We start from the raw sequence: 243,793 nt of genomic DNA, 5'->3' as shown, positions 1-243,793 counted from the left end.
TTTGCTGGGATTCGGCTGTTGGAAACAGAATGTGGGCCGAAATCACTTAATGCCTGGACAGTATAGCAACCCATGTTGGAAGTGTAGATTGTGGTGAATTTCCTTAAAAAGTAGCTCAAAAACTTCTTCCTCTGTTTTTGAGATTTTGCAAACAAACAAAAAACAACAACTTTGGGTGAGCAAAACTGAACAACTTTTGTGTGTCTGGATTTCCACTTCTTTTTATTTTTTGGCTAAGGGGGTTGGACAATGTCAAAAGTCTTTAAAGGTTCCTGCACAATTTTGTTCAAGGTCTCTCCCTCCTTGGAAGGAGGGCAGGGAACTCTGTTGCAACAGAAAAATAAATATCTGCCTTGTTTCCACTGGATTTCCACTTTTTGAAATATGGCAACTCTTCCTCCTGAACGCCCATCCTGGGTTTGACGGCGACTTCTCAAGAAACGATTGAACCAGTGCCAAAAAAGAGTCACGCCAGGTGATGTTTTGGTTCGCCTGCCTTATTCCAAAATGGCAGCTATTGTTCGCAATTGCCCTATCTTGGGGCAACCCCCCTTGCCAAGTTTTGTGACAACATCCTGAGAGATGTCAGAAAACCCAAAGAGAACAGGCCTATGGACAAACAAATAAATGCATCGTCGATGGGTCTGCTTTCGGCGGATGCCTCTGTGGAAACAACCCATAGGGTGAGGGTTTATGGCATCGCCCCACTAAAAGAATACAACCACAACCCATTGCAGTTTGGGGGTGCAGGCCGAGAGAAACTAGGGGGTTCCTCTCGGAGGCCTTTCTCTCTCTTTCTCTGCCATTGTCATCCCCCAGACACCCCTCCCTCCTCTTTCCCTCTCACCTCTGCCATAAAAAGGGGCCTGTGGCTCAGTGCCCCATTGTGAGGGGATAATAGGGCCAGCAGCTTGTGAAAGTGATACCATGAATGGGGCTGGGAGGGCGGGCAGAGAAGGGGGTAGGCCCCGTAGCCCCGGTAACCACAGGAGCTCTAAGTGCGGCTAATAGGATAAGAGGGGTTGGGAGTGAAAGAGGAAAGGGGGGGTGAGATGGAAAGGGGGAGCAGTTGGGCACAGAGAGGAACCACTTCCAATGGTTGTTGCCAGAACCCCCTCCTCCCCAAAGATTGGGGGATGTGGGGGTGCTTTAGGCCTCAGAAACACCCCTCCCCATTGACTCTGTCTCACATCCCTTATCGTACTGGAGATATGCATGAAATGTGTGCTCAGGCATGCATATGGAACATACTAGAAAATTCAGTGGAGGGGGTTTTTTTGGAGGGGGTGCCTGCTGGATGTTTGGGGTCTCCCTCTCAGGTCCCGTGATGGGAAGGATATATTCTATAATCTGAGAAAGTCGAGCTTCTGCCCACAGCTCTGTGGGATGGGATGGGAAAGGAAGGACCCGAATGCCTGGGTTCCATGCGGTGAAATGGCTTGGGGCAGTCTGTGGGGTGATGCAAGAGTGACTGGAGTGGGCGGGTGGGTGGGCAGCAAAGGAGAATCCCACCCCCTCCATCAGCCCCAGATATTGGGCCTTCAGTACCTGGGACAGCACCCAGGAGTTACGCAGATTTTAGGCATGCATTTTTGTCACTTGGTGACTCCAGCCATCAAGGGATGAGTTGCTTGTGTAAATAGGCCATTGCAGATATCACACGGTGTCAATAAACACCCACCTCCCTTCCCATCCGCTCAAGATCTTTCAGGCCCATCTGAGTGCAGAGAAAGCGATGGTTCTCTGAATGTCGCTCGTTTTTCTTTTTTTAAAGCAGGGGTGCTAGTCCTCATGGAAATGGTGGGAAAATGCAGGTGAGTGTTCCATGTTGTTTTTACAAAGGCTGAGTGGAAGAAAGATTAGATTTGGCCCACAGGCTGCTGATAACGCACCCCTGAGTCTATGCGAAAATCTGTCTAATGCTGTTTTGTTCTATTTTCACTTTCGTTACAACAACAATAATACAGGGGCAAGCGGCCAAATAAGATAAAATTACAAATTCTCCCAAACAACTTCTAGGTTCTTCTACAGTCAAGATCATCTCCTTTACAAATTACACATTTTGACCATTTCCGTTGTCAACATAGGTCTGACGTCTGTTGAGTGTGGTTCAGCGTCACTCAAAAGGTACTTTAAAAAACACACAAAACCAAACGTATATCCCACAGAACATGATCTGATTAAATGCTATGCTTTTTGGGGCAGAACTTTGTCTTAATTGCCCAAGATTCTAGTCCCCATGGAATCTGGCAGAGAACAACTTGGAAACGGGCCCAGCATTTGTGGGGTGAGGACTGGTGATAAACATATACAAAAGAGAGGCTCTTGTGGTCTTCCCATGAAGAGGGGAGCTCATCTGTTTTGGTCACTTCTGATGTCCTTATTTTGCACCCTTAAAATTTAAAGGAGTGGGGACCTTTGCTCATGAAATCCTAGCCACGAACAGGATTTACCATTCTCAGCAGCTTGCAAATCAAGCACAGTTCCCCCCTGCCCAATATTATGACCCAGCAAAAGGGCTATAGAACGAGGCATTGGACACACATCAATGTTTCCCAAGAGGGATGAGGTGTTGGGGGGGGGTGGGAGGAGAGGGGGGTGGGGAGCGAGCAGCCCCTGCCTCTCATCTTTATGCTGAGCTGTAATTGGGCAGGGCTGCCTCCAGCTGCCTTTCACACCCAAGCCTGCAAGCACACCCCCCCTTGCACCCCAGTCCAATTGTATCAGTGTCTGTGGCCGTCAGAGAGGCCAAACAATGGGAAGAATAATAAGGCAGCTCGCCCCCTGTCCGGCAGAAGCACTGAGAGAGGCCACGGGCCAGCAAAGTTAGAAGCCAGCGGAATTGAGGGGTCAGGAAAATTGGGGTGGGTGGGTGGGAGGGTGGAACTAGAAAGCGGGCCATGATCACAGACTAGTGCAAAACATACAGATATATATACAAGTTTAGGCCAAAGACTAATAATTTTTGTGGTTTTTTTTTTTTGGGGGGGGTGCTTTGCTGAATTGGAAGAGATCGCCCAAAACTCATACATGGAATTACCTTCTGACCATCCTTTTTCTTAAAAAGTTCCTGCAGAAACTTTCCCCCTTTTTTTGGCGTATTTTGTTCAGAAATACAAGTGGATTTTCCCCTATTTTCATGGTTTTACCCACCGGCGTGCTAAATTTTGGGGGATGTCACCGTGGAGCGGTTGGTTGGTCTTGGGGCTGTTTCTGCAAGATTGGGGTAAGTGGGTTTTCAGACATATATATATATCTTCCTTAATTCACTTTGAATCCACCTTACTAGGTAGCTCTGTAAATGTATGGATAACAATATCTTAGTTGGACTTCTGTTGTTTCTGCTCCGTGGTGTGAAATCGAACCATTTTGGGGCGGGTGCAGCGATTCTGGATTTGGGAGAAATTAGTGAGAATGGAGATGGGGTATGTGTTAGAGATTCTGTTGTGTCCCCCCCCCTCCAGCATTCATTGCAAAAACTTCAGCAAATTATTGCCCTGCCTACCCAAATAGCAGTGAAATCTCAAGTCGCTTTGGGTCTAAATTTAATTTGCGTTTGTCATATTGTCAAATCTTGGATACTTAGGTCTGGGTGAATTCTCAAAGTCCATAGGTTTCCCCCTGGTTATAATACCACTCTAGTGAGTTGGAAGTGCTCTATTCATTTGCAAACTGGGGAGCGGGAGACTGGGAGATTGTGGAAACTGAGTCTACTATAGCTGAGTTCACAGATTGGCTTGCCAAACCAAGAGTTGATGGTCTGACAGTTGTGTGCATGGAGGGATGAGAGGAGAATAGATGATTTTGTGTTTTTCTGTTTTGATATTTCTTCTCTGACAGGACAACTTTCTCAGATTCTGAAGGTTCAAATGGAGTGGGGGGAAACCAAGGTTTATAAGCATCAATAGAGTGGCAACCCCAGTACAGGAAACAGTTCATTTATCCCCTGCTATGTAAATCAAGCTATGGATGGACCAGAAATTTGGAAGGAGGGTCTATGGTTGGGACGGAGTTATGCCAGTTGCAAGAGTTTCTTTCTTTTCAAGTCCTAGACAGGGTTGTTTCGCTGTCTCCCAGATGTCTGCTCAAGACAGGACAATTGAAGCTTGAAGCTGTTGGGTTTTTGAAGGTGGCAATAAAGCCGATTGGATTGTTTGGGGGTTGAACAAGGATTCTCTCCCAAAAGCTAGGTCTCGGGGTTTTATTTTCTGGTTGTGTAGCCCATTCACAAATTTGTTTCAGTGCTTTGGAAACTGGGATAGGGTTGATCTGAACGTTTTCATCTTGCTTTCGTGGTTTAAAGTCTGGTCGTGTCTCAACTCAATCCCGGGCACACAGGAACCTCACCACTGTATGAAATTTGTGACCCTACAGTGGATCGTCTCTGGGTACTGGAAGAAGGGTGCTTAACGCAGGTTAATAGAGCTGGCTAGGGAAACAGAGGTCTTCTAGGTTTATTTCTCTGCCTGAGCAGGACTTGGGAGCTCCTACACAGAGATGTTTGTTGGCGGCACATTTTATAGGGCTATCGGTGCAGGCTGTAACTCACGAGAGTTAATGGATCCTAACTCTCTAGTGTGTTTTATTGGGGCATGCTATGGTGCTATTGTGTTTTTCTTCTTCTTCACAGAAACACTGGAGAAAACGGAAACATCCCTTCATATTTTGACCCCCTGTTTCACCCTAAACACACATTTGCTTGTTTGTTTAACCACCACCGCTCTTTTTTAAAAAAAGTTGAAGCAGATTTCAAGAGGCAAGGGGAAATTTGCCACAGCTATGGCTGAAATCTCATGTGCACTTTCTTAAGATCAAGCCCTGCAGAGCACAGTGGGATATATCTGAGCAAGAACCCATATCATTGCACTATACAGCTACCTTCCTGAAAACCGTTATCATTTGCCCTCCCACCAATTTGGAAAAATGCTCTGTGTCTAGAAAAGGAGTTTCCAGACTGAGGTCTGTAGACCATCAGCAGTCCACAAATTCCATTTGAATGGTCCATGGTGTGTCTGTAAAAAAATACAATTCAAAATCATCCAGCACCACGTTGCAATTGCTGCAACAATCGTTAAGTTTATCTGCCAGGACACTCAACCAATTTTAAGTGGTCTGTGGAGCGGGCGAAAGTTTGGGAACTGTTAGTCTAGGACATGAAGAAGAAAATTATATTTCTGGTCAGAAGTGGGTGTAGTTTTGTTTTGTTTTTAAGTACTTTCAAAGGCCTTAAAAATAGATGTCAGTTTTGGGATTTTGAAATGCAAATAAGTTAATTGCAAATTCAAATGTATCCCTATCGTGTTTTATGACTTCCTTGATATTGTATGTGGGCTGGAACTGGTCTGTCACAAATAATAAAATTCGTAAGTTAATGCAGTTTGTTACTGGTCCTTAAAAAGATATTAATGAAGATTTGTTACCAACCCATCTTGTCTCATGTATATATGTGCCAAAACCTGCTCCCTTTTTTCTTCTTTTATCCAAAGTTCCTTAGTGCCCATCAAACCCCCGAAACTGAGCTTTATTTGCAGCTGAAATAATAAGGCACTTATCTGAAATGCTGCACTGCTAAACTTTTAATTTGACACATATTTGGAGTCAGCTACTTCCACCACCCACCTAACTCTTAAAACTAACCCACTTTAAGCAAGTGATCTGTTTGGCTGGGCAGCATGGTGCTTGAAAGAGGCCATCGTGGAAGTTTGCAAATTCCAAAAGGGTTGCCCCTCACGGGCCCAACAGGGGGAAAACAAACAGGCAAAACAGCCTTGCAGAATCTACAAAACAGATTTCTCCCGTTAGAAGTTTCTGCACACCGTTTGGGAAGGTTGTAGCCTTGTGAGAGAGCATCTGCGTTGCATGCAGAAGGTCTCAATTTCAATCAGTGAGCATCTCCTGGTAGCTTCGGGAGAGAGCTGCTGCTAAGCTACTGAACTAGATGGACCAGCGATGTAACTCAGTATATAAGCCATTCGCTCTTAGAGCAAAGTTTTTCCAAAGTCATTGTAGTTTGGATATGATCTCAATAAAACTAGAGTTCAGTGATCTTACACATGATGTGTTTTATTAGCTGGTAATAATAATAATAATAATAATAATAATCTGCAATGGTTTATAGCTAAGACAGATGGTGGAAGAGGCAACATTTGGGACTGGTGCATTTTCATGGCATCAGTTGTGGTGAAAGGGGGGAAATGCCCTATCACTAAATCAGTGATGTGGGTACCGGGTTGATTTCGGGACCCTGAGATGCTCCATCAGAGACAACCAAACTCAAATGGGAGCAGGGAGCGGGGAGCAAATTCCTACTCCCCCAGGGGTGTTGCCCAATATATATTTATTACTGTTAATGTTGATTGCACCAGAATTAGACACACACAAAAACATTGCTTCCACTTCAGTTTGCACCCTTAAAAAAGCCACAGCACAAAAACAGGGATGGGTTGGCCTTTGAAACAGCTGCCTGTATTTTGGCAGATGAAGTTAAAGCATGATTTAGAATGAAGGTGATAGTGGAGAGATAATCATGTATAGCACAGTAGTATAGTGGTGATGAGAAATTCAGCTCCGGTTCAAGCCATATTTTCCAACCCCTGTTTGTTGTGGGATGTGTGGGGCCCTCACAGGATACATAGGGGCCCCTAAGAGACATGGCAAATTGCTCCCCACCAGCCCATCCCACAATTGCCAATATCTTATGGCAGAAGCCTCTGGGAGAGAGAGAGAGAGAGAGGGGGGGGGGGAGAGAACAAGGCAAACTCGTATTTAAGTTGCCAAACTTCCCTGGAAAGAGAGAGACAGAGAGAGAGAAAAGTACTTAATTCGTTCCGGAGGTCCGTTCTTAACCTGAAACTGTTCTTAACCTGAAGCACCACTTTAGCTAATGGGGCCTCCTGCTGCTGCCGTGCCGCCGGAGCACGATTTCTGTTCTCATCCTGAAGCAAAGTTCTTAACCTGAAGCACTATTTCTGGGTTAGCGGAGTCTGTAACCTGAAGCGTATGTAACCCGAGATATTATGGGGAATTAGAAGCAGGGGCAGAACATTGACTCCTGGACTCTTCTTTCATGAGATCCTTGTACAAAACTGTGTTTCCCAGCCCGACCCTTATTCTAAGGGAACCCCCTTTCTTCCAAGCAGAACTGGGGAATCCTGAAAACTCTAGTTTGCTGAGGGTGCTGGGAACTGTAGCTCTTTGAGGGGCAAGCTACAGTTCCCAGCATTCACTGGGGGAAGTCTTGTGCTTGAAATAAACAGTGTGTAGGCTCCCCAAGGAGACCTTAGGCTTTCCAGGGAACTAGTGGGATGTGCAGAATTGAGTGCAACGGCCTACCATATTTAGTTGGGTCATGGCGCTGTGAACTGGGCACGCTACAGTTCCCAGGATCCTTAGGGCGTCTGCCTGCGCTTCAAATGTGCTTTGAACGCGGGGTGTGTACGCAGCCCCCCAACTCTGGCCAGCTCACGCCAAGCCTCGCACCCTCTCCTCGTCACAGGCCCGTCGACTCCATTTCACGAACGGTTGCGCCCCGACGTCAAGTCCAAAGGCAATTTGCCTGAGGGGACTTAGAAAGGAGGCGAAACCTGGGGGTCGTAACCCCCTTCTTTGGCCCAGCCTGACGGACAGTGGGTGTGTGACCGGGTGGGGGGCGGCCAGCCCTAGGCCCGTGACCGATGGCGGGGGCGAGGGTCCGACATGGAGACCCACGTCCATGAGTGATGGGGCAAGTCATGGGAACCTCACCCCGAGCCCGTCACGTGGGCCGGCAGATGGGGCGCAAGGAAGGCGGGGGGCTGCCGAGCAGGGGACGGGACAATAGGGCCTGCCTCGGCCCCTTCTGACCCAGCCCATTGTCCGCCATGCTGGGCCCCCCGCAAAGCCTCTCTCAACAGCCGGGCTATGGGGCCTCCCCGGCCAGCCGTGCAGTTGCTAAGGCGGCCTTCAATGGTGGCATCCATCAAGATGTCAAGGGGGGGGGGACACACAATCCCGTCTCCCCACCTCCCTCGCCCCCCTTTTCTCCACAGAGCCCATTGTCTTCGCCCGGAGTTTAACTTTGTGCCGGCCGGCCGGCTGAGCAAGCGGCCCTCTCTCTGAGGGGATTAAAGTCTCTTTATTTATTTCCCCCCACTTCGCACAGCAGTTTCCATCTGTTTGGTTTGGGAGCTTATGGGGTTGGGGGGAAAAGAGAGGGAGGTTGTCTGGGGCAGCCACGTGGGCAGCACCCGTGTGTGGACACCCCAGGGATCCTGCGGAGAAGAAGGCCCTCTCCCCTGGGCTGAGCCTGAGGAGGGAACCTGAGGAGAAAGTTCGGCGACTTGACTTTGGCTTTTCAGGAATTTTAGGCACCGCTGCTGAGCTCAGGCCTCAGAAGTGAAGTGAGATGCTGTGAGTCACCCTGAGACATTATGATGAGGAAGGGTGGCACTGAAATTCAATAAAATAAAATGAAATTCTGGTCCTCATGGCGCTGGCTTAAATTGGAAGCTGCCTTATTCTGAGTCAGAGCTTTAGCCCATCTCGCTCAACATTGTCTACACTGTCAGTTTACAGTCTACAGTCAGTCTACACTGACTGGCAGCAGCTGTCCTGGGTTTCAGGCAGGGGAAACTTCCAGCCTTAACAGGAGAGGCCAAGGAGTAAACCAGGGACTCGTCTCAGAAGTAGAAGCTGACTTTATTTATTTTGTCGCGGGTAGGCTGTAGTTCAATGGCAGAGCACGCAGAAGGTCCCGGGTTCAAATCCTGGCATCTCCAGGTAGCAACCCTGCTTGAAGACATGGAGAGCAGCTGCCAGTCAGTGCACTGAGATAGCTGGGCCAATGGGCTAAATTTGTGATGAAGTAGCTTCCTTTTGTTCCTGTTAAACCATCCCTTTCTAACAAACGTGAGGGCCGTGATCTGAATGTATTATATAGAATCACGGAATCGTAGAATTGGAAGGGACCATCGCGATCATCTAGTCCAACCCACAGCAATACAGGAACCCCTTGCCCAACATGGGGCTCAAACCCACAACCATGTGATTAAGAGTCTCACGCTCTACCTACTGAGGGACAGGATCATAGCTCAGGGCTAACCCACATGCTTTCCATGTAGAAAATCCCAGGCATCTCCAGCTAGAAAGACTGGAAAGCCTCTGCCAGTCCGTGTAGGCAACACTGGGCTCAATAGGCTGATGGTCGAAAACCAATACCAGTGTTCCTTAGTGGTAGAGCACAAGATTTGAAGCTCCTGGGTTCGATCCTGGACCTCTCTAGTTAGAAAAGGATTTTGAGCTGGGGATCTTGGAACGATCTTTCCGTGCCTGGGACCCTGGGAGAGTCATGGCTAGGCAGACCTGGAGTGAGTGTGACACCTACAAGTCAGCTTTGTTATGCTCCAGGTATGATGGCGCCCCCATCGCCGACTCACACATATATAGAGGGCACAACGCCTGCTGCCAACCCGTCCCACTGTGTCTGAGGACCCTCCTGCTCATTCCACTGAGTGGCGCCCCCAAAACTCTGCCCTAAAACCCATTGCGTCTCCACCTCCATCGTTCTGCCCGGACACTGAGGTCCAGCGCTGAGGGCCTTATGGCGGTTCCCTCATTGCGAGAAGTGAGGTTACAGGGAGCCAGGCAGAGGGCCTTCTCGGTGGTGGCCCTCCCTTCAGATGTGGAGGAAATAAGCAGCTACCCTCTCTTTAAAAGACATCTGAAGGCAGGCCTGTTTAGGGACGTTTTTAATATTTAATGCTGTAGAGTTTTTAACACTTGATTGGAAGCTGCCCAGAGTGGCTGGGGAAGCTCAGCCAGATGGGTGGGGTATAAAGAATATATTATTATTATTATTATTATTATTATTATTATTATTATTGCCTTACAAGCACCACACCGGCCCCAGCTGTGCATGACTTGGAGCCCTTGCCCACACGCCCTCAACCCCTCCAAGTCCCGGACGCAAGCTGACGTGTGGCAGAGTGTGCTGGGAGCGCATCATTTCGGCGTGGTGCCAATTCCCCCTCACCCCAAATCCAACTTCCTTCCTCCTTTTTTGTCCCTTTTTTTGGCAGACACCCCGACTGTCGGAGGGTGTGGCCAGAGACAGAGCTGGCCCTCTTTGGTCTGCGGCCAAAAAACACGGCTTGTGAATGAAATTCCTCTTGGATGTGTTGGGCGGGTGGGCGGGGGGGGGGGGGAGAGAGAAGAGGGGGCGACGACCCCCAATGGGGTGTGGTATGGGCCAGGAAGTGAGGGTGAAAGGAAGCGAGATTAGCCCCTTTGAAGCTATAGAAATCGCCCCACTCGGAAGCCAAGAGGCTCTTAATTGCCCTTGTTCTTCCCCAAGTCCCCAGAGCTAATTTTAGACTCCCGTTCAAGGCTCTTTGGCAGTCAGAGGCAATTTGGGGACATAAGGGGAGGGGGATGAGGGGGTTTTTTGTGGGGGGAGGGAGAGCAGTGAAGCCGGGGTCTTGGCACGAGAATTGCGGGATGAAGAGGAGCAATGTCACCTCTTTGCTTGTTGCTGTTGCATCCTTGCAAAGACTCTGGATTATTATTATTATTTAATAATAATCATTGTTGGTTATTAATAAACATTTTTGCTATTTATTTTACTGCGTTTATATCTCACTTTTTCCTCCCTCCAGCTTCCTTTGCTCTTTTTAAAAATCATCTCTTAGTTCAGAACAATGAGGACTGGAATCTTACTATTGTATTTAAGGGAAGAGGTAGATCATCTGCTTTGTGTGCAAAAGGTCCCAGGTTCTGTCCCTGCCATCTCTAAGTAGAGCTGGGAATTTCCCCCTCTCCTGAAAACCTGGAGAGCTTCTGTCAGTCAGTGTAGACAATATTGAGCTAGATAGACCCAAGAGTCTGAAAGTAAGAGGTGTTTTTGTTCTTGTTTAGTACAGAGAAGTTCTGTTTTTCTCTCAAGGGCACTGTAACTCAGTGGCAGAGTGCCTTTTAAAAAAAAAAACAACAAAAGCTTATCATTGATTTTAATTATTTTTCAAAATGTTTCAAATAGCTGTTTTTACTGATAATTTTAGTCTTCATTTTGCAAAGCACTTTGAGGTTTCTTTGGGTTGTTGTTTTTATACAATCAAGTACTGTAGTATATAAATTTTGTGGAGACGACCAGTTAAATTCTTCTGGGGAGAAAACTATTTTCTGACAGAATGCCTGGTTTAAACAATTGTCTTATCCGTGCAGTGTATTTTGTTTTCGGTAATGGCTTTGGCGAATGAATAAATAATACTTGTATTCGTTTTCTTCTCTTTTTTTTTTTTGTAAATTTCTTTCAGGTTTTGCTTAGGGTTTTCTGTTTCTCGATCAAGCGGTATGCAAGTTTTATTTATTTCGTAAAACGTGTAGGCCGCTTGGTTGTAAACGAAGCAAAACGAAACCCAACAACCCTCAAAGCAAATTTTATGAAATAAATAAATACATATCCTGTGGCTTTTAAAACAAACAAACAAACAACCACCATGGATGGTGGAGGCTGGCTTCCTAGACCTGTAAATCTCATTCTTTCTCTCAGGCCTGGCCTACCCTTCAGAGCTGGCGTTTCTCTTGGAGCCCAGCGACGTGATCGCCATCCGAGATCGCCCGCTCCTCTTGCACTGCCAAGTGGAAGGTGAGGCGCCCATCGCCATCACCTGGTACCGGAACGGGGCGGCCCTCTCCAACGACAGCAATGCCGCCATCTTGTCCAATGGCTCCCTGCGGCTGGAAAGCGTGCACCGGCGGCCCCGGGGAGGCGGAGCAGTGGACGCCAATGCCACAAGTGACTCCAGCGCCGGAGAGTACAGCTGCACTGCCCAGAACCGCTACGGCTTGCTGGTCAGCCGCAAGGCCCGAGTGCAAATTGCGAGTGAGTTTGGGCTGGCCAAGATGGCCGCCGTTTGGCGCTATCTTCTGTGGGTTCAAAAAGGGTGCAGTGGGTGGGCTGGGAGCAGCGCTGGATTTAGGGTGGTGCAGGAAGTTATCCCACAATGGGTGAGGAAGTCAAGGGGGCTCCAAACCGAGAAGATCCACCATGGAGAAGATCCATTTGGGGGTTCAAAATTGTGCCAAGCCGAGATGGTCCAAAATGGAGAAGTTCCATAATTGGGAAGATCCGTTTTGGGACGGTGCCAAATTTTGGCCTTGCGCAGGGTGCCTTATTGCAAACAACAACAACAACAACCCCAAGTCGGCTCTTCAGACCTTTCTGTCTGGCCGTCAGAAATCTCAGACAGAAGGACCTGGGTTCAATCTTCAGCATCTCCAGGTAACAGTTACAGATAGGTAGCCGTGTTGGTCTGCCATAGTCAAAACAAAAAAATTTCCTTCCAGTAGCACCTTAAAGACCAACTAAGTTAGTTCTTGGTATGAGCTTTTGTGTGCATGCACACTTCTTCAGATACACAGAAGTGTATCTGAAGAAGTGTGCATGCACACAAAAGCTCATACCAAGAACTAACTTAGTTGGTCTTTAAGGTGCTACTGGAAGGAAATTTTTTTGTTTTGATCTCCAGGTAAGTCTGGGAGAGGCCTCCTGGAGAGTCACTGCCACTCAGTGTAGGCCAGGCTTCCTCAACCTCGTCCCTCCAGATGTTTTGAGACTACAATTCCCATCATCCCTGACCACTGGTCCTGCTAGCTAGGGATCATGGGAGTTGTAGGCCAAAAACATCTGGAGGGCCGAGGCTGAGGAAGCCTGGTGTAGGTAATACTGAACTAGATGGACCAATGGCCTGACTCCATATGAGGCAGCTCCCTCTGTTCCAACTGTCTTGCTGACCATTATTACTCTTCTCCCACCAATCCAAGTTTGGATTGTAACGTCCTTGGGTCTCGGATCTCTTCCTCCGTCTCTTATACCACACGGACTGTAATGTCCTTGGGGCAGGGGCTTCCGCTCCCAAAAGTGCCATGCATGCTGACGGTTCTACGTACAGCTGTACCTTGGTTCTCGAACATAATCCGTTCCGGAAGTCCGTTCTGTGGGATGTAAAACTTATAGCAGTCAAGTACAACATTCCTACAGTGGACATGTTAGGAGATGTTTTGTACCACTCAGGAGAAGACTTCCTGTTTCCTCCTGAATTGGGACAGAGTTCCACTGCATGTGACTTGAAGAGGGTATGCTGTGTTGTACTAGCATGGAGGAGCACATGGCCTCCATGTTCTGATCAGTGTGTGCTCTCCATTTTGTATGTCGCTGTGTGTTTGCAGAAGTGACTGCTTAGTCGCAGTCATTTGCTGGGACTAAATTCTTTATAGAATAGTTCTAGTGTAACCTAAGCCTGCCTTCAGGGATATGCCTATGAACCTGAATGAATCTGTGACTAAACTACTTTTATATTAACGTTAATCAGATTCTTGTGTTTATTCTTTTTAAGAGGGATTAGAAGGGATTTTACCAGGAAGGGATCGTTAATAGTAAAACACAGATGAGACAGGAACAAGCTGATCGCTGCGTAATTTAAAAAGGGGGATGTTTGGAACTCTGCTGGAATATGGAACTTGCTAGTGCAAGTTAGGAGGGATATCATTCAATAATATATCCTCTCCTGCCTCCCTAATCATCCCCACACATTCGACTTCCAAAACGTTCAATAGCCAAGGCCCGGCTTCCGATTGGTTGTGGGAGCTTCCTGCGCTCAGTCGGAAGCCGTGGGAAGCCGTGTAGGAAGTTTGGCTTCCGAAAAACGTTCGCAGACCAGAACACTCACGTCCGGGTTTGCCGCGTTCGGGAGCCAAAACGTACGAGTACCAAGGATTCGACTGTAGATGATGCCGGCAACATTGCTGAGGCGAGCTCCGCATGCGTCTTGGGGGTGGCCGTGGTGAGTGCGCCCTGTTTCTCCCCGCAGCTCTGTCCAAATTCCACATGCACCCGGAATCCATGGCTGTAGAAGAGGGCGGCGTCGCCCGGTTCCAGTGCTTCATCCAGGGCGTCCCTGAAGCCACGATAACCTGGGAGCGCAACCGCACAGCCCTGCTGACGGATGACTACCGGTGAGCTCTTGAAAGGGCCTGGGGTGCTGGTGGTACAGTTGGAGGGGACTGGTGTGCTTGTGTGTTACAGATTTGGTTTGTGGTGGGTGAGTGTAAGGTGAGGGAAGGAAGCGTCCCAGGAATCAGCAATAACCAACAAGGCAAGACTTTGGAAGGGAGCGACGTCCCAGCTAAAGAGGACTGGCAACTCAAGTTGATAGAATATGCACGACTTGCAGGTTTAACCTACAGCATAAGAGAGCAAGAAGAACATACCGTATTTTTCTGTGTATAAGACTAGGTTTTCCCCCTTAAAAATAATGTCGAAAATTAGGGGGCATCTTATACATCTCCCCTCATTTTATTAAATCTGAGCCCCAAAATAAGGGGCATCTTATACATAGGGATATCTTATAGACGGAAAAATACAGTACATTTAAAGCAGCTTGGAAAACGTTTATTGAGTACATGGGAAATGGCGGCGTACAGCTGAAAACGCCGGCAGCCAGTGTGGTGTAGTGTTTAAGAGTGGTAGACTCGTAATCTGGTGAACCGGGTTCGCTTCCCCGCTTCTCCACATGCAGCTGCTGGGTGACCTTGGGCCAGTCACACTTCTCTGAAGTCTCTCAGCCCCACTCACCTCACAGAGTGTTTGTTGTGGGGGAGGAAGGGAAAGGAGAATGTTAGCCGCTTGGAGACTCCTTAGGTTGGTGATAAAGCGGGATATCAAATCCAAACTCTTCTTCTCTTAAGATAAATTCAACAGAGTAAATAATTCTTGATGGGTATAAGGGTGGAAAATTGATTTGAATGGTTATAACAAAATATGCAGATGGATGTAAGATGTGTAAAATGGAAAGAGAAGAAGGGAAGTCATTGGATACTTTAAAGTTTGTAAAATGTTGGTTTGAAATTGTGAAACAGAAAATGTAATGAATATATATATATATACCAAGGCAGGACTTTGAGGCAAAGTCCTGGGCCTCACTCAGCTGCCGGTCACTTAGCAGAGCTGATGGATTTGTCCTGCTTCCCTTCTCCCTTCCATTTTCCCCTATCCATGTTATCCATTTCACTGGACATCAGAAGCCATCTCCAAGTCCCAAAGGCTGCAGCCTTCCTTCAAAGGGGATCCACTCCCCCCGCTGGCCCAGGGGAGGCGGGAGACCCACCTCCAACCTCTTCTCTCTTTCATTCTCTCTCTTCCTGATTCCGCCAGGTACACGCTGCTCCCCACCGGGATCCTTCAGATCACAGGCGTGCGGCGTTCCGACGTGGGCACCTACCGCTGTGTGGCCAGCAACACCGCCAACACCCGTTACAGCCAGGAAGCCATGCTGAGCCTTAGCGGTGAGAATCAGCCGAGGGCCACCCAGCCCTCTGCAATGCAGGACCCACAGCTGAATCACATCTGGGATGAGGCAGGGAAGCCAGCTGGTTTTTCCTTGGGGGGTATTTGGAAAATTGGCCGCTGGTCTAGTGAGCTAGAGAGGGAGGGCGTGGAGTTGGCAAGGTGGGGCAGGGGTTTCTCTGAGGTGCTTTCGAAACCAAAGGTTGTATCTGACGAAGTTGAGATTCCGATAGCTGAGATTCCTTTGCATTGCAGTGGGGTGGACTAGATGACCACAGGGGTCCCTTTGAACTCTAAAATGATATGATTCTATGAAGTTCTACATAGAACTGCTATGTAGAACCCTATATCGGGCATGTGTGTTAACTTGGGTGGGCCTACTCTGAGCAGGGCTAAGAAGGGGTATAAATAACACAGAAAATGCCTTGCATTAGGAAAAATGGCAAAGAAAAAAAATATATGTGTCCATCAGGAGAAATGCATGCTAAAAACTGAGAATATTTTTTTTTTTGTGAGGGCTTAGAAAAGAAGTTTGCAAGCTGATGTGGAAATGTGGAGAACTGGACTGAACTCTGGGGAAACCAGAATCCAAAATGGACAGACAGCATTAATTAAAGAAAGGTCCAAGTTGTCAGTCCCTATGGCTGAATCAAGGAAAAACGAGGAACCGAGGGAAACCGTAACTGGCAGATTAGTAAGAGCTGCCTCTTTCGGATGCTAAGCTCGGATTGCTTTCTGTGCCTCTGGAAATGATGGACTCAGAAGTTAAGGGGGACGAGGCACCCACCTCATTTTCCCTCCATTCTCTCTCACCAGTCTCAGTGGCCAAGCTCTACAAGGAGCCGGTCATCCTCTCCGGTCCGCAGAACCTGACCATCACGGTGCACCAGACGGCCATCTTGGAATGCATCGCTACTGGCAACCCTCGGCCGATTGTGTCTTGGAGTCGCTTGGGTGAGTGGGGAAATTGAGAGAGAGTAATCATATTTGTGTAACCAGACCTCATGCCATTATGGAGGGAGAGAGAAGCTTTTCTGTGGAGGTCCGTGTTTGCGTGACACTGGCACACTCGCCGTCCCTACAAATCTTAATGTCTCGCCTTCTCTCTCTCTCCTCACAGACGGACGTTCCATCGGCGTCGAAGGGATCCAGGTCCTGGGAACTGGGAACCTCATGATCTCAGACGTGTCCGTGAAGCACGCCGGAGTTTATGTCTGCGCTGCCAACCGGCCTGGCACCAGGGTTCGCCGTACGGCACAGGGCATCCTCATGGTTCAAGGTGAGTGTGGGCCTCAGCGGACCAGGGTGGCGGTGTCTGGCTAGAGTTCTTGACCTGCGTTGCATTCCTTGTCCTTTCTGCCATCGGTGGGGAGAGTGTCGGGCGGTGTGCGGCGTTCTGCATGGAGCAGAAATTAAAGGGAAGCGTGCGATTCTGAGCATGTGCAAAGCGTATGCTCTTTTCTCAACAGTCTGTCCAGAACCAGTGCAGTGTACTGATTAAAGTGCCAGACTAGCACCTAGGTTAAAATCCCCATTGAGGATTATAGTGGTACCTCAGGTTAAGAACTTAATTCGTTCTGGAGGTCTATTGTTAACCTGAAACTGTTCTTAACCTGAGGTACCACTTTAGCTAATGAGGCCTCCCGCTGCCGCCGCACGATTTCTGTTCTCATCCTGAAGCAAAGTTCTGAACCCGAGGTACTATTTCTGGGTTAGCAGAGTCTGTAACCTGAAGCGTCTGTAACCTGGAGCATATGTAACCCAAGGTACCACTGTATTATTATCATTATTATTATTTTTAAAAAACCAGTGACACGCCCACCTCAAAGTGATGTGGAGATATGGAGATGTTGCAACTGTTTGGGAAAAAATGATAAAATGAGAGAAAGTGAAATTGGCAGCTTTCATATATATATATATATATATATATATATATATATATATATATATATATAAATTCCCAAGTTTCTAGTCCCTGTTGTAGAATTGAAAGCATGTGGGTTATGCCTGGAATCCAGAAAGCCAGCAGACATCCAATTAGACACTAAGTGGACTAGAATGGATATGCAGGATCCAACCTTCCTTGTCATGCTTATTTTAATAGCCCAGGTAGGTGGGAAACAGAACTTCCATGTTCAGGTATAGCCTGCCTCTGAACGCCAGATCCCAGGGAGAGCTGTTGCCATTGTGCTTGTGGACTATCGGGCTGGACGCTGACGGAATCAGGATACTGGGGATAGCGGGATTGTTTCGGTTTAACCCCTCAAGGCTCTTCGCCTATGTGAACGTCGGGGGCAAGAGGTTTCCCCCTCCCCTTGGCGTTTTGCAACAGACAAGCCTTCACCCCCCCACCCTAACACTGATTAATCTCCCCCCCCCCCAGTAATCACCACCATCAATGTCAACACATGCCATCAAGAGGGGTGAAGCGGTTTCATTGGAGCCTCATAAATGTTTTACTGGGGTTCTGAATCTGTCGGCCGGTGACCTGACCCGCCACCATTTTTTTTGCCTATGAAAAACCCCTGATTACGCTGGTAAAACATCTCTGAGTCCGTAAGGCCTCCTTAGTCCGGCTACAAACCCCTGTGACCTTTGCCTCCCGGACACAAAGTCCTGGACGCCTCACCATGAACAGCTCTCCTCAATTTTCTGCTCGACAGAAATTGCCCCTTGTCTTGGGTCTCTCTCTCTCTCTTCAAGGTGTTTTGTCCCCGATATCAGTTTCATTTCAGAACATCTCGCTGCCCCCTCTCCTTGCCTCTCTCCCCCCCCCCCGCCGCTTTCTCATCTCAAGGGTTGATGAGAGGCAGGATCGAACCTGTCCCCAGAGCGGCCATCGATTCTGGGCCGTGGCTCAGATAAAGAGATGTGGGGTCGATTCCATGACCCATGCGCTGAGGACAAAAGGGCCTGGGGGTGATTGATGGGAGCAAAAAAAAACCCAACCAAAACAGCCACCCCACAACCCTGTCAGGAGAACGGCGTCGGCCAAATGGACCCTTGCGGTGGCGGTGAATTCGGAATTGCCAGGGCTCTGTTTTCATACAAAGGTGTGTGTGTGTGTGAAGAAAGCAGCGGTCTGTGTTGGGGAGTCAAGGGATACAGGAACGCCCCTTAAGCCTTCCTCTACCCCCTCCAGCACGTGAGCTGTGGCTGTTCGAGGGTCCGCAGGAGAGGTCAAGGGTGCAATGAGAAGGTGGGTGAAGATGGAGTCTCCGAGGTTTGGCTGGCATGTCTCAGCTGCGAATGGCACACTTGACTTTGCGGGGTGAAAGGGCAGAGGTCCTGACCTCCTCGTACACACACACACACACACACACACACACACACACACACTGCTGCCAGATCCCCTTCGATTTCTTCTCTCTGGGATGACACATGAATATGGACTTGGAGGCGAAAATGGAAAAATAGGAGGATCAGTCCATTGTTAAGAGGCAAAGAGGTGTTTAGCGTGGGCGTCAGCCCCCTAAGCTATCAGAAGTGTTCAGGTGCAGAATGGGCTGGCTTAGAGGTCCGCTGCTTAGATTAAAAAGGGGGTGGAGAGAGTAAGGCTGTTGGGACAGTGGGTCCCTCTCCCAGTGTGGCGCAGTGGTTAGAGCGTCGGATTAGGACCTGGGCAAGATCAGGGTTCGAATCCCCCCTATGCTATGCAGCTGCCCTTGAGCTTCTGGAGGAAAAGGTAGCATTAAAACCGATATACTGCGGAGATGAAAGGAACATTAGGAAGGTGACTTCGAGTATGTCAGGCTATTTCTTCACCTCCAGAATACCACAACACATAGTCATTGCTGTTTCCACTTTTTATATTGTACTAATCAAACTATTAATATGTAACATCATTAATTACCTAAATTATAGCAATAGAAACAGCCATGGCAAATGGCTAGGTCAACGCACACCACAATCGCCTCATTACGTAAATCATGTTCAGAATACCACAACACACACAAAACATACTAATAGTAATATGATATGTTATGGCCACCAGGAACTGTGCTTTGCAATTTTTTGATATGACAATTACAGTTTTATTATATATGATGTTATGTTACTTTACAGCCAGTTACGTGTGTGTTGTAGTATTCTGAACATGATTTATGTAATGAGGCAATTGTGGGGTTGACCTATTTATTCACCTAGGCAAGTATAGCTTACTCTGGCTGTCAGCATCCATCTAGGCGCTCAGGTTATAAAGATTCTTCCCCATTGCCTGCCTGCTTCTAACCACGGGTGCCAGAGATCGAATCTTCTGCATGCATAGCAGGTGTTCTGTGGCATTCGGAGCAGAGGAAACCACTTTGGCCTGAGTCAAGCTCTTGACCCAGCTAGCTCACTGTTGTCCTCACTGACCAGCAGCCGCTGCCCAAGGTTTCAGGGAAGGGACGACTCTCAGGCCTTCCTGGAGAAGCTGGGGACTGACCCTTCTGCAGGCAAGGCAGATTCAATCCCACCCAGCTGCAACCCTTCCCTTAAAAAGAATGCAAGGTTCTAGTCCTCAAACTTTTGAACAAAGGCCAGTGGCTCTCCAGGTTTTCAGGTGTGGGACAACTCCTAGCCTTACTTGGAGAACCTGGGACCTTCTGTCTGCAAGGCAGGTGCTGTATTCCTGAGCGATGGCCAGGGGGCTATCCAGAAGGCCGGGGGGGTATCTCTATGTCCCTTCAGATTCTTTTAAACTCCCTGCTTCCTGACCTCCTGTTATCTCCCAGCTCCGCCAAGAGCAAGGGTCCGAGCGAGCATATGTTTCAGGGTGGTTGCTGGGCGTGTGAGAGGGTGCGCAGATTCCTCTGGCGCATTCTATGGGGCACAGGGAAAGGGCAGAGTTCGCTCTCTCGCCCCCCTCCATTGCCATGCCGGTCCCGTCTGGACGACAAAGCCATTTTCAAGTGAGGGGCCGTCTCTCCTCTCCTTTGTTTGGGGGGCGAGGCAGGGAGGGGGCCGCTGTGCATTTCCCAGCCCTTTGGCGAGCTAATGAGATGCGGCCCGTCTCGCAAGCTTAAAGCTTCTTTTCTGGAGGGTGTCAGGCCTTTCAATGTGACATCTGCCTCCGAGGCCGCTCCCACGCTGCGGCCAGGGGTGGGGGGAGCAGGGGTGTTGAGAGGGGCTCCTCTCGGCTGTGGCGCAGCTGGGGGACCAGGACCGATCCATGGGGCTGTGGCGCCCGAGCCCGATTCCTTCCGCAGCCGGCCTGCCCCGAAAAGAGGGATTTAGATGTCTTTCGAAAATGGCTCCCAAAAGTCCAGTTCAAAACTTAAAGGAGGCCACATGCCTTTGAGCCGTATCATATTGCCTTTAAATTTGTGGCTTTCCCTCTGAGAATATTGGGAACTGGAGTTTTCTACCGAGCTACAATTCCCAGTGTGGTTTAGCATCACAGGGAACTCTGGGTATTGGAGGGGAAGAGGGGGTCTCTTAACAACTCTCTTCACCCTTAGCAAACTTCACTTAAAGCATCATCACACACGGAGCCTATTTTCCAGGGACATCCCTGATTTAGAGAAGCCATCCCGGTTTCTGATTTGATCCTGGAATGTCCTAAATTGATGGAGGGTATGGAGCTATCTGACCCCCCCGAACCGTCTGAAGACAATCCTGTATACAGTGGTACTTCGGGTTAAGAACTTAATTCGTTCTGGAGGTCTGTTCTTAACCTGAAACTGTTCTTAACCTGAAGCACCACTTTAGCTAATGGGGCGTTCCGCTGCCGCCGCGCGATTTCTGTTCTCACCCTGAAGCAAAGTTCTTCGCCAGAGGTACTCTTTCTGGGTTAGTGGAGTCTGTAACCTGAAGCGTCTGTAACCTGAAGCACACCAAAAAAAAGAAGAAGATGATTTAGGACAAGATGCATTCGCTTAACACAATGATTTCTTTTTGTTTCTTAGCAAAGGCGAACCAGGAAAGCATTTTGGTGAATCCAGGGAAAGGGGGGAGGAGGGTCAGAAACCGAGAACGATGTGGGAAATCTAATAAGTGAGGGTTTTTTAAAAAATCAAATAAAATTCTGCCCATTGCAGAGAGCTGTTTTGCTTCAGTGTGTGTGTGTGTGTGTGTGTGTGTGTTTGACTCCCTCTTCTTTGAAAACTTTTTTTTTTAAAAAAAGTGAACCGTACGAAATTTCCAGGGCTTCGTCTCTGTGCAATTTGTGTGCATGCTGCATAATGCAGGATTTGGAGAGAGAGAGAGAGAGAGAGAGAGAGAGGGAGAGAGAGAGAGAGAGAGAGAGAGAGAGAGAGAGAGAGAGAGAGAGAGAGAGAGTTCGTGCGTCTGGCAGGGTTGAGTGGATTTGTAATTGTGTCTAGCGGGAACTCTGCCCCACCCCCCCACCCCCTGGGGGGGGGAGGAGGGAGGTGACCCCGGCAACCAGATCCTGAGGGAGAGAGAGGCTGTGAAATGGGCATTGGACATTATTTTTGGCACATCTGAGTCCTCGGAGCTGGAAAAGAAGGGAGCAGGGCAAAGGCAGATTCGGAAAGGGTCACGAGAAACTGTGGCGTTGGTCCACAGAGCACCATGCAGGTGTGGATGCGCCGAGAGGAGAGACACGGGGTGCGCACATGCAATTCCATGCGTATTTATGCATGCACATGACTCCAACCCTCCCCTCTATTTATTTATTTTTTGCATTTATATCCCACACATTTTTCTCCAAGGAGCTCTTGCAAGGCAGATGTTTGGCTGCTGGGCTATAGCCCTTCCAAAGTAGGAGCTTATACCAAGTCACAACTAGCTCAGTGGTGACTGGTTTCGGGCAGAGGGTCCTTCGAATGAGTCCTACCCAAATTGACCCCAGGGACCAGTGCCAGATTTACGTATAAGCTACACAAGCTATAGCTTAGGGCCCCACTCTCTTGAGAGCACCCCCAAAAAAATTTAAAGGAAAAAAAACACCTGGATGTACATTTCCAAAATATAAGATAAAAAACAAATAAAATAAAACCTACATACAGCAGCAGTGTTTTGTGTTGTGTAGCTCCCATGATGTGAGTCATGGGTAGGCAAACTAAGGCCCGGGGGCAGGATCCGGCCCAATCGCCTTCTAAATCCGGCCCGCAGACGGTCCGGGAATCACCGTGTTTTTACATGAGTAGAATGTGTCCTTTTATTTAAAACGCATCTCTGGGTTATTTGTGGGGCATAGGAATTCGTTCATTCCCCCCCAATATAGTCCAGCCCCCCACAAGCACTGAGGGACAGTGGACAGGCCCCCTGCTGAAAAAGTTTGCTGACCCCTGATGTAAGTCATGGGCCCCGCCAGCTAGCCTGCTCCCTAAAATATCACTGGTTTGCTCCTTTCTAGATATAGGGTGGCTACATTCTGCATGGACTGGTTGCATGGCAACATGCTCAAATGGCTTTAGATACCTATTAGGTCCATACATTACTATGTAGCATATATTCAGCACAAAAAACAGCGACAATTTGTTGTTGACAAAGGACAGCTGGACATATAAAGGGCCCCATTACCTTCAGTAGCCAAGGGCCTCATCAAACCTAAATCTGGCCCTGCAGAGGATCTTTCTGCATACAAAACAAAATCTCTGAGCTTGGGTGCTTCGACCCTGGCCACCTTCCTCTGAACATTTATGGGTGGATAGACAGATACAGTAAGTTAGATAAGGCAGATGAAGCAGGCCAGAGAGGTCTTGCTGAAGTGTTCATTTAGTTTAGAGAAGGATGATATTCTTCTCATGTTCTTATGCCCGTAGGGTTGCTTTTTTCAAACCAGCCATTGCCGGTAATGTTCATGACCCTAAGATGTTGGCTTGGTACCATGACTAAACTTCCCTTCCTGCTCTCCTCTCCACCTCAGCCCCGCCGGAGTTTGTGCAATGGCCCCAATCCGTCTCCAAGCCCCCCGGCAGCAGCGCCATTTTTACCTGCGTGGCCCAAGGTGTGCCGGAACCCCACCTGATCTGGCTGAAGAACGGCAAGGTCCTGGCGCCCGGCGAGAACATCAAGCTGACGCACAACAACAGGTGAGACCGGGAACGTCCTCAGGGAACACACTTAGAAAGGATTAAGCCAGGGCTGGGCAGTGGTGGCAGCTGGTGCCCTTTGGGGTCTGGTGGGATGGAAGGCAGGGAGCCCAGCCGTAGGGGGCGCCAGAGCCAACCAGAGGAGAGTCAACTAATTCTGGTTTTGTCCCCATCCTCCTTCCTGCTGAAGGAGCCCGATGTAGAGGGATGGGGAATGTGTGTGTGTGTATTCAGGAAACACAGGATGAGTGTAACTTTCCAAAAGCTGGAGGGAGAGAGAGAGAGACACACACAGAGACAGACAGAGAACATTTCTCAGCCATTAAGAACTCTTTATCTCCCTTTTCTCCATCAGTTTGTTAAACAACGCAGATGGCAAATTCCATCCAAATATGATTTCATCTGCTGCTGTTTTTGATTATATGAGTTTCTGATCCACTCCGTGCGTCTTATCTTGGAATACTGCCATGTTGCCTCTGTTCTACGGGCTTCTTTTAATATTTTTTCTTTCTTTCTTTCATCTTCTTACCTTATACCTGACCATGCTCTACTTTCCTCCCTGTTGAATTGTTGGAATACTTTGTTAGTCTTGTTGTATACTTAGTAAAATAATAAAACTTTTTTTAAAAAATCCTGGAAGCATAGGACAGTCGCAGCATTCCATTATTATTATTATTATTATTATTATTATTATTATTATTATTATCCATTTCAATAATTTTACAATCATTTTAACATTTCGAAACCTGACTTCCTTCCCCCCCTCTTTCTGCGGTTCCTTAAATTATTTTTTTTATATTTTCCGCATATTCCAAATTACTCATTTATTCATTTGGGGACATTTACCTCCCTTTTCTCTGTCACTGACTGTCAGGCTACAAAAAATAATAATTCAAAATTCTGTGCCATGTACACAACAGTCAAGGCAGACGAGTTCCTTAGCAGTGGTTAAAGCCGGCACCTGCCGAACCAGGTGTTTTCAAAATGAAAATCAGCAGAGCTGTGCCCTTTTCTAAACAAAAGAGAAGACTTTCCACCTCTTCTGCCACAACACTGTCTGTCTTTGTCTTGCTAATGCCTCTTTCCCCTCAAAAAAACACCTTTCCATAGCACCTTGATGATCCAGCGGATTACCTCGGCAGACGAAGCCATCTACCAGTGCATTGCGGAAAACAGCGCAGGGACCAACCAGGCCAGCGCCCGGCTAGCTGTGGCCCTGTCCAAGGAGCTGCCCAGCTCCCCAGAAGGGGTCCAGGCCACTGCCCTCTCCACCACCTCCATCCAGGTGACTTGGCTAGAGCCCCCCATGGAAGTGACAGAGGCCATAATCGGTTACGTCCTGCACATCCGCAAGGCGGGAGGTGAGTGGCGAGCCTCACCCCAAATTCCCACCCAAGGTTCACTTTCCAGGCGCAGGTTTGGTGGACTTCGTACGCCAGGGATGGTGCCGCAGCAAAAGATTTCGTTTTCTTACAAATATTGTAACGGTACCAGACCAGAGCGGCTGGTTGGGTAGTTATGGTGCCAGGCGATCCCACAAGTAAGTTTTGTGAGGGGGGTCTTTGCAGGAGTAGCACCAATGGTTAAGAACGGAACCTCCGTTGTTGGGGACAAACTCTCAGGGAAGGTTGTTGACGTTGCGCCCTTCCTGTGGGCTTCGTGAAGGCACCTGATTGGACGCTTTGGGAGAACAGGATGCTGGACGAGGTGGGCCTTTGGTCCGAGCCGGGAGGTCCCATCCTGATCCCATCCGAAAAATTCACCTCTCTTCCTCTTTGCACCTCCTGCAGAGTCCGATAGCCGGGAGCTCCAGGAGGCCGTCAGCAAGACCACCTTCCAGCACGTCTTCACCAACCTGGAGCCCTCGACAACGTACTCTATCTACCTGAAGGCTTACTCACCCCTGGGCGCCAGCCAGGATTCCCAGCCCATCCTGGCCACCACTCTGGGCAGCAGTGAGTAGATCCATTGGAGCAGTCGTCCTCCTCCTCCATCTCAGTGCCACTCCTTGTAGATGAGGAAGACGGGGGCGAGACCAGCATTTGTTGGCCGTGCCTGTCGTTGGCTCTGGCTGTACCTGCCCTTGGTACCTCCACTTCCTGCCCCATCCTTTAAAGCCCTATATGGCCTAGGACCCTCGTACCTATGGGACCGCCTCTCCTGGTATGTCCCACGGAGGACCTTACGGTCTTCAAACAAAAACATCTTGGAGGTCCTGGGAGGTTAGGCTGGCCTCAACCAGAGCCAGGGCTTTTTCGGCTGTGGCCCCGATCTGGTGGAATGCTCTGTCACAAGAGACTAGGGTCCTGCGGGACTTGACATCTTTCTGCAGGGCCTGCAAGACAGAGCTGTTCCACCAGGCCTTTGGCCAGGGCACAGCCTGACCCCCTCCTCCTGTCATCCTCACAGAACTCTAGCCCAATGGTTGCCATTCATCTGATTTGAACTGATTTTATAATGAAATGATTTTAGACCGTTGTATCATTTTACTGTTGTTAGCCGCTCTGAGCCCGGTTTCAGCTGGGGAGGGCGGGATATAAATAAATTTATTATTATTATTATTATTATTATTATTATTATTATTATTATTATTATACATTCTTGGTTTGGCAAATTCAGAAGTGCAATCACCTTATAGCTACACAGAGGTCACGATTCGGGATGCATTGCAATGGTCGTTGCAAATCTCTGTGTGTGGCCTTTCAGCTAGATGCGCTCTTCTCTATGCAAACAACATGGTGTGCTCCAGTATCTTTTTTTTTTTTTTTAGTATGGATGATCATTGAATAGTAGAGTTGGAAGGGACCCCGAGAATCATCTAGTCCAACCCCCTGCAATGCAGGAATATGCGGCTGTCCCATAAGGCGATCGAACCTGCAGCCTTGGCATTATCAGCACTATGTTCTAACCCAGGGGTAGTCAACCTTTTTACACCTACCGCCCACTAATGCATCTTTCTTGATGGTAAAATTTCCTTACCGCCCACCAGTGCTCGGTGGAAGGAGGATTCAGCTTGTGCCGTTGAACCCCCTACTGCCCACCTAGAGTCCTGAAATGCCCACTAGTGAGAGGTAGGGACCAGGTTGACAAACCCTGTTGTAACCACCTGAGCTATCTGGAACGACTCAATTGGTGTTTCCTTTGACGTTCCATTGTACGTAACTGAAATGCACACCGTTCTCTTGGAACCAAAGCACTTTGTGTCTTTAATGCTCCTAAACGCTTAGCTTGGGAGCATACGGGACAGCAACTCCTCGCTGTTTTACTTTCTCCAGAGTGTCCCTCAGTGGCCAACTCACCTTCCTTCTCTGATTGACTCCAGTTGGCACAAAGGGTCAGGACATCTTCTCAGTGGCTAAAATGCTCCCTTTTCATGCTGATTGGGCAGGTATAGGACACTGTAGACAGGGGCAATGCTGCAGAAATAGTAACAGGTCTTACACACACACACATTGCAACCCTGGATCCCTATTGCACTGGGCACCAGCCACAAATGGTAATAGCTTTCAGGGACTGGGCGGAGGAGGAATGGCAGACCATTCCAGGGAAGAGGAAAGACAGTACAGATTTACAACAGGGGTTTGAGGGAGGTTGCAGCTCAGAGGCAGATGAGGGGGAAAGCTGGGAAATCACGAGAGAGCCAGAACAACACATTGTCATGAGAAAGCACCCCAGACCTTCCATCTCCCAGAACCTGGCGATCCTTAAAGGTAGCAGAGCATACGAATCAATCTGGCTAACCTGATTCAAAAACGCCCACTCACACATGAAAACAAAGTTCACCACAACCAGTCACAAACAAGCAGCCACACCCTAGGCCCGCGGTTCTCAACCTGTGGGTCCCCAGATGTTGCTGGACTACAACTCCCATCATCCCTGACCACTGGTCGTGCTGGCTAGGAATGATGGGAGTTGTAGTCCAACAACATCTGGGGACCCACAGGTTGAGAAACACTGCCCTGGGCCAACCCCAACCTCTCTCACCACCAAAGGAACGCAAGTGAATAGCAAACAGAACCTGCACAAGCTACGCTGACGCAAAACCCTACACGTACACTAAGTAAAATAGAAACATCGCCACCCGACCCCGCTGACTCACTATGACCCCCTCCACCTTTTCCTCCCTTTTTCTTCCTAATGTAACCCTAATGCCTCAACAAATGAAACTGACCTATAGAAAATGTAACCTGAAAAAAGAGACATTGCACATACTTTTGTAAACCAATAATAATAATAATAATAATAATAATAATAATAATAATAATAAGTAGGAGAGCAAAGAGCTCAAAGATAGAGGGCATGTAGCAGCACCCGTAGAGGTGGTTATGATGATGACGAATGAGGAAGTGGAACATACAGGGGTAGAGATTCACTCGGGACAACGCCATTATCCAAGAGGCTGGGTTCCAAAGCCTCTCTCTGTAAAGATTGAAATAAAAAAGGACTGTAAGAAATTTTCCCTTGTCTTTATAATTCCCGGGCAACCAGCCGGGAGCCGCTGACAGCTTCCTGACAATAGCATGGGACTGAGAGAGACCCCAGGTACGGGAGATGCTGGGTCCCTGCTTCTCTCCATCTGGGTGGGAAGGACAGTCACTCACCTTTCTCCCCCCCCCCCGTCTACTCAGTCCCTGCAGCACTGGGCTTTTTCACCAAGATTCTCAACAACAGTGCCGTCTACGTCTTTTGGGAGCTGCCTGCCAAGCCGGGCCGAATCGAAGGCTTCAAGCTCTACCTCCGAAAGCTGCCCAGCGCCCACTATGAGGGCCCAGAGCTCTTATCCGGCATGGCCAACTCTTTCACGTTCAGCAACTTGGGTGAGTCTCCTCCTGGGCCTCCTGCAAGGGGGGGGGGGCGTAGCTTCAGCTCTCTGGTGTCTCCAGGATCCAGTGGTTGTGGGAAGACGCCCTGCAGAGCTGCTGCTGGTCAGAGTAGACAACGCAGAACTACTGTATTTTTCGCTCTATAAGGCGCACTTTTTCCCCTCCAAAAATTAAGGGGAAATGTGTGTGCGTCCTATGGAGCGAATGCAGGCTCCTTGGCTTCAGCAACAGCAACATGAAACCTCCAAAGCGCAGAGGGAGAGCTCCCCCCGCGCTCTGGAGGCTTCGTGTTGCTTTTGCTGAAGCCGCCTGAAGCCCCTGGAGCATAGTGGGAAATCCCGCTGCGCTCCAGGGGCTTCAGGCACCTATCCGCAAGCCTTCAGAGCGCAGCAGGAGTTCTCGCTGCGCTCCGAAGGCTTGCAGATAGCCGTCTGAAGCCTGGAGAGCGAGAGGGGTCGGTGCACACCAATCCCTCTTGCTCTCCAGGCTTCGCTTCACTGGAGAGGCGCTGCACAGTTTTCCCTCTCTGCGCAGCGCCCCTTCAGCGAAGCGGAAGGAGAAATGGAAGGGGCTCTGTTTCTCCTACTGCTTCGCTGAAGGGGTGCTGCACAGAGAGGGGGAGAATTTTTTTCCCTGTTCTTCCCCTCCTATGGTCCAGTGCGTCCTATAGAGCGAAAAATACGGTATGTGGACTAATAGTCTGTTCCGGTCTGAGGCAGATTCCTTGCCACATGATGGAGAAATTGCCCCCTCAGCTTCCCCCGCTAGCTAGCCCTCAGATTCTCCATCAATGCTGCCCCCTAGTGTCGGCTTCCATAAACCTGACCTCCACTCCACTCGCCTTTCCAAACTCTCTCCCACAGAACCATCTGCCATGTACGAGATCAAACTCCAGGCCTTCAACGGGAATGGCGATGGGAACAGCAGTGTGCGGTTTGTCTCCCTCAAGGAGAACTCTGAGAGGCTGGGTAAGGACCAGAAACACACACACACACACACTTCTGGTGATGGGGGATAAATTCAATTCTGTTCGCATTTAAAGGGGAATGTACCTGATTTACATTTACTGAAACAATTCACAAACTGGAATGGGGCCATCCTTCAAAATTCATACTTCTCTACAAAAATGCATATACTAGTGAAAATAACAGATAAGTCCATAAGGAAAAACTGCTTTGTGAAAATGTCTATAAAGGCGAAATTACAAAGGTGTGTCTATTGGAAGAAATTCACACTAAAATGAATTTACATTAGTGAATTTTCATGAGGATCTTCTAAACCCACACTTATACACACTAGAGTGGCCAAAATTGTGGAAACCTTTTGGGATTTCCTAGGTCTGATGTCTCATAACATCAGTCTTTTGTCAGTTTTAAGCAAATCCGCCTTTTCTGGTTATTTAGCTGTAACGTTAGGTAGGACAATTCAATCCAGTTTATTGTGTTTGATCTTCTGCATTACATTATCTTTCTATTGATACATGGTAGTTATTGTACTGTTTTATGGTGTCATTCTAAAAAAGACTGGTGTTCTGAACCACCAAAACTTATAATTGCAACATTTCCTAAAGGTTTCCACAATTTTGGCCTCTAGTGTATCTACATAAACATACGGATGTGATAAATTCACGTGAACAGAACTGAATCTTTGGAAAAACAAGAAATGAAGAGAAACAGAAACCCTCTCGCCTCTCCATCTCTGTGACCTCCGTCCCCTAACGACTGTGCTTTGTCCCACAGATGCCAACTCAGTGTGCCAGTGTGGGCAGGATGGGGAGAGCTCCCTCGCTGGCATCGTGGTTGGCGTCCACATTGGCATGGCGTGCATTATATTCTGTGTCCTTTTCCTTATGTTCGGCTACCGCAAGAGGTGAGGATGTGGAGGCTGCTCTGTACGAATCACTTGGATCTCCCAGCATTCCCTAATTCCCCTAGACACCCAAATATAGCAGAGGGGTTTTTTTTTGGAGGGAGTGAGGACATTATTCACCCAAAGGGCCCCATTCCCACATGCACAATCTTCCGAGGGGTACGCCACAGGAAAAATTCTCTGTGGTGCCATGTAACCTGCTGAGCTTTCGACCCTAACCCACAGTTGCCCATATTCTTTCACCCAGGACCCTCTGCAAAACTCACAGTACAGTCGTACCTTGGAAGTCAGACAGAATCCGTTCCGGAAGTCCGTTCAACTTCCAAAACATTCGGAAACCAAAGTGTGGCTTCTGATTGGCTGCAGGAAGGCCCTGCAGCCAATCGGAAGCCTCATCGGGTGTTTGGGTTCCAAAATTAGTTCTCAAAACAGAACAGTCACTTCTGGGTTTGCGGCGTTTGAGAGCCAAAACGTTCGAGAACTAAACTCGATGACCGCAGTTCCTTCCTGTATGACCGCAGTTCCTTCCTAGAGGTACATCGTATGCCCTAACACTTCTCTTTTTATGTCCCAGTGGACCTTCCCTAAATTCCTGCCACCATCTCCCTCTAGGCCCTATGTACATAAATAGAATGCAGCCATGATGGGTAGAGTCAGTGTGGTATCATGCTTCGGGTGTTGGGATAGGACCTGAGAGACCACGGTGCATAAATCAGCCATGAAGCTTGCTAGATGAGCTTAGGCTGGTCCCTGCCTCTCCTCCTAACCAACTTCAACAAGGTTGTTGTAAGGATAATATGGAGAGGGGGGAGAGAACCACGTCCTTGGAGGAAAGACAGGATATAAACACAAAAGTAATAGTTTCCTGAAATGTTTATTCCAAGTGTCCCCTCCCAGTCTCCTTAACTATAACTACCATGTATATGTGACTCATATGATTGCTTCTAACTTTTGTGACCCTGATGTTACATATGTTTCTTGTAATATTTTTTTTTAACTTTAAGAGATGATGTTATGCTATTATACCATAATATCCTAGTTTAAAATGTATTACAGTCAAACCTCAGTTCCTGAACAGCTCCGTTATGGAATGTTTCGGCTCCCGAACGACGAAAACCCGGAAGTAAATGATCCGGTTTTGAAACGTTTTTTGGAAGCTGAATGTCTGACACAGCTTTTGCTGAGTGCAGGAAGCTCTTGCAACCAATCGAAAGCTGTGCCTCAGTTGTCAAACATTTCGGAAGCTGAACAGGCTTCTGGAACGGATTCTTTTTGATAGTCAAGGTTTGACTGTACAGTGGTACCTCTGGTTGAGAACGGGATTCGTTCCAGAGGCCCGTTCGCAACGTGAAAAGCCTGCAACCTGAAGCGCCGTATCTGTGCAGGTGCGCGGCGCGATTTGGTGCTTGTACGCATGCATGAAGCACGATTTAGCACTACTGTGCATACACGAGCGGCGAAACCTGGAAGTAACCCTTTCTGGTACTTCTGGGTCGCAACCTGAAAAAACGTAACATCAAGCAAACGTAACATGAGGTATGATAGTACTAGGGGCTGTTGCCCCCTGCTCACTGATCCTGCAAAATGCAGTGTGATGCTTGCAATAATATTATATAGAAAGATAAAATATATAGGCTTAATTTTAAAATAAACTAAAAACAAAATATCATCATCAACATAATCCTGGGCAGATTTCCTATGTACCATTTAAGAAATGTTTCAGGAAAGAACCATTCTCTCTACGTCTTCCCTCTACAGTCTGTTCTGTAAGAAAGGGACCCAAGAAAGCTGGACCATCCCACAGGGAACAGAACCGGTGCAGACCACCACGCGGGAGCCTCCCCGGAACCAGCGGAAGCTGGAGGGTGGGGCAAAACCCTCAGAGATGGTGGAACTGGTTACCCAGGTGAGGATGTGTGTGTGTGTATATGCCTGCTTTTAGCTCAGCAGCTGTCCCAGGCAGAACCAAGGTGTCCCAGGGGGAAGGGCCACGGCAGCAGCCCTGCTGATCACATGGGTGAAGATGTAAATCACTGTCATATCGCTTCAGACAGTCAAGGTCTCCTCCAGTGAAACCCGGGAGCTGTTAATGGTGCTAAGAGTTGCTATTCCCCTCCTGGAACCACAATTCCCAGAGTGTTTTAGCAATCAATCCCTCTTCCCGGGAAACTCTGGGAGCTGAAGGCAGAGGGCCTTCTCGGTAGTGGCGCCCGCCCTGCGGAACGCCCTCCCATCAGATGTCAAGGAAATAAACAACTATCTGACTTTTAGAAGACATCTGGAGGCAACCCTGTTTAGGGAAGTTTTTAATTTTTTTTAACTTTAAGAGATGATGTTATGCTATTATACCATAATGGGTAAAGTGACCCCTGACCATTAGGTACAGTCACAGACGACTCTGGGCTTGCAGTGCTCACCTCGCTTTATTGGCCGAGGGAGCCGCTGTACAGCTTCCGGGTCATGTGACCAGCATGACTAAGCCGCTTCTGGCAAACCAGAGCAGCGCACGGAAACACCGTTTACCTTCCCACCAGAGCGGTACCTATTTATCTACTTGCACTTTGTCGTGCTTTTGAACTGTTAGGTTCGCAGTACAGGGACCGAGCAACGGGAGCTCACCCCGTCGCGGGGATTCAAACCGCCAACCTTCTGATCGGCAAGTCCTAGGCTCTGTGGTTTAACCCACAGTGCCACCCACGTCCCTTATTATACCATAATATCCTAGTTTAAAATGTATTACAATCAAACCTCAGTTCCTGAACAGCTCCGTTATGGAATGTTTCGGCTCCCGAACAAGGAAAACCCGGAAGTGAATGCCACCCAGAGTGGCTGCGGAAACCCATCCAGATGGGCGGGGTATTATTATTATTATATTATAATAATAATAATAATATAATTGCTCTGGGAGGGGAATAGCACCTGTCAGCACCATGAACTAACTACAGCTCCCAGGATTCTTCAGAATTTCCCCGATAGTGTTATCATAGTTTTTTTAAATGCATAGTGTGAATAAGGCCTCAGTTCCATCATATTTTCTCTCCGGAGCTTATACTCGGAGGGTCAAACGGGGGCCGGGGAGATGGCCAGCAGGGTCTGATATATCTGCAGGGCACCCTGGGAGTGAGGAACAAAGCTTGCGGGCCAAAAGGTGGCGTCCAAAAGGGCAATGCGGTTAACCTGCCTTCCTTTCTCCTCACAGAACCCCCCATCCTCCGATGGACTCACCGCCCATGACATTCCCCACTTTGAAGTGACCGTCGAGCGCTGCCCTCCTTCACAGCCCAGTGGTTAAGCCAATGCCCGGTGGGAACGGAGTAGGGAGAGGCCCCTCGACCGAGCCCGGTGGCAGCTCTGTTGAGGCAGGGCCTTCCCCTGCCCCCAATTTCCCACCACCCATCCAGAATCCCAACCGCAAACCTCCAAAGAATCTACCTCACCTCCGCTGGACGGCCAGCCCCATAGCGTCCGGTCCAGCCGCCACCTGAGCCCTACTCCCACCCCAGTTCTCCCGAATGATCTATTTTTGATACAAATACCAAAACTACCTCAACCTGCCAGCCACGCTCTGGCTTCTTAATTCACCCCTCTTGCCAAAAGGGAGAAGGGGTAGTGGCAGAGAGGTGGGGCAACAGGGAGCAGCTTTCCACGGCAACCGGAAGGTTCCGGAACTTGAGGCAGCCATCTTGAGGGAAAGCCAGAAAGCGGTGGGGAAAGAGACAACTTCTCTCCGCTCTCATTCTCGGCTGCCTCAAGAATGGATGTGAAAGCTGATCTCCCCCTGCCCAAATTGTGCCGAAGCCAAACCCCCTACGAGTTACCGGGGCTTGGGGAAGGTTGAGGCTCCAAAATTACTCCCTAATGAGTCATGTGGTCCATTCGGGGTGGGATGAGGACCATCCCTTTCTGACACCTCCCACCCACGGTGCCTGGGCGCTCGGCACCAGCATACCAAATATCGCCAAACCAAAAGTGGGAGCAGCAGAAGCGGACCCCCCTCTCCCAAATACCCACCTCCATCCTCTGTCATGAGGGGGGCAATGGGGTGGGCAGGGGGGGGGACGCTTCACCCAAAGCCTCACATTCCTTTCCCCCTTTTCCATAGCTCCTCTTGCTGCTTCCTACAGAGTGTCTTTTTTTTGATATATATATTATATATATGACGTCTCTATCCAAATATTTTTTAAGATGATACACAAAAGTTTGCTGAACTGCTTTCCAAAGATGTAGAGCTTTAACCGTGTGTGAGGACAGAGCCTTAGCATTTGACGTTTCTCAGAAGTGGGAGGACGGCGGCCTACGAGGCGTAGGGGGCCGCTGTTAGCCCTCTGGAAACAGCCGCGGCAGCTGGGACCTCCGGCCCGACTACCGTGGGGCTCTTCAGTTGTAAGGGGGAACGTATTTATTGACAGAACCAAAATGTCCCACCCAGATTCTGGTTGTGGGCGGACTCCCTCAGTCCCCTGAGGGAGGCCATCCAAGATTTGGTTGGAGGCTCAGTGACTTAGCTCTCCAAATTACTCCCAAACCAGAATTACCTCCAGAACCTCCCTTAGAGCTAAAGAGCCTCGACCGTGAGGCCCACATAGTGTGTCCATCTCAGAGGACCAGACACTATGGTTACACCAGAGCCTTCCTCCTTTTCTTCTTTTCCTTCCTTTCCTGGCCTCTTTCTCTTTTCTCGGACACCAAAGCCGGCATATCAAGATGCGGTGGAAGCTTAGCTCCATCCTTTTTTTAAAAAAACGGACGGGGTTTTAACTCGAACCGGACGCTCAGCCATGAAGTTCACAGCCACAAAAGTCCAGCACATCTCCCCTCTTCTCCTTTTTATTGTTTGGAGTGGACTAAGTTCAGCATTCCTCTATCTGCCAAAGAGAAAAGAATCGCTACTCTGAATAAGTACACAAATGCTACTCCTGTTCAGAGCATACCGGTTGAAGTTAATGGGCATAACCGGTTCAGAGCCATTAATTGTAATGGGTTTACGCTGAGGAGGGCAGTCTCCGCCTAAACGTTAAACATTTAGGGGCAGAAACCTGGAATCTGCATGTACAGAACTTATGTACAGAACGAGTTGGTGGCTTGATTGATAACACTGAACTATCGACTGATTGGTATCAGGGTCTCTGAAAGCCAGCACACTTGACATTGTGTCTCAGACCTTGGTGGCTTCCACTCGTAAACCACTGAAGCTTTCATCTTGCCTTAAAGGTAAAGGGACCCCTGACCATTAGGTCCAGTTGTGGCCGACTCTGGGGTTGCAGCGCTCATCTCGCTTTATTGGCCGAGGGAGCTGGTGTACAGCTTCCGGGTCATGTGGCCAGCATGACTAAGCCGCTTCTGGCGAACCAGAGCAGCGCACGGAAACGCTGTTTTCCTTCCCACCGGAACGGTACCTATTTATCTACTTGCACTTTGACGTGCTTTCGAACTGCTAGGTTGGCAGGAGCAGGGACCGAGCAACGGGAGCTCACCCTGTCGCAGAGATTCGAACCGCCGACCTTCTGATCGGCAAGTCCTAGGCTCTGTGGTTTAACCCACAGCGCCACCTGGGGCCACCCCAAAGCACTCTCCGGTTCCAACTTTAGCCTTGGCTTCAACTGCTGTCCTTGCTCCAGCAGGGTGATATTCTTGATGCCCAAAGAGGACAACCACCCCACCTCTTCTCCAAGAAGCTCAAGGTGGCAAACATGGTTCTCCTCCCCTACCCATTTTATCCTCACAACAAGCCTGTGAGGTAGGTTAGGCTGAGAGAGATTGGCTGGCCCAACGTCGCACCCACTGAAGATTCATGGCTGAGCAGGAATCCTGGTTTCGTGGGTCCTAGACCAAACACCTCAGCCACTCGGACTGTAGAGGTTGATGTACGTGGTCTAGATGATCCCAGCAAAAGCCCCCTAAGCTTTGTCCGTGTGAACATGGCCTTGCAGTGCCCAGGCTGGTGTCCTTTCCATCTGTCCTTTCCTTCTCTTCCTGATTTTGATTGTCAGCTCTTTCAAAACAAAGAAAACCACAGTCGGCCAGCGTTAGACTGTATGTGAGAGAGAGCGCATGTCCGAGTGACCTCAAAATTTGCCTCGCGCAGGTGTGATTCCCTCTGTGCGCTTGCGGAAAAACGAAACCCTGTCGACCCAAAGTTTTGTGTATGAGAGGAAAAGAAAAAAAGTACTGTTAGGTAGACGTTTCCTAAAGCCTTGCTGACCCCCTCTTCCCCATTTTTCACCCTAGTTCCTTCTCTAGGAATCATAACCAAAATATCCCCCTTACTTTTCCCTCTTCCCTTTTCCCCTACCAAAAAAAAAATATGAAAAAAAATTAATAATACTCAACCTTTTTCTTTCGGATTATTTTTAGTGCTTTAGGCAAAAATGATCTCTTTTCCTAGTTGATGAGAGTTGAGATTTCCCCACCTCCCTTTGATAGGCGAGTGTCTCCCAGATAGCGGAGACACACACAGTGGTTCTATGGAATTGCCAGAGGCCGACAGGAAACGGGGAGCTTTCCAGCGGCACCCCACTTCCTGTCAAAATTAACTGCCCATTCAAAACGGGCCCAACCCAGAGTCTGTTGTTCCTCCTTTATTTCTTTTGGTTTTTACATACCCACCGTTACCCACCTTGATTCAAGCATAACCAAAGGTGCTTTTCAAAACCGTTGCAGCTGATCTTCAAAGATGCCCATGGGTGGCCTAATTTCTGGTCACATGGGTACACGTTTACTATATAGCTTTAAGAAACCACTTGAGCGACTCCACTCGTGTCTCTGTGGCTGGCCGGGGGGGGGGCTGAATCTGCCCCCTTTTGTTTTCTCTTCATTTCACATTATCCCAACCTTAAGCTCACTTTTGTGTCGGTTTGTGCAATTCTTTTTTAAAAAAAGAAGCCTGCATCAAGATCCGTAGATATTCTACCAGCAGGCAAAAACCGTGTAGAAGAAAATGCAGCTAATAGGCTCCTTATTTTGGAAGCGACTTTCCCAAATATAACGATGAACTCTGGGATTTTGCTTTCGCAAACACACACATCCTTGTGTGCAGAATTTGGAAGGCGAGTTGCATTTCAGTTTGTGTTCTGGTTCGTGAATCGTGAATCGCGAATCGGGTCGGTCCGTGTTAAAATGCCAACTGAACTCATTTCTCTGAACCCGTTTCCTCACATGCAGCACATCTTAATGGCCACCGGCCTGCTCTTGAGATCTATTAATGTCAGCTGAGGTCTGGTAAGAAGCTACAAGGCCACCCGAGTGGCGGCCAATCCCACTTCTAAGAAATCTCCATCTGTCCCAGAAGCCACGCCCCCTTTCAGGGTTGGCGCCTGCCACCCTCGTTTGCAGGAAGCCACATTCATTAAAGTATCTTCTTACAAGGACTGAGTCATCCTCACCAAAGATGCCCACTTTTTAATTGAGATGTCAAAAGTAGCTGCCCAACCCAAGTGTTTGCTCGTTTCAGGAAACATTGAACAGAAGTCTTCTTCCACCACCTGCCTGACGTCCCAAGGTAGAATATTCGGTCCCTAAGCTTTGCATACCACTGGCTCCTCTACAATCTTTCCACTGCTATCCTTGACAGTTCCTTCATCTGCGGATCCACTCTTACAACAGTCTTACAACTTCTTATCCATTCATTGCCAGTAGTGGCACTGAATGACAGATCTCAGTCCTATTTCGACTTATCTCCTTAAGAACCTTTTCGGAAAATATTTAACTTCCCCTGGGTGGGGAATCTGCATCCCTCTGGACATTGCTGGACTACAACTCCCATCAGTCCTAGGGCTAGGGCTGATGGGAGTTGGGAGTCCAATGACATATGGAGGATCCCCTCTCGCCCACTCAAGTTTCCCCAGGCTTAAGCATGCAGAAATGTTCCTTAGTGGATCTTCTGTTTGCAGCCTGATCCTGCAGATGTTTTCACTCTCGGATGCAAGTCCCACATTTCAATGCAATTCTCAAATACATGTGCAGAGCAAGGTTTCCTAAACTTGGGTCTCCAGCTGCTTTTTAGACTACAACTCCCATCATCCCTGACCACTGGTCCTGCTAGTTAGGGGTGATGGGAGTTGAAGTCTAAGAACAGCTGGGGACCAAAGTTTGGGAAACCCTGGTGTAGAGGATGAAAATCACAGCATTCCCCTTTGCCATCATCTTCCTTTTCCCCCATTGCCCAGTTACTGCTTGGTTTCTGAGTTTCTCAGTGTATTCATATATATGATTCAGTAATCATAAACCTAGTGGCGGTTTTCCCCTTCAAAATTTGCTTTAATTAAGAGCTGTGAAGCTGTGATGAATTCATCACTACTATGGCATATTTGTTCATACATGAGGCTCCTCCTACCACAAAGACCACAATGTTTCCCATGATTGTAAAGTTAACACACCAAACTACTGCTTCTTACAGGAGATAACACAAGAAACACTTTAGTTAAGCACAAAGCATGTCCCATATTGAGAAACCCACATATCCAGCCCCACCCAATCCCTGCTCACTTTACACTACGGACAAGCCACTTTTCAAACTGTTTTAACTTTCAAAACAAGCCATCTCTTGTAGAATTGTTCAAGCATCACCTTTTTGCACCTGTTAAAATATGGAAATGTTTGCTCCATTGGCTCACCACACATTTTTAAAACTACACCTTCCCCGCCCCCAACTTGCAGCATAATTGAGACCAAACATAAATGTGAAAAGATAACTTAAGCTTTCACACAACAGGTCGATCGCGATCTACTGGTAGATCGTGGGCTGTCCTTGGTTGATCCTGGTCGACCTCGTGATCTCCAGCGATCACCCCCCAAAATGCTCAACAACTCTGGTCAATCCAATGGGTAGATCACTGCCAGTTTATTTATAGTGGGAGTAGATCGCAGTCTCTTGGAAGTTGGACACCCCTGTTACAGACCACAAAATCCATGATGCTGGGTTCGACGCAGCTTTAAAGACTACAAAACCCATGGCACAGCTCTGATGCAGGAACATAGAAAACTGCCTTATACCAAGTCACACCAGTGATCCATCTAGCTCACCATGATCTATTGTTGGCTGGCAGCAGCCCTCCAGCATTTCAAAGCGAGTCTTTCACAGTCCTACCTGGAGAAGTTGGGGATTGAATTTGGAACCTCCTTTATGCCAAGCAGATACTCTATCACTGAGCTGTGCCCCCAAATCAATCAATCAATCAATCAATCAATAAACAAACAAACAAACCTGCAACACCCAAAACTACCGCTGAAGTGAGAACCACCATAGACTTAAATAACTGGGAAAGCAGTGGAGAATGTAGGCAAGTAAGGTTAGCAGACGTCTCCGTTTTCCGGGGACAGTCCCCGGATTTGCAAATCAGTCTCCTATCATGTCCACTATCATTCCGACTGAAGTTAAAAAGTGTCCCTGGATTCACTGAAAAAAGTCTGGTAACCTTAGAGGCAAGGCCACATAGGGAACCAAGGAAATCCCATTTCTGGCAACAGATTTGCCAGGGAAATCTTGAACTTTGGCAGAGCTCAACCAAGAGAATTAGTAGGAATATTTCTCCAGCGGCTTTTGCACATTTGGCATAGATGCACAATGGAGGAGACTGAGGTTAGTCAAGGGTAATCTAAGCAGCACAAACCGAAACACAGGAGAAAAGAAATATTTAACTTCATGCATGACAGACTGCTACTGCTATTTCCAATATACAGTGAAATATTCACTGAAGTAAGTTTGAGAAGACAACAACAACTTCTCCTGTTGCTTTAAGCCAGGTTTCCACAACCTGACACTCTCTGGGTGTTGTTGGACTCAAACTCCCATCACCTGCAGCCATTATGGGATGATGGGTTTTGTAGTCCAGGAACATCTGGAAGGTATGAGGTTGGGAAAGACCATTTTAAATGTTTCCAGGTGTGAGGTCAACTACCTCTGAATGTGAACCAACAGGCCAATGTGCCAGAGCTTCATCATGCGCAAATGTACAGGAAGCTTAACTCTGAGAATGCACATTATGAAATCCACACATGTTACGAACAAGGCCAACTGCGGGACTCTTTAAAAAAACAAAACAAAAACTGATCAGCAGAACTTATTTCCGAGCAAGCTATCAGCTAATCTGGATTTGCTGATAACCTTGAGGACTAGTGAGCTGTCTGCCAACAAATCTGTTCAGTTATGCCAGTAAATGCACAATGCCAGGCTCAAACAGCATAAGCAAATACCTGAAATAAGTCTTTTATCTTTTTGAAAAACATCCTTCAAATTACCCACAACACAGATGTGCACATATCTGTTTTGCAGGAATTACACAGCCAATGAAATTTATATTCCGAATCAAAGAGGTTTAAAGTATCTCCATGTGACATAATGTCACTAGGTATGCTGAGTTCCGAGTGTATTTTCACAAAATACTGTACATATTTTTCCATATGGACACATACATAGAAAAACTTCTTCAGGAATGGATCTTGCCTGATCTTCTCCCCATTTTATGATGGGAAATCTTGCACCCCAAAGGTCTTGCAGCAAGAAATACACAATACTTGCTTGCAACTAAACGAGCTTTTCAAGAAGCACTGCCTCATCCTCAGCTCCTTTAGCTTCTAAAAAATAACTTGTTCACATCGAAAGTTTCTTTACAAAAACCCTTCTTTCTTTTATCCAGTGCCACTTCTAAAAGTGCTCCCCTAACAAATGTGCAGTGGTGGCAAAATCAGATACAAGGAACCCACAGAGCTTCATGCAAACAAATTAGACCCAGATCTGGGACATGTTGGGCTCTGTGGAACTGACAAATGCCTGATGTCAGAGGACAAAACACCCTTTTTCAAAACCTGTTTGTCATAAGCCAAGTCAAAAGTCTCCTTTGGCTTGTTTCAGAATTCTGTGGATACCGGCCGTAAACCGTTATCAGGGGTATCACGTGATTAAAGACCATGAACACATGAATCGGCCAATTAAATCTAACCCTAACGCCCTCCCCAAACCTGTTTTGTTTTTCCAAGGTGATACATGCATCACAACAGCATGCACTGTCCAGTAGGAGGCACCTGCCCATAATCTTCCCCACGCAGGAAGGGATCCCTCTTCTCGTATCTTCTTGGAAGAAGCATCCGTCCTTCTTGCTCACGCAGGAAGGAATTGGCTTTTCAATGTCATCTCGGAAGAGGTATTCCAAGCTTTCAGTTCACAGATGAAAGTATCCCACTCCTGGCATGGTTTCAGATGAGGCATCCTTTCTTGGTCCTCTTCCCACACCATCTCAGAAGAGGCATCCCTCCTCCTCTTTCTCAAGCTGGATTAACCGATTAACCAGCTAAAACATGGCAGCCCTAATATATGTCTGAACATCTACTAAAAATAGGTCCTTTCTCTTATGAAAATCTGGAGGGCTGGAGCAAAGGTCCTCTTGAAAGGACAACCCATTTCTAGAGCCCCCCTCCAGATAGAACATTATTTCTCCAACAATTAAACCATCCCACCTTCCCCCCACTCTGTTCTACTTCAGGCTGGCAAATAAACGTTGCCAACTTACAAAAAAAAAAAGTCATTTGCGGGGAAAAAAGTGGAAGCCACTTTGGATTGCAAAGTCTTACCTGTTTACATATAAAAGGTTACCCATTCATCGCTTTTTTAAAAAAAGAGACAGGTTCTGTCTTGTTTTAAAGGTTCCACGCCTGGCTGAGATTCTTGCTCACCATAGGTGACTAATTGACCAGCTAATTGAGAGCCAGTGTGGTGTAGTGGTTAAGAGTGGTGGACTCGTAATCTGGGGAACCGGGTTCACTTCCCCGCTCCTCCACATGCAGCTGCTGGGTGACCTTGTGCTAGTCACACTTCTTTGAAGTCTCTCAGCCCCACTCACCTCACAGAGTGCTTGTTGTGGGGGAGGAAGGGAAAGGAGAATGCTAGCCGCTTGGAGACTCCTTCGGGTAGTGACAAAGCGGGATATCAAATCCAAACTCTTCTGCTCTTCTTCTTCTTCTTCCTTGCTTAACTTACGGTAAACCAAATTCCCAATGCTACGACATATTAAAAATTAACATTCTTGTCAACTAATTGCCCGGTTACGCTCCTCTTCTGCCTTGTTGGGTAACTCCAAGTCCCACCAACTTTGATGACAGACTGTGCTTGGCTGTGGCCCAAAAAATATGGAGGGCACCAGGTTGGGGAAGTGTAGTCTACGATGTTAGGTCACTGTCCATCCAGCACAGACACTTTGGACCGAAAATTCAACAGCTCCCAGAACACGAACCCACTTTAAAAGCAACCCAAACGCGTTCATCACGGTGGATATTCTGAGCTGAAGGAGCACACCCAGCCAGGAGCTTTTCACAGCCTAAAAAACACCCCTTGTCTTGAAAAGTTTAACACACTCCAAAGACATATTTGTGAGATTTGTTGGGTTGGCAACAGCACTCTCTAGTTTTGAAGCCTGGCCTCCGCTTCCGACGAACCACTGTGACTACGCCCATCTTTGTAAAGGGGGGAAGGAAATGGCCAGTTACCAATGAGACAAGAAAATGCTTTTGAACCTAAAATTTGTTACGAGAAAAACTTGTGTTTTGTGAAACGAAGTAAACAAGCTTTAAGAAGCCACGGCCCGGGGTCCTCCTGGAAGATTAATTATTGGAGAAGGGAGACCCCCTGGCTGCGGAAAAGCTAACGTCCTATGCGAGAGAGAGAGTACGGCCCAAAGGTGATGGAGAGGACCAGAGAAGTGGGACCATCATAAATGTTTGTTTGGGGGGGGGGGTGGAGAGATGCAGGAGGGATTCCCCAAATCTTCTCCATCACTGTTCAGTGCTTGGTGGTTACAAACGGAAAGGCAACTTGTGGTTTTGAAATTCCAAGGGGCTCCTCAGCCGATTCAAAGAATTAACTAGGTGTCAACAAGATTGGGGTTTCAAAGGCGAGAGGCTGCGGAGACAGCTTTAACTGGCATCGCAAGGCATCCAAAGCAACTGGGAGGATGATACCAAAGTTGAATTCCCTCCTATCACCACGGGGGAATTTAATGTGTAAATGGAAGGGAAAAGTTGGAATTGGCAGAACATTCTCCTCACTTTAAAATGGCCTACAAAATTTCACTTAATTCTAAATTTCCCCCTTTTTTATGCTGCTGAATTTTTTTTAAGGAGGAAAAAACGAAAATACCGTATGTTGTACCGTACAGCATCATTTAAAAACTCACCTTATTGAAGGTTTTTTAAAAATTAAAAAAAACTCCATTCTGAATTTGAAAATGATTTTTCCCCATGATTTTTTAAATTTCAAGTTACACCATCATGTGAACTTGTCCCCTTGGTTTTGTGATTTAAAACAAACAAGACCAATGAATTGCCAGGAGAGATTTCTCCCATTCCTACCCAAGAGTAACTCGTTTGTATCGCACCTTCTGCACCACTGGCCCCAATTTTACAGCTTGGTTCAAAGAGAGGTAGCCACCAAAGGTTTCAAAACCTCAAGGATGCAGGGTTGATGTCTGGAAATCTTTCTTGTCTTGTGTTGAAAATTAAAAAAAAAAAAACAATGTGCAAAACAACCCTTGGTTCTACTGTTTTGTTTTTGTGGGAGGGGGCAGGAGGAATGGAAGTTTTCACCCATTAGCAGAGATTGACATTGGGCAATGAATTTGAAACACACAGAATGAAATTTAAAAAGTATGAGTTTGGCTTTTTCTTAGTATTGTTTTTTGATGGGACACGCAATGGATATTCTGAGTAGATTCCATCTGCACTATACATTTAAAGCACCAACAGCACTATAAACAGTCATGGCTTCCCCCAAAGAAATCCTGGGAACTGTAGTTTGTTAGGGTGCTAAGAGTTGTTACAGGAGACACCCTATTTTCCTAGCACAGCTACAATTCCCAATGTTCCCTTGGATGGATTGTTAAACCACTCTGGGAATTGTGGCTCTGTAAGATAAAGACAGGGACGTGGGTGGTGCTGTGGGTTAAACCACAGAGCCTAGAACTTGCCGATCAGGTCAGCAGTTCAAATCCCCGCGACGGAGTGAGCTCCTGTTGCTCGGTCCCAGCTCCTGCCAACCTAGCAGTTCGAAAGCACGTCAAAGTGCAAGTAGATAAATAGGTACCGCTCCGGCGGGAAGGTAAACAGTGTTTCAGTGCGCTGCTTTGGTTCGCCAGAAGTGGCTTAGTCATGCTGGCCACATGACCTGGAAGCTGTACGCCGGCTCCCTCGGCCAGTAAAGCGAGATGAGCGCTGCAACCCCAGAGTCGGTCACGACTGGACCTAATGGTCAGGGATCCTTTACCTTTAAGATGCAGGGTGTCCTCCTAACACCTTTCAGAGCCACTAGCAAACTACAGTTCCCAGGATTCTTTTGGGGAAAGCTGTGGCTGTTTCAAGTGGTATGATACTGCTTTAAATATATAAAACACATAGCACAGGACTGCAGCCTGATTTTAATCATCTATTTCCTGCCATTCCCCCTAAGGTCCCTGGGCAGGTTACAGCCCTAAAACACGGTATTAAAACCACTTACAACTGTAAGTTGGGGCCTAAAAAACATACACCTCAAGTGTCAAAAACATCCCTGTGGTTTGCTCCCAGATAAAAGTTTTGACAGCGTTTAAACATTTCATTTTTAACCCTTATGCACTGTATGTTTGCCAGCCTGGGCTCCATTGGGAGGAAGGGCGAGATAGGAACTATTATTTTTTTTATTATTATTATTATTATTATTATTATTATTATTATTATTATTATTATTATTATCCTAATCACCCATCAGTTACCTTCGTAACTGAATCAGCCCAAATTTTGGAGGGTTTCCTGAAAAAGCTGGCATTCACTGCTCACTCACCTAGTTTGGAATGCAACTTCCAGAGACTAAAAAATGCCTTGAGATGAGAAAATCTTATTAAAAATAGTATTTGAAGGGTGTTATTATTATTTTTTACACAATTCCTAAGTTATGGAGAAGAGGCATAAGTTTAGTGGCTCCTCAACACCTCTTTTGAAGTTCCCCATTTCCCCCGTCCGGTTAAGAAGTTCTCCAGCTGCAAGGCTGGGAAGGGACTTTGGTTCCATGACCTTGGGGGAGAATACGGATTAAGTCAGGGGGAGCCTTTTCAGCCACAAGATGGGTGGGGCTTGAGCCAGTGGTGGGTGGGGCCAAAGCTAACCATGGGCGGAGTCAAAGCTGGGCGCACACCGAATTTGCATGCACACACCCTATGCTCACAAATCCATCCACAAACAACTGGTGGAGGTGAGTTTGTAAGAGAGGTCCTGCAGGCCGGAGATTCTTAACTCACATTTTCTCTAAACCAGAAAGTCCCAAATGCTAGAAGGGCAGAGATAGCTGTTCCTCACCACTAGGGGAGTAGCCCAAGGAGTTGGGCGAGTGGCCGAGTCATCCCTGAAGATTTCGCCCCCTGGCCCAAGGATGCTGATCGGTGACCCATATGCAAACACAAGTGTTATTTAAAAAATTCTATGGTGCTGCCTCCAAAGACCTCTCCCCGGATCTCCCCTCCGACAGCAAATCCAAAATGCGCCAGTCACATCAAAATGTATAAACCATTCCTTTCTTTATTAAACATAGCTTGCAAGTGATAAATATTACAAAGTTTTTTTTTTAATCCTTTCTCCAAAAATTAGCTTATTATTATTATTTTTAATCAGGTCACTGCATAATCAATTGGCAATATTTAAACAGCTTTTTTTTTTCTTCCTTCCTTCCTTCTCCTTTTAAACCGGATTTTCAAAAACACAATGCGGAAAATTAAAATTAAAAGCCCTCTTAAAATTGTGCAAAAGGCCCGATTTCCACCAAGGTTCCCCCCCCTTCACCCCGATAATTTGCAGCTGCAATTCTCTCTGATCCCTCCTGAGCTCAGCTATCTCTCGCTGCCCCGGGTTTCAAATTGGTATGTGCGTGTGTGCTAAGCCGCATGAATTTTTTTGTCTTTTTAACACATGCACACCCTGCTCCTGCAACGGAACGACTCGTGGTGCCATGAGCCCCCCGTGCTGTGGGGTGAAGAAATCTGTGGCCCTCTGGCTGTTGCCGGACTTCCAGCTCCCATCAGCTTCAGCCCGTGCGCCAAACGGCCAGGGATGGTGGGAGCTGCATTGCAGCAACATCTGGAAGGCCACAGGTTCCCAACATCTGGAGGGCTGCAGCTTCCCACCTGAGCTAGAGGAATTGAAGGCTGAAGAGGGAGAGTGGAAAAATGGGATGTTTTGGGGTGTGGGGAGGAGAGGAAGGGCCTCTCTGGCAAGTTAGGCCCTTGATCTGATAGCCAGCAGCCCCAGCAAGGGGACTACCATTGCTCTTGACCCGAAGAGATAGGGGGTGAAGCTGAACCCTGCCTCTGTAACATATGGCTGTAGGACGGTTGCAACTGACCTCCCCGGATTTGCTGTGATCCTTGCAAGAGATATCATGTTGGGCTGGGGGGGGGACACCTACGAGATACAGGATCCACAATGGGAGTGTGGGGGGGGGGGAAAGGTGAAGGTTGAGTAGGGTGGAAATTATGACCGTATTAAGAGGTGGTGGCTAGTTCCCAAGAACTAGAGTAAGGTTGACTCATGGTCAACAGCCTGGTGCGAGGAATGGTGAGCATGGCTGCAGGTCAAGAGGCTACAGAAAAAGAGATGGCCAAGGAAGAAGTGCTCAGGTGTGGGAGGGCACCAGGAGTCCACACCCCATAAGTGGGAAGCCCGATGTTGCTGAACTACAACTCCCATCGGCCCCAGCAAGCACGATCAATGGCTAGGGGTGGGAGCCGTCGCTTAGCAATATCAGAGGGACAGAGGATTCCCACACGTTCCTTCCCCACGCAGCCAACCACCCCTATGGCATCAAAGGGACAATCTGATGTTCATCTGGTTGACTCTCCCACCCTCTTCGCGGGAGAAGCCTCTGCACTTTGCTCAACTGGGGGTGCGGGTTCCTGAATTCAGGCCAGGAGACAGAAGAGGGGGGAATTGGGACCACGCCATCAGCTAAATGGTGGAGGGAGAGAGGTCTGGGACCAGAGATGTAAAGATGCAGGGTTGTGTGCACCTAAGGTATACTCAAGAGCAGGCCCGCAGAAATGAAAAGTGGCCTAAGTTGGTCACGTCCATTGCTTTCAATGGGTCTACTCCGAGTAGGAACAGCACTGCATGCAACCTGCACACCAGGAGGGCTACATTCCGGGAAGTATGGGAAGGTGAGAAAGTGCTTTTCGGCCACCATTAAGTCCAGTCAATGTTATCCAGCATGCTGCAGATCAAATGTGGGATGGATCATTGAATCAGGTCTGGTCATGTGACACCAAAATTTAAAAACGTGATTCTGTCCCTCAGGACACACACACACACACACACACACACACGATCCTTCAAATCAATGGTGAACACATTCTGGTTTCACAACAGCTTTGCTCAGATTTTCCTCGAAGCCTCCGCACCTGGGGGTTTGAATATAGATTTCCAAGAGAGGTGATATTGGGGTGCATAACAGAAGGTCACAAAGAATGCACCCGTAATGGCAGGCTGCAAAAATCACAGCCCTTAAATGCTGGAGTCCTCTTGAGTTTAGTAATGTCATAAAGACTAGAAGCTTGGCTTTATAAAAAGAACCAAGAAGTGAGCACACCGACCAAGAAGTCAGAAAGCTACTCCCAAACGCCCGACTTGGTCCAAAGGGAAATGAAATAGCATTGGGAAAAGGAGCCAAACTTTCCCTGGAGTGTTAGGAATCAGACGCCCTGGAATCTTAAGGGCAAATAAACAAAAGGCATCAGGAAGGGCTGCACAAGATGCGAAAGAAGCACACTTTGGTCCATTTCTGGAACTGTCGTTCTCCAAAGTAGATAAGAGGCAAGGCCCATTTCTTGAAGAGCCCTCCATAAGAGGGTCTGACAGCTCATAAGGATGGCTCTCAATTAAACTGGTGGGGTTGAGAGTTAAGGAGAGACTCTACTCAGAACGTACTGGCATGCAAAGACTTCAGGCTCCCAATTAAGATGGGACAAGACCTTCAAGCGGCTCTCTTCACACTCAACGGATCTCAAAGGTACTGGAGTGCTTGCCTTTCGTAGAGAATCTATTACACCTTTCCATCCCCACGTTAAGAACCTCAGGAAGCTGAAGCTGACGGAAGAGGCTTTCTACGAGAGACATTAAGCCTGATATTCCCCACTGTGCTGATGGGCTTCGAACTTGTTTGGCAACGGCCGGTTGACGTGGAATGAGTCACATTCTCCCTTCCTGTGTGTACATGCATGCACACTCACATGTATGGATGAACAGCTTAGCTAAGCAGAGCACAATCTCTGCCCACCTGGGCAGTGGAAACCTTCGCTGGTGGGCTGGAACCATGAGTGATAGATGCATGGTCCACATAATTAAAAAAAACAACCCAAGATTTTCAGGAACTCAAATCCTGGATGCACTTTCTTGGGGCGCAGGGGAAAGAATATCAAACAGCCTCTAGAATGTCACTGATATTTAAGAGTGGGTTTTTTGGGGGGGGCGGGGATGATAGAAAGCGGATCACTGAGAGGCGGAAAGAATGAAAGGCGATGAAGCTGAGAGGGATCAGCAAATGGTTGAAAGGGGAGATGCAGGGAGAAGTACTGTCTCCCCCTGGAAATTGGGGTTGGTGGGAGCTGAGTGTCTGGACGCCGGATGAGGAACAGTCGAGAGAAGTGTATGCTGTCTCAAGCCTAAAGCATTCGTTACAAACAGTGCAAATACATTGATAGTTTAATACTAGTATTTGATTCCCCCGTTTGTGAAAACTTGGGGTTTGGGGAGGGGGGTTTAGAGGGATGGGGAGGGAGCCCCTGGGCCTGTGGCCTCTACCAAGGCTCAAAGTCCGTGTGCATGCTGGTAGTTTGTGGGACTCCTTGCTTCTGACACAAGGGAAAGAAAAGGCACCTTTTGGGGGAAATGATGGCTACCACCAAGTCTGTTTCAGCTTTTTTTTGGGGGGTGCGGATGGGTAAAGTGTGGGGCGGGTGACATGAGCTGCATAGCGCCCCGCCCCAGCCTCCTCCCTCCCCCCCCCCGATCTCCAGGAAATTGCCTTTTGCACATTTTAAACGCCGTACACAAAGAAGGTCACACTACAAAAAGGACGTTAAACAACTTTCACAATATTCATGGCTAAGCTGTCTTCTCTTTTTGTCGTTTTTGTTTTCTCTACACAAATGTACAATTTACCCCCCCCCGGTTTGTTTGTTTTTTTGTTGTCGGCTTTTCCGTACCCCCGCCCCCAAACTTTTTTTTTCAGTTTTCATTTTTTTTTATTTTTAAATGTGTCAAGAAATAGCTTATATACAACGAAGAAAAGTCTTTAGTTATAACGTTTCGGCAGCAAGTATTGTTAAGCTAAGAAGAGCTTGTTGGGGGTGGGGGTGGGGGAGGAGAAAGGGAGCGAAAAAAATGGGGGGAAGGAGAGGAAACCGAGGTTGTGGGGCGGGGGGAGTGAAACAGAGGCCCAGGGAGGCGAGTTACGCTTCTCCTCCCAACCCCAACCCCCCATGGAAGAAACGCGGGAGAAAAATAAAAACAGCATCAACCGCAAAGCACATATGACTAATCTGGAAAAGAGAGAAAAAACCCATAAGATGGAAAAGGAAACCCTTAATTCTGTACCATGAAAAAGGATGGTTTTCTACATTACACCCCCCGCCCCCTCAGAAAAACAAAGAGAGAAATTGGGTTTGTGTGTGTATATGTGAGAGAAAGACATTTGTTGGCTTTAGGAAAGCAGAAAGATGGGAATCAATTTTAATGTAAGGGATTTATGGGGTGGGTGGAAAGGGATTTATGGAGCTGTGTGTCCACCACAGGCAAATATTGCATCCTGGGAAGGGACGTTGTTGTAAAGAGGGGGATTGAGGGGGTGGGGAGCCAAGCCCCCCCCCCAACCTGCTCCAAACTGGTTGAGTAGGTCCAGCCACCGTGCAGAAGTGCCAAAGGGCCACGATCCTGCTCTATGCTAAAGAGGCGAGCTCCCAGGGGAAGCGAAAGTGGAGTTACCTGCCTGAGTGCGCAAGGAAGGGCAGTCTCCCCGCTCTCCCCTATAGAGATGCCTCCCCTCCATTCTTCCTCTCTCTATGCTAAAGAGAGGGAGAGAAAAAGAGAAGAGGTGAAGAAGAAATCCTTTTTAGATCAGTGCCTTTCCCTCATCCCAAAACACCTGCTTCCAAAAAAAAAAAAAAAGAGAAATCTTTGCTAACTTGGAAAGTTTGAGCCAGGAGCGAATTTATTCTGCAAGGAGGCTGGCTGCTAACCCCACTGGGAAGACCCTCTTCTGGGAGAAGATGAGAAAACACCAATTGTGGTCCTTGGGCTGGTCTGCTGAGCAGACTTCCGGGCTCCTTTAGGAGAGGGACATTTTGCAGGCAGGGGAAAAGGTGGTCCCAACAGAAACAGGGTGGAAGAGAACAAGTTCTGGCTGGCTGATCTAGAACGGCAAACTTTGGGTCGTTACTAGTTTTTAGAACAGCCCAGGTGGGTGGGAGATGACTGGCTTAGGTCCATTCATTTCAAGGCGCCTCATCGGAGCAGAACTTCGTTGGAGGTCACCCTTTGGGGTAGGAAAAGACTGGCAGGAGCCAGAGAATGAGAGAAGCACTGATTCAATAGGCAGGATTCTTCCGGGGTGGGGGTGGGGGGAGTCCTCTGCCCTACTGCCAAAGCCATATATGCCACCCCAGTGTGGTGATGGCGGTGGGGAGAGTGGCTAATCCTTGCCCTCCCACCCCCAAAACTCCAAAGTAGTGGCTGGTTTGCTACCATTCAATGCTTGCCACCAAAGCCTCTGCCTGGGCCCTGAAAGGCAGAGGCAATAATTATTGCACATTTCTTACATCACCGTATTATTATTTTTTAATAGAAAAACAACAACACAAGACCAAAAACATACCCGCCCCCTCCCCAATAACACTAGGTGGCTGGAACTGGTTCACACCTGGCAACGCCCAATTCTAAAAGGGGGAAGGGGTGCGGGGAGGGCAATGGCACTTGTTTTGGGGTGAGGGAAGATCGTAGATCGAATTTAAGCAAATTGGGGAGGGTGGGCAAGGGTTCGGGGTCCTCAAGGAGGCAAGGAAGGGTGTAAGCACATGGAGGCGATATCTTTAGACGCAGCCAAACTTTGTTTTTGTTTTCAAAGGAAACCTTCCCGCCGGCATCTCGACTGTCGGAGGGATCCTGGAGCGAAAAGAAAAAGCTTTCCAGGGAAACGGAAACTATTGGTTTGCGTGTCTCGCGTGTGTGTACATATGCATGTATATATTGATAGTTAACCTTGTGGCCCTCAAAGATGCGGCCAGACACCATCTCCCACCAGCCCCAAGGAAGGAGCTTGGACGATAACCCAGGGATGATGGGAGAATTGGCCTGGCAACTTCAGAGCGGGGGAACCCCAGAGTTAGCTATCCCGATCTACACACACCTGCAATGCTAAGCTGCTGCTAGCTTCTGAAAAGTATCTTGCGGCCCCTCCCAACGCATGGGCGGTTCCTCCCACCTCTGTTTCTTTGTTAAGTGCTCAGTGATTGGGGGGGGGGAGAGGAAGCGCAGGCGTGGGGAGGGGATACCGCAGACCTGGTGGGGAGTGCCGGCTGGGATGCCTGTGTGCGCGAGTTCAGGGGGCTTTGGGGTCCTTGATTCAGTGTTTCCGAAAGGGGGACGCGAGTGAAAAAAGACCGGCGGGGAAGGTGAACCCCGAGAGGGAGAGAGGGACGCTCCCTTTCCCTCCCCATTGCTTCAGACTGGAGACACGACTGGAGGAGCAGAGAAGAAAAAGCAGAAAATTTAAACAAAGCAGAGCAGGGTGGAGTACAGCTCAAAGAGCTCCTGCAGCGGCCTGGGGTGTGAGTGAGCAATTCGCTCTCCGCTCGCGAGGGTCCGATGTCAGGGAAACACCTCCGGGGCTGATCTCGAGGGCTCTGGTGGCAGTGGCGGACCTTGAAACATTTGGCGCTCTCACTCTCTCGCTGAAGCTCCCCCGGCAACTGAAGGGTGGGCAGAGAAGGCCGGTTACACGTCCTGGTATCCTCCGCCGACGCAACGCTGCAAGATGTTCCTGGCCCGTCAACGGCGGCCTCCGCAGTACGAACGGCGCAGGAGAGACGAGCGAAGAGATGGCTCCGCGGAGAAACATTTGGGGGAACCAACGTGATGCCTGGAGCTCCTTTGGTCTGGGAAAGGGGCGGTGTAACGGAGACCGGAGAGGGTGGCAGGCTTGGGGGAAACCGACAGCTCAGAGGGGTGAAGAGAGCCAAAGAGCGTTTGAAAGCACCCAGCACAGTTTGTCTTCGAAGGCCCGTCTCCAAGGGCGCAGGCGGCATAGTTCCCCGGCATGGACGTGCCCTGCTCTGCTAACGGCTAGCTCATGCCCCTCTAGCCCACTCCTTTGGAAACAAAGAAACCCACCCAAATCAGGGATGACTCTCTGAGACGCCCTTGGCATCCAGGGCTGTGGCTTCTAGATGGTCGGCCACACCCATGGGGGTGGCCTACACCTCCCCACCTTGGGGTGCCTCTGTAACAACCCTGCCGAAAGCCCTGAGTCAGCCCCGATCAGCTTTCGGGAGGAGGAGCCTTTCAAAGTCTCTAAGAAAGATTTCCTTTTTTTAAAAAAAGAAACAAAAAAGAAAAGGTGCGCTCTCTCTCTTTCAGCCGTCCGTTTTAAGCCAAAGGGAAATAAAAATAAGAACACAACAAGTTTAAAAATTCTACGCGTTATCATTACAAATTTAAAAATAAAATAAAAGGGAGCGTAAAACAAAGCATTAACATAGTGTATAGTGCAGGATCCAAGCAGACGCGTTCTGACCTCGAGAACGGAGCGAAGGAGGGAGGGACGGGGGCGCCTGGCCTCTCCCCGCAAACAAAATCCGGAGATGAGAAGAGAAGCGGGAGGGAGAGTTGGTTCCGGAAGAGGGCAGGTCACTGAAGTGTTTTTTTTTAAATGTTCTTGTCTTTTTTCTCATTTTTTGTGTTTTTTTTGTCGTCATCTTTTTTGTCTTTTTTCGTTTTTTGTCTTTTCCTCCACATATGGTAGGCACCAGTACAGGCACTGCATGCGACGGGTGGGGGGGGCAGGTGAGTGGGAAAAGGGTGGGGAGGGGGGCGCAGCTGGCGTTATTTCTGCCCGCTGATGGACTGCGATATAGAGCGTGGCGGGATCATATCTAAAAGGTACTCCCGCTGCCGGTCCGCCAGGCTCGACGCTTTGTGGCCCCCGATCCCGGCGTTCAGGTAGGCGATGTTGACACCTGGGAAGAGGAAAAGGTAGGAACGTTTCTGCTATGAGGCACAGGCAGCCGATTCCTCTCCTGGGAATGTGTCTCATGCGTGGGTGGGGAACCTCAGGGCCAGGGGCCAAACGCGGCCCCTCCCAATCTCATCGCCAGCCCCAAGTTCCACCCTTCTTTTGCCTGGCTGAAACGTGCCCCCTTTGCATTTCCTGTCTTTTTAATAAAAGAATAATTTTTTAAAAATTTCCGATATATAACAATTATAGAAAAGAGCAAAAAGATACAAGAACAGAACCCCAACTCGACTCCCACTCCAGGATAGATCCATCTAGTTAAGTTTGCTAAAGTCCAATCTGTGATTGCAGTAGCTGCCATTCTTCAGGGGTATTGGCAAAGTGTTCTATAAAAGGATGCGATATTTCAACAAAATCGCCCACGTCATTTGCGTTATTCACTGCGTGTAAGAGAGAGAGACTGATTCCCCACTTGCCCCGAGGCGCAGGGATTTATGTCTCTGTGTGTCTTGCAATACACTGGTTTTCCCTTCTGGCCCTCACTGTGATGGATGCCCCCTGGCCCATCGCAAAGGTTCAGCCATGTGGTCTGAATGTGTACCAGCCACCCGAAAACTCCCCCCCCCAAATCTGGGCAACTCTCTTCCAGGGGCTGAATGATCCCTTCCTGTGGTACCTCTCCTGGGATCGGCTGGCAGAGGGCAGGATATATATTGAGGCAGGATCCTCTGCGCATCTCTGCCCCCACCCCCCAAATTCTGGAAGACTCTACCTGGCATGCCAAGAAGGCCTCCCGCCACAGAAAGCTGCGGGGCCTGCGCAAAGTTGGACAGCATGGAGCGGGCCGAGGTGGGGATCCCACGCTGCAGGGTGCTCTGGGGTTGCGGTGCCTGGAGAGAGAAGGGGGGGACGGGACACAGAGGAAACAGAACATCAGGAAAATGAGTGGGGCACAAACAAATAAAAGTATCGGGTCCAAACTCCACTCAGTGTTTAGCGCTTCACAGTGCTGATTTGGAGATTCATTTTCTGCCGACAAGAATTACTCCGCACGCAACCAGACGTGTTTTGAGTGGACAGGAATAAGACGACTGTGTAGTAATTTTGTGTGGAGGGTTAAGATAAGTGTTTGCATAAGACACACAGGGTTTTCAAAGCTCTGCTGCATTTGGTTTTTCAATAATACTATTGCTACTCAATTTAGCAAATACGTCCAATAAAGGAGGCGTGATTGCTGGAACTGGTGGGGAAGAAGGAGGGAGACCAAAAGTAAGTGGAGCCAATGGCAGGCAGAGCCAAACCACCCCTGGACTGGTTGTGAAGGCAGGCAGGTGGGGGCTGGCTGAAGCTGGTGGGACAGCACCTCATTCACTTTAATGGACCACCCTCCAGTGTTCTCGTTCTCTCTCTCTCTCTCTCTCTCTCTCTCTCTCTCTCTCTCTCACACACACACACACACACACACAATGCATTATCAATTACCTGCCCTTCGCCCTACCTAAGGCCACAGGGTGGGTTAACAACAATTAAAGATTTAAACAAGTTCCAAACAACTGACAATCACAAAAATATGGTAGGAATAATGATGATTATATCATCATTATAAAAACAAACATACACTGAATTCGAAATAGTAATAACAAAATTGTCCAGTAGCACTTTAGTATTTTTTAATTTGACTGCATCAGACCAACACAGCTACCAATCTGAATCAAGATACATTGAATTGTATTACTAGGCGGTGCATTATTAAACTTAATCTATTTTTGGATAGGTTTTTCCAATATTCCAAAACATGGAACTCTCGCAGCAGAGAGAGGTGGTATTAAAAAAACTCTGCTGCTTCATACATATCATAAATCACGTATCTCATGATCTCTCAAAGCTTCCTTCGCTTCATTTTACCTAGTCCTGTCCGTTTAACTATCATTACAGCAGGACCAGCCTGCCGTCCTCCGTTCCTTCGCTGAAGGTTGTTTTGAGGGAGTCTGCCAGTGAGCGGCTAGCTAAGTTTCAGAAGCACGCCACAAAACTTCTGAGGCTGCTGAATGTTCGGATTGAATGTTCTTCCCCCCACAACACACGAGAACAGCCTTTTGCTTTCGGAGGGGAGGGGAATGGGCTGCCCGGGAGACAAGATCAGAAGGCTGTTTTGAGGGGAGGGGGTAGCCGAACAGCTGGTGGCTGTGGGATGCGAAAGGGGCCACTTTGCCAGAAGGGGCTGGGCGAGGAAGGTCTTCTCACCTGGCGGAGTGTGTGATGTCGCATGATGCTTTCCTGTTTGCTAACGCTGGACACGCTGGCGGGAGTGGCGGTGGGGGACAACGCTGCCTGCTGCTGCAACCGCTGCTCTATCTCCTGCCGGAGGGAAAAAAGAAGAGGCTGGTCATGAGTTGGGCCGTGTGGCTGTCATCAAACAACCTGCATTCGGATGACCCTGCCTGCAGTCCAATACCCACGGCCCGGTTTGTGCGCCAGCCACTGAAACTGGCTAGTTTGGTGAGCGCATGAGACGGGGCCTTCCTGCTGGTGGGGCTCTCTTCCAGCTAACACTCGCTCAGTTCCGACATTCGAGAAGGCCTGAAAAACGTAGCTTTCCACTGCTGGTTTTCCTTGGGAGTGAATCTTGCCGATCTAATCCCGTGCATTCATTTCAGGGGACTGCTGCCTCCCCAAACTACAATTCCCAGAGACCCAAGGGGTCAGGGTCGAGAATAGGAAGGGGAAGCTACGATGACTGTTTCAAAGTTGGTTTCCAAAACACTTTATTCGTGCTGAATAAACATGCACGGAAAAAACACCGGCGAAGAATTCAACAGGGACCTTGTAAAGTTGCCTTATAAAGAGTCAACGGACGATTGGGTCCACCTAGCACAGTGCTGCCGACACTGACTAGCTCTCCATGGTTTCAGACAAAGATCTTTGCTCAGCCCTACCCGGGGATGTTGAGGATTGAACCCAGATCTTTCCACGTGCAAAGCAGACTCTCTACCACTGAGCTACAGCCCTTCAAAATGTACGTTGAGCAATGAGGAACATGGGAAGCTGCCTAATACTGAGTTTGCTGAGCTCAGTGTCGCCCGAACTGAGGGAAAGCAACTTGCCAGGGTTTCGTTCAGGAAACCTCCTCTCAGCCCATCGTGGTGGTGCCATTGAGGAATGATCCTGGCACCGTCTAGTTGCAGAGCTCTGACACTGAGCTATGTCTCTTCTTCAGAGGGACAGGAAGCACGCACCTCTTCTAGTTCACCTGGATTGACCGGGCTTCCCTCCCTCCCTCCCTCCCTCCCTCCCTCCCTCCCTCCCTCCCTCCCTCCCTCCCATTGACAGGGCAACAGGGACCCACCTGCTCTTGCTGCAGAGCTTTGACAAAGGCGTTCTTCAGCCGGTTGGTGTGCTCAGCCTTAAGCGCCTTCTTCTGGTTGGAGGTCATGCACTGCTCACACAGGATCTTGCCGTTCTTCTCCTGCTTCCAGTGTGGGGTGAAGTCTGTGCGGCACTGGGCGCAAACAAAGGGCTCCACTCGCAAGAGGGAAGCGCAACCTTTGCCTGGGAAAGGGGGGTAGAAGAAGATGCATCACACAAAGGAAGGGGGACCTTTCTCTCGGGAACCGTTCCAGGCCAAGGGGGTGCGGAGAAGACCCCCAGGGTTCAGAATTTCAATGACTTTCAGCACAAGCTAAACATTCATTTATAATAATAATAAATAATCAATTTTATTTATACCCCGCCCTCCCCAGCCAAGGCTGGGCTCAGGGTGGCTAACAAATAATAATAAAAACAAGCTGAATGAATACAACTTAAAAACAAGATTAAAATACAACATCAAAACATTAAAATGCAGCCTCATTTATGCAAAGAAAAAGGGGAGAGGGGGACAAACGCGAGTGAGTGTGGCTCAGTTTGCCTCTATTGTCAGGCTACCCTGGAGCAGAATAATAATGTTTTTGGATTTAAAAAATCTTAAAAGCGTACCAATAACTAAAACAGTTTTATCTGTGACAGGACGGCTCCATCAGGCGGACAGCAATAGGCTAGTTCCCCATGTCCCCTGAATCAGGAGGCATGGGAAATGGGATTTCCAGCTCATTTCCCTCTGACACTCTCTTTCAACCCAGTTGCACCCCCGACACTGGCCTTTACCTTGGCTGTCAATGACGCTCTGCACCACCTCCTCCAGCCCCACCATGTAGATGAACTCGCTGTTGGCTGCGCTGGGCAGGAAGTGGAGCAACGGGGCGGGCGGTTTGGGGGGCGGGATCTCCAGGAGGGTCTTTTCCAGTTGCTTGCGCAAGGCGAGCTTGGCGGCCGCTTGGGAGTTGGCGGCGTCGTTGAGCGCGCTGGGGCTGGGCAGGGGCGACGACACCCGGTTCACCGTGCCCGGCTGGATGTGGGAGGCAAGGTTCATGTAGATGGCGGACGACGTGGTGCGCTGGCAGGGGACGGCCGAGCTGGACTGCTGCGGAGGAAAGGTGCAGGAGAGTAGAGGAGACAAGAAAGGAAATGTTAAAGGTGTGTGGCTTTCCAAGGCTTTTCTCTCTGACCTTTGGGACTCTCTCCAGGCCACACCCCTTCACTACAGGCCACGCCCCCTCACCAGCAGCCCTGCTTCACACCCTCCTTGATGCTTTTGCCTGTCTGGAATGTGGCCTTCAATGGATCACACAAACTTAATAAATAAATAGCTAAAATAAAAATAAATAAATAAATAGGTAAACGACCCCTGGACGGTTAAGTCCAGTCAATGGAGACTATGGGGCTGTGGCACTCATCTCGCTTTCAGGCCAAGGGAGCCAGCGTTTGTCCACAGACAGCTTTCTGGGTCATGTGGCTAGCATGACTACATCGCTTCTGGCGAAACGGGACACCAAGACGGAAAATAGAGAGCATGGAAACACAGTTTACCCTCCCGCCACAGAGGTACCTATTTATCTACTTGCACTGGTGTGCTTTCGAACTGTTAGGTTGGCAGGAGCTGGGACAGAGCAATGGGAGCTCACTGTCGTGGGGATTTGAACCACCGATCTTCTGACTGGCAAGCCCAAGAGGCTCAGTGGTTTAAATAAAACCTAACTTGCTGTACAAAGGTGATCTACGCACCCATTGCTCGGCCCACTTTTGTCTCTAGCCCTTCCAGCCGCTGAGGTTACCCATGTGGAAATGCTGTTCTCGGGCTCCACAAAGCCCCACCCCCAAATTTGTCACCACAAAAACAAAAGTTTAAAACTGCCACGTGGGCAAGGTGGCCCTGCAAGAAGATCAGGCCCACTGGCCCTCCCACCCTTTCCGGGCTGCTTTACTCACTGGCTGGTAGCTGATGGCGGGGCTCATGCTCGGAGTGGTGGTGCGGATGAGGCCCGGTTTCGGAGGGACACGTTGCCCTTGGAGCTGGGCGGGGTTTGGTGCGATGACGCGCTGCGACATAAGCATGTGGGGGAGGGTCGTGTTGGTGGCGGACCGGATGACGCTGTGACCCTGCTCCAAAAAGGAGAAAAGCGTGTGTTTTAGAGAGATGGAGAGCATGGAACCAAGGCGAGGTTTGCAACTTCTTCTGCGGTGCTGCATCTACAAAGCACATCCCCATGTCATTCCCAGTAGGGCGTAGCTGGGACCTGGGGCTCAAAGCAGGCAGAGGGCACTAGGTTAGGCAGTGGCGTAGCGTGCGTTGTCAGCACCCGGGGCAAGGCAAGTAATTTGCGCCCCCTAACCCGTGGATTTGCGCCCCCTAATCCATGGATTTGCGCTCCCTAACCCTAACCCCCAGATGTTGTGCCCGGTGCGGCTGGCCCCCCCTGCACCCCCCACGCTACGCCACTGAGGTTAGGGAAGGCTGATCTATACCCCACTGGTAGAGGCTCTCCAGGGTTTCAAGATGGGGTCCCTCCCAGCTTGAACTTGGGACCTGTCTGCAAAGCATGTGCATCTATCCAAACTACAGCTACTATTCTAGCCCTCATTGGAAAACTGGCTGATTTAAATCGGAATCTGCCTTATCCTGAGTCCATGCAGCTCAGTGTTGTTGACGCTGACGGACAGTAGCTCTTTCCCAGCTTTACTTGGGAGATTCAGGTATACAGCAGCTCCCCCTTTCCTCACAGGATAGGTCCCTAACCCCCTAACCCCATGCCAGGCCAGGGCCGTGAGCCAAAACTCCATTAAAAACCTTTCCCGAAAATGAAAACTGCGCTACTGATTTGAACTGTGGCATTTTCTACAGGGACAGCCAGAGGCGCAGGTAGGTCTTCATAAACTGACTTTTGAAGAAAAATAACTTCCCAGGAAAGCTGCCCCTGTGCTGCTCCTGAGCGACTTGGCACGGTTTCCATTCCAGTAAAAAGGGTCATGGCCTTTCTTCCAACTTGGTGGAGTTTGCACAGAAAAATAAAGGTCAGCACAGCTCTGATGGACTTCTGGGAACTGCGACAATGATGCCGGAGGGAGGGGGGGATTTCTTGGAAGCAGCTGGACAGACCTATGAAGTAGGGGTGGGCACTTGGATCTGGCTGGCAGGACAGATCCTTTATATCCCCCCACGCCCCAGTTCATCAAGTTTGACAGGTGGGCGGAGCCAACCATCTGTCAATCAATGGACTCCGCCAGCACAGTTAGAAATCAAATTGCTCGGATTCAAAGTTCTCGCAAGATGACACTTTGATTTTAATTCCAATTTGCATCTTACGTTTTTCATCATTTGCAGCCTATATAGTATTTTAAATGTATGTATGCTTTTACCCCTTGCATTATATTGTCTTTTAAGCAAGCACAAGTTCCCCTGCTCATGCTTTTATCTCCGGCATGCTCTTAGTGGGTCTGCGAATTCCTGGGAACTGCTTTACGAGGGGAGCCGTCAATCCGGAAAAGCTCTGCCTTTATCTCCCTTATACCAGATGCTCTAGGGCAGGTGGGCATGTTGAGGCCCAATCAGACTCATGGGATGGAGGTTTGTTGCCCCTGTGCTAAACGGAAAAATCCACTTTGCTGCTCTACGGCATGGTAGATGAGAGAAGAGGCAGGAACAAATGAGGTACCGCCTCCATTTATATCCAGGTCCACATTTACAGCCAGGTAAGAGGTGTTCAAGAGATGGGACACAGAAAGGGACACGCTGCCATGTTGCAGGCCTCTTACCTGTAATGTTCGGAGGTTTTGGGGCTCAACCCCTTGAGCTCCAGGCCGGGAGGGAAGTTTGGACAGAGCCTGCTGTCCGACATGGGCAGGAGATGGCTGGACAATAGATGCTGCGTTTTGGACAACTGGAGTCTAGAGGAGAGAAAGAAAATAGGGAGACTAGAGTGATTGGGATGCTCTAAAGCTCTCCATCGCTGGAGCAGAGTTTTGTTGGCTCAAAACTGGAAGCAACGTTCACTTTACGCAAAGATAAAACTTACACTTCTGGAGTAATGGGGAGGTGCACCCACTTTGCAATGGTGGGGGGCAGCCCAGTTAATAGGCCCCTGGAATGCCCTGTAAGTCAGGTCTGAGAGACTGTGGGAGAGCATGCATTGCAGGGACTGGCGATGCCAGTGGAGACAAGTCCGCTTGGGCAAATGGGGCACTGCCCCCCCCCAATCTCAGCCTCACAACAAGCTCAGGGGGTATTCTTGGTTGTTTCCTCCTCCCCAGTCTCCATTCTACCTTCTACAAACTCAGCAGGGAGGAGAGGAAGATGGGGAACAAAATTACAATTTGATGGCTCTGTTTACAACCGGCTCTCTGGTGCCACCTGCTGTTGGGCTCCCTGCCTTCTGCCCTACCAGTTCCCAATGGTCCCTGGCCACTTCTGAGAATCTCCATATACAGAGAGGGAAATCGGCGTCACACACCCACGGTCTCCTTGCTCCAATGAGCAAAGGGTGACGGACGGATCCAATGCGGCAGCTGACATTTCCAAGGCGCGGTGTTGTGCCCTGGTGGGAAGCCTGGGTGCCCTCCTGCGTTTCGCCAGAATGGCCCCACCCAAGCCTTACCTTTTGCACCACGTTCTCCTTCTGCAGCTGGCTCTGCCGTAGCTTCTTCAGCAGCACCAGCCGGGCCTCCTCCAGCCGCAGCTCGTCCCGCAGCTGCTTGATGAGCTGCTGCCTCTCCTCAATGCCTTTGCCCTGTGGTGGAGGAGAGGGAGAAAGGAGGGTTAAGAGACACTTGCAGTTCGGCTGCCAGCCCACACCCATCAAACAGGACTGCTTGGTTTGGAAGCACCACCCTTCAGCCTTGGCCACCACGATCAACGGCCAGGGACGATGGGAGTTGTAGTTCAGCAGCGTTCTTGGACTCCAGCTCCCATCAGCCCCGGGCAGCATGGCCAATGGTCAGGGATGATGGGATTTGCAGTCCATTTGGAGAATGGACACATCCCCTGTTCTGCCAGGAATCACGCAGCTACAATTCTCAGAGGGGTTTAACAATTAATCCCTCTTCTCAGGAAACTGGGAATTGTAGCTCTTGTTAAGGCCTGCTAATGACTCTCAGCACCCTCAACAAACTACAGCTCCCAGACTTCTTGGGCCGGGGGAGCCATTTCAAAGTAGTGTCACTGCACTTTAAATCTGTTGCATGAATGTGGCCTGCAAAGACACTTTGCTGTGGTAGCTTCAAAATGAGAAACAAACAGCCACCTGAAGAAGCGATCTGTGTGGCCCGAGAGCTTGCACACACTCTTTTGCAACTTAAGGATGTGCTCAGTCCCTTGGGCTGAGGGGCCACTTACCTTGAACATTTCCAGATTGGCAGCCTTGAGCCTCTCTTCCATGCGGGAACTGGAACGGGGACTGGAGGCCTCATTATCAGAAAGGACAATGATGTCTGGCGAGGGGGTGAGCCGTCCCCTGTCCTGGTCACTGCTGAATTTAAAAAGAAAAGGATGGGGAATTATGAGAAAGATGCTGAGTTGCACATCTCTCTCTCTCTCTCTCTCTCTCTCTCTCTCTCTCTCTCTCTCTCTCTCTCTCTCTCTGCGACCCACAGTATGTAACACAGGGAAGGGACCCTTTGGCCCTTCAGATGTTATTAACGCCGAACATCAGCTGGGAGTTGGGAGTCTGACAATGCCTGGAAGGGCTCACAAGTTCTCCATCCCTGTTTTAATTTTTCAGAGTTCAAAGAGATATTCCAGCTGGGCAAAAACATTCAAAGAGAATGAAGCAAGGCCCAGGGCAATGCACAGGGAGAGGTGTGTGGCTGCGGAAGAGTCCTGGGGACCACCTTTTCTTCCCCTCTCCAGGCCCGAGGCTGCCCAACCCTGATGCAGAAAGCCAAGGAGACAGCAAACACTGGGGCTCATCTCTACCCAGGACAGATCATTGGCTCTATAGCCTTCTCTTCTGTGTCTATTTCCTTACACTTCTCTGCTGCAATACTGACTGGGATACTGAATTGCATTGGTGGGTGGAATGAAGGTCTGATTAAGAAGGCTGAATTTGTAAACATCTGACAGCGAGAAAGCAACATGGGTATGCTGGCTGTGTGTGCAGTGAATGTGGCCCCGTGATGGGGATCCTTCCTAGCCTTGAGATGCTCTCAGTGGATACATCAGAGGCGCCACACACTCTCTGACGCCAAGAGCTTTCATGCGCACATTGTGCAGAATCACAACAGGTTCTAAGAATGTTAAGAAGACCCCTGCTGCTGGGATCAGGCCAAAGGGGCCCATCTCGGCCAGTGTCCCACTCTCATAGTGTCCAAACAGATGCCATGGTGGGAAGTTTGCAGTAAGGACCAAAGTTCAACGGCCACCTTCCCCACCTGTGATTCAGAGGCATATTGGGCTGGTACAGTTCCAGACTGCAGGCCCCATGTGAGCTCCACTGTGTTTTATCCTTCCCCATAAGAAAACACAGAAGCCTGTGTTGCATGTAGAAAGCTAGCAAATCAGGGGGAAAGGCTGAAATCCATTCCTTAGCCATGAATAACATGAGAAGAACCCTAAGGCTGGATCAGGCAGCCAAACTATTGCCAGCTGAGCCCCATTGATTTTTGGCTGCCCATGATTTCATTGCACTGAAAGAAAACCAGCCTTGCAAACTGTCATTTAAGCTAGTCACCTGTGGCGAGTCGGTGTTGCCTTCAGGCAATCAGAGCTGTGTGTGCGTCTGTGTGACCAAAAATGGCTCCTTTCTGTCACTCCACATATTGCTAGCCTAGCTGAGTAGGAGAGTGACGCTTGTGGATTTGTTTGAAAGCCAGGCTCTTTCCAGAGGGAAAATTAGCTGCTACTCTTATTCAAACAGGAATAAAAAGTCACATTTTCAAGATCCTGTTTTATATTAAAACTTGGTGCAAGAGGGAGACAAGCCAGTGTGTCCTGAATTCAGGGGTGTTTGCTTGTTAACCCCACCAATTAACTGACAGGAGGTCAACTTCTAATCCTCAATTAACATGTAGTTGGCCAATTAATTTGGTTCAAGCAGGGAATTAGATTTTCTAGGAGATGAGCAAGCCAGGCACCACGAATATTTCTGGTCCCTGCAAAGGAGCTGCACAACAAAAACGGGGGCAGGGAGCAATGAGGAAGACTGATTCTAAGGGGAATGCTCCATGAAAAGCCAGAAAGGGCGTGTGGCAAGAAATTTTAAACTACAGAGACTGCAAAGTAAAGAAAATGGGAGATATGAGAGAAGCCCCAGAGTTTTCACAAGGAAAGAGGATATACCTGAACTCCATACTCATCGCAATCTTGGAAAGATTCTCCCTTTCAGGAAGGGATTTGTAAGCAGGGTCTGGGTCAAACAGTGACCTGGAAGTGGAATCGCTGGGCAACCAGCAGCGGCCGCCACTTCCTGTCACTCGGAGACGGGGCGATGTCATCCAGCAGTAACCAAGCGCTGCTGCCATGCTTTATGACATCACATAGGGCTTTTTTTTTGTTGGCAACTAACCCCCCTCCCAAAATCAGCGTTGTAACAGGAAAATTGTCTCTGCCCTTGACTTTGGCTGACCAATGGGCATTGTGTGTAAATTTATGCTATTGGCACAGTTTATTTTGTGCACACGACTAGGGCTTTTGTAAAATTAAGGCTGGGAGGGTGTGTGTGCCTCAAATACTAGAGAGGAACAGTTGAAAGGGAGGAGCAGAACAACTAGGAATGGGGCTAAAGGAGAGACGGAGGGCTGGGCACAGAGCGTGCTCGCGAACATGCATATCCCCCCATGCACTAAGCATCAGACACACAGGCGATGTACACATTAGAATACCGAAACACAGGGAGATCATTCTCTCCCTGCCCCCCCCCCACATTTCAAGTCACATTTTAACACTGTCATACACAGCTGGCTGCCGACAGAGGTGCCTTCACCTGACGTGCATTCCCTGATTTGTTTCCCTAGGCCTGCAACTCCTCCCAAAACTCCTATTAAGTGAAGCTGTCATCTGAGCATGCTCAATGGCTGTCTCAAATGGACACACGAGCTTAACGGTGAGTTACTTTTTCAAATCGGATGGAAGCAGGTTTGAGGGAAAGCAGACCGAACAACAGGACTTCTCAAGAGAGTACAGGATACATACGGCATTTGGCTCGTGTCATGTGTGCTCAGCTTCAGAAACCAGCAGTGGGAGAGCAGTGGACGAGGAGTAAAGGGTAATGTGCACACGGCCACATATTCCCTTTGTACTAAGCCTCGAAAGCCACAACTTTTCTGTTTTTACACATTTGCAGCACTCCCAAGAGGACTAGATGCATGCTCCCACTAAAGAGGGAATTCTGTGGGAGCATGCATCTAGTCCTCTTGGGAATGCTGCAAATGTGTAAAAACAGAAAAGTTGTGGCTTTCGAGGCTTAGTACAAAGGGAATGTTATAAGGAACCCCGTGCAATATTCTACCAACTGATACAGAGGCCATACATTTTCAAAACCTCTGCCACCATGAGGCCCAAATGATGCCCTCCATGCTTTTCAAACTTTTCTCTGACACAATGAGGGATGGAAGCCTGAGGGGCTCTTGTAAGCCTCTAGATGAGAGCTGCACTTCTTAGGATCCTGACAAGAGCAACAGGCCTCGGCTTCAAGACATTAGCATGCACTGTGCCTTAGGTATGAAACTGCAAGAGGACACCAGTGCACACACAGAGCTCTGTACAGTCAGAAGACGGACACATTAACTTCAAGCACACTGAAGCTCCACGAGCAATGAGGCGGATTACGTTTCGGTATAACGGATTGCATCCCACTAAATCCTACTCTAGACTAGACCCATCAAAATCACGGCCATGATGAACTAGAATCCATCAACGGTCTTACTCTGAGTAGGATTTGGCCTGCTTCAATCCCAATCTGTGTTATAAGCTTTGCCTACTCACTTCATGCCATGAAATCACTTCGTGGTTTATGAAAACTGTAATCAGGTCCTTAGCCTTTCAGTCATCATTTTTTTGTTGAAGCTTTTTTTGGGCGGCGGGGGGGGGGGAGGGAACCAACTCCTTGCATTTATTTCTTCCTTTGACAGGGATCTTAGATTTCCCCCTCCCTCTCTCTATAGGAAAGTGGGATTGGTGTGGCCAACGTTGCACAGCTCTCCCCCAGCACAGATGGCTTTATGTCACACTTCAGGAGGGGGGCGGGTGGAACAAAGCGTCAAGCACGCTAAACTTTAATCAATCTCAAGCGAGGGAAAATGCCACTCTGAAAGGAGACTGAGTGCCTGAAAAGGCTATTTTCAGAACCCATAGGTTCACACAGATCCCAACCTGCTCTGTAACCCTCGGCCTTTCACAGAAAGCAACGGATTTGCAAGGGAGGTGGGAGAACTGTGGCTCTCTGGAGCACGCTGGACTCCCTGATCCCATCAGCCCCAGCAGTCAGCATGAGCCAAGGGGTCATCGTGGATGATGGGACTCCAGGCAGACCTGGAGGGCACCATATTGTTGAGTTCAGAAAGCAACCTTCCACTACGACTTCTTCACATGGTGCCTAGCTGAGCCATGAACTTGCCCTCACAGAAGACAGTGGTGGCCGCCAACCAGGACGGCTTTAAAAGAGGACTGGACAAATTCACGAAAGAGAAAGCTATCAATGGCTACTACCCACAATGGCTGTGCTCTGTCTCCATGGCCAGAGGCCGCAGTGCTCCTGAATCCCAGTTCCTGGAAAATGCAGGAGGGCTGAGTGCTCTCGTGCTCGGGGTCCTGCCTGGGGGTTTCCCACAGGGATCTGGCTGGCCACTGCAAGAACAGGGCGCTGGACTAGATGGGCCACTGGCCTGATCCTGCAGGGCTCTTCTTATGTTCTTTATCAATGCAACGCCTGCCCTCCTGCTTCTTAACTTCCATCCGCCCTAACCACTGCCCATGCTAGCTGCTGTCAGCCAGAATCTAACAACCTCTGGAAGTGCACAGATTTCCACACCCCTAGTGTAAAGAGACTGCAGAACTTCTCTCCCCACTTCTGTGGGGGCTTGGGGAAAGGTTGCGTATGCAGAAGTGTTGCTACAGGCATTATTTTACCTAGGGTGGAAAATAAAGACTACCCCACTAATCCCCGATTAACACAGAGACACAACTGAGCAAGATCCTCTGCGGTGGATCAGTCCCCCTGGGTCTGATCTGTCCAGCTCTTCCAATTCTGCCTGCCTCCTCCTCTTGCCTGATGAGAGGGGTTACGGGTGGATGCCTTTAAAAGAGGACTCGGTAAATTCAAGGAGGAAAGAGGCTACCATCCACAATGGCTATGCTTTGCCTCCTCTAAGCTGCAGGGCTATTCTGGTGTTCTTAGGGGGTCTTCTCTGAGCAGTCGGTAACAGCCTTCTGCTAACGAAGCCCCGCACCCCGAGCTCCCCGGAAGATCCTTCTGTTCGAGTGTAAAGGGAACAAGAGGATGGTGATGACCGGCGAGCAGGGGCGGAAGAGCAGATGGCAGGCAGGCAGCCTGGGCTGCCGCCATCAGCATTGCCACCCGCCAAACAGAGTGGCACCCGTGGCGCTTCCTGCCTTAGAGACGCTTTGCTCCCTCCCACGGCTGGCACTGCGCCTCTGAGCTGCGCGAGTGAGTCAGGATTTCACATCTTGAGATGGAGCCCATGTCAGTCAAACCTTGGGGCTGGTTGACACCTGTTCCCTCCCCCTGGACCAGTGATGAAGGCAGGGGTGGGCGGGCAAATTGAAGGATGTAGTGAGGTCCCCATGCACTGGGGGCAAAGAGACTACGGGTGCGGCCTGCTGGGAAAACAACAGTTCGCAATTGGGTTGGCCAGTGTGAGAACAGGATGCTGGACTAGAGGGGTGATTGGCCTGATCCAGCAGGCAAGGCTCATGCTTTTGTGCAATGCCCACTGAGCACAGCATTCAAAACAAAGCAATCAACTTGAGCAAACACTTCCAGCAAAATACCAGAGCAGCTGAGATTTCGCTAAAGAAGAACTGGCATAGGGATGCTGATGCCAGACCAGTCCAGGGCCTTTTGCCGCCTGAGGCAATGGACAAGGTGACAATGCCCCCCTTTCGCACGGAGAAACCGTCTGGAATGCCTCTTCCTCTGTTACCGGCAGCATGACTGAACTAAGCCAGGGTATGGTTGGGAGGTGAAGGGAAGAGCTGTAGCTCAGTGACGGAGCACCAGCTTTTTGTGCAGAAGGTCGTGCGTTCAATTCCCAGCATCTCCAGGTAGGGCCGGGAATGCCCCCTGCTTGAAACCCCGGAGAGCCACTGCCAGTCAGTGGAGACAATATTGTGCTAGATGGACCAAGGGCCTGACTCGGTATGAGGCAGCTTCCTATGTCAGCTTCCATCTGAGGGCACAGCGTCAGCTCAGGGGTGAAGTGTGTGGCCCACACAGGAGGCATGACTCTGTCGCCTCCCAGGACCTCACTGCTATTGCCCAGCCTGAGACAGCCTGTTCTATGTCCTTTTTAACTGTTTTCGTTTGTTATTATGCTGTGAATTTTTGTGTTTTTATATTGCAAACTGCCCTGTCATCTTCAGACGAAGGGCGACATAGACATTTACTCAATAAAATAAAAATAAATAAAAAATAAATAAATAAATAAATAAATAAGTAATTAACGGTAGGGCTGGAGATATGTGTGCGCGCACACACGCACACACGTCTGTGTAAGAGAACACCACGTGAAATGAATTATATAAAAACCACAACTTGAGAGACATTTCATAGCATATTGGAATCAGGTGAAATTGACAAAGGATGGGTGTCAAAATACTGTCTCTGGAGGAAGCCCCTTGGGTCTTATACAAATAAGTTCTACTCAGAGTAGTCCCACTGAAATTAATAAGCCTGACCCAGATCCATTAACACATCTGCTTTGTCAATTACTGTGTTCCTCTGAAGAAGAAAAAAACTGAACAGGATGTGATTGGCAACAACTCCCCTCGTTGCCTTTGGGAAAAGGAAAGGCCTAGGAAGGGGCACGCAAAGCAAATATATTAAATAAGCAGACCGTGATTATTGTAAGCATGGCTATTCTAAAGTGATGAGTTCTATTTGCATCATTAAAAAATCTCATCTAGTTAGGAACATGGGAATCTGCCACATTCGTCCATCGAGCTCAGTGCTGTTTACACAGGCTGGCAGTGGCTTGCCAAAGTTTCAGACATGTAACGTTCACAGTCTCAAGACATTCCACACGGTTGCACGGTATTGACAAGAACAAAAAGGGGAGATAAATAGATCCTTGAGCCAAGGGTGCTCCTATCCTTCTTAATGACAAATATGAAACTCCCTCCATACCGGGTTATGTCTTGCTGCTTTGTTCTTTTTAGATGACATGTTAACACATACCTCTTTTGCCAAACATTTGGAGGGAGAGGGTAGTATGGTTTGGATGGATTTGATGAATTTCTTCCCCAACTGTACTGTCATTTTATGGTGCTGCTTTTTTAAAAACGTTGCTGTCATTTCCATTATTTGCTCATTATTACATTAGTATCACTCTCTCCCCTCCACAAGGAGGTCAACATGGCATATGTGGGTTTCTCCCTCCTCGTTTTGTCCTCACAAGAACCCTGAAAAGTAGGCTCGGCTAAGAGATATCAATTGGCCCAATGTCACCCCAGTGTGCTTCATGGCTGAGTGGAGGGTTTGAACCCTGGTCTCTCCCAGGTCCTAGTCCAACACTGTCTGACCGCTACACCCCACTCAGTGTACTGAAGTTTTTATTTTATCTTCAGTACAGAGCCCTATGACTGTAGAATGAAAGGTAGAATAGATATTCATTCATTCATTCATTCATTCATTCATTCATTCACTGGCTTGCTCCACTCACCAACCAAGACCCCCTGCCATTCCCCCCACATTAACTCCCTAGTGCTTCCTTTCCTACCCCATGCAACCACTAAACTCAATTTTCTTGGTCTCTTTGGTTTTTCTTCATGGAAACCCAGGATAAGGCACTACAAATCCTCCAACGGGGCTGCATGATGACAGCCTTACCTATTTATGTATATAGGAAGAGATACATGCAAACACAAAAGGGCTCCCTACCTTCTCTTTGCGCTCATGTCCACTGGCTCCTCATTGATGTTTTCCTTCCCCGGCCTCCCCGAAGACCGGCTGTCCGTGTGGGGCCTCATGTTCCCATTCAGCTTCTCCTCATAGACCTTCAGGCCGTCCTGCTTGACGGGCAGCTCATGGGGCACCTCGATGCCTGCCAGGTCCTTCCTCTTGAGCAGCGCCAGCATCTTGAGGCGCTCCATGGCCTCATGCCCTTCCATCTTCAGCCTCTTGGCCAGGACGTCATCCCGCTCGTCGGCTTGGTCCAGGCTCCGCTTCAAGAGATTCAGGCGCAAGGCGTCCTCTGTCATACGGTCCATCCTGCCATGGTAAGGGAGAGCAGAGGATACGGTCAGGGGGGAAACAAGGATGGCAAGGATGTGACACTCAGTATCACACCTCCAAAGCCAGGAATGGGGAACCTGTGGCCCTCCAGATGTTGTTGGACTACGGCTCCCTTCACTCCTGACCATCGGCCATGCTATTTGGGGATGAGTAAGAGTTGGAGCCCAAGAATAACTAGAGGGCAACGCCCTGTCCTAGGAAAAATTACAGAAAAGGAAAGTCCAATCAGTAGCTATTGGCCACAATGGCTAAAAACACTGCCCCCCAAAGTGCAAAATAAGTCAACCTCTCAATACGCATTGCTGGGAACAATACCAAACCAAACCCTAGAGGGCTGCTGCCTCCACACCCTGCTTGCGGGCTTTCCAGAGGCATCTGTTGGGCCACCGTGCAAAATGCCATTTGCATGGGTATGGTTTGAAGGCACATGGTTTCCGCTTTGCAGAAGCAAATCAGGCCTGGGTCTGGTCTGTGCCTGGATGGGATACCTCCTGAGAACCACATGCAAGCTGCCTTGGGTTCTAGGACTGGAAGAAAGGGAGGATATAAAGGTAGGCAAATGAATGAATAAAGAGAGAGGAGTTTTCAAGGAAACTAGCAGTTTTCAAGTTTCTTTCATTTCTAATCCTTAGATCAGTTATTTTCACATTGCTTTGTGATTTGCCTTCACGAAAACAGATCAGAATTCTAGCGTGCGCCGCTCCCGGTATACACAGTTTTGGATGCAACTTTGCCTAATACACACGTTTGCAAAGCAACTTCCCCTAATATGCATGCCTGTATATTATTTTCACTGATAGGTGTATTTTTATGCACACGTGACCCCACTTGCCCAGAGAACTGTGTTGCAAAATTCAGTGAGGTGTGAATTTTGCAAGATGGCTGTTTTGATTCACGTATTGTTTCAGAAAGTGCAATTTAGGTACTTTCACCTTTAAATGCAAACCAAACAGAATTTGTCCCTCATCCCTAATGGCCTCTCCCCCCTCCCCTCAGAAAAAGTAAAATACAGTTCTTCGGACATGTGCTGACATTTGACAGCCTTGCTTGCAAGTCCTTAGAAGACACTAATCCACAAAAATCTCTCACTATATCACTTGCCCACATATTTTTTAGGCACTCAGCAGTCTAAATGAGTGAAGCTTCTGCTGGAAGCAACCTCTTGTTTGCCATAGACGAGCCAAGGTGCTACATATGCCTGGGAAGCTATTGAGAAGAACGCTAGTCCTGATACACTATCTGTTTTCCTTTATAGAGAATTGTTGGGTTCCTCTTGGGCTGGAATGGGAGTTCGGACATTTATTGCTTTGTGAGTGGCTGTATATGATGTGGATAAACGAGTAGCTTTAAAAAGCAGCTTGCTTTGACAGTGACATTTGAGACAGGATTTCGAGGACAGGAGTGTAGCAGACTCATAATGAGTGTATCAGAACTAGAGATGTCAGAAAAGTCCATCGAAAATGGAAACAGAAATTGCTGGTGCCTGCTTATTCATCCCATGCCCATAATAGAAATTAAATCCATCAAACAGCAACATGTATTCGCCATTTTCAGCCCATAAAGTATATATAAATGAGCAGTTCCTCATCATTCATACTGTGTTTCCCTAGCATTTATAAGAAAGATGTGGAAACAAGTCCTTAACGACATTAAATCCATAAATTACTTAAATAAGTATGTTAAACAGTGCACAGCAAGGCAAGTAACATAATATTCAGCAGAAACTGAACTGCAGTGGAATGGAAACAATGCTGAATGTGACAAAGGCAGGTGGAAACAGAAATCACCCTCGTTCTTACATCCCTAATCAGAACACATGAAGATGCTTGGGAATCAGACCGTCTCCTCTGATTGGTGGGAGCTGCCAGCAGTCTCGGGTTTGGAGGTCTTTCCCAGAAATGTCTGTTTCAATGGAGATGCCAGAGGATGAATTTGGCTTCCTCCACACAAATCCTGTGCTCCAGAACTGAGCAGTGTGCCTGTCCCTCCATTTTTCTATCTCATCTCCCTTCCCCGTTTTTGCTCCCAATGTTGATGGGATTCAGTGTATACTTTTCACACGTCTTTGTGTTCTATAGTGAAGGTTTCTCACTTGACAATCATTTACAAGTGCATTACATAACATGCAATCAAAAAATAGATTCCTAATGATTTGATGTTGCTGAATAGGCTCAGAAAACTCTATGCGGTCTTCTGCTGAAGCTCAGGACATCCTCATTCTTGATCCGAGTCTTGCTTAACATGGTACCCTCTGGATGCTGCTGAACTCACAACTCCTGTTAGTCCCAGCAACAGTCAGCATGGCCAGAGGTCAGGGCTGATGATGGGAGCTGGGAGCCTAGCAAGATCCAGAGGGGCTGGGGAAGGCTGGGAGAAATAAAAACAATACACTGAGCCTCGGCAGAGAATAGAAGGATTTCCCACATTGTGGCTGCCATCCTTTGATCTTGGGGGCTCCATGGATGACTCAGTGCAACCAGACCAAAGAGACACAGCTCTGCTGCAGTAAGAGATTAATAAGAACCCAAGTCTTAGAGTCCTGCTGAACCAGGCCAGTGCCCCATACAGTCCAACATTCTGTTTTCACAGTGGCCGACCAGATGCCTGTGCGAAACCATAAAGCAGGACAACTCTCCCCTTTTGTGGCTTCCAGCAACTGGTATTCAGAGGCCTACTGCCTCTGACGATGGAGGGAGAACATCGCCGTCATGGCTAGTAGCTGCTGAAAGCCTTCTCCTCCATTAATTTGTCCAATTCTCTTTTAAAGCCAAAGTTGGTGGCCATTACTGCTTCCCGTGATGCGTTGTGTGAAGAAGGTATTTTATCTGCCCCGAATCGTGCATCATTCAGGATGTGCCATCCACTCTAGTGTTATGAGAGATGGACGCTAAAAGCTATGACACTAAAGGCTCAGCCCCTGGTATAGACCAGAGAACCTTAGGGTAACGGAGGACCACCATAAGTGACTTATCAGAAGCAGGTTGTCCTTAAGGCACTCAGTGCCCAAGTTGTTTAGGGCTCTGAGAATTAACGGAAGAACTTTGTTCCTGGTCCAGTAAGCAGACTGGTAGCGCCAGGACACATCAAAAGCTGCCGCCGAGCCTCTGTGAGAAAAGTGGGGTATAAATCTTCACGAGCAGCAAAACCGGCTCAATAAACAATATGTTGGCATGCTTTCATCTGTCCTCAGACAACTTTTTATCACAGCCCTGAAGGCAAACCTCCCCCACCTCCGGAGCAGGTTTGGCTGGGAACGCATTTTGGAGGACAAGCCCGGAGCCAGAAGACAGTCAGGCATGCAGGGACATGTTTAGAGGGAAGATGTGCATTGCAGACTCTGTGTGTGTGCGCGCACACTTAAGTGTATGTCTCAGAAACCAGTCCTTGTCAGGTGATTAAATCATTCCACTGCTGATTAATCACCTCCTTGTCTAACCAATTCATTGATTCCATTTTGATAAGGTTGCCTTTTTGACAAAAAAATTCCAACACAGAAGCCTTCTTTAAAAAAGAAAAAGCTTAACAAAAAAGGAGTTGTTTTTTTTAAAAAACCCACCACTCTGAGTTAGAATGAAACAATACCTTTAACAAAAATAGCCTCACAAAACTGGCATGTGGGTACTTAACACCAGCCCCACAAGCTAAAATTCAGCATCACAGAGTAGAATTGTACCTCAGCTACTGTATTACACATTTCAAAGCTTGCAAATGTGCTGCTGGATCAATCCTAAATTTGCTCAGAAGCAATTCTCACTGAGTCCAAGGGGGCTCTCGCTCAATTTAAATGACAAATTAAGTCTGTAGTCTTAGGAACATAAGAGGAGCCTGGCTGCTGGATCAGGCCAATGGCCCAACTAGTCCAATGCACTGTTTTTGCAGAGTCCAACCAGATACAAGCAGGACCTGGGCACAAGAACCCTCTTCTTTCCTGTGGTTTCCAGCAAGTTTAACCAGCCTTTTACAGTGGAAGCCGAGCACAGCAACTGTGGCCATTAACCACTGAAAGCCTATTCTCCACTAATTTCTCCAATCCTCTTTTAAAATCATCCAAGTTGGTGGCCATCACTTTCTCCTGCGGGCGTAGTTTAACTATGCGTTGTATGAGGAAGGACTTTCTTCTATCTGTCCTGAATCTTCCAACATTCAGCTTTATTGGACACCCACGTGTTTCTTAGGATTACGAAAGAGGGAGGAAAACTTTGCTCTACCCACGCTCTCCAGGCCATGCATAATTTTACGAACTTCTATCATGTCATCTCTTACTCGCCTATTCTCTAAGCTAGCATGTCCCAAATGCTTCAACCTTTTCATGTAGGGGAGTTCTTTATCTCAGTTGTTGCAAACATGGGGTTGCTCCCGGGTAAATGTCTGGGGAAGGGCCGAAGACCATCTGCTCTGTGTGCGGAAGGTCCCAGGTTTAAAACCATCCATTTCTTCACAACCGTGAGGAGTGAAATCTTACTACTGTACTTCAGAGACCCACAACAGCTCACTGGAGAGAGCATCTGCTCTGCATGCAGAAGGACCCAGGTTCAATCTCCTGGCAGGGCTGGGAATATCCTACCTGAAACCCAGAAGAGTCACTGCCAATCGATATAGACAATAACAAGCTAGATGGACCAACAGTTGCTCAGTATAAAGCAGCTTCCTATGTTCCTAAGTGACCTTCATTTCTGTTTATCAAAGATGCCTGCAGCCAAATAATTTGGCAGGTTGGTAAATATCCCCCCCAGTAAGTTTCTATACCTGTGAAAAAGACCCTTCCTAGACTCCAGAGGAGATGGTTATGCAAACAGTTCCCAACAGAAAACCCTTGCTTTAATGGGGACTACGGAAACCTCAGTACAAACACCCCGCTGCTGTGCAAAGTTATTTTAATTGCAACCAAAGTTTGTTCTGACTGCATCATCTGGGGTTAGGGAGCATGCGGCGAGGGGCACACCTATGTTCTCCTTTAATCCCAATGTGACCAAGATCTCCAGGGACAAAATTCTGGCAGGGACTGGGAGTGATACAAATAGGGTTTTTCTCTCTCCCTCCCTCCCACCAAAAAACCCAGAACTTGGCAAGTGACTGTTTGCTTTGTCTGACCTTGGGATGCCAAGGAAGGTGTCCAAAAACCCACAGATGCACTTTCTTGAAACATGTGTTTGATCCCTGGTAAGGTCAGCACTCAGGTCTTCAATGCCTACAGGAGAGCCTAGTGATTAAAGAAAGCCACAGGGGCTTCCTGCCATTCAAGGCTCATGCCCCTATTGGTTTTTATCCTGGCCGCCTGATTGGCCGAGCTTGCACCTAACACTAAACCATGGGCAAGAAGTTTTGTGCATCAGCTTCAGAGCTTGAGAACTTCCCTTCCACTCCTCAGGCAAGGCTGTGAGGAAACAGGAATTATTTGCTTTGGTTTTCAAATAACCATAGTTATTCACTATGCCCAAACCAGCATAAACTGTGGTTAGTCTTAACTATGGTTTAGAGCACTTTCCCCCAATTTCACTCCCAACTCCCACCATCCCTGACCACTGGCAATGCTGGCTGAGGTTGATGGGAGTCCAACAACGTCACAAGGACATAAGAAGAGCCAATGGCCCATATAGTCCTGTTCTTATAACCGGATGCTGTGGGAAACCCTAGAGGGTATGATGTTGGGGAAGGCTGGCTTAGTGAAAGAAGCCAGCTTCAACCTGTGGTTCACAGTCCTGGTTTGTTTGCCACTCTGTTTGGATTACCAAAGTGACTCAGCTTGGGTGGAATGAGTAACTGTGGTTAAGCGAGAGCTTCTGATCTGGTCCCTGGGGCTGCACCAGAAGCAAAGAGAGAGGGTGCTTGCCAAGGCCCATTCCCATGGCGCTGATCTGCGGTTGAGCATTACGTCCAAACACAAGCCATTGTTTGGAAGGCTCTGCATCAAACGTTGTGGCCTCAGGGCTGACCTGGCTGTCCTTGGCACAAGCGTCCCTTTGTCCCAGTCCCCACTTGGCACGACCCCACTTAACCTGCCCTCTGGCTCCTGCCCAACCTCCCCTCTTCCTCTTGCAAGCACGGCAGACGCCTCCTCTCAATTAAGACCTCAGCTCAGTTCACCCAGCCACAATCATTATGTCTTATACCGGCTGGTAAGTTGTTGTTGTTTTAAATATGCTTTCCTCAACCTAGTACTCTCCAGATGTTTTGGACTATAACTCCGATCAGCCCCAGGCAGCATGGCCCAATGGTTGGGGATGGTGGGAATTTGGAAACACCTGGAGGGCCACATTCTTCACATCTCTGACATAACAAGTTAAACCATTGGTCCATCCAGATAAGGATCATCTATACACTGACTAGCAGTGGCTCTCTGAGGTTTCAGACAGGAGTCTGTGGTTTGCCAGGTAAAGGTCCCAGGTCCTATACCTGCCACGTAGGAACACAGGAAGCTGTGTTCTACTGACTAAGAACACTGATCCATCTAGTACAGCATTGTCCACACGGACTGGCAGATGTTCCCCAGGCTGTCAGGCACAGAGTCTCTCCTGGTCCCTTCTGGAAATGCCAGGGATTGAGCTTGGGACCTGCATGCAGGGAGGGTTGGGAAGCCAGCATAGACATAATTGAGCTAAGGTTTCTCTGCACATAAGCAAGTTCCCCATGTTCTCATGGTGAGATTTAGGAAAAACAACAGAATAACAAAGGTTGGGGGAGTTTGATAACAAAAGATAAACTGAGTCAAATGAAAACCACCCTGGTGTTTTTTACCCAAACTCAAGGCCCATCTAAACAAGGTGGTCTGCACAAGCCTACAAAAGGTTGAGAGGCGAGAGGTTCAACAGCAGTGTTAGAAACTCAGATATATAAGCTAAGCACCAAACGCCTCCTTAAACCAGGGTTAAAAAGATACAGGGACCCCTGACCGTTAGGTCCAGTCGTGGACGACTCTGGGGTTGCGGCGCTCATCTCATTTTACTGGCCGAGGGAGCCGGCGTACAGCTTCTGGGTCATGTGGCCAGCATGACTAAGCCTCTTCTGGTGAACCAGAGCAGCGCACAGAAATGCTGTTTACTTTCCCGCCGGAGCGGTACCTATTTATCTACTTGCACTTTGATGTGCTTTCGAACTGCTAGGTTGGCAGGAGCTGGGACTGAGCAATGGGAGCTCACCCCGTCGTGGGGATTCGAACCACCAACCACAGAACTCTGGCTCTGTGGTTTAACCCACAGCACCACCACCTAAACCAGGGTTACTGTCACCAAAATGAAATGCCTAGTTGCCAATTTTGGGTCAGATGGCTCAAGTGTTGTATTTTTCGATACACCTTTTTGTTTCCTGAAAGTCATTCTGATTGTGCAGATAAAATATAATGGATAGAATTTTACAGGATGTGTTGCTAGTGTGTGAAAACAGTCAAGATCCAAGGATCCCCAGGCATGTACCTCCAGAGATGTCAGGCGCCATCCCGGCACCTGGGCATCTTCACTTGGTCGCATGTGGCCGATAGTCAGCTGCAAAATGTGCCTGGTGAATTCCAAACACTGTTCAACAGGCCTCCTGAGTGCGGCTATACTGAAGTCTGGGAGCCGCAACTGAGAAGGCCCTGCCTCACATGCTCAGCGACCCTGCTTTGGACAGTGTTGGAATGTGCAGCACAGACTCCCTGGCATATCTCAAGAGAGAAAGATATTCTCTAAGCCAGGGCTGGGCGACCTTCTTCAATGAGGGCCACAATCCTGCCTGGGCAACCTTCCAGGGGCCAAGTGCCATTGGTGGTCGTGTCCAGAGGACAAAATCGGTGGAGCAATGAATGAACATTTTAACTTTGTACCGTAGGCTAATTTCTACACCCCTCTTTATCTTCCATCAAGGAAAGCAAGAGGAATAATCAGAATCCAAGGAGTCACCCCAGATAGGGAAAAACATTTAAGGGGGGGCACGACGCAGGGGCTGGGGAAAGCTCTGAGAGATGTCAGAGGAGCACAACCGGACCCCAGGCCTGCATCCCCCACAGGTCTGGGTTACCCCATTCTTGCCTTAAGCATTATATATCTCTGCACAGTGAAACCCTGAAAAGATTCCAAGGAAAGCCATGGTTTCCAGGTGTGAAACACCACCACCACAAACTTGCACTAATTTTCATGCTTTGGGACAACATGAAGACTAGAAAACTATTGCAAACATGGTTAGGGAAAAATGAATAGGTAAACCACCACTTATTAGATAGGATTGATATGAATTTATAAAACTATGCACAGAATGGAGAAAACAGACAGGAGAAAGCTTTTCTCCTCCCTCTCTCACCACACTAGAACTCATGGATATTCAATTAAGCTGAACGCTGGAAGATTCAGGACAGGAAAAAGTGTTTCTTCGTGGAGTGCAGAGTTTATCTATGAATTCGGTCCCACAGGAGGCAGTGATGACCATCAACGTGGATGGGTTTAAAAGAAAAACTGACACAGTCACAGAGGAGAAGGCTATTAATGGCTACTAGTGATGATGGCCATGCTATGCCTCCATGGTAGGAGGCAGTACTGCTGTTCGATACCAGTTGCTGGAAGCCGCAAGAGGAGAGAGTGCTCTTGCGCTCCAAGTCCTACTTTCACGCTTCCCATTAGGGATGCTGGTTGGCCACTGTGAGAACAGGATGCTGGACTAAGATGGGCTGATGGCCTGATCCAGCAGGTCCTTCATCTGCAGGAGGTGCTGGTTTTAAAATCCCACAGAGGCAGAATCTGTGCCCTCCCCTTCCCCAAATCAGTTCCCCAGGAAGCTCCATGGGGGCTTGTAAAACCCTTGGGGAGCGCCAGCAGGCAAACAGGAGCGGTGAAGGTACCAAGAAAGCAATGGAGATGCAGAGCGAGGGGGAAGGAGGAGGGAGAGGCGAAAAAGTAGAATGTTGGAACAAAACCCAAGGGAGAGCCAGCTGATCCGACGCAGGCCTGGAGTCACAGCAATCTGAGAGAAATCAAGTAAGTCAGATTTATCCGTACAGATAGATTTGTGGCCTGCAAAGCTTCTGGGAATGAGGAGAGGCCACGTGGCTGACATGTAGGAGGCTGGACAGCATCTCACCCAAAGGGCTTTGGCATGCCGTTTATCTGGTTCTGTTTCAAGCTACACACACACACACACACACACACACACACACTCAGACTGTGCTCTGAGCGACCCATTGATTGCAAGAGGATGGGAGCTGCCTTATAGGTCAGACCGGAGTGGAGAATTTTGTTCAGCTTGAGGTCCACATTCACTCATGACCCATCTGCTGGGGGCCGCATGCCAGGGGCAGGGACAGCCAGAGGTAAAAATGGGTGGAGCAATGGTTGTATAGATTAGGCCAGTGTTTTCAAACCCTGGCTTCCCCGATACTGTTGGACTACAACTTCCATCACCCCTGACCATTGCCTAAGCTGGTGGTGGATTGTGGGTGTTGAAGCCTAACAGCATCCGAGGACTCGAGGTTGAAGAGTTCCATAGTGGGCAATGTTCCAGCCATGCAAAGGACAGGGGCTTCCACACACAAGCCTCTCTGTCCTCAATGCAGGCAAGGCACGAGACATGATCACAAGCTAAGGGTATATTCCAGCCAGGAAAAAGAAAAAGTTATGGCATGGGGAGGGGGGTGGTCTAGGGAGAGCCCCAAGGGCCAGAGAGAGAGGTGTGAAGGGCCATATTTGGCCTGAAGTTCCCCACCCTTGGCTCAGACTGAAAGGTCTACCTAGTCCTTTATCTAGTACTGAGCTACTAGTACTGGGCTTCTGACCAGAGAGGCCAGCTGGAAACCCACAACCACAACATGAAGGTAGTGGCCTTCTCTCTTTCTCGCTCTCTCTTTTGTTCACCTCCATCAAGTATCCGATGCATATACTGTGATACCTCGGGTTACATACGCTTCAGGTTACATACGCTTCAGGTTACAGACTCCGCTAACCCAGAAAGAGAGCTTCAGGTTAAGAACTTTGCTTCAAGATGAGAACAGAAATCGTGCTCTGGCGACATGGCAGCAGCAGGAGGCCCCATTAGCTAAAGTGGTGCTTCAGGTTAAGAACAGTTTCAGGTTAAGAACGGACCTCCGGAACGAATTAAGTACCGTATTTTTTGCTCTATAAGACTCACTTTTTCCCTCCTAAAAAGTAAGGGGAAATGTGTGTGCGTCTTATGGAGCGAATGCAGGCTGCGCAGCTATCCCAGAAGCCAGAACAGCAAGAGGGATCGCTGCTTTCATTGTGCAGCGATCCCTCTTGCTGTTCTGGCTTCTGAGATTCAGAATTTTTTTTCTTGTTTTCCTCCTCCAAAAACTAGGTGCGTCTTGTGGTCTGGTGCGTCTTATAGAGCGAAAAATACGGTACTTAACCCAAGGTACCACTGTAGAGAGGCAGACTGACTCTGTGCATGGATTTAAACTTATGGAACTCACTCCCACAAGGGGTAGTGATGGCCCTTGGGTGGCTTTAAAAGATTAGGCAAATTTGTGGAGAAGGCTAGCAGTGCCTACTAGCTATGACAGCTATGCTGTGCCTTCACAGCTGGAGCCGGAAATGCCAGTTCCTGGAAATTACAGGAGGGGAGAGTTGCTGCTGCACTCAGCCCTTACTTATGGGCCTCCCACTGAGCATCTGGATGGCGACTGTGAGAACAGGATGCTGGACCCGCCTGATCCAGCTACTCTCACGTTCTTATGATTTTCTCTAACTGCTGCCATTTCTGCGCTCCTTTAAGAAATCCAATTCTTCGATAAAGTCATCCAAGGGCAGTTGGTTACACACCACATTTCTGCATGGTGCACAAGCAACGGAGAGGGGGTAAAAGGTTCCCTTCAGTAGAATGGAGTCTTGAGCTGCCTTAACCCGTGTTGCGAGAAGCGTTCTAGCATGGGTGGGCTCTACGATTGGGTAATCAATGCGCATGCTGCCTTGGACCATTGCCAGCCAGCACAGCCAACAGTCGGGGATGATGGGAGTTGGAGAGCAGTACAGTGGTACCTCGGGTTAAGAACTTAATTAGTTCTGGAGGTCTGTTCTTAACCTGAAACTGTTCTTAACTTGAAGCACCACTTTAGCTTATGGGGCCTCCCGCCGCCGCCGGAGCACGGTTTAGGTTCTCATCCTGAAGCAAAGTTCTTAACCCGAGGTAATATTTCTGGGTTAGCGGAGTCTGTAACCTGAAGCTTATGTAACCTGAAGCGTATGTAACCTGAGGTACCACTGTAGTAGTTGGAGGGCCTGATCTCCCATCGCTGCTGCATATGATAGGGAAGTAGAGACAACCTCAGTTCAGATGCCTGTCTTGATACCAGTGCCCTGTCTGCCTAGCCCCCAAAGCCTAAGGATCCCCCCATTATTCATTGTGGCTTCTTTCTCCAGCCAATCAAACCCCTGCAGACAAAAGATCTTAATAAGTTCTTGAATGGAAAAAACGAAGGCTTTAGCAGACGCTCTTCTTTGGGTGATCAGGACCCTCTTAATTGCCTCTGTCCTGGGTTGCCACCACCACCACCACCAGACGTTCTCAAGATTTCTTCTCCTACATGACTCAAAGCTCCTCAAATCCTGAGTCTCAGCCTACAGATAAAGCCAGCAGCCAAGGTGCATGAAGATGAGGCTCTGTTACAGCCAACAGCAGGAGGGAGGGTCTTTGCGGAGCCCATTGCCTGTGCCCGTGGCAAAGTTTGTGTGGGAGACAGTGGGTGCAGTCGACATTCCTGGCTGCTGTTCCAATTTTGTTTTTCATTTTAATTAGCTGCTAAAGAAGAACTGCAGGCATTTAGGCCTTCTCCAGCAAGAGTCGTCAGCAACAAAAGATCCACAAAGATGCCGTTCTGCCCTGTTCCTACCCTTGCTGTGGTTGGCGATGGACTACAAGAGCAAATTTTACCTGCTCTGTCTGCTCCTCTGGGGGCCTACTGGGTTTCAATTAAGGGGCGGCAAAAAAAGGAGTGTTTCCCCACTGCAGTTTGCACTGGAAAGATGAAGAGATGTTTTCGAGTCCTTAAAATAATGTTACACACTCTTCCCCTTGGGGGTTTCATATGCCGTGCCCAGAAGGCTGCTGTCAGTGCCCCATTATTGTGCCATTCTGGGTGGTGGTAAATTTCTCTGCTTTCTTTTAAACACATTTACACCCTGCCTTTCCTTATTTAAAAACCCAATGAGGCTAATAAGATCAAAGCACAATTTGAAATATCCATTACAGAGACATTAAGACACTAAATACTGAACAACTCCACTCCCAATACCACCAGAGTAGCAGATCAAACCCTGAATAAAAAAATAAAATAAAGACAAAACAGCCATCTATGAGTCAAATGCCGTCTTTAAAAAAAGGAAGGTTTTGACTATGTTTTGGGTGAAACATGATTCCCTTGGGAGAAAGTTCCAGAGCCAAGGCACGGCCATGGAAAACACCCTCTTCCTGCTCCCAAGCCAGTGTATTCCAAGAAGTTGCCTCTTTCCCCATCTAGTTCCATATTGCCTACACTGATGGGCAGAGGCTCCCCAGGATTTGAGACCAGAGTCTTTTCCCAGCCCTACCTAGAGACTGAGTCTGCCTGGGACTATCCCTGTGAGTTATAGTCCTTTACCCAATAATAAACCAAGATTCCAGTCCTCATGTTTCTGAATAACAGGATGATTTAAGAAGCTGCCCTATAACAAATCAGTCAATTGGTCCATCTAGTTTGGTACTGTCTACACTGACTGGCAGCAGCTCTCTTAGGTTTTCCGAGAGGGTTCTCTACCAGGAGATGCCAGGGATTGAACCTGGGACCTTCGGCATGCCAAGCAGATGCTCTACCACTGAGCTGCAGCACTTTCAAGGATGTTGGGATCCACAGGAGGATCTGAACATTTGGTCCCAGAGCCTGACCGCTCCAGAGGCAGAAACATACTCTTTCAGCTACCACTTCCTCAAGAGAAGACCGTGCACTACTCCACTGCAAGCTTACAGCATGGTCATCTGCCATGTCTGTCCATCTATGAATTCTATTCTCGCTTGCTATTCATTCTCCGGAAGACAGCAAGTATATTATTTTCACCCCAGCAGCCAATCAGCTGCCCATGGGAATCCCACTTGCAGGGCACCTCCTGTCTGTCCCCAAAATTTGGCATTCTGGGGCTCACTGCCCCTGTTACGTGGAAAGCACCATCTACGTAGCATGCTGGCTAACAAGCTGTTGAAATACTTCTCTGCTCAGGACAGTTTCCATCCTGCTTTATCTTCAGCCTACAACAGACTGTACTGTACAAGATCATCGAGATTCCAAATTTCACAATCTTAAGAATCACACGGGTGCACGTGGTCCCTGCCTTTGGCACAGTTTCTTCTGCCTTGCTCTGAGCCCACCCTGCAGAGGTTATTGCCCCCACTGCACCCTCTGGGTCTGGGAAAGGGCTGCCGGTGCTGGCTCAATACTGTCAGCTCTCCCCCCCACCCACCACCACCATCAAAAGCTGCTCCGCCTCAGCTTCTCCGAGAGCGAAGCGGATGTCACTGCTGTTAAAAAAAAAATGAAATGAAAGAGAGATGCGTTTCGAGACAGGACATGCACAAAATGGCTGTCTCCCAAGACGAAACGTTTCCATACAATGCTATAAAAAGGACAATCGCCAAAAAAGGAAACCGGGACTTGACAGCCAGGCGGTCCGAGGAGCAGGACGGGGAGGAGAGATACGAGAAGATCAAGCTATCCCCAGCCACCCTTCTCAGACTGGCTCAGACCCTGCCTCTTCCTTCCAGTGCTTAGCCTGGCACAACACTCTCCCCCCCCTTCTCTTTCCGCACCCAACTTGGCAAAAAGAGATACTCTCCGCAGCAATTGTGCCTTGTGAGGAGAAGGAAAAGAAACTCGGCTTACAAACAAACCACAGCTTTCTTCCAAGGAGCCCGCGATCCAAATTCCACCGCGATCCATTGCAGTTGTTGGAGGGGGGGGGGAGGATTACAAATCACGTTCCCCAACGACAGCAAGACAACGGTTCTCAGAAAGTGCGTACGGAGAAGTGGCGATGAGAGAGACCTAGATGTCCCCAGACAAACCGGACTCTTGTTTTCGAAGGAAGCAGAGAGAACAGCTGCCGGCGCAGTTATCCGTAGGAGCCATTTCGGCGCAAGCTCATTGGAATGGCTCTCCCACCCCCACCCTGCATCTTCCTTACAGCTCATCGGAAGCAAATTATCCAAAGATGCTGGAAAGCTCCCCTTGTAATAAAGCAGCTCAGCCCGCAAGACACGGCAACAGCTCTCGGCATTAAAGTGGGCTTGTTGGATGCAGGAAACGACCTTATACCGACTACTTAGTTCAGTATTGTCAACACAGACCTGCAGCCGCTCTCTGAGATTTCAGAATGGAACATTCTCAGCCCTACTCGTGGGGTGCCAGGAACTGAATCTGGGACCTTCTGCATACAGAGAAGATGCTTGAACTACAGTCCTTCCCCATAACATAGGAACGTAAGATGCAGCCTTATACCAAGTAAGACCAGCCGGGCTCATCTAGCTCAGTACTGCTGACACTGACTGGCAGCGGCCGTCTGGGGTTTTAGACTGGGGACATTCCCACCCCTGCATGGTTTCTCCCAGAGGAACATCTGAGGTAGGGCAGGGAGGATCAAGCAAGCAAAATGAACAGAGGACGGATGGGTTAAATTTTGGCTACCTGGGATTTGAAGGAAGTGAAATCATTTGAAAGGAACAGTACATGAAATTTGACTACCTAGCTGCATACAGAGGGCAGTTTATCCTGCTTCAAAAGGTATACACAGTATACACTTCACATCCATGAAAGAACTTGGGGGAGTCTCCACAGCATTTTCCTATGTATGGCCACATTAATCCTTACGCCAGCCCTTTAAGGCAGTCCAACACACAATGGAAAACATCTCAACCCAGTGTGCAGGGTGAAGCTGGCAAATTCCACACTGGGGAAAAGGGACGAAAAGACAATGACGAAGAACACAATGCCATCTCTCTCTCTCTCTCTCTCTCTCTCTCTCTCTCTCTCTCTCTCTCTCTCTCTCTCACACACACACACACACACACACACACACACACACACCAAGTTTATAAAACTATGGATGGAGAAATTTTGGGGTTTGGGAGTCACCCCACAAAACTGACTAGCAGCAGATTCCAAGCACCCAAAGGAAGTACTTGTTGCATGCGGCACCGAATTAATCTACGGAACTCACTGTCACATGACAAAGAGAGTGTGCTTACACAGAAGGTGCCAGGATTAGTATCAGGCATCACCAGCTAAAGAGGATCAGGTAACAGAGGGAAGACCTTTCTCTGCCCAACACCCTGGAGAGTCGTTGTTACTCAGAGTAGCCACTATTGGGCTAGAGGACAGCTTCCTTGGGCTCTGTTTGTGGCGATGGATATTAGCCAAAGGAACTGCGGGAGTAGAGCAGCCTATCAATACCTACTGGCCTTGACGGCTGTAAGCAACACCTGCATTGTTCAGAGGCTGCCTAATACTGAATACTAGTTGCTGGGAGGGGATCCATTGGCAAGGGGGGGTTGTTGGGCCTTTAGGGGAACAGCAGGCACTGGATGAAGTGAACTAGCAGGGCTTCCCTTGCATTATTATCCCCTGTGGGGTGGGGAAACATAATAATAATAATAATAATAATAATAATAATAATAATAATAATAATAATAATTTATTATTTATACCCCGCCCATCTGGCTGGGCCTTCCCAGCCACTCTGGGCGGCTTCCATAGAAACCAAAAATACAGTAAAATATCACACGTTAAAAACTTCCCTGAACAGGGCTAACTTAAGATGTCTTCTGAATGTCAGGTAGTTGTTTATCGCTTTGACATCTGCTGTATATATAATAAGCTATATACAATTATGCATGGTGTAGAGAAAGTGAAATACTTCTTTCTATCCACTTTCTCTACACCATGAATTATTGCATATATTTATTTATCATTGTATACACCTCTTACTCCTAATACTAGAACTCGGGGACAGCCAATGAAGCTGTTGGAAGATTTGGGATGAAATGAACTACTTTTTCCATGCAAAGCACAGTTGAACTATGGAATTCACTCCTGCAAGAGGTACTGCTGGGCGCCAACTTGGATGGCTTTAAAAGAGATTTAGACAAATCCACAGAGGATGCGGCTATCAGTGGCTGCCAGCCGTGATGGCTATGTTCTCACTCCACCGTGGGAAGGAAGGAGGCCTCTGGTTATCAGCAGCTAGGAACCGCAAGCGGGGGAGAGCTGCTATTGCTCAGCTCCTGCCTGAGGATTTCCCACAGGCTCTTGTTATGTTTCTATTGCAGGTGAGGGGAAAGCAGTTTGCTAAACAAAAGCCAGCTTTGCCCACAGGCCAGTCAAAGGGCTTCCTAGCAGAGGGTAAACATTTTTATCGGGGACCTCCCAGACTCACGGCTCACCTAACTCTACTTGGGTTCTCACATCAGTTCTTGCAGTTCTCTTGTCCGGAGACGGCAAGAGTCAGAATGGAGTGTTCAGGAGGGGGTTTCTTAATGACCACCCCTTAGACCCTGCGCCATTTCAGGCTGCAAGCGAGGGACAAATGCCCACGCCCCAAACATCAACCCAAGCCCCAAACAAACACCTATACTTCCCCAAAGTATAAATCTAGAACAGCAAGGAGCCTGGCCTCCTTCCTTCCCAGGAAGGAAGCTCCTTGCTGCGTTTTTTTTCTACTTGCAAGGAATATCTTTTTGTGCTTTAAATGCAGGGGAGGGGATCTATGCTTTCCCAGACTTGTAGTCTAAAAAACGTTACAGTCTGTTCTACCAGCTTAGGGTTCTTAACCACATTACTCTACAGAACAGGCCTGGTTTATAAGGTGGTGGCTAAAAAAAAAAAAAACCTGGACTGTGCCAAGTCAGATTGAAGGGAGTGGATTACATCTTGGAAAGCTTTTTACATGGCAGGGGGAATAAGCACAGCCAGGGAAGGCTGGGCTGGAACTTTTCCTCTGATACAGTCATTTCTGATGCTAGGTGCCTTTCATTTTTAATAAATGAATGGGGAATGCTTGAAAGCAGTAGCCCCTGCTTGCAATCCAGAGTGGTACAGTCTATTCTACCGGCTCAGGATTCGACCACCTAACTCTGCTCCATCAGTAGGCCAGGGAGCACAGGCCAGTCCTCTAACTCCCACTGGTGGAGAGCGGAGAGGAGGGAGAGCGAAAGGAAAGGCAGGAGAGCAACTGCAGACAACATTCAGAGAAGTCCTTTCACTCCCACTGAAACAAGGAGTCTCAAGTGGATAGAGTTGTCCCTTGGGGGCACACAAAGTTCTGTCGGGGGCTGCCTTATACCAAGCCAAACCATTGCCTGCCCGGCTTAGTACTGTTTAACCTTATTCTCCAGATTTCAGAATAGAGTCTTTGCAATTCGTAAGTGGAGATACTGGAGGTCTGAAAATGGGATCTTTCTTACGGAAAGCACATGCATTTTAGGTCTGACTTCATTTAAATTTCAGCGCCTCAAACAAACGACGCTGCCTTTTACAGAGTCAGATCGTTGGTCCATCTAGCTCAGTACTGTTTACATGCCTGGCAGTGACTCTTCAGGGGTTCAAGAGGGGTGCCTTTCCCAGCCCCTAACTGGAGATGTTGGAGATGGAACCCGAGACCCTTTGCATGCGAGGTGCCTGCTCTGCCACTGAGCTACAACTCCTTCCGGCAGTCACCTAGGGGCTTTAACTTGGTACTTTACCAGCACCAACCATCTCCATGCACCATAGAGGGTTAAAGCTCATCATCAATTGGTGCTCGCCATGATAACTCAGCAGAACCACCAGGTTTAGCAGCGATATTCCTTCAAATGCTTGGCAACGACCACAGTCAAACAGAAGGTGCTGCCTTCATGTGCGGATGTGGTCTTCCCAGAAGGGCCTGGCAGGCCGCTGTGAGGAAAAAGGGATGCTGGGCAAGAAGATCCACTAGGGCTACTCCTCCATTGCTGACCATGTCTAGCTGGGGCCGATGGAAGTCCTTTGGATGGGAGTCCTTTGGAGATTCCACATCCTTTTGAGAAAGGGTGAGATATATTCAGAGCGGGTAAGCTGATCAGATGTGATTTTTCACAATAGCTATATGGAACCTTTAGGTTCAGAGGCAGTTTACCTCCAGTACCAGTTCCAGGCTTGTATTTGTGTCTGTCACAGGTACAGGAATGGGCTATGGCCTTCATGGGGCCTTCCCAGAGGCCACTGCTCAGCCCCTGTGGGAAACAGAATGCCCAAAGGGACAGATCCAGGGGTCTTCTTATGCAGTGGAGGGTGGTCAACTTGGGCAAACCTTGCACAGCCCCACCAACCTCTATCTGCCCTCAGCCAGCCCTCACCTACCTGCTTACAACAACCAGTCCAGGCGGTAGCCCTGCCTGCCAGCTTCTTGGTCTCAGTGTTGACCCTGGGCTCCTGGTTTTCCACCCCATCAGTCCCAATGAGCACCAGCCACCACTGAGCAGTCTGCCAGCAAAGGAAGCCCCACTGTGTTCACTGTAGGATTACAGCCTGCCCTTGGCTTTGCCTCTGGTTGGTTCTGGCTCCAGGTACGGTTGGCCTCTCTGCCTTCTGCCCTGCCAGTCCCAACAGGCATTAGCCGCTCCTGATCTTAGGGGCTCGGGTTTCATTTCAGCCATGGACAGAGAGGAAGGCTTTGAGCAAGAGCAAGCTCACAACTCTTCGTTCCCATTGAATTCGGTCCCCCTGGGCGTGAATTTTCACCTAGCGCTTAGCTACTGAAACCTCGCAGCGCGTAAAGACATACACTGAGCAGGTACAGAGTGCTGCCTTTCTCCCTGCCAACAGAGAAACCCCTGCTGGCCAACACACCTTTGCGGCTTCTCAAAGCGGAGGCTGCAAAAAACCAAAATAAAACAAAAAAACCCCACACCAGTAAAACAAAACATAAACATGGGATACCTTCATGCCGGAGCTGACCCACCACAGTGGCACATCCCTTTCGATGCCACAAACAAACCGAAGCAGACAACATTATTAAGAAGCAGGTGATGAAAGCCGCTCCGCGATAGCAACCGAAAGCAACATCACCAAACGAAATCTTTGACTCAGAGGGATGTGGAGGAATCCAGGAACCTTTCATGCCTCATTTGTCGAATTTAGTGGATCAGTTCGTAGAGAGATGAAAGAGAGGGCAATATTTTTTTTTAGGGGGTGGGGAGTGCATTTGTAAGTTCCTCTCCCCCTCCCTTCTGCAAGGAAAGGTGGCAAAGAAATCCTCCAGGAACACTGGCTTGCTTAGAAGCTGTGAGGTTTTTTCGCTCTTTCTTTCAGCGAGAGGGTAGAGGAAGTTTTTAATTTTTTTACGGGGGGGGGGGGTAATATAAGCCATCAGCATTAACTCGGTGATCACTGTAAACAGAATGAAAAAAGAGGGGTGGGGGGGATAAAAGGAGGTTTAAGAGACCAGCCTCTCTCTCTCTCCTCTCCCCCGACTCTCCTCCCGTCAGCCTGAGTGACGCAGACTCCCTTATATAATAGGCTGCGATTTCCTAGACCGCAAGGAAGGCCTCTCTCTCTCTTCTCTCCCCCCCCCCCACATGCCGCTTCCACCTCCCTGCCACTGCTTTGTGCTCGTCGTATAAGCTCCACACACGCGCAAACGCGTCTCCCAGCCCTTGGCACCGTGCCAGCGCGCTCCCTCGTCAGCTGGCTGCCTCCATTCACAGAGTGGGGTTGTAGCTGACATGAAAAGGAAGGGGGTGGAGATGGAAAGGGGGGGAGAGAGAGACGGGGGAGAGAGAGAAGGTTCGGGTATTCGATCAAACTATCAGCATGCCAGAGAGACAATAGAATGCCTTTGCCACATTCTCCGAAATAAGCCACCTTCCTGCCGCCTCCTCCACTGCCGCCCGTGCCACCCCCAGCACAAAATATATTCTTCCTCTGTGGCTCCAGACCGGTAGCCATGTGAAAAAAAGGGGGGGCAGGGAGGGCGAAAGGCAAAAATCAATGAATTAATCCATGATCGCATTTAGACAAGACAGTAAGGGTGTTTTTAAAAATAAATAAATAAAATAATAAATAAAAATACAAAACCCGACGTTTTCGAGAGCGATGAAATTTTTTTTTGGGGGGGGAGAAAAGGACTTAGCTAATCCCTAAAGAACCTTTTGTTTGAATAATAATTTTAAAAAGAGATTTTTTTTTTTTAAGGCAGTTTTAAAAAAAGGGAAAAAAGGGAGGAATATACTTACAGGTAGCGTGTTCCCACTCCCTCCCCGACTTGTCAAGAGGAGGGGAGAGACAGACAGATGGAGGGGGAGTCGGTTCGCCAGCCCGCGAGGAGGGTAGGGGGGAAAGCCAGGGTGCTTTTTCACCAGAAGCCCCCTCGGTGGAACATGGACGGCCGCGGCGTGCCATCCCCCTCCAGGGACCTGCCGGAGCCCAGTCGTGGAACGGGCACGTCCCTGCCAATCATCTGTGGTGCCGTTATATTAAACAAAAGAAAAGGGGGGGATGCTTACTTTTACCCATGATGCTTAGCGGGGGCAGGGGAAGGGAAGGGGAGAGAAGAAGAAAAAAAAAATAAAACCAGTTGCAGCCGGTTTGTAACCTCAGGACATGGAATTATCGCTTAAGAAAAAAATAAATAAATATAAAAATTAAGTTGGTCGTGGCATCGGAGGCAGTCAGCTGCGTGGCTTGTGCGGGCGCCCCCTCTTCCCCTCCCTGCCTCCCCCCCTCGCAAGGATCCCATCATCAGGTCTCTCTCACGCTCTCGCTGGGTTGCCCCCACTCCTTAAAGCGTATCCTGGCACCTAGCCAAACTTTGCCTCTCCCATTCATAAGCATTGGCTTCCAAGGGTCTTTTAACCATTTAGCTGCTGAGAATAAGTTCCCTGGGTGGGTGTGGGTTGGCTGGCTGTTTTTTTTTTAAAAAAAGATGTCCCGTCAGGAGGCACCTTTGACCTGAAGCACCCAAGGTAGAACATCTCGTGAAGAGGGGAATCAAGCAAAAATAGGAAGGTCTAACCAATGCACAGCTTATTATTGTAAAAAAAGAAAAGAAAAAGAAAAAGGTGCGCAATATTGTGAGAGGGTGAAAGAGAACTCAAGTAAGGGAGAAGCCTTGGCACACTCACCCACCCCTCACAGCTGTATACTGGTCACAAGATGTGTCACGGGTGCTCAGTTGAGTATGATGGGTCAAAAACCTGCCTCCGAAATCTGCTGTTGCAAAACGCCTTGTCAGCTGGGAGCTGCAGATGCCATCTTCCAACCCAAGGCCAACTATGACGACCTAAGTGCTAAAAGTGTCAAGGCCAGCGCACTCTTGGTTCTTGCTACAAGGCCACGCGAGGTAGGCCGGAAAGCCATGTAGACATGCTAACCAAGATAACCTCCTCAGCTCAAATTTTCCCGGGCCGCCTCCAAGACTGGTTTCGGCCATTGGGCAAACCGCTCTGTCTGACGGTCTCTGAACCAATTTTTGCTGCTAGGCTCCAATGCTCCGAGGCGGCCTGCCCTCAGCAGGTGCTATTGGAGGAATGATTGCAGTGATGAGTGCTCCGACAGACACATCTCTTTCCCCAAGGCTTCCACATGCCCAAATGCAAACAGAGCAAACAAACCAGGAAATCTGATCAACATGCCCTGTCTGGCCAGACTCTTTGCCAACCTACCATTGACTGGGTCTATCTGGGCCATTGGTCAGGGTGGAAGGTCAGGGGCGTAGTCCCAGTCCAGTCCTTAGGAGCACTTTGGGTATTAAATGGAAGTGGCTGGCACTCTAATAGCATTATGCCAGGAATATCAGCCTTTCACCATAGAGTTGTAAAGACAGAGCAACATGCTTACCATACCATCTTGAGATTCATGGCGGCTTTCAATTTAGTACCCAAAGTTCAGCCTACACATTGCTCAGGTCTTTTTTCCTTGTTTCTCCGTCAACTGTGGGGGAACTTTAGGTTTTCAGGACATTGCTGAACTATAACTCCCACCAGCCCCTACACCCATGGGCAACGGTGAGGGATGATGGAAGTCATAGTTCAGCAAATTCTGGAAGGTGAAAGGTTCCCCACATCCGTTCTATGTTGAAGAGAATTTATCCATGGTAGATAAGCCACCAGCCTCCCACCCTCACAAGGTTCAATCACAAATATGTCCAGACTAATCCAAACTCAGAGGCTGTGCATTCAAAGCGCCCAGTGGATCACCCCAAAGTAAATGTTTCCAAGCGAGCAAATGCACAAATGTGTGTGTGTAAGTGGGCAGGAGCTTTCTACTGCAGCAGGCAGCAATGCAACACATGTACTACCATGGCTGACTCCCAACAGCTGAGTCCCCTTCCCATCAGCATGATCCCCAATGCAAGCTGCCCTCAACATGGGAGTAGGGATGGGCAAAGTTGTCCCATTTCATTTCTCATTTCTCGAATTCAGTTCAGTTTGTGAGCCGCCCCATCAGTTTGTGATTTTTCAAAGAAAATGGTCCTCCTGAAAATTCATCAGTAACTGAGTGCGAATTTCTCCTAATAGACATGCCTACTATATGCTGATTTTGCCTAACGACCCCGTCCCCCCACCAGCAAATAATTTCCTTTAATATAATGCATTATGAAATGGCGTTTTCAATGATATATGAATTTTCATTCGTGCCTTAACCCCAGGGCCTGCATTTCTGGGCTGCTAGGCTGGAGAAGTGCACTGCAAAATTCGTCAAAGTGTGGATTTCAGAGGACGGCTGTGTCCTTTGGTTCTCATGTTGTTTCGGACAGTGCAAATTACGCAAGCTCGCCTCAAAACCCAACCTGGATTGAATTTCTTGCGCATCCCCAGCTGGGAATGCATGACTGATTATTGGAGCAGCTTGCCTTCTGTCCACCCCAGGGATGCCTGCTGCTAAAGGCTGATCCAAGACAAGGGATGGTTGGCCAAGATGCCACCATGTACCAAAACTGCCCCCCCCCCACGGTTCTCTTTCCTCTGTAGAGGAATATGGCAGCCATCAACATACATGATAGCAAAATTGTCAGTTTTGGGACACTGTTGGGAAGGTTGCTAACAGCACCCTAGATGACCCCAGTTTGCAGGAACATCTGTGCCAAAAATGGTATCTTGCTTGATGAGTCCCACAGAATCCAGCACTTTCATCATGCTGGGTCCTGTTTACTGGTCAAGACAGAGCAACTGTCGCCCTCCAGATGCCAACAGTGGGAAGCCCTCTAGCACAGCAAAGAGCGGCTCTGTTTGTTCCCCAATCAATGGTACTCGGAGGGAGACTGCCTTTGAGCCTGTGGGGCAGTGGTTTCACCCTGCTTGCTTATTAACCGGAAGAGCTTTTTGGTTGATCAAAAGATGTTTTCAAATGATTAGTCTTAACTAACTAAAACGATGTGGCCCTAATTCAAACTGATAATTACTGTAGAATTTCTAGCCTGGCGCCAACCAAGCTGAGCTTATTAGGAAAAGTGGCCCAATCTGGCCCACAACAGAAACAAGGAAGGTAATTAATGGGTAATTATGCAGAGGGCAGGGTGTATTCCCCTCTAGGGATGGATGGATCAGTCTCTTTGCAGTCCTGGCCTACCGGACACGGGCTTCTTTTTTTAAGCCCAGTTCAGACTTCACGTTAATCGGTAAATTTTATTTGTAGAAAACTCTAATAAAATTCATGTTTAGAGTACAAGTTCAAACATAAATTTAAATAACATTTTTGCCACTAAATTTTGCATTGTTCATCTCAATGGGCACATTTCTAAATGGGTTTTATCTCAATATACGCATTTTGAAAGCATTCCTGGCAGTTTTGTTTTTTAAGCCGAGAATTGCATCACAAAATTCGGGCAAGGGCAAAGTTATGTTCCAATCCACACTTTAGTCTTGGGGGTGCCAATCAGGTCCGTTTCACACTGGAATTCTCAGAAATCCTAACTCTCCCACTCCACACACTCCGAATTTTCTACTTAGAACTATGCAAATTAAGTCAATTACATTTAATTTGTATAATTCACTCTGTTTCTAAGGTGTTAAGGTTTATGAAGGAATGTGGTGTGGCTGGCGGGGAGAAGCTCTGGTGAGGAAAAAGGGGGAGGGCAAGCAAAGGGAAAAACCAGGGAAGGAAAAAAGCAGGCTCCATTCCCATTCTTTTAAAGCAGGGGTGGCCAAGTCCCAAGAGACTGCGATCTACTCACACAGTTAAAAACTGGGAGCGATCTACCCCCCCTTTGGGGGGGTTCAGGTCAAAGTTGCTGAGCTTCTTTTGGGAAGGAAAAGGACAAAGGCCCATTTTTTAGGGGTGCAGGGCACAAAATTTGAGATTTTTTAGGGGAGCCAAAGTTGTTGAGGTTCTTTGGGGGGAGCAGTGATGTACCAGTGATCTACTTCAGACGTTCAGTGATCTATCGGTAGATCACGATCTACCTGTTGGACATGCCTGTTTTAAAGGTACATGGATTTATGGATGCTGTAGTTTCATAGCAAACATGCAGCTTGAGGTTGTTGTTGTTTTTAAAAAAAGGGAAATTAAGGTCTCTTTAGAAAGATTTCTTCAAGAATATCCCAGTCAACCAATGCAAAGTTTGCAAGTAGCTCACTCGCCTATGGTGAGTCAGACTTGCCTCCGGGCAACAGGTAGGGAGACCTCATTAAAACCTTGGATCTTCCCCCCCCCTTCCTTTAATAACACAATGCAGGGCAGCTATTAAAACAAACACAACAACCATTGTGAGCATCAAGACTTTCTTATTTGTAAGGCTGGTTTAAATATTCCAGACGGGGCTCAAGAAAAGCTTGTATAACGCTCAGAGTGGCTCACTGAAATCCATCAGTTAGCAGCTTCAGGACAGACAAAAGAAAGCACTTCTTCTAACAGTATGGAATTAACTGATGGAACTCCCTGGCAAAAGATGTGGTGATAGCCTCTGATTTTAAACAGGGATAGGACAAATGAATGGAGAACTCTGCCAATGGCTAGTCTCAATGATAGGTTGGAGCTGCAACAAAATGTTGCAGTATGGAGTGCTCCTGTTCAGGTGCCCACCATGATGTCTTCCAGGACACTCTAATTCCAATGCTCTACCCTCTTGGTTTCCATTTCCCAACCCCTGCCAGGAGATACCATTCTGTGGTCCTCCCCTAAGCATATTAATACCTCCCCTCTAGTTACTCAGTCACTTCATATTGACCACAAAGCCATCAACACTCAGCATCCCAAGTTTGCTATTAGAGGGAGTGATAGTTAAATGGAACCTCTGGGATCAGAAGCACTCTCTCTCCAAATACCAGAGGCTAGGAGGAAATGGGGGCCAGCTATCATCTTGACTGCTCTGCTTTCAGCAGCATCTGGCTGCCCACTATGGGAGGCCAGATCCTGGGTTAGAAGGGCTACTGGTTCTGATCCAGCAGGGCTCTTGTGTTCTTAATGGGCACCTTCCCGTTGCAGCGCACTTTACATAATTACATTCCCTGAAAGAGTCTCTCTGCACTAAGAACAGGTTGCAAGTACTGTACTTTGTACTGAAGTTACGCATGCCTGTATGCATAAGCACAAACTAAAATCCTTACCCAAGGCAATCCAAATTCTGTGCTCAGGAAGCCTTAATTCTGCAACCTGCATAAAATGATGTCTGTTTCCATGCTTACTTGCATATAATTAGCACTGCTACTATTAGATATTGAGGGAGGGGAGTTATTAAAACATTCATATGAGGTACTCTGCAGACAAACGCCAGCTCCCTCGGCCTGTAAAGCGAGATGAGCGCCGCAACCCCAGAGTCGTCTGTGACTGGACTTAACTGTCAGGGGTCCTTTACCTTTACCTTTTTTTAAAACTCTGCCAATAGCTGGAAAATCTTATGTGGCCACCCTTTGGGGAAGTTTGAGGTTTAGGCAGGCATTTCACACACACGTCCAAGCCTGTATTTGGAGGCCTGAGGGTTAGAAACTTTTAAAAATGAAATTAAAATATGATATTCTGTGACTTTCCTGCACTCTGGTAGAACTGAGCAAAAAATCCTCAGGTTGTCTCCAACTACATCTTATTCAGAGTAGAATCATTGGTATCAATGGACTTGACAAAGGCCATATACACATCCTGTATATGTCAAGATCCATGTATATGGTGTACTTTTTCTGTGCCAATACAGTGGAGCCTCAGGTTACATTGCCTCCAGCTTATGTCACCCTCGACTTGAGACCGGCGTAAACCCGGAAGTACCGGAACGGGCTACTTCCAGGTTCGCACTGTTTGTGCATGTGCAGAAGCGCTAAATTGCGCACACACATGCACAGACTCACTGCTTTCGGTTGCGTTGTGGCCTCCTGAACGGATCCCCACCGTAACCCACTGTAAAGGAGATTGATTGATATATACGTCAAGACCCATGATGTCTTTTTAAACAGTCATGACTTACCCCAAAGAATCTTGGAAGCTATAGTTTGTTACGGGTGACAAGAGTTGTTTGGAGACCCTTATTGCCCTCCCAGAGCTACAATTCCCAGAGTGGTTTAACAATCAATCACTCTTCACAGTGCATTCTTGGAATTGTATCTCTATGAGGGAAATGGGTGTCTCCTAAGAACTCTCAGCACCCTTAACAAACTACAGTTCCCAGGATTCTTCAGGGACTGTTTAAAGTGCTGTTACAGCCGTGTGAATGTGCCCCGTTTAAGTCAATTGATATTGATGGGTCTGAGTAAGACTTAGTTGGATACAACCTTTATTCAGGCACCTTTGGAACAGGGGGGGCCTGAGGCTTCTGCTGGTGTTGCTCACACACAATCAAGTCTACCTCTGCAGCCATAAGGCCTAGAAACCCTTTTAAAAAATCAAAATAAAACTGCAGAACTGGCATTCTGTGACTTTTCTGTGCACTGGTGGAGCTCTGTCACCCAACCATACTGCCAAACTGGTAAGTATACCAGACACCTGGGCTGAAAGAAATAAAGGGAGGGGGGAGGGAAAGAGCCCCAAACCCAGGTGCCTTGAGAATTTGATTCTGAAGCACAGGAATGTGAGGTATTCTCTCCCACCTCTCTTGGGTAGCACCCATTTGAATGCCCAGATTCCCGCCCCCCTTGTGGCTGTTTGTTTCCCCATAATGGTCGAGAAAACCTGAACAATAAGCTATTGAAAAAAGAAGGCCCTCAAGTATTTTACCGCTGTGAAGTCTGCTCCCCCCCACACACACTCCGCCCCTGATTGAATTAGGATGGGAGACTTGCCTGAGTTAGAGAATGACTCAGGGAGAGAGGTGAAAAGGGGTGTATGTGTGTGTGTGGCGGAAGAGAGATACGTAATCGATTCGGTCTTGTTCAGTGAGGGGGGGGGGAGGAGGGGAGCCCATTTCCAGGCAACCATTTTGAGTGCCAGCATCCGGAACAGATGGATTTTCTTCTTCCAAAAAGGAGGAAAAATTGGGAAGCGCGCTACAGCCGCCCTCATTCCGAATGCAGGCGAAGAGTTTGCTTGTGGCAAAAAAGACGGCAGAAGCTTCCCAATTATCTTTTTTATAAAAAAAACAAAGCAAACAGATGTAGTAGCCATCTTTACCTGCACCGCTTCCCGAGACAATTTAAGATGGTCTGAAGAATGTAACTGAACAGTGTCTCCATACAGGCGGCCTCCAGATTTGCCAAAATCAAAGCACTGCAACTCTGTGTACAACTTCAAGAAGAGAAGCCAAGTTTTGAGGGATGAAAACAGGAAACTTTTAAAGAGGGCTTTTGGAACCGCCAAGGCCGAGCGTAGACGACACAGTCTGGTCCCCTAACCCAGCCTTGTAAATAAGCCCACAAGAGCTATAAAAAATTGAAATTAAAAGCTGATATTCTGTGCCTTTCCTGCACTCTAGTGGAACCGAGCTGAAAATTCTTGGGTTGTCTCCAACTAAGTCATGCACAGAGTATATCCATTGACACCAATGGACGTGACTTAAGGCCACATCTGTGCCATACATTTGAAGTAGTATGATACCACTTTAAACAGTCACGGCTTCCCCCCAAAGGATTCTGGGAGCTGCTGTTTGTTACGTGTTCTGAGAGTTGTTAGGAGTCACCTTCCCAGAGCTACATTTCCCTCTTTTCCACAGGGAACTCTGGGAATTGTAACTCTACAAGAGAAATAGAGGTTTCCTAACAACTCTTGGCACCCTTAATAAACTACAGCTCCCAGGATTCTTTGGGGGAAGCCATGAATGTTTAAAGTGGTATCACAGCGCTTTAACTGTTTGGCGCGGATGTGGCCTTGGTTTCTATGCTAGGCACAGAGGAGGGGCAGAGCACCAGAGTCATCTTCCACCAGCTGACTCGCTCGCCTGCATACAATCCTTTGGTGCCCCTGGCTAACAGGTATGTGCTTAATGCAAGGCTGACCCAACTGTACTTAGGGAATATAAGCAGCATCCCTTGGGCTCACACTCTCTTTTTAAAGCCCTTTCTTCTCTCATGTGTAAAACAACTACCCTTTTCAGAGCTAGACATGGTTGGCATTCCATGGGCACAATTTGTCTTAGCTGTGGTTAAGTTCAAACCTGGTTCCATCTTTAAATTTGCAACTGACCATGGTTGGTGTTGAGATTGGTGCACATGTTAATGCTAACCACAGTTAGCTCTTAAAAATGCAAGGGGGGAGGGATTTTATGTCCGAGAAGGGAAGTTGCTCACAAAGCCTTTGGGTTAGGAGGCTGGGCAATCTTATGGCTGCCCAGTCCCAGAGTGGAATGGCATTTTACCAATCCCGCCCCTGCAAAAAAAATGGGCTGCTCGAATATTATCAAATATTCAAGTAATATCCAACAGCAACTAAGACCTAGGGAAAGGACATGCGTCATCGTTCTCAGGCTGTCCCAGTGCCGATACGATATATCCCAGTAAGATCTGGGATTACCTGGCTTTGGGTTGCTAGGCAGCAAATGGGGTGGCAGCTAGTTTCACTATGTAACCTTGGAAGGACATCTGCTGAAACAGCCACAACAGCTTTAGTGACATCTAAGGTGGGGAACCTGAGGCCCAGGGGCCAAACACGACCCTCCAAGCCTCTCTGTGTGGGCTCTTGGGACTCTGCTAGGTTCTACCCTCTGTCCTTGAATTCTGATAACAGTACAGTGGTACCTTGGATTACATATGCTTCAGGTTACATACGCTTCAGGTTACAGACTCCGCTAACCCAGAAATAGAACCTCAGGTTAAGAACTTTGCTTCAGGATGAGAACAGAAATTGTGCTCCGGCGGTGCGGTGGCAGCAGGAGGCCCCATTAGCTAAAGTGGTGCTTCAGGTTAAGAACGGACCTCCGGAATGAATTAAATACTTAACCCAAAGTACCACTGTAGTTGTATGAATGAAGTGTGTGTGTAGTAGTCTACTACAGAAAAGGAAAATTTTCATTCCCTGTTTTGCCCACGTTTGCCTCTGGTCCTGCCCACCACTAGAAAGTGGCCCTCAATATCTTGCCAAGAAGGGAATGCGGCCCCCGAGCTGGAAAAGGTTCCCCATCCCTTCTCTAGCGCTTGAGACCTGCCTGGATGAGGACCATGTACCTCCTTCTGCTCCCCCCCCCCGCCAACCCTCCAGGTTCTGGTGGCCCGAGCCCCAATCCTTGCTAAGGGCCGACAAACTCTCTTTCACACCCCAACCTTCTCCCCTAGCAAGCACCCCTTCATCCAAGTGAAATATCTCACAGGAGCTCCCACTGCACATACCAGCCAGGGAATTGTGGCCTTTAGAAACAAGTGGAATGAGATCTGACTTAATACTGTTCCACTCCCAAACAGTAAATCTGTGGCAGCGAGAAGAGGGTGGGTGGGGAAAAACGAAGACCCACTGCAGTGAAACAAGTTTTATAATTCATTAAAGTGAATTATCTTGTTCCTCATACAAACAAGACTGAGGCTGTAAGGGGTGGGGGAGAGAAGAGAGGATGGAAACCCCAACAAGCAAACCATTCAAAGCGAGAGAGAGGGAGAGGGAGAGAGAGCTAGTCAGCAGTAAAAATCTTGTCTCCCGAACAGTTCCCAGTTATCCATCTCACTTAATGTCGTCCGCGCTCCTCTTGGAAGCAGGATTCAATACCGCCAACTGAGACTCTGTAGGCTGAGCCGCCCTGAGTGGCTGGTTGATGGGTGCCACCGAGTGACATAAATGAGCCTAACAAAGGAGCAGGAAAGGAAGCAAGTGGAGAAACAGCTGGGGGGGTTCCTCTTTTTTTGGGGGGGGCAGGAGTTGCCATGTGAACTTGCTCTGCTGTAGTAAATTTCAAAAGTGTGCAGTGGGATCAATGACCAATCAAGAGAAATAAGTCAAATTACGGTGCGGGGAGAGAGAGAAAAACTCAAGGAACCTCACCCACAGAGGAGGTTTTCCCATCACTGCTCTGCTTGAGTTGCTGCCCTGGGTTCGGGGGCTACTAGTATTACTATTTATCAGATTTCTTCACTGCCCTTCACCATAATGTCCCAGGATGGGTTGTAACTTTGTGAAAAATAAAAGCATGCCAGAAGACTAGAAGGAGTCTAAGAGCTCATCTGGTCTGACTCCCTGCTCAAAACAGGATCCTCGTAGGTTGCAATGGCAACTCTCCTGACAATCTTTGTAGTCTGAGTGCCTACCACCTTCTGAAGCAGCACAATATTCTATTGGCTACAACAGACTGCTTCTTTCAAATCATTTTTTGGGGGGAGGTGGTAGCAGAGATTACCCTGTGGCCGCCTTTGGTCTAATTAGCTGTTAACCAAAGGTAGCTCTACCTTGTTCCACTTAGGATCTTAGTTCTCAGTGGGGTGATAAATACCTGTGTTTTGACTATGCCACTTCAGAACTGGAACAGTGGGGAATGTCTGCATGGCTAAATGTACATCAAAGCCCTGCTCCCCAACATTCTGCACATAAAATTGGTAGTTTAGTAAGAATGAAGTTAAGAACATAACAGTAAGAAGAGCCCTGTTCCCACAATGGCCAACAAAATGCCCCGATGGGAAGCTTGCATGCAGGACCCGAGTGCAACAGCAACTCTCCCCACTTGCGATTCCCAGGACCTGGCATTCAGAGGCACGTAATGACTCTGACAGAGGAGGTTGAACATGCTTCAATTCTTCTTTCTAACACGCATTTTTTGGTGTGGTGGGGAACTGGTTTAGTTTTGTCAAGTCATCAACAGTCCAGACTCATAGATATATGTATTCTATGCAGCCTCACTGCCACTGGCGCTAGTCCTGCCCTCTGGAGAAACAGTGAACAAACATACACCATTTTTGACGCAACAGAACTTAAAAGTGTGGTGAAACTTTGGCCCTCTGGATGCTGGAGAACTACAACTCCCACCACCCCATGCCATTGCTGGGTCTGATGGGAGCTGTAGTTCAGCAACATCTGGAGGGCCAAAGGTTCCCTACACCCATGTTAATGGAAGGCTACTGTTTGACAACTATTTCTTTAAAAAATTAGGCTGGTTAAGACATTTGGGAAACACTGGCCTAAAGCTTTAACTCCAACGGGACAGTATCCCGGCCTAAAACAAACAGACGCGCACCACCCAGTTCCACACTCTGAATGCTTTCCAAATCTGGCAAATGTCTACCAACTTCACAGAATGTGCCTTGTTACCAAAAGAGCAAAGTTAGTATTTTATTGGCAAGGACAAAGAGCAAGGGCCGGGAAACAACTTCAAATTTTTAAAGCCGTCAGTAGGAAATTTTTAGAAGCTGGCTCCAAATGAAGCTAGGAGAAAAATAACCCCAAGTTTGCTAGAAAGGCAGGATTGGGGGGGGACCCTAGTTAACTGGGTACCTGAGATTTCCCAAAACTTAACCCAGGGGTGGGGGAACCCTTTTCAGGCTGAATTCCAGTGGAGGGCAGCGCCAGAGGCAAAAGTGGGAGGAGCAATAAATTTAATTTTTACCTTCTTACAGTTGGCTTGTTTCTATACACATACCCCTCTCTAATCCTCTATGCAGGCAAGCAAGAAGCATTATCAGAGTTCAAGGGCACATTCCAGTGAGACAAAAACACTCGGGGGGGGGGCAGGAGGGGAGGAGTCGGGAGTGTGCAACCTGAGGAGAGTCCCAAGGTCCAGGCAGTGAAGTTGGGCTGGGCTGCAATTGGCTCCAGGGCCTGAATTCCCCCACTTGACTAAAAGAAGGAGAAATGGACAGGGGACCTTGAGAAGAAGTGTGATTTAAAGGTGGGGGCCCATCTCCTAAGTCAAAAGCCCAACACTGTTTCTCAAACTACTGATAGTTAACTGGAGGCACATTTCTGTCTTAATATCCTAAAAAATATCTAGCATTTTAAAGGGGTGCCCATACTTTTTAAATAAGGTGTACATGTTGTGGTATTCTCACATGGAGGCACAGCTGCCATCGCTATGAGACCCCTCCTCAGTAAAATGAGGGATGGTGCAGTTAAAAGGGTCATTCTGCACTTTCCCTCCCCTTTGCTCTCTCCAGACACCTTCACTGGAGCTCCCTTTTTCTGCCCAGGCACAGCCCATCATCCTCAGCTCAAAAGAGAGAGAAGTATCCGCCTTCCATTCGCTTCGACAAGATCAACATGTTCCTCTTCCCCTTTGACCCCACCCTTGGAGGGTGCAAAGGGGCTGGGGGCAGGGGCGAGACCCCCAAATTCCTGAGTGGTTAGAGTGTCAGACTAGGCAGACCAGGGTTCAAATCCATATTCAGCCACGAGGTCCTCAGTGGGCACGCCCTTTGGCCAGTCACCGCCTCTCAGCCTAAGCAACCTCACAGGGTTGTGGAGGATGAAACGGAAGGACAATGCATGCCACCTTGACCTCCTTGGAGGAAAGACGGGATATAAATAATAATGCACCTGCCCCTTGATCAATTCCCCGCACTACAGGCTACCTGCAGGTGGGTGGTGGTAATATGAGCCATCAATGCTGGCCACAATGGGCTGAAGCAGAGGACCCCCATGTCTTTGATGGCCATCAAAAAGCTTTGGGAAGCCCCACTAGTCTAAACAGGCATTTTCATGCAGGAGGTCCTCTCCACCCCATCAGGAACAGCAGGCAATTCAATTTCCCACCCACCTTTTTGGACATGGAAAGAGGGTCACACAACAGCTTCCATGTTTTTTAAGACTTGATAGCTAGAAGCTTTTCCCGAGCCTTTGGTATAACTCTTGCCTGTGTCCCTACATTTGGAATAAAGCCTGAAATAGTTTCATTATTATAGCTTTGTGGTCCACAGTGTCTTAGGGGGTTGTCAGCGTGGTGCCCATGGGTGCAATGGTGGCCTTGAGGCCCTCCCATTGTGCTGGCAAACCCTCTGAGCCTCCCCCCACTAATCACTGCCCCCTAGGTCATCAGGTAGTGTGGGTGGTTCCCATCATCTCCCTTAAAAAGTACACAGCTGAAAGAGGAAGCTGGATGAGTGACGTCCTTCCCCACTTCCTCTTTCAGCCCTGCGTGCTTTTCAAGGCTTGGGCTAATTCTATCGGATCTGACTTTTACTCAGATCTCTTGGGGAAGTGAAGGGAGGGTATGTGCATTTTCTATCTCTTGGAAGTGGGGGGCACTATCCTTGGGAAGCGGGAGAGAAGGGAACAGGTTTTTTTGGCACTCACTTAAAACATCCAAGACATACCCATGGGCTTAAGAAGGCTGAAGACCCCAGTGAAAGTGCTGTGACACTCTCTGCTGTTAGAACCAGGGTGCCTATGTTATGAGCAAGGAGGTTAAGAACAACCCCCACCTAGGGGAGAAAGAAAGGGAATAGAACAACAGATGGTGGAAAAAGCAAATTTAAGAGAGTCCTTTTATAGGGAACAAATTGATGGGGTGCTCTTAATGGACTGTGCTCACCACAAGGACTTTCTGCATATCTACTGATCAGATGTCTACTTTGCTAGCAGTTAGCCATCTGGACAAAGCTGTTCTTTTTGTCCGGGTATTTAATGGCCTCTGAAATGAATGGAATTTAAATGGAGTTTAAAAATGAAACAAAAAAATTATGCACTTCCTCCAACGGAATTCGAGGGGTAGGACATGATTCTCCCCGTCCATTTGATTGTCACCATGCCCACGTGGTAGGTTTGACTTTGATCACCCTCTGCTGATGCTCTGGCACCTGCAGGCTAAATATGGGTGCCCCCACCCCATTGAAAACCAGTCAGGAGGGGAAGAGAGGTTACATGGGTAACCCCCCCCCTTTCCTACTGCCTAGCAAGCTGAGCTCTACAAATGTTTTGAGGAGTTTGGAATTGCATCATATTCTATGGAAACAGGAAAGGCAGCTTGTGGGAACATTTAAGTATCTTACTGCATCTCCACACTGCAGAATGGGAAGAAGGGGCATTCAGGCATTCAGAGGAAAAGCCATTCATAGCCTTGTCAAAAACTTTTCTCAAAAGTTCGCCCACCCAACAATTTCTGGGGGCAAAAGAGACCCACTTTCAGAAATTTCTATTGCTTTCTGGGCCTTCCCAATCCACCAGCAAAGCACTTCTCTGTGGTTAATCCTGGGGTTGCTGCCAGTCAGTGCAGGCAATGCTAAGCTAGATGGACCAATGGCCTGACTTCTTATGTTGTGCTTCCCTTGGAACTCTACAACCCCTGACCATTGGCCAGGCCAGGGTTTCTCAAAGAGGTCAATACTGACCCCCTGGGGTTGATGGGATTGTGAGGTGGGGGAATAAAAAAACTTAAGAGCCTGAAAACAGTTTAGGAGTGGGAAAGAAGTTAATGGTATATTGCGCAAAAATAGCCTCAGAACAAAGGTCATGAGCATGCACAGAGCGCACTTCCCTTGCCAACAAGGAAGCTTTGAATTTAATAAGACATTTATTAATGTGTTATGATTCCCAGTAATGGTGACCAACGATTAATAAATGTTAATTGTATATTGTAATTTCTTGGCTTTATTTCATGCACATCCCTAAAAATTTGGGTTTGGGCTCAATGATGACTCATTGAAGGGGTTCAATGAACTCAGAAGTTTGGGAAACCATGGTTGAGGCAATGTGCTGGCTGGGACTCAAGGGAGTTGGTAGTCTAGCAGCAAATGGGGGGTGGGAAGCACAGGTTCCCCACCCTTGGAGTAGAAAACACTGATGGGTTTGACTTTGTATTAAGACAGGGCTCCTCCTCTCAAATCATTCTGGGATGATGAACAGTGAGGATCAGGGCCAGAAACCCTGACAGCATCTTGAAAGGAGAATCAAAGCATGGCAGGGCTTAAAGGAGAAGGCTTAAATGCTCCCCAGCACCACTGGTCTAATCAGGTTGGAGCCCACCCACCTACCCCCTCCAACTGCTTTAACAGCAAAAGTAAAATCAACATGGGGTCCAATCACAGATTGCTGAGCTGAACCAGGGGTCAGCAACCTTTTTCAGCCGTGGGCCGGTCCACCGTCCCTCAGAGTATGTGGTGGGCTGGGTTATATTTTTTTGGGTGTGTGTGAATGAATTCCTATGCCCCATAAATAACCCAAAGGTGCATTTTAAATAAAAGGACACATTCTACTCATGTAAAAACACGCTGATTCCTGGACCGTCTGCATTCTGGATTTAGAAGGCGATTGGGCCACATCCGGCCCGCAGGCCTTAGGTTGCCTACCCCTGAGCTGGACCCAGCCAACTGTGTGCAAGAAATCACCAACAAAGATCAGCAAGGGCCCAGCCCACTGGCATCGGACCAATCCCAGTCGTGACTGGTTGGCGGGAAGTGGCGGATGTGAGAGAGAAGTAGTTTTAAAATCTAGGTTTTCACCTAAATTAGGAACACAGGAAGTTGCCTCACAGGGAATCGGTCCATCTAGCACAGTATCAAAAACCTAAGAAGAGACCTATTGGATCAGGCCCATCTAGTCTAGCATCCTGTTCCCACAGTGGCCAAATAGATCCAGATGTCCTAAGGAGAAGCCTGAAAAAGCAGGAACTAAGTGCAATAGCACCCTTCCCTCCTATGTCTTCTAGCAAGTGGTGTTCAAAAGTATACTGGTCAAAGAGGGGAGGTGGGACATAGCCATTGTGGATGGTAGCCATTGAAAGGCTCATCCTCTGTGAATGTGTCTAATCCTCTTTTAAACTCAATTTCTACACCAGGGGGAACCAACATGATGCCTTATAGTTACTGGACTGCAGCTCTCAGCAGCCTGAGTACTGGCCATCCCAGCCAAGGCTGCTGGGACCAGGGAGTCCAACAACTTCTGAATAACACTACTATGTTAGCTACACATCAGGGCCTTAGACACAGATCTTTCACAGCCCTATTCAGAGACGTAACCTGGGACCTTCTGCATGCAAAACAGGTACCCTGTATCACACTGGGCTACATCCTGTTCTCTTCATGGCCGTAGCCCTACAAATCAGGTGTTCCAAAGCCCAGTCCTAAGCAACCCACATGGGGTGGGGAAAGGAATTCTCAACTTGCGGGCGCAAATCCGACAAAAGCGAAGAACTAGCTATAAGATTTCTACCGCATCAAGGCATGACAATGAGGGCTCAGCAGCCATGCCCAGAGATCTTCCAAAACCAGGTTGTTGCCGCAGCAAACTAAAGAGCTTTGCACAATGGCCCAGACTGTGTATGCATTTGTTTTTTAATATAGAACTTTTTTATTGGTTTTTCCAGTTTATACAGACAACGTTCAACTTCCCTTCCTCCCATCGGCTCCATCAGGAGGCGTCCCGCAAGGGCTCCGGGCCAGGGAGCGCCAAACCAAAAAACCTCCCAGCTCAAGAACCTACCTATGTGCCCAACACAGTAATTTGGTGTACACACACACACCTCACTGTGGCCCTGGGCTAGGGTGGTGCTCTGGCATTCCAGTAAAAAAGGCGCCAATATCCAGCAAAGCGGCTTCTTCCTCAGGCAGTTTGAAACCCATCTGCCTTGAGGATCGAAGCTAGGAGGGTTTTATTTCCAAATTTCCAAAGGAGGGGAGTCCTCCGCACCCACCACTTGGCACACCGAGAAAGTCGGAGCTGCAAGCAGTGCCCCCACCCCACCCCAAAACGCACAAAAAATTAGACTCGGTTTCCTCCAATCAGCTGCGCATGATGCTTAATAACCATTGTCCTCGCTAAGTGATTGCTTGTTACGACCATGCGTCCTCCCCCCCCCCTCCTGCAATCCCAGATGAGGGGCTGGACCCCTTCCCCACCCACTTTCTGTGCTGACAAAACCTTCCCCTTAGCCCAGCTGGGCGGGATGGGGGAGAAAGTGGAATTGTGTCCCCCCCCCCCAAAAAAACTGGTGATGACCGTCAGGTGGAGGCGATCAATAAGGCAGCATCTCCGTCCAGACGCCGCCTCCTCCACCCCGCCCCCACAGTCGATTCCACCATCTCCGGTCAAAGCTTCCGAAGCATTAACCCTCCACTCTGGCAGAAGAACAAGAAAGCAGCACACTCCCAAATAAAATGTCCTCTCCGAGGAGAAAGGGGGGGAGGGAGAAGGAGTCCTACGCATCACCCTCTGTCCCCACAGGGCTCTTCAGACAGTGCCGGCATGTGCCTCTCCAGTTAGGAAACATCCTTAGGGCATACCTCTGCCCCACTGGCTAGGAAGGATGCGTCCAGGGTGAGAGAGAGAGAGACAGAGTGAAGTCGACCCCCTCCCCATCATCGTTATTACTATTTTAATGTGAAGGATGCAAGTAGCCTGCTCTTACCACCCACAGGGGAGGCAGTGGCGGCACCAGCATCGGCTAAGTGGGTGGAGAAAGCAGATTCACTCTAGGCTCTGTGAAGAAAAGGCATAAGGGGGTGCCCATGCTCCCCCCTTCCCAATTCTTAAATCTATGAGAAACCGGTGGTGGGGTAGGGAGGGGGGGGCTAAGATACTCACGCAGTCCAGATTTGGGAGGGAAGACAACCCTAGGTGGTTGTTGTTGTTGGGTTTTGTTTTTTTAAAAAATGATCCTGCCCCGGCCCCACTTCAAACCCTTCGCCAGGATTATGTGATGACTAGACAGACGACAAACTCCCCACCACCACACACCCCAAGCTCTTGGGGAGAGGCTTGTCTTTCTCCACGTGCCCCTGCTTGCCTGGAGGTGAAAAAGGAGTGAAGGGGGGGCACGAGAGTGGATTTGCTTTCTCTGGCTCGCCCCCCCCCGGCAGCAAATCCAAAGCAGGGTTCAGGGTTTCAAGCATCCAAAGATGGAAAGGAGCAACAGACAAGCCCCACATCTTCTCCTGAGAGGATGGCTGCAATTTATAAAGTAGGTACCCCAACTCCACACACAGACAACTGCCACCCTCTTGACTCGGTGCCACGTTTAATTCATCATTAAAACAAGCAATCCTTGCATTGTCTACCGATCCGAGACATGCCAATTTAATACTTAGCCAGCGACACCCGAAAACCTCAATCCACTCCCATCAGGAAAACTAGCAGTTAAGGCCTGGTGTACAGCCCCATTTTATCTTCTGTCCCTGCCAGTGCTGTCACCCCTTAGCAGGAGATACCCTTCAGGGCCTTACTGCTAGGCTACGCTTATCATTTTCTCTCCCCCATCCTTAAGTAACACCACAGAAAAACTCCCTAAGAGAAACTCCTTTACAGCTTTTTCTCCCCATCAGTATTTAATCTCTGCCATTTCTTCCATTCAGTCCAAAAAAGATCTTCCAAAGATTCTCCATTACCGCCCCCCAGTTTCTGCTGTACCACCCCCATAATACCCCCCCACTTCAGGCTTCCTTCGTTAAGGTTGTCCCCTGTACCTTTATTGTTGAAAACTTACTCCCATCCCAAAAAAAAGAGCAGCACTCTCAACCAAATGCCCCCATCTCCCAAGCACCCCCGCAAAAATAAAAGGGACAGCTTCACTGCACATTTGACTCGCACAGCAGCCCCCCTCACAGCAGCACCCCCACATTTCAGAATAGATAAATCTCCACAGGCATCTCCTTCTGTATCAATGACTGAGGATGACAGGCTTTTGTGAAATGAGATCCTAACCCTCCATCTAACCCACATAAAACCCCAGATGGATATCCACTAGAATGGCATAACCCACTACTGAACCCCAATATTCAAGACAGAACACCTCACAAAAGAGCCCTCAACTGGATCCACAGCATCATATTCACCCCACACCAGACGAGCCTTCATAATCCACCCCACCTTTCTTTCGCTTTGGAACTCCCAATATTCAGGATGGCAGGGGAAGGATACTCACCCCCTTCCTGTGACCCATACGTACCCCCCCCGTCACTAGAAAGGTACAGTACCTCCATGGCTTGCATGAGCTGTGCCCCACAGACACATTCCTCCCACTTTCCAGACTTCAATATTCAGGGCAGCTCCTAACAACTGCCCCCAAAAGGAGTACCTCCCCAAATCTTTTAGGACCTATTGACTACCTAGCTTAACATTCGCAAGATATTAGCGTAATGTAAATGCCTTACAAGAAATGAGCGTCTGTAAATCTCTTCCTGAACCCCGATATGAAGAACGGCACTCCCTAAAAAAAAAGAAAAAGGCTTCACTCCCGCCCACCACAACCCTGAGGGTGTTAGGATGGCACCTTGCCCTCCCTGTTGCAGTAGGAGAGCCCCAGACACTCCCCTCTTCTGAACCCCAAAAGCCAGGACACATGACAGCAGACACATCAAAGGAAGGCCACCTCTGCACCCATCCTCCAGCTTCGTAAGTCACGTGGATGGCACCCCCATATACCTTGCCAGACAGATCCCCAATTTCCATGATAGCACCAGCTTAAAAAAAACACCTCATTGGGCTCACACACCTCCTGGCCCAAAAGCCACAGTGACGGCATCTCACCTCACTGCAACAGGAAAGCTCCACAGACACCCCTTCTTCCGAACCCCAATATCCAGGGTGGCTCCTCCAAACACCCGCCACCACACAATTCATATTTCAGCAGAGAGACCGTTTGAAAGGCATCCCCCAAACCACACGGACGACCCCAGACTGAACCCCAATATTTAAAATGACATCCCCTCCCCAACACAAATAAAGTGACCCAAGCCCCCAGAGGGATGGTGCAGCAGCTCCTGTTTGGCAATAGGCGACACACACACACACACTCGCGCCCAGAAAACCCAGACTGCTTTCTTCTGAACCCTAAAATCCCAGGAAGGCCCTAGAGGCACCCCTTGAAAAGGGCAGCCTCCCCACCAGTCACGTGGGTGGCGCCCCCAATGTCACGCCACGCAGACACCCACCCTTAAGCTGCAAAATTCAAGATGGCACCCCTCCCCTCCCCCCCTCCAAAAGTGAAGCTCTTTCTCATTGCACCCCCACATTCCCCCCCCCACAAGCCCAAAGGCCACGGGGGTGGCCACTCACAACCCAGGGCGGCAGACAAAACCCCTCAACCCTAATATCCGAATTGACCCCCCCCATTGGTCCACAACCCCCCCTCATTTGAAGCCCCCCCCCGCTGGGGACCCCCATAGGGCACTGCCCCTGTCAGTCACCGCCTCAGCCCCGCCCCCTCCATTCTCCCCCCTCACCTGACGGGATGTTCGCGTGTGGAGTTCGAGGCCCCTCAGGCCGAGCGGAGGGCGGCGCGGGGAGCCGGGAGGGGAAGGGGTGGGCTGGCGGCGGACAGCAGACGCGGCGCCACCGACACCACCACCAGCAGCCGCCGCCGGAGCCGGCACCCACCACAAACAATGCTCCTGATTGGGCAGCGGGCCCCGCCGGGCACGGCCCGCCTCCCAACGGCCAGCTACGACGCCCATTGGGCGGCGCGGTTTGAGCGACGAGCGCGCGGACCAATGGTCCGGCGAGGCGGGTGCGGGGTTTCCCGCCCGGCGGCGCCCATTGGCTCCGCCGGACGGGTGAGTGGCGTCGCGTGAGGCCAACGAGCGGCGGCGGAGTTCCCCGCGGGGCGCCTTTTTAATGGGTCCCCTTTTTAGCCGCCACATCCGGGTAACCGGCCGCCTCATGGATGGATGTGTCGGCGGGCAAAAAAAATAAAGGTGCGGGGGCGGGGGAGGAGGAAGGAGGCCTGATTGGCCTCCGTCCTCTTCCCTCAGGGCATTTTGGCCCCTATTGGCCACCCTCGCCTTTGTTGCCCTCCTCAAATTTGGCATTGAAAATGAATTAAAATATAATAATAAGTCAAAAAAAGGAGAGAGAAGTACAGTAGTCTTTGGGCTTCTGGCCTGCGCTAGGCCTCAAGCCACGCTGGAATGAGTCAGGTTGGCAGGAGTGGCTCTTTCCAAAATTGCCAAACAGTCACATTATAATGAATAAAGGTGTTTATATTGCTAGTCTTGTGTATGGAATGGCCCCAAAAACAGAGTTTAAAAAGCTTTCAGTTGGCAGTTTGAAGGCAGATACTTGATGGACTACAACTCCCATCACCCCTGACCACTGAACATGCTGTTTGAGGGCTGATGGGAATTGGAGTCCAGCAACAACCAGAGGGCCACAGGTTTCCCTCTCGGTTGTGTTTGTCCCTTCGTTCATTGTCACATTTATATCCCGCTTTTCCTTTAAAGATCTCAAGGCGGCTCAATGAGGCCGTTTCCCTGTTATCTTCACAAGGACCCTGTGAGGTAGGCTAGGCTGGAAGAAACAGCAGGGACTTCCCCAAGGTCACCCAATTCACAGCATGCATTTAAATCACTCTATTAAAAAAAAACTAAGATCATGGCCACTGGGCCCATCACCTCCTGGCAAATAGAAGAAATGGAGGCAGTGTGAGATTTTACTTTCTTGGGCTCCATGATCACTGCAGATGGTGACAGCAGCCACAAAATTAAAAGACGCCTGCTTCTTGGGAGAAGGGCAATGACAAACCTAGACAGCATCTTAAAAAACAGAGACATCACTTTGCCAACAAAGGTCCATATAGTTAAAGCTATGGTTTTCCCAGTAGCGATGTATGGAAGTGAAAGCTGGACCATAAAGAAGGCTGATCGCCGAAGAATTGATGCTTTTGAATTCTGGTACTGGAGGAGACTCTGGAGAGTCCCATGGACTGCAAGAAGATCAAACCTCTCCATTCTTAAGGAAATCAGCCCTGAGTGCTCACTGGAAGGACAGATCCTGAAGCTAAGGCTCCAATACTTTGGCCACCTCATGAGAAGAGAAGACTCCCTGGAAAAGACCCTGATGTTGGGAAAGATTGAGGGCACAAGGGGAAGGGGAAGACAGAGGACGAGATGGTTGGACAGTGTTCTCGAAGCTACCAGCATGAGTTTGACCAAACTGTGGGAGGCAGTGCCTGGTGTGCTCTGGTCTATGGGGTCTGGAGTGCCTGGTGTGCTCTGGTCTATGGGGTCACGAAGAGTCGGACATGACTAAACGACTAAACAACAACTAAACAACAACAACAAATGAGAAGCGATCAAGTCCCGTCCGGAAATCTAATTCCCCACCGTGGAAGGATGTGTGGATCCAGAATTGGCCTCTGTTGTCATTTACAGACACACCGTTAAGACCATGGCCATTGAAGACAATCATACTTGGCTATGAGTGATCGCCAAAGAAATAAGAGACCACTATGAACAGTCCTGGCTTCCCCCAAGGAATTCTAGGAAGTGTAGTTTGTTAAGAGTGCTAAGGATACATAGGAGACCCCCTGCCCCCCTCCCAGAGCGGCAATTCCCAGAATGCCCTGGGAAGAGCGATTGAAACCACTTTGCGAATTTCTGATCCTCCTCGCAGCTCCCATCGTTCCTTGAGGGAAGCATCCTCTCTTGACTAAATTGTAACAAATATATTATTGAGGAAGGCAGAAAACATTTTAAGTAAACAGGTTCAGGTAGATTTCATCCTGCACTTAAGTTTCAAGCAGATAACGTGTTACACGCACATGTTCCAATTTTGCTCGCACACACAAATGCATATGCAAAAATATTTTATTGTGTATTGGTCAATCTTCAAACAGCCCTGGAAACGCATAGGCTCTGGCTCCTGAAAGAATCCACTCCGCATCTGACAAAACATGGTTCCAAAAACAACACTTGGTTGTGCTTACACTAACTTCACAGACATAAGGGAATTTTTATATTGAATAATGGAACACAGATTACCTAATGTAAAAGAAATATAGAAATCGCAAAGAGATAAGAGGGAAATCAACCAACATATACGGGACTCAAACCAGCTTAGTGGAACAGAAAGAGTATAATGGTAAAGGAAAATAGAAAATATGGAATATGAGGGTAATGTCTTTTAGGATTTTTGTGCATAGAATATCCAAATTATGGTTTGTGCTCCTGAAATAATTTTGTGTATTCGATAAATATCTTTTTCTTTTCTTGTTGATTTGTTTATTTTCATACTTTCTTTTAGGTATCATTCTCTTTTTTTGTACAAGTGGGTGTATGGATTAATTTATTTTCATCTTGTAAATTTTAAAAAAATGCAATAAAGATTATTCAAAATAAACAAATAAATCCACCCACCCGCCACCTAACCAACTGCCACAGCCACCTTGCGACTTGTGTTTATGATAGTCTTAACTGAGGCACATTGTTTCAGTTTATGGCTCCCACTGCATTTCCAAGCACAATTCAGAGTGTTCGTGCTGACCTTTAACGTTCTCAACGGCCCTGTACACCTGAAGGAACGTCTCCACCCTTATCATTCAGCCCGGACACTGAGGTCCAGCTCCGAGGGTCTTCTGGCAGTTCCCTCACTGCCAGAAGTGAACTTACAGGGAACCAGGCAGAGGGCCTTCTCGGTAGTGGCACCCGCTCATCAGATGTCAAGGAAAGAAACAACTATCTGACTTTTAGAAGACATCTGAAGACAGCCCTGTTTTAATGTCTGGTGTTTTATTGTATTTTTACTATTTTGTTGGAAGTTGCCCAGAGTGGCTAGGGAAACCCAGCCAGATGGGCCGAGGTATAAATAATGAATTATTATAAGATTATTATGGGAAGCCTACAAGCAGGACCTGAGTGTAAGAGCACTCTCCTCACTTGTGACTCCCAGCAAGTGGTATTCAGAAGCATTGATGCCTCTGACGGTGGAGACAGAACAAAGCCATCATGGCTAGTTGTCATTCATAGCCTTGTCCTTTGTGGTTTTGTCTAGGCCTAAAGGACCCCTGACCATTAGGTCCAGTCATGGCCGACTCTGTTGTTGTGGTGCTCATCTCGCTTTATTGGCCGCAACCCCAGAGTCAGCCACGACTGGACCTAATGGTCAGGGGTCCCTTTACCCTTACCTAAGGAAAAGCCGGACATTCTGGGATCAAATCAGAAACCAGGACGGCTTCTGTAAATCTGGGACTGCCCTTGGAAAATAGGAACACTTGGAGGATCTGGTTTGGTTCAACTATCTGAATATTGTCTAGACTCCAGGAGTTCAGTGTCCAAGGGTTGTGTGCAAGTCTTGCTGCTGATCGAACCCGAGTCCTTCTACGTGAAAAGCATGCGTTTTAGAAGACACCTTTTATCATATGTGGTGGAATTGTAAGGTAGTAAAAGGATTTTGGGAAATGATATAGAATGAGTTGAAAAAAATGTTTAAAACAACCTTCCTGAAGACTTCAAGAATTCTAGGTGCTGAAATCCCAAAGGAGCAGAAACGACTATTTATGTATTCGACCACAGCTGCACGGATGTTACTGGCCTAGAGATGGAAAGAAGATAAAGTCCCAACTAGAGAAGAATGGAATTAATGGACTATGCTGAAATGGCTAAAACGACAGGAAGAGTCAGAAATCAGGAAGACCAAAATTTTAATAAGGAATGGGGGGAATTTATGACTTATCTTAAAGACCATTGTAAACAGTTAAAATCGTTAGGAGGATTGGAGTAACACTTGTAGTTTAAGGTTGAATTCTGGACATAACGGAAGAGGTAAAGGATTTGGAGTAGCATAAAAGATCTGGGAGGAAATGATTAATAGTAAGTATTATGATTTATGTTTGATATAAATCATGTTTATTATGATTTATGTTTGATATATCTCTGTAATTTGAAAACCAAATAAATAAATTTGAGGAGAAAAAGCATGCCCAGAGTTGTGGCTCTTCATCAAAGAGAATGCAAGAAAGGAGAAAAGAACAGGTAGCGGTAGCTGCAAGCCTAAAATAAAATTAAAAAAAACCCTGTACAGCAGTCCCCGAAGCCCAGATATCGCCAGGACTCAACATGGCTGCCAGTTTACAAAAGGAAAGATGGCAGGGCGCCAGTTGGGACTCCGGCCTGGATCTATGGCTTCCTTCTGCTTCTCTGCCCCGCATTGGCTGGCGGCGCATGACTGACAGGCTCTGGGCCCTCCCCACAAGTACAGATGACGGTGAAGCGGTGGGGGCCAATAAGCTTCTGCCACCCAAAACAGAAAGTGAGGGAAGTATTGATTTCCTAAACAGGCTATTTCTGGCAAGCCCCAGCGCCAAAAGTCTGGCAAGGTCATCCCAGGGGAGGCTGGCGATTCAGTTCCTGGCCGTTTCCCTCCGTCCCCGTTAAAGAACAAAACAACACGATTGAGGTTCGTTTTCCTGGTGTGACGTCCTCCGCCCTATAAGAAAATGGAGTGTCTGGTCTCAGGCGGCAGTCCTCCACGCATGTGGGGAAAGGAAGCCCCATTAAACACAGCAGGGGCGACTTCTGAGCAAACTTGCACAGGATTGTGCTGGTAGACAGGTCTGGAGCCTCAGCAGCCCAGGAGACTCCACCAGAACTTGCCCTGGGTCTGTGAGCCAGGATTTCACGTTTCCCATAATGCTCTTGGGGGCGCCATTTTGAATCCCCCACTGCTGACACCAGATAGTGGAGGCCGGTCCATTGGGGCCGCTCCACCTGCCCACCTCCTTAATGAAGTCACATTCAGAGCTGCAACTCTGGGAGATGAACAGAAGGGTCTCCTAGCAAATTCCCAGAACCCTTCATAATTCTGCGAAGGGAGCCATGACTGGCTAAAAGTGCTTTAAATGGATGGTGTGCTTGTAGCCTTGCAAGCGTTCTGGTGGGCGACCCTGGCACCCTGCAACCTCCTTAGTCTCCACGTGGCCTTTGTGGAGGGCGAAGACAAAACCAGAATTAGTTGGCTCTTATCAACCAATTCCTCTTGTCAAGGAATTGTAACTCTCAACCCTCAACCAACTACACTTCCCAGAATTCTTTGGGGGTGCAGCTGGGGGAGTCAAGGCTCTTAAAATGGCTTTAAATGTATGGCACAGATGTGCCCTTGGAAACATTAAAAAAACTGCCATTTCTCGAGTTAGACCTGCCAGGACATCTAGTTTAGGACTGTCTATACCAGGGAGGGCGAACCTTTGTCTCCCCCTAGACCAGCCTTTCTCAACCTGCGGATCCCCCGATGCTGTTGGACTACAACTCCCATCATCCCTGAGCTCTGGCCTTGCTAGCTACGGGTGATAGGAGTTGTAGTTCAACAACATCTGGGGACCCACAGGCTGAGACAGGCTGCCCTAGGCACCCCTTGAATACAACTCCTGACCACTGGCCATGCTGAGTGAGGTGGTGAATTTCAGGAATATCCGGAGGGCCAGTGTTTCCCCATTGCTGCTCTGCACGGACTGGCCAGTAGCTCTCTGGGATTTGGACACATCCCATCTTGAAAAGCTGGAGATGGGATTTGGGCTCTGTTGCACTTACAGCAGGTGCTGCAATACAGAGTGGTGGTCTTTCCCCTAAAACGAATGTTAAGATTCCAGTCCTCATGGCTCCGAACGATCTGAAGAACGTAGGAAGTGGCTTTATACCTCCAGTTTGGATCACTGGGTCCATGTAGTTTACTACTGTCTGCCCTGACTCTGCGGGGTTTGAGACAGAATGGTTTAGCCATCCATCTCTCTTCCCAAAGAACTCTGGGAACTGTAGTTCTATGAGTGGAGCTGGGGTCTCCTAACAACTCTCCGCTCCCTTAAGAAACGACAGGTCCCAGAATCTTTTAGGGGAAGCCGTGACTGTTTAAAGTGGTGTCGCAGTATGTATGGAGAGCCCACAAACACACATCCCAACCCATCAGGGATCACACATTAAAGCAGATCTTCGCGTTCCGTCGTCGCATTTACGGACTTGGGTTTCTGAGGCGAACCTGAGCGCGGCCTCCTCTTGTGCCCCAATCGAAGACGCGTGTGCAGTACCCCGGAAGGAAAATACAGAAGCCTCTTTATTTACAGAACCGGAAACATCGAAACGGACAAACCAACAAAATGAAGAATACAACAAATAGGGTCTTGATGGAGAACAGCCTCCATATTGCACAATCCGAGCCCTGAGGAGAAAGTGGGGTGGCGGGACGACACGCCGGGTTGCACCGAACGTTTGTTCTGCTCAAACTCGCTGAAATTCACGGGCCTAAGCTAGGCTGCACCCGCAACATACATTTAAAGCCCTACGATACCACTTTAAACAGCCACGGCTCCCCGCACCAAAGCATTCTGGGAGCTGTGGTTTGTTAAGGGTGCAGAGAGTTGCATGGAGACCCGTGTTCCCCTCCCAGAGCTACAAATCCCAGAGTGGTTTAACCACCAACCATTCTCCTTAAGGGAACTCTGGGAATTATAGTTCTGTGAGGCGGAAGAGAGGTCTCCAAACAACTCTGAGAACCCTTAATGAACTACATCTGCCAGGATTCTTTGGGGGGGGAGCAATGACTGTTTAAAGCGGTACAATACCACTTTAAATGTGTAGTGTGGATGGGGCCCAACTTCATTAATTTCAACAAGCCTGAGCAGAACTTAGCTGGAAACAACCCTTCCCTTGGGGAAGGGGCTGGCAAAGCAGAGAAAGAGGGATGTGGACCACCCCATCACCTGCTAGCGGGCTCCTCTTTTCGGCAGTTAAAGCAGAAGCGACGACAACAACAACGAAAAAGGTCTCAACAATAAATAAATTATAAAATAGCTCTCTTTCTCCCTCCCCCCCTTTCCCACCCCCACCCAGCCCCGGAAAAAAAACACTGACGGTAAAAACAAAAAACAAAAACACAACTTGGCTTTGAGATGGGTTGCCCTCTTCCTGAATTGAACCCTGATGTGTCGCGGGAAGAAACGGGCAGACTTGCCTTCCAGAAAATAACACAGTGCACAAAAATATAGAGGAGCTCTGGGAGGGGTCGACCCGGGTGGGGAGGAAGGGGGGAGACGGGAGAGGGAGGGGACGGCGTCCGGGTGTTCTCATGCACGTGCAGAGTGCAGTGCTGGGACGGGAGGGATGGGGAGAGGCGCTCCCGAAACCTCTATATGCACGTGGTCCCTGAGTCCCGCCGTCTCTCCACGGCCGGCTGGCGTTGGGACACCCCGTCCCAGCTCCGGGGGGTGGGGGACACAGGGACCAGAGGGGTCTCTGAGGAGAGGACGGTGACAGGCCTCTCATTCCGGGGTCCCCTAGTCTGCCCCAGAGGAGGTCCTGCGCTGGCAGCAACCGGCTCCCGCCGCGATTTGGTTATCAGCTCCCATTGTGTCCTTGGCGATTCCTATGTTGCAGGAATTGGAGGGTGGGGGTGCTGGAGGTGAAATGGCGGGGGGGGGAGGTTGGTGGCGGCGGCACGGTGACCCCCGCTAGCATTCCAGGTTGGCCCCAAAGCTTTTCCGGCAGTCGATGGCCTTGGAGGTGAGCGGCTGGGCTCTCCATTGCTTCAGAGTCTCCTTCCCTATGCTGCTGGCCAGCTTAGAATAGGCAGATTTATATTTCTTGTCGAAGTCGGCTGCAGAGAGGGGAAGAGGCAGAAAGTGAGGGGTGTGAGGGGGCTCCCTCTTCTCCAGGTTTCTTCTTACAGCGGTTCTCAACCTGTGGGTCCCCAGATGTTGTTGGACTACAACTCCCATCATCCCTGAGCTCTGGCCTTGCTAGCTAGGGGTGATGGGAGTTGTAGTCCAACAACATCTGGGGACCCACAGGTTGAGAACTGCTCAGCTGGATCTCAGCATCCTGAGAATTTCAGCTTTTTTCATCCTTTTATTTTTAAACGAACACAGGCAGGTTTCTAGTATTCATGGAACGCAGCATCCTGAGAATTTCAGCTTTTTTCATTCTTTCATTTTTAAATAAACACAGGCAGGTTTCTCGAATTTGCACTTCAGCATCGTGAAGATTTAGGAAGTAAAAGTCGACAAAGAATTTTTTTAATCCTATTGTAAGAAGCCGTCTATATGGAGTGTGGACCGGGCACAAAAACTTACTGGAAAGAAAAACGCCCCTGTGGCTATTTCCCACAAAATAAAATAAATATGGGGGCATAATGGGCTACATTAAATTTTTCTGAAGGTGGTTGTAAACCTTAAAAAAACAAAAAGAGATTTGAGAATGGATATCCGATTGGTTTCAGTATTGTCAAGTAAATGAAATATTTTTTTAAAATAGATATGCAGAACAAAGAGAAGACTTTGAAATCAAACTGTTAATAGGGTAAGGAAAAACAGATCTCAAAAATGTACAACGCAAGCACATTTTCAAACTTCACGGATGCAAAGAAAGTGCCAAAAAGATTCTTGAGGAAGTTAGCCTTTTTCCTTTGGGGGGAAGAAATACTGCAAGTTCCTAGACCTCATGGATGAAACCTGTGTGACTTGTGAAATTGCTGGGTGCTGAAATAAGAATAATAATAATAATAATAATAATAATAATAATAATAAATTTATACCCCGCCCATCTGGCTGGGTTTCCCCAGCCACTCTGGGCGGCTTCCACAGAGATCAAAAATACACTAAAATGTTACACATTAAAAACTTCCCTGAACAGGGCTGCCTTAAGATGTCTTCTGAATGTCAGGTAGTTGTTTATCGCTTTGACATCTGGTGGGAGGGTGTTCCACAGGGCGGGGGCCACTACTGAGAAGGCCCTCTGCCTGGTTCCCTGTAACTTGGTTTCTCGCAGCGAGGGAGCCACCAGAAGGCCCTTGGAGCTAAACCTCAGTGTCTGAGCAGAACGATGGGGGTGGAGACGCTCCTTCAGGTATACAGGACCGAGGCCGTTTAGGGCTTTAAAGGTCAGCACCAACACTTTGAATTGTGCTCGGAAACATACTGGGAGCCAATGTAGGTCTTTCAAGACCGGTGTTATATGGTCTTGGCGGCCACCCCCAGTCACCAATCTAGCTGCCGCATTCTGTATTAGTTGTAGTTTCCGGGTCACCTTCAAAGGTAGCCCCACGTAGAGAGCATGTGGGAGGTAACCAGAGCATGCACCACTCCAAGTGGGAGATAATCAGAGCATGCACCACTCTGGCGAAACAGTCCGCGGGCAGGAAGGGTCTCAGCTAGATGGAGCTGGTAGACAGTTGCCCTGGACACAGAGTTGACCTGCGCCTCCATGGACAGCTGTGAGTCCAAAATGACTCCCAGGCTGTGCACATGGTCCTTCAGAGGCACAGTTACCCCATTCAGGACCAGGGAGTCCTCCACACCCGCCCTCCCCCTGTCCCCCCAAAACAGTACTTCTGTCTTGTCAGGATTCAACCTCAATCCAGATCTCTTTCTCACTTCCCCTTCCTGCTTAGGAACTTAAGAGGCTGCCTTATGCAGACCACAGGCCCATCCAACTCAGCAGTGCCTACACTGGGCGGCAGCAGCTCTCCAGACATCCTCTCTCTCCAAGTAGTTTGTGCCGCTCAAACCCCTTCAGGATACAGGGGCCTTGCACTTACCAATGTCCACGTGGTCCCTGCCCAGGGCTGCCAGCTTCAGGAAGAGGATCTCGTGGTAAACACTCCTAAGGAGAAGAAGAGGAGAGGGAGTCAGAGAAGCGCAGAAGTCCCTGTGAAGGCGCCCATGGGACCACGGGGAATTTTGTGGCTTGGCAACAGAGCACCTGCTTTGCATGTATAAGGCCGTCACTTTAAACCCCAGCATCTCCAGGTATGGCTGCCTGAAACTGTGGCGAGCTGCTGCCAGCACTGAGCTGGATGGTCCAACAGACTGAGAGGTAGCTCCCTATGTTCCTATTAAACCACCCCTTTCTTCATGAGGACTGGAATCTTGGCTTGCCTTTAGGGAAAGGATCAAGGCAAAGCAACAGGGCACTTGGACGAGGAAGGCCTCTGGTTCCGCCATCGCCAGGTATGTCTGCCCCAAATCCCAACAGTCTGACTTAATATAAGGCGCCTTCCTCTGTGACTATTTAAATATACTGTATTTTCCGCGCTATAAGATGCACCAGACCACAAGACGCACCTAGTTTTTGGAGGAGGAAAACAAGAAAAAAAATATTCTGAATCTCAGAAGCCAGAACAGCAAGAGGGATCGCTACGCAGTGAAAGCAGCAGTCCCTCTTGCTGTTCTGGCTTCTGGGATAGCTGCGCAGCCTGCATTCACTCCATAAGATGTGCACACATTTCCCCTTACTTTTTAGGAGGGAAAAAGTGAGTCTTATAGAGCAGAAAATACGGTAACCTTCATCCAGAAGCATGGGAACTAGAATCCTACTTTTATCTTTAGAGGAGAGGGCCGTGGCTGAGTAGCAGGACACCTGCCTAGCATGCAGAACGCCCAGGCTTCAATCCCCGACATGCCCAGGCAGGGGAGGGGAAAGACTCTTGCCTGAAACCCCGGACGGCCTCTGCCAGCCAGTGTAGGCAACACTGAGCCAGGTGGGCCCAAGCTTGCCGCAGGGACATGCAGGAGTGGGTGGGCAGAGGGGCAGGAGAGGAGAAATCGTACCTGGGCATGTGTGCCGTGCCGGACTGCTCCTTCACTGTGTCCAGGAACAGAGAGATGGCCTTGTGCATCTCGCCCATCCCGACCGAGCTCAGCACCGCCTCCAGGAACGAGAGCGAGAAGGGGTGGTTGTGTCGGCGCCAAGACTGGAGGCGGGTGGGGATGTTACCTGGGTGGGGTGCGAAGAAAGGCGGTTACGTGTCTGCAAGCGGACTTAAGCATATTGCTTTGAGGTACTTGCTGCTGCTTAACTGTGTTGCACAAAATGTTGATTTTCTGCTGTTATTGTTAGTTGTAACCGTATTTGGTACTCTGTGAATTTTGCACTATATGGGGTGTGAGAGACAGAGAGTGTGTGCCTAAATATGTACTGTGTTTATGCACATCCAATTGCCGTGTGACCGTGCTAGGGATGGGCAATATTTATTTTATTGGTTGAATTTATATACCGCCCTATACCCGGAGGCCTCAATATATATCAATATATTGTCCAAAACTGGTCTGAAGTCCATATTGTGATATTGCTTTCATAACTGTTGACCTGGCAATACAGTGGTACCTTGGTTCTCGAACTTAATCTGTTCCGGGAGTCCGTTTGACTCCCGAAACTGTTCGAAAACCAAGGCACAAGTTCCGATTGGCTGCAGGAGCTTCCTGCAGGTTTGTGGCGTTCGTAAATCGATCTGTTCGGCAACTAAGCCATTCGGGAACCAAGGTTTGACTGTATATCACAAATCATGATTCATGTCAGGGCCGGGCAATATATCGTCCAAAATTGGTCTGAAGTCCATATCACCATATTGGTTTCACAATTTTTGACCTGGCAATATATCACGAATCATGGGTGGGTAGGTGTGTGTGTGTGTGTGTGATGCAAAAATCACAGTGTGGGAAAAACCATGAAGCCAGCCGATGCCTCTACATAGCTCCATCCTTATTGCTGACATTGCAATATATAAATATGTGTGTTCAAGGCATGCGCGAGCACGCATTGCCCCAAGCCCAGAAGTGGCAAAAAAAGGACCCTAAAAAAGAGCGTAGAAAGGGCAGAAAAGGTGCAGAAACAGAGCCTAACAACCAACAAGCCTTTGCAAGTTCCTCCCAGGAGCCCTTGTTGGATAGGTAAAAGTCTTGGGACATTTCTGCTGAAATATGAAGTAGTTATAAAAGTTGAATGAATGGATGGATGGATGGACTAGCCCTCCCCTGCTGTTTGTCCCCAGGACAGAGTGCTCTTGAACATGGAAGCTCCATTCCTCACGAACACGGCTAGTGAAAGGCTAAGTGGGATCAAGCTTATCTAGCTCAGCGGGGTTTTCCTGCATAGCGAACAAACAAGACACACTGGGGGAAGCCTCACAGGACATGGCGGGGGCTGGCCATCTCCTGGTATGGTCCCTCCCCCCTTCCCCGTAGCAACCCCACGGAAAGGTAACCCCTGGTCTTGCTATTCCCAGAATCCGCCGTTCTTACCGTGGAACCTCCAGAGGACGTAAAGTGGGGGGTAGCTGTCGGGGTCTGGCGTCAACACATCCCAGACCAAACGTACGTTCACAAGAAGCCCCTCCTGAGGCAAGCCCTGTGGAGAGGGAGGGCGGTCATTGGGGAAGGTCAGAGAGCGCAAAACAAATACAGTGGTACCTCGGGTTAAGAACTTAATTCGTTCCGGAGGTCCGTCCTTAACCTGAAATTGTTCTTGACCTGAAGCACCACTTTAGCTAATGGGGCCTCCTGCTGCTGCCGTACCGCCAGAGCATGATTTCTGCTCTCATCCTGAAGCAAAGTTCTTAAGCCGAGGTACTATTTCTGGGTTAGCGGAGTCTGTAACCTGAAGCATATGTAACCTGAAGCGTATGTAACCCGAGGTACCACTGTACTCTGTCTTTCTATGTTGCTGTCCACTCATACCGATCCCAAAGCAGCTTGCCGACAATGAATAACAATGGCGTAATGAAACACCACAGGTACAACTTAAGTCACGTTGCATAATTAGCCAATCGGTCAGTAAAATAACTGCGATGTTATTAACGGGCCAGCAGCTGAAATATAAGCCAAGTATCACAGCTGCAGTGCAAGCTGTCTTGAGTTGCCAATGGTCAGGGATGAGGGGAGTTGGAGTCTAGCAGCACTTGGAGGGCCAAACCTTGGCTCCCCCCCAACCCTGGTAACAGAATCATGGAATTATAGAGTTGGAAGGGACCCCGAGGGTCATCTAGTCCAACCCCCCCTTAAATGCAGGAATCTCAGGTAAAGCATCTGGGACAGAGGACCATCCAATCTCTCCACAATGGTTTCCCCTGGTTCCACTACTGAGCAGCTCTTACTGTCAGATCTCTTACGGTAGGAAAGTCACAGGACAATTTCTAGACAACTTGCTTTAGGGCAGTGGGGAGGAACCAGAAGTTGCTAGACTACAACTCCCATCACCAGGGATGGCCAGGGCAGTCCAGCTACACCTGGAGGACCATAGGCTCACTGTGTGAAACATGTCCCAGCCAATCAGAGATCAAATAATAATAATAATAATAATAATAATAATAATAATAATAATAATAATAATAAATTTTATTTATACCCCTCTCTCCCTGGCCAGAGCCAGGCTCAGGGCGGCTAACACCAATAAAATCACAGTAAAAACGTAATAGGGGAAAAAGAGAGGGGGGAGGAGGAAAAAACACCAAACCGATTTAAAATACAGGTTAAAATGCAATTTAAAATGCAGCCTCATTTTAAAATAGCTGATAAATCAAGACTGTAAGGGGAGGGAAACATAAGGGTCACACCAGGCTAGGTGGAACAGTTCTGTCTTGCAGGCCCTGCGGAAAGATGTCAAGTCCCGCAGCGCCCTAGTCTCTTGTGACAAAGCGTACCACCACATCGGGGCCAGTGCTGAAAAGGCCCTGGCCCTAGTTGAGACCAATCTAACCACCTTGTGACTTGGGTCCTCCGCAGGGCATACCAGGAGAGGTGGTCTCGTAGGTACGTGGATCCTAGGCCGTATAGGGCTTTAATGCACTTTCAGAGGTGTAAACTCCCATCACCCCTGACTGCTGGGAGTCCAGCAATTTCTGGAGGGCAACAGGCTCTGTGCCCCTGCTTTACACCTCTGCAATTGTATTTCATATATGATCCCTGATTGGTTGGGATGTGTGTCCAGGACAGAGAACCTCTGATCCTTTAGATGTTGCTGGCCTCCCACCACCCTTGACCATTGGCCAGGCTGCCTGGGGGGTTGATGGGGGTCCAACAATGTGTTGATGGGCCATAGAAGGTTCCCACCTCTCTTGGTCTAACCTACCGTATTTTTCGCCCTATAGGACGCACTTTTCCCCCTCCAAAAATGAAGGGGAAATGTGTGTGCGTCCTATGGGGCGAATGCAGGCTTCGCAGACCTCTCCGCAAGCAGCGGGAGCGCTCCCGCTGCTTGCGGAGAGTTGCCTGCATGCCGAAGCCTGCGCGCGCTGAGCTCAGCACGTCCAGGCTTCGCGGACCTCTCCGCAAGCAGCGCTGGGCTCCCACGGCTTGCAGAGAGCTGCTGTTTGGGGGCTGGGGTCGGGGGAAGCTCGGGCCTCCCCCGCCCCAGCCCCGCACCTGGAGAAAAAATATTTCCCCCCCAAAAAAACTAGGTGCGCCTTATGGGGCGGTGCGTCCTATAGGGCAAAAAATACGGTACTTCACAGGGTTGTTCCAGTGAGGATAAAGAGGGAAGGGGAGATGCGTCACCTGCGGCGCAGACTGGAAGTGCTTGCTGGCCAGGAGCAGCTGGGGGAGGCTGCTGGGCAGACCCAGACGCTGGAAGTACCACACCAGGTTCCAGTAGATGATTGGGTGGTTGTCCACCAGCTCCGGCTGAGACAGGAAGTCCCCTCCCTCGTTCTCCAGGAGGGTCTCCAGCTCCTTCCGCAGGACTAAGGGGCTCAAGTATGCAAAGGCCAGGTGCTCCACTTCGGGGGCCGGACCCTGAGGAACCTGGAAGCGGGGGGAACGAAGCACAGGTAAGAACAAGGAAGGCGTCACGACAGACGTCAACCCTTGTGTTGCTCTGGCCCATTTTCAACTTTACCGCCGGACCCCACAATATAAAAAAGGGGCCAGGATTAAAAAATTGGATAGGTAGGAAAACAGGAAGCTGACTTATACAGAGGGGGAATGCTCTGGACGGAGAACTGCCTTCCACTTGCCCTCCTGGCAAGCTTCTGGGGGCCGCATTGCAACAGTGGGAAGGGCCAGAGGCAACAGGAGGACAAGAGATTAATCTGAATTTCACCTCTGTAACAGTATGTTTCTGGCAGTTCTTATTCTTAACTGTAAGCAGGCTTAAGCCCCGTCAGATAAAAAGGTGGGGTATGAATAAATTTCTACATGCACACTCATATACATAGCAGGCAGGCAAGAGGCAGTATCGGATTTTGGTGAGGACTAGAAAGCAGATTTTTGAATTTAAAGAAGCTAAATTGCAGGCCCAGAACGTGCCTGGTAGGGATCGAACGTGGCCATACGGCATCGAGCCAACTTCAAATGTTCCAGAAGCGCTTCACGAATTTGCGTGTCATTTGGCTTTGTAATTTGGAATTTATGCGATGTGATTTAATTTGATGTGATTGGCCAGTTAATAAAAATTAAATTTTTTTTTTAAAAAAGAAATGTTCCAGAAGCGAGTCCGCAGCATTTAATGCCAAGGGGGTAAGCCTGGGTTCAAAATAGGCCTGTCTAGCTAGAATGGGGGGAGGGGGGGACCACAGGCTCAGGGGCCAGATGCGGCCCTCCATATACACCCTTTGCCAGGCCTGCTTTGTACCCTAAGTGTTTTTTCCCTGTGATTGTAGCCACGGGTTCGAGTCCTACCCTCCCTTGAACCCTGATTATGCCCTCTGGCTTCCCTGGATGAGTCTATTGCCTGTAGCAGAAACTAGCCCCATCGCGCAAAGGTGCCATTTACATGTGCTGCCCCGCCCACTTTTGCCTCTGGCTCCGCCCACCACTGGCATCACGCGGCCCTCGAGAGCTTGCCCAAACGGGAATAAGGCCCTTGGGCTCTGCGTGTTGCTCCTCCTCTCATCGCAACTCCCCCGTTTTCTAGCTGCAAGACTCAGAAGGTTCTCCCCCAAGCCTATACGCACCGGAGACTCGGTGAAACCGTTGCAAAGAGACCCAGCCCTGGACTCCCTTCCGGGTTCCGGTTCAGCTTCATCCAGAGACAGGCAGTGGGAGCGGTCGCTGAGGACGGGGCCCTGGCTCCCTGGGGCGGGGGCTTCGCTGTCCCGCGGCCAATCGGAGGAGATAGAGCTGGTGTCCGAGGTGTCGGCGATGCTGGGGAGGCGGAAATGATGGAAAGAAAAACACCTACTCAATATATATGTCAACGTATTCTAGTCCTCCCATTTTTTATTGCAAACATAAGGACTAGTGCCTTGCTTAAAACAAGCAAGCACCAAGCGTCTTTCTTCACCCCCGCACTCAAAACAAGCCATAGATGAGACAGCTAACCTGTTTCTTGGTCTGCGTTACAAGAAGGGAAAATCACATGTCCATATGTGTAATAAATAAACCCCTGCACCTAGAAAACTAGAATGCTGGAGAAGATTTCTAAGTGCATGGAATATTTGGAAGGTTTTTTTTCCCTTTTTTAAAAAAAGAGAGTAATTGAACTCTCCTCTGAAAGTCAAAATGGCACAACCTAGACATAGAGGACTGTATCCAACTGAGTTCTACTCAAGAGTAGATTATTGAAAATGGACCTAAATTAGTCATGTCCATTCGTTTCAATGGTTCTCCTTTGAAAAAAGGCCCAGCATTGCATACAGTTCCAGGCTGTATTATTTGCAAAGGGCTAAGCCTCTTGTCTCTAGAATCCTAAGAACAGTCTCTGTTCTCCAATTCTCTGCCAGCCATCTGCTCTGGCGCCACCTACTGGTAGCTCCCTGACTTCTGCCCCACGAGTCTTAGGAGCCTTTCATTGGTTGTAAGCACTGCTTGTCATTGCCTCTGGTGCCACCAAGTGGTGGGCCCCCTAAGTTCCGCCCCACCAGTCCCAATGGAAAGCAGCCAGTGCTGCTGAGCAGGCCACCCCTATAATGAAAGGGGAGTGGAACCGCCTGGGGTTCTGACCTGGGGGCCGCCTGGAAGTCCTGGATCTCAATGCTGAGGAAGGGCACGAAGGGGCGGGCGCAGAAGGAGCAGGTGGTGTTCAGGTTGGAATCGTCTGAACTCCAGCCGGCCATCACCTCTTCGTCGTACACCAGCGAGCTGCAGGCCTGGCACCGGGAGCAGCTGGAGAGCAAGACCTGAGGAAGATCAGGAAAGAAAGTTGCTTGGCAAAGGCCCATAGAATCACAGAGGGCAAAGAGTCGCTTGCAGACTGTCCATTGAAACAAGACAGTTCCCGGCCTGCAATCTTGAAGTCACGGCACACAAGGGCAAAGGATCAGGGAGGGAAGAGGAAAAAAGCAAGCTCTTGCACTGGCTCTTGAAGAACCAGTTCTTATTTGTGGCACAGGAACAACTCAGGAGTGGGAGGCACCTAATGGAGCTCGTATTTCAGAAGAAGGTGGAGTACAGCGTTGTGTAGGGGTTACAGTGACAGTCTTGGACCTGCAAGACCTGAGTTCTAGTCTCTCTGCTCACCGGCTAACCTTGGACCATTCACAGGCCCTCAGACTAACCCACCTCCTGGGGCTGTTGCAAGGATGAATTGGAGTTGGGGCAAGGGGGAACCATGTACCTTGATCTCCTAGGGAGAAAAGGCACAGTAGAAATGTAATACTAAATTAAATGAAATTAAACAGTCGAGCTGCAGTGTTTTGAACCAGCTGGAGTCTCCAGATCAAGCCCCCGAAAGCAGCCCCACATTAAAGGTAAAGGGACCCCTGACCATTAGGCCCAGTCGTGACCGACTCTGGGGTTGCGGCGCTCATCTCGCTTTATTGGCCGAGGGAGCCAGCGTACAGCTTCCGGGTCATGTGGCCGGCATGACTAAGCCGCTTCTGGCGAACCAGAGCAGTGCATGGAAATGCTGTTTACCTTCCCGCTGGAGCGGTACCTATTTATCTACTTGCACTTTGATGTGCTTTCAAACTGCTAGGTTGGCAGGAGCAGGGACCGAGCAACGGGAGCTCACCCCGTCGCAGGGATTTGAACCGCCGACCTTCTGATCGGCAAGTCCTAGGCTCTGTGGTTTAACCCACAGCACCACCCGCGTCCCAGCCCCACATTGAGTGCATTGCAAATAACTGAGGCTTAATTATAATGCTTGGAGGGTACACCTACGGTACGTTAAAGTACGGATGGTGGAGAGAGGAGCTTTTGAGGGATGCAGGCAGAACGAGTCAGGGACGGCAAGCTGGAATATACCTCAACCGCCGGAGACTCTGTCAGCAGATCGGTGGATTTCCGGAGGTTGAAACTGCACAAGGAGCTGTTCGAATAATCGTACTCGCTGCCCAGGGACACGGAACTCTGTTGCAAAGAAAAGTGGGGTGGGGAATATTTGTTGGAATTTTGTAGCATAAACCGTAACAAGAAATAACGCACATCTCAAACGGAGACAGTGAATCAAGTAACCAAGCAAGGGGAAAGGGCGATAATAGGAACCCGGGTAGAGGCAACTCCCCATTTACACGGGGGTTAAGTCCTGAGGCAGCGCACATGTAAGCAAAATTGTGTTTATTGGGAACATAATGAAAGAGACCTGCAAACACCACAATCGCTCCTTCCAAACCTCCTTGCTCAAATTCCGACCCTCCACAGGCCTCAAAGACCGGTGCAAGGGCTCATGGAATTGCACTTGCAACGGCTTATGGGATTGCTAAGCATAGTTTTTTGCGCTCTTTCAGGGCCATTTTCGCCCCTTTTCATGCCACTTCCAGGTTTGTTTTTCATCTCCACCACGCTAAGCAGTTGGCTCCTTGCCTCTCTCGCCCTGACCTAGCCACTGTGATCCACGTGATGGTCACCTCCAGACTGGATTACTGTAACTTGCTCTACGTGGGGCTGCCCTTGAGACTGACCCAGAAACTCCAGCAGGTGCAGAATGCCGCGGCGAGACTCCTCGCTGCGAGATCACATTCACCCAGTGCTATACCAGCTACACTGGCTTCCGGTGGAGTACAGGATCAGGTTTAAGGTGCTGGTTTTAACCTTTAAAGCTCTATACAGCCTAGGACCCTCGTACCTACGGGACAGTCTCTCATACTGCTTCTCCTGGTATGTCCCACGGAGGAACTTACGGTCTTCAAACAAAAACATCTTGGAGGCCCCGGGCCACAGAGAGGTTAGGCTGGCCTCGACCAGAGCCAGGGCTTTTTCGGCTGTGGCCCCGATCTGGTGGAACGCTCTGTCACAAGAGACTAGGGTCCTGCGGGACATGACATCTTTCCGCAGGGGCCTGCAAGACAGAGCTGTTCCACCAGGCCTTTGGCCAGGGCACAGTCTGAGCCCCTCCCCCTCCTTTGGAATTCCTCACAGAACTCTAGCCCAATGGTTGCCACTAATCTGATTTGAACTGATTTTAGAATGAAATGAAATGATTTTAGAATGTTGTATCATTTTACTGCTGTTAGCCGCTCTGAGCCCGGCTTCGGCCGGGGAGGGCGAGATATAAATAAAATATTATTATTATTATTATTATTATTATTATTATTATTATTATTATTATTACTTTGGTGAGACGCAGCCCTTGAACACACATAAATGAGGAGTTGCCTAAACAGGCCAGAAGCCTTTATTCCCAAACCTGCTTTGTTCCAGAACCACCTCAGGCACGATTACCGCGCAGCCTGCTGCTCAGGCCTCCCTACCTCGGAGGCAGTGGAGCCCGGGCGCTCGCGAGGAAGGAACAAGCGGCTTTCCAGCGGGCTGCGGCGAGGTGGGAGGTCCCGCTGCTCGGACCCGTGGCGTGCGTGCGAATGCTCCGCGGTCGTGCCGTGTCTCAGCGATGGCCGCTTGATGGGCGAAAGCAGCTGCTGGAGTTTGGCGGCCAGGCTTCTGCGCGGTGTGCCACTCCCTATGCCGCGGTTTTCCGTGGCAGAGCCTTCCAACCGCCCCGGGCCCGGCTGAGTGTCCACGCTGCTCAGGGTCAACCTGTCGCTCTCGTCCGTCAAGAAGCTGCTGACGTCCGACAGACTCCCGTCCTCGGAGCTCCCGGCCCGGCCTTGCAGCCAGTGGGGCAGGGCGGGGAGCGTGCTGCTGCTGGCGTGGTCTGTGGCGCCCAGGCCCTTGGTCGCTGCAAAGCAGGAGAGGACAGGAAAGGACTGATATGGGTTACAGCAGTACGTTTCCGAGCACAATTCAAAGTGTTGGTGCTGACCTTTAAAGCCCTAAATTGCCTCAGTCCAGAATACCTGAAGGAGCGTCTCCACCCCCATCGTTCTGCCCGGACACTGAGCTCCAGTGCTGAGGGCCTTCTGGCGGTTCCCTCCCTGCGAGAAGTGAAGTTACAGGGAACCAGGCAGAGGGCCTTCTCGGTAGTGGCACCTGCCCTGTGGAACGCCCTTCCATCAGATGTCAAAGAGATAAACAACTATCTGACTTTTAGAAGACATCTAAAGGCAGACCTGTTCAGGGAAGTTTTTAATGTGTGATATTTTAATGCATTTTTATTCTTTGTTGGGAGCCACCCAGAGTGGCTGGAGAAACCCAGCCAGATGGGTGGGGTATAAATAATAAATTATTATTATTATTATTAGGCCAGGGCGTGGGGTCAAATGCGGCCCTCCAAGCCATGCTATCCAGCCCTCAGGGCACATCAAGCACTGTCCCTGCTTTGCACCCTCCTTGATGGTTTTTGCCTAGCTGGAACCTGTCCGTGGACTCTGCTTGTGCTTCTTGGCCTGCCTTAAGGCCGGGTAAAGCAGGTGGGGTGTGCAAATGTGTGTAAGGAAGTGTCCTACTGTAAGAAATAAAATTCATGCTCCTTGCCCCTCCCACTTTGGGCTCTGGTGCCGCCCACCACGGGCACAAGGCCCTTGGAATGTTCATTGCCCCTCCCACTTTGAGCTCTGGCCCCGCCCACCACTGGCACATGGCCACCGGAAACCTGTGAGGGAATGTGGCAGATACAGCGGGGCAGAAAGGTATTGCTGAAGTGTTGGCCTAGTTTAGAGAAAAAGCAAGCAAGAGGAACTTGGGGACATCCAGCATTAAACTGTGGAACTCCCTGCCACAGGAGGCAGCAACGGCCACCAAGGGGCGGATGGCTTTAAAAGGGGACTGGGCAAATTCACGGAGGGGAAGGCTATCAAGGCCAATAGCCACAACGGCTGTCTTCTGACTCGACAGTTGGAGGCAGTGATGCTTTTGAATCCCAGCTGCAGGAAGCCACAAGAGAGAATGATGCTCTTGTGCTCAGGTCTGACTGATCCAAGGGCTCTTATTAGGCTCTCCCCCCCCCCCCCCGTTGGATATATTGATCCTGTTGCAACTATTTTCGAGATCCTTCATGCATTTCGCCCATCTCCCATTTTAAAAAGGAAAGGAAGGAAGAAAAGAAATAGGAGATGTTGCCCCTCTCCAAGGAGCCCTCCGCCCGCCTCCAAAACTCACCACGAGCCACTCCAGCTTCAGGCTCCTGCTGAGGGAAACTGAGGCTGCCGCTCTTCACCAGCGACGTGGACGGAAGGCTCTCGGTCACGTTGCCCCCAGACCAAGTCGTCTGCCGCTGAAGATTGGACCGGGACCGGGACCGGGAGCCTGGCATCTTGATGGCTCTGCCTTCTGCCAACGGAAGCAGGGAGAAAAATGCCGTCTCCAGCAGCCAGCTCGGACCAAACCTTTTAAGTCCTTTGCATTATGATTAACCTGCTAGCGTATCCATCCCAATGAGCTCTAGATGACACTTTTCTGAACCTGCTTACGTCCCCCCAGCCAGACCCCACCTCAAAGCAGTTTGCAGAAAGCAAATCACACTTTCAAAAGCAACTTTCAACCATCAACACTATCCCTCCTCAATGTTTTTCTCTCTCCCTGAACTGTCTCCGCCAGGGGCCGTTCTCCCAGGCAACACCTGAGGTAGCAAGGCCCCTTCCATTGGCTTGCCAAGCTTGCCCCATCTTCCATGTGAAAGCCCTTTAGCTATACAAAGATGGCTATCATGTGTGATGGCCTGGGAATCGGATTCAGTGGCTGAACCTGAGGAATCCCAGCCTGCACAGGAGTCCCCGCCTCCAGGACCGGCTGAGCCGGGGCTGGGGCTTGAACCTGAAGGGCCCTCACCTGTGCCGGATCCTCAGGAGCAGACACCAGCTGAATCTGCTCTGGCTCCTGAGGTGATGGAGGACCCATTGCCTGCAGGTACTCCTCTCGCAGCCCCGTCAGGGGAATGTGAGGTTGCCTCTGGGTCCAGTGACCCTCCAGCCTCTCCTGAGCTGCAGAGGCTCAGGGCAGAGAGGCGGAGGGAACTAAGTTCCCGCAGGAGGAGTGCTCACCTCCAGGCCAGGAGAGGCGAGTCACCTGAGGATCGGGGCTGCCTTATGCCTCAGAAGAGATAAAAGCCAGCAAGCCCAGTCCCAGGTTGTGGGAGCAACATTGTTGGTAACCTGTTGCTGCCGGCACCCTGTCCTGCGCTTCTGCCAAAGTTCCTGACCTCACCTGACTCCTTGCCTTGGACGGACAGCCCCCATACCACAACCTCGACCTCGGACTGGACTCGGACCACGCCGCACGGTAACCCCCCAGGACCAGAACATCATGTCTCCTCTCAACTCTTCCCCAGGCTAAACATACCCAGCTCCTTCAACCATTCCTCATGAGGCAAGGTTTCCATACCTGACTGGCCGCTGACGCTCTGCGATTCTGCCTCGCGCTGCCGCTGCCGCAGGGGCTGGCGGAACTGGGCGGCCCCCAGGACGACGTTGCGCAGCTTGGCCCAGCGGAGGCGGCCTCCCTGGGTACCAGACGGCCATTTGCATTCCAAAATGGCCTATGGAGGAGGTGAGAGGGTAACAAAGCAAGTGGCGGGCGGAAGGGAGCTCTCGGGATCTCAAGACCACATAACACCGGTCTTGAAAGACCTACATTGGCTCCCAGTCCGTTTCCGAGCACAATTCAAAGTGTTGGTGTTGACCTATAAAGCCCTAAACGGCCTTGGCCCAGTATACCTGAAGGAGCGTCTCCATCCCCATCGTTCTGCCCGGACACTGAGGTCCAGCGCCGAGGGTCTTCTGGCGGTTCCCTCACTGCGAGAAGCTAAGCTACAGGGAACCAGGCAGAGAGCCTTCTCGGTAGTGGCGCCCGCCCTGTGGAACGCCCTCCCATCAGATGTCAAAGAGAGAAAGAACTACCTGACATTTAGAAGACATCTGAAGGCAGCCCTGTTCAGGGAAGTTTTTAATGTGTGACATTTTAATGTATTTTTAATCTTTGCTGGAAGCCGGCCAGAGTGGCTGGAGAAACCCAGCCAGATGGGCGGGGTACAAATAATAAATTACTATTACTATTACTACTGGTAGATCTCAGGGCAATTTGCCAAAGATCAGCAAGGGATTCTGATCCACAGTTGTAAAGCTTTTGTCTCCTCCCTAAATTGGGTGAGAAATAATGCTTAGGGGCCAAACTAGGCATGAGCATCCTTCTGCAGTTCCCTGGCCTGAATATGTGGCTCTTTCTAGCTTCCTGAGAGTCCCCTGGGCAAGTTCCCTACAGCATCTTCCATTCCAGAACCACACAGGAGCACAGGTATCAGTTCCAAGCCCTCTCAGCCTTGCGCTGAGACAACATCTCCCATAACTCAGCCAGCTGGGCTTGCTAGGAGCTCTCCAGGGTCCTGATCTGTCTTTTCAACTCCTCAGACCAGACTCTGGGCCAGAAAGCTTCTCATAATCACCACGACTTCTCTCTGCAGGTCCCCCGAGCCCCATGGGGAACAGCAGACGCCGGACACACATCCTTATATCCTGTGCCCTGTTGAAGCAGAATGCCCTCTGGCAGAGCCGAGGGAAAGTGGAGAGGTCTGCAAGAGAGGTACCTTGTTGTAGTAGCCATAGGTGATGGTGTTGGGCACAATGCCAGCCCGCTTCATCTCCAGCAGCACTCGGACGGAGAGGACAGGCTCGCCGTATTGACCACACAGCTGCATCAGGATTCGGTAGCAAACCTGAGAAGCGGGAGAGCAAAGAGAGGGCATGAACAGTTGTGGGTTGCTTATCCCCTTCCCTGCCTTACCCCTTGCCAAGGGAGAATCCCACATGACAGACCTACAATTCAGTATATCTGAAGGAGCGTCTCCACCCCCATCATTCTGCCCGGACACTGAGGTCCAGCGCCGAGGGCCTTCTGGTGGTTCCCTCACTGTGAGAAGCCAAGTTACAGGGAACCAGGTGGAGGGCCTTCTTGGTAGTGGCACCTGTGGAACACCCTCCCACCAGATGTCAAAGAGAACAACAACTACCAGACTTTTAGAAGACATCTGAAGGCAGCCCTGTATTTACAGGATCGCCTCTCCTGGTCTGCCCGCAGAGGACCTTAAGGTCCATGAATAATCATAGTTTAGGGGTCTGAGGCCCCCTGGAGATTATCCTCCACCAGGGCCAGTGATCACTTCTCAGTGATGGCTCCAACCTGGTGGAATGCTCTGTCCCATGAGACCAGGGCCCTTCAGGATTTAACTTCCTTCCGCAGGCCCTGTAAGACAGAGCTATTCCGCCTGGCTTTCAGCTTGAACTTAGCCTGATCTTTTATTACCCGCTCTGGGATCCCACAGCTAATTCTCCCCTGGTCTCCATGCTGGCCCAAATAGGACTAATTTAGCCAGCAAGCCCTGGCAATCATCTAATGTTTATTGGATGGATTTCCCCCCTATATTCTGAATTTATTGTTATTCACGTTTTATACTGTATTTTATGCTGTTTTATGTTGTCGCCTCAATTAGGTATTTTAAATCTGTTGTTAGCCGCCCTGAGCCCGGTTTTCTGAACCGGGAAGGGCGGGGGTATAAATAAAATATTATTATTATTTATTATAAGAATTATTATTTATTATAAAAAATTTATTATTATTATTATTTATTATTCAGATGAACTCAAAGGACCGAACCAATTCTGCACACTAAACATCAGGGAGACGGCATCAGGCTCCAGCAACTACCTCATCGGGAAGCACCACCTTCTTGGTCTCCATCTGCTTGAGCACCTCATAGGCTGTCTGCAGGGCCCGCACCTTGGAGCTTGCAGCCCGCACGTAGGTGGGCAGCGTGATGAACCACAAGCCGTAGCAGTGCCCAAGCAGGCACTTAGCCCACATATCGGGCATCGCAGAGTACTTCTGAGCCACCCGCTGGGCTACCTTCATTTCCTATAAGGGATGGGGAATGAAGGAATGAATCTTCATTTGCGTCAGCCATCGGCCGTAGCAATAAAACAACAATACGATATACAAAGAATAGAAATAAAAAGTCAATTATATAAAATACATTTTTAGGGTTTTGAATCAATAGTCAGATAGTGGATCTTATTCTCATTGCCTCAGCTAAAAAAACCTCTGCAACCTTTGCTGTCACCTTCTCATCTTGATGATCTGCCAAGAGAAAGGGCACTGTGGCAGTGGGTGGCCGACCCGGAATGGACATTAAAAGAGGGGTGATAATCTCATTCCTCAAGTCTTTATAAAGCGTGCAAGCCAGGAGGGCATGCGCCACCGATTCAGTACTGCCATCTCCACAGGGACATAAGCGTTTTTTGTGTGTGGAATCTGTTGGAATCGTCCCTCAAGTGGGGAAGATTTGTGGGGTTTGGGGAAGAAGAGAGGGAGAAGGTCACAACTGAACTCAAACAATTTATTTCTCAACTGCACTGTAGCTCAAGGTCAACAGGGATTAAGGTAAAGGTAAAGGGACCCCTGACTATTAGGTCCGGTCATGGCCGACTCTGGGGTTGCGGCGCTCATCCCGCTTTATTGGCCGAGGGAACCGGCGTACAGCTTCTGGGTCATGTGGCCAGCATGACTAAGCCGCTTCTGGCGAACCAGAGCAGCGCACAGAAATGCCGTTTACCTTCCCAGCAGAGGGGTATCTATTTATCTACTTGCACTTTGACATGCTTTCGAACTGCTAGGTTGGCGGGAGCAGGGACTGAGCAATGGGAGCTCACTCTGTTGCAGGGATTCAAACTGCCGACCTTCTGATCGGCAAGCCCTACGCTCTGTGGTTTAACCCACAGCGCCACCCGCGTCCCCAACAGGGATTCGCCAGGGTTATTTCTACCCAGAGCAGACCTGCTAAAGTTAAGCAACCAGGGTTAGGCCACATCTGAACCCTACTACTAAAGCCCTGTGGTATCTTTTCAAAACGTCATGGCTTCCTCCGCAGGACTCTTGGGAACTGTGATCAGTTAAGGGTGCTGCGAGTTAGGAGACCACTATTCCCTTTACAGGGCTACAACTCCCAGAGTTCCCTGGGAAGAGGGATTGAATGACAAAACAGCTGTGGGAATGAGGTCTCCTAACAGCTCTCAGCACCCTCAACAAATGACAGCTCCCAGAATCCTTTGTGGGGAAAGCCGTGTCTATTTAAAATGATATTTCACACACAGGGCTTTAAATGTGCAATGTGAAAGTGCCCTTAAAGGACTCCACCCCTATCGTTTAGCCAAGGCACTGAGGTCCAGCACTGAGGGCCTTCTGGCAGTTTCCTCCCTGCGAGAAGTGAGGTTACAGGGAACCAGGCAGAGGGCCTTCTCGGTGGTGGCACCCGCCTTGGGGAACGCCCTCCCATCAGATGTCCAGGAAATAAACAACTATCTGACTTTTAGAAGACATCTGAAGGCAGCTCTATATTGGGAAATTTTTTATGTCTCATGTTTTACAATTTTTTATGTGCTATAAGGCACAGAGTGGTGGGACACCTGTAGCCACTGCTGCAAGCCCAGGCGCAAACCCTACCTGTTTGGTCCTGCGTGGAGCTGGGCTGCTGGGAGCGCTGGTCCGGGCTTGGCAGAGTGAGGGCATGAGCTGGTCCTGGGGCCGCTCAAAGAGCTTGGCCTGCAGCCTGGGGAAGCCGTCGTACCTGGAGTGAAGAGAGAGAAGGAGGCGGTCGGCTGAGTTGTGGCCTTCCCCCTTGAAATAATGCTTCTAGACCTCCTGCTTCTGAATATTTCTAAACAGGCACATAGGAACGGCCATATACAGAGTCAGACCGCTGTCCCCCTAGCTCAGCACAGATCACACTGACGTTCAGTAGCTCTCCGGGGTTTCATGCAAATTTGCAAAGCAGATGCTCTAGAACTGAGTGGCAGCCCCTTCCTGCAAAAGGAAAGTAAGATTCTAGTCCTCACTGTTCTGAATAAATAAGAAAATGAGTCACTTGAGTTGGACGGTTAGTGCATCTAGCTCAATATTGCTGACACGGACTGGCAGTAGCACTCTCCAGGATTTCAGACAGGAAACTTTTCTGGACATTTTGGGATGGAATTCTTCTTGCAAGGCAGGGGCTGTTCTGCTGGTGAGTTATAACCCTTCCCCAAAGAGGCTCTCATCTCCATGTCAAGAGTTGATGTACCAACATGCTTACTTGTACAGCCCCATCCTGGTTTCCGCTGGTCACCTCAAGGTGTGACCGGGATGATTGCAGGCCCACTAATTAATTTCAAAGGGTCTTATCTGAGTAGGGTCAACATTCTGATGCAACCCCAAAAACAAACCCAAAAATGAAATCTCAAGCTATGCTCTCTCTCAACATTTGAACAAAATTATCTAAACCCTTTACGTTTCTCCCACACCCCAATTTATACACACAAAATCCATGTGTGTTATGGTAAGTGACACAGAAGTCTTCTTCAAACATTTGTCACGTCAAAGGTGGAGCAAGCTAGATTTCCACTGCTCCAGAAGTCAGGACCTGAACCAAGGTGTTCAAGAAAAGAAATTTCGACTAAACGTTAGGAGGAACGCCCTGATAGTACGAGCTGTTCGGCCGGGGACTCTTTAGCTGTGATTTCTGCATCCCAGAGGGCTGGGCTGCATGACTCCTGAGGGGCCCCTTCCCAACTCTGCCATGCTGTGATTCCAGCAGAACTCACTGGTAGCGCGGTGGCAGCTCGGCGCCATTGGGTCCGGTGGGCTCCTCCGGGGGCATGATGAAGACGGTGTGTTCGCTGCCGTGAGTGTCGTCTAGTTCAATCAGGGGAGATTCCTCCATCTTCTCCAGGTCCACCTGCACCTGAGCAGGAACAGCGATGGCAGGAGAGAGAGAGAGGTCTTGTGATGTGCATTAACGTGGCATCATGGCCTCACATCAGGGGATCTAAAAAAGTCCCTTTTTCAATTTAATGACCATTTGAAGGAGCGTTTGTAGACTGCAAAAGCCTTACAGTGGTACCTTGGTTCTCAAACTTAATCCGTTCCAGAAGTCTGTTCCAAAAACAAAGCGTTCCAAAACCAAGGCGGGCTTTCCCAAAGAAAGTATAGTGGTACCTCTGGTTATGTACTTAATTCGTTCTGGAGGTCTGTTCTTAACCTGAAACTGTTCTTAACCTGAAGTACCACTTTAGCTAATGGGGCCTCCCGCTGCCGCCATGCAGCAGTAGCACGATTTCTGTTCTCATCCTGAAGCAAAGTTCTTAACCCGAGTTACTATTTCTGGGTTAGCGGAGTCTTAACCTGAAGCAACTGTAACCTGAAGCGTATGTAACCCGAGGTACCATTGTAAAGCAAAATGGATTAATTCATTCCAGACTTTTAAAAACAGCAATTTAACATGAATTTTACTACCTAACGAGACCAATGATCCATAAAATAAAAGCAATAAACAATGTTCTGCAGTCACACAATCAATAGCTGAACTGGGGTCGACACAGTCACAAAAACAAAACAAAAAGATCTGCAAAAACAAAAACGCAAAATAAATAGCAAAAACAGACAGACCTCAGTGTAACACTCAGAATAGAAGCATGACACTCAAATCGGAGTGTCAAAAACAGAGTACATTCAGCAAATCGAATGTGCTCAAAACAGAGCACATTCAGCTTCTCAAAAAAGTTCGCAAACTGGAACAATTCTGGGTTTGCGGTGTTTGGGTTCCAAGTTGTTTGAGTACCAATGTGTTTGAGAACCAAGGTACCACTGTACTGGGACTGGATTAAGGTCTGCGGGGGCAGCCACCCACCCTTGACTGAAGTATCCCCCCACTGCTTTAAGTAGCACACTCGACAGATGAAATTCACCAAATCTCATTTTGAGTGTTCAACAGCCTGATCTGTACAGCACCCATTTCCTGGGCCCCAGCTGAACCCACATTTAGCTCCCTCCCTGTCACCTTCTCTACGCAGGAGTCGAAGAACTCTAGGGACGTGTGGCGGTCGTTGACGAAGGAGCACTCCTCAATGAACTGCGTGAAGAGTTGGGTACGGAGGAGCTGCCCGTAAAACTTGTGATACGCCCGGTCACGTGACTTCAGGAAGCCTGGATTGGGGAGGGGGGAGAATGGGAGGCAGTGGTGGTGTAGTGGTTAGAGCACTGGACCAGGTAGACTCAGGTTCAAATCTGCACTCAAGATATTGTTGTTGTTGTTGCTGTTGTTATCTACTTATCTCATGAAATTTATGTACTATATGATTGCAGAAAACAAGCAAAAAACCTCAAAGAGGTTTTACAAAAAAATAAAGCGACGAAACAGCTATTTTAAACATCGGAAAAAAATAATTCAGATCAATTCAATGCCAAAGTTAAAAACCAGGCTAAAACACGCATTATAAAACATATTTCATAAAGTTTGTATAAAAAGGTAAAGGGACCCCTGACCATTAGGTCCAGTTGTGACCGACTCTGGGGTTGCCGTTCTCATCTCGCTTTACTGGCCAAGGGAGCCGGCGTATAGCTTCCGGGTCATGTGGCCAGCATGACTAAGCCGCTTCTGGCGAACCAGAGCAGCGCACGGAAACGCCGTTTACCTTCCTGCCAGAGCGGTACCTATTTATCTACTTGCACTTTTTGGTGCGCTTTCGAACTGCTAGGTTGGCAGGAGCAGGGACTGAGCAACGGGAGCTCACCCCGACATGGGGATTCGAACCGCCGACCTTCTGATCAGCAAGTCCTAGGCTCTGTGGTTTAACCCACAGCTCCACCCGCTGTGTATACCGCTTTGTATACTGCTTATAAAAAAAGCAAAAAGCCTCAAACATTTGGTTGTTGTTACGTACGCATCTCGTAAAATTTATCTACCGTATGATTGCAGAAAACAAGCAGAAAACCTCAAAGAGGTTTTGCAAAAATAAAGTGATGAAATTATCAGAAAAACAACTGTTTGAAGATTTCAAAAGAAAGGATCAATGACAAAGCTGAAAATAAAACTAAAACACATGTCTACTTTTTATACGTCTCGATGGTCTCTATGTCATCTTGGGAGGCAGAATAGAGTCCCTGCGACCAGAAGCTGCTGATATCCTCCATGAATATGCCCTCCCTCACTGGAACATAAGAAGATAGCTCAGTCGGAAGTGAGGAGATTTCACCCCTCCCATACCCAAGAATCTCCTGATGATCTCCTGATGGTCTCTGCTGACTCTCCAGAGAGGAGGAGGCGTGTTCTGCTATCTACTTATTCTGCCCCAGCACTAAATCAAAATGTGTGTGAGAGAGTCAGTCAGTCAGTGTATCGGGGAGAGAGAGAGAGAGTGTTAGAGATCGTGTCTAGAGATAAGGTTGCTGCTAAGAGCAGCTGCAGACTCTCAGTGTAGCATTGATTTATGCTTAGAATATTCAGCTCTGTATATAGTTTTGTATCATAGTTGTAGTTACGGAATAAAAGGAAGATATTCTACAGAGCTGCTCTCCGAGTGGTTTATACTCTGCAAGACTCTGCAAAACTCTGCTGCGCAACGACTGCATTATTGAGACAGTGAATCCGGTGCTCTCAGCTCTAAGCTGTGAGTCCACAGCACTGTGACCTGTTCCTGTGAGAAAGGAGGTCTCTGGCAGTGCTACCCAGCTCGACTAGCCCAGTCGGGGTTGAGGTGCATGAGTCCAGTTGGTGCACTGGCTCAAGGGCGATGCTGACAGGAAGAGCATGAGAATCTTAATCTCAGGGTTGTGGGTTTCGGCCAGACAATTCTGTGGCTCTAAGAGCCTGGCTGGTGGATCAGGCCCGTGGCCCCTCTAGCCGAGCATCCTGTCCTCCAGGGGAAGCCCCCACGCAGGACCCGGGCGCCGCGACAGCTCCCTCCCCTTTCTTGCCGTACCCTGGAGGTTGAAGAGGCTACTAGAGTCACGGGTCTTTTCAGAGGGCGCCTGCGTGATGGGCAGGAGGTAGCAGCGATAGCCCTTCAGGAGGCAGGCCATGAAGCGCAGGAAAGCCCCCTGGATGTCCAGTTCCAGCTGTTTCCGCCGGCCGTAGATGAGGTCGTAGTCAGTCAGCAGGAATTCCAGGGTCGCTTCTTCGACGGGCCGGTTGTACACTGCGGAGGAGAGGCCGACAAGGGCGTTCAGGAGAGGTATTCAAGCTCTCTGACCCTAGTGCAGCGGTTCCCAACCTGTGGGTCCCCAGATGTGGTTGGACTACAACTCCCATCATCCCTGAGCTCTGGCCTTGCTAGTTGGGATGATGGGAGTTGTAGTCCAGCAACATCTGGGGACCCACAGGTTGAGAAAGGCTGCCCTCGTGGTTTCTTTTTTTATATATATAAATAATTTTTATTATTTTCCAACACAAATATACAATTCTGTCAGGTTTTCACAAATTTGGTTCTTTTGGGACTTCCTTCGGATTCTCTGACAATCATCCATTTTTACTTCTCAATTTACGCATTCCTCTGTTTATATTGCCATTAAACTTCCCTCCCACTCCTATTTCTTTTTAACAATATATCTCGACTTTCACAGTGCTTCTTGAAATCCCACCAGTGTTGTTTGCACATCACATATTCTTTTCAGATACTCAACAAATTTCCCCGCCCTCGTGGTTTCTAAGCAGAGGGTGGGTGGCCAACCTATCAGGGATCCTGTCAGCAGGATTACCTCACACAATCATAGAATTGTAGAGCTGGAAGTAGAACCACAAGGCTCATCTAGTCCAATATGGGAAGTTTTTTTTTTGCCCAACGTGGGGCTCGGACCCATCTTCGTATGGGTATCACTCCCAAATTTTATGATTCTGAAAAGGTTGCAATGAAATTTGTTTGTAAGCCAGGCATGTTCAAAGTCCGGCCCGAGGGCCTAATCCTGCCCGCCTGCTGATTGAATCCAGCCCCTGTGGCAGTTTATTTCCTGTTGTAAAATCCCCCAAAATGCTGGGAAAAAAGCTCAACAGCTTTGGTTGGCCCTCGTGCATGTTCAGTTCATCAAATCTGGCCCTGTTTGAAAAAAGTTTGGACACCCTGTTCTAAGCATTTCTAAGTCTCTTAATATTAAGGGTAAAGGGAGCCCTGACCATTAGGTCCAGTCGTGACCGACTCTGGGGTTGCGGCGCTCATCTCGCTTTATTGGCCGAGGGAGCCGGAGTACAGCTTCCGGGTCATGTGGCCAGCATGACTAAGCTGCTTCTGGCGAACCAGAGCAGCGCACGGAAACACCGTTTACCTTCCCGTCAGAGTGGTACCTATTTATCTACTTGCACTTTGAGGTGCTTTCGAACTGCTAGGTTGGCAGGAGCAGGGACCAAGCAACGGGAGCTCACCCCGTTGCGGGGATTTGAACCACCGACCTTCTGATTGACAAGTCCTAGGCTCTGTGGTTTAACCCATAGTGCCACCTGTGTCTCTTAATAATAATAATAATAATAATAATTTATTATTTATACCCCGCCCATGTGGCTGAGTTTCCCCAGCCACTCTGGGCGGCTCCCAATCAGTGTTAAAAACAGTACAGCATTACATATTAAAAACTTCCCTGAACAGGGGAACCACCCCCAAAAAAAGAATACCTAAAGAGTATGCAGAAATAAAACATAGAAACCACATTACAAAAACAGGTAGTTTGGTACTAGCGGGGCCCAGTCTTCTGGGACAGGAAGCACACAAGCATTTGAACATCAGAAGAGTCTGGCTGTCTCAGTCCAATATCCTGTTCTCATTGTGCTCAACCAGATTCCCCAATGCGCAGCCCCAAAGCAGCCCCTGAGTGAAACAACACTCTCCACAGATATGATTCCTGGGAACTGGTACTGTATTGGAAGCTTCTTCTGCTAGTGAGAAAGAGGAGCCAAGGAACCTGACTTCTACAAGGCCAGATCCAGCCCAGGAGGGCTGGGGAACGCTCTCCGTCCCTGGGCCGCATTCTGTTATGGGGCAAAAGTGCCTTCTGAGGGCAAAAGTGGTTGGATAATCAAAATGAAAAGTTGTACGGCATTGTACAGTAGGCTACACAGACTCGTTTTTCTATCATCCACCCAGGCACCCGGGTTGGTGATGAGGGGGTGTGGCCTGGGAATAGCGGTGTGGCTGAGGAGAGTTATAAGGGGTGTGGCCTGGGGAGAGGGGCATGGCAGAGGAGAGTCCTGAGGGGTGTGGCCTGGAGGGGTGTGGCTGAGGAGAGTTCTGAGGGGTGTGGCCTGGAGGGGTGTGGCAGAGGAGAGTCCTGAGGGGTGTGGCCTGGAGAGAGGGGCGTGGCAGAGGAGAGTCCTGAGGGGTATGGCCTGGAGGGGTGTGGCTGAGGAGAGTTCTGATGGGTGTGGCCTGGGGAGAGGGGCGTGGCAGAGGAGAGTTCTGAGGGGTGTGGCCTGGGGAAAGTACCAAGGGCCAGACAGAGAGGCCTAAACCACGGTTTGTTGGTTTATAAACCTTGGCTCGCATTAACAACAGGGAACCGCAGACCTAGGGGAGGGCCTTCCAGGCCTCTCTATTTTTCTCTTGGGACTTCCCCTGGCCAGATTCACACACAGACCCTGTCGCACCCCTTCCCTGAGTGCGTCTACCGGGGTGGAATATGTCCATGAACCACGGTTATGCCTCTTGCTTGTTTGGATGGAGGAAAGAGAGGAGCGTTAGCCATGGTTTCGTGTCACATCATTTGCATCCCCTCTCATCCTAATTCCCTCCAACTCTCTCCTGCGTGCACTGACTACTCACTTTCATCCAGCTGATGGTACAGGGAGTTCAAGCAAGCCAAGAGCACCTTGCAAGGTTTCCGAGGCAGTGACCGTGTTGACAGCAGCTTCCTTTCCTCGCACCTGCGCATGGAGCAAAGCTGCCTTTACGGTTAGTGCCTCCTGCTGGCCCGCCCTGCAGCCATGGCGTCCCCCCCCCCGGATTCGAATCCCCTGAGCCACGAACCTTGCTGGGCGTGACCTCTGGCCAGCCGCTCACTCTCGGCCTACCCTACATCACGGGGGGGGGGGGATAAGGGGGGAAACTGTATTCTCTACCTTGAGCTCCCTGAAGGAACAGTGGGATACTAAGGGAGAGACCCACAGATTTTTCTATAGAGGGATGGCCGCTGAAGAACCTTGCATTAACAAAAAACAACTGTTTTAACCCATAATTTATTATTTATACCCCAGCCAGGTGGCGGGGTATAAATAATAAATTGTTGTTGTTTAGTCGTTTAGTCGTGTCCGACTCTTCGTGACCCCATGGACCAGAGCACGCCAGGCATTCCTGTCTTCCATTGCCTCCCGCAGTTTGGTCAAACTCATGCTGGTAGCTTCGAGAACAGTCCTCTGTCGTCCCCTTCTCCTTGTGCCCTCCATCTTTCCCAGCATCAGGGTCTTTTCCAGGGAGTCTTCTCTTCTCATGAGGTGGCCAAAGTATTGGAGCCTCAGCTTCAGGATCTGTCCTTCCAGTGAGCACTCAGGGCTGATTTCCTTAAGGATGGAGAGGTTTGATCTTCTTGCAGTCCATGGGACTCTCAAGAGTCTCCTCCAACACCAGAATTCAAAAGCATCAATTCTTTGGCAATCAGCCTTCTTTATGGTCCAGCTCTCACTTCCATACATCACTGCTGGGAAAACCATAGCTTTGACTATACAGACCTTTGTTGGCAAGGTGATGTCTCTGCTTTTTAAGATGCTGTCTAGGTTTGCCATCGCCTTTCTCCCAAGGAGCAGGCGTCTTTTAATTATTATTATAATTATGATTTTTACTTATTTGTAGCATTTATATCCCACCTCCTTTTCTTCTCCACAGAGCTCAAGATGGCCTCACGGTTCTCCTCGTTTATTCCCCCAAACAACCTTGTGAGGTAGCTTAGACTGAGAGGCAGGGACTTGTCCCAGGGAATGAGCCTCGTGACCAAGTGGGATTCGAACCCTGATCTCCTAGCACCTGGCCCGACACTCTAACCACTGCTCCACGCGAAGTGGGGGGGGGCCCACCCTTTGCTAATTACTGTAATACGAATGAGGTGAATCTTAAGCCCCGAAAGTCATTTATATTGATGCAGGGACAATTTGTGCCGATCTCTTAAAATTTAATAAAACAAACAGGTTTAAAAAGAGAGAGAAGGGGCGGCGGGGAGTTCTTGCAAGGGGGGTGGGGAGCAGGTTGCGCCCCCCCCATCCGCTTGCGGCACTCACTGGAAGATGGTGTTGGTGTCCAGATCGACGCAGATGACGTCGTGCGGCGGGTCGTAGAGGTCGAAGTAGCTGGAGTGGACCCCGACGATGAAGGGCACCGGGGCGCACAGCACGTCGGCCAGGGTGAGCGGGCAGAGGGGGATGTAAGGGCACTGCCAGTGCAGCGGGAATATCATCTGGGGGGGCAAACACAGAGGTGAGAGCTGGAGGCCTTGGAAGGATCTGGCAGGGGAATAAAAATACGTTGCAAGGCCTAGATGGAGGAGACCGGGGGCCCATATGTATTGCACAATTAAAGCAGTGCTATCCCACTTCAAACTTCTCTCCCTCCCCCCCAATTCCCCCCCTCCCGGAACTGTATTTTTTTACGGGTGATGAGAATTCCCACTCACAGAGCTACAACTCCCAGAGTTTCCTGGGAAGAACGGTTGTTAAACCCAGGCACAGGCAAACTCGGCCCTTCAGATGTTTTGGGACTACAACTCCCATCTTCCCTAGCTAACAGGACCAGTGGTCAGGGATGATGGGAGATGTAGTCCCAAAACATCTGGAGGGCCGAATTTGCCTATGTCTGGTTAAACCACTCTGGGTATTGATTTTTTTTTTTTATGTGCTGTAAGCCACCCTTCACCTTTTAACATTTTTTAACGTTCTAAATAAATATCATTCCAGAAGGCTTTGATCTTTTTACACATCCGCCACATATGATACATGGTACCGCCTGTTTCTCCACATCACCAGCAGGTATTGGGGACGCTTCTATACATTTTTGATAGTTTCCAGGAGTCAAATACCAACAATATAACATTTTTTAAAGGTTCTCCCTTAGAGTATAAAAAAGGTAAAGGACCCCCGACAGTTAAGTCCAGTCGCGAACGACTCTGGGGTTGCGGCGCTCATCTCGATTTACTGACTGAGGGAGCCGGCGTTTGTTCGCAGACAGTTTTTCTGGGTCATGTGGCCAGCATGACTAAGCCACTCTTGTTGAACCAGAGCAGCGCATGGAAACGACGTTTACCTTCCCGCTGGAGCGGTACCTATTTACCTACTTGCACTTTGACGTGCTTTCGAACTGCTAGGTTGGCAGGAGCAGGGACCGAGCAACGGGAGCTCACCCTGTCACGGGGATTCGAACTGCCGACCTTCTGATCGGCAAGCCCAAGAGGCTCGCTGGTTTAGCACACCGTAAATTTCCAGTTTACTTTCCCTAAGTTTCCCCACCCACCCCTCCCACCAGATGTCAAAGAGAAGAACAACAACCAGACTTTTAGAAGACATCTGAAGGCAGCCCTGTTTAGGGAAGCTTCTAATGTTTAACAGACCAGTGTATTTTAATACTTTGTTGGAAGCTACCCAGAGTGGCTGGAGAAACCCAGTCAGATGGGTGGGGTAAAAATAATAAATAATAAATCCTATTCTATTCTATTCTATTCTATTCTATTCTATTCTATTCTATTCTATTCCCATTGGCTCATATCTATTTTATGGCCGAAGTCTTGGGCCCATTTAATCATGAATTCTTGAGGGGTAGCCACAGTGGTTGAAACCAGCATCATAGAGCTTTAAAGGTATGGGGTGAATGTGGGTTTAGCTGGCTCTGCTTACTGCTGTCCCCCCCATCTTCCGCCCCACCTGAACCCCAAAAGGCCACCAAGGGGCCCTGACTCACAGAGACCAAGGCTTCGCCCACGCTGGTCAAAACGTCCGGCTGCAGGGAGTGGATGAGCAGCTTCTGCTCCGTGAGAACCGCCACAAGGAGGGCCACGGCATTTTCGGGACCCAGCGTTTGCAGCAGGGTGAGGAAGCTGGCGCCACTGTAAGGAGAGAAGGTCGTGGTTGGTGAAAAGGCAACCGACTCACTAAGCCCATTAAGAACCCAACGCGCTCAGTTCCAACATCCCAGGAAAGCTAGCCTGGTTACATTCTCCCACATTATATACAAATAACAGGGCCAGCCCAAGGCATTTTGACACCTGAGGCAAAGACCAAGGCAGCTTCTCCACCAGTAATTCCATATTAAAAAATTACTACTGAATTTAATTTAAATCTTTTTGGCACCTGCAAAATAGCATTTTCGTTTAGGGAAGCCTATTCAGACATGTGGAGGCTGACATGTTTTCATCTTGCTTACTGTTAATTTTTCCTTTAAATGTACACAGTTAAAAGCAGTTACAGTGGTGCCCCGCAAGACGAATGCCTCGCAAGACGAAAGACCCGGAAGACAAAAGGGTTTTTCGGTTTTTGCGTCGCTTCGCTAGACGATTTTCCCTATGGGCTTGCTTCGCAAGACGAAAGCCCGTAGGGAAATCTCCGGGGACCTCTTTTAAATGCTGGCGGCGGGGAGCAAAGCCTTTCCCCCCCCTCCAGACTTCAGAAGAGGTCCAGGAAGGCCGGCGGGGGCGAAAGGTTTTGCTCCCCACCGCCAGCATTTTAAAAGCGGTCCAGGATAGCAGGGAAGCGCTTCCCGCTATCCCGGACGGCTTTTGAAGGCAGGCGGGGGGAGCCAAGACTTTTGCCCCCCGCCAGCCTTCAGAAGAGGTCCAGGACCTCTTCCGAAGGCGGGCAGGGGGCAAAAGTCTTTGTCCCCCCTGCCTGCCTTCCCGGGGGCTTTTAAATCGCCCCGGGACTGTCCCGGGGCAATTTAAAAGCCCCCGACGGCTTTTGAAGGCAGGCGGGGGGAGCCAAGACTTTTGCCTCCCGCCAGCCTTCAGAAGAGGTCCTGGACCTCTTCCGAAGGCGGGCGGGGGGCAAAAGTCTTTGCTCCCCCCCGCCTGCCTTCCCGGGAGAGCGGGAAGGCAGCGTTGCGTTTTCTGCTCTCCCGGGAAGGCAGGCAGGGGGGGAGCAAAGACTTTCGCCCTCTGCCGGCCTTCAGAAGAGGTCGGGGGACAGACTGTCCCCGGACCTGGTCTGAAGGCGGTTTCCATAGGAACGCATTAATTGATTTTTAATGCATTCCTATGGGAAACCGTGCTTCACAAGACGAAAAACTCCCAAGACGAAAAGACTTGCGGAACGAATTAATTTCGTCTTGCGAGGCACCACTGTATTTGAAACCTTTTAATAGTTAGAACAGTTTTTAAAAACCCAGATTAAAACCCATGTCAGGATACAACATGCATAGGATAGTAAAGGTAAAGGGACCCCTGACCATTAGGTCCAGTCGTGTCCGACTCTGGGGTTGCGGCGCTCATCTCGCTTTATTGGCCGAGGGAGCCAGCGTACAGCTTCCGGGTCATGTGGCCAGCAGGACTAAGCGCTTCTGGCGAACCAGAGCAGCACACGGAAACGCCGTTCACCTCCCCACCGGAGTGGTACCTATTTATCTACTTGCAGTTTGTGCTTTTGAACTGCTAGGTGGGCAGGAGCTGGGACCGAGCAACAGGAGCTCACCCCGTCATGGGGATTCGACCGCCAACCTTCTGATTGGCAAACCTTGGCTCTGTGGTTTAACCCACATCGCTGCCCGCGTCCTACATGTCTAGGATAGGCTTGACTTAAAACGTTTCTAAGCAGGCACTGAAAGGAATCTAGCGAAGGTGCTTGTCAATAGGCAGGGAGTTCCAAGGTTTGTGTGCTGCCACGATGAGATATCAATTTATTATAAACACATAGTGGTATTATGCGGCACCTGCAACAGTCCCAGTTCTTCAGATTGCAGTGGTCAAGTAGGCATGCATGGGATAAATCAATCTCACAGGCAAACTCATCCCAAGCTGTTTATAACCAGACAGAGGGCCTTCTCGGTAGTGGCGCCCGCCCTGTGGCACACCTTTCCTTCAGATGTGAAGGAAATAAGTAGCTATCTTCTTTTTAAAAGACATCTGAAGGCAGCCCTGTTTAGGGAAGTTTTTAGTATTTATTGCTGTATTGTTTTCAACACTTGATTGGAAGCCACTTGAGTGGCTGGGGAAACTCAGCCAGATGGGCGGGGTATAAATAGTAAATTATTATTATTATTATTATTATTATTATTATTATTAGTACTAACTAAGAGTTACACTTTGAACATGGTCCCGCATGAGCCAGACTGTAGTTTCACGCGACACACTGGTCCAGGCAGAAGCTCCCTTGGGTGAAACTGGAGTTAAGCTAGCAGCAGATCTAATTCCGTCAGAAGAGCATACCTGAGTGGCAGAGGAGATGAAACAGGCTGGCACAGGAGCATGTTATCATAGGAAGACATCTGGACAGGCAAAAAGAAGGGAGGGGGGAGAGACAGAGAAGAACCGACTCCTGAGTGATTCCTTACAGAGAAAACACAGCTTGAGATACAGCCCAAACAATCAGCAGTGCAGACTAAAAGTTGTCCTTTATTAGCGCGACACTTAGATTACATTGGTACCTCTGGTTACGAACTTAATTCGTTCCGGAGGTCCGTTCTTAACCTGAGGTACCACTTTAGCTAATGGGGCCTCCTGCTGCTGCTGCACGATTTCTGTTCTCATCCTGAAGCAAAGTTCTCAACCCGAGGTAATATTTCTGGGTTAGCGGAGTCTGTAACCCGAAGTGTTTGTAACTCGAGGTACCACTGTACTGCAAAATATGGATGTCCATCAGAGGTCAGAGGTCACTTCTCAATCCTCCGCCCCTTCAGATTCCCAGTTTTATACTTTCTCCCCCCCAATAATTTTTATTATTTTTTTCCAAATGTCTTAAACACAATACAGCTTAACAATATTATTCTCCTTTCAATCTATATCTTATCCGAATTAACTTCCCTCCACTCCTCTTCTGGCTTCTCTGCACTGCTCTTACTTAAGCGTGATTACTATATATACATTCTATAAATGTCTATAATTCCTTAATAAATTTTTGTATTATACTTTAGACATACATTACATCTTGTGGCCTTACCAAATGTTTACAGTAAACGTTATGAGTTTTATTTCAGTCCTGTGAGTGTCTTTATTTATGTACAGTTTTCTCTAAGTGTGGACCTTTCTTTTTGGAATTTCTCATCGCCCTGCTGTCGGATTCTTCCAGTTAGCCTTGTTTTATACTTTCAATATCTATCCAGCTCAGAATTTCCTATACAGACTGGCAGCACAGCTATCCAGGGTTTCAGACAGGGGGACAATTCCTGGTCTGACCTGGAGATGCCTGGGACCTCCTTAATGCAAGGTAGCCTGACTGACCAGCTAAGAACTAAGGGCCGCTCTCCAAGCATCACTCAGGGGTTGAGCAAATGGTTATTACGTAGACGGTCCTTCTTGACTAATGGCTCGTTCTTCAGCTGCCTGACAGACAGAGGTGTAGCGGTCTAGGGTTGCGGGGGTGTGTCAAAGACCCATTACTGTTTTAGCAGCAGGATCTGTCAATTCACAACATCCTAGAGGCAGCCAACCAGCATGAAAAGCGGAGCTTTTAAGGCTCCAAGCATGGCCAAACTTGGCCCTCATGCTGTTTTGGGACTACAATTCCCATCATCCCTGACCACTGGTCCTGTTAGCTAGGGATGATGGGAGTTGTAGTCCCAAAACAGCTGGAGGGCCAAGTTTGGCCATGCCTGTTCTAAGCCAATGAGAAGAAGTCTCTTCACCCCTTGTACTGTTTAGAGCCAATCGGGAGAGGAAAGAGGTAAGACGGCCCCTGAGGATCGGCTCCCAGGGTCACTCTGGAGGAGTGTGGGAACAACACCAAGGAGATTTAATGTATGCTCCAAAGCTAAGCATTCAGGAACACTGAAATCTCAAGGTGCTTCAGTTTCAAGAGGACGGCAGGCAAGTTCCATTGTGTACAGTGGAACTTCAAGGAAAACACAACATAATACGATATTGGAGCACTCCATATCGTTGGATGTGGAGAAAATAGTAAACCTAACTGAAAGGCAAACACATGGGGATCTACACTGAACATCCCTAGTTATTAGGGCCTTTTCTGTGGCGGCTGCCCGACTGTGGAGAGAGAGGCTCACCTGGTGCCATCACTACATGTCTTTAGGCGCTAGGCGAAAGCATTCCTCTTTACCTAGGTCGATGGCCACCTATGACAGGCATAGGCAAACTCTGGCCCTCCAAATGTTTGGGACTACAATCCCCATCATCCCTGACCACTGGTCCTGTAAGCTAGGGATGATGGGAACTGTACAGTGGTGCCTCGCAAGACGAAATTAATTCGTTCCGCAAGTCTTTTTGTCTTGCGAGTTTTTCGTCTTGCGAAGCACGGTTTCCCATAGGAATGCATTAAAAATCAATCAATGCGTTCCTATGGAAACCGCCTTCAGACCAGGTCCGGGGACAGTCTGTCCACCGACCTCTTCTGAAGGCTGGGGGGGGGGGGACAAGGGCTTTTCTTCCCACCCCCAGCATTTTAAAAAAACCCCGGGACAGCAGAGGACTTCTCCGCTGTCCCGGTTTTTTTAAAAAATGCTGGCGGGTTGCAGCGCTGCCGCCCGCCAGCATTTTAAGATCGCCCCGGACAGCGGAGGACTTCTCCACTGTCCCGGGGCGATTTTAAAGCCCCCGGGAAGGCAGGCGGGGGGGGGGGAGCAAGGAATTTCTTGCGAAGCAAGCCCATAGGGAAATTCGTCTTGCGAAGCAACTCGCAAACGGAAAACCCTTTCGTCTTGCGGGTTTTCCGTCTTGTGAGGCATTCGTCTTGCGGGGCACCACTGTAGTCCCAAACATCTGGAGGGTCGGAGTTTGCCTGTGCCTGATCTATGGCCTGTGAAACTGTGGGGGAGAGGACTGTTAGCATGATGACTATTTTATTATTAGGCTGTCTTTTGGTATGCTTTTCATTATGTTTTTATCACTGATGCTCTGTAATGTGTTTTTATAATGTTGTGCACCGTCCTGGGACCTCCTGGGCATTATATAAATTGAAATAATATAACAATAACAACAATAACAACAATGCATATTTATGTATAATCTTAGAAGAGGGTCCAGTGGCAAGGAAGTGCGGTTGTGACTACGATGAACGCAATGTGCACCTCTGAGTTTGCCACAACACTACTGCTAACACAATGGAATTGCCCAGCTGATTCCCCGTCAGCCGGGGAAGGTGCGACCTGCAACCCCTTCCCCCCGCTGCCAACAACAGGATGAGCAAAGGTTCCGGGTTCCTCCGCTTTCTGCTTACCTGAACCAGGATCCGAGGCCGCTGTGGAGATGGGAAGGGGACATTGTGCATGAAATGAGAGATGTGCCTGGAAAGAGCAACAGAGAAGTCACAGGGAAGAAGAACACCCCTACACACACACACCCTAAATAAAACCACAACCGCCATCTCTGCCCTGTAACAGCAGCTTACAGGAATAGGAAGAGCTCTGCGGGATCAGGCCAATGAGCCGCCTGATTCAGAAGCATTACTGCCCTCCAGCTGTGCGGGCAGAGCATAAACATTGTGGCTAGAAGCCACTGAGAGCCCTCTCCTCCAGGAATTTCTCTATTCCTCCTTTAAAGTTGCAGAGTCTTCCATCAGCTTTGGCTGGTGGCCCAGCTACGCCCCTATCTGGACAGGTATAGCCTACATTGGCTCCCAGTACGTTTCTGAGCACAAGTCAAAGTGTTGGTGCTGACCTTTAAAGCCCTAAATGGCCTCGGTCCTGTATACCTGAAGGAGCATCTCCACCCCCATCATTCTGCCTGGACGCTGAGGTCCAGTGCCGAGGGCCTTCTGGCGGTTCCCTCACTGCGAGAAGCCAAGTTACCGGGAACCAGGCAGAGGGCCTTCTCGGTGGTGGCACCTGCCCTGTGGAACGCCCTCCCATCAGATGTCAAAGAGAACAACTACCAAACTTTTAGAAGACATCTGAAGGCAGCCCTGTTTAGGGAAGCTTTTAATGTTTGATGCATTACTGTATTTTAATATTTTGTTGAAAGCCGCCCAGAGTGGCTGGGGAACCCCAGCCAGATGGGCGAGGTATAAATAATAAATTATTATTATTATTATTATACTCGTGGGAGTTGTTTATTTCCTTGACACCTGATGGGAGGGTGTTCCACAGGGCAGGCGCCACTGCTGAGAAGGCCCTCTGTCTGGTTCCCTGCAACCTCACTTCTGAGGGAACTGCCACAAGACCCTTGGCGCTGGACCTCAGTGTCCGTGCAGAACGATGGGGGTGGAGATGCTCCTTCAAGTATACTGGGCCAAGGCCATTTAGGGACTTAAAGGTCAGCCCCAACACTTTGAATTGTGCTCGGAAACGTACTGGGAGCCAATGTAGGTATTGCTGGACCTGTGTTATATGGTCTTGGCGGCTGCTCCCAGTCACCAGTCAAATGCCACATTCTGGATTAGTTGTAGTTTCCGGGTCACCTTCAAAGGTAGCCCCACGAAGAGCGCATTGCAGTAGTCCATACGGGAGATAAATAGAGCATGCGCCACTATGGCGAGACAGTCTACCATCTACCACATCAGATTAGAGGGAGCTGTGGCCATTATCTAGCTAAGGTTCTGCTTACATTTCAGGCCTCACAACCACACACAGAGGACCCGATCCTATCGGCCGCTTCCCCAACTTACGCCTCGAGCGGAAGAACGTGAGGCCCCGAGATGCTGTAGCGGTACAGGAAAGTGAGGAATTTCCGGAAGACGTCGAAAAAGGGCCAGTGGGACAGGACGCAGATGCTCTTGCGTGTCTGCACCGATTTGCTGGTGATGGGGCGCCGGTCGACGACAGTGAGGAGGTTCAGCCACATGCACTGCCGTTCCGAGAGGCGTTCCCGCGGGAAGGACTCGTAGAACTGGATGGCAGCGCCGTACACCTGGGAGTGAGAGCAAGAGAAGCCGAAGAGGGGAAGGAGGAAGGTCAGAGCGCTGTGCGACCTTGGTGAAACAGTCGCTCACCTAGGGTGAGTGAGGAGTAACTCCAGGCGATCTGGAAGGGAATCTTTGGAGAACAGGGATAATGCTTCTTATTATTGTTGTCAATCTGGCCAAACAAAGGGTATTTGCCACTGTTATGTTTATAGGTGTGTTATGTGTGTGGGACAGGCTTCTGTAATACCATATTTTTCGCTCCCTAAGACGCACCAGACCACAAGACGCACCTAGTTTTTGGAGGAGGAAAACAAGAAAAAAAATATTCTGAATCTCAGAAGCCAGAACAGCAAGAGGGGTCGTCCCTCTTGCTGTTCTGGCTTCTGGGATAGCTGCGCAGCCTGCATTCGCTCCATAAGACGCACACACATTTCCCCTTACTTTTTAGGAGGGAAAAAGTGAGTCTTATAGAGCAAAAAATACGGTAAATATTGTGGACTAGAAACATCTGCAGACCTTTGCCAATTGCCACGCTGTGCACACATATTGATGCTAACATGAAAAATGAACGCTAACCAGAATAGCTCACTTGCTGGTCTTTTAAAGATTTCCAAGACTCTGGAATTTGAATGGTTTAAGATCCACCCTATGACGTTGGTCTTCTAAAGACTGTTTTTATAGGTTGTTAACTCTCTGGCTATTGGTTTTTGGGCTATGATTCATGCTTTTTGTCATGTTTAAGTTGAGATCTTTCCTAGTTTGCATCTTCTTTGGAAATGTTTTTATGATGTTTAAATATGTTTTTATTATTTGTTGTTTGCCACCTGGGGCTCCTTTGGCAGGAGAGGGAGGTGAGAAATGCAACCAACCAATCATTTTTAAATAACCATTTTTTCACATAGATTGCCACACACCTCTGTTGCCGAAGCACCCAAATAAAACAGATACTTGCCCTAACCTGTCTGCAACAAAACCCACACACATGCACTAAGTTGGTACAGTCCTGCCAAGTAGCACAGCCCTCTATCCCAAATATCCAATTGCTCCCTGAGAGGTGATATCACTCACCCCAGACATTCCGTCTCACAATAGGCAGCTGATTTTCTTAGAGCTCTTCTAAGCCCTATGGGGGTTCTGGATAGTATTACCACGTCCTCTGCGTAAAGCACAGCCGTGATGTGCTGGTTTGCTAACTTCGGAGGGTGGTAGTCGAGGTTATGGAGAGTGGTTACCAGGTTATTTAAATAAAAATTAAATAATAAAGGGGCCAAACGGCACCCTTGCCTAACACCCTTAAATGTTTTAATGGGGTCTGTTAAGTGCCCTAGCCAGCTGCACCTGACTCTAAGGGCCGTATTTGAATGTACTACCTGAATTAAATATATTAGCCTTCTATCGATGGTAGTGGCCTGAAGCTTGTCCCAGAGTCTGGTTCTGGGAACTGAGTCAAACTGAGTCGACCTGGCTGGCAGCCGGATTCTGCGCCCAGATTTGTAGGCACAGATCATCCTCTAGAATAGGGAACTAGGGAAATGCTGGTCACCCTTTGGGGTGCCTCAGGGTCAATTTTTATGGTAGCTCAAATCTTAGTTGTACGGGTGTACAGTGGTACTTCAGGTTACAGACGCGTCAACTTACAGATTCCGCTAAGCCAGAAATAGTACCTCGGCTTAAGAACTTTGCTTCAGGATGAGAACAGAAATCGTGCTCCGGTGGCGTGGCAGCAGCAGGAGGCCCCATTAGCTAAAGTGGTGCTTCAGGTTAAGAACGGACCTCTGGAACGAATTAAGTACTTAATCCGAGGTATCACTGTATGTATATACCGTAGATTCCAGTGTATTAGGCGACTGGGCGTATTAGACGACCCCTCAAATTGGCAGCTGCAATTTGTGGGTTCGTCTTCTAAGCCCCGTCGCCTAATACGGTGGGCAGCTCTGAGCCAGGAGAAAGCCGCCCAGCACGGAGTGGAGCCTGCCGCCCCTGCTTCTGAAGAAGCAGTAGGTGGGCTCTGTGCCGGGTGACTCTCTCCCGGCACGGAGCGGAGCCCACCACCGCCGCCTTGGAGCCACAGCCACAGGAGTGGGTGGGGGGCGGGCTCCGCCCATACCCGGTGTACAAGACGACCCCCAACTTTTTAACCCCAACTTGAAGAAGAAGAAGAAGAAGAGGAGGAGTTTGGATTTGATATCCCGCTTTATCACTACCCAAAGGAGTCTCAAAGTGGCTAACATTCTCCTTTTCCTTCCTCCCCCACAACAAACACTCTGTGAGGTGAGTGGGGCTGAGAGACTTCGGAGGAGTGTGACTGGCCCAACTCACCCAGCAGCTGCATGTGGAGGAGCGGGGAATCGAACCCAGTTCACCAGATTACGAGTCTACCGCTCTTAACCACTACACCACACTGGCTCTCCCTTATACACCGGAATCTACGGTATCTCAATTTTAACTCATGAGGTATTGCTGCAATCTGCTCTGATTGTATATTTTATCTTTATGAACGCTGTTTTTATTGTGTTATGCAAGCTGGTCTTTGACCGTAATAAATTATCTATCTATCTATCTATCTATCTATCTATCTATCTATCTATCACCCACCCCAGGTTCTCTGACCCAGCCCAAAAAGTAGTTCCCACCACCATGCAATCCGACTACCTTGTCTCCCGAAGCCCCGGTCAACACGAAGGTGGAGAAGACAGGAAGCTGGTATTTCGTGTCGGCCGGCCAGCTCTCAATGGTCGCCCCCATGGGCAGGCAAAAAACAGCCACGGACTCCGGCAACGGGAACGCCTCGTTGTCCTCCTCTGGGTAGCGACTAAGGAGACCTGGAAGGGGAAGGGAAATGGGAGGAAGCTATTTGAGTCCCTCTCCGTCAATTAATTACAACTATCCCTCAGGGTCTACCCATTCCCAGGAAGAGGGGATCCTGATCCACTGATCCCCTGCAACCTTCAGGCTTGACTACTGCATTCTGTGCTACATGGGACCTGCCCTTGAAGACTACTCAGATGTTTTTGTGACTCCTTTGGAGCCTTGGGGAGGTGTAATCAGATTTCGCCTGAGTTCACAAGCTTTGAGTTTCATGCTGCTGTTTTTAACCTGAGAAGCTCTCAGCATCCAAGGACCCACACATCTCAAATACGTCCTCCCCTCACGCCATCTCTCCCGACAGGGACGCTCCTCAAAAATCAGGACCAACTCCATCAGCGTGGCAGTCGATATACAAGGTGTGACCGGAAAGTTTGGTGAACGGTCACAAAAATCAGACAGCGAGAACATACATGCCTTACAGGTCTTCAAAGTAGGTCCTCTCTGTTACAATGCACCATTGACAACGTTCGTAGGATGAAACGGTCAAATCAGCTATGATTAAGTGGGCACAAGACATTGGTTATAACATTATGTTTGCTGACTGGGAACGGTTATGGACCACTGGTGTGAAATTCACGGCATGTATTGCCTTGAAAGAAAATATTATGAAAATGATTTATAGGTGGTACATGACACCAGTCAAGCTTGCAAAAATATACCATTTGCCTGACAATAAATGTTGGAAATGTAAGGAAACTGAGGGAACATTCTTTCACCTCTGGTGGACGTGCCCAAAGATTAAGGCTTTCTGGGAAATGATATATAATGAACTGCAAAAGGTATTTAAGTATACCTTCCTTAAGAAACCAGAGGCCTTTCTCTTGGGCATTGTCGGCCAGATGGCGCTAAAGAAAGATAGAACTTTCTTTATGTATGCAACAACAGCAGCAATAATACTCATCGCAAAGTACTGGAAGACACAAGATTTGCCCACCTTGGAAGAATGGCAGATGTAATTGATTGACTACATGGAATTGGCAGAAATGACTGGCAGAATCCGAGATACGGGAGAAGAACAAACGGAAGAAGATTGGAAGAAATTTAAAGACTATCTGCAAAAACATTGCAAATTATTTGAATGTTAAAGTGATGCAGGATATAAAGATAGTGCGGCATTAGTGACATAGTTGAAAGGAATATGCGAAGATGTTTTATGAGCTATAAGTAAAGAAACATGGTAAAATTAATCAGTGTTAAAATGATGGGGGATTAGAAGATAAGTGGTCAGTAGCGGAATGGTTAATTTAAAAGAAAATAAGCAATATTAAAATTAATTAAAATAGTGGAAGAATTTGCTGAAAATAAATTAGAAATTGGAATACGGAAAGGGGAGGTGCGAGGAAGTCGGGAAAGTAAGTTACAAGGAATTAAGATTTGAACTTATATACTTTTTTCTGTTCTTGTATGTTTTATATTATGTTTTGTTTGTTATTGTGTTGTTTTGTGTTGTTATGATAAAAGTTTGTTGAAACTTTAATAAAAATATTTTTTTAAAAAAGAAACTTCTGGAGAAGTCCTCTTTCCGTACTGCTTTCAGTTCCCTTGTCACAACCGCTTGGAGGTGTGGAATGTTGGAAAATCTGTGCCCTTTCAGTGACAATTTCAGTTTTGGAAAAAGAAAGAAATCCGGTGGGGCCAGATCGAGAGAATATGGAGGGTGGGACAAACTCAGTAACAATTTCACGTGGAACGTGAAATTCTTTCACCATCATTTGGACGGACAAACGCTGATCCCTCATCAATAACTCACAACCTCTTTCGACATTTGCTGCCGTTCTGCTTGTCAACGGTCTGAGGGTCGTCTTCGATGGTTTGCCGCCCTTCACGGAAACGTTTAAACTACTCACACACTGTCTTTTGAGTTGCAGCTTCATCTCTGTACACAATTGTGAGCATTTTGTGGGTTTCCGATGCCGACTTTATGCTCGAATATTTCTCGCTGTCCGATTTCTGTGACCGTTCACCAAACTTTCCGGTCACACCTGGTATATCAAGACAAGCTGGCAATATAAAGTGAGTGCTCCAGTCACTGATCCACCTGGTTCAGTATTGCCTGCACGGACTGGCAGCATCTCTCCAGGGTTTCAGGAGGGGGCCTCTCTTGGGAGATTGACAGCACTTTGATCTGAGCATCCTCAGTGGAGAGGAGGAGAATTGGAATCCACTGGCACCTGGAGGGCCAAATGTCTCCCTGCCCCTGTGTTAGAGCCGGGCGACAGGATGGCAGTTTCTTAAAAAAGATAAGTCAACACACACAGGGAGCTCAATAAGGCCCCCAAGAGCCACGTGTCCTCTGTCCGAGACATACCTGCTTGGTAAACCAGAGTGTTCCCTTTTGCCAACGCCATCTTGTAGCAGATGTAGAGGGCTGGTCCCCACTGCAGAAAAGAGATAGGCAAGAAAAGGTGGAGGAAAGCAATTGGCTGCATCACAGAAAAAGCAGCCTCAGGAACAGAGAAATCTGCCCGGACCGAGTCAAGGGTATTTGTCCAGCTAACCTAATACTGGCTACACTGACCGACAGCTGCTCTCCAGGGTCAAGAAGAGCAGGAAAAAATTCCCTGTGACCTGCTCCCTGGGTCTTCAACTGGAAATGCCAAGGACTGATCCTGGGACCTTCTGCACTCTGCTGCCTTCCCCTACAGGAAGGTTCCAGCCCTCCTGGTTCTGAGCAATGAGATGGCTCAGTTGGCAGAGCATAAGGTTGTGGGTTCGAGTCCCACATTCGGCAAAAGATTCCTGCATTGAAGGGGAGTTGGATTAGATGATTCTTGTGGTCCCTTCCAACTCTGAATAAAGGACAAAACAGGAATTGAGCGGAGCTGGGACAATTTGCCAGCTCGTTGCTCCATCCAGATCAGTACTGCGTGCACTGACCGGCAGCCACACTTCAGGATTTCAGATGGGAGAGGAGGAGGAAGCCCCAGCCCTCCCTGGAGATGCCGGGGACCGTACCTGGGACCTCCTGGGTACGAAGCCATGAGTTCTGCCACTGCGCCAGGGCAGCACCTGAGCTCCGGTACTCACCATGCCCGCGTTGAGGTTCCGGTCCACGCGGCAGAAGGTGTGCGGGAGGCTCTCGCCTTTGCTGGGCATGATAAGGCAGATGTCGGTGATGCCCAGCGTGCTGTAGGCCTGGCTCTCGCTGGCTCGCCGGTATGTCAGGAAAGTGCGCTGGTGCCCGGGGGCCCCCGAGGCCAGGTTAGCCGAATGGCTATAGGGAGTCGTGTCGATGATTTTGTAGCCGGGCTTCGGGTGGTCCTTTCCGTCGTAGTGCACCCTAGGCGGATGGCAAAAGAGAGTGTGCGTTTCACTATGAGGAATAGGGATTGCGGGGGGTAGGACTAGATGACCCCTGGAGCCCCCTACCAACGATACGATTCTAAGGACCTGTCCTTTGCGGTACTCTCAGTTCCACGTTTTCCCTTTATTTATCATGTTTACTGCTCCGTTTCTTTTCTTAATATAATTCTTATTAAATTTCCTGTTCTAGAATTTCAAATAAACATTTTGCATCCTTAAAATATCAGCGACTTCCCCTCTCCTCTTTCCACGATTCATTTTGCATATCTTAAATCCCTGCATGTTTTGCAAAAACTATAACAATCGGTTTTCCGTTATTGCATCCATCAATTTACTTTGTTGAAGTTATCTTAACGCTGCCAGCGTTTTTAGCTGTACGCAATTATTTCCCATATATTCAATAAATGTTTTCCAATCTTCTTTAATGATATGTTCTCCTTGTTGTCTTATTCTATATGTCAAGTCTGCAAATTGTGCATATTCTGTCAACTTCAGCTGCCATTCTTCTTTGGCTGGGACTGCGGTCGTTTTCCATTTTACAGCTCCGTTTTCCTCCAAGGAGCTCAGTGGGAAACATACCAGACAGCAAATTGCCCTGATCTGCCAGATGCCCTGGCACTGAAAGGACGTTATTGATAGGGAGAGCTTTCCACAAGCAGGGTGTCACCACTGAAAAGGCCCCGTCCCTTGTTGCCAACCTCTCTCAAGAAGGAGAAGGGGCCTCAGATGAAGATCTAACAGGGTCCGTGTGCTTTCATAAGGGGGAAGGCATTCTGAAATATATTGGGGCCCATCTCATGCGTGCTGAACGCCCACATACCCAACCAACCACCTTACCTACGGACATCAGAAGAGGCCTGCTGGCTGAGGCCAGGGGCTCACCAAGCCTACAATGGACAACCATTGGGAAACTCTCAAGGAGGACTCCCTGCCTTGAGATTCCCGGCCACTGGTATTCAGAAGCGACAGTGGAGGCAGAACACAGCCTCCTGAGACAGTAGCTGTCGATAGCTTTCTCTGCGAATTCGCAGAGTTGGAAGGGACACCCAGGGTCATCTAGTCCAACCCCTCGCAATGCAGGAATCTTTTGCCCAACGTGGGGTTGGAACCCACAACCCTGAGATGAAGAGTGCCATGCTCTTCCAACTGTCTCCCAACCAATAATAATAATAATAATAATAATAATAATAATAATAATAATTTATTATTTATACCCCGCCCATCTGGCTGGGTTTCCCCAGCCACTCTGGGCAGCTTCCCCAGAGACCAAAAATACACTAAGATGTCACACATTAAAAACTTCCCTGAAGATGTCTTCTGAATGTCAGGTAGTTGTTTATCGCTTTGACATCTGCTGGGAGGGCGTTCCACAGGGCGGGTGCCACCACCGAGAAGGCCCTCTGGCTGGTTCCCTGTAACTCGACTTCTCACAGTGAGGGAACCGCCAGAAGGCCCTCTGCGCTGGACCTCAGCGTCTGGGCAGAATGATGGGAGTGGAGACGCTCCTTCAAGTATACTGGACCAAGGCCATTTAGGGCTTTAAAGGTCAACACCAACACTTTGAATTGTGCTCGGAAACGTACTGGGAGCCAATGCAGATCTCTCACGACCAGTGTTATGTGGTCTCGGCGGCCGCCCCCAGTCACCAGTCTAGCTGCCGCATGCTGGATTAGTTGTAGTTTCCGGGTCACATTCAAAGGTAGTCCCACACAGAGCGCATTGCAGTAGTCCAATATTATTATTTATTGAATTTACCATACTTTTCTGTGTACAAGACAAGGTTTTTTTACTCTAAAACAGCAGTTCTCAACCTGTGGGTCCCCAGATGTTGTTGGACTACAACTCCCATCATCCCTGAGCTCTGGCCTTGCTAGCTAGGGGTGATGGGAGTTGTAGTTCAACAACATCTGGGGACCCACAGGTTGAGAAAGGCTGCTCTAAAATAATGTTAAAAATCGGGAGGGGGGGGGCGGCATCTTATACATGGATAGTGCATATGTGGGACGGGCGATTGGTTGGAGGCATGTTATACAAGGAAAAATACGGTATATATCGCTTTATACCCAGGGGTCTCAGGGCAGTTCAGAGAATATAATCAAGATCTAAAACACAAAATACCTAAGAAAAATAACAACAACAACAACACAACAGACCCTCCCCTCAAAAAAGCACCGTTTAAAAGGGCATAAGATGTAAATCAGATCACCCAAAGGCCTGCTTAAAAAGGAACATTTTTGCCTGGCGCCTAAAGGTGTACAATGAAGGCGCCAGGCGAACTTCCCTTGGGAGAGCATTCCACAGAGGGGGAGCCACTGCAGAAAAGGCCCTGTTCTTGAGTTGCCACACTCCGGCACATGAAGGAGGGCCTCAGAGGATGATCTTAGGGTCCGGGTAGGTTCATACGGAAAGGGGCGGTCCTTGAGGTATTGCGGTCCCGAGCCATTTAAGGCTTCACAGGTCAAAACCAGCACTTGGAATTAGGCCCGGAAACTGATCGGTAGCCAGTGCAGTCAGACCGGGAACTGTGCAATAGGCTCAAACCGTCTTGCTCCGGATTCTGCACCAGCTGAAGTTTCCAAACCGTCTTTGGCCCTATATATAACGCATTGGAGTCACCTACCCCAGCTCCACAATGGGGGGCTTGTCCCGGCCCCTCCTGTAGCAGATGTACATCTGGGGGTTGTTGAGCAGCCCGGCGTTGAGCTCCACGGGGTTCCCGGAGGTGGTGCGGTCGATGCAGGTGAAGCCGTGAGGCACCTCCTCGCCCTGCGAGCGCACGATGACGGCCACGTCCACGATGGGCTCGCTGGGCCGGGACGGGCGAGTCGGCTGGCTCTCATCCTCCAGCGGCGCCGAAGTGTCCGCCAAGCCGGCCACCACAAAGTAGTCCACCAGCTGCGGGGCCCACTCGTCCGTCATGGCGGCGGCTCACGGCATCTGCAACAGGGGAATATGAAGAAGAGCCAGGTGAGAAGCCCCGCCTCCCGGGAAGCGCCCAGCCAATGGCGGCCTGCGCAGAATGTTCGGCGGCCCGTTGCCATGGCGCGAGAGACAGGAAACCTGTGGAGGCAGAGAATGGCCATCGTGTACCATTGCTAGGCGAGAACTGCATGAATTTGTCCAACGCTCTTCTAAAATAATAATACAGTGATTCGGAGCCCCGTTCGCCTCCTGAAGCGAACGCAACCTGCGTCCACGCACCTGCGCATGCGCGGGTCGCGATTCGCCGCTTCTGCACATGACGTCATTTTGAGCATCTGCGCATGCAGCGAAACCCGGAAGTAACAGAGCGCGTTACTTCCGGGTCGCCACGGAGCGCAACCCAAAAATGCTCAACCCAAAGCTATTTCAACCCGAGGTATGACTGTAATAATAAAATAATAAAATACAATTTTATTTCTATCCCGCCCTCAGAGCGGCTAACAACAATAAAAGTACCACAGTTTACATAAAATCACAATCAATCAGTTGATATACATTCTAAAATCAATTTATTCTAAAATCAATTCAGAATCAAATTAATGGAACCATTGGGCTAGAGTTCTGTGAGGATTACCAAAGGAGGGGGGTCAGACTGTGCCTTGGCCATCCAAAATGGCGGCCACCCTGCCTTCTGTGGCAGGGAGTTCCGCCGTTGAACAGATAAGAGAAGGACAGCCTTTTTACTTGTTCTGAATCAGATGCCCCCGAGTTGTGGCCTTACGAAAGAGGAAGAATTCCTCTCTGCCGTGTGCCATTTTACAGCCTTGGGATGTGTCCCCCGTCTCTCGTAATGCCAGAACCAGCGAAACAAACCGGCAGGGCAGCGAAACGGAAGTGTTTCAGAAGCCATTCCGAGGGAAAGGTGCCAGCCAGGAGCCTCTGCCGTGCCAACGGTGACAAAAACCATCGCCCCCCCCCCAAGGCGACTGACCGATTTGGTCCACGTTACGTGCAGTTCTCGATTCTGCCGTTTGTGCAGAAAAGTGGTCTGTAGAAAACTTCCCTAAAAGAATGAAGACCGGCGACGTGTTCTGCGGGGGTGGAAGCAACAGGGCCAGAAATGGTCCCCCAGCCACAGTAACCAAAGTCTCGAGAAAGATGTTGGAGAAGGCCTCTGGGAAGGGTGGGGTTCCTGCTCCCTTCTCTCTCTCTCATGATTTCTAATGCAAAAAAGACTGGAGATCTAAACCTAGGATAGGCAACTGCGTGACTTTTGTGACTTTTCATTAGGTGTCGTTATTTTGTGACTTTTCATTAGGTGTCGTTATTTTTATTAGCGGGTGTGTGTGTGTGTGATCGTGCATTTGTCTAATTGTTAAGTTTTTCAAAATTGTTTTTAACGTTGTGTTTTAAATTGTCTTAGGGACGCAGGTGGCGCTGTGGTCTGAACCTTAGGCTGTCCAATCAGAGGTTCGGCGGTTCGAATCCCCACCATGGGGTGAGCTCCCATTGCTCGGTCCCTGCTCCTGCCAACCTAGCTGTTTGAAAGCACATTAAGTGCAAGTAGATAAATAGGTACCGCTCTGGCAGGAAGGTAAACGGCGTTTCCGTGCGCTGCTCTGGTTTGCCAGAAGCGGCTTAGTCATGCTGGCCACAAGACCCGGAAGCTGTACGCCGGCTCCCTCGGCCAGTAAAGTGAGATGAGCGCCGCAACCCCAGAGTCGGTCACGACTGGACCTAACCTTCAGGGGTCCCTTTACCTTTAAATTGTCTTAACCCGGTGAAGAGTGGGGTATAAGTTATAACAATAAAAAATAACAATAATTCACAGCTACAGAGTATTTATACAGTTGTACCTCGGGTTACATACGCTTCAGGTTACATACGCTTCAGGTTACAGACTCCGCTAACCCAGAAATAGTACCTCGGGTTAACAACTTTGCTTCGGGATGAGAACAGAAATCGTGCTCTGGCAGCACAGCAGCTAAAGTGGTGCTTCAGGTTAAGAACAGTTTCAGGTTAACAACGGACCTCCGGAACGAATTAAGTACTTAACCCGAGGTACCACTGTATAGAGAGAGCGAGACAGGTTTGTGTGTGGGTGTTCATATGTGTGTACATGTGTTTGTGTATTTGCGTGTCTCTCTGGGTCTCTGAGGTCGAAAGGGGAAGGAGGAATCCGAAGAAGGGGGCGTCAGCGGTCACGTTTCTGCTGATATGGTGGAACCCGTAGGGCAGGGGCTCTTTCAGGAGGAAACGGGTGCTGTGGCCTACGGAAGCAAAGAGAGGGAACTGGGTGCAACTCACAGCTCTTAAAAAATCCCAAGAGGGACTCACCACGGATGCCACTTCCTGCAGGCGACCTTTGTGCTAATTCTTGGGGGGCGGTGGCAGTGTGACAACTCTGCACATGCTCAGAGAGGGCGTGGTGGTCCGGGACACAGGGTGGCAGAGCGGTAGTGGGAGGGGCCAAGGACAAAAGTGGGCAGGACAACAGCAGGCTAGATTCTGCACTCACTCTCAGACCTCTCTCTGCCCAGCATCCAGACAAGCGAGAAACACAGCCAAGCAAAGGCATAAACACTGGCTATAACATGGTTGCCCGTGGTAAGAATGCCCCCCCTCCAGATGTAGGGGACAGTAGGGAAACCATGCCCTCAAACCTCCCCACAAGCAGAAAGCTAGTATATCGGCCAGCCTTCCCCCCTGATGTGCTAGCTTTCTACTTGCAGGATATAAAATAAAAAAATGGTATCAGTAACTGGGAGCATTCAAAAGCAGCATCGCCCCCTCCCACTTCCAGCCTGAAGTGGTACGGTCTCATTCCACCCCTTCCAGCTTCCATGACCTTGTTCTTAGGCATATTACAGACCCAAGATCTGTGTGCCGTGAGAGAGGAAAGAGGAAGGAAGGGAGAACTCAAGAGCTTCCTGCTGCGACCGCAGTTGCAAGGCGGCACTTCTCCGCTGCAACTTGGAGGCCGGGTCAAATGACGTCAGAGCGCCGCACTGTTCCAACGCCCTCTATCCAGAAATGCTAGCTTTCACGTGCGCGGGGATTCTTCGCCTCCCATCCCATCGGAGTGATGGCTCCGACCTGGTGGAATGCTCTGTCCCATGAGACCAGGGCCCTGCAGGGTTTAACATCCTTCCGCAGGGCCTGTAAGACAGAGCTATTCCGCCTGGCTTTCAATCTGAATTTAGCCTGATATTTTATTCCCCTTCCTTCCCTCCCCCTCCCCTTTTTATGAAGATTACCCGCTCTGGGATCCCACAGCTAATTCTCCCCTGGTCTCCTCGCTGGCCCAAATAGGACTAATTTAGCCAGCTAGCCCTGGTGATCATCTGATGTTTATTGGATGGATTTCCCCCAAATTGATTTTATAACTTTGAATTTATTGTTATTCACGCTTTTGTACTGTATTTTGTGCTTTTTGTTGTTGTATCACAATTAAGTGCTTTAAATTTGTTGTTAGCCGCCCTGAGCCTGTTTTTCTGAACTGGGAAGGGCAGGGTATAAATAAATGTATTATTATTATTATTATTATTATTATTATTATTATTATTATTATTATTATTATTATTATCAACACACGTGGGAACCGTCCCTTTTGCGGGAACCACCTGAACTTGGTGCCCGTCAAAGACGCCGGTTTGCCACCTCAATGAGAAATATACCCAAGGGTCTAAAGCCCAAATGAAGAGATGCTTTTTTGTTGTTGTTGCAGGGGTGTGTGTTGGTTTTTGCAACCCCCCCCATCTTACTCCCCCTCTCACATGGGAAAAAAATGGGTTTTGAGATGGCACGCATATAAACGCATGGGTTGACAGCTTCCCTTCGCAGCTGCTCTCTCCTGTACAGAAATTGGGGGGTGGGAGCGCGGGAAAAGTGGACCTAGATGAGGCCCCCCACCCACAACTCCCCGCCTGGCTGATATCCAGCTGCTCAGGAGTTCAGTGTCCTTCCCCAATGCTCTCCAACGCAGGAGCTGGTCTCTCTTGCCTTCCCTCCAATGCTCAGCTGGTTTATTTTTAGATCTGGCTGCACACAAAAACACACACACACACGACTCCCACCTCTGTCACCACCTAGCTGTGCCCACTGAACACAATGCCCTTGCGAAGTGGCCTGCTCTGGGCCGGTGTGGGGCTGGAGAAGCATCTGCCAAGGTTGGGGGCAGCCGATTCTCCTTATTTTCCTTCTGGACGAGGCCTCGAAAGGACATACCTTCTCTGAATGCCGTTAGACAGGCAGCCAGGCAGGCAGCCGGATCAGGCCCGCCGAGGGCTGCCCCGCACTCGCTGCCCCCCAACGTACCTCTCCGCCTGTCAACCACGACCGAGGGAAGACCGGACGCACACACCGGCTTACGGCTCGACAGCACGCGGCTCGCGATCTCTCTGCCCTAAAACCGAAAGTTAAAAGCCGTTTTGCAACTCGGGTGAAAGGTCCCCTGTCCCATCTCCCCCCCAGGCACAGCTGTGGCGGCTACTCCCCCTGCGGAAGTGCCTTTTTTGTTTCGAAACAACATTTTGACCTGCGAGGAGGGGGCCCGCCAGGATTTGACGGCTGGGTCAAATCAGGGTGTGGGGTCAACTGTCCCTTTGCTTCCGCTGCCCCCTGCCAGAGAACTGCTTTCTCTCTGGTCCTCTTAAAAGGCGAAAAGTTCAGCAAAGGCCTGCCCAGACTGTACCACTTTTGGGAGGAAGAGGAGCTGAACTGTTGAACAGACAGCGTAACGGACTGCCTCTGAAAGCGGTGGGCTCTCCTGCGCCGGAGATTTTAAAACAGATTATATAAATTCAATTAACAACAACAAGGCAGGATCTGTAGAGGATTCTCCAGCTGGGATTCCTGCATTGCAGCGGGTTGACTCTCAGGCCCCTTGCAACTCTTCGGTTCTAGGATCCGATTAAATGTTCCCACGCTGCAGGCATGCATCTAGAACGGGGAAAGCCCCTAAATGCAGAAAGCTAGCATGTCAAGGAGAAGGCTTGGCAAGCACCGAACATGCAGCTCAGCAGGGAGAGAGCACCAGGGAGGCCTGTTTCTACTCTGCTTCTGACAACCGTCCCCATCCATTCCCCCCCCCCAAAGACAAGAAAACACCATCCAGATACCCAGCGCAACAACAGGAAACAGCAGGAGACGGGTGTTCCTGGTTCGCTTTTTCCATGCACCAGATTGCTGTCGAAAACACCACTCAAAAGTCTTTGCCTGAGCTCACGGGACCTCAGGAAAATGCATGCAGCAGTCAGGCGCTTAGCCCACCTAGCTCAATATTGCATACACTGGCTGGCAGCACCTTTCCAAGGCGGCGCTCTCTCCCAGCCCGGCCCGGAGATGTCGGAGACTGAGACCACCTGCACACTGAACTGCAGCCTCCGTCTAAAAAAAAAGCAACGCAAGGTTCTAGTCCTCATGAATCTGAGCAAAAGAATGTATTGCACGAAGTCGGGTGGTTGAGCCACGTCACTCAGTACTGTATACACTGACTGGCAGCAGCTATTCCCCAGGGCAGGGGGAAATTTCTGCCTGGAGACACCAGGGATTGAAGCTTCTGGGAGACTCTCTGCCAGCAAAGCAGGGGCTCAACCACTGAGCTTCTGCAAACAGCAGCGGCGCTGCCAGCTCCTCGAAAGCCTCAGGGCGCAGGCAAAAACACCCGAAATATTTCAATATGCGCATTCATAAATATAGAGAGGGGGGAAATTAGGCCAACTTTCAGAGCGAACGTGATCCTGGAAGAGAGTAGGGGATGCCCCATAAGCACCCCCAGACAACAGGGTGGGGAAGCATTCTTGGCCCAAGGGCCACAATCCTTTCTAAGCAACGTTCTGGAGTCCGCATGACACCGGTGGGCAGAACAACAGACATGTATTACAGGCTACATTCTAGGCAGGGGGCGGTGCTAATAGGCAGGGAGTGGGCGTGGCTTAGGGAGGGGTGTGGCCTGAGAAGGGTCCCAAGGACCAGAGAGGGGATCCGGAGGGCCGCATCCAGCCTTCAACGGCCCCTCTCCCAGCTGTAACAACCCTCCTGAACAGGGAGCGAGCCGTCCAATGCAGAGAAGCACTCGCCCAGCAGGGATGTGGCTTCCGACAGGGGCGACTTACTTCAGGATCCGTCCCTGGCACCAAACTTCCCTGAAGGCTCGGGACCGCAGGGGTGATAATCGCACTGCTGAAAGAGGGGGGCGGGGGGGGCAGCCAGCGGAGGAACACTCAGTGCTGCCTTCCAACTCAGGAAGGGAGCGAAGAATTTGCACTTCCCTTCTGCGGTGCCAGGATGAGGGCAGAGAAAGTGAGGGAGAAGGGAGGAAGCGAAAACTCCCAGAGCTCTGGGAAAGGGAAGTGTGACCGGAGAAGACCAGGGTGGGCGACACCCTCTTTGAGCAGAAGCCAGGGAGGGGAAGAAAACTGGGAAGTCCCGGTTCTGCTTCTTGCTGAGCAGAGGGTGAAAGGAAGGATCTCTTCGCGCCCAGAGAGAAAGCAGGATCTTGCCAACGCAAAAGAGGCCTGAATCGCGCCTTGCAAAGTGCTGAAGGGAGCCCGTCTAGCACAGCGTCCTGTCCTCACAGCGCACAATTGCCCCTAAGAACCAGGATAGACTGGACCGGGACCTGGAGGTTCTACATGAGAGTCCTATAACTGGATCAGGCCAAGCAGCCCAGCAGATGCCCCAAGGGCAACTCCACAAACAGGCAGTGTTTGAAATTAGCCAGGCGCTAGGCGCATTTTGGATGCGGGTGGCGCTGTGGGTTAAACCACAGAGCCTCGGACTTGCCGATCAGAAGGTCGGCGGTTCAAATCCCTGCGACGGGGTGAGCTCCCGTTGCTCTGTCCCTGCTCCTGCCACCCTAGCAGTTCGAAAGCACGTCAAAGTGCAAGTAGATAAATAGGTACCGCTCCGGCAGGAAGGTAAACGGCGTTTCCGTGCACTGCTCTGGTTCGCCAGAAGCGGCTTAGTCATGCTGGCCACATGACCCGGAAGCTGTACGCCAGCTCCCTCGGCCAATAAAGCGAGATGAGTGACGCAACCCCAGAGTCGGCCACGACTGGACCTAATGGTCAGGGGTCCCTTTAACTTTAGGCGCATTTTGAACCTGGCTATTGGCCGCTTGCGACCGATATTCCAGGCCTGACATGTTCACCATCTGGAGGTGCATGCCTGGAGATCCTTGGATCGGAACTGTTTCCGCAGGAACAGTGAACAACCTTATAGCTAATTGTGGTTGCTTGTTTTCACTTATCCCACTCCACTGCCCGGATCACGGTTGTGAAGAATTTCCCTGCATTATGAATGGTCCGTTCCGCCATTAAGAAAAAGAGGTTGAAATAGGCCGATATATAATGTGGACTGTCCCTGGATCACGTGACTTTTCTTCTTTAAGTTCTCAAAGCTCTTAACCTCGCTCAAGGAGGTCATCTGAACTAGCCAGATGTTTAACTGATCATCAATCACATTATTTGAAAAATAAGACTTTAGGATTGTCTACCCCCAAAATGTTGCAACTAGGCATTCAGTTTTGGGGACTGCAACCTTGGTTTAAGGAGCTACAGTGGTACCTCGGGTTACAGACGCTTCAGGTTACAGACTCCGCTAACCCAGAAATAGCACCTTGGGTTAAGAACTTTGCTTCAGGATGAGAACAGAAATCGCGTGGTGGCGGTGCAGCGGCAGCAGGAGGCCCCATTAGCTAAAGTGGTGCTTCAGGTTAAGTACAGTTTCAGGTTAAGAACGGACCTCCGGAACGAATTAAGTTCTTAACCCGAGGTGCCACTGTATTTGGCGCCAAGCTTATATATCTCAGTTTCTAACACGGCTGTTGAACCTCTTCCCTCTCAGCCGTTTGTTAGGCTGAGGACACCTGGGGAGAACCCAGAGGTTTGCAGAAGTACGAAAACCCCTTAGGAAACCACTAAGAACAACCGCCCCTGCCCTTCCTCAATCATCTTCCTCATCGTATCGTTATTAACGAAAGAAGAACATCAAAGTAACCCTTCCGGATCAGGCCCAAACCCCAGCTGGGTTAGGCATCCTGTTCTCACAGTGGCTGACCAGATCAGGTCAACGGCTGTCTAGTCCAGCACCGCCTTCTCACGTCCAAGTCAGTGGCCCTGCAGCAGTGAGTTCCGCAGTTTAACAACACGCTGCGCGAGGAAACCTCATCCTCTGTGAAAAGCGTCCCACCTCCTTTGCTGAATTTATATTACAGTGGTACCTTGGGTTACATACGCTTCAGGTTACAGACTCCGCTAACCCAGAAATAATACCTCGGGTTAAAAACTTTGCTTCAGGATGAGAACAGAAATTGTGCTCCGGCAGTGAGGCGGCAGCAGGAGGCCCCATTAGCTAAAGTGGTGCTTCAGGTTAAGAACAGTTTCTGGTTAAGAACAGGCCTCTAGAACGAATTAAGTACGTAACCAGAGGTACCACTGTACGTCGTTCCATTTTTTGGAATGGCTTTTTATGCATTTTATTTTTTTAAAAAATTGCATTTTATTTTGTTTTTTTAAAAAATAACTATTTTAAAAGCTGCATTTTCTATTTGCCACATCCCGTCTCGGAAACTCCTAGCGAAGGCAAATAAATAAATAAATGCATCTTATGGAATAAACGAAATAAAGAAATTCCAGGGAAGAAACTGACACGCAGCTGGAGGACGACGACAATGGGCTCTCTGTACAGCCGCAGCCATCCCCCCTCGCCCCCAATATTTTTCCTGAGACAACAGCTGTCTGGGGAGAAGCCATGGAACAGATCGGGCCAGATATTAATCTGGGTATTAGACAGCGAGATGCCACTGCTGGGGATAGAAGTTAAGTGATTTCAGTTTAGAGAACCGAGGAGACCGGACAGAAGCTTATAGAATTCTGTCTGGCAGAGGGGGAAAGCAGTTAGAGAAAAGTTTTCCTCTCTATCTCATGAGCCCAAGAATTCGGGGGGCACCTGTTGAAGCTGAAAAGGGAAGTTTCAGGGCAAACAGAAGGAAGGACTTCTTCGTGCAACTGCGGAACTCACAGCTACAGGAAGATGGCCCCCAATTCAGATGGCTTTCAGATGATGAGACGGATGGAGGAGCAGGCTAGTAGCCATTATCAATCCCATAATCTCCCTACTTCTGAATTCCAGTTGCTAGAAACCGCAGGAATGCTAGAAAAATGCAACCTGTGTTGCTGCTGTAGTGCAACTCATGCAACACGTCGGCGATTAATATACACAGAACAATAATTATACAAACTTTATCAATCTTCTGAGAAAAATACAAAACGTTAAACAAAGCCACAAAGACTTGCGGACTACCCAGCCTAAAATGAACTTAATAATGTCTTGTTTCAGTATATTTTTCAAATGCTTAACTCAATCTTTTGGATAAGTTCATGAAGATACCAACAAAAAGTAAGTTCAGTGATATTCACAATACCGAGAGATGCTAGGAGAGTTGTAGATAGAGACAGGGTGCTGGCGTTTTGCACCTGTTTTGCCCTGGCAGTCCAAGTACCGTATTTTTTGCTCTATGAGACTCACTTTTTCCCTCCTAAAAAGTAAAGGGAAATGTGTGTGCGTCTTATGGAGCGAGTGCAGGCTGTGCAGCTATTCCAGAAGCCAGAACAGCAAGAGGGATCACTGCTTTCACTGCGCAGCGATCCCTCTTGTTGTTCTGGCTTATGAGATTCAGAATATATTTTTTCTTGTTTTCCTCCTCCAAAAACTAGGTGCGTCTTGTGGTCTGGTGCGTCTTATAGAGCGAAAAATACGGTAATCAAGAGACCGCTGTTCACCCCCAATGGCTAAGCAAATCAGTCTCTTAATCTTAAGCCAAGAAAGAGTATTCTCTGTAAGACTGAATATCAATATACGTATCAAGACTTTGAGATTAGACCACTGAAGAAGTCCGGAAAACTATCTTGGGAGTGTGCTACCTGCAAGCCCCAGTAAAAGGACCCCATCCGGGGCGAACAGCGGCCTCTTGGTCACTTGGACTACCAGGGTGAAACAGGTCAAAAAGCTGAAACTTACCGTATCTAAAAGACGGAGTTAAGCATTTGAAAAAGCAGACATTATAAGTTCATTTGAGGCTGGGTAGTTCTCTGTGGCTTTGTTTAACGTTTTGCATTTTTCTCAGAAGGTTGATAAAGTATGTATAACTATTGTTCTGTGTATATTAATGGCCAACGTGTTGCATGAGAAACCGCAGGAAGGCAGACTGTGCTGTTGTGCACGGATCCTGCTGGCTAGTTTCCCATTGGGGCATTGAGTTGACCCCTGCTGGACTGGATGGGCCGTAGGCCTGATCCTGCCGCCGGCCTCTGCTGCTTTTATTCTGATGCTGAGAGCTGGGAAGAGTCTCGGCACCCCCTCCATCAGAAGCGGAGTGCAGAGGAGACAGCTCAGCTCTGGGCAAGACGGGAAAGGGGAGGGGGACATATATAAATTCAATACATAACAATAAAACAAATCTGCGGCAGCTGTTGGCCGCGCCAGAGAAGCCAGGTGTTGCCCCGAGTATCGGGAAGTGAGAACCGCAGAGGAGGAAACCAGAAATGTTCTAAAAAGCACCAAAATATTTTAATAGGCGGGGGAATAAGCGTCCAGAAACGGAAGTGCGGAACCTAATTCGCACTCCGGAAACAGAGGACACGCACCCCTCAGCCCACAGACACCTGCCAGATTTGGAACAACACGTCTCTGAGGTGGAGCAAGAGGGATGGGGGGCTGTGAAACTCCTAACTGGGGCTGGGGCAGAGGAGAAGCTCTGTGGGGTGTGTGAAAGCAGAGAAGGAGGGGAGGGAAGGCCAGTCGAAATTTTGCAAGGGGAAAATCTGAATGAATTTGATGCTGGTTTTCGAAAAGCAGAAAAAAATTAATTGGCAGAAAAGAAGAAATATATATTGTGAGGGGCTCCAGGAAAAGTGTGGCGGGTGCAAGGCAGTTTGTGGGTGTTGCAGAGTGGGGGTGGGGGTAAAATAAATGTGGAATTTCCCCTCTCTTGGGTGGCGCTGTGGGTTAAACCACAGAGCCTAGGGCTTGCCGATCAGAAGGTCGGCAGTTCGAATCCCCGCGACGGGGTGAGCTCCTGTTGCTCGGTCCCTGTTCCTACCAGCCTAGCAGTTCGAAAGCATGTCAAAGTGCAAGTAGATAAAGAGGTACCACTCCGGCAGGAAGGTAAACAGCGTTTCCGTGCGCTGCTCTGGTTCTCCAGAAGCGGCTTAGTCATGCTGGCCACATGACCCGGAAGCTGTACGCCGGCTCCTTTGGCCAGTAAAGCGAGATGAGCGCCGCAACCCCAGAGTCGGCCACGACTGGACCTAATGGTCAGGGGTCCCTTTACCTTTAAAAAATATAAGCCTTCTAGTTCAGGATATCATGGGGAGAAGATATAAAGGAATGCAAACCAGAACTGAGATTTCAATCGTGGGAATAAGAGGGAGAGATTTGGGGATGGACTTGGAAATACTGGGAATTGAGGCCTCTAACTGGTTTTGACAGCGGGTGGGTGGGTGGAAAGCCAGTAGCCATTGCAGTACCCCCCCCCAAACAAACAGACAAACAAAACAACAGTTCAAGGTCTCCATTCCTGTCGCCTCCCCTGTCTACTGTGTCAGGGAGGAGGAAAGCAGACTAGGAACTGGGAAAGGGGGGGGGGGAGAGGGCTGAAAGTGCATTTTTTTCCGGGGGGGGGGAGAGATAAATAAGACTCAAAGGGGGTAAAAATACAACAGGAGGAGCAATCACAGGAAGACGCACTGAGAACCGGCAGAGGATCCAGTTCCTAGCAGAATTGGCCCCTGTCTGGAGAAGAAGTGATGCAATCACTGGCTGGGACTGCCAATTTATTCTTATTTATGGCGGGGTGTGGGGGGGGGGAGGAGGAGAGGGGGGTGGGGAGGGGGGGAGGAAAATGTGCCCGCAGGAAAAAAGGGGGTGTTAAAAATAAAAGAGAAAGAGGGAGAGAAGCAGAGTTGGGTTGAGAGTGTTGTTGTTTTTGAGAGGGAAGGCAAATTCCTCTTTGCAAAAAAAACGGACCTCAAGGGGAGCGCAGAGGCTGGGTTGGGGGGAGAGGTGGGGTGTGTGGGGGGTGGGGGGGTCTCTGTCAGAAGTTGGGAGGGGGGAAGGGCCGGGATGAGAAAGATGGGCTTGGGAAGGGGAGAGAAAATGAAGGGGTCGCTGCTAAGGGAGAGGGAGGGAGGGAGGGGAAGGAAGGAGGCGAAAGGCGAGGCGCGTTGCATCCCATCGCCATGCATTGCATTGCATTGCATTGCATTGCATCTAATGCACGCGTCTCCTTACCTGGGCAAACTCCGGCGGTGGCTGCGCTGCCGCTCCTGCTACCCTCCAGCCCACGCCATAGCCTGAGCCCGGCCTGCCTGCGCTCAGCTGCTCAGCCCGCTCCTCCTCCTCCCCCCTCCTCCGCAGAGGCGGAAAGTGCGCCACCTGCCGCAGAGGAGGACCCTGGAGAGAACTCAGCCCACCCCCCCGCCGCCGCACTTGATGCATGGGATTCAGGAGGGGAGGGGAGGGGGGCGGACGGGAGAGACCTGTGGCGCCCTCCGTAGAAGCGTAGGATCTCAGAGTGGCGGGGGGGGGGAGAGAGGGACACCCCCGGGTCATCCAGACCAACCCCCTGCACTGCAGGAGTCTCAGCTGAAAGCATCCATTGCAGACTCGCCCCCCCCCCAACTTCTGCTTAGTAACCTCCAAGGAAGGAGAGAGCCCACCACCTCGCGAGGGAGACTTTTCCACTTTGGAACAGAATGTTTTTCCTGATGTTCAGTCGGAATCTCCTTCCTTGCAACTTTGGAAGTCCTGGGTTCGAGTACTGCCCTCCAGATCAGGAGGAGACAAGCTTGTTCCCTCTTCCGTGGGGCAGCCAGTGCCGGATTTACGTATAAGCTAAACAAGCTATAGCTTAGGAAACCCACTGTCTTGCGCCGCCGCAAAATAAAATAAAATAAAATAAACAAAAGAAAAAAACACCTGGATGTCCATTTCCAAAATATAAGATAAAAAACAAATAAAATAAAACCTACATACAGCCGCAGTGTTTTGTGTTGTGTAGGTCCATAAATAACAATATAGCATATATTCAACACAAAAAACAGCAACAATTTGTTGTTGACAAAGGACAGCTGGACATATAAAGGGTCCCATTACCTTCAGTAGCCGAGGGCCTCATCTAACCTAAATCCGGCCCTGGGACAGCCTTTCAGATATTTGAAGATGGCTATCATATCTCCTCTCAGTTTCCTCTTTTCCAGGCTTAACATACCCAGCTCCCGCAACTGTTTCTCATAAACAGGCATCCACAAACTTTGCCCTCCAGAAGTTTTGGGACTACAACGCCCATCATCCCTAGCTAACAGGACCAGTGGTCAGGGATGATGGGAGCTCACCCCGTTGCGGGGATTCGAACTGTTGACCTTCCGATCGGTAAGCCCTAGGCTCTGTGGTATAGACCACAGCGCCACCCGCGTCCAGTTTGGGACTTACCCTCCTGTTATAAGAATTTTAAGGTCTCAAATATAGAATAAATATTCATAAATGCACACATATCTAAATATATAAACCATGTGTCTGAAATAGTCCAGGAGAAAAACCCTGAAGTCATTTTGACTCTCCCAATGATCTCAAATGTTCCTCTGCAGTAAGGAAGGCAAATAGGGAAAGCCTTCCCCTTGTCTTTTCGCTTACAAATCCTATCTTAAGGGCGTATTTGTGTATGAATACGGTGACCATGTGACCTGGATTCTGGAACTAAAGAATTAATCATCACAAAAGAATGGCCAGGCTGCCCAGCTAATGCAATCAGACAGGATTTCTGCTGTAGACTCCTATGATGTAAGTATGCTGATTTTGGGGTGGTCTTTGGCTAAGGGGGTTGGGCAATGTCAAAAGTCTTTAAAGGTTCCTGCACACTTTTAATCAGGGTCTCGCCCTCCTTGGAAAGGAACTCTGCCGCAACAGAAAAATAAACATCTGCCTTGCTTTTCACTGGATCCAGCCTCTGTCCATTTTTCGCTGACCAATCATGGACTTCGGGGACTCGGAGTCCTTTGGGAAGTTGGGCAGAAAAAGCCGAACCCTGATTTTTACATCAATTTCCAGAGCAAGAGAAAACAAGCTTGCTCCATTTCCCATGTGATGGCCCTTCAGATATGGCTATTGTATCGCCTCTCCATGTTCTCTTCTCCGGGCTAAACATCCCGTTCTCCACAAAGGTTGGTTTCCAGGCCCTTCATCATCTCGGCTGCCCTCCTTTGCACACCTGCCATCTTGTTGATATCCTTCTGAAAGGCAGTACTGCCTCCTAAAGGTGAAGGTACAGGGACCCCTGACCATTAGGTCCAGTCATGACCGACTCTGGGGTTGCGACGCTCATCTTGCTTTATTGGCCAGCTTCCAGGTCATGTGGCCAGCATGACTAAGCCGTTTCTGGTGAACCAGAGCAGCGCATGGAAACGCCATTTACCTTCCCGCCGGAGCCGTACCTGTTTATCTACTTGCACTTTGACGTGCTTTCAAACTGCTAGGTTGGCAGGAGCAGGGACCGAGCAACGGGAGCTCACCCCGTCGCGGGGATTCGAACCACCGACCTTCTGATCGGCAAGTCCTAAGCTCAGTGGTTTAGACCACAGCACCACCTGCGTCTGGTGGTAAAAAAAGGCGCCAGGCAGCTGAGGTCAGACTGAGGCCACCCAAATGGTCTTCTTTGGCGATCACTCATAGCCGAATAAGATTGTCTTCCATAAACACCCAAATGGTACAGCCTCCACTGTTCCCAACCTTATTCTTTTTTAAAAAAAAATCTTTCATTTATACTTTTCTGATATATACATTTCCCTGATTTCACAATCATTTTGACATTTTAAAACTTGACTTCCTTCCCCCTGTTTCTGCGGTTCCTTAAATTTATTTTTAATATCCTCTGCATATCCAAATTCGCTTACTCGTTTATCTACTTTAAATATAAACTCTTATGCAACTGCAGGTTATTTCAATAATCCTGCCGGTGTTTCTATTTTACTTCCAAAGTGTTCGACAACCGAGGTACAACTGTATATCATTTCCCAGTAAGCCTTAACCTTACTGCAAGACCAAAAATTCCCAACCTTATTCTTAACCCTCAAGTGTGTGGCAGGCTCTTTTGCAGAGACTAAGTGCTGGAGGGGAAGCACTCTGTACATACTCAATCACACCCTGCCGTTCCTTTGCCTTCTCCAATGCCAACCACATAATCTCCCTGTTAAGTTGTAGGTGAACATAGCAGACGACATAGCGATTCTTTGGACAGCTCTTGTTTATTCACAGGCCAGAACAGAACTGAACTGAAGGGTTCAGCCAGCCTGCTTATATAGAGCTCCATTACAACGCAACAGTAACCACTTTCTGTAACTATCCAATCACTGAACGTCACTTTCAATCCCTTATTTGCATATGCGGACCTGAGTGAAAACTATCTACCGTATTCCCCTGCTGGCCCAGGGTGAGAACTTCAGTATATAACACTCCCCATTAGGAATTTCCCATTGCATGGAAAGTAAATTCCTTTCCCAGTAGGAAACACATTCCGAGTAACTTCAAAGGTTACATACTGTATGTGCCTTTACGACACCTAACAGGCAATGCTCCAAACCTGGGCAGCACAGCTTTGGCCTGGTTCTTGGTGTTTTTTTGGACCAGATAACAACCTCGGAATATGAAAAGGACCCATGAATTATCACCAATATTATCTTAACTTTTATCCTGCCTTTTCCTCAGATTGGTGGCTTCAAGGCAGCTTATGCAAGTTGAAATGACACAGATAACATAGGGGGTGGGGAGCTAAGACATACAAAAGGCAACTGTTAAACAGCAATTAAACTCCAACGGAATGAAAACAAGGCACAAACCAAATCTATTTAAAACTAATGAAAGGAAAGTGAGCTGGTCTCAGACTGCCATCTAGTGGTGTGATGAAGTAGCAACTACCCCATCGCTTATCTACCTATCCTATAACACAGGCATTCCCCAACCTGCAGCCCTCCTGATGTTTTGGCCTACAACTCCCATGATCCCTAGCTAACAGGACCAGTGGTCAGGGATGATGGAAATTGTAGTCCAAAACATCTGGAGGGCCGATGCCTGCTATAACAGCTCAATGAGCATTCATATCGGTTCCCTTGGGGGTGTTCATACATTTTCCTGTTCGTTGTTTGTTCTTCCCATACCTGTCCCTGTCAGTTTCCTGACTGCATGAAATCTGATTCATTTCTATTTCTTTTTAATATAATCTTGATCCAATTTTCTGTTTTACGATTCTGAATACTCATTTAAACATCCTTATAATATCAGCGACTTCCCTTCCTCTCTTTCCATAGTTCATTTTACTTACCATAAATCCCTGCGTATTTTACATAAACTAAACCGTTCAGTATTCCATTATTACATCCATCAAAACTTGTTTACACTGTTGAATTTATCTTAAAGCTGCCAACGTTTTCAAGCGTACACCATTTCCCCCTATATATTCAATAAACATTTTCCAATCTTCTCTAAATGTATGTTCTTCTTGTTCTCTTATTCTATAGGTTAAGTCTGCAAGCTGCGCATATTCTGTCAACTTAAGTTCTCATTCTTCTTTAGTTGGGACCTCGCTCGTTTTCCATTTTCGGGCTAACGAAACACGGGCCGCAGTAGTGGCAGACAAAAATAACGTTTTCTGACACCTGAGAATTTCAGTCTGAATTATCCCCAACAAAAGGAATCTTTTTTTTTTGGAAAAGTACTTTTAAACCCCCCCCAGCTAATTATGAATTATTTCCCAACACTCTTTTACCCTTTTACAGGTCCACCACATATGAAAAAACATTCCCTCAGCCTCTTTGCCTCTCCAGCACTTACAGATTCAGTCTTATACATCTTAGCAAACCTAGGTAAGGGTAAAGGGACCCCTGACCGTTACGTCCAGTCGTGGACGACTCTGGAGTTGTGGCGCTCATCTCGCTTTATTGGCCGAGGAGCCGGCGTATAGCTTCTGGGTCATGTGGCCAGCATAACTGAGCCGCTTCTGGCAAACCAGAGCAGCGCATGGAAACACCGTTTACCTTCCCGGCGGAGCGGTACCTATTTATCTACTTGCACTTTGACGTGCTTTCGAACTGCTAGGTTGGCAGGAGCAGGGACCGAGCGGGGATTCAAACCGCCAACCTTCTGATTGGCAAGTCCTAGGCTCTGTGGTTTAACTCACAGTGCCACCCGCATCTCTCTTAGCAAGCCGACTCGGAGTTAAATACCATCTGTAAATCATTTTCAAGTACAATGGTACCTCTGGTTACGTATTTAACTCGTTCCGGTGGTCCGTTCTTAACCTGAAACTGTTCTTAACCTGAATTACCACTTTAGCTAAAGGGGCCTCCCGCTGTTGCCGCACTGCCGGAGCACGATTTCTGTTCTCATCCTGAAGCAAAGTTCTTAACCTGAGGTACTATTTCTGGGTTAGCGGATTCTGTAACCTGAAGCATCTGTAACCTGAAGTACCACTGTAGTTCTCCTTCAAAGAATAACATGCTGCGAACTTCAAATCGCTTTTCCAAAGTTTTCCCCAGAGATATTATGTCCTATATCTATTGCCCAGAAATCTGATTCATTTCCAAAGCGGATTTGTTGTGCAAGGGCAGAGATGAATTGGTCTTAATGTAGGAAGAATATGCATCTCCATGGCGGTTGGTGGGATTCGCACTCCTTTCCAGCTTGCAGGGCTTTCCACTGAGGCATTGTTGTGGTGTTGTTGTTGTTGTTTAGTCGTTTAGTTGTGTCCGACTCTTCGTGAGCGCCTGGACCAGAGCACGCCAGGCACTTCTGTCTTCCACTCCTTCCCGCAGTTTGGTCAAACTCATGCTGGTAGCTTCGAGAACAGTATCCAACCATCTCGTCCTCTGTCATCCCCTTCTCCTTGTGCCCTCCATCTTTCCCAACATCAGGGGTCTTTCCCAGGGAGTCTTCTCTTCTCATGAGGTGGCCAAAGTCTTGGAGCCTCAACTTCCGGATCTGTCCTTCCAGTGAGCACTCAGGTTTCCTTCAGAATGGAGAGGTTTGATCTTCTTGCAGTCCATGGAACTCTCAAGAGTCTCCTCCAGCACCAGAATTCAAAAGCATCAATTCTTCGGCCATCAGCCTTCTTGTTGGTCCAGCTCTCACTTCCATACATCACTACTGGGAAAACCATAGCTTGAACTATACGGACCTTTGTTGGCAAGGTGATGTCTCTGCTTTTTAAGATGCTGTCTAGGTTTGTCATTTCTTTATCGCTGTGGTACCCACTGTGAGAGCAGGAAGCTATGCTGGTTGGACCCTTTTGGGCCCAGACCCAGCAGGCTATTCTTATGTTCTTGATATATGAAAAATTGGGGGTCAAATTTATCTTATTTCATTCTTACGAGCAAGGAATGCGAAATGTATCTTTGCACTGCATATATCTTACATTTCCCCACACCCCGACAAGGACTCAAGCTGGTTTATACAGCTAAAACAGGAAAATGATAATAATTTAAAAACAATAAAACATTGATAAAACATATGGACAAATCTTTTAAAATGTACAGATAATTATAATGGAAACTGCACAGCACCAGCCCTTTCCTTGAAAAACAACAACAGTTAGTTCCGAAAGGGATGAAGAAAGCCTTCACCTAAATATGGGAGAATTGTATGTTGTCTATAAGAATCAAAGAAAATTGTTATAAATTAGTTTGGAAGATGGTATTTAACACCAGTCAGATTAAATCAAATAAACAAGGAATGTTTAGTATGTTGGAGGAGATGACAGGAAACAGGGAATTATGTTCACATGTGCTGGGAGTGTAAATATGAACAATTTTTCTGGCAAAGGGTGTTTAAGGAGATGACAGAAATCACCGGGTTAAAGTTGACCTAAAGTCCAGAGGTAGCTTTATTCTCAATTTACAATGGGATGGAAGGTTCACTGGCTATGAAGGACTTGCTCACAAATGTATTGACAGCTGCACAAATTATGATAGCTAGGAAGCGGAAGGGGCAAGCAGAATATAAAATGGGAAAATGGTATAAAGAGGTGTGGGATATAACTATTAATGATCAATTAACATGTGCCATTAAGGTAAGACGGGGAATACGCAGGAGAACTGATTTTGAGGAGATATGGAGGGTGTTGGTTGAATTTGTACTGTTAAAACGGAAAGGGGTCAAACCATCGCAAGAGGTGTTGAAATTTTGGGAGGCTGGATAGTTACAATGGAATGGGCTCGGTAGTGGGGTGCACGTTTTTTATTCTCATTTATTTATTTATGATTATTACTTTGTCAAAATAAATTTAAAAATTAAAAAAAAGAAGAAGAAAAGAAAGCCCTCCCCTGCCTGTGGAATGACAAGGAGGAGGGAGCCAGCCTAACTTCTCTAGAGAGGGAGTTCCGAAGATGGGGAGCAGCCACCGAGAAGGCCCTGTCCCTGTGTCTCCAGCAAGCATGGCTGTGAGGGGGGTGAGAGCAAGCGAAGGGCCTCGAATTAAGATCTCAGAACCTGGGCAGGTTTCTGTGAGGGTACACAGTCTTTCAAATAGTCTGGACCTAAGCCACATAGGGCTTTATAGGTCTTGCATGTATAGTTACTACAAACACGAACACACCCTTCTTGCTCTTCCACCCAGACAAGCAAGGGGCATGATCAGGGAATTTTATGGATACATTGCAGACAGGCAGAAACACTCAGGGGTGAAGCTGGGCCTGTGCAGGATGTGGCCTGCAGAGATTTCTGAGGCACAGATAGAGAGGCCTAGAGGGCCACGTTTGGCCCTTGGGCTGTGGGATAGCGCACTTCATATGTAGCACCTTCTGCTTGTGGTTAACGCTTAGCTGGAATGAAATATTCAACGCAGCAATAGAGAAATTAAAATAATAATTTATTTGTCAGACAAATAAATGAGAGGCTCAGTGGTATATGGTTACCAAGCTCTGGCCTGGCCTCCTGCCATTCTGGCCAGCACTTATATTCCCTTAATCCAGCCCCCTTTGCTCCTCCTGTGGCTGCCTCTGTCCAATCAGCCTGGTTGAAATTCCTATTGGTTGTTTGCTAGAACCAATCACAATAGATACACCCATATCCTCCTGTCCTTATATGGAACACAAAGAGCTATATATTGTTACATCTATAAATGACAAATAAGTAATAATATATCTTACATGTGTCTCAACAAGGAATCTTAATTACCAGCTCACCTCTTGCCCTCCTTGCCCTATTGCCTTCTAAAACAAATGGTTAATCTTAAATTTTTATCTTCAACAGATGTCAAGGATCTTGAGTTCACATCAACATTGAAAGATCTCCTTCATTGAAGGTTTCTAAACAAATGCCTGACAACTATATATCAGGAGTGCTCGATGGCGTCTCCTGTCTGGCAGGGGGCTGGGCTCATTTGCCCCTCTGGTCTCCTATTGCAATATGACTCTAAGAATCTAGCATTTCTTAAATCCTTTGCATAATTACATTTAAGCCAATATATTTAAGCTAATATATTTCATACATTATCATAGGTAGCCTTTTAAAAGAATTAAACCTTTGTAAAGTAAAAAGGATCTCAGTAAAAAACAGCTTCAAAAGAAGCCTCTTTAGTTTACACCCCTCCTTTCACCCCTCCTTTCCCAGCCAGCTAGATGCTTCTCCCATTAGCTCTTCCCAGCATTTATTACCCTTTAACTCTCTCAGTTTAAGAAAGAAACAGCTTTAAAAGATTTCCCAAAAATGCTCTCATTCTTCCAGCCAAGCCAGTTGCCTTTTTCACTGCTCTTGGCCTTTCAACCTTAGGAAGAAGATCTGGCTCATTTTAATGGGAGGCCCATGGTATTATTTTACTATTTGCCCATTCCTAATTGTGTTTTTTCAGCCTTTTTTATCTTCTGTAACATGCAGGATCAGTGTCCTCGCTCTCAGTCTGTAATTTCCTCTTTTACGACTTTGAGAATTGTTTATTCTTCTGCTGTAAATCAGGGGGGCCCCTTGTCTTAGGAGGAATTGCCAAGGTTCTCTAAGCAGCTGGTCTTTTGCCTGGCATGAAACATTTGAAAATCTTTTTAAGCTCATTTTAAAATATATACAGGCCCTGATTGGAATATATAAGCTTTGATAAAAATGCAGGCTTATGATTAGATGCCTCATTCCCCCCTTTCAAGCTCAAGGACCTTCATCCCAAGTGTCCTTGATAGCTTGACCTTCATCATATTCCTGAGGTAAAGCTCTGTATAGGGCCATGATATGAGGTAGAGTTTCATTTGAAACCATCTTGCTAATTGTACTTCTAAAACACGAAATGATACATGGCATCATACATAAAACCATTACTACTACTGTCAAGAAAAACAAGCAAGACAATAGTATCCCTTTGAGTCCTGTGACATTAGGTAACCAATTGGTGAGCCATCCCATATCCCATCCTTCCCATGTTTGTACTGGGACATGTGCTATATTCTCCATCTTTGTGGCCAACACACGGATTGCCTCACCATTATCAGAAATGTTAAAGCAACAGGCATTCCCTGTCAAGTTCAAGACTCCACATAGGCCTCCCTGCCTGGCGAGTACATAATCCATTCCCATTTTCAGCTGCAAAATGGCGGCTCTACTTTCATCCAACTGTTGTGCAATAAGTCTCAAACTCTGGGCCGTTGCATTGGTTACAAGTTCCACTACTGATTGCAGTCGAATTATTCTATTTAGATTATAAATAGGGTCCCGTGCCCCTTGTATGAGCTCACCAGGATTCCAGGAGGCAGGATCATAATAGGCTATAATGCGCTCTGGTGGCCAATCATCAGTACCGCTCCAACTTTGGGTACTTCCTCCTGCTATATGAGAAATATCAGCGTTTCTTCGTGTACGCTTGACCGAACTAGTGGGCATAATCCACATTGGTGGTAATACCCATCCCAAGAAACAAGTCCCACTCCATTTGGAAGGGAGTTTCTTGTATGCCCATTCTCCACATATCCACCACAACCATCGGGTCTGAGGTTTTTGGTACGTGGAGTGCATAAGGCGAAATATCAAAAGGGGTAGAGAGTTCACAGTGCAGTATGTTAGATTGCCTTTTTCTGTCACAGTTATGTTCCATACCACTTTCCATGCATGAATAAAAGGAGGTGCACAGGGCAAGGTATTCTGAGTTCGATACGTAGTACCGTTTGCCCAGGTTTGACTATTCTTAATATAATCCCAAGTATAGTGGCAATGAGAAGAGCCTATCATGGTAGGATCAGCTGCATCAGATGATTTATGCACACAGATTTCCCCTTGCACAGGTATAACTCGTATTGGTTTAGTTGAGTTCCATCCGGGGAAATTCTGTACTTCTGTTTGGTGTGGCATTTCGCTTACCATACCAATGGCACTTAATGGTATTGGTAATAAGGGCATACCTCCCTCTGAATCATCTGGCCCAAGAGAGCAAACAAGGCAATTAGTCCTATTTGCAACATTGGCTACCATCTCAGCTAAGCCTACCCACATATTGTGGTCATGGCGGAATCCATATTTAGCAAATTTGGTCAGATTCATGGACCCTTCCCCTTCCCAAGGGATCAGGATTAATAATAAAATCATGTTGATGTCTAGCATATGCATTCCTTCCACAAAAGATTACCTTATTGTGATAGCAAATAAATATTAGTCCCAATATAATTCCCCCAGTGACAGAAATGGGGAACCACCAAGACCAAAACATATATCCCGAGGAACCCCAATGAGTAATATCCCTTATAATTGTTCCACAAGGGGGCAGTCAATCAATTGTATAAGAGAATCTTCCCGTTCACAGTTGCTGGTTCAGACGCTCCTCAAGCTTCAGGCGTGCGCAGGTCAGCCAGCTTCCAGGTTGTGGCTGCAGCAGGCCGGTCGTCAAATGTTGCCCGTGACCTAGCCCGTTCCCGGTAGGGCTAGATACAGGGGTTTTTGGAGAGAGTCAGTTTTAAAGGATTAGAGGGGTCACCTTTGCATGTCCAACTGCCTTCAGACTTCTTCAAACGAGAGTGATGAATCCAGGGGGTCACCTCAGCTACCTTCACCGCTGTTGGAGTAGAGAGCAAGACGGTGTAAGGTCCACGCCACTTAGGTGCAAGTGGATCGCGTTTCCACTCTTTCACCCATACGCTATCGCCAGCCTGGAACTGATGAATCGGCTCGGCAATGCTGCACGGCGTGCGCTCGAGGGCCCACCTGTTAAGAGAAACAAAAACACGGGAGAGAGATTGCACTTGTCCCTGTGTCACATAGTCTCCTATTTGTTTAAGATCAGCTGGAATATCCTGAACAAAGGAGGGCGGTCTCCCATACAGGAGCTCAAAAGGTGACAACTTAAGTCTTTTTGTGGGTGCACACCGAACACGAAACAGTGTTATGGGTAACACATCTACCCATCCCAATCCCGTTTCCTGGGTTAATTTTGCCAATTGGGTTTTCAGAGTCCGATTCATTCTTTCAGTTTTCCCTGAACTCTGAGGCCTATAGGCTGCATGCAGTCTCCATTTTACTTGTAGGACTTGACATACTTCTTGTACTACTTGATCAATGAACGCTGGCCCATTATCACTTCCAATGCATCTAGGTAATCCAAACCTCGGGATCAATTCAGTGAGGAGTCTCTTAGTTACCTCTCGTGCCTTTTCAGTTCGGGTGGGAAAAGCTTCAACCCATCCGGTAAGAGTATCTACAAACACAAGGAGATACTTGAATCCCTCAGAAGGGACCAGCTCTGTGAAGTCCACAATTAGGCTTTCCATGGGGACGTATCCCACATGCTGAATTCCAGGAGGTTGTACCGGTCCCTGCCTGGGATTGTTTTTAGCACAAAGAACACATTTCTGTGAAATGCAAGTTGCTAATTGTGATAGATTAATAATATACAACTTCCGACTGAGACTCTCTCTGGTTGCAGTACCACCAAGGTGAGTAGATTCATGATAATTTCTTACAATTGTGCCTGCTAGATGATGAGGTACATAAATCCTATTGTCCGGCAGGATCATCCAACCGTCCTTCACAACCGCTCCTTCCTGTTCAGCCCACTTCCTCTCTTCTGGGGTATAGTGAGGTTTAACTTCTTCTGGAACTACCTCTGGTATGAGGGCTGCTATAAATCCTCCCACAGGCTTTTGGGCTGCCTCTCGGGCTGCTTTGTCAGCAGCATGATTTCCTCTGGTTATTGGATCCCTTCCTCGTCCATGACCTTTGCAGTGCATTACAGCAATCTGTTCTGGAGCCCATACTGCTTCTAACAGGATTTCTACTTCAGGTCCATATTTCAAGGCCTTCCCGTGGGCTCCTATTAGACCTCTTTCTTTCCATAGAGCTCCATGTGCATGCAGGGTTAAGAAGGCATATTTAGAATCAGTATAGATGTTTGCCTTACATCCAGCTGCCAATTGCAGAGCTCTAGTTAAGCCTATAAGTTCAGCTTTTTGTGCTGAGGTGCCAGCAGGCAAAGTTTCAGCTTCCACAACTTCCTCATTGGTGACCACAGCATATCCTGCTCGTCTGGCACCTTCATGCAGGTAACTGCTACCATCCGTATAATATACAACATCTGGATTTTTCAATGGCTCATCTTTCAGATCAGGTCTACTGGAATAAACTTCATCCATTATTTGGAGACAATCATGTGATTCTTCATCATCTACCTCTGGTAGGGGCAGCAAAGTCGCTGGATTGAGCATATTCACTACTCGTAGATGAATCCTGGGATTTTCACACAATAGACCTTGGTATCTAGCCATCCTTGGGTTCGTTAGCCAATAACTACCCTTATATTCCATGAGTGTCAGAACAGCATGAGGTACATTCACATACATTGTCTGGCCGAAGGTAAATTTTTCAGCTTCTTTGACAAGGCTTGCAGTGGCCGCTACTGCCCTTAGGCATGGAGGCCATCCTTTTGCTACTGAGTCCAATTGTTTAGACAAATAAGCTACTGGACGATTCCAACTTCCTAATCTCTGGGTCAGGACTGCCGCTGCAATCCCATTCTGTTCATGTACATACAGCTGAAAGGGTTTTTCCGAATTAGGCAATCCAAGGGCTGGGGCCTCCATAAGTCGTTGTTTGATAACTAAAAAGGCTTGTTTCTGCTCAGGTCCCCATACGAATGGGTCCTTTTCTGCACCTCGAGTGCTTTCACGTAAGGGCTTGGCCAGACTGCTGAAATCAGGTATCCATAGTTTACAGAACCCTGCTGTTCCCAGGAATCCTCTAAGTTGTTTTCTTGTGGTAGGTTCCTTGATAAGGCAAATAGCTTCTTTCCTCTCTGGTCTCAATGCTCGTTGTTGGTGTGAGATGTCAAAGCCCAAATATTTGACCTTTTCTAAACATAACTGTGCCTTTTTCTGGGAAACTTGGTAGCCAGCTTCCCAGAGCAAGTGGAGCAGTTCCTCTGTCCCTTCTTTACAGGTATCAAAATCCTTTGCCGCTAGTATAAGGTCATCTACATATTGCAGAACCACCTTTTCTCCCGGTATTGAGGGGTAACTTGTTAGATCCCTCGCCAAGGCAGTGCCAAATAAAGTTGGGGAATTTTTAAATCCCTGGGGCAATCTTGTCCAGGTTAGCTGGCCTTTTGTTCCTGTCAAAGGGTCTTCCCACTGGAAGGCAAATATAGGTTGGCTCTGTGGTGCCAGCCGGCAACAGAAGAATGCATCTTTCAAGTCCAATACAGTAAAAAATGTTGCTTCTGGTGGGATCAAACTCAGCAAGGTATATGGGTTTGGTACATTTGGGTGCAAGGTCTCGATAGCCTGGTTTACGAGCCTCAAGTCCTGCACTGGCCTGTATTCATCTGTCCCAGGTTTTCGAACAGGCAAAAGGGGTGTGTTCCATTCTGATTGGCAAGGCTTAAGCAGACCATATTTTAATAGGCGGTCCAAATGTTTCTGGATGCCCTCTGCTGCTCGCCGGGGTAAGGGATATTGCTTTACAGATACGGGGTAGCCATAGGTTTTAGGGTTACTACAATTGGAGCTATATTCTTAGCCATTCCTGGTGGGCTATTTTCGGCCCATACTCCTGGTGGCACCTGTAGAGTTCGGAGGAGCTTGTTTAATTCTGTATCCAATGTGGGTTGGACTTGCAAGGCTGACATTAGGCGCCATGATTGTTCCTTAGGTACTGAGAGGGTAATTATTCCTGCTGCTTTTGATGGCAGTTTCATTTCTGGACCTCGAGGAGTGAAGGTGATTTGGGCCTGCAATTTGGACAGCATATCTCTGCCTAAGAGAGGTATTGGACACTCAGGTATATACAAAAACTGATGGGTTAAACGATGTCCCCCAATCTGGCATTCCAAAGGTTGGAGGAAAGATCTCTTAGCTGACTGTCCAGTGGCACTTTTAATGACTACACTTTTGGATGCCTTTTTCTGCAATAGTTCTGGGAGTACTGAGTATTCAGCCCCAGTATCAATCATAAAGTCTATTAAATGGCTCCCTAATTGAATCGTGACCGTGGGCTCCTGGAAGCCTAACTTTATGGAGTCCGGTCGTTCCTAGTTTTGGGTAAAATCCTCTTCTGCCAGTCCAATGAAATTGTCTCTACTCCGTCCCTGTCCTGGTCTCTGATATCTTCCATCTCGGATCATTCCTCGTCCCCGTCCCTGGTTTCTTGGGCCGGAGCCTGGGCCTGGGCCTGGGCCTGGGCGTACTTCTTCCAACCTCAAGGGTTCAGGACACTCCCGCTTCCAGTGACCCTCCTTCTTGCAATTTGCACATTGATTCCTTCCCAGTGGTGGATTCTTTCCCTGCCCTCTCCCTCCATTTAAGGGGCGGTAGTATTGCTTCACTGCTGTGGCTAGCATCACCATCTTTTCCTTCTGCCACTTCTTCTTCTCTTGTTTCTCAGCCTCATCCCTATTCCGATAAACTCGGCGTGCAATGGCCATAATTTGGCTCATCAGCATCCCTTCCCATCCTTCTGATTTCTGAATTTTCTTACGAATGTCAGAAGCGCACTGGGCCACAAATGTAGCAGTAATCATTCTGCTGTTTTCAGGGGCTTCAGGGTCAAAAGGAGTCCATATACGATAGGCTTCCTGCAGCTTCTCTAAAAAGTCTCCCGGACTCTCATTTGGTTTCTGTTCTACTTCTGAGACTTTAGACATATTAGTGGGCTTCTGACATGCCCTGCGGATACCTTGCACAAGCGTCTGGCGGTAGGTGGTAAGTCTAGTCAGGTGAATTGCATTGTTGGGATCCCAATTAGGATCTTCCAAGGGAAAGTTGTCTTGGAGATGACGGTCAATATTAAAAATATTTCCCACTCTGGCCTGCTCACGCAAATATATCTGTGCCTTTTCAATTATGTCTCTCCTTTCCTCAGTGGTGAAAAGAGTATTTAGGAGCTGGCGACAATCTGTCCAAGTAGGGCTATGAGTATTTACTATTGAAGTCACCAAGTCCATCATAGCCTGAGGTTTTTCTGCAAAAGATGGGGTGTGTGTTTTCCAATTCATCAGATCTGTAGTCGTGAATGGAATATATTGCAGGGTCGAAGTTCGAGGTGGCCGTGGTCCGGGTTGCCCATTAACCAGCACAGGCTCCTCAAGTGCATCAAATACTCTTCTAAGAGGGGCTACTATGTGACCTTTTTCTTCACTTTGCTCTAGGGGCCTCAAATCATAGGGGATGGTATCTGTTCCAAGGCGTTCTTTTAGCAGCTTTATACGCCTGGCTGTATTGCTTGCTGACCGATCAAGGTCTCCCTGTAACTTCTGTAATATTTCTCTGGGACTTGGATGTACAGGGGTTTGGGGTGGGCAATCAGTTGTTCCACTAAAGGAGACTGTAGATGGAGGTCTATTAGGAGTCACAGGTGGAATAACCACTTCTGCTTGGGCTTTATTATAGGACTCCAATGCCTCCTGAAGATATTTATCATAATCTATCAAGGAATCAAGCTCTGTGACTCCACCCCCATTATTCATTCCACTTTCTTGCCTTGGGGTTACAACTGGTGGAGTGTTTGGATTAGGCTCCCTTCGATGTGGAGCATAGGGTGGAGGTGGAAGCACCTCTTCCTCTGGCCCCTCAAAAATGGGTTTGAGTTTATTTGGCAAGATTCCTTTCCTAGCTTCGGCTTTTACAGCCAATAATTTGCATCGTTTGACTTTGCATTTCCTTATCCATGGAGGATTTTTATTTAATGTGCTCAGCCAGGAATCTATATATGAAAATTGTTCTGGGCACCCTCCAGTTTCTTTGGCGATATCAGACCAAAGTTTGCTTACTAAGTTTATATCAAAGGTTCCCTGAGATGGCCATCCAGTACTTTGTTTTGGCCATTCTAGTTCACATAACGTTCTCAAGCGCTCTGGCGTCATTTTGACTCCATATGCCCCTGAGAAGGCTTTCTTAAAATTATTTAACATACATTCAAGAGGTGTATTTCCCCCCTTTGAACCCCCAACTCCCATTGTATGGCCCTGTGAAGTATCCACTCAGTCACTCACAGACGCGCTTTGTGGGGTTCCTTGCCCAGATGGAGTCGCCTCACTGGGAACCGAAGTACTACCCACTCCACACTCAGGTCAGCTACAGATTGCTCTGTACTTTCTCACACATACAATGCGCTGGATACTTCACCACACTCTACCTCCCAATTTTCCCTTTTCCTCCACCAGACCAACATCTGATGTACCCAACCACCTAGCGTACTCAGTTCCCCCTTACTGAGACGCAGAAGTTTGATCAAGACTTCTCTTCCTCCCAATTAATTGGAGGGCCAAAAATCCCTTTGTGCACTTACCCTTGGTTGGTTCCCTGGTTCCCCCCGGTCCGTCGCCGCCAGTGAGCAGGGTATCAGACAGACGAGACTTCTGCGTTCCCCCTGGAAAAATTTACCAGTGCGCGCTGGGTAAGCAGTTTAGAGATCCTCTCTCTTGTACCCTGCCCAGTAGGGCGAAGGGGCTGCGTTCCAGCAGACCACTTATCCGAGTCACAGGGGCACCATAAAATGTAGCACCTTCTGCTTGTGGTTAACGCTTAGCTGGAATGAAATATTCAACGCAGCAATAGAGAAATTAAAATAATAATTTATTTGTCAGACAAATAAATGAGAGGCTCAGTGGTATATGGTTACCAAGCTCTGGCCTGGCCTCCTGCCATTCTGGCCAGCACTTACATTCCCTTAATCCAGCCCCCTTTGCTCCTCCTGTGGCTGCCTCTGTCCAATCAGCCTGGTTGAAATTCCTATTGGTTGTTTACTAGAACCAATCACAATAGATACACCCATATCCTCCTGTCCTTATATGGAACACAAAGAGCTATATATTGTTACATCTATAAATGACAAATAAGTAATAATATATCTTACATGTGTCTCAACAAGGAATCTTAATTACCAGCTCACCTCTTGCCCTCCTTGCCCTATTGCCTTCTAAAACAAATGGTTAATCTTAAATTTTTATCTTCAACAGATGTCAAGGATCTTGAGTTCACATCAACATTGAAAGATCTCCTTCATTGAAGGTTTCTAAACAAATGCCTGACAACTATATATCAGGAGTGCTCGATGGCGTCTCCTGTCTGGCAGGGGGCTGGGCTCATTTGCCCCTCTGGTCTCCTATTGCAATATGACTCTAAGAATCTAGCATTTCTTAAATCCTTTGCATAATTACATTTAAGCCAATATATTTAAGCTAATATATTTCATACATTATCATAGGTAGCCTTTTAAAAGAATTAAACCTTTGTAAAGTAAAAAGGATCTCAGTAAAAAACAGCTTCAAAAGAAGCCTCTTTAGTTTACACCCCTCCTTTCACCCCTCCTTTCCCAGCCAGCTAGATGCTTCTCCCATTAGCTCTTCCCAGCATTTATTACCCTTTAACTCTCTCAGTTTAAGAAAGAAACAGCTTTAAAAGATTTCCCAAAAATGCTCTCATTCTTCCAGCCAAGCCAGTTGCCTTTTTCACTGCTCTTGGCCTTTCAACCTTAGGAAGAAGATCTGGCTCATTTTAATGGGAGGCCCATGGTATTATTTTACTATTTGCCCATTCCTAATTGTGTTTTCTCAGCCTTTTTTATCTTCTGTAACATGCAGGATCAGTGTCCTCGCTCTCAGTCTGTAATTTCCTCTTTTACGACTTTGAGAATTGTTTATTCTTCTGCTGTAAATCAGGGGGGCCCCTTGTCTTAGGAGGAATTGCCAAGGTTCTCTAAGCAGCTGGTCTTTTGCCTGGCATGAAACATTTGAAAATCTTTTTAAGCTCATTTTAAAATATATACAGGCCCTGATTGGAAGCTTTGATAAAAATGCAGGCTTATGATTAGATGCCTCACATAGAATCAACAGGCTTAAGTCTAATTAATGCATGAAGGGGTTAAGACCATAGAGTAAGCTGTCCTGCTGGCCTTAGCTCACCTTCAAAGGGTAATCAAGGCAATCAAGACTTTGTTCCTTCACCCCACTCCAGACTTACTGAGAAGCTCAGTTTGAAGAAGCAAAGCTGGTTGTTCCAGATTAACTGCATGCTCTCAGAAACCGTTCTTGATTTCCTATACCAATAATTAGGAACTTTCATGACTTTGGAGCTAAATGAAGTTTTACTGCCTGCGCAACCTTTCTGATTGATGTATGCAACAGCACATGAACCTGACCTTTGGAGAGTTTGTATATAAACCATGCTGAACTTATGAAACGTGCTCTTTTCCTCTGCTGGGGGAACAGGGGACTCTTTCAGTACTCACTTGGAAAGACACATTTTAAAGATCTAACTGCCTATATTTCCACACTTTACTTTGCTGCACATTTAGTGACTTTAAATCTCTGCTGGGGTTCTCTGGGGTTGCAGTGCTCATCTCGCTTTACTGGCCAAAGGAGCCGGCATACAGCTTCTGGGTCATGTGGCCAGCATGACTAAGCCGCTTCTGACGAACCAGAGCAGCACACAGAAACGCCGTTTACCTTCCCGCCAGAGCGGTACCTATTTATCTACTTGCACTTTGACGTGCTTTCGAACTGCTAGGTGGGCAGGAGCAGGGACCGAGCAACGGGAGCTCACCCCATCGCAGGGATTCGAACCGCCGACCTTCTGATCGGCAAGCCTTAGGCTCTGTGGTTTAACCCACAGCGCCACCCGCGTCCCTTCTCACCAAAGAGTATTTGCCCCAAATCTATATTTTCCCCTTGCACCAACATGGGCTGGAAGGTCCCCACTCTTCCTGGCCTAAGTGTTAGCTGCAGGAGCTGGATTTCCATAACTGGTTTGGCCAAGGTTATATTTACCTTTAATGTGCTGCAACCCTGCACAATCAAAACATGGGAGTTGCTTCCCTAAAGTGCCAGAGGCATGATCCGTCTTCCAGGACAAACTAGTGGGGCTTTTGGTAAGAGATCTAGTGGAGAATGACTCATTGGCAACAGACAGCTAAGCTAGGGTGGAGTTCCTCTTTCCTGCCCATCTATTGCCCTTTGCCTCCACTTTCACGCCTGCTGAATCCTGCGTCAGGTAGGAGAAATTCAGAAAGTGTGATGCCGAGTTAACTGTTATATTGCTATTTCAACTATAGATGGCAGTGTAAATGACAGCACAGTTGGAGATGACACCATTTTGCCATCTTTAGAAGCTTAGGAAGCAACCATGATTCAGATCACTGGTGTATCAAGTGCACTACTCTCTACCTGTATGGATAGGGACCCTGAAGCCCTCTGGGTGATGCTGGACCCCCCTATCGTCCCACCAGCTCCCTACTCCCAAAGCACCATGAAGTATTTTTCTTATCTTACTATATGATATTTTTTGCAAGGGGGAAAGTCGGCACGCTGTAGTTTGTGCAGCCGCCAGCAGGGGGCCACGCGCACGGCAGCATGGCAACAATGGGCAGAATGGGGGAAACAGGCAGGCTGGTGGTGTGGGGTCGCAGGCCAGCAGAGCAAGCAGGCAGGGTCTTGCTTATCTTGCTATATAATATTTTTGCAAGGGGAAAAGGTGTCACACTGTAGATCACCTGCTGCTCGCTGAGGAGAGGGGAATGAAGAGGATGAAATCTCTCTCTCTCTCTCTCTCTCTTTTAAAGATATTTATTAAAGTTTTAAGAGGTACAAAAAGAAAAAGCAAAAAACATCATTTTAAACAAAAAAAACCAATACATCACATCCCAATAGGTAAAGAAAAAAGGATAAAATACAAAAGGAAAAAAAAGAAAAATAAAGGAGAAAAAGCAGAGGATTAAAATCCATTCAGCAAAAAAGAAAAAAACAAAGAAACATACAGCAAATCTTCCCATTACTTATCTTTCATTAGCTTATTTCCCTGACCTCCTCACACCTCCCTTTTTTGTATTCTGGATCGATTATCCATTTCAGCAAACCCTTTCCCTCTTTTCAAATTTTTGTCCTGTAATTTATCTTGATATTAATATAGCTTTACTTTCCCTCCTTTCACCAATTAACAGTCTGTTTTTTCCTAAATCTTTCTAACATTTCTGCTAAAATCACATAAATTCATTCCAACATCATTCTAACATTCATTAATTTTACAATGTTTCTGTAAATAGTCTTTAAATTTCTTCCAATCTTCCTCCACAGACTGAAGAGGATGAAATCTCTCTCCCCTTCTCTCGTCACCTCCGGCAGAAGGAAATGAGTGTCAGTGCCGGGAGAAAGACTTTCGCCTCTTCGTTCCTTTCTTCTCTGAGTACAGCAGCAGCAAGAGGATTTTAGGATTGGGGCGAGTTGTGAGAAGATTGGGGGGGGCGAGTTCTGAGTGAACAATGAAGAGGTTTGGGGTTAGGGTGAGGTGTAAAGCAGTGGCAGAGGGGGGCCTGGCTGGTTAGGTTCAGAGTGTGGTTAACGCTTTGTTGTTTGAAGGGTTAGTTGGGTGGCGCTGTGGTCTAAACCACCGAGCCTCTTGGGCTTGCCGATCAGAGGTTGGCGGTTCGAATCCCTGCGACGGGGTGAGCTCCTGTTGCTCTGCCCCAGCTTCTGCCAACCTAGTAATTTGAAAGCACACTGGGGCAAGTAGATAAATAGGTACGACTGTGGCGGGAAGGTAAACGGTGTTTCTCTGTGCTCTGGTTTCCGTCATGGTGTCCCGTTATGCCAGAAGCGGTTTAGTCATGCTGGCCACATGACCCAGAAAGCTGTCTGTGGACGAACGCAGGCTCCCTCGGCCTGAAAGTGAGATGAGTGCCCACAGTCACCATTGACTGGACCTAACTGTCCAGGGGTCCTAAAGCAGTGGTCCCCAAGGTGGGATCACTAAGGGCAGTGTTAAGAGGCAAGGGGGTGTGTTGCTGTTCTGAACCTTGTGTCCTTATCTTTCTTTGTGAGTCATGCAAAGCACTATACTCAATAATGCTTCTCATAGGGTAGGGAAGGTGGAACCGGGGGATGTGTTGAAGGAACCAAGAGGGTGGTGGCCCAAAAACATTTGGGAACCACTGGTGTAAAAGCTGGGGGGTTGGCAGGGGTAGGGAGTAGGTGGAGTTGGTGAGCAAGGAGAATCTGTTGGGGTCTATAATTGCTTATCTCAGTGCTGTCTTGTGCTGGATTTACGTATAAGCTAAACAAACTATAGCTTAGGGCCCCACTCTCTTGGGGGCCCCCAAAAAAATTAAAGGGAAAACCCCCAGATGTACTGTCAGGGAACTGCCATCGGAGCTAGAGGCGGAGGGAAGGCTCCAGAGGGATGCCGGAGAGGGTCCCAGTAGGGAGAGAGGCAGCCCATCTGCTGGGGAAGGAAATCAGCGTAACACCAGTGGAGAAGGGGAGCAGATGGGGGAATCGGAGAGGAGGCTCCAGGACTCTTCACCGGAGACCAGCGGGGAGAGCACGGGTCCTCCGCTGCCCACACCCTCCCTGCGCAGAAGACTTCTGCGCAGGGAGAGTAGGAGGAGACTTGGCGTCAAAGAACTTCTTTGCTGGAAGTAGTTCAAGAAATGCCCACTGATGGATTCTGCTAGCGACTGAACAGCCACGAAGTGAAGGGCTGTCCAGACAGAAAGGGTTTAACCAGGTAACCTAGCCAGGAGTGGCAGCAACTTACGCACGAGCAACCCCTAGAACCATTACATGTACATTTCCATAATATGAGATAATAAAATAAAACCTACATACAGTGTTTTGTGTTGTGTAGGTGCCTATGATGTAAGTCATGGGCCCCGCCTGCTAGCCTGCTCCCTAAAATATCACTGGTTTGCTCCTTTCTATATATGGGTGCCTACATTCTGCATGGACTGGTTGCATGGCAATATGCGCAAACAGCTTTAGATACCTATTAGGTCCATAAATTACCATATAGCATATATTCAGCACAAAAAACAGGGACAATTTGTTTTTGACAAAGGACAGCTGGACATATAAAGGGCCCCATTACCTTCAGTAGCTCAGGGCCTCATCAAACCTAAATCCGGCCCTGGCTGTCGACCACTGGGAGGTGGCTTCTCTGGTCCTCCAGATGTTGATGGATTTCCGCTCTCATCTTCCATGACTATTGGCTGTATTGCCCAGGACTGATGGGCTTTGGAGCCCAGCGATCTCTGGAGGGCATCCCCAGCTGAGCCAGCCCCCTGCTCTGCGTAGGAACTAAGCTCTGCTGCCCCCAACATTTCATCAGTCTTCCCTGTATCCCCCCCACCCCAAAGGCATCGTGCCCAAAGACTCCTCCCTCAAAATGTTACACAGCACTGAAGGCACTGGTCCAATCAGCCAGCCACATGGGTGCCTGAGTCTGGGAAATAATCAGAAAACCCCAAACCTAAAAAAAGTGGCCCACTTGGGTTCCACTTACCTTCTTGATTTGAACCCAAAGACCCAATGAGACTGTAAAGAGTTTGGGAGAGGGCCTTCTCGGTGGTGGCGCCCGCCCTGTAGAACGCCCTCCCATCAGATGTCAAGGAAATAAACAACTATCTGACTTTTAGAAGACATCTGAAGGCAGACCTGTTTAGGGAAGTTTTTAATGTCTGATGTTTTATCGTTTTATTATTATTCTTACAGTCATACCTCAGGTTACAGACGCTTCAGGTTACGTGTTTCCGGGTTGCACACTGCGCCGAACCCGGAAGTACTGGAACGGGTTACTTCTGGGTTTCGGTGCTCGTGCATGCACAAAGACAGTAAAATTGCGCTTTGTACATGTGCAGAAGCACCAAATTGCAACCTGCACATGCGCACAAGCGGCGCTGCAGGTTGTGAACCTGCAGGTTGCAAATGTGCCTCCAGCACGGATCATGTTCCCAACCTGAGCGTTCCCTGTGATACAGAAGGGGGGGGCATGTCTTCTTCACCTTCTTCTTTGCTACAATATATCCATTTATTTCCAATTGTCAATGTCAAAAGGGACTAAAATCTATAAAATTCATAGAAAATCAACGTGCCAATTTGCTCAATTTCTCTAGGACTCCATGACACCTCCCCTGTCCTCCATAATCCCTCAAGCAAGGTGTCAAGACCCTAATCCCGTCAAATCACTCTGCCAAGCCTTTCCTCCGGGCAATGCCAGGTGGCAGACTATGCGTACATGGACCATTGTCTTCTCATCACCGGTACTCAGGATGTGCTTATCTGCACATATCTCCAGCTGTGCATATTCCCCCCTCCCTCCTCCATATGTTAATCCTGTGTAACCCAACCTCTTCTTAATGTATTCATGATGTAACTGGGATGTATTTTGCACTGTATTCTGGGACACGGAGGGAAGTTTCAAAAGTTCATGTCACCCCTTTCTCGCGGTTCAATCTTGCCTTGAACCTGTTGCTCAATAAACTTGGATCTTCTGCAGCTTGCTCCTGTCTCCGGCTGAGCTCATTTTCCTCCGCAGGGACCCGCGGACTTAGTCCGACGAGCTGGGTGGCAGAGCAGCCTCACACCCAGATTTTACCGTAACAACTGTATCATCATCATCAATCCTCTTGGGAGCTGCCCAGAGTGGCTGGGAAAACCCAGCCAGATGGGCGGGTTATAAACAATAAATTATTCTATTATTATTATTATTATTTGGGAGGCAAAACAAGCTGTTCAATCAGTCACTTGACAGACATGTATCTGAACCGCCTCTCTTAAAACATAAAATGATGGAACTGCAGAGTTTCAAGGGGCCCCGAGCGCCATCTATTCCAGCCCCTGCAAGGCAGGAATCTCAACTAAATCACACCTGACAAAACGCATCCTTGATTTCATCAAGGCGGGCGTGGCAGGTGCTTATTTGACATTTCACAATGGGAGGCTCTTTCCAGAGGAGAGGAAATTAGCACAAGCCGGGATGATTTGCAAGACTCTTCCGCAGCTGAGGTGGCTATAAAAACCCGCCTCCCTTGATGCCTGCATTCACATCACATCACGTCTCTTCTCGGATCTTGCTCCCTTTGGAAACTCAGGTAAGTCCTCATCTCTTGGCAGCCAACCTGGAGGTGGCGTGGAAGCAGCCTCCCATGGGAACTGCTCTCCTCCTGTGCCTGCTTTGGTTTGCTGCTAGCTGCGAAGGAAGGAGAGGGCGGTAGCTGACTAAGGGATACTCAGAGTCAGCCCATTGAAAGCAATGGAGCTAAGCTAGCCCAGTCCATCCATCACAATGGGTCTGCTCTGAGTAGGGCTAACCCAGAGTCCCTTCCTCCATTACCAATGCAGAAATACCTAGGGCTACTGGAGGGAGTCTAGAATGAACCTTCTTTCCACCTTCTGACAACCTGCTCGGTTAGAAAGGCCATTATCTTCTTTTATTTTTCTCTGCCCTGGCCACACAGCTGGAAATTTATCAGCCTTGCTTAGCAGACTAGTAGAAACGTTTTGTAGGCAAATTTGCGGGCTCATTTTAAAAGCTGCTTCCAAGGGGCTTTAATGTGTTCTTTCTGGGTCCTGGATGCCAGCACTTTAAATCAGCCCTTCATTCAAAATCATGAGGTCTAGAATCTTACTTGATTTGGAGGAAGTAGGGCTGAAAATGTCACCCACCTGAATTCCAGGAGAGCCCCGGCCAGGAAGGATAGCCTAGGCTTCGTTGTCCCCAGATGCGAGTGGACTACAATGCCCATCATCCACAACCCGCAGAGTCCTGTGGACAAGGATGATGGGAGTTGTAGTCCAACCAACTACAGAGATTATATGTGCTGGAGATCAGCAACGTCTTGAGGCCGCCATGTTGGTTACTCCTCTTACTCCCCTTATGGTCAGAGCTGAGCCTTGAACCCCTCTCCCCTTTTCCTCCCTCTCCTCTGTATCCTCCCAAAGGCTTAGCAAGATGAAAACTCTCCTGGAGAAGTCTTTGGAGTGCATAGTCAACATCTTCCACCAGTATGCCATTCAGAACCCAATGGATGACTACCTGCAGTTCAAGGAGTTTGAGAAGCTATTGAAGGAACAAGCTCAGCCTTTCTTGAAGGACACTCTACCTGTAAGCACTGATGGACAGCTGGGAAAACTGTGGCCACAGGGATGGGGGCAAAGCTCTTGGTCCTGGTGTGTGTGTGTGTTCCCGTGGCCCTCCAGAGGATGCTGGACTCCAACTCCCATCATCTCCTGACCCTTAGTCATGCTGGATAGAGCTGATGGGAGTTGGAGTGCAATAATATTTGTGGCTCCCTTGGCCTTTAACTAGACCCCAGTTTTCCCATCTTAGTTCTCCAGCTCTTTTGGGACTACAGCTCCCATCATCCCTAGCTAGCAGGACCAGCAGCCAGGGAAGATGGGAAATGTAGTCCAAAAACAGCTGGAGAACCAAACTTGGGAAACCCTGAACCAGACCGTCTCTTGCTTTTCCTGAGCCTGAGATACCACCATCTCAGCTCTTGCCTTCTTCTAAGGCCAGGGACAGGACTACAACTCCCACAACCCCCTGCTCACCGGCCACGACTGATAGGGCTGATGGAAGCTGGAATCTGTCCCCAAATATCTGAAAGACCACCTCCTTCCCTCAAGACCCTCTTGGGTGCTGAGATCGGCAGAGTGGGACCTCTTGGTAGTTCTTCCACCCTCAGATGTTCAGGGGCTGGTGGTGACGCAGGACAGGGTCTTCTCTGCTGTGGCCCCAAAGCTGTGGAACTCTGTCTCCAGAGCCTGGCACCTTCCTTATACAGCTTTTGGAGAAGCTGAAGATGCATATTTTAAGAGCTCACCTTATTTCTGTGGATGGAAGTTGCATTAAAATGTTTTCATGTTGTGTTTTAATCTTGTAACCTGCCTCTGGACCTTAGGGTGAAGGGCGGGCAATTAGTAATGATGATGAACAAATAAATATAACCCTTTCCTGTTTCCTCCTCCTTAATCTTATCTGCAGCCCGGTATGACCCAGGATGCTTACATCAAGAATATGTTTGAAAAAGCAGACAAGAGCCGTGACGGGAAGCTGAAATTCACTGAGTTCTTGCCTGTGCTGGAGCTTGCCCTCATAGATGCTCACAACAGATCCCACCGCCTGCCCGAGACGGGGCACTGAGTTAGCCAGGGCCCACCTGCAAGGCAACCACGGTCCCAATGGATCCCATTCTTGAGTCATCCATTCCCATGGATTGTAGGCACCCCTGCCTGACTACATCACTGGCACTAGAAGACTTCAAAGTCTTGTCATAAGAACAATAAAACACACTTCATTGAGAACTCTCTGGGTCTTCTCCTCATGTCTTTCGTCTCATTTGCATCCATTTTTATTAATTTTCATACAGTTTTACAAATTCAGTTCAGTTTCAATGCAATATTCCCTTAAAACCTTTTGACTTCCCATCCTTGGTGTTTCTCTTCAAATCCTTTATCCTTAAATGTAACACTTATTTCTTTTTTTAAGTAATATTTTTAATTAGTTTCCCAAATTATTACAAATCAGTCCTGATCACACAATTAATACAATTCCTTGGGGGGTAAAATCAGGTTTTCCGCTCCTGTTACTTCCTCATGTAGCCACTTCATCCTTCTGTGATCTCCATTTCATAATCCTTCTCTTGATGTCAGTCCATTCTTACAGCTGACTTTTACTGTTTCCTTACATACAGCACCTCTGTTGTTTTTCATAAATATAAAATCCATTTCACACATGTAAGGAGGTAAAGGGACCCCTGACCATTAGGTCCAGTCGTGGCCAACTCTGGGGTTGTGGCGCTCATCTCGCTTTATTGGCCGAGGGAGCCGGCGTACAGCTTCCGGGTCATGTGGCCAGCATGACTAAGCCACTTCTGGCGAACCAGAGCAGCGCATGGAAACGCCGTTTACCTTCCCACCAGAGCGGTACCTCTTTATCTACTTGCACTTTGACATGCTTTTGAACTGCTAGGTTGGCAGGAGCAGGGACTGAGCAACGGGAGCTCACCCCGTCACCGGGATTCGAACCGCCGACCTTCTGATAGCAGGTCCTAGGCTCTGTGGTTTAACCCACAGCGCATGTAGTCCTTCATAAATGTTGTTCTCAGACCTGGTGTGTTGGGAGTGTTAATCGCTTTCTTCTTTTGTCCAGTTCACTGCCATGTTTACAAAGCCACATTCCTTCCCTTCCGCTGTTCCCAGCTTGCATACAAGGCTGCGTTTATAAATAACTCCCTGATAAGATGTCCATTCTCCACAATTAAAATTCCACTCTGGGGTTCTTCTTTGGCACGCAGCAAAAAGATAAAGCCTTTTCACAAATGAAACCTCTTGTCAGATTTAATTAGCAGCCGTTCATCTTCTTGCTTTTAATTTCTCCCTCATACTCCTGGGCGAGTCCAAAGATAATTTATATAAAGTCCATTCAACCTCAGTCGAGGGGGGAGGGCATAATAAAGGATTGTTATATTCCTTGTTCAGCAGAAATCAGGAGCCTCCACCCTCTTTTCCTCGGTGTCAGGCAGAATAATATAGCTACAACTACACACATCTCTTTATTTTGCAGAAGAAAAAAGACCATTTGGAAAACATATGAAAGCACAAAGCACCTTGTCCCTCCTCCTTCTTTGCTAGCTGTTGTAAGGGTTTTCAAGCTTCATAAAAATCATTCAAATACCTGGACTCAAGGGCATCCTGATCAAATTTGCAGATGACACCAAACTGGGAGGGGTGGCTAACACCCCAGAGGACGGGATCACACTTCAAAACGACCTTGACAGATTAGAGAACTGGGCCAAAACAAACAAGATGAACTTTAACAGGGAGAAATGTAAAGTATTGCACTTGGGCAAAAAAAATGAGAGGCACAAATACAAGATGGGTGACACCTGGCTTGAGAGCAGTACATGTGAAAAGGATCTAGGAGTCTTGGTTGACCACAAACTTGACATGAGCCAACAGTGTGACGCGGCAGCTAAAAAAGCCAATGCAATTCTGGGCTGCATCAATAGGAGTATAGCATCTAGATCAAGGGAAGTAATAGTGTCACTGTATTCTGCTCTGGTCAGACCTCACCTGGAGTACTGTGTCCAGTTCTGGGCACCACAGTTCAAGAAGGACACTGACAAACTGGAACGTGTCCAGAGGAGGGCAACCAAAATGGTCAAAGGCCTGGAAACAATGCCTTATGAGGAACGGCTAAGGGAGCTGGGCATGTTTAGCCTGGAGAAGAGGAGGTTAAGGAGTGATATGATAGCCATGTTCAAATATATAAAAGGATGTCACATAGAGGAGGGAGAAAGGTTGTTTTCTGCTGCTCCAGAGAAGCGGACACGGAGCAATGGATCCAAACTACAAGAAAGAAGATTCCACCTAAACATTAGGAAGAACTTCCTGACAGTAAGAGCTGTTTGACAGTGGAATTTGCTGCCAAGGAGTGTGGTGGAGTCTCCTTCTTTGGAGGTCTTTAAGCAGAGGCTTGACAACCATATGTCAGGAGTGCTCTGATGGTGTTTCCTGCTTGGCAGGGGGTTGGACTCGATGGCCCTTGTGGTCTCTTCCAACTCTATGATTCTATGATTCAAAGAGCCAAACCCAGTCTTCTTGGCAGCTGATTGATTGCAGCCTGTTATAATATGCCATTTCAGGAGCGCCGCATAATAAACACCAATGTTCCAAATTAGTGAGGAACTGATCACAAATCATGCCGGAGACGGAGGTTCGTCCATGGCAGGGACACACTCCCAGGTTGCACCTGTTTTGCCGTTCAAGTTGGCAGATACGGGCTTAAGCGACACCGCGGGATGCAGTGAACTCCCCAGAAGACCCTGAGGAGTATTGCCAGGAATTTCCCCCTGCCTCTACTGCCCCGGATGCCTGGGGATGGGTGGTAGGAAAACCATGGGTGGTCAGAAGGAGAAGACTTGGAGGAGGTGTCAGAAGATGAAGAGGCGTGATGGATCTCGTCTCCAGTTCTCCTTTTTCTGTGAACCGTCCCTTGGATCTTTCCGGGCCCCAAGCTGTTATTTGTCACTGCTCAATGACCCACCCTTGCATCGTGGTGTTCCCCTTCTGTTGTTAGATGTATTGGTTTTTTTATGCTTCTGTGCTTTTATGTTTGTACATATTTTATGGGCTAATAGCCGTAAATAAATTTGAATTTGAATTTGATGAAGAGGCGACAGGGTTTAGTGAGCAGGAAGAGGCTGTGGCAGAAAGCAGTTCAGAATCAGAGGCAGAAGTGGAAGTTGGGGGGGGGGCAAGAGGCAGCAATGAGTCAGGATGATGAAGAAGCCAAGTTGCTTTCCCCTCCGGCTGTGACCAGCTCCCTTCTCCCCAGTCTCCCAGGACCAGAAGAGGTATGCAGAGGGTGGAACAGAGACAGGCACGGCGATGGAGTCTCAGATTGTTTGGGAAGAACTTTGGGGGAGGAGGAGAATTAGGCAGCTATGGGAAGGGAGAGACCCCCACAACTGCCTGATATGGGCAAGATCTACTGGGAAGAATTGATGTGCTCACCAGGCCTGGGCTGAGCAGCCTTGTATCTTTTAATAAAGAGTTTAATTTACTTAACGCCATGTGATTTAGGGCTACCAATGCCTACTAACCACCATGGCTATGCCTCAGCAATGCTTCTGAATACCGATGGCTGGAAACCGCAGGAGGGGAGAGGGGTCCTGTGTTCGAGTCATGCTTGCGAGTTCCCATTGAGGCATCTGGGTTGGCCACTGTGAGAACAGGATGCTGGACTTGATGGGTCATTGGCCTGATCCAGCAACCTCTTCTTATGCACTTACGTCTAAATGAGCAAACATCAGCATTGTGGCTGGTGCAACGTGGTCCATTATGAGAACACCCAACATTTTGGGGGTATGAAAACACGGAAAGCAGTGACGCCCATCCACCCACGACTAATAACTCAGGCCGCCTTGCAAGCCTTGGAAAAGCCAGCTATTGCTTGTCGAATCTGGTAACCTGGATTGTGCAAATGGGGCCACAGAACAACTTGCTTGGCATATCAATGGCTAAGAGCAGTGGATAATTAAAGGAACCGCAATAACAGGAAGGACAGGCAGATACCAGGCGCTGGCTTGGAACAAATAACAAGGAAAAGAGGTTTGCCTTCATGATCAACACACAACGTTCCTGAAGTCTATGGGGTGTTGTGAAACATAGTACAATTGCCCAAGTTTCAGGTTCATGGCGCATATAAGGGTGGAGAACCCTTTTTCAGCCCCAGGGCCACATTCCCTCCTTAGTGAGGTTTTTTGGTGGGCCAGTGGGCGGAGCCAGTGCAAGCAGGAAATAGAGAAGGGCTATTGTTTGGCGCAATCAGAAGGTCTCAGGTTTGGTCCCTGGCATCCTCATGTAGGGCTGGGAGAGAGAGACCCCTTGCTTGATGTTACGGAAAAATCTAGGTGTGAGGCTGCGCAGTCACCCAGCTCATTGGGCAGAGCCCGCGGGTCCCTGCGGAATAAAGGAAGGAGTCCAGCCACCAACCGGAGCAAATAGCTGTAGACCAAAGTTTATTGCGCAACAGGTTCAAAGAGGAATTTTGAACCCCGAGGATGGGGTCACAAGGACTTTGGAACAACTGATTGGTTCAAAATTGGGAAAGGCGTACGACAAGGCTGTATATTGTCTCCCTGCTTATTTAATTTATATGCAGAATTCATCATGCGAAAGGCTGGGCTGGATGAATCCCAAGCCAGAATTAAGATTGCCAGAAGAAATATCAACAACCTCAGATATGCAGATGACACAACCTTGATTACAGAAAGTGAGGAGGAATTAAAGAACCTTTTAATGAGGGTGAAAGAGGAGAGCGCAACATATGGTCTGAAGCTCAACATCAAAAAAACAAAGATCACGGCCACTGGTCCCATCACCTGCTGGCAAATAGAAGGGGAAGAAATGGAGGCAGTGAGAGATTTTACTTTCTTGGGCTCCATGATCACTGCAGATGGTGACAGCAGCCACAAAATTAAAAGATGCCTGCTTCTTGGGAGAAAAGCAATGACAAACCTAGGCAGCATCTTAAAAAGCAGAGACATCACCTTGCCAACAAAGATCCATACGTATAGTTAAACCTATGGTTTTCCCAGTTGTGATGAATGGAAGTGAGAGCTGGACCATAAAGAAGGCTGATCACTGAAGAATTGATGCCTTTGTATTATGGTGCGGGAGGAGACTCTTGAGAGTCCCATGGACTGCAAGAAGATCAAACCTCTCCATTCTTAAGGAAATCAGCCCTGAGTGCTCACTGGAAGGACTGATCCAGAAGCTGAGGCTCCAAGACTTTGGCCACCTCATGAGAAGAGAAGACTCGCTGGATAAGACCCTGATGTTGGGAAAGATGGAGGGCACAAGGAGAAGGGAATGACAGAGGACAAGATGGTTGGACAGTGTTCTCGAAGCTACCAGCATGAGTTTGACCAAACTGTGGGAGGCAGTGGAAGACAGGAGTGCCTGGCGTGCTCTGGCCCAGAGAGTCACAAAGAGTCGGACATGACTAAACAACTAAACAACAACAACAAAAATCTTATCCCAGCATACAGTTCATTAAGCACCATCACTACATCATTGCTATATTAGAAAAGGGGAGGGTTATACATGATTAATATAGGAGGGATGTGTTGGGGCAACAGGTGGATATAGGATATGTATTGGGAAGTACATTCTAAGCACCTACTACAAAGGGACAATAGAACTTTGGTTTGCATAGTCTGCCACCTGGGCAAGTCAGGAGGAGTGCCTTTGCCCAGCGATTGACACCTATGAATACCTTCCTGTGAGTACGTGACCTCCTGCTTGAGAGATTATGGCGGGGATCAAGTGGTTTCCAAGTCCTTGACCAATGAAGCGAATTGGGCGTGGAATGAAGGAAACTGGCAAAGGAGTTGATTTTATGTGGTTTTTAAAGCTAGGCAACTTCCCTGAGCTGTCAAGCTGAAAGGATACATTTATGCATAATATTTGTACCATTTAACAACTTTAAAGATGTCCCCCCCCCGTAATTTCCATAACACTTGCAAATCCTGGAGAGCTGTTGCCAGTCAGTGTCCACAATACTGACCTAGATGGACTAATGGTTTGACTCAGGGTTGCTGCCTTTGGCCAGGCAAATACAGGACAGATTGGGGGTGGAATAGGGGGTGGGGGCTAAAATGACTTTACCTGGTGAAGAAATGACTTCAGAGCAATCCATGACAATGACACACATGGCTCACCGTGTTTTATTCAACGAGAAAAATAACAAAAGCACTATAATGGACGAGTGTAAGAAAAATATTGAATGCTACAAGTGTAGCTGGGCTTTGTAATGCTCACTGGTTTGCTGCTTCCCCTTCAGAAACCGCCTTGTCTGTCTTGATGGCAACTTCCAGGCAACTCTATTACTCCTTTAAACTCGTTGTGTATTTAAGCAAGTAAACTCATCGAGCTTAATCAAATGTCCAAGGGCCAATGAACATCATTAGTGTATTTAATAACATTGCCATTTAATAAGCTAAACTATTAAGCCCTCTTTTTCAAAAATAGATTTCATAAATCCAAGTAAATAATTATTTTCACAATATACAAAAAGAAGCATGCATCTACCTGCACACTTCCATTTGCCCTACATAGCTGCCTACATAGCTGGCTTGCCATCTCCCAGCTCTTTAGCATGCCTCCTTCCCTTCCCTTTGTGGTGCCCAGCTCTCTGTCCATGTTCAGTTCTCCTTGCCAATCTCTGAACAAGAAGCTGGAGAGTCGGGTTATTAAAAACCCAGCAATGCTTTTCTTGTATTTTCAAACTCCCCTGGCTTTTGAGCAGTTAGGGATCCTGTTATGTATTGAGTTGAATAGGATCCAAAATGCAGCAGTCTGATTGGTCCTAGAACAATAGGATCCAGAATGCAGCAGTCTGATTGGTCCTAGAACAATAGGATCCAGAATGCAGCAGTCTGATTGGTCCTAGGACAATAGGATCCAAAATGCAGCAGTCTGATTGGTCCACAGGAGCCACCCAATCCAGCTCCAGGTGGAAGTGAATCCGCAGCCTGATTGGCCTACAGGAGAATCCCGGAATTAGCCAATCACATGGGGCCCATTGTGTAAATAATGTATATAAAGCAGACATTCTGGGGGAACTTCCATTCTTCCTCCCTACTATGAGCTGAATAAAGAGCATGAAATCCACTCTCGACTCCGAGTATATTTCAGGGTTTCTCTGGCCGCCAACAACGCCTTAACCCCTTGCCCCTAAAGCGAAGAAGTTGAAGAATGACAAAGGGAGAGTGTGGTAGATCACTACCAGTTTTTGATACTGGATAGTAGATCACAGCCTACTTGAACCCGGACATGCCTGGACTAGATGATCCTCAGGGTCCCTTCCAACTCTACAATTCTATAATACAACAAAGAGCACCTCCTTTCTTTGAATGGCTAGTTATGGCCCCCACAAACGTGTCTAGTCTGTGACTGCATTTTGGAAATGTGCTTGTTTGGCAAAGAGCTACAGCACATTGGTAGAATCCTCTCTGCATGGACAAAGGCCGGAGGTCGAATTCCCGGCATTTCCAGCTGGGCTGAGAATGGCTCTGCCCAAAGCCACGGAGAGCTGCTGCCAATCCGTGTTGATGCTACTGATCTAGGTGTGTCAAGACTCTGCTAAGTTCATGATTGGGAAATAATTGCCGAAGCTGCCTGAAGATGAGTCAGTCTCCGCAAAGGATCAACCTGTTTCAGAGTTCCAGTAAGTGATTTGGGATGTAAATGAGGAGTTTTGAGATGGCTCTTCCATTCGTTCTCCTTCCAAGTACCACATTTCAACAACATGGACGCCTCTCTGTGTACTGGAACCAAAGGGTTCTCAACAGTGGATTGCAAAACCCTTGGTAGAACAAGTTTGGGAACTTTGGGAGCTGGGGATCCTTTCTGTACAGCTGAGCTCACCACCTTCTTGCTAATGGGATTTCGCCTATCAAAGGGACGGATGGGCCAATTTGTCTACTTCTGTTTCCTTCGGTTATCCCTTCCCCCCGTCTCAAATCCAGCTCCCAGCATGTCCACAACAGTTCGCATATCCGGCGCTGTGGTGCAAAGATCCCTCCGGCGGGGGACCCCCCCCATTTCCCAGAGTTGCTGACTTTTTTAAAGCGGGGGAACCCCAAAGTTGCTGACCTTTTTCTAGGGAGCTGCCACCACACCAAGACATTATCTCTGCTTGGGAAAAGAAAACAGGAAACATGAACAAAGAACCAGTAAACAGTTAGGATGCAGCTTGACTGTATCAGAAAGGCACCCAGCCAATTTGGTTGCCCCTAAATATTCCTGCAGACATTTCTGAGATCAAGGTCTTTCTAACGAGTGGCTTTGTTAATTGTCTTCCTTTAAATGTTGTGATGATCCTATGCCCTTTTAAAATGTGGTTTTTGGGGGGTGCGGGTTATTACGGTTGTTGTTTTTATTTTGATTATGTATTTCGTTGTTTTATATTTTGATTTTATTCAGTGAAGTGCACCAAGACCTTGGGGTATAGTGCGGTATATAAATTCAAAAATTCAATTAATAATAATAATAATAATAATAATAATAATCCCACTTCCTACCACCCACATGCCCCTTTTTGTCCCTTCACACTGGCATGTTTTACACCAGCTTTCTTTCAATTAGCATAAATAGATAAAACTGGAAGGGGTGGGGGAGAGGTAGCAGTGAGAGAAGACAGACAGACCCCCCCCCCATATCCTATGCCTTCCTGTAGCAACACTCAGAAGGAAATCTGTCTCTGTATACAATTGGGCTTACTCTCAGGTGCATTTACATAGGATTATCTTTGCTGCAGGAATTATACCTTTATATTGCTTTTAATCATCACCTGCCCCAGGAAGGTGACTTTTGCAAAATGAAATCGCACGGCTGCGTTGCAAGATCAGAATAATAGTAATTATTATAATAATAATACTTTATTATTTATACCCCGCCCATCTGGCTGGGTTTCCCCAGCCACTCTGGGCGGCTTCCAACAGAATATTAAAATACAATAGTCTAATAAACATTAAAAGCTTCCCTAAACAGGGCTGCCTTCAGATGTCTTCTAAAAGTCTGGTAGTTGTTCTTCTCTTTGGCATCTGATGGGAGGGTTTCCATGGGGTGGGTGCCATTACTGAGAAGGCCCTCCGCCTGATTCCCTATAACTTGGCTTCCCGCAGTGAGGGAACTGCCAGAAGGCCCTCAACGCTGGACCTCAGTGATCGGGCAGAACAATGGGCATGGAGATGCTCTTTCAGGTATCCTGGACCAAGGCCGTTTAGGGCTTTAAAGGTCAGCACCAACACTTTGAATTGTGCTCAGAAACGTACTGGGAGCCAATGTAGGTCTTTCAAGACCAGTGTTATGTGGTCCCGGCGGCTGCTCCCAGTCACCAGTCTAGCTGCCGCATTCTGGATTAGTTATTTCCTAGTCACCTTCAAAGGTTATTAAGCCGCCACCTGATTGTCATCCTGCTCAAATCACTCTTGGGAATAGGCTGGACCAGTTCTAGTCCTAGAAGGTTGAAAGGGCTGTTTAGCGGTGGCAGCGAAGCTAAAGACGAAGTCTAACTTTCTCTGCCTGGCTTCCTGCCCTCCCTCGACTGTTGCAGTGCAGGCTAGTAGGCATGGATACAAGAAACACAACTAGAAATCACGGTAACTTTGGCTCTTAATCATTGCACAAGAGTGGAAGGTGACAAAATGAAAGGTGTTTCCAGACGCATATGGAATTTGGTCAGGATTAATGACTTCCCATCAGGAAACAGGTTGTATGGTAATTCTGGGTGGCACCCAATCACTCCCTCATAAGCAGCTGAATCTTGTGTCATCACCATCGCTGAAATCCAGACTCAGGGAGGTATATATAAACAGTGCCAGGAGAGCCCTACATCACATCCACGGCTAGGAATCAGCTGGCAAGCTCGGTGAGTCTCTTTCTCATAACCCCTCTCTTTAGAGAAATGTTGCGCCAAAACCTGTCCTCCAGTGATTGCAGTAACCGGTACATGGTGCCGCCCCTGGAAATGTCTCAGAAAACTTCCACAGGTCCAAAACACAGTGGCTGGAGTCAGGGGTGGAGGAAGGGGGTTAAGGTGGGGGTGTACCGCCCTGGGTGTCTTCGCTGAGGGGGGCGACATTCGGCAGTTGCGGGTGGGCAGCATGCCAAATGTCCGCCATCAGCGACTCGTTCCGCCCCTGGTTGCAGGGCACGCGTGCTGCTCCATGCATCAGAGTGGCTATCCTGCAACTGGGAGGGCACCCTCCGTGCCCCGCCCCCCTTGGGTGCGTGCCCGCCCTGGGCAGTGGGGTAAAATGTTCCGCTGCTGGCTGGGGTTGCCTTTAGATGTCGCATAAGGTCTGTTAGATAGATAATACTTTATTCGGCCATAAGCCCACAATATAAAACAAATCAATAGATAAAGGTCTGTTCTAAAAGTGTTGGAGTGGCTACTGGTCTGTTTCTGGGCCCAATTCAGGGCCGCCCATTTGTGTTTAAAATCCTAAACGACTTAGGTGCCAAATATCTGAAAGGCCCTCTTCCTCCTTAAAGGACCACCCCCCCGGGAATAAAATGAGCAGAGGTGACCCTTTTAGTAGCTCCCCCCTCCCTCAGAGGTTTGGGGTGGTGGTCCCCCAGGAGAGGGCCTTCTCTGTGGCAGCCCCTAAAGTTGTGGAATTCCCGCCTCGCAGAGGTTCATCTGGCTTTTCGCTTCCCGGTAAACCCTCAAACTATCTAAGTTTTGGCAATATGTTTTTAAGTGGCCAAAAGGGGACTTTGGCAAACCCAACCGCCATTGAACCAAATGCGTTTTGACTATACGTAATTTTGGCTTTAGGCGCAATTGCTGGAACGTAACCCCTGTGTAAATTGCAGGCTTACTGTACAACTTTACAGCTTTCTTCACCTGGCCTTTGACACCCAAGGTGTGTGTTTTCTGGTTCCACCTGTTCCTGTGCCTGTAATCTGATTTAACTGTTTTTTAAATCTTAAATGGTTGTAACTTGGTGGTAAAGGGCCAGTTATAAATGTGGTGGCGATTATGACGATGGTAGTAGTAATAGTTTCTCAAATGTTTCCTTGCCAAACAAAAGAGGCTCCTGCTTTTCTGCCTCATTTGCAGAGTCCTTTAGGAGGTCTTTATAATTTTGGAGAGTTAGGTGATGATTTTACCTAACCTAGAGTTCTGTGAGAGGAACCAGGGGTCTGGGCATGTTCCTCTAGGGCTCTGCAGCCTCCACAGCTGTTTGTACAACAACATCTGGTGTGGACAGCCCTGCCACGTATTCCTGTGGAACATGACTGAAACATAGGAACAAGGAGAGACTTCCAGCCTTAACAATCTACAATTGCCATGGTTCTTTCTTTGCAAGGGGTGATGGGCAGAAAGCCATGACTGTTCTAAGTACTATCATAGTATTGTCAATGTATAGTCTTTTGGAGAACTGAGAAATCGAAAGGGACACATTCACACATCCTTAGCTGCTGCTGGTGGCTGAACTGGAATATCTTGCTGGCTTGCGGCTTCCTAAATTCTTCATAGCTTTAGTGGCCGAAAAGGCCCATGATTATGAACATGTTTCTGTTGAGATGTGTCCAAGGGGAACGGGGGCAATTGGCAGCCCCCCAGCTGCCTCCAGCCCACCAGCCGGTTGCTGGTCAAACTCCAGTCCTTGGTTCTGCATCAAACTGTGACTCAGGGCTTCAGAAACCTTTCAGAAGCTGAGCACGCAAGCCAGCAGAGTAAAAAAACCTCTTCGCAACAGAAGGGCAGATAGAGGCATATGTAAAGCATATTCACAGCAGTTTATTTAGCATACATCAGGACAAAGAAAAACATGTCTGCTCTCCTTGCATGTCCAAAGCAAGAAGCATAAGCAAAAGCTACACACAAACGGAAGTTCCCAGCAAGCTGTGCTGGAATGTAAACAGGCATGTGACACACAACAGTCATGCCTGTTCCTCTTAAGGTGGAACGGAATATCTTAACAGTTTCATGCATATGCCTGCCTCTTCCAGGTCAGCAGAGATTGCAGAGAATGGCAACCCATCCTCCAAGTAGCCACCAACACCCTCCGGTTACCCATCCAAAGGCTCCAGCCACATCAGATAGTTTGCCTCACTGCACTCTGGAGTTGGCGCTCGAGATCATTGTGAACATCTACCATCAGTTCGCTCCTCGGGAAGGCAAGGATGACTTCTTGAGCCTCAAGGACATGACGGAGCTTCTCAAGAGCCAAGCTCCCACTTTCCTGGCTGCCTGCGTGAGTGAAACCAAAGGAAATGGCGTTGTTGTTGGTGCAAATGTGTTTGCAAAAAATCGGGAGTCAGGTTGTTGTTGTTGTTTAGTCGTTTAGTCATGTCCGACTCTTGGTGACCCCCTGGACCAGAGCACACCAGGCACTCCTGTCTTCCACTGCCTCCCGCAGTTTGGTCAGACTCATGCTGGTAGCTTCGAGAACACTGTCCAACCATCTCGTCCTCTGTCGTCCCCTTCTCCTTGTGCCTTCCATCTTTCCCAACATCAGGGTCTTTTCCAGGGAGTCTTCTCTTCTCATGAGGTGGCCAAAGTCTTGGAGCCTCAGCTTCAGGATCTGTCCTTCCAGTGAGCCCTCAGGGCTGATTTCTTTCAGAATGGAGAGGTTTGATCTTCTTGCAGTCCATGGGACTCTCAAGAGTCTCCTCCAGCACCATAATTCAAAAGCATCCATTCTTCGGCGATCAGCCTTCTTTATGGTCCAGCTCTCACTTCCATACACCACTACTTGGAAAACCATAGCTTTAACTATACAAACCTTTGTTGGCAAGGTGATGTCTTTGCTTTTTAAGATGCTAGCTTTCTTGTAATGTTGGAGCCATGCAGATGACCTGTTTGCCGAGAGTTCATCCTGATTTGCTTGCAGAAAGGTGATGCAGAGGTTAGATGAGACCTGGTCTTTACTGAGTTTCCCAAGAAAATTGATGGACTGTTAAACCACCCTGGGAACTGTAGTGCTGTGAGGGGAAAAGAAGGTCCCTTAGCAACTCTCAGCACCTTTAACCAAACTGTGGTCCCCAAGGAACTATTGGGGGCCCACTTAAAATCCCCGATTCTTCCTTTGAAGCCTTCCCTGCCACACCAATGCCCCACATTATGTATGATGTCAGTTGCAGGGCTGTTGGGCATGGCTTCCCCCAAAAGGCCATGTGGGGCCAAATGGGGAGGCCTGGGGGTAAGCTTTTAGTATGCACTTACACCCCTCCTGCCATTCTAGATATAGGTAGCTGTGTTGGTCTGCCATAGTTGAAACAAAATTTAAAAAATCCTTCCAGTAGCACCTTAGAGAAGTTTGTTATTGGTATGAGCTTTCGTGTGTATGCACACTTCTTCAGATACAGTGGTACCTCAGGTTACGAACTTAATTTGTTCTGGAGGTCCGTTCTTAACCTGAAACTGTTCTTAACCTGAGGTACCACTTTAGCTAAAGGGGCCTCCCGCTGTCACCACACGATTTCTGCACTCATCCTGAAGCAAAGTTCTTAACCCGAGGTACTATTTCTGGGTTAGCAGTGTCTGTAACCTGAAGCATCTGTAACCTGAGGTACCACTGTACACTGAAAGAGAAGTCACTAGAACCTTACATATAGTGAGAGGGTGGGGAGGGTGTATTCCTCAGAAGGGTGGTGGGAGTGGGACTTATTACCAAACTCAAAACCATGGAGAGACCTGGTCTGAATAGAGACATTGGATTCTTATCTCATTATACATGATAAAGCTATTTTTGGCCATCTCACCCCTTGCTTTTTCCTGTAAGACCAATTGCAGTCGTTAACAGTCGTCAACTGATTTATCACACCTATCAGCCAATCACCCATTCCCAACACCCTTCTGAGTAATACCCCTCCCCACCCTCTCACTATATATAAGGGTCTAGTGACTTCTGTTTCAGTGTATCTGAAGAAGTGTGCATGCACACAAAAGCTCATACCAATAACAAACTTACGTTGGTCTCTAAGGTGCTACTGGAAGGATTTTATTTTATTTTATCCCTCCTGCAAAATACTGACAGGACTAATCAGGAATAATCTTCCAGTATACCTGAAAGAACATCTCCACCCCCATCGTTCAGCCCGGACACTGAGGTCCAGCACCAAGGGCCTTCTGGCAGTTCCCTCACTGCGAGAAGCGAAGTTACAGGGAACCAGGCAGAGGGCCTTCTCGGTAGTGGCACCCTCCCTGTGGAACACTCTCCCTCAGATGTCAAGGAGACAAATAACTTATACGACTTTGAGAAGAAATCTGAAGGCAGCCCTGTTTAGGGAAGTTTTTAATATTTGATATTTTTTCGCTTTCTATTATTATTATTATTACAGTGGTACCTCGCAAGACGAATGCCTCGCAAGACAAAAAACTCGCTAGACGAAAGGTTTTTCCGTTTTCGATTTGCCTCGCAAGACGAATTTCCCCTATGGGCTTGCTTCGCAAGACGAAAACGTCTCGCGACGTCTAAAAACAAAGACATGTTTTGTTTATAAAGTTAATTTATTTTCCCTTCAGTTTTTGAACTGCTCTTTACAGTATGTGTGACTTTAAAGAGCAGTTAATAAACTGTTGTTGTACCAAATTTGGCTTTGTTTAGACCTTTTTTGACCATAGGAACGCATTAATTGATTTTCAATGCATTCCTATGGGATTTCGTGCTTCGCAAGACGAAAAATTCGCTAGACGACAAAAATTGCGGAACGAATTAATTTCGTCTTGCGGGGCACCACTGTATTATTATTATTATTATTATTATTATTATTATTATTATTATTATATTGTTGGGAGCCGTCCAGAGTGGCTGGGAAAACCCAGCCAGATGGGAGAGGTATAAAAATAAATTATTATTATTATCTACACTGGTCAGTTAAAACGTTAAAAATATGTTATAAAAATGTGACACCAGTGGGCGCTATAGAACAGCAATCTGTCATCAATGGAAAATTGCCTTGAGAGTTATATCATGGTTGTTTTTTTTAAGTGGTGAAGGATGATGGAAATTGTAGTCCAGCCATATCTGGTCCCCTAAGGTCAAAGAATAAGGCAGATCATGATGTTTTCAGAAGAGCATTTGCCAACCAAAGTTTCATCTAGTTCTCCCCATCTTCCCTTACAGAACAGAAACCGCCCAGACTACATGAAAGAGCTCTTCAAAAAGGCAGATGTTGACAAGACCGGACAACTGACTTTTGAGGAGTTCACCAAAGTGTTTGCTTTCCTGGTAGACGATGCCCATCGCCTGAGTCACGGCGAGGACCGATGTGGCCCAGACCACGATTGAGCTCCCCCCATAAACTGGTACTGCCTGTTGTAAAAGCTGCCAAATAAAGGATTTGCACGAGACATGTGACCCTAAAGCATCTGTTCATAGAATGTGGGCTGCCCATGCAATGTGGGCTGCCCAACCTCTGTTGAAAAACTTCCCATGAAGGTAATCCCACCACTTCTCAATGGAACATACCTTTAAAAAAAACCCAAATCCATTACCATGAATTCATAGTAGGAAAACACACACACATAGAATAGAATGGCTGATCATAACAGGAAAAACCAGCAGTACCATTACATACACCGGCCTATAAAAAGTAACATTGTTATTATTTTTTACAGAAGGAAATGCTTAATTCTGTAATAATCAAAATGCAAACGTATTTCCTCAATTCCCCCAATTTCCAGGGGTTCCAGGAGTTTACCCAGGGTTCGTCTTCCTTGGAATAAGGGACAGCAGAGACTGTGGTGTCTTTAAGATATATGGTTTATTCACACATATATACAGCCTGAGTCATGGATAGGCAAACTAAGGACCGGGGGCCGGATCTGGCCCAATCGCCCTCTAAATCCGGCCCGCGGATGGTCCGGGAATCAGCGTGTTTTTACATGAGTGGAATGTGTCCTTTTATTTAAAATGCATCTCTGGGTTATTTGTGGGGCATAGGAATTCGTTCATTTCCCCCCCTTCAGAATATAGTCTGGCAGTGGACTGGCCCCCTGCTGAAAAAGTTTGCTGACCCCTGGCTGAGTCTACGATGGAGGGGCTCGCAGCATTAACAGCCCAAGAGGTTCTTGCTTCTCACATAGCCACAGCCTTGGATTCAAGCCGAAATCAGGCATGGCTCTGACTCTGGCTTCCCAGCCTGCTACTGGCTTTGTCTTTCTCACCACCAGTTAGTTGAGGAAGGCCGCCCCCTCCAGCCATTTGCCCTGTGCTGCTGAGCCACTTCTTTTGTTATGTTAATAACCCATACTTAGGCCATTACCACACCAGGAAGATAGCCTGGCTATTCCAGGAATTGCAACCCTGCTGGATGCAAAGTTTAGAAGGGGTCACACGCATAACAGCTGATTCCCTGCTCCCCCCAAAAAAACAACAACACTACCTCTCTCCAAGAACAAGGTATCTGTTCCCAGATGAATGAACAGGCAGCAGAACGCAGCTTCCCTGTAGAACAATAACAGGTAAGTTAACAAAGGCATTAGAACACACACAATCAATGAATGTTAGAAGGATGTTGGAATGAAGTTATATGGCTTTAGCAGAAATGTTATAAAGGATTAAGTAGAAATAGATTGTTAATTGGCTAAAGGAGGATAAGTAAAGTTAGATTATGTCAAGACAAATTATAGGGCAAAAACTGAGAAAGATGGAAAGGATTTGCTGAAATAGCTAATTGAACTAGAATACAAAAAAGGGAGGTGTGAGGAGGTCAACGAAACAAGCAAATGAAAGATAAGTTATGGGAATATTCGTTGTGTTTTTAATTGTTTTTGTTTTGTTAAGATAAGTAATGTTTTTGGGTTTTTTTTCTTTATTGTGATGTGTTGTTTTGTTTGTTTAATCTTGTGTCTTCTTTTTTTTCTTTCTGTAATCCGTAAATCTTTAATAAATATTATTTTTTTAAAAATAAAATAGAACACACACAATCAAAAACATTAACACTTTTCATCCAACCCCAGTACAGTCATACCTCAGGTTACAGACGCTCCCGGTTGCCCGTTTTTGGGTTGCGCACCATGCCAAACCTGGAAGTACCAGAATGGGTTACTTCCGGGTCTCGACAATTGTGCTTTGCGCATGCGCCGAATCGTGACCCGCATGTACACAGACGGGGCGCTGTGGGTTACGAATGTGCCCCCCGCACGGATCACGTTCGCAACCCGAGCGTCCACTGTATAGTAACAGCTTATTCCTTTCAAGCAAGTTTCCAATCCATCAGAATCTCTCTTCTTCTCCAGTCCCAGTTCTGCGTCTCCACAGTCCCCACACTTGGCACTATTAAAAGTTTACTGTCCACACACTCTCACTGCGCATATACTTGTGTGTAGGTAAAACCTCTTTCAATTGTTCAGCAGAGTAATCTTCCCGGAAGCAGCGGACAACAACTGAAGTGGTTTTAAAGATGACTCGCCAAACTCTGTGACGTCTCGGTCAAGAGATTTTATTCCCTGACCGGGTACAGGCGTTACGGTAGCAAAGATATTTTTCAACTGTTAATATAAACAGCAATTAACAGCATGCTTTCAAACAAAGTCTCTCTTCTCTCCTGCATGCCCTTAAATTACAGGAACGGTCCTTCAGCAGATTTTACAGGCAGTACTCTTTGGTCAGAAGCCTGCAAAAAATGAAGCCAAGTGGCCTTCTTTTTATTGGCACTTCCAGTTGATGCTAATTAAGCTCAGAGTGCCACTCCCATATATAAAGGAATGTTCTGGAACCTTCTAGAACCTTCTACTTGTTTCTGGTGGAATGATTCTCTAACAGGCACATCAAAGAGGATGAGTTTCTGATATGTTTAAGTCAGGATGAAAGCTTCCGTAGCAGAGTTGCATTACACAAAGGTCTTGCTCATTCTTCGCCTTGTTCCAATGTAACGCAGAGGCATTCTGAGACACACGGTTATTGGAACAATTCCCAAACACCATGAAATAGTTCCTATAACGGCTGACATGCAAAAAGCATCCATCAACAGCTGCTCAAAAAGCAAGACAAAATTTCAGGAAGGATTCGTGCAGTAAAAGGCAAAGGGACCCCTGACCATTAGGTCCAGTTGTGGCTGACTCTGGGGTTGCGGCGCTCATCTCGCTTTACTGGCCGAGGGAGCTGGTGTACAGCTTCTGGGTCATGTGGCCAGCAGGACAAAGCCGCTTCTGGCGAACCAGAGCAGCGCACAGAAATGCCGTTTACCTTCCCACCGGAGCAGTACCTATTTATCTACTTGCACTTTGAGGTGCTTTTGAACTGCTAGGTTGGCAGGAGCAGGGACCGAGCAACGGGATCTCAGCCCATCGTGGGGATTCGAACTGCTGACCTTCTGATCGGCAAGCCCTAGGCTCTGTGGTTTAACCCACAGTGCCACCCGCATCCCAACTTATTATATATATAAGACCTTAACATTCTTATTACACTTATCAAGAGTCCAAGTTCACAAAGTTCTCGGTCCAAGTTGGCTGGGCGAGGAGGAGTGGTGGGAGGCAGCAGCAGGGAAACCCCAAAGGGAATCCCCAGAGGTAATGGGATACCAAGGAGAGATCAGAGGGAGAAGACTGGGAGGAGGTGCCAGATACTTGAAGGGGCAACAGGGTGAAGTGTGCGGGAAGAGCCTGTGATAGGGAGCAGTTCAGACTCCAAGGCTGAAGAAGAGAAGGGGGTGGGTGGGTCAAGGGGCTGCTGAAAAATCTCCCTCTCTTGCTACGACGGTGTGATGGCCTGGGATTCGGACTCAGAGGCTGAACCTGAGGAATCCCAGCCTGCACAGGAGTCCCCGCCTCCAGAACCAGCTGAGCCAGAGCTGGGGCCTGAGCCTGAAGGGTCCTCACCTGTGCTGGATCCTCAGGTGCAGGCACCAGCTGAGCCTGCTCTGGCTCCTGAGGTGATGGAGGACCCAATGCCTGCAGGTGCTCCACTCTCAGCCCCGTCAGAGGAAGGTGAGGTTGCCTCTGGGTCCGGTAACCCTCCAGTCTCTCTTGAGCTGCAGAGGCTCAGGGCAGAGAGACGGAGGGAACTAAGTTCCCGCAGGAGGAGTGCTCCCCACTCCAGGCCAGGAGAGGCGAGTCACCTGTGGATCGGGGCTGCCCTATGCCTTGGGGCAGATAAAAGCAAGTCAGCCCAGTCCCAGGTTGCGGGAGCAATGTTGTTGCTAGCCTGTTCCTGCCTGCACCCTGTCCTGCTCTTCTGCCAGAGTTCCTGACCCCACCCGACTTCCTGCCTTGGACCAGCTACAGCTTTGATGGACAGCCTCCATACTGCACCATCGACCTAGGACTGGACTCAGACCTCGGCTCTCGGTTATCCTCCGGGTCCAGCACAGACAAGTTCCTCTCCCCCTTGGTCTCCAAGAATGTGCAGGATAATGAGGAAGGCAGAGCAGGGACCAGAGGTGTGTAGACACATGTTGAGGCTGCTTGGGAAACATCTGGGAGAGACCACTGGGAGAATACTGGCGGCCAGAAGTTGGAAAGGCGAAATAACATCAACAATAACAGAAATGGCAAACACTCATGATAGGGTATTTTCAACTAGCAAACTGGAAAAGTCAGGGGAACCTTAAATCAAAAAGTATATGGAGAATGGAAAATATTTAAGGAATACATAAGACTATTATAAAAATGATACCATCCTAGCAGAATTGAATGATATTTGTGTATAATAAATAAACGTCTTAGAGGAATATATGGAAAAAGATATAAAACAAACTGTGTGATAAAATCAAGACAAAAGAAAAAGTATCATGAGAACGACTGGAAGCTTTTCATAAAAGACTTTATTGGATAAGACATGATGCTATATAAATATCTGGTACTTTTAATTGCTCTTTTCCTTTTCTTTTCTTGTTACTTTTAAACGTTTTGTACTTTTTGATGTGGAGAATTCTTTTTTTCTTTTCTTTTTCATTTCTGTGCTTAACTTTGTTGTACTTACCTTTAGTGTAAGGTTGAATTTTAAACCAATAAAGATGTATTGATATATATATAAAAGGGAAACATCTGGGAGAGACAGAGCCTTAGGGAGGTGTGGAAGGCCGGAACCTCCAGTCCTGGCAACTGCTCCATAGGGGCAAGACCTACTGAGAAATGTTGCTGAGGCCACGAGGCCGAGTGGTACGTTTGTTTCCTTGGATAAAGAGTTAATTTCGCTGACAACGGAGATCTTCCTCCTTTATTGCTGACCTGCATCTGACTCCAGCCCTGACCAAGAGCAACAGAAGAGCAGGCAGAACATGTGCTGCAGGTCAGGAAATCAGGATGCTCGTTTGGTTAATGACAAGCATCAAGGAAACTGGGTGCTTTGTGCAAGATTGTCATCATACCGTGACAACGATCTGAGCCACTAGATGGTGCAAGAGGTACATGCATTGAGCTTGGCTAGGATGTTTGATTAATGGGCTGTCCTTCCAAAGGAGGCGTGCAAGAAGGATTGGTTTTGGGACTTGTGCTTTTAAACATGTTGACCTGGGGTCAGGGGCGAGCTGTGAGATAGCCAAGTTTCCTGATGCTGCTGAATTGTTTAAGGTGCTGATAACACCACCAGGAAGAGTCCAGGAATTTTGTGGATCCATTATTTTACACACACACACACACACACACACACACACACACACACACGAGCAGCGATAATTAGAGCGCTACCCAATTTATTAGGACAGCCTGTGGTAGCGCAATGCAATGTTTTCCTGGGAGTCAACTCTCTTGAAACCAGTCACGCTTCCTTCTGACTGTATCGGTTCAACACATTGAGGTTTAGCCAAAGATCTTCATCCGGCTGAAATAAATAAATAAATAAATAAATAAATTATTATTTATACCCCACCCATCTGGCTGAGTTTCCCCAGCCACTCTGGGCGGCTCCCACTTGAGTGTTAAAAACAATACAGCATTAAATATTAAAAACTTTCCTAAACTAGGGCTGCCTTCAGATGGATAGCTGCTTATTTCCTTGGCATCTGATTGGAGGATGTTCCACAGGGTGGGCACCTAACTTCTCGCAATGAGGGAACCGCCAGAAGGCCCTCAGTGCTGGACCTGTGTCTGGGCTGAACGATGGGGGTGGAGATGCTCCTTCAGGTATACAGGACCGAGGCTGTTTAGGGATTTATAGGTCAGCACCAACACTTTGAATTGTGCTTGGAAACGTACTGGGAGCCAATGCAGATCTCTCGGGACCAGTGTTATATGGTCCCTGCAGCCACTCGCAGCCACCAGCCTAGCTGCCACATTGTGGATTAATTGCAGTTTCTGGGTCAAATGTTTCAAAGGTAGCCCCACGATGAGCACATTGCCCCACCCTTAGCTTTTAATTAAAAACACTGACAAAATTTGTAAGAAGTGTTCCCATTTAAACTGCAAGAGTGAAGTCGGAAGTCCATTGAAGGAAAGGAAATACAGCTGGCTGGTCCAGGGAGTTGATCAGTGCCTCTTTGCGAGATGGGGTGGTCTCTCCCTGTTTGGAGACGGTGGTGGTAAAGCCAATCATTAAGAAAGCTTCCCTGGATTCGGAAAACCTAACTAACTACGGGCCAGTTGCTAATCTCCCTTTCCTGAGCAAGGTTCTGGAGCGAGTGGTCGCAGACCAGAACAAGGCGTTTTCGGAAGAAACTGCTTTTCTGGATCCATTTCAATCAGGGTTTAGGCACAGAAACTGCTTTGGTCGCCCTGTATGATGACCTCTGTTGAGAGAGAGAGAAGAGAAACATGTCCCTGTTAATTCTCCTTGACCTCTCAGCAGCTTTTGATACCATCCACCATGGTTTCCTTCTGGAGCAACTCTCCAAACTAGGAGTGGGTGGCACCACTTTGGCTTCTTCCAGTCCAACTAGAATGGCCGTTCCCAGAGATTGTTGCTTGGGGAATGCTTTTCAGCCCCATGGAACCTTCAATGTGGGGTTCCGCAGGGCTCCATCCTATCACCACGTTGTTGAACATCTACATGAAACCACTGGGTGGGAGCACAGAAATGGAAACAAGAAGAATTGCTGACAAAAGAAGAATGGTGGATGAAATTGATGGACTGTGCAGAATTAGATAAATTAACAGGAAAGGTTCGAAACCTGTGTGACCAGAGATTCTTAGAAGGCTGGAGTAAATATATGAAGTATTTGAAAAGCAATTGTAATGAACAGATTATGCTAGTAGGACTGCAACAAGTTCTGTAAGGAGGACTTTTCGAAATATTACAAGAAAGATTACAAAGAGAATTATTGGTTAATGATGATTAAGAGTAATAGAGAAATTAAGAAATGCAGAATATGTGATAAAGAATGAAAAATCATCAGAGGTGGTTGATGGAAATCTAAAATATTGTATAAGATAAGACGTTTGTCAGCTTCACCTTTGATCCTATCTGCGATCCCACTCATTCAAGAGCACACTAGACACATAATCTTCTGTTTGCCGGTCAGAAGGCATGGTTGATATTTGGGCAGCTACGCCATCAAAAGAATCATCTAGGCTATTTATCATTAACATTGAAAACACAGCCTCTGAAATATTCAGGTCTCGCTGAACAAGGTCCTGTCTGAGGTGTTTTAATTGGGACAGATGGCTGGGCAAATCGCCACCTTTCTTTAATTGCAGCCTGCACAGCTTCTTGAAGAAAATCACGCTGGAACCGGCACCTTGTCTCAAACGCATCACTCTCGGTTTATGCCAAACAGCCCGTGCAGTCTCTTGACCCTCCAAGTTTACCAACAAGTGGTCTGAGACACTCAAAACAATTGTCCCCCGGGCTCTCATGTCTGCAACGTGCCACTCAGGCCATTCTTCTGCATCCTCCGGGGTAGGGGGGGGGTCATCTTCTATGGTGTGGAATAGCTTTTCCTTCTGTAAAAGTGCTTTCATTTTGACCTGCCACGTTGGCTAGGTCTCGGGCATGAGTAGAGGAAAAGAGAGAGCCATTTGGCCGGAATGTGCACAGGCCATGTCTGCTGATAATTAAAGCAAGACACTTCCCTACGTGCAACACAAATAAAGTCTTGGTGTCAGCTTCTGTGAGGGTATCAGGGGGTTGCTCGAGAGCAATCAGGCAAATGCCTCCCTGGTCAGCTGTAAAGCCTTGTTAAAGTAAAGGTAAAAGGACCCCTGACCATTAGGCCAAGTCGTGACCGACTCTGGGGTTGCGGCACTCATCTTGCTTTACTGGCCAAGGGAGCCGGCGTTTGTCCGCAGACAGCTTCCGGGTCATGTGGCCAGCATGACTAAGCCGCTTCTGGTGAACCGGAGCAGCACGCGGAAATGCCGTTTACCTTCCCGCCAGAGCGGTACCGATTTATCTACTTGCACTTTGACGTGCTTTCGAACTGCTAGGTTGGCAGGAGCAGGGACCGAGCAACGGGAGCTCACCCCATCGCGGGGATTCGAACTGCCGACCTTCTGATCGGCAAGCCCTAGGCTCTGTGGTTTAACCCACAGCGCCACCTGCGTCCCTTAAAAAAGCCTTGTTATTGGTGCCAAAAAAACCTTCACCATGCAGAGCGCCACTATTCCGTGGCTCACTCATTCACTGGCAGAATCTGAGAGTGGGCAGTCCTTAAACCTTCCCCAGCAGAGTAGTTTCTTGACGCCCAGTCTGCGCTTCCCCTCTCTGAGCGGAAGCCTACTGCGCAAGGAGAGCGTGGGTAATGGAGGACCTCTCCCCCCCCCCGCTTTGCTCAGGCAAGGTGTCCTGCCACCGCCTTGCCTCCCACGAGCCCTGCAGCTCCTCTCCGCCGGAAGCGTGGTTACTCTCCTCCGCTGTGGAGGTGCTGCTTCCCACGATCTTTGGGGGCTCTCTGTAATCCAACCGGTTTTCCCCCTCTTGCCCCTGAGCCAATGCCAATTCCCTGACAGCTTCGTTCTGGAGCTGACAGGGGCTGGGAATGAGGCCAGAGAAAGAGAGATAAGAACACTGGAATGTGAGAGGGAGGAGGGACAGCCTAGCAGCATGGCTTTAGAGAACAGAGGGCAGGCGGCAGATAGCAATGGTAATCTGATCCCTGAGCATAGTGGTCAAGGCAGGGGGAGCCTGAGCAGGGATACACAAAATATCAATCTTCGCTCAGAAACAGATGGAGAGAGGCCAGGAATAGCCAGCCCCAAAAGTTGAAGGGTTTTTTCCCCTGTAGGAAGAAGAAGAAGGGGTGGAGTTTAGACTCAGCAACTGCAAACTTGGAGTCAGAGTCTGAGTGAAGGAGCTTCGGAGTGATTTATGTGTTTGAGCAATAAACCTCAGATAATAACTGCTGGTGTCTCGCTTCTGTTGGAGAGCCAAGGCATTACACTTGGACTCCCTCAGCAACTCTCTCTCCCACTCGCCGCGCAATTCACAGGCAAACAGGGATGCTATCTTCTTTTCTTGGCAGCCAGCAACGTACCTCCATAAAACAAGCAGCAGCAGCAGCAGCATGGAAAACAGCTCCGAAAACTCTGCTTCCGGGCACCGCAAATAAATCCAACTTGCAGCTTCTGTTCTGCCGTCTGGCATCAGCGTCAGAAGCCACTGGGCCCCATAACCAATGTCAGCTTTGCCTTTGAGCTGGTGCCAACGACTGGGCTCAACCTCTTCAGCCCCGACTGGGAAAGCACTTCCAGAGACCTTCCACTGCAGGGAAGCAGGTCTAACTGCTATGGACTCACAGCTTTGAGCTGTGAGCACCAAACTCAGTGCCAAAGTCCGCAGAGCACAGCAGAGTATGAACTACACGAATGACGGCTCTGAAACGTAACTTCTTTATTCTTTAACAGCTACTGCAAACGAAAAATAAACTAGAAACTAAAGACTAACAGAGACGACTGGACTGCATGAGTGTTACAGTTGCTTAAGCAGTCATCTTATCTCTACCGTGGTACCTCGGGTTAAGTTCTTAATTCGTTCCAGAGGTCCGTACTTAACCTGAAACTGTTCTTAACCTGAAGCACCACTTTAGCTAATGGGGCCTCCCGCTGCTGCCAGAGCACAATTTCTGTTCTCATCCTGAAGCAAAGTACTTAACCTGAAGCACTATTTCTGGGTTAGAGGAGTCTGTAACCTGAAGCGTATGTAACCTGAGGTACCACTGTACACAGATAACACTCAGACTTCCACAGAGTCATGCTGGAGCAGAAGAAGAAGAAGAAGAAGAAGAAGAGATTGGATTTGGTATCCCGCTTTATCATTACCCGAAGGAGTCTCAAAGCGGCTAACATTCTCCTTTCCCTTCCTTCCCCACAACAAACACTCTGTGAGGTGAGTGGGGCTGAGAGACTTCAAAGAAGTGTGACTGGCCCAAGGTCACCCAGCAGCTGCATGTGGAGGAGTGGGGAATCGAACCCGGTTGACCAGATTACGAGTCTACTGTTCTTAACCACTACACCACACTGGCTCTCGGAAGAAGTGATGAGCAGATTCTGCCCCCTCCTTTCTGAAAACATTGTCAGAAGATTCTTGCAATGGGAGAAGTGAAATATCCACAAAGTTACCGTATTTTTCGCCCTATAGGATGCACTTTTCCCCCTCCAAAAATGAAGGGGAAATGTGTGTGCATCCTATGGGGCGAATGCAGGCTTTCGTCCTATGGGGCGAATGCAGGCTTTCTCCAGGCTTCAGGAAGCTCTGCACAACCCTCGGGAGACTGGCGCGAAGTCGCGTTGGGCTCCGGATGGCTGCGCAGAGCTGCCTGCAGCCCCGGGCTTCGCGCAGCTTTCCGCAAGCCTGGGGGGACCGGCGCGACTTCCCGCCGGGCTTCCTAGGCTTGCAGATAGCAGGCTGTTCTCAGGGCTGGGGTTGGGGGATGCTTGGGCTTCCCCCACGCCAGCCCCGTGCCTGGGGGAGGGAATAATTTTTTTTCTTTATTTCCCCCCCCCGCAAAAAAACCTAGGTGCGTCCTCTGGGGCAGTGCGCCCTGTGGGGCGAAAAATACGGTAATGTTAAATGATTTTTGGAAATGATATGTAAAAAAACCAATAAAATGTGTGTGTGTGTGTGTGTGTGTGTGTGTGTGTGTATATATATATATATATATATATATATATATATATATGCAGGTTTTGGTGTCCTCGGGTGTCTTCCCGTGTAAAAGTTGGGGTGTCTAGGCGACGTTTCGACGAGGTCTCACTCGTCATCTTCAGGCTGGTGCTTTCGGCTTCTTGTTACTGGAACAGAGCAGGATCTCAGTGTTTGAGTTCCTATAAATACTGTTGAGGGGGTGTGGTGTATAGCTATACACCACACCCCCTCAACAGTATTTATAGGAACTCAAACACTGAGATCCTGCTCTGTTCCAGTAACAAGAAGCCGAAAGCACCAGCCTGAAGATGACGAGTGAGACCTCGTCGAAACGTCGCCTAGACACCCCAACTTTTACACGGGAAGACACCCGAGGACACCAAAACCTGCATTCCTGTACCCGTGAAAATCTACGAAAGCATATATATATATATATATATATATACACACACACACATATATATGTTACGAAAAAGGAGCAATGCAGCGAGCTGCAGCTGGCTGGAAAGCCAAACAGGATGTTGATGTATGGGACTGTACCATGGGAGCGAAGGGGCACGTCTATTCACTGTACTGAGCACCAGATGTTAGCTCAGTGTATCATCTGACCTGTACTGGAAGTACAGGGGTGGAGTCTCTCTCTCTGCTGTTGGTGTATGGAGAGTGCAGACGTGTTTCTCTGTACTGCTGTAAAGACAGAAATAAAGGCATGTAAATATATTTCTGTCTGTCTCTTTCCCCTCCCTGGGGAAGGCAGGGAGGAGGGAAGAGTGGTGTGTTCTTCTCACGTTTGAGGAGGATCACCGATAGAGACCTCGCCTGCATCCTGCCGGGAGTCGCAGACGGGGAGGTTAACAGGAAAACTAGCATGGTGCCTGGAGAGTGGCACATTCCTCTGACATATATACCACTGGGTGGGTTTATCCGGAGGTTCGTAGTATGTATGCTGATTACACTCAGCTCTATTTCTCCTTTGCATATGCCACTGAGGCACTGGAAATGCTGAACCAGTGTCTTGCTTTGGTAATGGACAGGAAGAGAGCAAACAAACAAACTCAGTCCAGATAATACTTGTGTACACTCCTGGGGCATCAATTGGGAACAGATGGAGAGCTTGGTGAGTCTTCCCTTTCTTCTTCGAAAGTACAACTCGTAACCTCTCATGGCGTGGCGTCACTGGCAGATTAAGGGAGCTTAATATTCTGCCAGATCCCTCTGGAACCCTCCTCTGATCACGGTGCTTAAATATGATTCTGTGCCAACTGATCGCCATTCAAGAGGGTGACTGGAGTCTGTCCGCATTTCCTCCACTTCCTTGACTCACCTGAAGGTTGTATTGACGGTTCAACATGTCAGGCAGCCGGACTGAACTGGAGATCGCCCTTGATAACATAATCGATGTTTTCAATATGTATGCAGAAGAACCAGAGAGAATGGGCACAAGTGAGTGTGCATTGCTTCAGCCCAAGGAACGCCGTGTGCTGAGTGAGAGAGGACTGCGTCAACTGGTAAAGGACCAGCTTCCAGACATGCCACAGGTGAGGAGCAGGAGAGGGTGGTTTGTTGCTCAGTTGGGTTACTGTTTGCAAAGGGGGAAGCAATTCTGTTCTCCTCATCTTTTCAAAATCCTCACTTCTCAGATTGCCCTTTGCTTTTCCCTTTTCGGGATTAAGAAATTTCTTGTTTTGAAGCTATCTCCCCTTCAGTTGTAAAGCAATTACTTACCATTCCCCCATCCTGGCTGGTACTAGTCACCTGCTAAAGTACTTTTTCATTTTTATACTTATTTAGCAGAATGATCCGCACAAGGGCAGCCAAACCTCCTCCCTCTCTGCTCCCTCTGCTCCCTCTCCACAACCTTCCAGAGTGGATTTTCTGTGACTGCATTGAGGAGGAGAAGGAGGGGATGTTTTGTTATGCTTGCAGAAGTTGTTCCACAGACAGAAAAGGAAAGGAAAACCCCACTTGGGTGCAACACTTTTATGGTTTAATCTACAAAGACCTCTAAACAGTTTACCCAAGATTTAAAAAGTGAAAACCAATGTTAGAATCAATCTGGCATAAAAATTAACAAAGTGTTATGAAGTGTAGCAGTGATGAAACAAAAAATGCATTAGAACGTTCTCTGTGAAAAATTCCATGTTACAAGTTACTGTTTTCTTGGTCCCAATGGTTGCAATTCATTTTGGTCCCTGAGTGCAGGAATTGCCCTGTCAACTGATGGGGTCACTCTGAGTCGGAGACTCCAGGGATATTTGGGGGGTGGTGGTGGCAGTTTCCCCATCCCTCCTGTAAGTTATTCTTGGTTATCAGCCTGCTATTGAAGGATTGGGCTGAAACTACCACTGTGTGCTGGTCCTGGGGAGGTTACCGTGCGGCATGGTCTGAGTCCGGTCCTGGGTCGAGGGTCTGGAGGCTGTCTGTCAAGGGTGAAGCGGAGTCCAAGGCAAGGAGCCAGGCATGGTCAGGAACTCTGGAAGAGCAGGTCAGGGTGCTGGCAGAAATAGGTTTCCAGCAATGTTGCTCCCTCTGGGGCCAAGGCGGTCCCGATCCACAGGTGACTCGCCTCTCCTGTCCTGGAGGCGAGCACTCCTCCTGAGAGAACTTTTTTTATTTTTTTAAAAAGATATTTATTGAAGTTTCAAAAATTATATAAAAACAAAACAATAATACAAACAAAACACAAACAAAAACAAGTATAATTTCAATCCCTTATTTTCTTATAATTTACTTCCCCGACCTCCTCATACCTCCCCTTTCTGTATTCCAATTTCTAATTATTAATTCAGCAAATCCTCTCCCTTATTTTTCATTTGATTTTTAGCCTTTCTTTTCTTTTTACTTAATCATTACAGCTGAGAACACTTAATTTCTAAACCAACGTCATTCTAACATTCATTAATTTTGCAATGTTTCCTAAGATAATCCTTAAATTTCTTCCAATCTTCTTCCGCCGTCTCTCTTCCCTGTCTTGGATTTTGCCAGTCATTTTTGCCAGTCCCATATAGTCTATCACCTTCATTTGCCATTTTTCCAAGGTGGGTAGATCTTGTGTCTTCCAATACTTTGCGATGAGTATTCTTGCTGCTGTTGTAGCATACATAAAAAATGTTCTACAGTATCCTTCTTTGGCACCAATTGGCCGACCATACCCAGGAGAAAGGCCTCTGGTTTCTTCAGGAAGGTATATTTAAATACCTTTTTCATTTCATTATATATCATTTCCCAGAAAGCCTTAATCTTTGGGCATGTCCACCAGAGGTGAAAGAATGTACCTTCAGTCTCTTTACATTTCCAGCATTTATTATCAGGCAAGTGTTAAATTTTTGCAAGCTTGACTGGGGTCATGTACCACCTATAAATCATTTTCATAATATTTTCTTTTAAGGCATTACATGCCGTAAATTTCATACCAGTGGTCCACAACTGTTCCCAGTCAGCAAACATAATGTTATGACCAATATCTTGTGCCCACTTGATCATAGCTGATTTAACCGTTTCATCCTGCGTATTCCATTTCAACAGCAAGTTATACATTCTTGACAAATTCTTAGTTTTGGGTTCTAACAATTCTGTTTCCAATTTTGATTTTTCCACCTGGAAGCCAATCTTCCTGTCCAACTTATAAGCCTCCATTATTTGATAATAATGAAGCCAGTCTCGCACTTTATCTTTTAATTTCTCAAAACTCTGCAATTTCAATTTATCCCCTTCTTGTTCCAGAATTTCCCAATATTTCGGCCATTTGGACTCCATATTGAGTCTTTTCACAGCCTTTGCCTCCATTGGCGACAACCACCTTGGGGTTTTGTTTTCCAACAAGTCTTTATATTTAATCCAGACATTATACAATGCTTTCCTGACAATATGATTTTTTAAAGCTTTATGAGCTTTAACCTTGTCATACCACAAATATGCATGCCACCCAAAAATATTGTTAAAACCTTCTAAATCCAAAATGTCTGTGTTCTCAAGAAGCAGCCAGTCTTTCAACCAGCAGAAAGCTGCTGATTCATAGTAAAGTTTAAAGTCTGGCAGGGCAAATCCCCCCCTTTCCTTTGCATCAGTTAAAATCTTAAATTTTATTCTGGGTTCCTTGCCCTGCCAGACAAATTTAGAAATATCTTTCTGCCACTTTTTGAAACAGTCCATCTTGTCCACAATTTGCAATGTTTGAAACAAAAACAACATTCTAGGCAATACATTCATCTTTATAGCTGCAATTCGACCAGACAAGGAAAGCTTCAAATTTGACCAGATTTCTAATTCTTTTTTCACTTCTGTCCAACATTTCTCATAATTATCTTTAAATAAATTCACATTTTTAGCTGTCATGTTGATCCCCAAATATTTCACTTTCTTAACCACAGTTAGACCTGTCTCATTCTGAAACCTCTCTTTTTCAATAGCTGTTAAATTTTTCTCTAATACCTTAGTTTTTGACTTGTTCAGTTTAAATCCTGCTACTTGACCAAACTCTTGAATTAATTCTAAGACCCTTTTAGTACTAGATTCTGGCTCTTGTAATGTAAGTACCAGATCATCTGCAAATGCTCTCAGTTTGTACTGTTTAGCTCCGACCTGTACCCCTTTAACCAGCTGATCCCTTCTAATCATGTTCAGCAAGACCTCCAGGACTGATATAAAGAGTAATGGGGAGATTGGGCACCCCTGACGTGTCCCTTTTTCTATCTTAAATTCTTCCGTAACCACATTGTTTACAATTAACTTAGCTTTTTGCTCAGAGTATATTGCACCTATACCGTTTTCAAACCCTTGGCCTACCCCCATCCTGGAGATTCTTCCTCATAAAGCTCCAAGAAATATTGTCGAAGGCTTTCTCCGCGTCCACAAATATCAAAACTATTTGGGGGGGGGGTGGTGGTGGCAGTTTTCCCATCCCTCCTGTAAGTTATTCTTGGTTATCAGCCTGCTATTGAAGAGCAGGTCAGGGTGCTGGCAGAAATAGGTTTCCAGCAATGTTGCTCCCACAACCTGGGACTGGGCTGACTGGCCTTTATCACCTCTGGGCCCAAGGCGGTCCTGATCCACAGGTGACTTGCCTCTCCTGGCCTGGAGGCGAGCACTCCTCCTGAGAGAACTTAGTTCCCTCCGCCTCTCTGCCCTGAGCTCAGGAGAGGCTGGAGGGTTATTGGACCCAGAGGCAACCTCCCCCTCCCCTGACAGGGCTGGAAGAGGAGCACCTTCAGGCAACAGGTCCTCAATCACCTCCGGAGCCAGAGTGGATTCATCTGGTGTCTGCTCCTGAGGATCCGGCACATGTGTGGGCCCTTCTGATTCAAGCCCTTGCCCTGGCTCAGCCGGCCCTGGAGGAGGGAACTCCTATGCAGGCTGGGATTCTTCAGGTTCAGCCTCTGAATCAGATTCCCAGGCCATCACATACTGCTTCCAACCTTGGATTTTTCTGAGCCAGCTTTCCCCATTGTGTTTTCCCCCAGGAGCTTCTGGACCACAACCTCTGTCATCTCTGACTGTTGGCTGTGCTAACTGGGGCCAATGGGAGTTGGGAGCCCCATGACATTAGGAGAGACACATCTGTCCAAAACATCCCAGGAAGGATGACTAAATGTATCATACTCTTGTGTGTGCTTGAATTCATCAGAAGACGTCTTGCCTTTTCCACTGGTTTCAGCCCCTGTAACCATCTTTCCTTCTTTCTTCTCTCCCAACTGTACAACAAAAAGGCCTCTTCTGTCGTTGATGAGGCTTTGGAAGGAAACGATGGCCAGGTCAACTTCTGGGAGTTCGTGGATTTGGTATCAAGACTTATTATGTGCTTCTATGAGAACTCCACACCATGAAGAACCAACCTGGAGGTGAAGAATCCATCAACTCAACTCCATCTCTAAAGCTCATGTCCTCCTGAGACAATAAAGATTTGATTCAAAGATCCATCACTTTTTTAAAAAAGAATATTTATTAAAGTTTCCAATAGTAATACAATAAAAATCAAAGAGAAACAAAGAAAAAGTAACATACATACAAAAATAAGAAAAAAATAAATAAAATAAAAATGATTAAAAACACATAAAATTTCCGTTACTTATTTTTCATTAACTTATTTCCCAGACCTCCTCATACCTCCCTTTTTTGTATTCTGATTCAAATTGTTGGTTCAGCAAATCCGTATCCAATTCCTTTCTCAAACATCTTATCAACAAAAACCTTAATTTTACCATATTTTAAAAAACCACTTTTTTACTTTATCCAAACTTAACTCTCATCCAAACCTATATAACGGTACTTGTTATTAAAACATTTCCCTAAGGTCGAAAGAAAATTCCCTTCCATGAATTTCCAATTCTCCTAAAAGTAAGACAAAAAAATAAATAAAACAAAAAAGCAACTTATATTATGTACACTTTAAATTCCCATTTTTCGTTCCACCCACCCCCCTTCCCGGTTTCAGTCCCCAACAAATCTCAAAATAAGACCATCAACCCGGTCATCTTATGTCCGAGGCTCTTAAATCTCTCTCATAACTCCTCTGCCAGTCTTTTTGATAGTCTTTAATATTCAAGACCAAATCTCGGGGAGACTCTCGCCCTGCAGCATCCACGTTTCTTCCAGTCAGGCCTACGTACTTGAAGATAAGGCCTATAGAGTATTCCACATCTTGTTTCATTCTCCTTTGAATTCCAAATGTCCCCATAGCTCCAACTTCCAGCTGAATCAAATTTATAATCCAAGGGTCATATGATCTCCAGATAAGGAGGTCTCTCCATCTTTCATTTTCCAATTCAGGCCAGGCTTCCATCTTCAGAAATTTGTTTCTTCTTGTTACCATCATGTCAAGCCTCAAGTTGCAGCTCACCTTTTGCATCTGCAGGGTTGAGTCCCCCCTTTTTTCCTTTCAAAGGCAACATTATTCTCCTTCTCAAGTTTCTCTGTTTGTTCAGTTAAGTAGAATTCCTGTACCAAGTTCTTATCAAGTTCATTGCTAGTTCTAGCTCTTGTGCCCAAAGTTGTAACATTTGTAGTCAAAACACCTATTTGACCTTGCAACTTTCCCAAGAGAAAGAAAGTCCTGTTCAGTTCAGACTGGATTTCCTTACCAGCTGCCATTCTTAAGCATATCAAGGTCAAAAAACAATTTCTCAGCTGGTTCTTAATGCAATGTCCCAAGACTCCCTCTAGGGAGATTTAAGTTTCTTTTTACTCCTTTCAGCACAAAACCAAAAGTACCATACGTTAAATTCTAGCAGTCCTTCCTTCTTTTAAAACATAAACTTGTAACCAGTATAAGCAGCAGAAACAAAGTCCTCTTTTTGTATCTTGACAGCTAACTTGACAGCTGTCAAATTGTTCAATTGCTCATCAACCGGCTCTCACAGCCCACTCCCGACCCCGGGGGGGGGGGTGGCACATCAATTTTTAAATTTAGTCCTTCCCCCCCCAGGTTCCTCTGCTTCCAAATAAATTTTCTTGTGATCTCAATCAGTAGAATTAAAATTTTTGCAAAAGATAAAGCTCTCCACGACCTTAGTTGGAGGTTCTTTGCTTTAGAATATTTACAGAAAGTGCCGATCAGTGCCGAATTTGAGGATATTTAAAGAATCCAATTTCCGTACTACTCACGGGTTGTTGTTTTAAAGTCCCAATTGTTCCAGGAAAAAGGCAGCGCTCTCCGGCAACAGCTATGTGGCTTTGCTACACGGAAATAGCCGATGACTCTCAGCACCGCGCCACTTCCCCCTCTTCACTCCGGAGCCCGTTGGTGGGTTCCTTAGCGGGTTGGGGGGCGCTAAAGGTGCCCGCCAAGTCCCATGGTCACAGGCTTCATCCGCCTGTGATTTTTTGAGAGGGTCCCCGCTTCGCAGTAGCGGATACGACCCGTTTCGCGCGGAGCTGGTCCCTCCAATTCAGAGAGAGGCAGCCATTGCCGAAGGCGCCACCCCGGAAGTCCAAAGATCCATCACCTTTTGTGTGGTGTTTTTCAGAAGCACAGTAACAGAATCTTAGCTGGAGCAAAAAGTGCAAGTCAGGAATATTCCGCTCAGGGATAAGAGGATTCCAGTAGAATAAACGAGAAGTATCAAGACACCTATTAGAAGTGGCAAATAGATTTCTGTAAGAAGGTCGTTTGAAAGGAAGAGAGGGAAATTGTCGAGCAGCTGGATAAATTATTAGGATCAGTCTTCACCCTTCACTGCAGAAGATGTAGTGCAGGTACCTGGGCCCGCCCGACATTTTTTTTGAAATATCATTTTTATTAAATTTTCCATTTTAACAATCCAATCAAATCAAATCTCTCAGTTCCGATGAAATAAAATCTAGGCATTTGCTCCTTAATTTTCCAAGACCGGTTGCATCAAATATTAGCCTTTCCAGAAGAGATTTGCCAAATCGGACTTGAAGTGCAGATATAATAACAAATTAAGAGCTCACCTCCCCCATGGCTATTTATCTCTGCAGCTAGGTCTTTCCAATGTTTTTTGAAGTCTCTCTAGCGGCTAACGAGATCCTGCTTCTTTCTAATATCACTATTTGGAGGGTCTTTTATCTTTTTTCCAAGCATTACAAAAAACAAAAGCTTTAGTTACTGTATTTTTTGCTTTATAGGATGCACTTTCCCCCCTCTAAAAATGAAGGGGAAATGTGTGTGCGTCCTATGGAGCGAATGCAGGCTTTCGCTGAAGTGCACCGACCCATCTTGCTCTCCAGGCTTCAGGCCACTATCTGCAGGTCAGGAACATTCCCTCGGTGATAAGAGGATTCCAGTAGGATAAATGAGAAGTGGCAAAAAGACTTTAGTAAGAAAATAGAAATCTTGTTTAAAGACCAACATAACATACTGTTTCTTTTTGTTTGAAGGAAGAAGCTGGTTCTGGGTGGTGGGTGGGGAGTTGGAATTGTGGATGAAGAGGAATAGAAGGTCATTTGATAGGAAGACAGGGAAATTGTAGAGCAGCTGGATAAATTTTTAGGATCAGTCTTCACCCTTCACTGCAGAAGATTCCAGGCTGGTTAACTCAATATTTTCCATGGGAAAACTGATGCAAAACACTCTTTGTTTTTAAAATATTCTTTAAATTTTTAAATCAAATTAATACAGTGTCCACCCCCCCCATTAAATACCTGTGCCAGACAAATTAGTTGACAAATTGAAGATCATCATATCCCCGGATTCAGACAGAATCTTTCCGGAGCTCTTAAAGAATCTAAATGGGATGTTCAGAGTAAAATCTTCACAGGACCTGTCTCTAACGACTGGAACATGGTCCATGGGACACTGTTTCTTTAGATAGGTTTTCAAGTTATCAAGAACATTAAGATTATACCGTGGTACCTTGGTTCTCAAATTTAGTCCGATCTGGAAATGTGTTCCAAGACCAAGCGTACCAAAACCAAGGTGCACTTTCCCATAAAAGGTAATGCAAAATGGATTGATCTGTTCCAAACCTTTAAGAACATCCCCCCAAATAGCAATTTGACCTGAATTTTACTAACGAGACCATTGATCCATCTAATGAAAGCAATAAATAATTTCCAGAGTTCCTTAGAAATAGATATACTGATTGTTTGTTTAATGGTGATGTTGATGATGATATATTAAATATATCACTTGTCCCCCACCCATCTGCATGGGTTGCCCAGCCACTCTGGGCAGCTTCCAACAGAGTAGAAAAGAAGACAACGAAACATCAGACATTAAAAACCTCCTGATACGGGGCTGCCTTACGGAAGGTCATGTTATTGTTTATCTCTTTGATAGATGACAGGAGAACGTTCCACAGGGTGGGCACCACCACCGAGAAGGCCCTCTCTGTAACTTCACTTCTCACATTGAGGGAACCACTAGAAGTCCCTCAGACCTGTACCTCAGTGTCTTGTCTGAAATTAGGGGTGGAGACGTTCTTCAGGTATACAGGATGAATTTCCAACCTTCTGCTCCTCGTACACTCCTGGGGCATCAATTGGGAACAGCTGGTGACCTGGGTGTGTCCTCCCTTTATCTATCATCTTTGTAGAAATTACAATTTAGCACTTCTCATGGCGTGGCATCACTGGAAGTTTAAAGAAACTTGATGTTCTGCCAAATCCCTCTGAGCATGGAGCTAAAATATGGTTCTGCGGCAACTGATCACCATTCAAGAGGAAGGCTGGAGTCTAACCCCATTTCCTCCACTTCCTTAACACTGATTGTTTGATGATGATGATGATGCTATATTAAACATATTACTTGTACTCCTCCCATCTGCATGGGTTGCCCAGCTTGATGTTCTGCCAAATCCCTCTGAGCATGGTGCTTAAATATCATTCTGTGGCAACTGATCACCATTCAAGAGGGTGACTGGAGTCTGTCCCCATTTTCTCCACTTCCTTGACTCACCTGAAAGTTCTCTTGACGGTTCAGCATGTCAGGCAGCCCGACTGAACTGGAGCGCTCCATTTCTAACATTATCAATGTTTTCAATAGTTATGCAGAAGAACCACAGAGAATGGGCATGAGTGAGTGTGCAATGCTTCAGCCTAAGGAACACCGTGTGCTGAGTGAGAGCGGACTGCGTCAACTGGTAAAGGACCAGCTTCCAGCCATGCCAACAGTGAGGAGGGTGAGAAGGTTGTTCGTTCCTCAGTTGGGTTACTGCTTCCCTTGCTTACAGTTACAATACTCTTTGTTACAATTCTCCAGGTTGCATCCCCACATCCCTAGTTAGGGCTTGGGAAAGACTACAGCCTGGAACCCTGGAGAGCTCCTGCAAGCCAGTGTGGGCTGCACTGAGCCCATTGGACCCACGGTCTGACTCAATATAAATAAGCCAGTTCCTATTTATATCAGCCCCTTCTTCCCAGGGCCTGATTTAGGTTTGATGAGGCCCTAAGCTACTGAATGTAACGGGGCTCTTTATATCTCCAGCTGTCCTTTGTCAACAACAACACTTTTACTGTGTAATCTACAACGACCTCTAAACAGTTTACCCAAGATTTTTCAAAATGAAAACCATTGTTAGAATCAATTTGGCATAATTTTGGTCCCTGAGTGCAGGAATTGCTCTGTCAACTGCTGGGGTCACTGTGAGTTGGAGAGTCCAGGGTTATTTTTTTGGGGGGGGCAGCTTCCTCATCCCTCCTGTAAGTTATCCTTGGTTATCAGCCTGCTAACTATTGAAGGATGGGGCTGAAACTACCACTGCTTCCAACCTTGGATTTTTCTGAGTCAGCTTTGCTCATTGTGCTTTCCCCCAGGAGCTTCTGGACCACAACCTCTGTCATTTCTGACTGTTGGCTGTGCTAAATGGGGCCAATGGGAGTTGGGAGCCCCACGACATTAGGAGAGACACAGCTCTCCTAGAACATCCCAAGACAGATGACTAAATGTATCATACTCTTGTGTGTGCTTGAATTCATCAGAAAACCGCTTGCTTTTTCCACTGGTTTCAGCCACTGTAACAATCTTTCCTTCTTTCTTCTCTCCCAACTGCACAACAAAAAGGCCTCTTCAGTCGTTGATGAAGCTTTGGAAGGAAACGATGGCCAGGTCGACTTCTGGGAGTACACGGATATATTAAGAAGAGTTCTTATCAAGTCCTATGAGAACTCCACACCATGAAGAACCAACCTGGAGGTGAAGAATCCATCAACTCAACTCCATCTCTAAAGCTCATGCCCTCCTGAGACAATAAAGATTTGATTCAAAGATCCATCACCTTTTGTGGGGTGTTTTTCAGAAGCACAGTAACAGAATCTTAGCTGGAGCAAAAACTGCAGGTCAGGAACATTCCACTCAGGGATAAGAGGATTCCAGTAGGATAAATGAGAAGTATCAAGACACCTTTTAGAAGTGGCAAATAGATTTCAGTAAGTCTTCACCCTTCACTGCAGAAGATCTAGTGCAGGTCCCTGGGCCTGACAATTTTAATTTTTAAATAATTTTTATTAAATTTTCTATTTTAACAATCCAATCCAATCACATTAAATATTCCAAATTATACAAATACGTATCATATAGTCCGAATTTTCTGCGAAATTATAAATTTTTATTCGGACTTCCCATGCTTCACGTTTGGGGGTGCTCTGATCATCTTATATCTCTACTGCCTTGAATTTCTAATAGTTCCTTTAAATCTTCCTGTTTTTAACCTTCCTTCTTTCATGGCCTCTGAGTTCTTCCACAGGTGAGTTGAAGTAAGCAATGATGTGATTTTCTGTGGCAATTTTGTATGCTTGACTCTCCTTTTGTTGCAGTTTGTAAGTCTATTGTTGCAATATATCCACACATGCTGGTGTTTATGCCAAATCAATCCAAAAGTCATTTCACTGCTGGCAGACGCCATCTTCTCTCAGTTCCGATGAAATCAAATCTAGGAATTTGCTCCTTAATTTTCCCAGACCGGTTGCATCAAACATTAGCCTTTCCAGAGGAGAATTGCTAAATCGTACTTTAAGTGCAGATATAATAACAAATTAAGAGCTCACCTCCCCCATGGCTATTTATCTCTGCAGCTCGGTCTTTCCAATGTTTTTTGAAGTCTCTCCAGTGGCTAACGAGACCCTGCTTCTTTCTAATATCAATATTTGGAGGGTCTTTTTTCTTCTTCCAAGTATTTCAACAAGCAAAAGCTTGTTATATAGTATTGTTATTTCCACATAGTTTATATTTTCCCATCTCACTTGCTGTAAATAATGTAAATGGTTCTCCGGGGGGGGGGGGTGTTTGTATGGTATTGTAATAAAAAGGTAAAGGTACCCCTGCCCATACGGGCCAGTCGTGTCCGACTCTAGGGTTGTGCGCTCATCTCACTTAAGAGGCCGGGAGCCAGCACTGTCCGCAGACACTTCTGGGTCACATGGCCAGCGTGACGAAGCTGCTCTGGCGAGCCAGCACCAGCGCAGCACACGGAAACGCCGTTTACCTTCCCGCTATAAAGCGGTACCTATTTATCTACTTGCACTTAGGGGTGCTTTCGAACTGCTAGGTGGGCAGGAGCTGGGACTGAAAGACGGGAGCTCACCCCACTGCGGGGATTCGAACCGCTGACCATACGATCGGCAAGTCCTAGGCACTGAGGTTTTACCCACAGTGCCACCCAGGTCCCTTTAAGGTATTGTAATAAATCATATATTTAAAAAAAATCATATAAAAAAATTGTAATAAATAAATAATAATAATAAAAATCTTTACCCCCCCTCCTTTTCCATTTCGTTCCAACATACCAACTTGGATGTTATTCTTAGATGCTATTCTTTCTTCCTCTCTGTCTATCCTCTCTGTCTATTGTAACTCGCTCTACGTGGGGCTACCCTTGAGACTGACCCAGAAACTCCAGCGGGTGCAGAATGCCGTGGCGAGGCTCCTTACAGAGTCCTCGCTGCGAGATCACATTCACCCGGTGCTATACCAGCTGCACTGGCTCCCGGTGGAGTACAGGATCAGGATTAAGGTGCTGGTTTTAACCTTTAAAGCCCTATACGGCCTAGGACCCTTGTACCTACGGGACCGCCTCTCCTGGTATGTCCCACAGAGGAACTTACGGTCTGCAAATAAAAACATCTTGAAGATCCCAGGCCACAGAGAGGTTAGGCTGGCCTCAACCAGAGCCAGGGCTTTTTTGGCTGTGGCCCCGATCTGGTGGAACGCTCTGTCACAAGAGACCAGGGCCCTGCGGGACTTGACATCTTTCCGCAGGGCCTGCAAAACAGAGCTGTTCCACCAGGCCTTTGGTCAGGGCGCAGCCTGACCCCCCTCCTCTGGCAATCTGCACAGAATTTTTCTTATTGGTTGCCATAAATTTGATTTTAATTAATTTTTATAATGAAATGTTTTTAGAATCGTTGGATTATTTTGATTGTTGTTAGCCGCCCTGAGCCCAGCTTTCGGCTGGGGAGGGTGGGATATAAATAAAATTATTATTATTATTATTATTATTATTATTATTATTATTATTATTATTATTATCTTAGCACCTCAGTGGCTGGCTTAATTGGCAGATTAATTTCCCCCTCCTCACTTGAAGCATGTCCAAAACATGTGCCCCCACCTCCTCCTTCTTTACGAACTTGGGGGTCGTTTATTGGGCATCGGTGGATGAGACTGCATCTCCCTTACACCGGGAAGAATTTGGGAGGCTGATTACTCCCATCTCAGCCTGGGCCTGACAAATTAATTGACAAAGATCATCCTATCCCCAGGTCCAGAAGGGCTCTATGCATGAGCTCTTGAGGAACTGAAATGTTCACAAGACCTGCCTCTATAGATTGGAACATGGTCCACATGACACTGTTTCTTAAAAAAGGCCCTCATTTCCTCCATTTCCTTGACTCACCTGAAAATTCTCTTGACAGGTCAACATGTCAGGCATGTTTGGTCTTCTTGCAGTCCATGGGATTCTCAAGAGTCTCCTCCAGCACCATAATTCAGAAGCATCAATTCCTTGGCGATCAGCCTTCTTTATGGTCCAGCTTTCACTTCCATTCATCACTACTGGGAAAACCATAGTTTTTACTATACAGACCTTTGTTGGCAAGGTGACGTCTCTACTTTTTAAGATGCTGTCTAGGTTTGTCATTGCTTTTCTCCTAAGAAGCAGGCGTCTTTTAATTTCATGGCTGCTGTCACCATCTGCAGTGATCATGGAGCCCAAGAAGGTAAAATTTCTCACTGCCTCCATTTCTTCCCCTTCTATTTGCCAGGAGGTGATGGGCCCAGTGGCCATGATCTTCGTTTTTTTGATGTTGAGCTTCAGACCATATTTTGCGCTCTCCTCTTTCACCCTCAATAAAAGGTTCCTTAATTCCTCCTCACTTTCTGCCATCAAGGTTGTGTCATCTGCATATCTGAGGTTGTTGATATTTCTTCCGGCAATCTTAATTCCGGCTAGGGATTCATCCAGCCCAGCCTTTCGCACGATGAATTCTGCATGTAAGTTAAATAAGCAGGGAGACAATATACAGCCTTGTCGTACTCCTTTCCCAATTTTGAACCAATCAATTGTTCCATATCCAGTTCTAACTGTAGATTCTTGTCCCACATAGAGATTTCTCAGGAGACAGATGAGTTGATCAGGCACTCCCATTTCTTCAAGAACTTGCCATAGTTTGTTGTGGATTGACACAGTCAAAGGGTTTTGCATAGTCAATGAAGCAGAAGTAGATGTCTTTCTGGAAATTTCTAGCTTTCTCCATAATCCAGCACATGTTTGCAATTTGGTCTCTGGTTCCTCTGCCTCTTCTAAATCCAGCTTGCACTTCTGGGAGCTCTCGGTCCACATACTGCTTGAGCCTTCCTTGTAGAATTTTAAGCATAACCTTGCTAGCGTGTGAAATGAGTGCAATTGTGCGGTAGTTGGAGCATTCTTTGGCACTGCCCTTCTTTGGGATTGGGATGTAGACTGATCTTCTCCAATCCTCTGGCCACTGCTGAGTTTTCCAAACTTGCTGGCATATTGAGTGTAGCACCTTAACAGCATCATCTTTTAAAATTTTAAATAGTTCAGCTGGAATACCATCACTTCCACTGGCCTTGTTATATGCAGTGCTTTCTAAGGCCCATTTGACTTCACTCTCCAGGATGTCTGGCTCAAGGTCAGCAACCACACTACCTGGGGTGTACGAGCCACCCATATCTTTCTGGTATAATTGCTCTGTGTATTCTTGCCACCTCTTCTTGATGTCTTCTGCTTCTGTTAGGTCCTTACCACTTTTGTCCTTTATTATGGTAATCTTTGTATGAAATGTTCCTTTCATATCTCCAATTTTCTTGAACAGATCTCTGGTTCTTCCCATTCTGTTGTTTCCTTCTATTTCTTTGCATTGCTCGTTTAGGAAGGCCGTCTTGTCTTTCCTTGCTATTTTTTGGAAATCTGCATTCAATTTCCTGTATCTTTCACTATCTCCCT

The 243,793-nt window shown here is 48.0% G+C and overlaps 5 protein-coding genes and 2 long non-coding RNA genes across 14 annotated transcripts in view; 5 read left to right on the top strand and 2 right to left on the bottom strand.

Moving 5' to 3' along the window:
• Window positions 1-2,982: 2,982 nt before the first annotated feature.
• LOC309358414 (immunoglobulin superfamily DCC subclass member 3-like) lies at window positions 2,983-36,555 on the top strand. Its single transcript, XM_081891456.1, has 14 exons — window positions 2,983-3,226; window positions 11,525-11,857; window positions 13,845-13,989; window positions 15,188-15,318; window positions 16,136-16,273; window positions 16,440-16,598; window positions 23,136-23,301; window positions 24,412-24,662; window positions 25,092-25,256; window positions 27,930-28,118; window positions 28,988-29,092; window positions 29,864-29,993; window positions 31,752-31,899; window positions 33,193-36,555. Exons 1-14 carry the CDS (start codon window positions 3,175-3,177, stop codon window positions 33,283-33,285), a joined length of 2,205 nt encoding a protein of 734 aa, XP_081747582.1. The 5' UTR covers window positions 2,983-3,174; the 3' UTR covers window positions 33,286-36,555.
• An 8,946-nt stretch (window positions 36,556-45,501) lies between these two features.
• On the bottom strand, window positions 45,502-110,511 carry GATAD2B (GATA zinc finger domain containing 2B). 5 transcript variants are annotated; one of them, XM_081891477.1, is made up of 11 exons: window positions 110,364-110,511; window positions 69,642-69,971; window positions 61,925-62,057; window positions 61,188-61,319; window positions 60,349-60,480; window positions 58,525-58,695; window positions 57,364-57,679; window positions 56,567-56,769; window positions 55,465-55,578; window positions 53,993-54,110; window positions 45,502-53,224 (listed from the first exon to the last, which is right to left on the bottom strand). In XM_081891477.1, the coding sequence occupies exons 2-11, from the start codon at window positions 69,968-69,970 to the stop codon at window positions 53,091-53,093; spliced, it is 1,782 nt and encodes a 593-aa protein (XP_081747603.1). In that variant the 5' UTR covers window position 69,971; window positions 110,364-110,511; the 3' UTR covers window positions 45,502-53,090. The 5 variants fall into 5 exon arrangements, with proteins under 5 accessions (XP_081747603.1, XP_081747604.1, XP_081747602.1 ...); XM_081891478.1 differs by lacking the exon at window positions 110,364-110,511 and adding an exon at window positions 90,183-90,437; XM_081891476.1 differs by lacking the exon at window positions 110,364-110,511 and adding an exon at window positions 83,821-84,260 and having other exon boundaries at window positions 61,925-62,054.
• A 7,086-nt stretch (window positions 110,512-117,597) lies between these two features.
• DENND4B (DENN domain containing 4B) lies at window positions 117,598-176,076 on the bottom strand. Of its 3 annotated transcripts, none has more exons than XM_081891300.1 (28): window positions 175,965-176,076; window positions 163,369-163,685; window positions 160,473-160,725; window positions 159,754-159,823; window positions 157,230-157,399; window positions 154,341-154,582; window positions 152,955-153,021; window positions 149,996-150,054; window positions 147,541-147,685; window positions 145,872-146,047; window positions 144,427-144,527; window positions 141,604-141,819; window positions 139,683-139,828; window positions 138,448-138,587; window positions 137,312-137,435; window positions 135,521-135,727; window positions 134,403-134,531; window positions 133,205-133,358; window positions 131,984-132,154; window positions 130,240-130,664; window positions 128,795-128,899; window positions 127,553-127,728; window positions 126,565-126,754; window positions 125,168-125,413; window positions 122,918-123,023; window positions 121,448-121,613; window positions 120,436-120,500; window positions 117,598-118,497 (listed from the first exon to the last, which is right to left on the bottom strand). In XM_081891300.1, the coding sequence occupies exons 2-28, from the start codon at window positions 163,665-163,667 to the stop codon at window positions 118,352-118,354; spliced, it is 4,494 nt and encodes a 1,497-aa protein (XP_081747426.1). In that variant the 5' UTR covers window positions 163,668-163,685; window positions 175,965-176,076; the 3' UTR covers window positions 117,598-118,351. The 3 variants fall into 3 exon arrangements, with proteins under 3 accessions (XP_081747426.1, XP_081747428.1, XP_081747427.1); XM_081891302.1 differs by having other exon boundaries at window positions 138,448-138,581; XM_081891301.1 differs by lacking the exon at window positions 175,965-176,076 and adding an exon at window positions 167,988-168,075.
• Window positions 176,077-199,880: 23,804 nt separating this feature from the next.
• On the top strand, window positions 199,881-202,248 carry LOC309359201 (protein S100-A12-like). Its single transcript, XM_081892670.1, has 3 exons — window positions 199,881-200,033; window positions 200,884-201,046; window positions 201,929-202,248. Exons 2-3 carry the CDS (start codon window positions 200,894-200,896, stop codon window positions 202,085-202,087), a joined length of 312 nt encoding a protein of 103 aa, XP_081748796.1. The 5' UTR covers window positions 199,881-200,033; window positions 200,884-200,893; the 3' UTR covers window positions 202,088-202,248.
• A 10,549-nt stretch (window positions 202,249-212,797) lies between these two features.
• Window positions 212,798-217,324, top strand: LOC309359261 (protein S100-A7-like). Its single transcript, XM_081892727.1, has 3 exons — window positions 212,798-212,885; window positions 213,979-214,223; window positions 217,098-217,324. Exons 2-3 carry the CDS (start codon window positions 213,999-214,001, stop codon window positions 217,260-217,262), a joined length of 390 nt encoding a protein of 129 aa, XP_081748853.1. The 5' UTR covers window positions 212,798-212,885; window positions 213,979-213,998; the 3' UTR covers window positions 217,263-217,324.
• An 11,543-nt stretch (window positions 217,325-228,867) lies between these two features.
• LOC309358746 lies at window positions 228,868-239,601 on the top strand. 2 transcript variants are annotated; one of them, XR_014163549.1, is made up of 3 exons: window positions 228,868-229,471; window positions 238,375-238,501; window positions 239,392-239,601. It is a non-coding gene; the product is annotated as an uncharacterized lncRNA (long non-coding RNA). The 2 variants fall into 2 exon arrangements; XR_014163550.1 differs by lacking the exon at window positions 228,868-229,471 and having other exon boundaries at window positions 237,914-238,501.
• A 2,608-nt stretch (window positions 239,602-242,209) lies between these two features.
• The window catches only part of LOC309358783, a 4,434-nt gene continuing 2,850 nt past the window's right edge, over window positions 242,210-243,793 (top strand). The window contains exon 1 of the long non-coding RNA XR_014163595.1: window positions 242,210-242,257. This is a non-coding gene — a long non-coding RNA (uncharacterized lncRNA). The remainder of the gene's footprint in view (window positions 242,258-243,793) is intronic.

Source organism: Podarcis melisellensis (genome assembly GCF_964234715.1).
Source record: "Podarcis melisellensis genome assembly, chromosome: 16".
Taxonomy (NCBI): Eukaryota; Metazoa; Chordata; class Lepidosauria; order Squamata; family Lacertidae; genus Podarcis; species Podarcis melisellensis.
This window is presented reverse-complemented; position numbering and strand designations above follow the sequence as displayed.

Excerpts from the sequence above, each read along its gene's own strand:
- LOC309358414 (XM_081891456.1), top strand. The coding sequence starts at position 3,175 with ATGTCACCGTGGAGCGGTTGGTTGGTCTTGGGGCTGTTTCTGCAAGAT. Across the intron at positions 11,858-13,844 it reads GGCCCGAGTGCAAATTGCGA|CTCTGTCCAAATTCCACATG; the intron begins GTGAGTTTGGGC and ends TTCTCCCCGCAG. Across the intron at positions 15,319-16,135 it reads AGCCATGCTGAGCCTTAGCG|TCTCAGTGGCCAAGCTCTAC; the intron begins GTGAGAATCAGC and ends CTCTCTCACCAG.
- GATAD2B (XM_081891474.1), bottom strand. The coding sequence starts at position 84,128 with ATGAGCTGTAAGGAAGATGCAGGGTGGGGGTGGGAGAGCCATTCCAAT. Across the intron at positions 60,481-61,187 it reads AGGAGAACGTGGTGCAAAAG|ACTCCAGTTGTCCAAAACGC; the intron begins GTAAGGCTTGGG and ends TCTCTCCTCTAG. Across the intron at positions 54,111-55,464 it reads GACATCACACACTCCGCCAG|GCACCGCAACCCCAGAGCAC; the intron begins GTGAGAAGACCT and ends TTCTCTCTCCAG.
- DENND4B (XM_081891300.1), bottom strand. The coding sequence starts at position 163,667 with ATGACGGACGAGTGGGCCCCGCAGCTGGTGGACTACTTTGTGGTGGCC. Across the intron at positions 153,022-154,340 it reads CACGTTCTTCCGCTCGAGGC|GCACATCTCTCATTTCATGC; the intron begins GTAAGTTGGGGA and ends TGCTCTTTCCAG. Across the intron at positions 132,155-133,204 it reads GAGCGTCAGCGGCCAGTCAG|AAGGCAGAGCCATCAAGATG; the intron begins GTATGGAAACCT and ends TTCCGTTGGCAG.
- LOC309359201 (XM_081892670.1), top strand. The coding sequence starts at position 200,894 with ATGAAAACTCTCCTGGAGAAGTCTTTGGAGTGCATAGTCAACATCTTC. Across the intron at positions 201,047-201,928 it reads TCTTGAAGGACACTCTACCT|CCCGGTATGACCCAGGATGC; the intron begins GTAAGCACTGAT and ends TCTTATCTGCAG.
- LOC309359261 (XM_081892727.1), top strand. The coding sequence starts at position 213,999 with ATGGCAACCCATCCTCCAAGTAGCCACCAACACCCTCCGGTTACCCAT. Across the intron at positions 214,224-217,097 it reads CCACTTTCCTGGCTGCCTGC|AACAGAAACCGCCCAGACTA; the intron begins GTGAGTGAAACC and ends CTTCCCTTACAG.